The 288,358-nt window shown below is 36.8% G+C and overlaps 2 protein-coding genes across 2 annotated transcripts; both read left to right on the top strand.

The window, feature by feature from the left end:
- Window positions 1–12,414: 12,414 nt before the first annotated feature.
- Window positions 12,415–178,550, top strand: STXBP5 (syntaxin binding protein 5). The gene is made up of 28 exons (XM_082669302.1): window positions 12,415–12,645; window positions 13,847–13,944; window positions 39,184–39,265; window positions 42,397–42,497; window positions 61,423–61,557; window positions 63,357–63,420; window positions 67,342–67,425; window positions 75,002–75,133; window positions 84,982–85,052; window positions 100,721–100,875; window positions 102,074–102,146; window positions 103,476–103,623; window positions 103,827–103,894; window positions 104,159–104,199; window positions 105,027–105,247; window positions 105,737–105,915; window positions 110,931–111,056; window positions 113,426–113,577; window positions 123,091–123,156; window positions 127,606–127,665; window positions 127,768–127,815; window positions 144,140–144,190; window positions 149,527–149,766; window positions 152,675–153,044; window positions 153,352–153,517; window positions 164,383–164,494; window positions 172,436–172,656; window positions 174,424–178,550. The coding sequence occupies exons 1-28, from the start codon at window positions 12,490–12,492 to the stop codon at window positions 174,463–174,465; spliced, it is 3,462 nt and encodes a 1,153-aa protein (XP_082525428.1). The 5' UTR covers window positions 12,415–12,489; the 3' UTR covers window positions 174,466–178,550.
- A 52,732-nt stretch (window positions 178,551–231,282) lies between these two features.
- SAMD5 (sterile alpha motif domain containing 5) lies at window positions 231,283–284,759 on the top strand (the record flags this gene model as incomplete). The annotated part of the gene is made up of 2 exons (XM_082668754.1): window positions 231,283–231,747; window positions 284,697–284,759. The coding sequence occupies 2 exons, from the start codon at window positions 231,283–231,285 to the stop codon at window positions 284,757–284,759; spliced, it is 528 nt and encodes a 175-aa protein (XP_082524880.1).
- Between the last annotated feature and the right edge of the window lie 3,599 nt (window positions 284,760–288,358).

Genomic DNA, 288,358 nt, shown 5'->3' on the forward strand with positions numbered 1-288,358 from the left:
AAGATAGCAGGACAGTAGGCATGAGAAGGCTGAAGAAAGGTCCCCTGGTTTGAGTCTCACAACTGGACAAAGGGAGTTCATATTAGATGGGCACTCCCCCCTGGAAATCTGTTGAGTCCATGGTTACAACTCAGCAGACTGTCATCTGCAGGGAGTAGAGTTGGCCTCCCAGGACCATCTCTTTGCCCTTTGAAGGACTGTGATTTTTTTCCTGTGCTGAAGACCTGGCAAGTCAAACCAAGGCTGAGAAGTTGACACTTCTCTTTCTCCACCAGGGCAGCATTGAGAGAGGGGGACAAAAAAGCAAACACTTTGGAATGACTGAGTTTACAAGCTTATGGTTGAAGAAGCCCTTAGTTTACCTGATGTGACAAGACTAATTTTCTACATCAGGTTCAAAAAAATGGAGGGTGGGCTTCAAGTCAGGAAATAATTTTAGCATTTGAAGATGAAGAAAGTTTCACTTTCTTGTACACTGTGAACTTTGTGCCTGCTGCTATAATAATCATGTTTTAAATAAGCTCTTTTGGGGATCTCTGTCCGTTTCCCAAATTATTCCCAAATAATTATTTGGCTGCCATCAAAGCAGCAATCTGAGTTGTATGGCAGCCAAGAAAATCTCAGATCCTACGAGTGCTAATTGGACATAACAATTCATGCTCAGGGGCATCAGGCAAAATGGACTTTACTCTGCCAGAATTGTTTTGGCTTCCATTTTTTGGTTAGCCTCAATCTCTCATTCAAAGTTTTCTGACCCCTGAAGCTACTTTCCTGGCAAATAGCACCCAATTCTCCACCCAGGTATAAGAAATGCTCGGAATCCACTGGATCTGGAGAGGCCAAGGCTTTCTATGGGAGAACATGAGGGTTTGCAGCTGGGTAGAGTTTTGTGCTTCTCTGAAACTTGATCACTTTAGAATTAATAAGAGCAAGTACGAGAATTAATTACACAAGGAATTAGAAGTCATAAACATTAGACAATAATATTCTGGCATATGATCTTTCTATTTAAAATATACTATAAATATAAATCACAGCTTGTAAATCAAATTACTGAGAAACAAATGGGTCAGTGATATAACTCTAGATTTAACTGATTAAAATTTGCAAACTTTTAGTTCTTAAATTACAAAATGGAGGCCCAAATAATCACCTCTGCCTGATCTCTGTAGTAGATGTTTTGGTAATGAAGGAATGTTTGGGAAAAAAGGAAATTAGTTAGATTGAATCTTCAAACAACTCTTGAAGATTTCAACTTTTTTCCTCTATATACAAAGTTTGAAACAGAGAAAATGACCTAAAGAGAACACTACTTTGGTCATTTAGAACTCTGAATAAGTCAAAGTTCTTTGATTTGAAACATACTTATATTCTTCCTGCAAGAGATTGGTGTGCAATGTACTAACAAACAAAACTTACATTTCTATTACCTTTTTTTTTTTTTTTTTGCTTTTGGCTTGTTGGCATTTACTATTTAATTTGATCTCTATAGCATGTCTTATCTTTTCCCCATTTCACAAAGGGACATTCATAACCTGAGGGGTTAAGTGATATGCTAAAGGGTCATTTGGCTTTTATAGGAGAAACCAGAAGGAACTCCTGCCTTCAGGCCCAGAGCCCATTGATTCATTCTATCTCAGTCAACTGTTCTATGCCCCAGGGGCACAGCAGAGATGAAAACAAAGTCCCTTACAAATAAATGGATAGTGTGTCAGGTAATGGGCTTTGCTCTGCCAGGACTGTTTTGGCTTCTATTTTGGGGTGAGCTCCACTCCCTCATTCCAAATTCTATGACCCCTAAAGCTACTTTTCAGGTGAATAGCACCCCAATTCTCCACTCAGGTGTAAGAAACACTCATTCCATTATATCTGGAGATGCCAAGGCTTTCTGTGGGAGAAGATGAGGGTTTACAGCTAGATAGAGTTTTGTGCTACTCTAAAACTTGATCACTTTAGAATTAGTAAGAGAAAATATTAGAATTAATTCACAAGGAACTAGAAGTCCCTTACAAAAAGGTGGAAAAATAAGACAGGGTAAGGGGTCTGGAGTGCAGATGGGAAGTACCGGGGTGGTGTGTGTGTGTGTGTGTGTGTGTGTGTGTGTGTGTGTGTGTGTGTGTGTGTGTGTGTGTGTGTGTGTGTGTGTGTGTGTGTGTGTGTGTGTGGGAGGGAGGGGGTAAAATGTGGAAATGGATCACACAAATATCTGGGGAAAGAGAAATATTGGCCAGAGGTCAGAGGTTGGCTAAATTCAGCCCACTACCTGTCTATGTAAATAAAGTTTTATTGTAACACAGCCACACTTTGAGGTTAATTGTCTATGGTGGCTTTTGTGCTATATCGGCAGTGTTGAGTCATTGTGACTGAAGCTGTATGTGATCCGTAGAACTGAAAATATTTACTCTCTGGCCCATTAAAGAAAACATTTGCTGACTCCTGGTTTATGCAGAAGGAATAACAAAGGCAAAGCCCTAAGGCACACGTGCGCCTGTTGTGTTCAAGGAATAGCAAGAAAGCAAGTGTGGCTAAGGTGAGTGAACCAGTGGAGCATGAGAGGAGATCAGGATGAAGAGAGTGGGACAGGACCCTGCAGGGCCTTTACAGGCCACTGTATAGAACTTTGACCTTTACTCAGAGTGAGACAGGAAACCACTGGAGGAGGCTGAGTACAGAACAGACATAATCAGACTTACATTTTAAATTGATCACTCTTTTTAGAATAGATGAGAGGGGGTTAGTTTGGTATATACTGTAATAATCCAGATGAAAAATTATTCAGGCCTGGACTAAAACATGAACGTGGAAGTTGTGAGAATTTGTCAAATTCTTAATATATGAATATCTTGAAAAGATAGTGCTGATGAGATTTCCTGGTAAACTTGAAATAGAGATATGTGGGGGGTGTGTGTGTGTGTGTGTGTGTGTGTGTGTGTGTGTGTGTGGCGGGGGAGGCTTGGGAAGTAGGTGGTCCCAGTTTACTTTTATGGGCCTGCACATCTGGGAGGACAGTGACCATGAACAGATGAAAGGAAGATTGTTGGGGGTGTAAGGTACAGCTTGTGGTTGGAAGTGAAGAATTCAGCTTGGACAGTAAAATTGTAGATGCCTTTTGGATAACCAAGTGGAGATGTCAAAGAGGCATACATGAATCACATCCGGAGTTCAGGGGAAAGGTTTGAAACAGGCACACAAATTTGGGAGTCATCAACGTTTAGATAACATTGAAGTCACAAGAACAGAATAAGATCACCTAGAGAGTTAGCTACAGATGTCACAGAGAATGACTTTAATAGCTACCATTTAATTTCAATGTCTGTGACAGGTTTTGAGCTAGGAACTTTATACTTTTTGTCTCTCATCTTACAACCCTCTACTTGGGTTGTATTTTACACATGAGGAAATGAACACTTAAGTGACTAGTCTGACACTACCTAGTTAGTGACAGAATCCAGGTATGCCTGCCTCTCTTCTCTGCCAGGACATAAGGAATAGAAATACAAGAGTGAGCATCAGCTCTGCGTATCTGAATAGTTAAAAGAAGCAGCAGAGCTTCCCAAGTAGGTTACCCATTAACACGACATTATCACCAGATGGGTACCTCTGCTCTAAGTTTCAACTGTAGTGAGACGCTTCTTTAAGGAAACCACTAGGCTGGTGAACTGTGATAATGCTATCATGGAACTTCCTTCTCAATTTCCTGAATTTAACAAACTCTCTCATCATGAATAAGCAGAACATTTCTCATTTAAGAGCAGATTAAGAGGTGGACACTGCAGAGGAATTTATACATCGATGTCATGCACTGCATTGTAGGCAAACTACAGGTTACTAAGGTTAGATGCTGTTACAGGATGCTGGACAAATCCTTGATTAAGTCAGAGGAAACAAACCTCGCGACTGAAAACTGCATATGAATCATTTGAAACAGCACAGAGACAGAGAATATTACTAGCAATAGATGTGACCCAAGATGTTACTAAAATCCTTATAGTGTTGCTTTCATCCTCACAAAGTAAAAGTTTCTTGTTTCACTGATAGTCTCAGACTTGATCTTGTTTCCACTGGCCTCTCAAAAGTGCAGTCATTCAAACTGCTAAAAAAATGTGGAGCAAAGAAAAGCCTGTTATCCTCCTTCCCTGTTTTCCTACAGGCCTGGGCTGAAAGGAGTCATCACTTATTTTATGCCTACAAAAATCAAAAGAGGCTCATCTCTCCACGTTGAAGGGTAAATAGGAACGAACCTGTGTGCATAAGTGAGAACTTCCACTTACCCCAGTAAGGGAGCCACACCTTGGGGTTACACCCTAGTTATACTTATGAGGAAACCAAGGAAGGGAAGTTGCGTTTGGGGCCTGCTGAACAAGATTAAGTCTTGGTGGAAATATTTAGGTCATGCTGGTCTGGACAAAACGTAGTGGGAGTAGTTGGAGGTTTTGGATGAATAATAGAGAAGTGAGTGATTCCAGTGTCCTTCCTCCTCCACCTTCATGTTTCCCAACCCCAGGTGCTGCTTCCATGGTAGCCCATCCTCTGGAGCAAGGTACCATGACGATGAGTACATACCCAAAGGGAGAGCGTTATTAGTATGGAGACTTTGAAATGATATAAGGTAATAATCCTCAGGAGAATCAAAAGATGCATTTGACATTGATGCTTGTCGCTCCTTTTAGGGATTTTGCTTCTTTATCAGTGTATTGCCATCTTATTGAGTGCCACAAGCAAGTTGGGTCGTGTTTGTATTTCCCACAACACCCAGCAAAGTAGCTGTCACCCAGTGGGCACAGCAAATGTTTGCGGAATGGAATACTAATCATCACCCTGCTGGCAGGTACACATAAGCAGCAGGATTCAGATTCCTGATCCTCTGTTTTTGAAACTGTACTAGTACAGCACACTTCTGTTTCACTCTTACTTTATAGACTTTAGACATTTTGTGTCCCCAACATCATGATTATTTTCTCTCTGGATGTATTTATGAGCCAGGAACAAATAGAACTAAACCACTCAAGTGTACCTAGTCACATTTCTTGTCCCTTCCCTGTGAAGAGTATTCTTTGTGCTTCTGGGCTCTTCACTCTTTTTTTTTTTTTTTCCTGATTAACTGAGAATATTAGCTGAGTGTCAGAGAGAGGGGATTGAGGCTGCTACACAAGAGAGTATACAGAGAAGAAAATGTCAAGAGGTTTGAGGAGGGGGAATTCAGAGATAGTGAGTAAGCTATCCAGAAAAGGCTGGGCTTTCTAAGGAGAGAGGGATCTGGGGTATTGGAAAAACTGCCATGAGGTGGGGAAGAGTTGGGGGCGGGGTGGTTATAAATAGGTGAAGAGAATTCTGGGGCAGTCGTCCTAAGTATTTCATCATCCTTCAAAGGTTATCTTAAGAAATCACTCAAGAAAGATCTAAATGGTTCCCCAAGGCTTTGGGAGCTAGGGGTGTGTGTGTGTGTGTGTGTGTGTGTGTGTGTGTGTGTGTGTGTGTGTGTGTGTGTGTGTGTGTGTGTGTGTGTTATTGTGCTGAGAATTAAAAGGCTCAGTTTTATTTGGGGTACAGTTAATATCTTGTATACTGACTGTAGTAGCATTTTGGTTTACTAACATGTTAGTAGGTTATTTAACAGAGATTTTTCATTAAAAATTGCATGCCTGAAGGAACTTAGTTTGTGTCATTGGTCATAGAACCAGGAACAGGACAGTGGCCACTGGAGGTAGAATTGTGACCACAGGTGTATGAAAATAGAATAACAGGGTAATATAAAAAGAGCAGATGACAAGGAGGCCAGAGGTTACCTAAAAGTTGAACTTGTTTGACCCAGAGCTGAGGGAAGCAGATACTACAACTACAGATTTGTAGGCACATGGTTGTTGGACTAAGTGTGTGGCGTTTATTAAAAACACAGTCAAGGAGTCCATTCTGAGTTTAACGCTAGACACCTGGTCCTATTTTGAGGAGCTCCATCTCTTGTATTGAGACTATGCTTACCCATCTTCTATATACATCCTCCCACACTTAGTAAGTATCCCTTGCATATTTTCATTGTTGGTATTATTCTCTTGACTCCTGATGGGTCCTTGGAGAGAGGTTGCTCCCACTCTCCTTATGTTAAGGTTTCTGCTTTGATTCCTTTTGATTTCTCAGGCCTTTAGGATTAACCAGAGAGAAAGGAGAGTTGGCATCTAAGAGTTCTACAGCCAGATGGCTGAGACATGTGACACAGCTGTGTCTAGCCTCAGCGCCAGAGACGGAAGGCCCTGTCCTATCAGCCAACCGCAACTGACACCACCTCACTGGGCTGCCGTGTCAAGTGATTCTCTCTGAGGGAAAGAGGGTTCAGTTCTCTGTTAGCATGCTTGCACTTGACTATTGACCTGTGTGCTGAGTAGCGTTTAATTTTTTTTTTAAAGTGTGGCCTGACAATTCCCTCAGAATCACACTTGGTGTGCTTGACCTCCCCTAAGGAATACTTTTCAGAAGTATTATCATATACAATTTATTCTCTTTTGTGTGTTTATGTTGGGCGGGGCATATTTGGAGACAGGGGACAGCTGGGGTGGAGAAGAAGGGAGCACTGGGGTTGGGGGTGGAACAAAATATTAACTTTAACAGCTTTTCAAAGCTTATTCAGTTTCCACAGTATACTAAATGTATATTATACAGTGTATATTCAATATTATACACAGTATAATTAAATTTGTACTTCATTAATTGCATAAAGTACAAACTTTGTCATTAGCTCTTCAGTCCACAAATCAAATATAAGAAGTCATTTACAACAAGATTTAAATCCTAAAATACGACACTGAAATTAAAAATTCTGGGAGCGTTATTCCTCACCTCAAATATGGTCCCCGTTGTAGGAATATTGTTCCCATTGTAGAAAGAGAATTTGAAATATTTGAGAATTTACTGAGGAAATCCTGATTGCCCAGTTTCTAAGTTTTAAGAATCTGACAGTATTTTTCACTTATATTACTGAATGCCTCATATCTTACACTTAAATGCTCATTTGGTTCGATTTGTTTTGTTTTGCACTTCTGGAATTTTCTCTTCCCTTTAATTTACTGACTTTTGCTAGGCATTTTTGTATTTAGTTTAATGATACTCTTACAAATGATATTAAATAGTGATAGAGGTAATCTATGGAATAATGAAGGCTCATTAATATCTGCCTAATCAATTTTTCTAAAAGGCTGGAGCTTGACAAAGAAGATCACAACATAGTGAATCCTGTTTTTTCCCAGACAAGGCTTGTTTATTTAGCTGATAATATTTGTCGAGTCCACTCAGGTACGAATGGTAACTGGAGATTATCCAGGAGTCATAAATGTGGAAATTACATTGTAACGTCACTCTTCTAAATGCTCAGGCCAAAAATGGGGGCATCATCCTTGCCTCTTCTCTTTCTCTGATACCCACCCTCCTGTCAGCAAATCCTCTTGGCTCTACCATTAAAATATAGTCCAGAGTCTGACCCTTTCTCACCACATACCATTCCACTCTAAGCCACCATTTCCTCACTGGATTACTGCAGTAGCCTCCTAACTGTAGGGAGAATTGTGAGTATAAGGTAAAAATGACAGTGAAAGAAGGCTACAATATCTCTACACTCCTTTACATTTTGGGCAGGTCGGGGCTAAATTTCTGGCAGAATATTTGATTGCAAGAACAAGAAACCTATTCAAACTCATTTACACAAAGAAGGAAAGAAAGTGTTGCCAGATTTCACAAGTAATAAAGACTGGGAACTGGAAAGTCAGGAATGGAGACTTTTCTCTCTACCTCACTAGACTCACTTCTCTGTGTGTAGTTTGTGTGTCTGGTCTGTTCTCCTGGGTTCCATGGACGTCTGCGCACTCTCAGCTTTAATCCCAGCTCTGCATGCTTTTCTAGTTGAAACTGATTAGCATCTTTATGACTCAATGCCAGATTCCCAGAAGAAGATGATCTCCCGGGTTGGCTTATTTCAGGTGTTTGCCTTTGATCCAATCAGTTTAGACCAAGACATATGGTCACCGGATCAAAACACAGTTGCCCAGTTCCAGCATTTCAGCAGGGCCTAGGGGACCCGTTCAGAAAACGGGTCATGAACTAGGCAAACTAACATCTCTACTGCAATTTACGGATAATTTAAATTCAATATTCTGTTAAATGCTGTAGTGAATCAATTATTGTCATGCATACATCCTTTGGGACTCAATAAATGAAAATTAAGTTGATATAAATGAATGCTAGCAGGTGAGGTACAGTTGGTCTACCTTGCAGAAAGCTTTCGCCAATAACATAATTTCTTTTAAAAATATTTATTTTTAGTTTCTACTTTATTCCTCTCAGTCAGCATCCATCTGCCCCTGTGAGACCAATAACAGAGCCTTTGTTAGCCTGGGAGCCTTTAAACAAAATAATGAAGATCGGCAGATCGTTATGGGAATGTTATGGATTCTTAGTCTTTGGCCTTTCATACCAAATCATTTAGTGAGCTGCCTTTTTGTGTGTCAATTTTCTTTTGCATTTTAATTTTCATTGTATTAACTAACTATTGTTTAGAGCTGTCCTGACTCAGCTAAATGTAATATAGCTATTTATAACTTGTCAGTGATATATATTATTATGCCATCATCTCCTGGTCCATTCTTCAAAATGCTCGGGCCAAAAATGGGGGCATCATCCTTGCCTCTTTCCTTTCTCTGATACCCACCCTCCTGTCAGCAAATCCTCTTGGCTCTACCATTAAAATATAGTCCAGAGTCTGACCCTTTCTCACCACATACCATTCCACTCTAAGCCACCATTTCCTTGCTGGATCACTGCAGTAGCCTCCTAACTGTAGGGAGAATTGTGAGTATAAGATAAAAATGACAGTGAAAGAAGGCTCCAATATCAGGTAAGAAAGCAGGTAAGAAAGAATTCCATTTGGGAGAATGTCACTTACCCAAAGGCAGAAATCTATTAAATTGTTTTGAATCAGCACACTGATTCACTCATGAAAACAAAACAAAAATAAATAATATAATTTTGTTGAGAGATTACTATGGGTAAATACTATGGGTATGCTATGTGCTAAATTTTAAAAGGAATAATACAAATTATTGAATTTTTAGTCATTTTATTTTAGACTTTAAATTCCTAATTAATTTTAATTCTAAATTAAAATCCTAATTTAAAAGTCAATTGATCAATTTAAACTGACAAGAAAAATCATGAGTTTGAGGATCCATTATTTTATCTTTGCCATCATAAAGGTAGATATTTGGGAGCATTGTTTTTCTTTTTTTACCTAACAGAATTCTGGATATGTCTCTGAGCTAGGAGAAGATAGACGGCAAGTTCACAAAGCTAACATACAGTAGCAGATACGCTCCATATTCATCTTAAATTCTACGTTTCCTCTATGAACCAAAGTTTTGGGAATGCCACGATGAGTTCATAATCTGATGAGAGGGATGAGGTATGAAAATCAAAACAAAATTCCACAAGTCAAAAAGGCGGGACTGGCTTATATTGCTGATCTGGTGAAGTTCCTTTCACCCCAAGGACACTGATAGTAGTTTTTCCATTCTACTATGTGTAACTAATGTAATGCAAACTTTACATTTTTCCCTAGTTTATCCTCCAAAACCCTAGGAAGTATTAATCTTATTTTTCACATGAGGAATCTGACCCTTAGGAACAGTAAGGAATTTGCCCGAGGTTGCCCACATTACCACGGTCTGGATCGAAATCCATGTCTGGCAGACAACAAAGCCTAGGATTTTTCCACTCTACCACAAGGCCTTTCAGCAAGAAATTGTCCCTTCTCCAAAGGGTTTCATAATCCAATGATGACAAATCATCCAACAGATTTATTTTCAAACTAGATGAAAAGGTGGATCATAATCTTCTGCGGGGAAGTGATCTCTCTGTTTTGCAATTTACCCCTATGGAGGCATTTGTATTTTTAAAAAGCTCCCCAGGTAATTATGATCACCTCCCAGCTGCCTTCCAATGCTCTTCTCCCTCCTCTTCACCTGGTCTCCTCCTCCTCACCTGGACTGAACTATGGTGAATTCACCATCGCGGGGCTTTTTCCGGCCAATTAATTTACCCTCTGCATTCCTCTTGCGTGATGCCATCAACGAGCTCATCACATCTATTCACAATTACTAATTTACATGAGGTTTGCCACCTTTTGACTAGGGAGCTTGTTGAAAGAGTTGCATTTTGCGTCTTCAGTACGTAGCACAATGTCTCACACTCAATAAAATGTGTTTCAGAGGACTAAACTGGTAAACAAAAATCCCAGAGCCACTTGGAAATAGCCTGAGAAAAATCTTCAAATCTGGTTTATCGCTCGTTACACCTAGTGAATTAACTTTGTAATTCAGTAAAAATTAAAACACAAAACAATTTTCTAAGTTCCACGCGTAAGCCATCGCCCTTTGATGCGGAAGCTCCACAGACAACTACGTTTGCCGAAATCCCTGAGGCCCAGTCGTGGTTGGTTTGCTGACGGTTCTTGAAAGCCTGTCACATCAACCAATACTGTGACGAAAATTTCCCTGCGCAGGGCAGTAGGCGGCCAATCACAAAGTAGAGGGCGGGCACTTCTGATTTGGCTTCAGAAAACCTTCAGTAGCTCAGAGCCCTCAGGGCTAGGGAGTTAGTAGCCTAGGAGAGTATCCTTCCTCTCCAGCCCCTCCCCACGAATTAGAGTTAGTCTTTATGCGCTTGCATACTTCTTTACGTCTTCCTTAGTTTCTACATCCTTCCTAATCAAGTACCTCTGCTGCCCATCCACCTTTCCTCGTTGAACTCACTCTCGGGAAAGGGTACCCGCATCATTAATCTCTCCTCCTTTTCAAACTTGAGACAGATATTTGTCTCTAAGCATCCAAGTGGGATTGTGACAGTGAAGCAGTGGAAAGGTTTGAGCGAAAACTTCATTCTTCCCTCCTTTCCCCTTGCAAGAGTGGAGAAGCTACTGGGGATTACTTAGTGGATAATCAGCATTACCGGGCGGATTGAAGGTCTGAGTGTCCGCGCTGTGTTTACTTCCACCCCCGCTCCCGCTCGCATCTCCACCCACGCTTGCGTGCGGACTGAATCCAGGGCTGGCGTGTCACTGGTCGGGGCAAACACCCAGCCCTGGAGCCGTTTCCCTTTGGCATCCTTTTCCCATTCTAGCAGCTACCTGCCATTGGCCATGCTTTCATCCTACCAACAGTAACAGCTACAGGAAAGAATTCATTTTTCCCTTTCTAGGTTCATCTTTCCTGGTACCCTTTCTAAGTCTGTCATCCCCTTGCCACAGACATAACCGTTGTCTAGACGCTGTTTTTCAAAATCAAAATCCAAATCAATCCAAAACAAAGCCCATCAATAAAGCAACAACAATAATATTGCAGCCAGCAGCCGGGAGTGTGTGCCTCATTAAAGGGTGAGAATATAAACCCCCGCTTCAATGACCGATTTTGAAATAAAGGATTCCTGCTGCTTGTTAGTCATCAACATTTTTACTCTCCCAGCTGCAGGAAAAGCAGCTGCATCCTCTGGCAAGGCGATTGAGATGGGAGAAATTTAGCCACGGTCTGGGATTTTCGCAGAGGATAATTTAAGCCCCAGCTCCACTCCGGTGGCTGAGGAGGGGGTGGGTACGAGCGGTGCGCATGCTCAGCAGCCCGGCTCCGCCGAGGCCCAGCTGCCGCCACCGCCGCGGCCGGTGCTGTAACCGAGGCTGTCGCTGCTGCTCCGAGCGGGCGTTGGTGCCGTGTGCCGAGGCGCCCTGTCAGGCGAGAGGGAGCGGCCGGGCGGGAGCGCGGGCGGCGGCGGAGCCTGAGGTGGGCAGCCGGGGCTCTGAAGGAGCGAGGGCGGGCTGAGCCAGCCTCGGAGGAGCGAAGCGGAGAGCTCTGGGACCCACCCCGGGCGCCCTGCGTGCCATGGCCGGCGGGCAGAGGCGCTGAACGGCCGGGAGGCCGAGCGGCGGCGGCGGCGGCGGACGGAGAACCGGCGATTCCCGGGAGGAGGAGAAGCAGGAGCGGGAGGAAGCGCCGAGGGACTGCGGGGCCCGGGTGGGCGGCGGGGCCGCGGGCCATGGACTCGGCGGCGGCGGGGGCGAGCCGGGGCGGCGGCGCGGCGCAGAGTCAGCCCGCCGCCAGGTGAGGCTAGGCGGAGCGGGCTCGGGGCGCCGCTGCCACTGCTGTGCCGCCGGGCCGCGGAGCGAGTCGGCGGCAGCGGCGGCGGCTCAAGTGGCGCCGCAGCAGCCGCGGCGAGCAGCGGCGGCCTCGGAGGAAGAGAGGTCGGCGCCCGGGGTTCTGGCGGCCGCGGTTCTCCCGTCGCAGTATATCCTGCTCGGATTATCTTTTGCTTCTCCCCAGCTGCCTCCTTCCCCTCACACTGACACTCTGTCCCACACCTCCGCGTCCTCGGTCGAAGCTGCCCTCGGCCCGGGCTGGTTTCCCCCCGCCTGGGGACGCCCCTTACCTCTCCTCCCGGGCTGCGGGGGACCCCGCCGAGACCATGAGGAAATTCAACATCAGGAAGGTGCTGGACGGCCTGACCGCCGGCTCGTCTTCGGCCTCGCAGCAGCAGCAGCTGCAGCAGCAGCACCCGCCTGGGAACCGGGAGCCCGAGATCCAGGAAACGCTCCAGTCCGAGCACTTTCAGCTGTGCAAGGTGAACGGAGCGCGCAGACCCGCGAAAATCGGGGTCGTTTTAGGGGCAACTCAGGCTTTACACACGAGTCGAGGGATAGAACGCCAATAATAATCATACCTCGAATAAAGGTCTCGCTCCTCTAGCACACTTTGCTTGGTGGGCTATTTTGGAGATTGACATCATTTTACTCCTTTTCGTTGATTTTCACGTGCGGCAGTCATTTCAAGGTTGCTTCTAACGTATTATACTGACCTTACTCTTATGGCTTTTATATTCAAGCATTTTAATACATAATTTACTGACTTCCAAGTTTCCTTTGGGAACAGTGTCTAATGAATGTTGTTTATCAAAAAGCCAAACGTGTTCAACTAGATATTTGCTCATCACTTTTCCCTTAAAATGTGGTAGGAGACTTAAAATATGAAATCATAGGGTCTTTCTATCATTTTGTTTGGTGAAAAAGTTAGAGCTGTGATTTTTGCCTATTAATGGCACGACAGTTGCCATAGCGGTCTGTAATTCAGAAAGAATGATGCAGCGAATTAATTCACCAGCTGCTCAATGAGAAATACAAACTTGTGTTGGTATTAATACCAGGCATTCATAAGTCAGAGTTTCTTAAAAGTGTGTGCATACTTTTTTGCCCCAGTGTCCTAAAATTATTAAGGATTTAATAGCAAAATGCAAAAATATATGCTGTGTTTATTTTCATTCTGTTACAGTTGCAAAATGATGAGATAGATGTTTGCTAATTGCTTTACTGAATCCTTAATTAGAGTAATTATGACAGCATTTCCTTAGAAGTACTTGTATTTAGCATCCAAATAAAGTAATGATGAAGTTAGCACACTTGAAAAAAAGCATGAATTGCATTTTTAAATGAATATACAGAATTTTTGACCACTGCAAACTTCAGTAATTTGTTCTCAGACATAATAGTATAGAATATTAAATTTTCTTCTAAAGCCTACCACTATGATGGAAAAGCAGAAATTAAGGTGTAACACTGGGATAGTGTTTTTGTTTTTTTGGTTTCAGATTCTATGTGCATAGGTTTTTGTTTGATGTAGACTTCATAGTTTTTTTTTTATAGCAGTGCATGTATATGTGTTTTGCATCAATTATAATTGCTTCTCGGTTCTAATACCTCTATTGACTTTTCTGTTTTAAAACTTTGCTTTCTGCCTTGGTTGCTGTGATGTCACTTGCCCATCCCTAGACTGTTCGCCATGGATTTCCCTATCAACCCTCAGCCTTGGCCTTTGATCCTGTACAGAAGATCCTGGCAGTGGGAACTCAGACTGGTGCTTTAAGGCTGTATCCTTTCATTTAATTTAATTTTATTTTTTAACTTTTACTGTATTCTCCCCAGTCCTTCTGTATTGCTGATTAGTTGCTTTTCCTGTTTAATGCCAAAGAAACGGTATGATCAGGTATTATGTGAAATCATGTGGTTGTATCTCTCCCCATGATTATACTTGCATGCAGGTTGTATGTTGCTGTGATGTTTCTTAGCTCAATTTATAGTAGCTAAACACGTATCCACATAGAGTTCTAAAGTTTTGCTATAATAATTACTGTCTTTGCAAGGAAGTAGAAGTTTCTAAGGGGAAATATATCTGCTTATACTAGTGGTCTATTGAATGGACTATGTAGAGGATGAGGTTTAAAGACAATAGCACAAGGCACATTTTATTTGCTTTTTTAAAAATATTGTGCATGGTAGATGTTGAAATTATGACTATTTATTCTAATGAATTAGAGGTTGAATTTGAATTTGTTTCTGACTTGTCCATCTAGAAAAATTATTAGAAAACAAATACAAGTTTTATATAAATAGTTATGAATTATTGCTATTTCTAAAAGTTTTAGAGCATTTTGTTAGTATAATGCAAATGGAGAAGTGTACTGTCTTGATAGTTTTCCCTTTGATGGTCTACGTTTGTTATGTATATGTAAATACTGTTAGGTTAGCTGTACTCTTAAGTATTAGTATAGAGGATTATTTTTCTTGGTTATGCATGAACTGTAATTGTTTTGTCATAGCATTTTTTTCCAAATACCTACTCATTCTTCAAGATAATTTTTTCAGTCTGAACAATGGAGAATACTTCACAATTCCTCTCAAACTATTTAACTTGAAATAAAATTGTGTTTACTTTTACTATGATATTTACCCATATTAACCTAAATGCCCTTAATTTTAAACTTAAACATAAAATTTTAAAAAGAAAATGCTTTGTTCATCCATCAGTAGGATATCTGCTTCCTACATATTATTGAAGTAACATGTTGGTAATAAATAGACGAAAACACTAGATGATAAGAAACACGGAGGAGCAGGAAACTTTACTCCCCACGTGTTAGATTTATCTGCTCCTGAGAAGGAGGAGGGGAGCCTGCATTTGAGTTAAACATGTGTCTTACCTTTTTTTATAATCTTTTAAAATCTTCATTTCAAAGTAGTGCTATATGTGGTATCAGGGTATTTTATTTGTGATTAGTGTGCTATGTTCAAAATGCTTATAAAAGTTTTCACTGAATTGTGTTACTAAGTGAAGTCTATCATTCATAGTAAATACCAGTAGTGCACTCATACCTGTAAAAATGGTAAAATCTGACCAAGCTAGATCTGAATCTGTGAATTTCTAAGACAGTATATCTAAATAGTTCTTACCCAAATATCTAGATAGTTGACACTAAAATATTTTTTACTTTAATTGTATAGATATTTTTATTCCGGTATCCAGTGATCAATACCTTCTAGTTTAGGGCTCCTATTTTAGTCTTGTGAAGACGGGAAAAAAATTAATTTTGGTAGTGTGGGTGCTAAGTGTTCAGCAAAACCCTGTGTAGTGACAAAGTAGTGTGGTATTGGATCCAGATGGACTGTTTAGAATGAAAAGCCAATTTGTTTTTGTTCACAGCAAAAGAGTATCACCTCTGGACTAAAAGGGGGAAAAAAAAAAGTTGAATTAAATCAACTATTTTTAGATTATTTTGGTTTTCTTTTAAGTGGGTTCAAGTTTTACTATTTTCCCAGTTGAGACCCAGTGTGGTCTCAGTTTTCTTATGGTACACAACTTTTTTCTTTTAACAGCCAGTCTGCTCCTTTTATAACTTAATATAATCATGAGTACCGCAAGCAAGGCTGATTTTATAAAATCAAATGTTTTTCTTAGACAAGACTTTTTACCCCTACTGCATTTGAGGAATTAGCATATTACACAAAGGGAGAAGTTAAAATTAAAATGTTAGGCCTAATGCTAACTGTCAAATGAAAAGGATCAAGTGTACGAAATCATCACTTATATGTCTTTTGCTTTTATACATTTTTTATAGTTAAATACTGTATGAAAAGTGAATCTGTAATTTACAGTGACACTCTAAATTTTTTTTAGAACCTCTCTTATTGTACTTACAGTGAAGTTAAGAAAGCAGTTTACCAAATACATTTTTATTTTACCTTTTTACGAGATTTATATGAACATTCCATAGTGATAAATTGGTTTGCCTACCAGTAATACCACTAGTCATTCCTTCTGTTAGGTTTAAGTAGGAGATAAGCTTATGAGCTTTATTATGGCTTTGATTTGTAGAAAATCTAAAGTAAAATAGAAACCTTTTTTTATTTTAAAGTAAAATAAAAATCTTTATCTAAAATAAGACTAAGATCTTTTTAGTTTTACATAATTTCCACATATGTGGCTTAAAATTTGTTAATTTCTCTGTTCTTTGTTTTGAAAGCTAGACAACTATAGTTATTTCAAAGCTCCATATTGGTTTAATGTGCAGACTTAATAATAAGTCTCTTCTCTTGCCCTAGTTCTTTTATATTTTTCACTGTTGCATTTGGCTTCTTACAATCCTTCTCTTTATTTTCTTCTCATATTAGACTCTTGTAGTCTGTCATACATTTGTTCTAAAAGATGTCTTCAGAGCAGAAATATACTTGTAAATAAAGTCTTCTTTCATCTAACTGTCGAGCAGAGTAGGAGGTTTTCAAAAGTGGGACTGGGTTATTAGAATTTGAATTGCATGTCTAATTTAACGAATAGAATGTCTTCCTAAATGTTGGAGGACTATACTATCTATTTTGAGGTTAGAAAAAAAATGATGAAGAATTTACATCTGATATCTAATGTTTGTAGACAAGAATTGTGAAAATCTGAATCCTTAAACAGTATCTAACAAATGATGAAGCAAGATAAATTTAATGTATTTGCTGCATTAACGTATAGCAAATGGCTGATGTCATTATAAACATGCCTTATGTTCAACCTTTTTGGCTTCTGCAGTGAATATGAGGTTGGAATGAACTTACTGATAGGAAGCAGGGAAGCATAATTTTATATGCCAAGTTGTACAGTAGTGATTTAATTATCTTAATTCTCCTCCTTTTGCCATGTAGAAATAGGTACAGTTTGGTTCTTCTGAGTAATCTAAGCATCAGAACTATTGAGATAAAGTAATCATTTATCCCCATAAGGAATAAGTAAAGGGGAGAAAAAAGGTTCTAAGTGAAGAATGAAGGCATTTCTAGTAATTCTGCTGTTGTCCTTATCTGGACTCCTGGTTTACTAGTATAATTTTGAATTGCTTCATAGTCTGTTGTAACTATGGGCTACCCTGATCTTATTTTAAGGTATTTTCGTCTAAACACAACAAGGTTGTTTTATGTATGAGTATTTCAAGGACTGTGCCAAAAAATGGACTTTCAAATTTACTTAATCTTTGTAAAAAATTGAGTTTTTAAGTATCACAATTATCAAAGGATCTCATTTATTGTCTTCCTGACAATATAGTAGGCAGTCTCTGCTTTGATAAGGCATGGGCTTGTCTTTTAAATTGCAGTGTAATTTTGCTGAATGCAGGCTTACAAAATGATTGCTGTACATTGGAGTTCATTTAACAAGCACTTGTTAAGCGTTAACATTCGATTATGAATTGTGGCCTTATTTCTTGTTCGTGTCTTGCCACTAAAGAATTATGTGTCCTTGAGTTAGTTTTTTCTTACTTTTAAAATGAAGGTGCTATATTAGATGATTTCTTCGAGAAACAACTTTGTGATTCTAAGTAGCTATATATTGTTCTAGGTGAGTATGCAAAAGAAATGAAAATATGATTCTTATGTTCAAGGACTAGAACTAGATAAACATAATTGAAATAAGAGTTATTTAGGGTCTACTCACATAACACAAAGTCAGATTACAGGGAAGTTTATTGCGTTTAATGACACTTCTGCACATTAGTAGATGAGGCTTGAGAATGGCAGGGAAGGAGGAGTTGGAAAATTATTCTAGGCTAACAGTGTGGGCAAAAGTAGAGAAAAGGGATCATGGTAGTTTAGAGGAATACTAGAGACTGCTTGGAATTGTGATCCTAATTGAGTTGGAGGGAGAAATAAGGAACCAGTAGGTGGAAAACCTTGAGTGCTAGCCTGAGTTATCTGGGTGTTATTCAGTAAGGAATCATTGTAGGAATCATTATATAAGGAGATATGCTCTCAGGAAGACCTTGTGATTTTTAGGATGATTAATAATGCAGTGGTGTCATGGATGAAAAGAATAGAACCAAGGGAACCTTAATATGTAACTAAATCCATATGGGTAGTAAAGTGGATTCAAAGCAGGGGTAGTAGAATGGGAACTGGAGAAGGACTTGATGACTTCTTTGTATCAGATCTTAGAGGGAGCAACTAAAGGTGGTGATAAAGTTTTCAAATACAGCACCGAGGCAATTACAAGACAGAAATGGGAAACTTGGTAAAGAGTGTGGCAGAGTGATGTGGAGTTTGGAATTATGTAATCTTTTACTTTTATCCTATTGCCATTTCGAGAAGGTAGCCTAGACTGATTCTAGCTTGAGAATTTGATACGCTTTTACATTTGATTTCCTTTGGGTTGGTCCTCGGTGATTTCCTGGATTTTGTTATTGAATCGAAATAATTTAAAGTCACTGTTAGCTGTTTGGCTTTGTCCATTTATCCTTGGTCAGTGTCTCTCAGTAGTGCTAGTATTCGGGGCTGGATAATTCTGTGGGTTTGCCCAGCACATTGCAGGCTATTTAATATCCCTGGCTCCCACTTACTAAATGCCAGGGTTACCTCTGCTGTTAGTGTGGTAACCCACATGCCCTCACACACTTCCAGGGGCTCCTGGTTGAGAACAACTACACTTTGTCCTAGTTCTTCACCAGTTAAGTAGGAATAATAACCCAACTAGTTCATGAAGTGAGCGTCAGGATTAAATGCAATAATGTGTATGTTTTTAGGACCATGCAAGTACTGTTTTGGTGACTATTCAATATGATATTATTATAAATATGAGAGTTTTTCTATGGTTTTAATGTTCAGTTCTTTCATTCATTTATTTCAGCAAATACTTGCTGAGAAGCAGCTAGCTGCCAGGCTCTGTGTAGGAAGGCCTTAATTTCATTATTTTTGTAGCTGATGTAGTCAGTCTTCAAAGGAAAAGGTCTTAAAGTACTGTTTTTGTCTTCTTTAAAATGATTGTGTTCTTTTCAACCACAAGTTTTAAAGATTGCTATTTAGATGTGATAAGATAATATGTGAAAGTTTGTTTCACATAGTAGGTGATAAATGATTGTGAAAGTTTGTTTCACATAGTAGGTGATAAATGATTGTTTAATGGCTTTGTACTATAAGATAGCTAGCATTGCAATGTTTGACTTGCTGCTTATTAATTTTATTTTATTGTAATTAACAAAACTGGAAAAAAGGATTGGAAACAGATTTTTGTTCAAAGTAGTTAAAAATGAAACAGTTCAGCTAGAATTTAGCCAAATTTTTGTTACTCTTCTACCCCGCCATCCTTTTTGTTCATAGAAGAACTCTAGTCATTTGAAATTCTAGCCGTAGAGGAAAAACAAGGACTTCGAAATACTTCTCAACTCTTAGCTCCTCACTGAAGAGGACTTTGTATAAAAGGAAGAATGAGTACTGTGTCAGCTGTAGGTTATGATTCTAAGTGTGGATTACTGCAGCAAAGAGAATAGGCACATTTACTTTAGAAACTACCAGAAAAGGTGTCTGCCTGGAAGCAGTTATTTTGCAATGAATTTCCTGTGGAGGGAAACAAGGTATGATAGAATCTAAATGGGATTGAAAAGGGATATGTTAATTACTGGGGAATCAAGTCTGTGCTTGGTAAGCCTTTTTACTTTAAGTAAAATGGGTTTTTATTTCTGCTAGGTATTGTCTTTGTTTTCCATTTGTTTTTTTAGTATAATTTGCTTTTAAAAATATAACTTGACTTTGCCATCCTGACAGAAAAAGGTAAAGGAATGTTCGAAGAATTCCCTTATTAAAAGCTTGTGTTCTAGTCTTCAGACTAATTTTGGATAAGCCAACTAAAATCTCTAGGCTTTAGTTTCCTTTTCTGTAAAATGACGAAATTGGGATCTGTGATTTCTAAGAGTCCTTCCGGCTCTAGGATCTTGAATTTTTTTCTGTGGAGGATTTGGGAATGCTCTGGACCATCTCTGTCTAGAGTTGTCTTCTGATTGGTTGTTCTGAGTATCTGTTAAAGCGGGTGAAGTGTTGGACTCAATCCCATTGTGGGTCCCTTTACTTTGTACCCGTTGCCTGCATTCATAATAAGTCAGCAGATGCACAGTTATAAACTTTTATTTACAAAAGGGAGGAGGAAAAAGCATGTGAGATACACTTTTTTCGTTGATGAAACAGCAGCTCACATTGAATACTAGGATGGTGGGTTATTGCTTTTCCTTTGTTTAATCGGTAGGGCCTCATTAATGACATAGGAAACTTGGGCCATTTTCAAATATTATTTACAAAGTTTACTTTCCTTTATTGGGTGTTAATGGTCAGGATGTAAATTAAAATGAGATTGCTTAAAAATAATACTGGGTTCCTAATCATATGATTTTATTAATTTTTATGTAAGAAATTTAATATAGCTAATTTCATTGACTTGCTAGCATGTAATTTGAGTAATTGTATAGTAAGTTGGAAAAGTAATAACTAGCACTGTGCATGTAAGTAAGTGGACTATAGGGGTGATTATCACTAAATAAAAGATAAGCTTTGGGTGTCACTTTTTGACTTTAACTTCATGCATTGGAAGTGACACCTTGTTTACAAGAAGGAAATTAATAATCAGAGTGTCAACACTGTGAGTGATAATGCTTGAATGAGAATATCCGGTCCTGATTTGGTGCTATCATCATCGGAAGGTATATTCAGTATCTTGGGACTGCAGATTAATGAAATGTCTTTGGTTCGAACTAAACAGATGTCTGTTTAAGAATATAGCAGAATGACAAAGAGAAAAGGATGTTTTACTATATACTACCTTTTATATTTGAATGCCTTTTATTAAACATAATATAGTACTATAAAACTTCCTAGGAAGCAAAACAAAGTGACTGTTGACTTGATTTTTGTAAAATAAACGAAGAGTTCATAAACTATAATCATAAAAGACTACCAAAAGGTATTTGATACATCTCCCTTCCCTTAGTCACATGTGACGTAAATCATTCTAAGGAGGAAATATCAATAGTACCTTTGGATTTAATTACTCAAACTTCTTCCTGTGAAGATATTCAGGCTTCTATATAATAGGTCTTGTACTTTAATTTAAACCTATTTCTAATATTTATTTGCAACACCAAAGAAGAAAGACAAGTTAGTTGTCTTCCACATATTGTTATTACAATTTTTAACATTTTTGAAAAATTTAAATAACAGTCATCTACTTGCAGATTTAGCAGTCCCAATTGCTTTAATCTCTCATTCTTTTGTATTTCATTTTAAAGAAATTTTGGATACTAGCTCTCTTTTATGTGTAACTTTTGTTTTTATTTTTGGGCTTGGGTGGAAGGAGGGGAAGGGGAAAGAATCATTGACAGTTTATTCCTTACTACTCAGTGTTCCACAATGGGCCATGTGTTTAGTGATTCCTTAAGTCTAGAACAGCGTTCCCCAACCTTTTTGGCACCAGGGACCGGTTTCATGGAAGACAGATTTTCCACGGATGGGGGAGGGGGGATGGTTCAGGCGATAACGCGAGCAATGGGGAGCAGTGGGGAGCGGCAGGTGAAGCTTCGCTGGCTCGCCTGCCGCTCACCTCCTGCCGTGCGGCCTGGTTCCTAACAGGAACACTAATGTGTTGGGGACCTCTAGTCTAGAATACATTTTTCCCTGTTAAAGTAATCCTTTAAAGCCCAGTGCCTTTCTCTTTGTGATGTATTTTTGGTTTTAATTCCATCCCTTTTTCCACCCATGTAGCAATCTTTTTCTTAATTCAGCGTTTAAAATCTAAATTTCTACATTACCATCCTTTATTCGTAATATCACATAGTCATTAAATGGCTAAAACTAGTCCTTTTGGAAATTATAGCTATAATATTGAGGTATTTTTATTTTAAAATAGACTGTCAGAAATGTTAAAGCATATGAGAAGATGCAGTAGAGTCCAAAGCAGTGCAGATCAGAATCGAGCAGTATCCTCTGCCTTATAAAGAGGCCAGAAATTAGACAGTGGTCAATATACAATTATACAATCAAAACAGAAAGAACATACAGATTCTTAAATGATTAGCTTAATATCTTCTCTACTAAATATCATATAAAAGATGAGTGTGTGTGTGCCTACAAATGAAGTAATGAAGGTCTAAATCTATAATTCAGGAGTCTGCAAACTTTTTCTGTAAAGTGCTAGATAGTAAATATTTTGGCTTTATTGTCTCTGACCCAGCTCCTCAACACTGCCAGTGTAGCGCAAAAGCAGCCATAGACAATATGTGAAGGACGGAGTGTAGATATTTCAATATAACTTTATTTATAAAATCAGGCAGTGGACTAGATTCAGCCCACAAGCTGAAGTTTGCCATCCCTTCTTTAGTTTATTAGGCTTCCTTGCTTTTAAATTGGAGAGGAATACTCAGGAAGGAATTACTACTGACATTTTTATAGTTAAGTTTCATAAATTACACTCACATATCCGTTTAATCTTTTAGTCATAAATAGAAAACTATTTTAAAGAATCAATGATATATGGTACTGCTATATACCAAGTTAAATTATTTTCATAAGTATTTTTTGATCCTATGAAAGATGCATTATTTTTCTGGTGAATTATAATTAGTGTGATAAGATGACTTATCAGGCATTGTTTGGGGACAATTCAGTGATCAGTTCTATTATTGAAGTATTGTTTGAGCCCTTTACTTCCTAATTTTAATTTAAAATATATTGGCATTTGTAGTTTTTTCCTAATATTTTCATTAATATTATATAGAGCTATGTAGAAACATTTAGATACTTTTAAAAATAACAGTGAATGTAAATATTTTATTAAAATATTGTGATTTCTTATATGTCTGCAAATTTTGATTAAAAATAAATCATTTACACTGTGGGAGAAAATAACCTGAAAAAATGTATTAACAACAATAACAAAAAAACCTCATAAAGCTCTTAGAAGCAAATTTAGGTGCATGGTTACCTTCTTTAAGAGTCAGATATGTTGCATGTCCCTTCTTGGAATGAACATACATGGGACAAATTGAAAACATTATATCCGCCATGAAAAATTTTTATAGTTGCTCACTGTTTACATCATTTTTCATTAGCAGTAAATATAAATTTTATTCAGTAAATAAGGCTAATTTCTACTTAGTTTCATTTCTCCAACTGGTGTTAATCCTTTTGGAAGTTGTTATATAAGACAAATGAAATGATGACATACTGAGCATATTTCTTTATATTTACTGGTGCTATGATTTAAAAATGAGCCTTGATCTAGAGTAACATTCCCTTAAACTGGGAGTGAATACAAAGGTTTTTAACTAAAAACAATAGCTAATACTTTTGGTTTTAGTACAGTCTTCGTTTGGAAGTTAGGGTTTGCTAAACACAGGATGTTAATTGGAAAAATAATATAGACTTAGAAATTATATGGTAATTATTGTTAAATAATGTTTTGTTTTATGGTTTTTGGTTGTGTTTCCCTTTCAGTAAGGGCTCTCTGGAACTTCTGAAGCTTTTCCTAGTGAGGTTGTCTGTTGAAGAGAGATTAATCCTACCCTTTCTTGAAAGTACATAATCTTTTCTTGTAATAGCAGCACCTCTGCTTTTTCACAGCAGTGCTCTGCCAAAAGTGACTATAAATCTAGTGGCATCAACTATTGCAGTACTTTCTGCCAAATTGCTTTCCTTTTGTGTATTTTTTCCTTTTTGTCTTTTAAAAGGGAGGAAAAGTATTGAAACAGATTTTCCATCTATGCAGTCTTTGTACTGTATTTTTCATAATGTGTTTTATTTTTCTTTTAAAATTCACATGGCCATACTTAAGAACTTAGCCATTAAGCATCTGAGAATGGATGCTGGGATAAAAGATTGTTATATGATATGTGAGAATGTATGTTCCTTTTTGTTTCTTTAACCCAGGCCATGATTATTTATGACTATATTTCATAGACGACTGAGCAAATGGTTCATTTGAAAGTATATTTATGTATCAAACGCCATTCTGAAGAATTGCCTGTGATAATAAATATAATTCATTTTGACCCCTTTAGAGACAGTCCTAACTCCAAAGCAGTAAATAATAAGGATGAATATTTTTGAACCACTCTATTCAAAAATAATAAAAAATTCTTATTCAGAATAATAGTGGAAGATGTAACTAGAGGCCTGTTTCAACCCAGTTAATGCTATAATTATATTTTAGTGTAGATGCTGCAATTACTTTGTTTTGATGTTTCACTCACATGAAAAGAAAGCAGTTGACTGACAATTTTTCAAATACCATTTGACATTTACTGTAAAATATTACAATTGTGTTGGATTAAGGAAGTTTTAAATGTTGACCTATGCATCTTTCATGGTTAATTTTAGCATTTCGTTAAATTTTTACTGTAGAAATAGTGCACGTCATAATTTTGCTTAAATAGCAGACTAGCAGGATGTTAGAATTGTGAGTGAGCAGTAAAAATTATGTCCACCCTTATAATCATGAGAATGTGGCTAGCTTCATTTCTTAACATATTAATTTTTTGGCAGACTTTACTTTTTAGAGCAGTTTTGGCCTCACAGCAAAATTGAGCAGTAAGTACAGAGATTTCCCATATACCCCTGTTCCCACTCGGCACAGACTCCCCCATTATTAGCATCCCCCACTAGAGTGGTACATTTGTTACAGTTGATGAACCTACATTAACACATCACCACCCAAAGTCCATAGTTTATGTTAGGGTTCATTCTTGGTGTTGTACATACTGTGGGTTTTGACAGATGTATAATGACATGTATCCACCATTGTATTATCGTATAGAACAGTTTCACTGCCCTAAAAATTTTCTGTGCTCTACCTTTTCATCCCTCCCTTTCCCCTACCTCTTGGTAACCAGTGATCCTTTTACTGTCTCCATAATTTTGCCTTTTTCAGAATGTTACATATTTGGAATCATACAGTAAGTAGCTTTTTCAGATTGTCTTCCACTTAGTAATATGCATTTAAGTTTCCTATGTTTTTTCATAGTTGATAGCTCATTTGTTTTTAGTGCTATATAATATTCCACTGTCTGATGTACCACAGTTTGTTTATCCATTCACCTGCTGAAGGACATCTTTAGTTGCTTCCAAGTTTGGGCAATTTTGAAAAAGTGGCTCTGCATATCCATGCACAGGTTTATGTGTGGATATACATTTTCATTTCCTTTGGGTAGATACCAAGGAGTGTGACTACTGTATTGTATGAATATGTTTAGTTTTGTAAGAAACTGTCAAACTATCTTCCAAAGATAGCTGTGCCATTTTGTATTCCCACCAACAATGAACAAGAGCTCTTTTGCTGCACGTCATCGTCGTCATTTCGTGTTGTCAGTTCTGGATTTTGGCTCTTCTAATAGGTTTGTAGTGGTATCTCCTTATTCTAATATGCATTTCCCCAATGACATATGTGGGGCATCTTTTCATATGCTTATTTGCCATCTGTGTATCTTCTTTGGTGAGGTGTCTGTTAAGGTCTTTGGCTCATGTTTAATTGGGTTGTTTGTTCTGTTATTGTTGAATTTTAAGAGTTCTCTGTGTATTTTGGATAATGGTAGTTTATCAGATGTGTCTTTTGCAAATATTTTCTTCAGGTCTGTGGTTTATCTTGTCATTCTGTTGATACTGCATTTCACAGAGCAGAAGATTTTGATCAAGTCCAGTTTACCATTTTTTTCTTTCATGGATGGTGCCTTTGGTGTTGTATCTGAAAAGTCATTGCCATACACAAGGTCATCTAGGTTTTCTCCTACGTTATAGGAATTTTATAGTTTGGAGTTTTACATTTAGGGCTACCATCCATTTTGAGTTAATTTTTGTGAAGGATGTAAGGTCTGTGTCTGGATTGATTTTTGGTGGTACGGGGAGGGGAAGCGTTGTTAGGTCGTAGTCTTTGAGCAAGCCTGTGCTTCTGGACTGTGAACTACACAGGCGCTCCTCAGTTCCCCTCTCCTCCCACTTCCCTCAGAGGAGTTAGGATGGCTAGAGTGGGTTGAAGTTGTATATTTCCCTTCCTTCAGGTCAGTTAGGCTCTGATAAGCCCCCCAGCAGTTTAGGCTCTCCTTAGTTTCTCCAGAGGGCAGACCTTGTTATGAACAGAACGCTCCAGTGTATTTAAAAATGGTTGCTTTTCCCTTTCCCCCTCCTGGAAGTGGGAGGGGATTTTTCTCAGATAGTCACTGTGAGAACCTGGTAGAGCCCATGGAGGTAAAACTCACTAATGTATGGGGATCCCTCCCATGACTGGGTCCTCCTGGAGTTTCTAGCAGACTTGTCTACTTTAGGCCTTCAGCAGTTCATCAAGTACAGTTTAGGTTTTCCTACCCCAGCACTGATTCCTGCAGAGGTGTCTGCTGGTTGGTTTGTTTCAGTAAGTTGTGATTTTCTGTATTGGCCTATCTGCGTCTGCAATTTTAGGGGCAGCCATTTGCCCTGTGACCTCACTTTTCTTATGAATCTAAGAAGAGTTGTTGATTTTTAGTGTGAACAGCTTTTTATTTATTGTTAGGACAGAATGACAACTTCCAAATTTCCTATGTGCTGGATGACAAATAGGAAGTCTGTATTAATTTTTATAGGTGAAAAACACATGATCTTCAAAAAGAGGTTTTTAAATTGATGTTTGTCAAGCAGATGAAACTATAGAGTTGGGGTTACTGTACTATGAAAGTGAAAATAATTGCTGTTTGACAAAGGCTTTGTATTGCAAATACATTCATAGGTCATAAAATACAAAATGAGATGTTCTTCACTATCTTAAACTTTGGTAAAGACTTAAGTTCTTGTTTTGAGCATATTCCTATCAAGTTGATTAGAACTAGTTCAGATGGAAGTAGCAAATTTTTAGAAGTTTGGAAAGTAAGACCTGCGATGAGATATTAAGGGGATTCATAATAATTTTTCAGACTTTCTTTCTTCAAACAGAATAATTTAATTATTCATATATATATATACAATATGTGTATATGTATATCAATATATGAATTTTGTGGAAGATAATGTTTAGTTATACTTTAGCCCACAAGGTTTTGCAGTTGTTCTGAACCATGGCTATATACGTTAGAATGATTTGTGGAGCTGAAAAAAAAAAAAAAACAATGCCCAAACATGTGTTTGGATTTCTTCTCTAGATATTCTGATTCAGTGAGTCTGGCATGGGGTTTGACATCTGTAATTTTTTTTTATCTTAAATGTCCATGGATGCTTATAATGTAGAGCCAGAATTGAGAAGCACTGGTTAAATGTTTGGTAGACAGGGTAGTAGTATTCTTAGTGAGGCAAATGATAGATGAGAATCATGTTCAGTACAGTGTGTGTAGAAAGGATGTCATTTTAAAGCAATCGTAACATCTTGAGATTTGTGGTATAACCAACCATAAGGAAATAAGCTGACACTTTGCTCTATCATTGCCTTTGGAGACAGAGCTGTGAAGCTGTACAAAATATTTATGAAGATGGAAAGGAACTGGAATTCCGGGTTTGAATTATTCCTCTTCCTAGCAGTGTATCGCTGGATATGAGAACCAGCAATAAAAAAAAAAAGACCATGGAGTCTAATTATGAGGTTGAAAAGTCTAGTCTCAAGCTTGCAGGTGATCCTCACACTGATGAGACGAAGGAGGCAGGCGAAGCACTTCACAGAAGAGAACTCTGCAGCACACATAGGTTGTCTTAGTTATCACAGATCAGGATATGTATTTCCATTTTTTCTCTGGCTATGTGCTACTTTCAGAAATTTTATTTTTTTGAATAGGTTGTATTATCTTGACCAGGATAAATGTATGATGTACTGCCCCTTTTATTTGTTGCCCCCCATTTATTCCTCATAACAGTATAGAATAACAAAGAAATGAAAGCTTTCACGTGCTAATTGATTTGTTGTTTATGTTCAGGGTAAATGGTAGAGTTGGTCTGATGCTAAAGTTCACCCTCTTTTTGTTTTAAGGATGCTTTCATCAATATTCTTTGACCACACTATGGTGGTATTTAGATTTTAACTTCGTTATTGAAAAATAATCACATTATGGTTCAAGACTTAGGCCATTAAAAATAAAAATCATCCACTGATCTTTTATTCACAGAAAAGTAAGCCAATTCAGAGTAGACACCTTGAAGGCTTACTAGACTACTTAAAGAGTTATGAATTACCCTGTTTGCTAAAAGTCTAAGAATGTACTAAAAGAAATGGTAATAGAAGTTAGTGGAAATCTTCAGGGTTTCTGATGGATTAAAATTGTGCTCTTGGGTTTAGTATTTTTACTGTGGCAGGAAGGAACAATTTACCCTTAAAAGTCTTTCTTGGTTTGTTAGCAGAATATCTGCTCAAAGAAAATTATTTCACAGAATATTACATAATTAAACATGGGATAATTTATTAGTCACTTACGAGTTCATGAAAAATACAGTTTTCCATATTCTTATTTTTAAACTTTGCAGGATATAAGTGTATCTTCAGAAACTGCACAGGATATCAAAGTTCTCCAGTTCTTTTCCATTTTATAGGTACTCCAATCTTCTCTTTCTAGGTTGGAAAATTGAAGATGTCACTTCTGTAGATGTTGGAATAATGCCAGTACTTTCTTTGCCTTTTTCCTTGGTGACAGGAATTAATGAACAGATTCTCTGAGAAGGTACATAATCTTAAAAATCTTAACAGTTTCCTAAGTATATACCACTCTTGATATTACCACATTCTTCATAAAAGTAGAGGTTGTCAAATATGTGTGTAATCAGTGGTAGTGGCAGCAGTGAAACTTGCCTAGGAGTTGTACTTTCAGAACTTATCACTGGCTGGGGTCCCATTGCCTGATTCTTTTACTATATTTTATTCTACTAGTCACAGGTGATGCCTGTTGAAGGAAACAAGGAAGTACCAACAGAATTCAATATAATTATATAAAAAGGAAGGAGGAAAACAAAAGAACAGCATGGACATAGAATACTGTAAGACAGGCTAAAGCCCAAATGAACTGACGATCGTGAAAGTAATTGGAAAGTGTTTTTTCTTTTCAAGCTAAATTCTTGTCTACAAAAATGAACACCATTTGGGAGTATCTGTGCACCTATCTGCTCTCTTGCTTTTATATTTCCATTACTAGAGTTTAAGACTTTTGAGGATAGGGACTATGATTTATATCCCCAATGCATATTAAAGTTCTCAATTAAGAGAAATGAGTGGGTTAAGCAGACATGGTTAAGGAATATTCTGTTGCTTGCTGTCTTTACCTTTTAAGAGCTACAAGATGGGAAATGTGGAGACAAAGTAGAGTCTTTAGTATAAGAAGCTCTGCTTTGTTTCTTCTTTTATTTGTGTTATTATTGCCATCCAAATGGTAATTTTTTTCCTGATAGGCTATAGGGTCTTAAGCGTTTGTGCGATAAGATTTTACAGTGGTATATTTAGATATGGGTCTTATTTCATTTATCATTCTGGGTACTTCCATCTGAAGACACATTATTATTATTATTTTTTTAGAAACTAAGTAAAATACATTTTTGACCTGTTACTTCTTTGATAACATTTTTTTTCTCTTATTCGATGTTACCTTTCCTAAAAGTCTTTTATAGTGCATTTTTTTCTTATATTTTCCAAGTTTTTTTTATCTTTTGGCTGTACTTTTTTTTAGCAGGTTCTTAAAACAAAGTTATAGCAGACATGTATGTTCAGCTTACTATCTTGAACCAAAGCATCTTTTCCCTACTTTTTTTTTTTTTTTTTTTTTTTTTGCGGTACGCGGGCCTCTCACTGTTGCGGCCTCTCCCATCACGGAGCGTAGGCTCCGGACGCACAGGCTCAGCGGCCATGGCTCACAGGCCCAGCGGCATGTGGGATCTTCCCGGAACGGGGCACGAACCCTTATCCCCTGCATCGGCAGGCGGACTCTGAACCACTTGCGCCACCAGGGAAGCCCAATAAATTGTTTTTTATATTGGAATTACCTGAAAATTTTTTATGTGTATATTTTAAGGATTAATGTGTATTTTACACTATTAGATGGAACATAAATGATCATGATTTATAAAGGAAAAGACATATTTTTCTTGGGATTTTTCTTATGTGTTTCTAAAACCATACTATTTCTTTATATGATTGAGGTCTTCATTTGTTTAAGAGAACACTGCGTATTCATTGTTTCTTATCTGTTGAATACTTCCTGTGTTCAAATCTTGAATGAAATTAAAATGTTTAAAAATTGGGTGCAGGACAGAAAGAAAAAAGCTTAATTGCAAAAATGTTTAGTCTTATTTTGCCCTCTTACTATGCTGCATTTCATTTAGATTGCTAAATAGTTATATTCATTTGTTGCTTATAAAAGATATTTTTAAATCTCAGATAAAAGGGATTTTTAAATTATATTTAAGAATATAATGTTTTAACTTGTTTCATTAGTAACTACAATCATTTTTGCTTTAAATTCAGTCTTATTTTTGGCTATTTGTTTTCATTCATTCAAGCTGATTCTTTTTTAAGATACGTTTTATTGAAATATTTGAATATACCATAAAATTCACCCTTTTACAGTATACAGTTCAGTGGTTTTCATTATATTCAGAGTTATGCAATCATCAGCACTTTTTAATTTCAGAGCGTTTTCATTACCACAGTAAGAAACCTTATACCTATTAGCAATCCATCCCCATCACCCTCTCTACCCAATCCTTCACAGCCACATATCTACTTTCTTTTTCTATAGATTTTATTTAGGACATTTCATATAAATGTAGTCATATAATGTGTAGTCTTTTATGATTGGCTTCTTTTACTTAGCGTGATATTTTCAAGGTTTATCCATATTGTAGTGTGTATTATTTCTTTTTATGGCTGAATATTCCATTGTGTAAGTCTACTACATATTATTTATCCAGTGATCAGTTGATGGACATTTGGATTTTGCTCTTTTTTGGCTATTATGAATAATGCTGCTGTGAACATTTGTGTAGAAGTTTTGTGTATGTATGTTTTCATTTCTCTTATTTTTATCCATAGCAGTGGAATTGCTGAGTCATATGTTAACTCTGAGTATATAATAGAGGAATTACCGCTCTATTTTCCAAAGTGACTGCACCATTTTACATTCCTCCCAGCAATAATTGAGGGTTCTAATTTCTCCACATCCTCACCAAACCTTGCTGTTGTCTTTATTACAGCCATACAAGAGGGTGTGAAGTGATATTTCATTATGGTTTTGATTTGCATTTCCCTAATTACTAATGATGTTGAGCATCTTTTCGTATATACTTTGGCTATTTGCATATCTTTTGAGAAATGTCTATTCATTTTTCTTTCCCCATTTTTAAATTGGGTGGTCTTTTTGTTCAGTTGTTAAAGCTCTTTATATATTCTGGATATTAAATCCTTATAAGATATGATTCACAAATATTTTCTCTCATTCCGTGGATTGTCTTTTCACTTTCTTGATGGTGTCCTTTGAGGCACAAATGCTTTTAATTTTGGTGAAGTCCAATTTATCTTTTTTTTTTCCTTTGTGGCTTGTGCTTTTGGTCTTATATCTAAGAAACCATGACTTTATCTGAGGTCACAATGATTAACTCGTATGTTTTCCTCTAAGAGTCTTATAGTTTTAGCTCTTACATTTAGATCTCTGTTCCATTTTGAGCTAGCATTTGTATATAGTGTGAGATAGGGATCCAAATTCATTCTTTTTCATGTGGATATCCATTTGTCCCAGTACCATTTGTTGAAAAGATTATTCTTTCTCCATTAAAGTGTCTTGACATCCTTGTCAGAGTCAATTGATCATAAATATTTGTTTCTGGACTCTTAGATCATTCCATTGATCTATGTATCTACCCTTATGCTAATACCACACTGTCTTGATTACTATAACATTGTAGTAAGTTTTGAAATTGGGGAATTGTGAGTCTTCCAACTTTTTTCTTTGTCAAGATTATTTTGCTGTTCTGGGTTCCTTGCATTTCCATGTGAATTTTAGGATCAGCTTGTCAGTTTCTGCAAACAGCTGGGATTCTGATATTGTGTTAATTTTGTAGGTCAGTTTGAATATTGCCATCTTCACAATTATTATGTCTTCTGTTTCATGAGTATGGGATGTCTTTCCATTTACTTAGATCTTGTTTCAACAATGTTTTGTAGTTTTCAGTGCACAAGTCTTGCACTTCTTTGGATAAATTTATTCCAAAGTATTTTATTCTTTGTGACATTCTTATAAATGGAATTATTTTCTTAATTCCACTTCAGATTGTTTATTGCCAGTATGTAGAAGTACAGTTGATTTTTGTATATTGATCTTATGTTGTGCAACCTTGCTGACCTCATTTATTCATTCTAATAGTTTTTTATTGAATTTTTTAGTTTATTGTAAATTTTCAGATTTTGAATTTTCCATCTACAAGATCGTGTAGTGATAGTTTTACTTTATTTCTTCCTTTGCAACATGGACACTTTGTATTTCTTTTTCTTGCCTGTTTTCCCTGGCTAGAACGTCCTGTATAATAATGTTGAGTAGAAATGGTAGAAGTGGACATCCTGTCTTTTTCCTGAGCTTAGCACAAAAGCATCCAGTCTTTCAGCATTAGTATAATAATGTTAACTGTGGGTTTTTCATATATGGCCTTTGTCAAGTTGAGGAAGTTCCTTTCTCCTTGAGTGCTTTAACATGGAAGGGCATTGGATTTTGTCAAAGGCTTTTTCTATTGGGATGATCATGTGGTTTTCTTTATTTTACTAATACAGTGTTTTGATTCTGTTTTTTGAAGACAGGGTTGTTTACTCATTTTAGTATCTTATTTAACTTTACTAAGAACTGTTCCTCTCACATGGCTATAGTCTCTAAAATGTTTGTTGGCTCATCATTTTACACATGATGATATTTGTAAGGAGACTATTCTAATTCTAGTTGAAATTTTGAGATACAGAACTCCAGATTTTGAGAAAGAAAACTCCAGCTTTTTGCTTATTCTGCTTGTCCATAGTGCTTCATTATTAAAATAGGTGTTTATTACCATGAACAAACATGAAGAATGAACCTAGAAAAAAATTTTTGATTGGTTTATTGTTTATGCCTAATTGGTTTTATGGTGTTTACTTTCTACTAAAAGTTACATTTGGTCTAGTTTTATTGTTTTAGACAAGTCTGACTTTAGTGATACTGATTTTAAGTATTTCCTCATTGTTAATTCTCCAGTTTTAAAATGACTTAAAATAAGTCAGGAAGTGACATTTACATGTGAAAATTGGCTGTTTGGGCAGTGAGGTTTGATTTGTGTGTGTCTCTGCCTATCTGTGTATGTTCTGGTGTTAGACTGTTTGGGTTCAAACCCCAGCATCCTTACTAACTAGCTGTATGGCTTTGGCTAATTTATTTAACCTTGTTGTACATAGTTTCCTAATTTGTCAAAACTGAGCTTATAATAGAGGGTACTCCTTCTGAGGTAATACATGTATAGTGCTTGACACATTAAGTGTTCAACAAGTCTTAACTACTACGATGATGATGATGTACTTAAAAGCCTCCAAATTCCTCTTTTCTCTCTCCCTTTCCAACCAAATATATATGTATATATAATAACCATTTAGACAGTTGGATGAATGCTTATTTTGATTTTTAATTTGTGGTACAGTATTATAAAATAAAAGATTTTACTGGATCTAGTCTTTGTTTCTGCTTATCTGTCATTACATATGTCTTCCTGATTATTCTTCATTAACTGGTAGGTTTATTATGTTATTTTTTTCCTTAAATATTTCTTTTTCCCCTATTGCTTGGCATTACTAAGTATTAACAGTTTTATTAAAAAATGCAGGACATTTGGTCCTGTCTAAAACACTCATAAGACATTTGGTCCATGCCAAAAGTTTCTTTAAATTTAGTCCTATCCAAAATGCCCATGAGCATATTTGGTCTACGCAAAATGGTTTTGGACAGGACCCAATATCAAGAACCTTTTGGTGTGGACCAAATGTCTTATGGTTGTTTTAGACAGGACTGAATGTCTGCTCACCCTGAGGATCATGTCTGAACTCAAAGATCATGTCTGTATTCAACGACTCTGCTCCCAACCAAACAGCCTTGCCTTCTGCAGCTCCTCTTCAGGAGTTCTAATGGTGCTTATCTGGACAAAAACCATGAGTGTAGCTGTGCAGGAAGTGTCTGGCCTGTGTCATGGGTCAGATAAACTGCTGATTTACTCCAGAAACAAAGAGGACTGGTTGGTTAGGTAGACATCAAAGCTCTTGATAGGTGAGCAGTAGAAAAATTGAGACTAAAGGTATCTAAGATAGGAAGATTGCAACATTTTTAAAAGGATACATTGGAGTTCAGAATTAGAAAGTAAGATAAACTGACACCAAGAAATATTCAGTGTAGCCTTTAATTTGGATTTGCCTTACAGTGGATTAAAAGGGCAGATGTCAGATCAATAAGTGAATATTTCTACATATAAAAAATATCTTTGCAGATTATTTATATGTAATCTTTCCTTTTGGCTTTTCTTCATTTTCATTTCAGATGCTTTGTTTTCTCATGTAGTTTTGAACATAGCCACAATAAATGTGAATTTTCCAAGAAGACCTTTGTTGTAGTGAGTGACCATTTTTTAATAAAACTGTTAATACTTAGTAATGCCAAATATTAGGAGAACCATATATGCAATAATCATTATAGGTAGGAAAGGATATGAATATTTGCATCTATGACATGGTCTTTTGTGATCTAATATATTGAGTTGACATTCTTACATTACGATTTGTTCACTGTAAGATAACTTTAATTCTTGTTAAAGTAGTGAATACATTGTGTTAAATAACGATAATAGCCACCATCTGGTTAGTCTGCAGTTTTAATTCTCACCACCATTCTGCAAGCTAGACTAGATAGCATTTTATAGAGAAATTTGAGTGGTGTAATAATTCTTCACAGATCCCAGCAACTAATTACGGAGCTGGCATTGTCTTGAAAGTAGGAGTCTTAATTCTCGCTGTGCCTCAGATGTTCCTGTGGCACCTAAACAATAACAGTGGACACAACAACAACAACAAAATACCCACTCAAGCTGCTTCTCCAGTAATTTGGGTTTAGTAAATCTGCAGTAGAGCCAGAATTCTGATACCACCAGGATTGAGAACTACTTGCTCTGAAACTTGTGTTCTTTCCACACTAATATCTCTTGATTATATATAAGCAATATCCATTACTTAAAATTTAATTTTAAACTTTGTTATTATGAAGTAATGATTTGTTATAAAATTTTTCCCCATAGGGCTTTTTTAGTGTTAGGACCCTTCAGGGTTGGTTGCAGCACAGTACTACCCTTTCCGAAGGAAAAGGGAAATAAATCAGTAGTAACCTTGGGGGAAAAAAAAAAAACCCCACTTCTCTAAGCCTCAGAATTATCATCTGTGAAATATGGATAACAAACTTTTATTTATTTATTTATTTATTTTTGTCTGTGCCATGCGGCTTGTGAGATCTCAGTTCCACGACCAGGGATTGAATCCAGGCCCCAGCAGAGAAAGCCCAGAATCCTAACCACTAGACCACCAGGGAACTCCTAGGATAACAAACTTTTAAAGTTACTGTGAGGATTTAAGAAACGGTGGCTAAAACTTAGTAGATACTCAGTAAGTGGTTCTTATTTTTAAGAAAATATATTTATCATCTTAGCTAGAAGTAAAATGACTATATTAATACTAATGTCATAAAAAGTATAATTTTGTCTAGAATAGTGTCACACACAGAGTAAGAGTAAAACCTTTCTTGATCTCCATATAACTGACTTCCTGGATTTACAGACACTTTTTTTTTTAATCTATTTAGTTTTTCATATTTTATTTACTTATTTGGTTGCGCCGGGTCTTAGTTGTGGCAGGCGTGCTCCTTAGTTGCGGCATGCATATGGGATCTAATTCCCTGACCAGGGATTGAACCCGGGCTCCCTGCATTGGGAGCTCAGAGTCTGAACCACTGTGTCACCAGGGAGGTCGCTACAGACACTTTTCATTCTCTGTGAATAAATATTGATAGATGCCCACAGCATACTGAAGTTTCAAGACCAGTAGGCTATTTTCCAGGAGGCCCAAATTAGTAAAGGTGTTTGCATATTCTTTACTTACCATGAATCTGTTTTGTGTATTCACAAATCTGTTTGTGCCTTTTATGTTTGATATTATCAAGAAATTCACTTTAATAATATATAATAATGATGAAATGTGAATGCAAATAGTGTTTTTAAAAATACAAAAATCCAAAATAGATACTTTGGAAAGACTTCATGAAGGTTAATCAGTTAAAATTTCCTGTCTGATGCAATATGGATGAGAAAGCAGTAGGTGACTGGAAAAGAAATAATAAGACTCTGTGCGAATGTTGCACTTAGTTTGCATTTCCCGTATCTTTAGAATGCCATTTAAAAAAGTAAACTGCAAATCTTATACCCGGGTAGTTCCAGCTATGTTTTATTTAAGAAAAACAATTCTGAACCCTAAGTAATAGATCCACACTTAAAGAAAATAATCTTTGGTGAATATCACAAGATTAGCAGAATTGTGTATGTTTTATGAAAAAATAGGTAAATAGAATTTTTAATCCTCTACAGTAGCTTTTTTTTTTTTTTTTTTTTGAGGTACGCGGGCCTCTCACTGTTGTGGCCTCTCCCGTTGCGGAGCACAGGCTCCGGACGCGCAGGCCCAGTGGCCATGGCTCACGGGCCCAGCTGCTCCGCGGCATGTGGGATCTTCCCGGACCAGGGCACGAACCGGTGTCTCCCGCTTCGGCAGGCGGACTCTCAACCACTGCGCCACCAGGGAAACCCGGTAGCTTACATTTTTAATTAACTTAGTTAATCCTGATATGGTCAGATAAGAGAAATTTTACTCCGTTTATATAAGGTGGGAATATAGAATATGCTAATTGGTGCCAGAAAGAATTTTAACTGGAAAGATTAGAATTACTTAGAAATTAGTAATTTCTTAGACTTACTTAGAAATTAGAAATACTGGCTAAAAGGTGAAGGTCTTTGCTGTCATCTGACAAAAGAAATGGATGAACAGAAATGTAGACCTATCTTTGACCTATCAGGGTGTGAGGTAGCACTACCAAGTGCCAATAGTAGCAATTTCAAATTTAGCTTCATGTAGTTGCATTTGGGCAATTGATGTAGCAAAAATACTACTACTGATATTAATAATAGTAATAAAAATTTTGAAGTATTTAAAGAGTAGGGTACTATAGGCTAAACATGTTCAATTAGTCTACTAGTTTATAAAATAATAGAAGAGTTAATTGCTAGTAATAAAATAAAAACCATTGAAAATAAATATCACCTAGAAAGACTTCTAGAAATCAAAGGAAAAAATATATATATAGAAAATAGGAATTTAACCTTTTGGTACAATTATTTTTAATTAAGAAGAACCATAGACCTGTTACTTGCTGGGTAAAAATATGAATGAGCACAATAATGAAATTCTTTTACACTTATTATTTTGCTGTCTGCTTTGTACCAGTTGTCATTGAAATACCTGTCTATATATATTGTGGCTACCTATACATTCACATTTATTGCATTTTGTTTGTTATGCATTTTTACTGATATATCTTCTCTGTATATATTGGCTAGGAATTCATTTAAAATCATCTTCTATCGTGTTTTTTGGTTAATAGTATTCACTAAAACAGAGTGGGCAAAATTCACTTTCATAATATTGCATGTATGGTACAGAATGTCATTTGTTAGTAAATTCATTATGCTTTGATACTTGCCACATACCCCAGTTTTCATTAATATCTATGTATTTCTTTTTCGTTATGTAATATGTTTTTCATGATTTTTCTTTATCTTTCTAGAACTTATTGTATCTTCCTCCATATAAATCGTACACAATATATATAAAAAAAAAAGAAGAACCATAGGGCATGTACTAACAGAATATAGAAATAGTCTGTTCACTTGAATGTGACTTTGTATAAAGAGGGCTATAATTTTATTAAATCCCATCAAATTTTATTTTTAGATTTAACTTTTTATTTTCAGTTAATATTAACTAGTGAAAATATTAGTGTAGCAGTGTGTTAAAATGGCTAACTTATCTCAAGTTTATGAAGGTAAAAAGCGTATAACAATACCTGGCATGTAGTAAGTTCTGTAAGTGTTTGGAGTTTTTTGGTTTTGTTTTTTTACTCAGCATAACTTACCAATTAAGAATATAGACTCTGGAGCTAGAATGCTTATTCAAATTCAATTTCTGCTATACTTTCTAGTTGTATGACTTGGGACAAGTTAATTTCTCTGTGCTTCAGTTTTCTTATCTGTTTATATGGGGAAAATTACATATTCTTTATGGTTGTGAGGATGAAATGAATTAATTATATGACAAGTTTACTATAATGCTTAACATATAGAAAATGCTGTACGTTTCCTGTTATATGCAAATTAATGGATATTTACGTATTAATCTGTGTTCAAGCGTATTGTAAAACATTGATACATTCATTGGTGATATAACCTGTCACAATTACAAACATAGTTATGTGGTTCTTCATTATATTTTTAGCTTACACTGTTTAAAAATGACACTACAGGAATGAAAGATGCCAGTAAGAAGATTGTTCCTAAAAAGCAATATTCTAAAATGACATTTGTCTACTTTTCAGATTTGTTTCTTGACTTCAGCAAAATTGGAAGCGCTACAGATCAACTCCCTTTTCTCTTCTTTTTACTTTAAGGGAAAGAAAAAGACTTGGGCCAGAGTAAAATATATCAAATACATGCAGCTTGGTTCTGTATATTGCTATTTTTAATTGTTTTTTTCTAAAGGGACAGTTGTCTTATTTCTGTTAGACCTGAAATCTCTGGAAATTCTGATTATCAACAGGAACTAGCTGATTAGATTGCTGTGTAATCACCTAACTCTAAATCTCAACCTTAGTAAATAGCCTGTATCAGGTCATTGAAATATTTGAGTCTATTATATAACTTATCAATTGCTATAAAAAAGCTCACACATACCATAAACTCCTTAATGAAATTAATGACAGCTTTGGTCGTCCAGGAGTAGAATGTTATTGCCAGCATGACAGTGGAGCTGCAGTAATCCAGCTCCAGTTCCTGATTAATGAGGTTAGTGAATTGCTTTAATCTCACCAGCTTATGTATGAAATAGGGCCCCATCCCATCTTTCAGAATCCTTGCATGCAATTATATTTAAATATTTGAACAAAAATGAATTTCTTGTAGGTCAGAGCTAATAGTAATTCACTTTAAGGCATCATCACAGACAGTTACATAAATAATGTAAGATGTTTCTCAAAACAGTATTGAAAATAGAATGGCATAAGGTAGATCTTTTTGGTACAGTGTGCTGCATTTAAATTTTATTTCAAGAATATTGAAAGTTATGTAACATATAAAAATCTACATTAAAGTTTTTTCAAAGATTGACCTTATTATAAATAACAAATTGTATTTCTCCAGTGGGTTGTTTTGAAATACATCCAGGAAACCAAAGTCCATTAGAAACTGGTTATTGTCCAAAGTTCTTGTTGTGTCACTTATTGGTTGAAGTAATTGATGCCTTTCTTTCTGATAGAGTGTAAAGTTTGGAAGGAGCTAGAGATACATCATTTTATTAGCAGAGTAAACAATGTGTTTGCATGTCTTAAAAAAGTATGAGCAGCTCTGACAGTAGATGTTTACTGCAAGTAGTGACAGGCAGGAGAAGCTAGAAGGAAAAAAGCTAGAAGGAAAAGCTAGAAGCTAGAAAAGCTAGAAGAAAAATTACTCTAGGAAAGATTCTGCTATACTTAGATGTGAGGATAATTTGTGGGCATTCTTTTTGCCCCTAAGTCCTTGGGTTTCATGGAATAAATTTCTAGATGTATATGAGAGAAAAAAAAATACTTGATACTTTCGGCTTTTGATAAATCTTTTGTTCATATCAGAGGATTTAAGAGAGGCAGTATTGATGTAAAGAGTTAAAGAGGGTAATATAAAAATTTTAGTAAAACTGATCCAAATGATATGCAATCGTGTAGGTTTTTCAGGGTCAGAGGAAGTGTTTAAAAACTTCAGTATTCTGTGTAGAGCTGAATAATAGACATCGTAAAATGTTAAAATACACATAAAAATATCACAGTGTAGAAAGTTGTTGAATCCATATGTGAGATTATTTTTCCTTTTTTTAAAAAAAAATTTTATTATGAAATAATTAGACTGGCAATTAGTTTCAGAATAGAGAGGTCCTATGTACCCTTCCCCCATTTCCCCCAATAGTAACTTTTATGTAACAATAGTAAAATATTAAACCAAGAGAAAGACATCAATACAATACTCTTAACTAGACTACAGACCTTATTTACATTTCACCACCAGTTTCTACATGCACTCATTGTGTGTATGTGTGCATAGTTTCATGCAGTTTTATTCCCTGCATACATTTCGTGTAATGACCAGCAGGAACAAGATTACAGATCGGTCCCATCACCGTGAAGTCATGCCCTCAGGCTATCCCTTTATAATTAATTGCACCCCCTCCTGCTCTCAGTCCCTAAGCCCTGGCAACCACTAACCTATTCTCCATCTTTATACATGTGTTGAGATTATTTTTTTTTAAGCAGTATGAGCCAATGTAAATAACACATTGCAAATAGATACTTATATGCCTAAATTTTAGAAATCTTAACTAGTTGATGCTCTCATTATTCATAACACAAGCTGCTTTTCTACAGAATTTATCATAAAGTTCTTTGCTATGACTGTTATTTTACATGCTTAAATGTTACATTTTTAAGTACTTAAAAATGACAGTTTTTAAAAAATGCTTAGCAGAATATGAATATTTACATGGTGATGGCTGTGGGAATCTGACAACTGGGAGTAGCTGTTTGCTTTCAGTTTTGGAAAAGCACATGTAGGTAAGTGAGCCACCGCAGGCAGTCAGCTATGATTGCCATTTTGGCCCCACATCTTCTCTTCTTCCTTGAAATACAAAGATGGGGCAAACACCTTGAGAAAGAAGATGACCTGGTCTGAAACTGCTGGAAGTAAGAATGAAGAGTACAAAGCTTTGATACTCTGAATCCTTTTAGTTTCTCTGCTTCAAAGTGATAGAGATAAGAGGATGCTTTCTAGTGAAAGGAAGGGTATGTGGGCTTCCTATATTTCTGTTTTCCAATAGTCATGTTGTAGCAATAGGAGTTACACAGTAGAGGAGCCCTCATAGAATTTCAAATTGGAAAGCACTTGGAGAGATCATTTAATGTAAATCTTGTCTTCAGAGCTATTTTAGATAAATGATATAAATATAAAAGATATTTTCTCTTAGATAAATGAGAAACTCTCCTATTTTAAAAGAGGGAAATTTTAAGATTTCTCATAATAACCTAAAGGACTGGAATTGCAAATCTTTTTTTGAAATTAAAGTTCTTCGTGTTGCGTCTTTTGTCTTATTCTCTCAGTGCAGATAAGGAGTATCTTCCTCTTTTGAGGAAAAACATTCATATGTCTTAATAAATCAGCCTTAGCCTATAGATTCTTAATCCTATTCATACATCAGAATCACCTCTGGAGATTTTTAAAAATACACCTGCAATGATCCTTGCTCTGAAATTTCTGGTTTGTCAGGTCTGGGGTGAGACTGAGCCCCCTGCATGATTCTCAAATACTGCCAAGGGTTTTCTTCTCCAGACTTAATAGTATTTAATAGTATCAGCTGTTTTAACTTTCTAAATTAGTCAGATTTTTCAGCCCTTTGGACACTGAAATTATACAGTGCTGAATGCTATTTTTGTTTTCCATATCATTCTAGTAGTAGAATTATGATCCAAGCAGAGTACATTCATAAGGATTCATAAGGATTTGTCTTAAGGCAAATAAAATGGGAAGGTTACTTCATATCATGTAGTCAAGGAAGGATGAACTATAGGGACCAAGTAACTTATAGTCTGACTTCTAATTTTACATAGCTAGTTATCAACTATAACTATATCCAACTAGATCCTAGTACACTTTTAGTTAATAAGGTTAAATTATACTTTAAATTGTTGAAGTTGAAACAATTTTTATACATACGTATACACATGATACACTCTTTTACATCTGCTGTTTAGAATTTGGGTGAGGCAAATGTTTCTCAGAACTAAATCTACTGGCAGAGAGTTTTGAAATTTGGGAAGATTTTTTTGGTAGCTCTTTAGTAGCATTAATGTGTGTAAATGTATTCTATATAAAATATATTACACTTTATTTTTAAGGGAGCTCTTGTGAGTGCCTTGGCTGATGACACCTTACATTTATGGAATTTACGTCAAAAGAGACCTGCCATACTACATTCACTTAAATTTTGCAGAGAAAGGTAAGAATTTTCTCAGTTATTTTATATATATATATGTTATTTGCTATTCTTTTTTGAAATTTTCCTTTGAATTTTATTCTTTAATTTCATTTTTCTGTAATGGATTTTATGCACAATCTAAAAACTAATTCAAAAACTTCAAAGCATATACGATAAAAATCAAGTTTCCTTCCTTTCCAGACCCATCTTCCTCTCCAGAGGCACCCACATAAATTTCTTTTGTGTCCTTCTAGAAATACTTACAGTCTGTATACATAAGCAGAAATCTCTCCATATAGCTATTTTATTTGCATAAAAGGGAAGGCATTACATATTCTTTCTGTAACTTGTGTTCACTTAGCAATATATCTGATAGGTCGTTTCATATTGGTATATTTAAATCTTCTTTAGTCATTTTCATAACTGCATGATATTTCATTGTATCGAAGTGCCATATTTTATTCAGTCAGACTTCATCAATTGACTGGACGTTTGATATATCCAGGACTGGATTTGATATAAGTGGACACATATCATTTTCAGCCTGCTGTTCATTATGCTCTGTGATGTTACATATATTTCTTTGTCCACTTATGCAAGTATATCTGTAAGATAGATTTGTAGACGTGGAACGACTTGATCAAAGAAATCTCTCACATGATCTGAGTTTTGTGCTTTGATTGGAAAGGCCATTTTCACTCCAATTTTATTAAACGTTCTCCCATATTTTATAGTGCTCTTATAGCTGCATTTTTATGCTTAAACTTTGATTCATATGGAACTAACTTTGGCATGAACTATGAGTAAGGAATATAGTCCCCCCCTCCCCCATTGCTTATGAGATATATTTTTGATGTGTGTTTGTGTGTTAAGGTTAAGAAGTCTAGCTAGTATCTAAATGCAGTGGAGTTAGTGTCAGGCCTTGCCTGGGGGAAGGCAGGCATTAGACTACCCAATCCATGTCCAAGGATCAGGCCATGTCCCTGTTTTGATAAATATCAATCCATTCAGGTTGTATAAACTGATCAGTCTGTTTGTGAGCCTGGGCTTCTGCCCACAGTGGCTTTCTAAAGTAGGCAAGCTAAAGAGGCTGCTGGGAATATAGCAATCCAGACTTTTCTGGCCAACGTCAGGGCATGTCTACATTGTATGCCAGGCCAGAGCTGGCAGGGGGTCAGTAGCAAAGTTTGCTATTGGGCTACATCTTGTCTGGGAAGATAAATCATCTAAGTGGCTTGGAATCATGGTTCTACTTCTAGGAGAAGTAGAAGGAGGGGTTAATGGAAGGAGGGAGGGATGAGATAGGGGAGGAAAAGCAAGCAAAAAGTCAAGGTTCATTCTTTTCTGCCTGATGGGAGTAAGGCTATCTCAACTTGCTGGGCAGAGTTTCTTTGTCTGTTTGCCAGTGGGATCTCAAGGGGAGCCCTCCATCAGCCTCAAATGCCATAGGGCTGGTGGAAATAGTGGTGGGCATCTTAGTCCCAGTACCTATCTTCTTGCCGTCAGTCTCATACTGGAAATGGAAGTGTAGATCTAGCAGAGTTGTTGTCAACCTGGTGCATTTTTACCCGCCAGAGGGCATTTGACAATGTCTGGAGACATTTTTTTATACAGTTGGGAGTTGGGGGTGGGCGAGCAGTGCTAATGGCATCTAGTAGATAAAAACAGGGCTACTGTCAAATATGTTAGAAATCGCAAGACAGCCCCCCATTCCGTAACAAAGAATTGTCTGGTCCAAAATATCAAGTATCAAAGTTAAGAAAACCTGTGCTCTAGCACATCAGAGTGGTGTCATTTGATTGGTGTAGTGCTGTAGAAGTTCTCTTAAACCACCATCCACTGAAGGGTTTCTTCCAGGATGTAGAATTCTAGTAAAAGAATATTCTCCAGTGGCGTGCCCATATTCCTCATTGAGACACAGGAATGTGGCACTATGTGGTCCAAGTTCACAAACATACACTGCAGGTCATCATGGTAATCTTCAGGAAGGATCATACCTCAAGGAGTTCCAGAGTGGTCAGTCCCATGATTGTCTGGTACATAGTAAGTCTCCTCTAGAGTACCCCTAAGGATGGTCTCCAAGAAATTCTGATAAATGTGGATAAGGAACAGTAAGCTAGTCTCTAAGGTACCTGTAGGCACATATCTTGACAAACAGAAGGCACCTTTGTGTGAAATACAAAAAAGTAGCCCTTCTTGGTGGATGCAGCTTCAGAGTCCACCACTCCCCTCCTTGGTTGGGTGCTGTTATTCAGGCCACAGCCTGTACAATTGTATGAGGTGATCCTAAAAGTTACAAATGAAATGAACTGATGGAGTTCCCAGTTTTGAGTTCTGTAATACACTTTACCCACCTCACCAGCAGAAACTAGTTGATTCTGTTCAAAGTTGAGCTCCTCCTCGGCCTTTATTAGGACCACAAGAAACAAGAAACTGTAGCATGAGTAACTTGGTCCTTGAGTATCTTCTTTGGATGAAATCCTCTAGGATGGCTACAGACTTGTATGGCAGCTTTTGTACTTGCATGCTAAGAAATGGGCCTGATGCCTCATGGATGAACCTTGTTATATTCTCTCAAGACTAAAGTTCAGATTTCCTCAAATGGCAAGAAGGAGAGAGGTGGCATTTGGGCGGAGCCTACTTTTCCTCAGCACCTGGTTACAGGTTGGGAGGGGAAGGCATAGTAGAGGCTTTCCTCCAGCTCTAGCAACCTGCCTATGGTGGCAAGGCTTATTCTGCCCCTCACCCTGAACTCTCTGTCATTCACGACTTTTCCTAATGCCCTGTAATCAGTACTCTGATGGAAGCCTTCTGTTGGAGCAGCTGCCCCAGGCAGGGGAGGGATAGAAGCCTGTCACTTCCTGCCCATCCTTCCATCTCTCTCATTTGTAGAAATCCATTCTTTTCTTTACACAGCTGCCTTGCATGCAGTTTTTATATCTGTATCAGGATAGTCTGGTGTTATGCTGTGGTAACAGAATACTCAAAATCTGAAAGACTTAAAAGAGCAACAGTTTATTTTTACTTATGCTGTATGTTCTTTGTGGATTTGCTGGAACTCTCTTCCTTTTCATTATCAGTTGTATTCCAGAATCCTGGCTGAGGAACAGCCAGTCTTTACAATATTACCAGTCACTGAAGCAGACAGAAAAAGAATATGGTGAAGCATGTGTTGGCTCTTAAGGCTTCTGCCTGGAAGTGATACTATCTCTTCCACTCGCATTTCTTGGCCCAGAGCAAGTCCCATGGCCATCCCTAGTTTTACTCATCTAACCAAGAAGGAAAAGAGCTAGAATCTTTGTGAATACTTGTAATAACTACCACGCAGCTTATTTTTATTGTTGACATTGAAGTACAATAAGCAGTAGCCTAGTTAGTTTTCCCCTCATTCCACAGTGGATTTGGGCTAACTTAATAGTTAAGTTACTCTATTTCATTTTTATGCTATTTGCATTTTTATTTCTGAAACTAAGAAAGGGAGGAGAAATATGAAAATTTTATAAACCAGTTTTATTACATTCTGAACAAGTGTTAAATAATTCAGAGATTTTATTGTAATGTTGTCTTATTTTAATAACTAGTTAAATTCTCTTATTTTAGTAGAAATTCACATAAATAGAAATTGTAATGATTTAAACTGTATTTTTTCATAATGTAGGTTTTTTTCTGGTTTTAAAAAAATTGTGCTATAATATACGTAACATAAAGTTTACTCTCTTAACCATTTTTAAGTGCACAGTTCAGTAGTGTTCACACTGTTATGCAACCATGTGATATGGATATTTTGACAGAATTTCACTTTTATGGTTTTTAAGAAAAAAATATAGAAATTGGAGTCTCAAGTCTTGGTTTAACTACATGAATTTAGACGTTACTTCACTGCTTTGTGTGTTGGTTTTGGTAGAAACTGAATTTGACACGTAAAATTCTATCTGGCAGTTGCCTTATCAGAATATGTTCCATTTAGCTTCTATGTTTTTTTTTCCTTTAAAGGAAGTTTAATTGGAGGAAGTTGTGGGTTTAAAAGCAACTACAACTGTCAGCTAGTCTTTCTTCATCACCTTGAATTAGCATGACCAATATTCTTATCCATGTTAAATTTTTGCATAACAGTTTTTAAATAAGAATAAACTATATATCTGGGCTTTCCTATTTAGGACTTACTATTCCCTAAGTGAAATTTCAGAAGATAGAATCTTTTCTCCATAAATATATTAGACCCCTGAATTGCTGAGTCTGTATATTGAAACCAATACATTTCTTTTAAAGGTATGTTTTCTTTTACTCTAACACTCTGAGTTACAGTTTATTTACTCTGACTTAAGCTTTTTCAGTTGATGATAGATACATCTATTGGTTTAGGGAATAAAATAAGCATGCATGCATTCTAAACTAATGGTTAGGAAAATACAGTAGTATATGGATTAATAATCCATTAATAATCAAAATTTCATCTTAATAATTATCAATGGAGCATCAATGTCCAAAGTCCTCTAAAGGGGAAAAAGAAAACCTGATAAAAGGAGTAATCCATTCAGATAACAACACAGCAGTTGGGAGAGTTGGTGCTTATAAGGTACTTCAGGAACTGACTGCTGCCGAGTCATCAGATTTTCTTAGTAGCATAGATAAAATAATGTAGAAACAAAAACTTAATTTGTCCCATGATATTCTTATTATGATACTACCTAAATACTGTGTTTTGCATATTTGTGAGGCTTACAGTTTGCTTAGTCTGCACAAGAACAGGGCATAGCTGTAAAAGAGAATTTAGCTAGCTATCGGCCCTCAAAAGTCTACACACGTCTTCCAAAGCTTTTGAATTAATTCATTCACGTATTTAACAAGAAAAAAATCATAATCTTGGAACAGATTCTACACCTAGAATTACAGTTTTTGTGGTAATGGCAAAATATTTTTCTTTGCAAGCAGGTTAATGAAAAGTATACAAGCATTAGAAATGAGAACGATTTGGTGAGAGGAAATTCAGGACTGGAACAAAGGAATGGAATGATATCCAGGCTTGTTAGGAAGGCAGGCAGAGGGGTCTACTACTCCAGACTAATTCTAATCCACAAAAGAGTTGCTTGTTGATATGGAAATGATGAGTCACCTTGGGAATTTTAAGTGTAGAGAACCACATACTGAGAGAAAATTTAAAAAGGAAACAAACATTCTCAGGGTTCAGAGAAAAAACTTTTGATTTGATGGCCTTGAGACTGTGAAAGTCAGGAAATGTTGGATAACTTCCTAGAGTAAATTAATAACTAAGAAATCCTGACAAGGGAATTAGAGACAGTCAAAGAGACTGGCCTAGTAGCACAAGGGCTTTATAATGTACTCAGGTATAAAAAGATATGGAAGGAGGAGATACCTGTAACAAATACCTACAGATGTAGGAATCACTTTGGAATTGGGCAGTGAGCAGAGGAAACATGATAGAGAGGCCTAAATTGTTTTGACAGGCTGTTTGCAGGACTCTGGACTTGGAGACTGCTGCCAGAGAGAGCTCAGAAGGAAGAGAGGAACATGATTTTGGAAATTGGAGGAAGTTCCTTGTTATATAGTGGCAGGAAGCTTAAAGGAAGTGTCTCTTGCACAATGTATAAGTGTTAACTTGTATATTTAGCTGAGGAGATTTCCAAGGAAAGGCTTGGAAGTGTGATCTGACTTTTTCTTGCTGCTTTATAGTAAAATGCAAGAGGAGAGAAATAAATTGATGGAAGAATCATTAAATGAACCAGGACTTGATGATTTGGGAAATTCTTACCCTGATCTATATGGCAAAAGGGAGATTGCTTCTGAAAGTGTGGCATAGGGAAAAACAAGAGGGTGTGGCTGAACAACTTTTCACTAAAAATCTTCTATAGACCAAAAGGTCAAAGTATTTAATCACATAAAGGGCTCTTTTAAGATATTGAGAATCTTACAGATCTTCTACAGAAGATCTACAGATCTTCTCAACCAGATAGCCTGTAGGAAGTTTGAGTATCATCCCTCAGGCCTCTCAGCAGCAGCCTAGATAGAGAAGGTGTTATCTCCAAAAGATTTGTGGGTGTGACTTTTGCTAATGCAGAAGACCCAGTGAAATGTGTTCAAGACCCACAAGTTTCTTGAGAAAGTTGTACAGCAGAAACATTGCCAGCTGGGACTTAAAGAAACAGAGTACGTTGTGAGAGGAGGCTGCATCCGGAATCAGGCCCATAAAAGTACTCAGCTGTAAACAATTGCTGTCTTTCATGAAAAAGGATGATTAACAGGGCAGAACTGAGAGCCACAGAGGCTTATTCCCAGGCCTTGAAGCTAATTAAGACAAATCCAACATTTGCCCACCTGGATTTCAAAACTGTTATGGAGTCCTTTTTACCTTCCACTTTTTTTCATTTTGAACAGGAATTTCTACAATTGTTATCCTATGCCTGTCCAACCATTGAATGCTTGGAGTGTTGGGGGCAGATAATCTGTCTCTTCAGTTTCAGAGGTCCAGGGATGGAGTGGAATTTTGCCCAAGATCTATCTATACTGAATGGTAACACGGAGGACCCTCATCTGCAACAAATTTAGACGATGAGATTTGGAATTTTTGAGCTGAGATTTTGAGATTTTGGACTTGAATTAATGTTGTGATTGGTTGAGACTTTGGGAATATTGAGATGGGTGAATGGAGGGATTGAATCTTTGGAGGGTAAAGGGAAGACTATTAGAGGCAGAATTCTAAGATGATCCCCAAGAGTCCTACCCCCCTGGTAAACACACATCTTCTCCTAAGTATTCAATTCCAATCAAGGTACTGCTGTGGAGGGATTTTGCAGATGTAATTGAGATCCCAAATCAGTTGACCTTCATAGAGGGAATATATCTAATTGGCTTTAGACTTGGATTATCTGACTTAAAATGGCAGCAAGTACATGGAATTGCCCTGCCTGGTTTGGCTTATCTCTGGAATTCAGTATGGTTTAAGTGTCTCCCAAAGTATGAATATACAGGTAACTTGGGTAAGATACAGGCACCCTAATGAACATCTAACTAATATTAGGGGAAGTGGACTGAAGAGTGCATGGTAGGTAGATAAACAACCAATGTCCACTGTACTTTTCACTGCCTTCAAAATGAAGTTGAAACTTAAATATTTAACATTCCCTAAAAGATCTTGCAAGATCTGTGACTCTTCTTTTTAGTCACCATAATTTTATTTCACTATATTTCTCCCTCTCTTTATGATTATAGTCCAGCCACCCTGGCTTTTCAGTTTTTTAATGAACTATCCTCTCTCCTGCTTATTTGTATGAGCTGATCTCCCTGCTCAGAAGACACTTAGGATTCTCTTTCCATGGCTGGCTAATGCCTGTTCATCTTTGAAGTCTTGTCATTTCCTTTACAGGTTTTTCTGTAAGTTCCCAAGACTAGGTTTTGTATTACCCCACAGTATGGTGTTCTTTCCCTAAAATAGCACATACCATTCTTACTCTTATTGCCTTGGTTTCTTGATTATCTTCTCGATTAGAAAATAAATGGTAAGTATTTTCCTTATTTTATTCTCAGCAGCAGTCTCAATGCCTGACATCTAGTAAATGCTCAATAAAAAATGTTTGATTGGTACCACATTGCCGTTGCAGAAACAGAGGGGAATCTCTTTTTTCTAGAAGGCATGATCCTCCACAGACTGTGTTAATTACCTGGGAGATAGGTTCTAAGAAGGAGAGTCTTCAAACAGAAAAAACAACAAGAGTATTTGCTCCAACTAACTTTATATATAATCTTTATTCCTCTCACTAATCCAAAACTGGCTAGGTTGTTTGATTACCCTTGGAGTGCTATTTGGTCTTTGGCTCATAGCAGAGCTTTTAAATTTTTTCTTTTTTTGTAAAAAGAGTGAGATGGGAGAATAGAGCTTTGAGCAGTGTATTTCTTTTTCCTAAACCAGCATGCCTGTGAGGTACAGCAGACTTCCATCTGTAATAATTTGGCAGGGATTTTCAAAATGAAAGTGAAAATTTTATTTTTCATTTTCCTGCCTTACCGTATTAGCAAGAATTTCCAGAACAGTGTTCAATGATATTGTTGATAGCAAGTATCTTTTTCTTTGTAATAATTTTAATAATACTGCTTCTAGGGTTTTACTGTTAAGCATAATATAGGATGTAGATTTAAGATAGAATTTTCCCCCCTATGAGTTGGTGGTCAATTATGGAAGTTAAATTTTAATTGAATGCCTTTATAACATCTTTTTAGATTATCATGTGATTTTTCACTTCCCTTTTCCATATTGATTTAATCTATGACATTAATAGATTTCCTAACACTAAGCATTCTTGTATGCCTGTGAAATTTTTTGAATAAAGTTGAAAATTATTTTATATTGTTAAATATGATTGTTAATATATTCTTCAGGGTTTTTACTTCTGTTCGTGAGATTGACAATAACAGGAAAACGTTATATTCCAATTTTGGTAGCAGGGCATCCTTCCCTCATATTAAAGAATTGAGTAACCTTTCTGTCTTCCTGTTCTAGGTCAGAGAAATTAATAGAGGAATTATCTATTTTCTGAATATTTTCAGAGTATACTTAAACCTTTCAGGGCTAGAATTTTTTTTGTACATACTTTAAATATATTCAGTTTCATTTATGGTTATTGATCCTTTTTGTTTTCCTCTTGAATAAATTTCATGATTCAGAGTATGATGAATTTCATTAAGATGAGAGGCTTGTATCCCACTGTATTCTTGTGTACTTAAATTTACTTTTGTATTTTCTATCTTTCCTTTCTCACTTTGTATTAACATATTTCTAATATGATTTATCAGAAGTTGTTCTGTTTCTCTGTCTTCCAAATGAAGTAGTTTGTGGATTTATTCATTTTATTCTTACCTCTTATTGATACCTAATTTGTTGATTTTTATCTATCCTTCTCTTTAGTCTAACTTAAAGTTAAAATTTATTTATTGTAATTTGCTTAAAAATAAAAATACTTTAGAGCAATGGGGTGAATATGATAGAGACAGTGATAAGATAAAGGCAGAAGATGGAGATTTCAGCCCAAGAATTGCAGGGATCTTTTGGGTGGAGAAGATGGGAGAAAACAGAACAATGGGGAGAGAAGTAGTGATCAGAGGCACAAGTGAAGAAAGTTTTGTGGAGCTAAAATATCTTTAGGTTGAAAGGTCTAACTTCTGACATAACCAATAAAATTAGAAATACCTTTTTGAGCTATATTCTAACTTTGTCAGCTATGAAAGAACTCAAAAACTATAACATTTATCTGACACTAAGCCCCCTGCAATACTCATTCGTTCAGACTTTGTTAGGAAGCTGTAAAGTTAGATGTGTCTTAGAAGTGTAAGAGTAACTGCTAAGATAGAAAATATATAATATTAAAACCATTAGAGAAGGAAATGAAGAAAATAAATAAGGGTCAGGAAAAGAGATAAAATGATAGAAAGAAAAAGGATGTTTAAATAAGGTTAAAAACTTAGTTCAACTATATCAGTAATGAAAATCATTGTAAATATACTAAAATCATCTACTGAGATTTTGAGATTGGATTAAAAAACAACAAAATACATCTATTAAACTGTTTATAAAAGATATACATAAAGCATAATTACACAAAGTTTGAAAGTAAATGGAAGGAAAAGGGAAAAAAAGCACAGATCGTGCAACAAAGGTTACAGTGTTCCTAGAAATAACACTAGCAAAAATGTATACGATATGTGTGGAGAAAGTGCTAAAACTTTATTGAAGGAATAAAAGAAGATTTAAACAAATGGAGAGCTTCACAGGAAGGAATACTCAAGTTTTAAAATGTCACTCCTCTCCAAATCTATAAATTCCGTAGTATTTCAATCTAAATTTTAACACCATTGTTCATTGGACTTAATAAGCTGATCTAAAATTCATTTGGAAATAAGCTGATCTAAAATTCATTTGGAAAAAAGAAAGGCTCAGAGCAACCAGGACAGTTTTGAAAAAGAAAGATGATGGGGCTTATTTTATTAAATATCAAAAATTATTATAAAGGTATAGAAATTAAAATGGTACAGTGATTACAAGAGAAAGAGAAATGAATGAAAACACAGTAAATGGACTCCAGAAACACGTATATGAATAGAGCGAGATCACACACACTTGATATATGACAGAGGTGGCATTACAAACAAAAAGAATGCAATAAACAAAAGATGCTGTGACAACTCTTATCTAAATAAGGAAAAGTGGTCCCTACCTCATAAGTGAAGTAAATTGCAAGCCAGTTAAAGACTTAAATGCGAAATGGACACAGAAAAATTAAAACTTGTAAGAAAGTGACACAGGGAATATCTGTAAGACCTGAGCCAGGTGTGCTTAAATAGCATACAAACAAACTCACAAGCTAAAAAGGAAAGGATTAAAAGTTCTGTACAACAAGCACACTTACCATAAAGTTAAAAGACAAACGCCATCCACCAGGTGCTGATGCATAAGAACACAAGATTCAGAATAATTTGTACAGAACTCTTTTTAAAAACAATGACTCCCTCCCCACCCCAAATTTATGTTGTCTTATGTGTATTTAATGAACACGGAGAAAAAATATGGAAGAATATGTTGTTCCAGGCTGTTAATATGACTTATGGAAAGAGTAAATTTTAAAGGAGACAAACATAATAAAAACTAATAAAAAATGACTGAGATAGTAAGTTTGCATAAATGTACAAATAGGGTAATATTTATGTGTGTGTGTATATATATACACAGAGAGAGAGAAACTTCTTTAATAATCAAGCCATAGACTGGAAGATATATAGAGTATACCTATCCAAACAGTAAAGAGCAATCTAATATAGAAATGGAAAAAAAATATAGCTAACAGTTGCTGATGAGTACCAGATTGCTTTTGTTTATCATAGCATTTGTTATATAAAAACACTCTCATCTTCATTCCTCAAGGTAATATCATTGAAAACAGAACTTAAAGAAACCCCCCATACAACAAGGAACAGTTTGTTTGGGTTTTTTTTCAGATGTTATTTATTATTTCTGTAGTTGACATATACTGTTTTCCTATTTGATATTTACTGTTTTACTTACTGATACTCAGTTTTTTTGATAGCCATTGATGATGTTACAGTAAGGTCTCATTTCACAAGGAAGGTTAATACCATGATTTATTTGGCATATTTCCAAAAGTTCTTAAATGTTTTGTAAAAATTGAGATGTAATTGATAAAGCATATAGTAAATCAATACAAATGTAAAATGACCTTCGAAAATCTCTGAAGCTTATTTTTTAAAATATTTATTACATTGTACTGCTGTGTTATAGATATGATGAAGATTTTTCTAAAGTAGCTGTGACAGTTTATCAGAAGAGATATGTGGGACTACAAATAAAAAGGAAATCCTTTGAACAGATTTATAAATTGCTTTCAGCTGACTGCTGTTTTAATATATTTCCATGTTCATTGATGCAAACTTAAATTTTCATCTAATAACAGTGTAAGGTACAATTAATTTAAGAAAAGTATCTAATATTTGCTTTTTTATTTTCTTTTGCATTAGTTCACTTGATAAACATTGATTAGGATTCTGGTTCATGCAAATACTGTCATCAATTCCAGAAAGATACGGAAGTTATAATTGTCTAAGGTAGATGAAATGACGAATTACAATGCAATGGAAAACGTGATATAAATGTAGTGAAATTTCCTTATGAAATTTTGAAGATTAACCGGAAAAAGGACATATCAACATGTTTGGGGAATTTTAGATAAAGCATTACAAAGGAGCCCATATGAACAGATTTATAGAGTTAGTAGTAATTTCCTACACTGACGAAGGGGAAAGGGAATTTCCATTATGTTCAGATGTACTAAGTCATAAAGCAGTCTCACGTGTTTTGGGAACTGTATCTTGTTAGACATTGTTAGGTGTCTAACAATGATAGGATAATTTTGGAAACAAGGACAAGGTCTACTTCTTGAAAAGCGTTTTATGCGATTATAAGAAAGTTATTCTTAACCTTTTTCCAACTTTAAAACATTAAATGAATAATGTTGTCTGAACAAGATACATTATAAGTGGGTATTTTTTTGGTTCCTATAAACTATCATAGATAAGTAGCAGATATGGTATATTTCTTTGCTGTATTAGTCAGGGTTCAACACAGGAACAGAAAGCACTGTAGATATTTTTAGCATAAAGGGATTTAATTCAAGGATATAGCTGTTTATAAAATGTTTGGAAGTGTGCTAGAACTATTGAGTTTTAGAACTTAATATTCCTGCCATACAACTGCGTCTCACCATGTGCATCTAAGGAGTAGATCTGGGAATGCTGTATCTGGTCCCCACTGCTATGTCTTAGTGCCTCTTACCTCTCAGGTTTTCATGAACATTCTTGTCAGCGGAAACAGCAGGAAGATGGTCTCTGCCTCACTTCTGCTTATAAATCTTAAGCACATTCAGTTAGTAGAAACTTAATTTCATCTAGAATTCCAGTTGTAGGAGTGTCTGGTAAATGTAGGTTTTAGCTTTCTAGCATCTGCAGTACAAGAAGGCATGTAGGAGGATATGGGAGAGGCTGCTGAATATCAGTTGACCAAATCCAGCACACTTTACATCTATAACCCCCTCTCTCAGACATGTGTACCACAGTGTGTCACTAAATATTGCTTCAGAAGCATTATGGTAGAAGGTAGGAAGCCATTAGAGTTTCAAGTAAGATAATGGTGTGTGTGACCTCTCTTGGCTTTGAAAGATAACTCTGGATAGGGATGGTGGGAGGGAGATGCAAGCTGGGATGGCATATGGAGATATATGTATACATATAGCTGATTCACTTTTTTTGTACAGCAGAAACTAACACAACATTGTAAAGCAATTATACTCCAATAAAGATGTTTAAAAAAAAAGGAATATCTGATTGTTAATTAACGTAATAAATCCTCACAAATTTTTATAGTTCATTTGTCCATTTAACAAATATTTATTGAGTACTTATTAGGTGCAAGATAGTGTGATTTTGCTGAGACTATAAAAATGATGACATATTTCCTGTCATGTCGGGCTGATCAATGGTGGTATAGGCACGTAGAAGAGCTTATTGGTTCATATTTCTTTCTATGGATTAAACTGTAAAGTTGTAATCATCTGTGTATTATGCCCTTGCTTATGGATGATTAATGTCAACATAGGAGGCTGTGCATGTTCTTTTGCTAAAGAAAATTGGTAATAGTAAATCTTCCTAATATGGAGCTTGTTGACTACATAGTATTTGAAAAACTGCTGCTAAGGATAGTGAATAGGATATACGTATCACTCCCTAAAACTTAGCATGTTATACATTTTTTTAAAGTCCTTCAAGCAAGTATAAAAATTATCGTGTTCCCAGTAACGCTTTGAGTAGGATAAGTATATCTGTGTCTAAGTCCAGTATAGGGATTCAGAATGCAGCTCCATTTAGTGACACACTGAGGGAATGCAACTTTATCATCTGTGTATTTCTGTTATATTGGTTTCAGTCACCCCCTTTTTTTGGCTTAACCTGTCCATTTTAAAGTACCTTATCAGTCTCAATTTAATATGCCATTCTTATAATATATAACCTTATTAGTGTTCACGGAGTTTTAATGTTTTCCATGTGATCTCAACTATATGTATTATAAATTATTTTTGGTATAACCTTTTGCCTTAATAATGTCAGCACATAAGCTTAAATTAACGTGGTCTCCTGGTATCAGTAAAAACTGAAGTCACTGTCATTTATTATGATCTTTATCACATTAAAATAAAAATTAATCTTTATAATAAAAGTGCATGAAAAACAACAGTCATGAATTTGGGGTTTTTTTGTTTTTGTTTTTTAATTTATTTATTTATGTATTTATTTTTGGCTGCGTTGGGTCTTCGTTGCTGCACACGGGCTTTCTCTAGCTGTGGTGAGCGGGGGCTACTCTTCACTGCGGTGCGCAGGCTTCTCATTGCGGTGGCTTCTCTTGTTGCGGGGCACGGGCTCTAGGCACCTGGGCTTCAGTAGTTGTGGCTCACGGGCTTAGTCGCTCCGCGGCATGTGGGGTCTCCTCGGACCAGGGATCGAACCCGTGTCCCCTGCATTGGCAGGCGGATTCTTAACCACTGCGCCACCAGGGAAGTCCATGAATTTGTTTTTAATCTAAGGTAATGTTTTAGCTTCATGATACATGCACTTGCATTCCTAAAAAGTTTTCCTTCGGTCTTCCCCCTTCCCGCCCCGCCCCGCCGGTACGCGGGCCTCTCACTGTTGTGGCCTCTCCCGTTGCGGAGCACAGGCTCCGGACGCGCAGGCTCAGCGGCCATGGCTCACCGGCCCAGCCGCTCCGCGGCACGTGGGATCTTCCCTGACCGGGGCACGAACCCGTGTCCCCTGCATCGGCTGGCAGACTCTCAACCACTGCGCCACCAGGGAAGCCCTGTTTCATGACTACTTTTACTGAAAAATATTAGATTTCTATCATGCATCACTTTCTTAGATTCATTAAATAACAACAAATCTCTCTATATGTATATGTGTACGTATCAGACATGTACATAATATATGTATATAGTTTTTAATTTGTGTATATAGTTTTAAGTCTGCTAATATACGTTATTCCTTTTAAATAATCAATATAATAGTTTCATCAATTTAATTATTACATAAAAGCTTACTTAGTTATATATTCTCAATTTTCAACAGAGGAGGCTAAGATTCTTATTTTGTAAACAAGGAAATAAGGTCATGTTTATATAACAGATTGAAAAGACACTCTTAATTATAATAAGTAAAGTCTAGTTTGTGTTAACCACCAGTTTTATGTTTTGGTAACTGACTGATTAAATTGCCCCAAATTTAGAATCTTGCAGTTCTTGGTAGGGCATGTTGATTGACTTGCTTTTTTTAATAATATGTTTTGGGGGACCACATTTTCTTATTGGCCTTTCCCTAAATCACTGGCATGGTATTATTTTATTTGATTGCAGCATGGAATTTTATTTTTCTCAATATTCCTAATCCAACCTGTTCATTACCCATTAAAATTTGCTAGTTAAGGGCTTCCCTGGTGGCGCAGTGGTTGAGAGTCTGCCTGCCGATGCGGGGGACACGGGTTCGTGCCCCGGTCCGGGAAGATCCCACATGCCGCAGAGCGGCTGGGCCCGTGAGCCATGGCCGATGAGCCTGCGCGTCCAGAGCCTGTTCCCCGCAATGGGAGAGGCCACAACAGTGAGAGGCCTGCGTACCGCCAAAAAAACAAAACAACAACAAAAATTTGCTAGTTAATAAATTATCAAGTTAATTGTGGTAAAAACTATTTGACTTTCCCCCTTCTCGGTTGACTCAAATAATGATGGTAATAATGTAACAGAGTAATTTTTAAATTTGGTTGTGCATTGTACAAATACACTCCTATGATGCGTATTTTTTTTTAAAGTGTACAAGACTCATTCTAGGGACAGTATTAAAGTCTTCGTGTCAGATCAGTAAGTAAACAGTTTAAGTTCCTGCTTAATATGTTAAATATCAAATAGGATAAAGATTAAAACATAAAGTTGCTTAAAATTTCCCAGCAATGTAAGTTGGTTTTATAGTTGACTGGGGAAAAAAATCTTACTATGGCAGCTCATATTGAAAAAGTGAGCCTAGGGAAAAGTTCTAGATATTTTTCTGAACAGTAAAAAATTTATTCTTCATTTCTTTAAATATTTGAGAAACAGCTGCAGTATGGTATTGCTGTGCTAGGAACAGAAAATATTGTATGATATATCCAAAATGTCTGCCCTTAAGGAGATAAGTTCAAACTTTGTAAACACATTATTTAAATAATTTTGTTAGTATTAAAATCAAAGATGGATCATGTAATTGTATTAAGCCAGTAACTACTGTTTTTTGAAGAATAATGGGAAATTGCAAAATAGCAGAACAGATCAGGAAGTTGGATATTTCTGATTTTTTAAAATCAAACTGTCATTATTTTGACTTATTTATTTTGAAATTATTTTTGAATTTTCAGAATATTTGAGCTCTATTCATGTTTTAGTTTAAGGTACATTTCAAATGAAATATTTGGGTTTTGTCTGTTTTAATATTTATTTGGTTGCTCTGGGTTTTAGTTGTGGCAGGCAGGCTCCTTAGTTGCGGCTCGCCAGCTCCTTAGTTGTGGCATTCGAACTCTTAGTTGCGGCACGCGTGTGGGAGCTAGTTCCCTGACCAGGGATCAAACCCCTGTCCCTTACATTGGAAGATGGATTCTTAACCACTGGACCACCAAGGAAGTACCAGAAATAGTTGTTTTTATGATATTTATTGCATTGTTCATTTTGTATCTGGCATGCTATTATTGTACCTTATTTTCTTCATGTCATTAAAATTTGCCCTATAACTTCTAATTGGTAGAGTATCACTTAGTTTTTTATAATAATTAGCTAACATTTATTGAGCACTTACCTGTGTCAGGCCCCATTTTAAGCATCTACCATGCTTTGTCTTATTTGATCCTCAGGTGAACACTAAGGTAGATGTGCTTTACCACTTGGAAACTGAGGCTCTGAGAGACTGAATGGTTTACCGAAGGCCACATGCTAGTGAGTGACAGAGCTGAAATTGAATCCAGGCAGTTTAACTCCAGAGCTTGTGCCTATGTATTAATCAGAGTCACAGTCTTATTTTTCATAATTCCTAAAGCCACAAATCTCTGAAAACAAAACATTTTAAAATAGCTTAATTTAGGTATAATTGACATATAATAAACTGTACATATTTAAAGTAATAAGCCATGTGATAAGTTTTGACACATACACTCATGAAACTGTCACCAAACTGTCAATCAAGATAATGAACCTACCCATCACCCCAAAATGTTTCCTTGTGGTAATCTCTCCCCTCTTCTGTTACTGGCCTCTACCCTCACAATCCAGGCAACCATTGATTTGCTTTCTGTTACAGTAGCTTAGTTTGCATTTTCTACTGCATATAAATTGTATGTGGAATGATAAAATATGTCTTTTTTGTCTGGCTTTTGCTCATCTTAAGGATTTTGAGATTCATTGGTGTTGCATGTATGCATGTTGTATGTTGTATGCATGTCCTTATTTACTGCTGAATAATATTCTAAGTATATAACACAAGTTTTTCATCCATTTACCTGGTGAAGGACATTTGGGTTATTTCCAGTTTGGGTCTGTTGCAAAGCTGCTATGAACATTTGTGTACAGGTCTTGTGTAGACATATGCTTTCCTTCTTTTGGGTAAATACCTAGGAATGGGATGGGTGGATCATATGGTAGGTGTAACTTTTTAAGAAACTTCCAGTGACTATAGGTAATAACACTGTGTTATGTATTTGAACTTTGCTAAGAGAGTAGATCTTAAATGTCCTCGTCACAGGAAGAAGAAAATTCTTACTATACCTGTGGCTATGGATGTTAACTTGACTTACTGTGGTGATCATTACGTAATGCATACATATATTGAATTATGTTGTACGACTGAAACTAAAGTTATAGGACAATTATATCTCAAGTAAAAGAAACTGCCAAAAATTATACCTCAGAAATAATCAGTGTGTTTACAAGGTGCTACCACCATATTAGGTAATATGTAAATACTTATTATGTACCTTGGTAAAATGTGGAAAATTCTGAATTCTGAAACCTATATGGCCCTAAAGTTTTCATAAAGGTACTGTGGACTTACTGCCTTGTGAAGTAATAAGGTACTATAAGATGTTTTTTTGATTCAGTAGTCATTTCTTTGTTAAATTTACATAAACCCTTTGGAAAGATGACATGCTATCATATAAAACACTCAACAAAGAATATAGATGATGAACCTTAAGTAATTATCTGAATGAACATTAACTCTAGGAATTAGTGAGACCATGAGTTGCATGTATTTATTTGAAGTGTTTTCATCTTGAAAATTCTCTGTAATGAAATTATGTTAATGGGAATAGCAAATGTTCTGTATGCTGTATCTTGCCTAATGACTGCTGTCAGTTTGAGGGTTCAGCAGTGATTATCATCATTGTGTATTATTGAAAGGACTATTCCATTAAAATTTTAAATAGTATATTTTGAGAGACACAATAGGTAGTCTGAAAAAAATGAGCATTATATGGTTTCATAACATACTATCTTTATTTGTCTTTCCTAAAAATAAGTTCTACAAAAAGGACAAGGTATTTTCCATTCTTAACCTTGTTATCAACTGAGCTTATATAGAAAATGTTAGATATTGTTGGAATGATTATAAAGTTTAATACATGCATGTAAATTATTATAATGTATCAATGAAGGACTTTTATATCATCAGGACTTAGAAGGAGATAGTTTTGAGTATATTCCAATATCAGTGTCTAAGCCTAAGTACAGAGGATCTTAGCCCTTCCAAAGGCTTACAAGTTAGTGAGGAAGGTAGACTCTCTTACAAGGCAAGCCTGATAGAGATACAAAAGTGTTGAGGTATCAATTTGAGTGAAGGTGGCATTTTAACTAAATCTTGAACAGGAGAAGAACATGAGGAGGAGGAGCATTTTGCATAGAGGGAGTAGTCAGCACAGGTACCAAGATGGATTCGTGTGGTTAATAACTTCTGAGAAATACGGTAGTACCTAGGGATGATGTGTTAGACTCACTTTGTGGCTTTAAAAGTTACATTTGTCATACGTCTGAAGTAACACAGTGAATGACATAGCCAGATTTGAAACACATACTAATGTCAAAACTCATCTTCTTTCTATCAGGTTATGCTGTCTATTTACTGTAAGGACTTATATTTGACATTAAAGTTGAATTAGCATAATTGAATATTAACTACAGTGAGTTGATAAATCTGATGGTTGTATCTTTTTTTGCTTTTCCTAAATTGTATATGTCATTATTAACCCTCTAATACAGTTAATAAAGTTTACCAGATATTTTTCTGATGTCCTTTTTGGATATATTTTCTCTTGCAGGGTTACGTTTTGCCATCTGCCTTTCCAGAGTAAGTGGCTCTATGTGGGCACTGAACGAGGTAATATACATATTGTCAATGTGGAGTCCTTCACACTCTCAGGCTACGTCATTATGTGGAATAAAGCCATTGAACTGTGAGTTTGAGCAAATATTCCATATCTGAAACTATCAGTACCATATATGATAATATTATGTAATAGCTAATTAGTAAATATAGAATTAAATTTTTAATATTAAATACAGATTTATCAGCCTTTTGCAAGTATTGCCCCATTGGCAGTTTGAAAATTTAAATGCTTTACATATATCTGTATAGATACATATACGTATTATATATAAATATGTTCACATATATATAAGCTATAGCACAAGTTTAATAAAACCATTATTCTTTTTAGGTGAAAAACATTCCAGATTTTTTTCTGTTCATTTATCATCTAATTATTTTTCTTTCAAATGCTTGGTCATGCCCCACTAAATTGATTTCATGACCCACTAACAAGTTGCCACCAATGTTTAGAAAACACTGATCTAAACCACTACTTGCTATGTTTTAGTAATTACCAAATATAATGTAAATGTTTATAGTGTAACATTGCAGAATTAATTTGACAGTTAATTTTCCTTAGTTTTGATATGGTAATGATTGCTTTTATTTAACAGTAATGACAACAAAAACTGTGTTGTGCTATAGGGCCCTAAGGATCTTTAGTGCTAACTTTTCACTGTCTTAGAATCTTATCTCTTTCTCTTATTTTTTTCATATATTATTTAGATATAAAAATCAGAATTTAAGGATATTGGCAAGGTTCATTTTCACCATTTCTTCTTGTTTTTAAACAAATAGTTCCATATTGTTGCATTCCACAGAATTTGACATAAGGATAAATTTGTGGCATATCTCCTTAAGTAATGTGTTGTTGCAGCTGTAATGGTGTATTAAGTTTGGTTTTCCTTCCTTTATCAGGAACATTGTTATTTCTCAGTCCCTTGGAATAAGGTTTTCTAGGTCTGTTCTTTGAGTTGATCACAACATATAGCGGGGAGGCCTGGTGCAGGTGTCTGTATGGTTTCACAAGTGGCTCTCAATGAAGTGGACTGGTCTCTCAACTCTTAGAGTTTATGAATGGGTTATTTCTGCTTATTTCTACTCTATAGACATCAGTTCAGCTACATTCTTATCTGTATGACTTCTTTTTTCTCTGAGCAAATATTGGTGGCATTATTTCGTTGATTTTTTAAAAGCCATAATGGAATTTTTCTTATTTTTGGTATGAAGTGTGTAACTAGATGAGATGCCCCAACTGGAGGCTAGAATTGAGTAAAATAAAGATAGCAATATTTTAGATGCTGCTTTATTTTATTTTATTTTTTTATTTTTTTGCTGCTTTATTTTAAAATATTAACTTTGAGAATTCTACCATGAGAATAAATTTTCTGTGCTAAAATACAAAATTGAAGATTCTTTCCTATACAGAAAGTGTACATAATTTTTTTTTTTTTTTTTGCGGTACACGGGCCTCTCACTGTTGTGGCCTCTCCCATTGTGGAGCACAGGCTCCGGACACACAGGCTCAGCGGCCATGGCTCATGGGCCCAGCTGCTCCGCGGCATGTGGGATCTTCCCGAACCAGAGCACGAACCCATGTCCCCTGCATTGGCAGGGGGACTCTCAACCGCTGAGCCACCAGGGAAGCCCAGGTGTACATAATTTAAAATTTTTGTGACATATCAATGTGAGAGTCACTATTCTTCCTGATTCCTATTTTGATCCATATTGAGAACTATATATCTGTTACTGATCACTTGCTGAAATGTTTTCAACCTTTGTAAATATATCTTTATTTTCCATTCATTATTCTTATTGTAATGAGTATGTAATAGTATTGCAATTTTTACTTGCGAAAAAACATCTTAACGTTTTTTCTTTAAGGTCATCTAAATCTCACCCAGGACCTGTCGTCCATATAAGTGATAATCCAATGGATGAAGGAAAGGTAGATTTTTTTAAATATATATATTTATTACTTAAATGCATGAATTTTGTATTTTTTAAATATGCAAACCATTCCAGAACTACACTTACTCTGCAAAGTTGAGATTGATAACAAAGGTTGTATATCATATATACTTAATTGCTTATTTATGCATTATGAAGAACAAGTGAAAATTAAAATATTTACATTTTAAAGAAGAAATCTCTAAAACAAGTAAAATTTAATAAATACAGTTAAAGGTTGTTAACTTGTTTTTGGCTTATTTAGAATAATTCCCCTTATTTTCTGATAATCCTGACAAAAACCATTTTCTTTTGGTCTTGAATTCTTTTTTACACTAGTTAAACAATTTTTATAGCACTTATCACATAACATCTTATGTTGGAGTTGTCTCTGTATCTCTCTCCCCTAAATTTTTCTCCATAAATAGCTCAGATCAATAGAGACTTTTTAAAAATAATACTTAATTTTTTTATACTTGAAACCAGTTTCATGCAGTCATTACCTAGCTATTGTTAATTTAGGTTCATTAGTACTCTGAATAATAATAAAATTTTATTTTCCATGAATCTCTACTTCCTAATTCAAACCAATCTCTCAGTAGTTCTATTTAATGATATTTTTTCTACTTACAAAATTTCATGAAAATTAGTCTACATCAGTACCAGAAAGTTAATCACTATCAGAAATCAGTGAAATGAAAGTTCTGGATTTTGTGAAGTTTATTTGGGTTTTTCCTTTTCTCAGTTAGTGAGAGTGGTAGAGCCTATATGTTGTGTTAACACTGTTCTGTTAATACTGGGAAAACAAAAGGATAGCGGTACTGTTCAGAGCTAGACTATATCATACAATTGTATGGTTTGAGAGAAACTACATGAAGCAAGTTACAGTAACCTATATCTTCACTTTACTTACTTATTTTTGGTATAAGATAATTGTCTAAAAGCCAATCTTTGGGTGGGAGACCTGGTGGAAGAATTGAGAACTTCCCTTTCTTCTACGTTGAATTAGTCAGTAAGTCATTTCAGTCCTTCCATTGCAGTGTCTTTTCTATTCAATCTCCTTATGACCACTGCAGTTCAAGGCATTCCAACCCATTCTTGAGTCATTTCCAGATCAATCTTCCTAGAGTGTCATTTTAATCTTATTGCTTTCCTGTTCAAAAGCTTTCAGTGGTTCTGCAGTATCTAACAAGCAAAACAATGCTTCCTTAAATCATAGCCCTAGGTTTCATTGTCTTTGAGAACATCTTTACCTGAATGCTATGCTGAAGCAAATAGTTATTGTTGCCCAAATGTGAGCTGCTCTTTACTATCTCCATCCCTTATTTATATAAGTCCCTCTGTTTGGAATTCTTTCCCACTGTTCTTTCTCTGCTGAATTCCTACTCACATCTTGAGGCTCAGATTAAATACATATCTTTCATGATACCTTTCCTGATAATCCTAACATAAAATGCTTTCTCTCACTTCCAAATTTATTAGCACCTTAATTGTGCAATTTTCTATTTATAAATACCACATCCTTCAGTTAGTTCTTCTATTTTTTAATATTTAGGAGATTGTAGGGATTAAAGTTTAACTTATTGGCACAGATTTCTAACATTCTTAGGAAGATACAGCTGGCTAGAGAGGTTAAAGTTTACTTTAACCCTCTTATGTTATTAAGATCTGGATGGGTAAAAATTTTTTTTTTAAGTTACATAGCTACTAAGTGGCAGATCTAAGGCTAGAGCTTAAGTTACCTGTGTCCTAAGCAATCCAGTATTGTTTATACTGTATATCAATTCTTAAATTTTATATTTTTCCATCTCTTTCCTTATTCCTGAAGTTCCTCTCTTACTTCCCCCATCAGAAAATGCCATATACATGTCCAAGATATTTAGAAGGACTAGAAAAAGGTAAAGGAAACAAATACCAGTTTTGTTTTTTTTTTCCAGAAAGAGTATGTATTTCAGATTGCCGAAGAAAGAAGAGTTTATGTTAGGAAAATTAAGTGTACTTCCTACCAAGGTGGGAAAATCTATTTTGTTAGTTTCAATGACTCCTTCTTCCAAATGTCCCCATTGTCTGAAATCCACTAAGTTGCAATTTAGTTAAAGTTACTGGGTCTGCCCCCAAATTTGTTCATATCTCCAGATCATATGAACAGTTATTGGCTAGCTACCGATCATTCATGTATTTATTAAACAAATATTTATTGAATAGCTACTATGCATTAGGCAGTATATTAGATACTAGAGACATATAGATGAAAATGCATTTACTTGTGTAAGAGAAGAAGCATCTCCATCTATCCAGAGGAATTGAGTAGGCTTACCCAAGGAAGCAACACTAAATGCTTAAAAGTGAATAAAAAGTGAATAAAAGTGAATTAAAAAGGGAGAAGTTTTCCAGCAGGGGGAATACTGAGATTTGGAAAATGCCAGTGCAGGAGGTGGTAAACAGTAGAGAGTTTGTGAGGCAAGAACATGCATTTCATTCCGGAACTTATTCATTCACAAAAAATGTATTCATTCACAAAAAAAGTACCTACAACATATCAGGCTCTCTGTCTTATGTTAGAGGTATAGTAGTAAACAAGGTAAAACCAGTTCTTGCTTAAATAGACCAGTGTTTCAGTTTGCAAGAGAATTCAGATAAGGAAAAAGACATTATTTTATTGTCTAGTGACCCTTCAGGTTAAAAAATGTACAGGTTGCTGTTGGAGCACATAGGAAGGACATTGGCTTACATTTGGTAGGTCAAGGAAGACTTTCAGGAAGAAGTGATAGCTAAAATGACATGAAGGATTAGTAGGATTAGTCCAGCAAAAAGGATGACATTTGAATGGAGTGGCCCAGTTAGGGTGACAGCATGGGCAAAGGCGTAAAGGTAAGAGAGAGCATGACCTGAAAGATATAATGGAATGTATTGGGTAAGAGGGATGTGGAAAAGGATGAAGCTGGGGAGGTGAGCAGAGGCCAGACCATGATGTATCTTGTAGGTCAGATTATTCAGTTTGGACTTGATCTAAAAATAATGGTAAGGCATTAAAAAGTTTTAAACAAAAAGCTACATTACATGATCAGATTTGCATTTTAGAACTATCACCCTAGCTACAATATGGAATGGGTTAAAAAAAAGGGCCAAGACTGGAGAGTCAGAGAGACCAGAGACTAGAGAAGAGATTTTTGTATCTTGAACCAAGAGAGAGACATTGGAGGTGGAGGAAAGTAAATTAGAGAGATATTAGAGTGTACTTTTTAAATTACTTGATGATTTTACCTGGTAGGGGAGAGACTAGAGTTAATGATGACTCCAAGGTTTTTGCCTGAGCGACTTAATGAATATTAAAAAAAAAAGAATGCTGGGAGAGACACTGCAATAGGGAATACCAGAAAAGGAAGGTAGGGAAGAAAATAATGAATTCACTTTGGACACATTTATTTTGAGGTTCTTGTGGAATAAATATGTGAACATGTGGCCACTGGAATTATAAGTCTGAATCTCATGAGAGAGGTCTAGGCTAGATATAATTTGGAACTAATCAATATATAGATGAGTAAATGAGATTGCCTGATAATGTGTTGAATTAGCAAAGTCTGTAAACTTTAAAGCACGTGAAAATGTTAATTTTTATTGGTGACTTATATTAATTAATGAAAATATACCCTCTGGACTTCAAAATGGTACTGTTTTCATTTTCAATAATCAGTTGTATGATATATGTTGAATCCCTAATGATCAAAGGCATATAAATATGCAATGCAGTATTCCCATATGTCATTCATGAGATTAGTAATTAGCAATGCAGATGTTTAATTATGTTATAATTTCATACCTTAAGCATATGAATGATAATTATCTTTATTATCAGCAAATAAATGTTTCATATGATTCATGTCATTCCTAGGTAATGTGGCATTTTCTTTTATTACAGCTTTTGATTGGCTTTGAATCTGGAACAGTAGTGTTATGGGACCTCAAGTCAAAGAAAGCAGACTACAGATACACCTACGATGAGGTAATAACATTATTTTTGCTAACCAAAAGCTGTTGTCATTTCTCTAGCTCAGAACGGCTTCTCTAAGAACTTAATTAGTGATTCTTTTAGGCAACCTTTTTAATTGCAATAACACATAGTTTTTGCATATATATGAAATAATATATTAAAATAGGTCAAAAGATAGAAAAAAAATCTCTGCAACTCCTATCATTTGGCCATCCGGTTCCCTTACCTCACATCGCAATGTTAGTTTCTCATGTATTCTTCCAGAGATATTTTCTGCATTTACAAACAAATTAATAAAGTATGCTATTTTAAAATTTTATACAAGTGATAGTATGCTGTAAATATTTATAGTTTGCTTGCTTTAGGATCCAAATAAAGACTGTGATTGATCGATTTTGTCTTTTTTTGCCCTCAGACTTCCTATAAATTGGATGGTTTACTGAGGCATGATCGTATTTAGTTTCATTTTTGGCAGGACTATTTCATAGATGATGCTGATGTTCTTCTACCAGGTTGAATATTAGTGTCTGTTTGTGATATTAGCAGCCAGTGATGTTCAAGGCCTCGATCTATTAGTGCGTAGTTGTTGCAAAATAGGGAAGTTCTAATTTTATAATTCCTTCTCTATTATGTGGGACACTTCAGTAAAGAGAAACTTCTTGTCTACTCTTTTGGTTATATAGTAAGACGGTTCAGATAGGAAAGGCAGGATAAATGCTTGATTCTTTCTTTTTATTTCAGTATTTACTTTAAAGGGGTTGTTCTCTAGTAATCTTAATGATGGATAATTTGTTCTTGTTTTCTGTTTCACTATGTACTCAAAGATTTAAACGTATTTCATATGCTTCAGTACACTGAAGTTATTATCCTTATTGATTGTCAAATTGTCCCATCTTTGGTCAGTGAATCTCTTCTAGTTGTTTCCCGAGTCCTCTGGTGATAATACTCTTAGATAGCTTCCTTGCCATCTGTTATAACAAAGTATACCTATTAATCTTGTATATTTCTGTCCCAAATTTAAAATATCTTTTTCCATGAAACTGGCTTCTTTCAGTGTGAAATGGTATCTAGTGACCCTAATTTGGGTACCAGGAGTGCTCACAATTTCCAATTCAGTGAATAGATCTAGGAACTGTGTAAGTGGTTTTGTTTGCTTGTTTTTGAGAAATATGTCATGTGTTCATATCGATGCTTTCAGTTACTCAAGCAGACTACCTTGAGCAACTGTAGCAATACTTGGAATACTTTGTAAATGTCTGCGTATTATCTTTTAAGCTTGACTAAAAGAATTTCCTTTGCTTTCATAGCTGTATACTTTTTGTATTTAAAGCTTTTTAGTTAGTAAGTATTCTGTGGTTCACCAATCAAGATCTTGAAATTATTTTAAAAGAATATTTTTAATAAAGAGTTCTTGTCATTTCCCTGGAAGATTTGTCCTGTAGAGCTGTTTCCTATGTCAAAATGAAAGCACATTTGAAAAACTGACTTTTTTTTGTTTTGCTTTTGTCATTTAAATAGTTATCTTGGCTTTAGCCACTATGGAGTCACAGGGAATTTACCATTTCACCTTAAATACACTGGAAAAATACATGAAAGAACAGTTTTTATAAATTAGCAGGTAGTGTAGAACCGGGAATCCTTAGAGAGGGGAAGCAAGGTGAGCCCTTCAATTGCCTTAGCTTATGACCTGGAGAGATCTTCCAGGTCTCAGCCCATGAAGGGGGAAGGGGGGAACCTAATTTAATAAGCCCAACAGTCTCCCTGAGTTGAGGAGGCAGAGTTGGGAAATTGGGGAAGATATCCATAGCTTATAAGACAAGGTAACAGAGAGTAGAGAACTGCCTAGAGATAGTTTTAAAAGTTCGCAAGGAGCCCTTCACCCTGCGTCTTCAGCTGAATACTGATTACTGCATGGGTGTGAGGCTTGGAAAAGATCCACTGGAAAGGAGTAGGTAGAACAATTCTCATAGCACACAGAGGACTGAGAGTAGTTCACATTCCCAGCAGAATGGAGAAAGCTTGTAGTAGACAGGGCATCAGGAAGGGTGCTCAGAAAGGTACTGCCTCAGTAGTGGGGCCAAACTAGCCCTGCATTACAGCCTGGCTCAGCTAGCCTAACAGAGCTTAAAAGCAAGCCTTAAAAAGTCTAAGCTGTTTCCAAGCAGTATTTTTAACTGAATCCCAGAAAAAAGGCTCAAAAATCTTTAAAAGAGTATAACAACCCATCATAAATTTCACAATGATTAGCGTCCAGATAAAAATCTATGAGGCATGCAAAGAAGCAGGAAATATAATGCAAAAGGAGAATAAAATACAGTCAATAGAAACAGACTCAGAAATGATACTGATGGTATAATTAGTAGACAAGGATACTGAAACAAATATTGAACAGACTCCATATGCTCTAAAAGGTAAATGAAAGCATGAAAATGTTGAGGAAAGACATGCAAGACTTCAAAAACACAAGTGTAATTTCTAGAGATGGAAAATGTCTAAGATGAAAAATTTTCTCTGGATGGGTTTACCAGAAGATTTGATATTGCAGAAGAAAAGCTTGATTAACTTGAAGACACATAGCAATAGAAATTACTCAATATGAAAGATGAGCAAAGAATGAGCAGAACATCAGTGAACTGTGGTACAACTTCAAGAAGACTAATATATGTGTAGTAGGAGTCTCAGAAGGGAGCATGTGGACAGAAAACATATTTGAAGAACTAATGACCCAAAGTTTCCCAAATTTGATGAAGACTTTAAACCCTATAAACTTCTAGAATATACAGATATCTTAGAAGTTCAGTGAACTCCAAGCAGAAGAAACATGAAGAAAACTACACAAAAGCATGTCATATTTCAGTTGCTTAAAAGTAGAACCTGGGCTTCCCTGGTAGCGCAGTGGTTGAGAGTCTGCCTGCCGATGCAGGGGACACGGGTTCGTGCCACGGTCCGGGAGGATCCCACATGCCGTGGAGCGGCTGGGCCCGTGAGCCATGGCCGCTGACACTGCACATCTGGAGCCTGTGCTCCGCAACGGGAGAGGCCACAACAGTGAGAGGCCTGCCTACTGCAAAAAAAAAAAAAAAAAAAAAAAAGTCTGCCTATAAGTGGACCTGCATGATTCAAACCCGTGTTGTTCAGGAATCAACTACACAGTATACATATACTTACACTGTACTTACATAGTATATACATTACTGTAGCATAAAGTTTACTATACTATATATACATTATTGACATTTATGTTTACATATATATATATACATACTTGGGTAGCACATATGTAGTATTACAAGTAATGGTATTAGACTATTAGGAAAAAAGAAATCTTTTATCAAGTTGTATTTGTACTTTAAACATTGCAGAAATAATGGAAAAAGTTGTGCATGTTTGTTGTATTTAAAAGTTCACATTTGGCTATTTCTTTTTGTAGGGTATTTTCTGTTACTTGTTTCTCTCTGTTATCCAAAATATTATGAGCTATTGGTCCCTGTAATTAGCTACTATTTATTTTTGGAATGCTTAATAATTTAATATCTTAAAAATAAAAGGTACTCTTAAACAAAGATGTATATTGTTTTCTTCAGCAAAGTAGAAATATTAGTTCTCTTTATATAATATATATACTTATATATATGTTACACATTTTTTTATATGATAAGATTAGAATGTTTTTATTTATAAGTTCCAGATAACACTGTAAACCTCTCTTGTACTTCTTTTATCACTTTAAAAAAATATATTTAAGTAGCTTTGTGTATAGCTTCTTAACATTACTTATATTTTACAGAAATAATTTCACCTATTAAGGCGACTAAGAAGTTGCTTATTTTAACTTTTTTTAAACAAATAAATATATTTATTTATTCATTTATGGCTGCTTTGGGTCTTCATTGCTGTGTGCGGGCTTTCTCTAGTTGCAATAAGCAGGGGCTATTCTTTGTTGCGGTGCGCGGGCTTCTCATTGCAGTGGCTTCTCTTGTTGCGGAACACAGGCTCTAGGTGTGCAGGCTTCAGTAGTTGTGGCATGCAGGCTCAGTAGTTGTGGCTCACAGGCTCTAGAGTGCAGGCTCAGTAGTTGTGGTGCATGGGCTTAGTTGCTTCACAGCGTGTGGGATCTTCCTGGACCAGGGATTGAACTCATGTCCCCTGCATTGGCAGGTGGATTCTTAACCACTGCACCATGGACTTCTGGGAAGTCCAAGAAATTGCTTATTCTAAGATTGAGTTTATGAAATGTCATGTGTATGTTTTGGAATAAGTTTATTACTATTTTAAGATTTTATTTAGAATTTTGTTAGAGATACTTTGACCCTAAAACATTGTATTAAATATTGGCATTTAAAAATACAACTGAGGGACTTCCCTGGTGGCACGGTGGTTAAGAATCCGCCTGCCAATGCAGGGGACACGGGTTAGAGCCCTAGTCTGGGAAGATCCCACATGCTGCGGAGCAACTAAGCCTGTGTGCCACAACTACTGAGCCTGAGCTCTAGAGCCTGTGAGCCACAATTATTAAGCCCCACATGCCACGGCTATCGAAGCCCGTGTGCCTATAGCCCATGCTCCACAACAAAGAGAAGCCATCGCAATGAGAAGCCCATGCACCTCAACAAAGAGTAGCCCCCTGTTGCCGCAACTAGAGAGAAAGCCCATGTGTAGCAACAAAGACCCAACGCAGCCAAAAATAAAAATAAATAAATAAATTTATAAAATAAATAAATAAATAAAAATACAGTTGATTGTCTTTGTCTATCATCATTTAAATTTTAAAATGTGATCCATAAACATTAAATTATTTTATTTAACTTAAATGTATAAGCATATGAGGAACCCAAATAAATGGACATTGAATGATGATACTAAATGATGACTTTGTATGTAAGTAAAACTCTTAACTTCCAGTTACATGGTTTTTGGGCTGCACTTGGCAGTTCAAGACATTCTAGTAGGATAGCTTTTAGATTCTGTTGACCATTAAGAACAAGAAGTGTATCAACTTGAATAAAAAAGAAGTAATTTAAAGAGAACGTAGGAGAGTGACTTTTTAAATTTTTTTACAGACAAAATTTAAATAATATCAGAACAAAAAATTGAAGGGTAGCAAACTTTGGTCATATAAAAATATTTTTCATGAACATTGGGGTGCATGTATCTTTTCGAATTAATGTTTTTGTTTTTTCTGGATATATACCCAGGAGTGGAGTTGCTGGATCATATGGTAACTCTATGTTAGGTTTTTGAGAAAACTCCATCCTGTTTTTCACAGTGGCTGCACCAATTTACATTCCCAGCGACGGTGTATGAAGGTTCCCTTTTCTCCACATCCTCGCCAACATTTGTTATTTGTGTTCTTTTGATGATAGCCATTCTGACAGGTGTGAGGTGATATCTCATTGTAGTTTTGATTTGCGTTTCCTTGATGATTAACCATGTTGAGCATCTTTTCATGTGCCTGTTGGCCATCTCCATTTCCTCTATGGAAGAATGTCTATTGAGTTCTTCTGCCCATTTTGTAATCAGGTTGTTTGTTTCTTTGATGTTGAGTTGTATGAGCTGTTTAAATATGTGGGATATTAATCCCTTACCAGTCATATCATTTGCAGATATTTTTCTCGCGTTCAGTAGGTTGTCTTTTTATTTTGTCGATGGTTTCCTTTGCTGTAGAAAAACCTTAAGTTGAATTAGGTCCCATTTGTTTATTTTTGCTATTATTTCCTTTACTTTAGGAGACGGATCCAAACAAAATATTGCTGCAGTTTATGTTGAAGAGTATTATGACTATGTTTTCCTCGAGGAGTTTTATAGTATCCAGTCTTTCATTTAGATCTTTAATCCATTTTGAATTTATTTTTGTATATGGTGTTGGAGAATGTTCTAATTTCATTCTTTTATTGGGTTGGCCAAACCATACGTGTAGCTGTCCAGTTTTCCCAGCATCACTTACTGAAGAGACTGTCTTTTCTCCATTGTACATTCTTGCCTCCTTTTTCATAGATTAATCGACCATATGTGCATGGATTTAATTCTAGGCTCTCTATCCAGTTTCATTGAGCTATGTGTCTGTTTTGTGCCAGTACCATACTGTTTTGATGACTGTAGCTTTGTAGTATAGTCTGAAGTCAGGGAATATGATTCCTCCAGCTCTGTTCTTCTTAAGATCATTTTGGCTATTCAAGGTCTTCTGTGTTTCCATATAAATTTTAAAATTATTTGTTCTAGTTCTATGAAAAATGCCATTGGTATTTTGATAAGGATTGCATTGAATCTGTAGATTGCCTTGGTAGTATGATCATTTTAACAATATTGATTCCTCCAATTCAAGAACACAGTATATCATTTTATTTGTGTCATCTTCAATTTCTTTCATCAGCATCTTATAGTTTTTGTAATACAGATGTTTTGCCTCCTTAGGTAGGTTTATTCATGGGTATTTTATTCTTTTTGATATAATGGTAAATGGGATTGCTTCCTTAGAAGATATATGCACCCCAATGTTCATAGCAATTGCCAAGATATGGAAGCAACCAAAGTGCCCATCAAGAGATGAATGGATAAAGAAAATATGGTGTATATATACAATGGAATACTACTCAGCCATAAAAAAGAATGGAATTTTGTCATTTGTAGCAACATGGATAGACTTTGAGGGCATTATGCTAAGTGAAATGAGTCAGACAGAGAAAGACAAATACTGTATGATATCACTTATATGTGGAATCTAAAAGATACAGCAAACTAGTGAATATAACAAATAAGAAGCAGACTCACAGATAATAGAGAACAAACTTCTGGTTACCAGTGGGGAGGTTGGGGAGGGGCAATCTAGGGGTCAGGGAGTGGGAGGCATAAACTGTTGGGTGTAAGATAGGCTGAAGGATGTATTGTATAATGTTGTACAACACAGGGAATATAGCCAATATCTTGTAATAACTGAATGGAAAGTAACCTTTAAAAATTTTATAAAAATTTTAATTTTTTAAAAAAGATAAATAAATAAATTTAAAAGTTTAAAACTTAAAAAATATTTTTCAGATAGTTTTTAAGTGGCTCAGACATATAAAATAAATTTCAGATTTTAAAAGTCACCTTAATAATTACTGTGAGAAATGGGTAACCTGTCTTAAAGCTCAGTCTGAGGTATTTTTAATTGACCTTAATTCCAAATGTATATTTTTGTCTAAAAATTCTAAAATTTTAGTTAATTTCTAAAATTTGTTCTCATCTGTCAATGCAACTAGTTTTTCCAATGGAATATTGATTATAATTGCTTGGTAATTTATGTTTAGTTATTGTTTATTGTAAGAATACATTTTGTTTTCCTGAACTTGTCAATAATACATGTATCACTATCATATTATCCTTACGCTCACTTAAGGAGTAAATAAAGTAAAAATCATTAAAATAGTGTCGGAACCAAATTAAATCTCATAATGACAGGAGGACTGAGTTATGGGAATTTGAGATTAACATTATTGACGTTAGCTTGGGAAATAAGAAAAAGTTTAAAATGAAAAATTAATTATGAATAACTTGGTGTTTAAATAAAATTTTGTTTTTAAAAATGGAATTCTTTACCCCTCTTCTATAGGCTATCCACTCTGTTGCTTGGCATCATGAAGGAAAACAATTTATTTGCAGTCATTCAGATGGCACTTTGACTATATGGAATGTGAGATCCCCTGCTAAGCCTGTACAGACGATAACTCCACATGGTAAGAATGTATCCCTTTTAAATACCACCTAAATTGTGATGCACAGTAAACTGTTTTGAGTTTGCATTTGGATTTGTTTGTTTGTTTTTGATGATAAGGATGGGTTTTCTTTCATTCTGAATTTTAAATATTTATACATACAGAAATAATTTGTAACAACCAGGTAAATAAAATCTCAAATAACTATATTTGCAGTTGAAATTGCAAATATGAGCTTTGAGAAAATGAAGTTACATAATCTTCTAAGTATTCTTTTCTCCAGTAGTCCAAAAAGTAGATAATTTTGTGAGTGATATAGGACTTACTTTAAACTGTTGTCATCTTAAAGTTATCAATTGCAAGTTGCTAATGTATACATAATATGTACTGAAACACTTGGAACTCTAAGATGGTAATTTTATACATTAAAGTATTGTTTTCAGAGTCCCCAAAATGACCCCAAGTTTGATTCACTAGGAAGGCTCATAGGACTCAGCAAAAGGATGGAAAGCAAAATCAGTACAGGGAAAAGGCACACAGGGTGAAGTCTGGAGGAAGCCAGGTTGAAGCTTCCAACAGTCTTCTCCCAGTGGAGTCACACAGGACATGCTTAATTCCTCTAGCAATGAGTTATTACCACATGTGTGAAATGTTATCTACCAGCGAAGCTCACCTGAGCCCAGAAGTCCATAGTTTGTATTGATGTCAGTCCACAGGTACCCTCTGCTTTAGCATGTACCAAATTTTAGATGCTCAGAAGGAAAGCAGAGATTGGTCATAAACCATATTGTTTGTACAGATAATATAGCATAGTGTGCCACCCTTATCAGTCTTGGAATGGTGGAAGCTGTCTTGAAAGCCAAGTTACCAGTTGCCAACCAAGAGAGCTAATCTTACAAGCTGACCTTTCTAGGGATAGCGGTCTCAAGCCTGCTTTGTTAACTTTTTTCTGTACAAGTAATATATACAGAACCTCCATGAAGGTTTTATTAGGGTGCTTATGAACATATTATGAAGACCTTGTTTGAATTTTGGATGAGGCCTAGGAATTTGTATTTCTTTATTAATCTGCATTCTCCCAATTCTACCCTAAGAGGTTCTTAACCAGCAAATTTAGGGAAATAAAAAGGAACTGTTTTTTAAATTGGTAGCATACTAAAAGAGTACTTTTGTAGTTACTGCTAATGTTCCATTGTCTGCTTTAAAATATGAATGCCCACTTTTTTTAAAAAAAATTGGTACATTCTGAATTATTACAATGTAGAAAATAAACAGTCATTAAAAACTTATCTTTCTGTAGCAATATGCATTTTTAGACTTGTTTGTTTTCTAGTAAAAATAATCATTCTTTTAGCCACATATTGTAATATATTTTACCACTGCTTTTTGGTAGCAGTCATCTTCTGGAAAAGCACTTATTTTAAATTTGCTACAGGTCTATTTATGTGTGCCTCCAGAAGATAGCCCTTTTGATAGTAGGTTCCAGTTTTCCCTAATATATTTTTGTTCTTCCTTCTGTTAGTGCCTAAGTCCCTAATCTTTGTGGTACTCCTGAGTATTCCCATACATTTCAGCATCTCCCAACCCCACTGGAACCTAGGAATTCAGAAAACCAAAACAGTAGATGAGTAGTTTCAAGACCTTTAATTTCAAATCCAGAAGGAAATAAAAATAATATTGAAGATGGTAGAAATATGTAATATCGGTTTTAAAGTTTTAAGTTTATCTAAATTTTTATCTGTTTTTGTAAGTCTAGTACAAAGAGGTTTTTTTCTTTCAGACCATTTGAGAGTAAGTTTTCAACATATTGCCCAATCATCCCAAAATATTTCAGTATTTGTTTCTTACAAAGACATTCTCCTATATCACCAAGTTTTGCCATTTATCAAAAGGGTCTATATGCAGGATAGATTTAGTTGTCATGTTTCTTTAGTCTCATTCAAACTGGAACTGTTCTTGAGCCTTTTCTTGACTTTCCTAACTGATAAATTTTGAACATTACAGGTCAGTTATTTTATAGAATGTGCCTCCATTTGGTTTTGTCTGATGTTTTTTCATGTTTAGATTCATGTTGTACATTTTCAGCAGGAATATCCCAAAAGGATTGATGTGTTCTTTTTGCAGCCTCATGTGGAGCTTATGTTTGATTTGTCCTAGTGATGTCTCATACTCTGATCCCTTGATTAAGCTTCTGTCTACTAGGTCTCTCCATTATAACGTTATTTTTTCCTTTTGAAATTAATAAATGTTTTTGATTTTTTCTTGTAATCAATAAGTGTTTTGATTTGGAGGAAATATTTGAGACTCTGTAAACATACCGTTCCTCATCAAATTTTTACCCCCTGGTTTTAGCATCTGTTGTTGTTTCTTGGATGGATCACTTATTGGTTGCCAAATGGTGATTTTCTATTTAATGTTGATACTTTTTTTATACTAAAATCTTAAGACCTTGAGAGCAGACTTTTAGAAGTAGCATAAATAGATTTCTACAGGGCTTGTAATATCTTAGCAAAAAAGGGTAACTAGTTAAAATTACTTTTTTCAAACAAGACAAAGAATATTTGATATAATATGGTTTTTTCAAAATTAGAATCCAAACAAAATGTAAAAGTACATTTTTTTCTGTGGCAGATGTTAGGAAGTTGGATGGCGTTTGTTGGCACAGTATAGCAGCCTAAAAATGTAGATCATCAGAAGTACTGTTTCTTTATAAAATATGAATTATTTTCAGCAACAGTAATGTGATAGATACCTGCCAAAGTTAAATTTATGCTGATAGTTGAGTTCAGTGGCAAAGCTAAGTGCATTTTTATACATTAAAGCACAAAAATGTGTTTTTCATACAGTAGCAAGGTATCACATATTCCATATATACATATACCATATTTGTGGTATGCAGTTTTTGGTATACTAAATATCTGCTTTGATGGATTGAAATTTAGGGCTTTTTTTCATTACTATCTTGTGTTGTGGATTTGATGGATTGAAATTTAGGGCTTTTTTTCATTACTATCTTGTGTTGTGGTCTCTTGTTCTTACTTTCTAACAGTTACGGTAAATCTTGGGTTTTTTCATATCTAAACCATGTAAGGTAGTGGTTAAGTATATCTTATTCTTAAAAAAAATTAATAAGCTTGATAATTGATTAGAACTGATTGTACTTTTATTTATTCATTCAACAAATATTGGTTCTACTATGTGATAGGCACCATTCTACACCTTAGAACAAATAAGCAAAATGTAAGTGAAAGTACCTGGAAACTGACATGCTATATACATATGCAATTATAGTAAATATAAATTTGGATATCTTATTTACTTGGTAGGATAGGACCAAAAGATTTTTAGATTAGTTTTCCCCAAAATGTATTTCACGATACTAATTTTTCCTATGTTAATGAGTTATTTGGTGAAAAATATGTTATGATCAAAGAAGTTTTAGAAATGCTGAATTAAAGTTGAACATTTTCTTCACTACAAGACTTCTTAATCTTTAACGTACACTATGAATTTCTAAGAGGGAAGGTACGTATACACATGTATACATACATATATACGATTGACCCTTGAAAAGCGCAGGGTGTTGAGGTGCTCACTACTGCCTAGTAGAAAATCTGCATATGACCTAAAGTCAACCCTTGGTGTCTGTGGTTCTACATCTGTAGTAGTCTAGTATTTACTACTGAAAAAAATTTGCACATAAGTGGGCCCATGCACCTCAAACCCATGTTGTTCAAGGATCAACTGTATATTTATTATTTATGTTGGTTTATATATTAATTTATTTTATGTAGCTTTTCCCAAACTTATTTGACTTTAGCATCTTTTGTTCACAGAGCATCTTGTGGTTGTCTAGGGTTCCGTGGAATACACTTTGAGAAATGACGGCCTGGTGCTTGAATTATAATTTAATTATAAGACAGTTCCCCAGATTTGGTAGCTATGTTCAGTTTACCCTCCGATGGCATCATTCATTGCCAAAGCTGTTTGTTAGTGGACTCTTATTCTGAGGGGCATAGCAGTTATCTAGATAATGATGATAAAATGGCCAAGAAAGGAGAATAATTTGAATTCATTTAAGGTAATTTTCTGATATAAGGTTGTATAATTTTATGCATATCAAGATGGTTGATAGTCATATTTTTTCAGAAAGTCTCTATTTGGGTATCTGAAATTACTCGACAGATGATTTTTGACCAAAACAAACAAAGAGTGATATCTCCCTTTAATCTAGTTTTTATGAATATCAAAGAACATTTCCCTGGCAGTCAGACAATCTGGAATGTAATTCTAGCTCTGCTGTCTGTGAAATACTTTGTAGAGATAATTACTGTTTTCTGGGACTTCATTTCAGCGTATGTAAAATGAAAGGATTGAGCAAGGTGATTTTTAAGGTGTAAAGTTTTATGATTGTGTGGAAATTAAGCAGGATTTGTACCATCTATTGACTCTGCAAAGTCATTTCATCTTGGTGGGCTGTAAGTTCTGTATGTCTGTATGGTAAGCCTAGTGGGTAAGCCCTACTCTTCCCTCTCTCTCTCTTTTGGCTTGTTTCTCTCCTATGGCAGATAGGCTTTCATTTTTTAGGAGGGAAGAACTTTGGTAGTCCTGGCATGGCTCAGGTACTTACCCTGAAGCAGTCATCATGGTTAAGTGATTTGCTGACCCAGGGCCCCAGAGGATCTCCCATGTAACCCTGGGTATGTGCGTGTGATGTGTTGCAGCGTGAGATTTTTCTGCTATTGTCATGTTCACCAAAGTCAGATTATTCTCAGAGGAAATGGAGATGGTAGATAGTCAAAATCAATAGGTATCCATTATAGGAAATGACATTTTTTAAGATTTAGTTCGTGGAGCTTATTCATCAGTACAATCAATCCATTTATCAAAGAATAACCCAGGATTAGAGAACTTTTATTCTGTTAAACGTTGCTGAAGGAAAGATAAATTCAAACTTCACATAAGTAAAGCTAACTTAATGTAATATTTTAAGGATGTGACATATTAAAAATTTCTATTAATCTACTTTTAAGATTTACCTGAAGCATAATACATTCAATAAATAACAAATCCATACAGCAGTTCTTTAATGTAGTCCATTACAGTTTTCCCTAGTTTTTATATTTGAGTGTTATAAGATAGCAAAGAGCAGAGCAAGGTTATTTTAGTCAGAAGGTGCAAAGACATAATCAAAAGCAGTATTCTTGGAAAACTGTTAATAGTTTAATATGACCAATGTTTAAAATTCCTTTGGGCGAGTAGCAGGAAACTAAGACAGAACTGCATACAGAGGCAAAAATATACCTTGTAGTATGCTAAAGAGTTTGGACTTCATGATGGAGACCTAGGAAATGATTTTATAGTGAGAAACATAAAATTTATATTTGGAAATACTGCTTTGATGGTATTGCATCAGATGAGCTGGGAGCAGAAGAGGGAGGTCAATTAGGAAGCTGTTGTTAACAGTAAATAATGAAGATGTCAATTGTGACTGCTAATGAGAAGAAATGGACATATATAATGAAATTCTGGAATTAGAATCAATAGGACTTTGTTGATTGTGGCTGGGTAATTTTGGGGGATGGGAAGCAGGGCATAATAAGAGACAAGAAGAAATCACATGTGACATGGAGGTTTATGTGATTTATTAAGTCGAGTTTTATATTTAACCAGATCTTTTCAATGATTTATCAAAGTAGTTCACAGGTAGTTGAAAGAGTAAGCACACATTTTTCTACGGAGGTGGCATAGCAGTTAAGAAGTGAAATGACACTGAATGGTGAAATCCAGTGATGCTCTAAATGTCGTTTAGCTATATGTGCTTTATAAAATCTTAGCTAGTGCCTTATTACTTGATTTGATTTAGAAAATGGTTAGTCTAGGATTACAGATGAATAAACCTTTCAGGAATATAAGCAATAATCAGTGGCATAATTTTAAAAACCTGAGTTGAAAAAAGATCAGAGTATGCAAATCAAAAGGACTCACTAATTTCCAAGCAAGATTAATGAAAAATCACTATAAAAACTGTAACATTTTTAATTTATAGAGATAATGAAACTACTCTCTTAGCATCCTTGTATGCATCCTTGCGTCCATGCATTTTGTCCAAACTTTTATAAAAAAAGTTTATTTATAAAGAAGTAAAAATCAGACCGGCTTTAAACTTTAAGTTTAAATGCTGGACACAGTAGAGCAATACCAAGAGACTATTGAGCAAGACAAACCTTAAGAATTTTGTACCTGGTCAGGTTTCATGTATCTGGTCTTCTTCAGAGCAAACATTTAAATTCCTGACTGAAAGGTCGTATATCTCTGAACAGATTGAAATAGAGGTTGAAATTCTTACTTTGTTCCTTGTACAGCATGAGGGACTAGCTTTCAGATTTCAGCCTCCTTTTTTCCATACCTTTCTGATTACCCCAATTCTCTCTCCCACCTCAAGAAACCAGTCTTTTCCCCTGGCAGTCCTTTCCTGTCCCTTGATCTGGTGTTCTACTTAACTCTATCACTAGTCACTTGTTGGTTCTTGTAAGTTAGGATGCCAGAGGTTCAAGAGTCCATTGCATCATCATTTTCTGCATAAAGAGGTGAAGAGATGTTTCCCTAGGATCTTAAGGCAGGATTAGATGTTCTAGTAGCAGTTGAATGGTGTGTATTTATAAAAATTTAATGTACTAAAAGTGCCATTTCATATCAGTGGGGAAAGCTCTGATGGTTCAGTAATAAGGCTGGCAGGTGCATACCTGTATCACAACTCGTCACATTGTACACTTTAAATACTTGCACTGTATTGTCTGGCAATTATAGCTCAATAGAACTACACAAATAGTGCTGAAATTATTAAAGAAAAAATACCTTCCCTATATCAAAATATACTTCAGAAAATAAATGTAGTAAATGAAACTATAAAGCAATTACAAGAAAAAGCAAAAAAAAAAAAAATTGTAATGATATTTGTGTGGGGAAGAACTTCCTAACCATGAAACCAAAGAGGCGGTGACAAAAAAGAATGATAGTTTTTTTTCGTACACATACACATATGATGATACGGGATCGTAGCGTACCAGCCTCTTCTCCCTAAACGTTCCCCGACATTAGCAGCCCAGTCCCCTTTCTTGCCCCACCAGGTAAGCTGTGTCAAAAATCTTACAGGTGTTCTTCCAAAATATATGCATTTCTAAAATCGTATGTATTTACACACACATATACAAACATATGAGATTTTTTGGTCATTGTTTTACAAAAATAGAACTATATTAGTCTATTTTGCATCTCACTTTTCTTAATCCACTGTACTTGAGGAAAATCTCTCCATGTCATCTGGCACAGCCCTAATTCCTTCACTTCAATGGTAGCGTATCAGCCAATTGTTTGTCTCACAGTTTTTCGCACTTTATTCAGCCATGCCAAATTGATGGGCGTTAACTTTATTTTCAGTTTCTGATCACTACAGATTGTGCTGCCTTTACCTTTCTGTATGTATTCGATAGGAATTTGTCCTTTTGTTTCTGTGGAATAAATGCTTATGAGTAGAATTGCTACTCCTTGAAATTTACTAGTTTTACATATTTCTATTTTTCATAAATGTTCTCAAACTGCTTTTCAAAAAGACTGTATCCTTCGCATTTTTACCAGCCATGTATAAGTACCTCTCTTCCATTGTTCCTGCCAGCAGTGGTACTATAGCTCATTTTACTTTCTTTTTTTGTTAACTTCCTGTTGGCCCAGAGTCTTAGAGTTGGCCAGAGATGAATGACTGGGGCCTTTTCCTTTCCTAGGTCTTTCCTGGGCATGCACACTGCCTTGCACATGTATACAGCCTTTTAGATTCCTAGAGTATGTCCAGTTCTTCAGGATTTTTAAAAAGTTCCTGCCCAGGATCTTATTTGCCTCAACTAAAACCACAGCCTTAGGCAGCTGTGATATTGCCAGCAGATTGCTATTATTTCTGTGATGCCCTGGAGGTAGGGCTTTTTGTCTCCCTGAGCTGATGTCTGTTCTGTCAAATGAAATTGCCACAATGCCTTGGGAGTAGAGTTTTTCAGGGAGCTGTAGATTGGGACAAAGTACTGATTGCCGTCTAGGGAATCTGGTTTTAATGGAACTGCAGATAAACTTCAGTCCTCTCTATTGGCTGATGATGCTGTTGCCTTTTCATGGTACTGGGCCACTGAGCTGGGGAACAAGGGGAATAGGAATAGTCCTTGTCAAAGCATCCCAGTCCCCCTTGTCTTACCAAGGTTTGGTCATTTCCATTGAGTAGATAATGTTAACGCTCATTTTGTGGCTTCAGTTAATTTGCAGAGTTTATAGTAGGTGAGCGAGTTCAAGGAGGTCACACTTTGTCATTCTGGAAGTCAGTCTCCTTTTTTAGTTTTGTTAGCTGTTCATAGGAATTGAGTCCACCATGTGAACCTTAAGGTCATTTTGTCCAAATTTAAGAAAAGCTGTTGGAATTCTAATTACATTAAATTTGTAAGTTAATTTTGGAAGAATTGCCATTTTAGGATTTTAAGTTTTCTTAAATAGAAACATGATTAAGACTGATAGACTTATTTAATCAATCATAAGTGACACTAGGGATAGTATTTGCAACATATGGATACAATGTTAATGACCTTCGAATATTAAGTTTATTTTTAAATATAAAGAAGATAACATACAAGCACGGGTAAAAGATATGTTATTTTTAAAAGAAGAAATACAGATGATCATAAAGCCTAAGAATTTTCCGTTAGGGATTAAATCAATACAAATTAAAATGAGATACCCTTTCCACTTACCAAATCAGAAAAAAAAAGAGCACTGTTCAGGAAGCGTGTGGCAAAATACCCTCCTACACTTTCTTCTTCCTTTCTGGAATACAGTTCTACCTAAGTATCTCTTTTCTAGAAATTAATCCTAAAGAAAAATTATTAATTTATTCACTGATTAAATAGTTACTGAGTGTCCACTCTGTGCCAAACAATGTTTGTCACCATGGATGTATCAACAGAAAACACACACTTAAAAACCTTTGCTTTCATGGAATTTACGTTCTTGTTGGTGAGGCAAACAACAAACAAAAGAAAATACAAACTTTATTAGAATGAGCTAGTTACTGTGGGGGATAAAGCTGGGAAAGAGGATAAGAAGTGTTGGGATAGCGGTGTGTGTTTGGGATCTTCACAAATAGTATAATAATGGTGAGACTGATTAATCCCTAAGAAATGGGAATAATATGTTTTATTTTCTTTAATTTTTCTGAGTTGTTAATACAATGAACATGTAAAAATAGATAATAGAAATCAACCTTTTTAAAAATAATCAAAATTCTTTGACAGTATGAGTTTCTGACACATTTTATAGAGGTTGGTTTATTTTAGCAATCTTCTGGACATTGCAATGGATGGCTTTTACTTTAAGAGTGTAAATGTAAATGAGTAAGAGAGTAAATGTAAATGTAAATTTATGCTAATGAATTTATTAGCATAGGGATTTAATTTTGCAGCCTGTCACTTTGGGTGAAAATATGACTTAGATTTATTTTTCTCAAATAAGCTGTTTTAAAACTTGAATTCATTGAGCAAATTGAGACCCTATTTTGCTTATCTTCAACTAAGAACATTGGAAAGACTGAATTTCTCTTACTAGAATTTTATCACATAAATGTTGTTGACAAGTTATTTTATTTACTTTTTAGCACTGAATTTCAAACAGTAAATTGATCATTTAAAATATCTTATTTTGTATTAAATACTTCTTTCAAGACCACTTTAAAATGTTTCATGGTGGATTTCATTATATTTCATTTTATAAACTGTCAATGTATAAGAATTTAGAGTAACTTAGAATTTTAGAATTTAATGCAGGAAAATATATTTTAGGAAAACAGTTAAAGGATGGGAAGAAGCCAGAACCATGCAAGCCTATCCTCAAGGTGGAATTCAAAACGACTAGACCTGGGTAAGATTTTACTTCACTGACAGTATTCATTGTATATAATTACTGAAGTAGCACTGACGGCTCTCTTATCATTTATTTTTGAAAGCCTACTTTAGAATGGTCTAACCCAGTCATAAATTTTATGCTTTCTTTATTTAGCAAGATAACTAAAATGGATAATTTTAAGATAAAATATTTCATTGTGTTCTCTCTGTCTTTAGTAATTTCACAATATATCTTGGAAAGTTTGAATTATTTTTCTTGTCCAACTTTATATGTTCTATTAGCTTAGTCTTCAGTAGCAGTAGTGTTTATTCACTAGTGAAAATTGTGGAATAAGCAATGAAGAAAAAAGATTTAAAATTTAACCTGTTTATACAATATATGTTCATTATGAAAGTTATAAGTATTCTTCAAAAATTAAATCTTATTTTAAGAATATTTGGCAATTCTAATAATAAATACAGCTTAATATCAAAAGAAGATCATCAGTAGTATTTGAAGAGACTGATTTACACTGTGAATTAGGTATAAGATTTATATGGTTTTTACGATTTACATATCTTACATATGTTTTTTGTATATACCAAATGTTATATTTAAAAATGTAATAAAGGAAAAATTTTTTTAAGGTTTCTTTGAAAATTCCACATCTCTTTAACCTCTAAAGGAGCCCTTTTATTTATGTTCTAGTTTCCTAGGAAAGGTGTATGGTTTTATTTACTAGAGCTATGTTGTAAGAGAGTGAATTTATGTAGTGTATATAGTGCAGTGGTTCTCAGATTATGGTCCCTGGGCCAGCAGCCTTAGATGAGAACTTGTTAGAAATGCAGGTTCTCAGAACTCACCCCAGACCCACTGAATCAGAAACTCTGTCTGTGGGTGAAGCCCAGCAATCTGTTTTTACTAGACCTGCAGGAGATTCTGATGCACACTAAAGTTTAGAACCACTGGCACATTTTTTTATATACCAGCTTATAACCACTGGTTATTATAACTGGCTTACTTCCCTTTTCAATCTGTTCTTTTCTCAATCTAATTCAACTCAGCCTTTTTCTCATTCGAAGAAAAGATAGTAGGCTGAAGAATCTTAAGATTGCTGTTATTTTTCCTTGATCCCCTTTAGCCTTCCTCTGGGACCCAGAAGATATATTGTGTTCAGACAAAAGATTGACTGAACTCCAAGAGGAATAGCATCTGTTTAATTGACCGTGGCATCCCTCACTGTGTGACCTTTGGCACAGAGTTATTTGACTTCTTTGTGCTTTAGTTTCCTCATTAATGACATAGATGTGATAATAGGTTAAAAGGTTGTTGTAATGAATTAAGTGAGATAATCATGTATTCAAAACATTTCACACAGTGCCTGGTACATAATGAACTTCCTATAAACGGTTGCCCTTATTTTTATTGGGAAACCTCCAACCACCAAGTGCCTTTTATTTGCTGTAGGTGTTCTATGGCAAATGTATGTGAATAGGAAAGCATAGCAGCGAAACGGCATGGGGTGGGGAACCAGAAGAAAAAACCCTATGTTTATAATACAACATAAAATGAACTGTCTAAACATTTAAACTGACAGTGCTAACTGTCTTCTGAATTATCTAATCATTTTAACAACTGTTGGTTGGCAACAAAGGCAGAAGTACAGGGAAGATTTTTTTTTTTCCTCTCTGTGTTCTACCTATTCCCGTTTTCACTCCTATATAGTGGTAATATTTATAAGTTCCTGGTTTCTTCAGGATGGCAGTGATGTTTTTCCTTTCCTAGGATCAGAAATGAAAGAAGTCTGGCTCTTTTGTATGCATTTGTAGGCACTGTTAAATAGATCCATAGGCTAACCCTCTGGTAACAGTCTTCTCCAGCTTCCTAATTTCTTTTTTCACCTGGGATAAGATTTTCAGTGAATTAAATGAGCTCTCTTTTTCCTCACTACATGACTCGTTTCCTTGAGATATCGCCCCAGAATTCTAGCACATAGCCAACATTGGGAGCTACTGGAACACCCCTCCCATCGAGAGCAGAATCACCCTCCAGTAAGCAAGCTAGGCAGCTCTCAACCTTTCCTGTTCCTAGCAAGTGTCTGGGGCAGGTGCCGGCAGAATGTGTTCTATCAGTTCATGTTGGCAAATTACCAGATTTTATTAGAAGGGCCATCCTTCCCTGCTCAGAATCTTCCACATTTTCTTCTCTTTACCTAGAAATAATTCAAGGCCGAAGGATTCCCTCTCACCCATTATAGTTCAGCATAGATGTCACTACTTTTAAGGATGTCTTGGCCATGTGGACTAGATTGTGTCCCCTAGTAATATACTCTCAAAGCATGCTGTATTTTTCCTTTCTAAAACTTATACTTGTCATTAATAATGAAATTATTTGTTTAATGCATGCCTTTCCCATTAAATATTCAGACTGATGAAAGCGTGAGACATAGCTCTCTCACTTCTAATTGTCCTAGCAGAGTGTTATTGAACATAAGGAAGAAGAAGATAGGCTGGTGTATAGAAAAGCACAGCCATGAAGACTTAGCTGTTTTCTGTTAATGATAAACTAGCTGTTACTGTTAATGTTAAAGGTAAACTGACAAAAAATGGAATCAAGATGTTGTGTAACTTTTATTTTCTAATAAAGTATATATTACACCAGGGGAGACAAGATTTTTCCCTTACATAGGGAACAGTGACAATTTAGTTAATATTACATTTTAATAGCACTTTTATTAAAGATATGCAGGTATTCTTTATATGGCCAGTTCTTAATAAAGAGTCAAAAGTTAAATGTTAAGTCAATTCTGTTGAAGCTGTTTTTCGTAAAATCTAACGTGACTCAGGTGTGAAGTCCTGCAGCCGTTGATGCTGGAGCAAAGTGATGAGAGCCTGAGCTCTTGAGCTGCACCACCTGGGTCTGAATCGGCCTCAGCTGTCCACTCAGGTGCTACCTTCGGCAAATCAACTAAGCTTTCTGTGCTTGCTCCTTCTCTGTAAGGTGGGAATGAGACTAGTATCTACCTCAGAGTTGTTACGAAGATTCAACGATTTATATAAAGCACCAGGTTGAAGGGAAGCCTCTCTGTTAGGGAACCTAAAAGTGAATATGATCACGGCTAAATATGGCAGTTTAGTTACATTTGGAGAAGCACAGCTAAGAGGTTAATTTACTCCCTTTCTTTATAACACATGCTATGACAAGCCTTTTGTGTACAGGACCAGAGAGTAGATATTTTAGGCTTTACAAGCCATGTGGGTCTCTTGCAGTTATTCGGCTCTGCTCCTATAGCCCCAAAGCAGCTGTAGACAGCTCTTAAATGAATGAATGCAGCTGTGTTACAATAAAACTTTATTTACGGACTTGGAAATTTGAATTTCATATAATTTTCAGGTATCATTATTTTGGGTGATTTTTTTAACTATTTAAAAACGTAAAATCCATTCTTACTTTGCAAGCCATACAAGAACAGGCAGTGGACCATAGTTTGATGACCCTTGATAGGCACACACATACATATGCATGATGTAGTTAAGTTAATCTTTAAGGAAAAGTTGGGCTTTTGTGTTTGTTTTCCACTGACATTACCCCACTCCCACCCCTGGTGCCAGAATTTGTTTTCAAGTAGTTGAGTAGATGTGGTGATTTCTTTAATTTTATATGTGGGCTAAAAGCTGTAGGTAGATTACCTATGTAATATTGAAAAACAGATTACAGTAAAAACTCAGGGTACATTCATGATATTCATGAAAATATCTAAAGATCTATTTCAATAATCCTCACAAACTTGCTACCCTTGAGTTTCCCCCACTGCTACCAGTGTTGTGTTTCTGATGAGAGAATCCTAACTCTCAGAAGCCCCCAAACTCCCCTGTGCACAGTTATTTCTCCAGAACACGGGCTCACTTTCTCTGATTTTTATCTTTCTCAACTGTAGATTGTTCTTAAATAACTATATCTGTTAACACTTGTGCTGCCAAAGTGCTTTACGCATATTTATTTAATCTTAGCAACAACCGCATGAGGCAGGTATTATCTCACAGATGAGGAAACTGAAGAAGAAAGGTTGAGTAACTTGCCCAAAGTCATACAGCTCATAAGCCGAAGAGCCCAGATTTAATCAAGTCTGTACTCTTACCTGTACTCTACTACTGCCTGCTCTCTGTTCACATTAACCACCAATCCCCAAGATTACACTCATACCTGCAGATCTCCCAGCAATAATTGCTCTGCTAAACTATTGCTGAAACTGCAGATGAAGAAACTCACCTTCAATTCATTTACAGATATGTCACTCAATGAGAACAATGTTTTGGGATCACAGGTTTGGTAATAGTCTTTACATCAATAAGTATGTTTGTATATTCTCATTCATGGAGCCTCTGCTTTTCTCTGAACTCTTGCCACCAAAGTATTGTTCAGCAGATGTTCCATCTGCTAATCCATCTCTCTCATCCATCTCAATTCTTGCTAAGCCATAGCAGCAAGAAGAGAAACCACATTCAGAATCACAAGTTGTTTCCTTTTGTCTTAGCAATTCTTATATTCTTAGTTGAGATAAAAATAGCATCTTATATCTTGAACTCAAGACCCTTACTTAGATGGCTTGGCTTTCAAGCACCAAGAAGAAAAGAATTAGTAGATAAAGTGAACATGCATTATTTGCCAGGTACTCTGCTCTGCAATTGGAATGCATTATCTTTCATAATTCTCATAACAGCACTATGACTTGGGTACTTTTATTGTCTCCTTTTAGGATTATAGATAATGAGTCATGGAGAGCTTAAGTAACTTGCCTCATGAAGTAACAGAGCTGGAATTTGAGCCCAGGTTAACTCCAGAGCTGGAGCTCTTAATCAGTGTACTAGGCAGTATCACAAATAGCCGGGGTTAGGATGGGATTCACAAGTCACTCAGTTCACCAAGAACTGTATTCTCTTTTATATTTGCTAGTTTATCAGGCCATCTTTTTAAAGTTAATATTAAATCATACTCAATACAAGTACTCACACTAATGTGAGATGAGAGATCTGGATAACTTAATGCAAGTAACCCTAGCTACTCAGGACTAGAGAGTTGCACAGATTGCTTCCAGGCTGCATATTTAATTCTAATTTGGTGATTCCCACGTTTGATTTTATGGTATCCCTTTGTGGTCATGGCACTTGGTCTTATACTCACTGTTTAGGAAAAATCCACAAGCAGATTTACATTTAATTGTACCTAATGAGAAAAGACCTCTTTGAGTCCATGGACTCTTAAAATTTCACATGCATCATCAGATAACCTTCCCTGTTTTCACGTTACTTTTACCATGTTGGTCAGCACGTTTCAACCTCAAATCGGCTAATTCTCATTGTATCACTATCTTCAGAGACATTCTTATGACCCACCACAGATTTATCTGTATTATATTCATTCTCTCAAAAGGCGAACATTTTCTCCCAGTCTTACTCTTCAAACCTTGTACCTAACTGGGATAAATTATTGTTCACTTTCTTGATTTTAAGATGACATTTGACGTACAGTGCCTTAACGAACACTATTATTGTATAATCCTGTGTAGCTAGAAAAGTGAGACTACTAGATTGATAGCTGTCTTCTGACATCAGAATACTTCATTTAGTAGCTATATAAGTATATGCTCAAGATTGGGTTTTCTGTCCGTGGCTTCTATCAATTTAAAGTACTAAGATTCCTCTATTTTTAAGCTTCTCTTATATTAGGTGTTTTTTTTTTAATTTTTGTTTTTATTTTTTTATAAGCAGGTTCTTATTAGTTATCAATTTTATACATATTAGTGTATATATATATTGATAATTCATTACTGCTAAAATATAATTGATATCACATATTTAATTAAGTCTACTGATAAACAAATCCATTTTTGTTTCATTAGCAAGTTTTACTTGTTAACTTTGTTTGAAAGTAAACATGTATCAAGCCATTGAAATATATTTAACCAGTAGTGGTTACTAGAATGGAGGTGATGTTTCCTGAGTGTAAGACAAAGAAGCACATATAGAATGGTTCCCTGACAGCTCAGAACCCTTTAGCACCAAGGCTCCCAGCACTGGTATTTTATCCTGAAAGACACTAAAATAAAGATGTAGAAAGGAAGACTAGTAGACTCTGAACAGGGGGAGAAAAAAGGAAACCCAGGATATCACGTTCTTGAAGTGTTTGTAGGAGAGAGTAAGTAAGCATTGTATACTTCTGTAGAAAGATGGATTTGAATGATAACAGAAGAAAAATTAGGAGATATATATTGTAGGAAGGATTAATTTGTAAGGGTACTTTACTAGCATCATTTCAAACATGAGCCAGGATATAGGGACATTAAATTTAAGAAAGAAAAAGAAATGGGTGGATTCACAATAGAAAATACTCATTTAGAACATGTATTTAGTGAATTCACCAGTGTATATAAGTAGCAGTTATATGTCATCAAGAAGAGTAAGATGCAGATTTTAATTTTTACCTTAAATTAGGGAAGACCTCCATATGAGTAATGGCAGAAAAGAAAGAGCCTTTGGAATAGGAGACACTGAAAATGAAACAATTTTTTAATTATTTTTTACATTATTATTTTTTTAACATCTTTATTGGAGTATAATTGCTTTACAGTGGTGTGTTAGTTTCTGCTTTATAACAAAGTGAATCAGCTATACATATACCTATATCCCCATATCTCTTCCCTCTTGCATCTCCCTCCCTCCCACCCTCCCTATCCCACCCCTCTAGGTGGACACAAAGCACCGAGCTGGTCTCCCTGTGCGATGCAGCTGCTTCCCACTAGCCATCTATTTTAAATTTGGTAGTGTATATATGTTCATGCCACTCTCACTTTGTCCTAGCTTCCCCTTCCCCTTCCCCGTGTCCTCAAGTCCATTCTCTATGTCTGCGTCTTTATTCCTGTCCTGCCCCTAGGTTCTTCAGAACCATTTTTCTTTTTTTCTTAGATTCCATATATATGTGTTAGCATACGGTATTTGTTTTTCTCTTTCTGACTTACTTCACTCTGTATGACAGACTCTCGGTCCATCCACCTCACCACAAATAATTCAATTTCATTTCTTTTTATGGCCAAGTAGTATTCCATTGTATATATGTGCCACATCTTCTTTATCCATTCATCTGTCGATGGACACTTAGGTTGCTTCCATGTCCTGGCTATTGTAAATAGAGCTACAGTGAACCTTGTGGTACATGACTGAAAATGAAATAATTTTAGAAGAAAGTTTTAGAGTGGATTTCTCATGTTGAACCCAAAGTGTACACATAGAGAAGATAACTTTCTTAAATATTGAAAGCATTGTCATATGATTATATGATCCATTCTTCTGGAAAAGTTTTTTGGCCACAGAACCAATGATTTTAGGATTAAGATTAGGTTTTAGGTCCTGAAATGGAACATTGAAGTAGATGACAAGAATAAAAAGTGTGGTAGAGGGGAGTGTGCTGGCTAAAGGATGCAGTGAAGCCAGGGAAATTAAATGATGGAAAACAAGAATTCTTGGCCCGTGCTGCAGTGACCAGCACGTATTAAGCGCTCAGTAAAATGCTTGTCAAATGGATGAATCATAATAATATCGTGACTTGATTTGTATAGTTTTTCTTGAGTGGCCTAGGAAGCAGAAAAAATTTCAACGTAAGCTACATTTTAACAGTACTTTAATACAAAGTGTAATGACCAATACGGAAATGACATTAAAAATTGGCAAACTATTTTCATGGTATTTCATATGAAAAATGCACCTTTTAAAAAGTTTGATTAGTCGTAAATACTGTTGTAATTCCACTATTCTAAAATAATGTTTTTCATTTGTTCATTTTCCCTAAGTCTTTTTTCATATACATATACATTTTCACTTAATTATATTCTTAGAGCATATTCAGTTTGGTATTTTTTTTTCTACTTAGTATGTCTAAAGTATTATAGTTTTTATCAATTTTTAAAATTATTTTCAAGGGCTGCATAGTTCACTCAGTCATACCTCCCTTTTCTGAACATTTAGCTTTAATATTATAATCAGGTTTATAATATAATTAATACAGTAGTGAGTGTATTTCTCTTGACATTACAGAGAATTCAACAGAAGATTTTTACTGTTTTACAATTACAGTAAATTTCCAGTGGTGAAATTTTGAAGATAAAATATTTTTATAAATCTTGACAAATTGCCACATTGCTTTTTGAAAGTATACTTTAAAGAACTGAGTATAAAATCTAATAGTTTCATCCATCTCATCAGTGTGGGATGACTTCTTTTGTTTTATTAATTCACTACCTTAAAAATCAGCATTTATGCTTTAGATTTATCTTAAATTCTCTAACCATAATTTGAACTCCTAAATGACTGCTGTTAATGGAAAGGCAGCCTGCTGTCATAATTGGGGTTGAAGTTAAATTTGTTTGTATCTGCAGGCAAAGCAGCAGTGATTCATAGAAACTTTCTAATTTAATTTTTTGTAAGCAATTGTCCAGCTAAGCTTTTATGTTTTGACGGGGACCAGAAATTATTTATATGCTTTTCTATAGTTTTGAATATGTATTATTTATTAAAATGTACAGCTTTATTTCAAACCTAATTGTTTTCAAAATTGTTGCTTATTTGTTATGGCTATTCAGATATCCCCTTCTTATACTGCCTCTAGTTGATTCATTCTACTTTACCTACTACTGAAGCTCATTCTGAGCTTTCCTTCAGTTTCTTCTTTTAGAGCCATGCCTCCTCCATCTCTAACTTGGTTCTCTGGTGCATCCTTAAAGCTTTATGGATTGTTCAAGCTAATGTCAGGGTATATTTTCCATCATTATACATCCTAATCTACATTTTGTCCCATCCCTAAAATGCTTACACTTGAGATCTATACATAGACTAAATATCTTAGTGATAGTTCACTGATTATTCTAGTACTTTTACTTAGATGTTTATTATATATATTGATATCAGCTTATATAAATTAGATTATATTTTTCTAGAGGACGAGAATCAAATCCATGTAAGGCTTTTTCTGCAATAAATGACTTTTAAATGTTCTTTTATAAACAAGCTTTGAAATCATACTTGTAACACTGTGAACCCTCATATATGGTCCATTTAATCAAAAATTAATTCCATATGGCAAAGATTACATTAAAAAGTTTAGATTTCTTTTTGAGAAAAAAGAAAGTCTAATTGTTACATAGTTAAATTCTCCTATGTGTATTGATTCTAGAAAGAACCAGAGTAATACACTAATATGAATTGCTGCTATATCCTTATAAATCTTACGCATCCTAACCAATCCGTATATAAAAACTGTAACAGATTGAAATACCAAAGCATAAGTTTTGTGGAATTTGTATGGTTAGGATAAGTCTTCTAAGCTCTGTATCTTTATCTCATTAATTTACCATGTTGATGCTTACTGATTGTTTTGCTTTCTAGTTTAACTTCACACTACACTTGATGCTCTGTCCTGCAAAGCACAGGTAGAGAAAAGTTATGTTGCCATAGACATGGCAACTTCATCATACTAGCTTTTGTTATGATCATCAGCCGTTTGGTCTACAAGAGAGTACTGTAATTCTTCTAAAGTTATTAAGGTTCATGAAATATTCAGTTCATAGGAGCACTTAAGCAAATTTCTGCATCCAAGTTAGGGAAGGTGTTCTGAGATCTTTTTTCCCTTTCATAATTAATCATTATGGTCCATTTAATCACAAATTAATTCCATATGGTAAAGACTGCCTTAAAAAGTTTAGATTCATGAATTCTTCTTCTGCCCTTATCTCCAAATCTGTGGCTTGTAAGCCAGTCATTTAAGTGAGGATTTCACATGTTAGAGGACCGATGCTAAATAACTCTTAAAAATTCTTAAATAATTAAGGAAGACATTAAAATTTGTCTAGTATGAAGAGAAATCATAGGACTTTGATAAATATCACTATACTGAATGGTCAAAAGTTGATAACTTGGAAAAGAATGCTACTTTATTTCTTTGCGTTGTACAAATAGAATCCCCTTTAACAAACTCAAGCCCACTATTAATACCTTTATTAATTATAATACCTTTATTAATTATAATACCCTTTTATATAATCTCTTAATAATTACAATAACCAATTAATTGTTATAACCTTTATTAAAATGAAAACCTGTCATAGCATATTTTCTTTTGTGTGGGCTTAATTTTTAGGTGTATACAAACAGTCCACAAACTAATCTAAAGACCCTTTACACTTTTAATTATGGAAAATCCCAAAGAACTTTTATTTATGTGGGTTTTATCTATTGATAATTACCATATTAGAAATAAAGATTAGAATTTTTAAAATATATATTACTTCACATGAAAATAATAAAAAAACCCTTTGCATGTTAACATAAAAATATATTTTAAATAACTTTAAAATTCCAAAAAGAATGAGTGGAATTGTTTTATTTTGGAAAATACTGATTCAGTGAATCATTCATATCTTCTAGTGTTGATGCATTTTATTACGTAATATATATTTTTAATTGTTAATATTACCACTGATCTCATCAGGAAAGTCTTTAAGTATTGGGAAGCTGTGAAGCTCAGCATGACAGATAAAAGTTTTCCAGACTCTTGATATTTTTACCTGAAAGCCTAGATTTTATCATTGTAACCAAATAATCTCAATTATTTTTCTTAAAATAACAGACTCATTTGATTCATTTTTGAGAAAACAACTGTTACCCAAACCTAACTAATGATAGTTCGTCAGTCATCCTTTAAGCAAAAATAATAGCAATTCAGTTCATAACTCAAACAGTAGTACAAGTGCTTTCTAGAAATAACTGTCCAGTATACGGAAACAGTGCTTTATGTATACCTCCCATTTTCTCAGCACAGTATTAAAAAGACATTTCTTTACATGCTACTAATAGAACCCCTTTTAATAAACTTAAGCCCAAGGGTCAAGATGAAAAATTTAAAATTAGTCATTTTACTGCTTCATCAAGGACATTCTAAAGTGAGAGAAAAACACCTCTTTAACGTGTGGCAATAAAAAATACAAATAACTAGTGCTGTTTGGTGCCACTGCTTTGATTCATGCTGAGATGCCAGGAGTTTTATTCACCTACTGTTACTTTTGTGCCATCAGTGCAAATATCAACATAGTAAAAAGGTGAGCGATGTCTTAATATCACAGTGAAAAAGGTTTTGTTTTACCCTTAGTGATTTTTTGGAAAAGGTCCTGGGAACCCCTAGCAGTCACAGACCACACTCTGAGCATCACTGTTGTGTGTTATATGGGTATTTAGAGGAGTTATCCGAAAGGAAATATTTTGAGGTTGCATATTTTTGATACCTTAAAGGATATGTATTAAGTCCAATTACTCTTAACAATTTAACATAACAAAAATAATAAAACATTTAACATAAAATTATATTAAAATCTTATATTTTATGCAAATACTGTAATATACAAATCCACTTTACCAAAGCTGTATTATCATTGCTAAATTGGTCAGTAAATGAACAGGAACTTGTTTAAATATGTTATGTTTCTTTATTTTTACCCCAAGCTCATATCTTTTTATCTGAATTAGCAAAAGGGTCTTAGGGTTAGTCACTAGTGAAACGTGGTCTGGAGGTGGCTCCCCTAGTTCCAGAGGGTCCTCTTAAAATTGGCAAAGGTACAGATCTGAACAAGAAAGATACTGGAGTATCATCATCATCATACTAGTAAAATACTCACTTCATTATCATAGTGATTGATTCTTATGGTACCCAGGTGTTTCTCTGTTCACTCAAATAGTACTGTGATGAAAACTTCTCATAACTAAGCAGTAAACTTGTTCTTGGGATCAGTCTGTCTACCCAGCCAGGCCCAGCCAAAGAGTTCTGTGTTTACTGACTGAAGTCCATAGAGTGTGAGGGGTGTGGGGCCTTGTAGTGAGACCCTTAATGACACTAAGTCAAGGCTAAGTCAAGTAGTACCGATGACTAGGAGGCTCAACTTCCCGTGCTCCACTACTCAAGGTGTGATGCATGAATGGTTCCAGTCTGCTAACTGGTCTGAGTGCAGAGGTAAGATACCATACTGTGTCCTGAAGGAGCTCACAATACAAATGGAAAGTAGATAAACACTGACAATTCCGTGTGGAAATGTTGAGAAGAGGGTGCTCAGGAACACAGGAAGGGTACCCAACTCAGGGCAGGAGGATGAGTCAAGAAAGGTTTTTTGTAGAAGATGATGAATGATTGGACTGAGTTTTAAAGGAGGAACCAAAAAAATGAGGGGGAAGTACATCTCAGGCAATGAAGAACTAAATGCGATTGTGATTATATAAGCTGCAGGTTATTAGGGTGAGAACTAAAGAAATTGTGAAGATGAAATAGAGGAGACAGGTTCTTGAGATCCTAACGGTGTAACAGGATATGTTTGCAAGATTTGGGGGTCATGTTATCCATTACCACGTATTGCTTTACTCACTGTGTTGCAACCATGCTGACCTCTTAGTTCCTCAGATATTCCAAGCTCATTCTTGACTTGAGGGCTTTGCAGTGGTTATTCCTGCAGCCTGGAATGTATATCCTTCTCCCCCAACCCCAAGATCTTTGAATGGCTGGCTCCTCTTCATTCTGGTTCCAGTTCATCTGTCATTACTTTAGGGGCCTTTCCTGACTGCTCTATTTTACAGTAACCCCTCTAGCCCCTCCCTTACATTCAGCACATCACTCAACTTTGTTTTATTTTCTTCACAGTACTTGTCACAATGTGTTTACTGTCTGTCTAGACTAGGCATGAGAGCACCATTTTATTCTCAGGCGTACAGGTGCTCAAAAACTATTTGAGTGAATAAATGGGTAGCATTATGGAACTGAGTTGAGCAAGTTCGTTATACAAGTGGCTTTTTGGGTAGAAAAGATAAAGAATGTTTCACGTGGAAACACAGCTTCAGCCAAAGCTGTTATCAAGGCCAGCCAGTGAGGTTGATCAGAATCAGGAAGCATATATGCTTTCCTAAAGTGTCTAGTCTCTTAAAAGCTACAATCAAAATTATAAAAAGTTCAAACTAACACCTTCCTAACCTAGATGCCTTCAAAAGTTAAAGTCTTGTATAACACCCAACAACATCGTTAAAGAAATTCTTCTTAAATTCCTCTTAAAGTAATGGAATAAAACTTAATTCACATATTACCTAGAAATAATCTAGATCCCTAGAACTTTTAATATAATTCCAAATGCCAACAAAACCTTTGAATTTTTACAGTTTTCACCATCTAGGATTAAAATATTTAATTTTATTTTATCATTGTATTTAAGACAGGTTTTTTTTCTTGTAAACTATTTCATTAATATTTACGCCTCAAGATTTGGGGCATTACAATGAAAAAAATACATAGCCTGTGGGATTTGTAAGTCAGGTGATTCCTGCCTGGCAAACTGCACATAAAATAAGATTTTTTAAAAACAGTACATAAAATAAAAAAAATATATATATATATATGCATTTATTGCTGAATTATGGAAACCTTTATTATTATGAAAAAGAATATTACTGTGGTATTCCTTTCAAACTATTTATCCATTTATTTTTATCCATTTTTTTTCACTATATTTTTTTCTCCTAAATTTAGAAAAGAAGTACAGGCCATTTACAAGGCCACTGAACAAACACATAGTTGCCTTTTGAGGACAAACCTACCTAAATGCCATGGTGTTATTTAATACGTTAACAGTTTGTCCAATAAGCTGATCACTTACCTGGCAATACCTACTTGGTATCTCCATGGAAGTTTTATTCTGTAGTGTAACTCAGCATCTTCCTGTTCATGGTTCTTACATTAATAATACTTGTGTTTTTTTTTTTTAAGTTGGCTATATGTAAAAACAAACTTGTCAGACTATTCTTGAAATACTACATATAAAATACCTGGCCCAGGCCTCTCACTCTATAAGAGTGTAAGTTGTTAGACTCTTCACCCTTCTTCTTAGTATTTTATATTCAGTTGTATGTTATATTTCAAAATACAGATGAGAAGAGATATATTCTGTTTATTCATTATATGTGATGAAAAGTAGAAGAAAATTAAATATACTTTCCTGACCACAGTCAATAATCACAGTAAGCCAAGAGATTAGAGCAATGAATATATGGGTATACAGTTCTATTCAGGACAAAGTTTTAAGCTCTGGTTACTGTCACTTAGCTGAAAAACTAAGATTACCCAAAACAGTTTAGCGCTGAAAAATCTAAACCTTAGTAAGCTAGACAGTGGTTAACGTAACATACAGTTCTGTTCATTCATTCATTTACCAACGAGGCACTGTTTTGGATACAGCAGTGAACAAGGTGGACAAAAACCCTTGCCCTCATGGAGGTTACATTTTCATGAGGAAAACAATAAGCAAAATAAATTAGCTCAATGGGTGATAATGATTATTTGATGATAATGACGATAATACTAGGTAATTCTTACTAAGGGTGGTCTGTGTGCCAGGCACTGGCCCCAGTGTTTTGCAAATATTAATTCAATAATTGTCTGAAAATAGATATCACTCTATCTCCATGTTATAGATGCAGAAGCTAGGCATAGAGATTAAGCACCTTATCCAAGGTCATACAGAAAGTAAAGCCAGAGCTGAGATTTAAACAGACAGTTTAGTTCCAGAACTAGCACTTTTAACCGTTACATATTATTACATACTGCTTGTACTAAGTGTGAGAGGAGGGAGATAGCTACACTGGACTTAAGAGTAAGCATTATGAAACTACCTAAAAAAACTGTAAATGAAGAGATTTAAGAAACTCATGCATGGAACATTTTAAGTCATCTATATAATGCACCATAAACAACTTCCCCACCAACCAATGGGAAGGTACATGTGGCAGATCAAGAGCTAATTTCCTTAGAATGCAAAGAACTCTTACAAACCAATTAGAAAAGAGTTACTAATCCAATAAAACATGGACAAAAAACATGAACAGGCAGGTGAAAGATAAAGAAATACACATAGACCAAAACATAGGAAAGGATATTTAGGGTTTTTTCTTTTTTGCATATTTAAATATATTTAAAAGTAGATCTAGATAAATCATTAAATTTAATAATGACTAATAGGGAGACAAGAGTTATAGGGCTAATTAGAAGTGGCAAAAAGGCAGCTGATAGATGTGCATGGAAGTTGTAGTTTCAGAGCATACCAGCCAAGGTTCTAGGAGACAATTAAGCCCTACAGAAAATGGTTTGAGTAACCATTTTTCTCAAGGGTGATTTGTAGCTAGTACATTGTTGATGCATCAATGAGAAGTTAATTCATTACATACAATGGATGCCTTAGGGTATTAGCATTCTCTCTTAGAATTTCTCTTGAGAAGGTCTGGTTATTAGGATTGGAAATAATGACAGTACCTTTAAGAGACTTATCAGGAGAAACCCAGAGAGAATATTTTGAAAATTGTATGAAAAGGGTAAAGGGAAAAAAATTAGGGACCAAAGGGGAGATATGAGAGTCAAATGTGGTCAGTGTTCATTCTTACTGTAGGTTAATTTTCAGGAACTCACCTGGGTCTTACCTAACGCAATTTAAAAAGCTACATGTGAGTATTCCATTAAATGATGCGTAAAAATGTTAAAATTTAAGATTTTATTATTTCACTAAAAAACAATTTATGATACAGCAAGAAAATAGACTCCACTATGCTATTTGTAATCCTGACTATGTATTTTATTTCTAGGGAACCTTTTATTATTTTATCAGGAGGTTTGTCATACGATACTGTAGGAAGAAGACCTTGCTTAACAGTTATGCATGGGAAAAGTACTGCAGTGCTAGAAATGGACTATTCAATTGTTGATTTCCTGACGCTGTGTGAAACCCCATACCCAAATGGTAAGCTTTGTGTCTTTAAAGTTCATTCGCTATAGATATGTTATTCAGAACAAAGACCTATTTGTCATCTAAGTAGTTTCCTTATCCTGTTGTGCCAGTTCTTCCATGGGAGAGATGCTGCCTTCATAACTTTGTAAATTTTATTTGAGAAGTAAATTTTGTTTTTAAACTGTATCTGTTTAATATTACATATTAGTAGTAAGTGCCTTTGAAGAATAAACAAAACTGTCCACATTAAGAAACATTTAAAAATCCTCTAAATTACTAATGTATTAGTTACAGTTCTCAAAAAATAACAGAACCAATAGGAGATTTTAGAGAGAAAAAGAGAGCAAGAATATGAATTTATTTTAAAGGAATTGTGAAAACTTACTGCAGACTGAAAATTCAGGAAAGAGTTTGATTTGCAGTCTTGAGTCTGAATTCTGAAGGCTGGAAACTCAAGCACGTTTCTGAGTTGCCATCTTGAGGCAAATTGCATTTTTCCGAACACCTCCTGTCTTTGCTCTTCAGGCCTTCAACTGATTGGATGAGACCCACCCACATTATCTAGGATAATCTGCTTTACTCAGAATCTACTAATTTAAATGTTAGTCACATCTAAAAAATACCTTCACAGCAACATCTAGACTGGTGTTTGACCAGACAGCTGGGCACCACAGTAAAGACAAGTTAACACATGAAATTAACCATTACAACTGGCATGTTATTATTTCAAGAGGAATTTATCTGGATCTTTTTTTACTTTATTTGAAGCTAATTGAGATATAAATATGTAATGCATTTTATAATTAACATGCACATAGAAAATACCCAAGAAAGAGATTATAATATTATAGTAGTACTCTAGTGGGTTCCTGTGAGATCCAGTATGAGTTGTTCTTATGGGTATTAAGATTTAAATTTGGGGTTTGTTGTTCATGTCCTGCCTTGGACTTTGCAATACCATGGAAGGTACTGTGAGCTTCTTGTCTAATTCATCTTTACAGAATAAATAATTTTTTATGGGGTGTTATATAGATTTATCTCATTTAAAACATATTGGCCTTGCATTGTATGAAGTATAATATCAGAATGTTAAATACTTGAGAGAATGGAACAAAATAAAATAAAAACTAAGCAAGAAATGTTTGTTATCTCATTTGCTGTCCTCTTGCATATTTAAAACTATTGTTAATGCATTGTTTTCCTATTCCAGATTTTCAAGAACCATATGCTGTGGTTGTTCTACTAGAAAAGGATTTAGTACTTATAGACCTTGCACAAAATGGGTAAGAAATAAAATTTGGTGAGCAATTACTTTAGTGTGTGGTGAAAAAAAGAGTCTTTTTAGCATAGGATTGGCTGTTTCATTTCTTTGAAAATGCTACATTTATATCCATAACCTGGACCTCTGTTTAGAACTGCAGATAAACATTTCTCATTACCTGCCAAATTCCTCTGTTATGTTACTCATAGAAATTTCTTGTTTAAGTCAAGATTTGTTGAATTTCTGAAATTTCATATGATTCAACTTAATACTTGGATACTCTGGGGGCACACAAAATCAGGTATGTCCAAAATTCATCCCCATCACAGCTTTCCTCCAGAATAACTCTTGTAGTCTCTCCACCCATATTCACTTTCTGTTGCCGTGTGTCATGAACATTGTCAGGTAATTTTACATGCAACCCCAATCTTGTTACTCTTTTCTTTAAACCACTATAGTTCTCTATTGGTTTTTTGTGTAAAAACAGTTTCTCAGCCTGCTACTCTACGCTGAAGGAATTAAGGGTACATTTCCAACCTGGTGCCTGTTCGCTAGAAAAACTGAATGGTGTATTAAACAAACACCACACTTCCATGTCTTTTCTTATGTAACTCCCAACAGCTGAAGCATTCCACTTGCTTCACTGCCATCAAAAATCCACATAACTTTCAAAGGCAGCCTCTTCAAGCTTTTCTTATTCTCTCTTAACCACATATATCATATCTGATCTATAAATTCTCACCATAGCGCCTTTGCAACTTTTTGTGGTATTTCCCATATTCTTCTTGTTCGTAGATGATAGTATGTTTACTTATAAATTTTTTGAATGGAAGAACATTGTATTACTTATTTGTATTTCTTGAGAGATAATCATTAAATATGGTTTTAAACGAGTTTACCCATTCAATATTTCAGTGTTTCTCAACTGGGGGCAATTTTGCCCCCCAAGAGATATTTGGCAATGTCTGTGTAGACATCTTCTGTTGTGGGGAGGGGTGCTACTGGCATCTAGTGGTAGAGGACAGGGATCCTGCAAAACATCCACAATGCACGGGACAGTCCCCATAATAAATTATCTGATCCAAAATGGGAATAGTACTGAGATAGGGAAACCCTAAAGTGTAAGTGAACAGTATTATTTACCTTACTTTAAGGCATTCCTAAATTCACATCAACTTAGTGTATGCTACCTGTAATAATGAATTTTTTTTTCTTCTTGAAAATAACAAGACCATGTGGAACAAAGGATAACTTATTAAATAAGTTTAAATATTTTTTTAAGTTTTCATTGTTGTATTAATCATAGATAATAATTCATTAAGTTAATATTTTTCTTTTCCTGTTGTTAAAGGTATCCTATATTTGAAAATCCCTACCCTTTGAGTATACATGAATCCCCTGTTACATGTTGCGAATATTTTGCTGATTGTCCTGTGGACCTTATTCCTGCACTTTATTCTGTTGGAGCTAGACAGAAACGTCAAGGTTACAGCAAAAAGGTACTGAACATGAGTTTTAATAATTACTGTTACATTTCAGTATTTTATATTTATCACCTTGGAGTGGTTGATAATGATACCTTTTCTGGAGAAATTAAAATCCTTTTTGAATATGAAATATGTTGTGTGCTCTTGTCATAGATGTATTATGAAGATATATAGTATCCTTGGAAATTGCTTTATACAATAATCTTTTCTTATAGGAATGGCCCATTAATGGAGGCAATTGGGGCTTGGGTGCTCAAAGCTACTCAGAAATAATTATTACAGGGTAAGTAAAAGTCCATTTTCACCTAATGAATCAATAATAACTAAATATGATTAAGACTACATGAAAATTAATTGGGCAGGTAGTGCTTGCAGTAACATAATAAGAAATAAGTTATTGTATAGAACCTGCCAGTTTACCCTAAATTTTACCTTTTTCCTCATTTTGGTGACTGTCTTTTTAAGTAACAATATATTTAACTTCAAAGAGAGAAATAATGTAATTTTTTTTTCTTCAACACATTCTTAACTCATTTGCTTTTCACAGGCACGCTGACGGGTCAGTTAAGTTCTGGGATGCTTCTGCGAGTAAGTATTCTGAATCGTGTTTGTTACATGCTCTACAATCATTGCTTTTATATAGCCTGTTTTGTAATGATTGCATAACCAACATTTAATTTGAAATTTAGAGACTATAAATTTAATACCTGACTTATCAAGTATATGAGTTTAGAATTTATAATAAAGACATTTTAAGGATGTTAATTAGTAAGTCAAGAATAATTTTCAGCAGAAATCCCCAAGTCCTTTCTTCAAACCTTCTCTTCCTAACTCAGAGATAGGAAAAGTGGGCATATGTTTCAAATCAACAGAAATCTGCTGAATAATTTTAATGCCTGATTCTAAACTTATCTTTGCAAAATATATATGGTCGCTACATTAGCAAAAAAGGAAAGAATGCTTTGAATGAATAATGTTTGCAATTAGAATGCAGTTAACTGAGGGTATATTATGTTTTACCATGTAGAAGTGTTAGATAATATTGGTACCTTTCAGAGAGAAAATATGTAGAAAATAAATCTGCAAAGCAAAATATGTGCCTTATTGTTTTTATTATATTTATGCAATTGTTTTTTACAAAATCTTTTTGTTACTCTTTTTTTTTCAGATAATTTAAATTCATCATAATGGTGTTTTTTTTTTTCTTTTTAATGAATACAATGAGTACATCTTTTTTGGTCAGTGAGTACAGTGAATGCATTATGTAAAAGAATAGTAGAGAAATGTGGACCTAGGAATAAAACTGTGGTTCAAAAAATATAGTTTATCTTCCTTACGTGATATGACTGATTAAATATTACCTGATATTTGTTCCTTTTATATTAAGATACCATATTTTATCTTTTTTTTTTTAGTAAATCTACAAGTATTATATAAATTAAAGACATCTAAAGTGTTTGAAAAGTCAAGAAATAAAGATGACAAGCCAAACACAGACATTGTAGATGAAGATCCATATGCCATTCAGATCATCTCCTGGTGTCCAGAAAGTCGAATGTTGTGCATAGCTGGAGTTTCAGCTCATGTCATTATTTATAGATTCAGCAAACAAGAAGTGATTACAGAAGTCATTCCGGTAGTAGTCTCTTAATTAGTTTCAATGTCAGATGTCTGACATCTTAAAGTTTTAGAATTATTTAGGAGGTTCTTTGCAGTCACTTTTAAAACACCTCAGTATTTACATTGCCATCTGTCTTCTGTGACAGAAAGTCATATTTCTTTGTATATCTTCTTACTGAACATTTAAATCTTTAAATATATTCTGTTTCATTTAAGGGAAGATAATATAAGTATGAGCATACTCTAATTTAGTATTAACAGGAGTGCCGTAAATTCTAAAATCATAATGCATGTGTGCATGTACTTGCACACATACACATGATCATTTTTAAAAAGCTGAGTCAGGAACCTTTTTTCCTTTGCTAAATCCTTACCTTTAGAAATCTCACTAAATTTTTCCTTTAAAAGTGTTCTTTCCACTGTAGTGTACGTGTGTGTATGTATAAACTGTAATAAAATGAACAGTAATTATTAGGAGAGGGTAAACTTTTTACTTTTACAACAGATGCTTGAAGTTCGATTGTTATATGAGATAAGTGATGTGGAATCTCCAGAGGGTGAACAGGCACCACCTTTGCCAACACCAGTTGGGAGTGCCAATCCTCAGCCCGTTCCTCCTCAGTCTCATCCTTCTACCAGTAGCAGTTCATCTGATGGGCTTCGTGATAACGTCCCTTGTTTGAAGTAAGTTATCTAAAAATACAGGTGTTTTGGAAGTTATCTTTTAATTTAGATAAATTTTAAACATTCGTAAAGTGAAGTAACATCTTCCTGTGATGGAGTACAATGACATAACCACATCTCTTTTTGTGTTTCGCCGTGGTTAATTCAACTCTTTTTTTCTGTGGCACCAAGAGAAATATGATTGCATTCCATGATTTTATCCTTAAAGTACTAAGATTTGATCTCTAAACATACTGGTAGATGACCATGGATCTTTCCTCTATATAGAGCTTCGTCTTCTAAATCCGTCATTGTTTTTTAGTCTGGATTTATATGTGGATCAAATGTATATTTAGGCTGCTTTCTTCCACTCTGAAAATTCTGTTTTTTCAGTCTTTAGAGATTCAGTTGTTGGGTAATCATTTTCTTGTCTTTTTCTGAATCTTCTCTAGCATCACAGTATCGTTATTTACATGCCTTTATTGTGGAAATCCAGATTTGAATACATTTTGCTTTTTTACAGGAATAAATTGGACAAGGTTTAGTTTTCCTTTTTTTCTGTCCAATTTATATTATTGAGTGGTTAAATTTTGTTAAGCATATGTGCCTTAAATATGGCACAGAAAGAAAAGAGGAAAGAGTTAAAATCATTGAAGGAGTTCATGAAGACATTAAAAGTATTACATTTACAGAGAAGTCAGTTAGGGCAGTGACTGAAAACTGACCGTGGAAAACGTCAGAGATTCAGTGCAAGAATGGGAGACAGAAACCAGGCTGTAGTAGGTTCAAGCTGGGGCCGGCGGCGAGAAAGACAGTTTGCATTTGTTAACAGAACCGGGATTTATGCTGTTTTGGTTTTAGATCTGCTAGAATCTTTTATTGGTGAATAGTTCAGCAGTTCCTGTGGAGAATATCCGTGTAATCAAAACTGCATTCACCCCAGAGATGAGGCAGATTGGTTTATGTGACAATCACTTGTGATATAAATCTATAGAAAAGTAGAGTTTGTTTTTTTTTAAATCTGCTTTATATGTTTACATGAATTTGAGGTTGTGTGTTCTGTGCCAGTGGTTCTCAAACGGGGATGACTTTGCTCCTCAGAGTGTGCTTGGCAATGTCTGCAGATATTATTTGTCACAACGGGAAGAAAGGGTGCTACTGGCATCTAGTGTGTAGAGGCCAGAGATGATGCGAAACATCCTACGGTGCGCAAGACAGTGCCCCATGACAAAGAATGACCTGGTTCAGAATGTCAGTAACGCCAAGGATGAGAGACTGATCTGACCTAACGAATATAAGCATTGAGGTTAAGCACCTATCAGTACATTCTCAGAAAGGTCTCAAGTTTCTCCTCCCTCTCTCCCCCCTCCCCCTCCCCCTCCCCCTTCCTTTCTCTCTCAGGTATATATACACACACCTCCTTTCTGCTACAGTCTGGCATATGTTTAGATAGAATGAGACTTGGTAATAAAAGAATTCTACATCTTTCCCTTTTGTTACTTATTCTGTACTACTTTACTTTAAACTTAAATTTGTAAAATTTTTGTTAATGTCATTTCTTCTGATTTTAATGTGTATTTTTCCTGCTTTTTGTCAATTTAATTTTTATAAGCATATAAAGTACAGTTTGTCGTTGAGGTTTATTTTGGTAACGTATTTCTGGTAACAAGTTTGAGATTTTTGTCTAAAATCCACACATTCACTAGTGACTTTTTAAAATCATAGGCAATTTGAGTTATATTTCTTTTTTTTAACCATTTTAATAGTTTTCAGGTTAATGCAGTTATTTATTAACTTCATATTGTTTTAGTCCACAATCTCAAAAGCCAATTTTTAAAAGTCATAAATATAGCTAAATTGATGTGAAAATAACTAATACTTAGGTTTTTTTGTTTGTTTTTATACAAAATGTTTTTGTACATAATTGGGTTGGGGAGTTGTTTTTTTTTTTTCCTATTGAAGTCTAGTTGATTTACAATGTTGTGTTAATTTCTGCTGTATGGCAAAATGATTCAGTTATACATACATATATATATATATTCTTTTTTTAATATGTTTTTCCATTATGGTTTATCACAGGATATTGAATATAGTTCCCTGTACTATACAGTAGGACCCTGTTGTTTATCCACTCTATATAGAAGAGCTTACATCTGCTAACCCCAGCCTCCCACTCCATCCCTCCCTGTACAGTAATTGTTTTTCTGAAGAAACATTTTAAAAGCAGCTATTCAATTTACTTCTTTTACCAATAAACTTTTGGTTTTATTTAAGTATTTTAGTTGTGCTTTTGCAGGGTGTTAGTCCAAACCTACAAATTATTTTGAAACTACAAAGCCTCCAGACATTATTTTGACATTTAAAATACATTTGTACAAATTACAGAGCTTTTTATGAAAGTTCAACCTTTATCTTTAAAAAGTAAACAAATTAATTTGTATATATTAAAAATATTAAATGGTAACTTGCATATAACCATTGTAGACATTAAACGTAACGCCCACCCAACCCCCATTTTGTATTTTTAAAATCTAACATATTTCATCATTTCTTGATTCGGTTTCTAATTTTATACCAATTGGGGATTTTTCAGCAAGTTTGACTTATTTTTGCTTTAGAACTTTTTTGTTCCTTCAAACTAAGTAAAATAAGAATTCCATGACTTCTGTGTGTCTTCATCACTTACATCTTAAATGTGCCCGTATATGCACTTCTAAAATTATCCCTGAATGCCTGTTTCTGCTCTTGAGAATCTAATCTAATGTGCACATTAAGTATGCCAGAGGGAGGGTAGACACTTCCTTGAACCTTATCTAATTCATACAGGGAGAAAATAGCACACTCAGACTCTACAGGCTGTGCTTATATCAACAGAGGCTGTCTCTGGTGGAGGTGAAATGCTACTCAGTCTTTATTTTTGTCTTTCAAGAGGGATGGCTGTAGCCAAGCGTGGGTGTTTCCCTGAGGGAAATCAAAACTTCTGCATCAGCCAGTGTACTGTTCTGAGTGTATTAACTGGAAGACTTTGCACAGGCAGATGTGACCGCAACTCAGTTTGTTTTAGGGATACCCTCGGTGATTCACGTTTACTCTGAAATTTGGACAACATCCTGTTTTCTTACCTAGAGTGAGTCTAGCAAGTAGGACAGCAAAAAGTCTGGTGTCATGGTGTTCTTCACTAGAAGCACCAAGTAAATGATCCAAAGGGTTCTCTGAGTTTAGTGTCAGGAGATTGAACATCGAATAGACTTCCTGCTGTCCTTCCTTTATACACTCACTCCGGAGCAGAAGCCCCAAGAATTGTTGGAGTAACCAGGCTTTATATGTGTTTTGCAAGAACAATTACTGGAGAGAGGCTTTGCAATCAAAAACGTTCTCACTTTAAAGTAAAAGTAGATTTTTTTTAATAGTAAAAGTAGTCACAAATAAATTGCTCACATTTTAAAAAAATTTTATCTTCCAAAATCACTTGAAGTTTGCAAATATGACAAGGTATTATATCTAAGTAACTTTATTTCTTAGAAAGTCTCACATTTATAAACCACCCCCCCTTCACTCCCTCTAACATGCTTATAACAAATTTAACCAGTATAAGTTTTGTATGAACTCACTCAGTACAAGTGAGTATAACTGTTTGCTGAATAGTTCACTTGAAGATCCTACCTCAAAGTTAACCACATCTTACTCTAAAACTGCCTCTTCATCTTGACATCTTTTATCTTTCTTTTTTTCTTTTTTGGAACTTAAAATCACTGTCTTCTTTTTCTCCCCTCCTCTATCTCTAATCAGCCTCCAGCTCATTCATTCATTCAGTAAATATTGAGTACTGCCTCTGCTGGAATATTAAAAGTAACTGCAAGGTGTCTACCTTAATGGAATTTACGAGCCCTTTTGAGAACTTACTTCATGTGTTTGAAATCTACCTTATTATTTCGCATCACAAGGATCACAGGAACTTCTGCATGGGTCTCATTGTACTTCGTCTTGCATGCCTCTACGGTTAATCTTTCCAAAATATTTCTTATAAATCTTCACTGGCTTTTAATACTTTAATAATGAAAATATATTACTTTTGTATAATCTGACCATTGGCAAAACTCTTTCATAGGCACTCACAGTGCTGTCATACTGTGATTAGGTAATATTATTCCCACTTCTAGACAGGAAGATGACTAGTAAGTGGCAGAACCACGACTCAAACTCAAGCCTTTTTGAGAGCCCTGAGTTCTTTCTACCAACATCAAACCTTTGCAGCTGGACCTCAAAGACCCTGGAAAGTCTGGCCCTGGCCTGTCTCGCTATAGTGACTTTTTTTTACTGTTACTACACACACCTTCCACTGTGACCAAACTTAGACACTTGTTAATTTTTGACTATGGGTTTTCCTACTTCTTTATCTTGTTGGCATATTTTTTGCAAAAGCAATTTTTTTAACACTATGCAGCAGTTATTACGGGAAGAGTCTACAATCAAAACTACTACGAACTCAAAGTCAAAAAAGATTTTTTTTTAATAGTAAAAGTGGTTATACAAACAAAAATAAATTGCGCACATTTTTTATACTTTTTCCTTAACTCCTTATGTTTTGGGCCAGTTTTCATTTAGTTATACCATAGCTTTTTCAAGTTTTAAGCCTACTTTTCTAACTTGGATTTTTTTCTCTAACTTGATTTTTTTCCTCTTAATACCTAAGTCGTTGCTTCTCTTCATTCTTCTCCCCATCCTTCCCTATTCTTCTTTCATCCCTCTCTACCCACTCCTCCCCTTCTCCCCCTTCCCTTCTCCCCTCCCTCCCCAGTTTATATGTGGAACTTACATATAATTTCTTATTTTTGTGATTTATCTAGGTGTTTCATCTCCAACTAGACTAAATGATTATAGAGGACAGGATTCTGATTGTGACATTTTTTTATATTTTACAATTTTATATATAAAGTTATTTTTTATATAGTTATGTATGCGTGACTTTATAATTACATAGGCTAATAAGATAATTGAAGATGGGTTAACAGGTAACATGCTTTCCTTTCTTACAGAGTTAAGAATTCTCCACTTAAGCAGTCTCCAGGTTATCAGACAGAATTAGTTATTCAGTTGGTATGGGTGAGTGGAGAACCACCGCAACAAATAACCAGTCTGGCAGTTAATTCTTCCTATGGATTGTGAGTATAATTTCCGTGTTTCTCCGTCTCTTCATCGTATTCCATGCATTTTTATATTTTTAAAAACGGAATGATCTTTATTATAGTATCACTTAAAAAGATGTTGTATAACTTTAATTTCAGACCAAACTCAGTGTTTATTTGGAACCTAGTTCTGTTTTGAATAATTTACTCTGGATATGCTTATACTGCTTCCTGATTTAAAGTTCAATATCTTATGGACCAGTGAATCTATCCTCTCCTGGAAGTACTCTGAGAAATAATTTCCTTGTTAATGTTTGGTATAATGAAGGTCTAACAACATCAACCCAGAAGACTATGTTCTAAATTGATTCTATAAATGTTGAAGCATAGCTGTATAATTTGTTCTTTCTCCTTCCATAGTTAACTTGTGTAAATTGTAAAGGCATAGTAATAGTTAAGTAAAGTATTCATCTATACTACAGGTGTATTTTTATTTATCAATTCATGCCTTCAAGTATATAGTGTTAGTAGTACATACTTTCCATTATAATAGGATAGATTGATTTATTTTTTAATAAATAAATTTATTTATTTATTTATTTTTGGCTGTGTTGGGTCTTTTTTTTTTTTTAACATCTTTATTGGAGTATAACTGCTTTACAATGGTGTGTAATTTCTGCTGTATAACAAAGTGAATCAGCTAAACATATACATATATCCCCATTTCTCTTCCCTCTCACATCCCCCTCCCACCCTCCCTATCCCACCCCTCTAGGTGGTCACAAAGCACCGAGCTGATCTCCCTGTGCTATGCGGCTGCTTCCCACTAGCTATCTCTTTTACATTTGGTAGTGTATATATATCTATGTCACCCTCTCACTTCGTCCCAGCTTACCCTTCCCCCTCCCCGTGTCCTCAAGTCCATTCTCTACGTCTGCGTCTTTATTCCTGTCCTGCCCCTAGGTTCTTCAGAACCATTCTTTTTCTTTTTTTTTTTAGATTCCATATATACGTGTTAGCATACAGTATTTGTTTTTCTCTTGTTGACTTACTTCACTCTGTATGACAGTCTCTAGGTCCATCCACCTCACACCAAATAACTCAATTTCGTTTCTTTTTATGGCAGAGTAATATTCCATTGTATATATGTGACACATCTTCTTTATCCATTCATCTGTCAATGGACACTTAGGTTGCTCCCATGTCCTGGCTGTTGTAAATAGTAAAAATCAACATTGTGCTATAAGAGAAACCACATGCTAACTGTTCAGTCTAGAGCTATTTATTATGTGTAGGTCACTGTCTCCTTCCCTTGATTCTAGCCCTAGGGACTCATTCATCTTTCTTCTTCCTCCTTATAGCTACTACCACCTACTCTATCTCTTGCAGTTGTGCACCCAGCTAAGACTGGCTGTAGTCTGAGATAGTATTCTCTAATGTCTTTTATTTGGGCCCTACCATGTAAGAACACAAACGTTCCCCTTTTTAATATTTTACTGCCCACAGCCATAAGAGAAACAGGGAATAAGAAAAGGAACCAATAGGATGTTTCAAAGGAAATTGCAAATCAGTTGATCACAGTCCCCATTGGGCTCACAGATGTATTTTGTTTAGCCTTTTTTGTGTATTTTTTAAATTTGAACTAGTTGCCAAGACTATTTAATGTGAAAATCCATATTTAGAGCTTTAATTGAAAACTTTGATTATCTGGCCCATGTCTCCATTTCTGTTCGGCAGTAGTCAGGAGGAACTGGGTTGAAGCTTCCCCTCTTTAGGTGGGCTGTCCACTCTCCAGTTCACTACGGTCCTTAGTTGGCCCGTTTACTTACTTATATAGCCCCTCTATATATTTTAGCTTTCGATTCCTGGCTTAAGGGATCTTAAAAGAATAAAATTCCTTTATTCATAGTTGCTTTGTTCATAGTTGGTTTGTACTTCCCGACTCATAATTGAGAAGGTATTTGGAATAGTCCAAAGGGAGGCCCCCAAGATTTATGCTTTCTACTTGTTATTCTTGACTATAGGGATTACCAAAACTTTTCCAAAGGTATAATCCCCTACTTCCCTAGTGCAAGGGAATGTCTTCCCCTGAGGCATTCAAAATACCCCTAAGTCCGAAAACTAGACGTCATATTGCCTAGTGTGGAGATTTATGTCCCTGGTTGAGTTCCAACTCCTATGCCAAATTTATTCTATATTAATTTGTAATCATTAATATCTACAGAAAATCTGCACAGTTCCATCAGAAGGCGTATGTAACCTGTATTTGCATGGCTGTAATAGTGTTTTGTTTCAAAAGGAATTTTCTTAAAGACCCATCATGATTTTTTAGCCCTGTAGACTGCAATATGTTTTCTTGTAGCTGTTTATCTGTGCTAAAATATTTGCTCTTTCCCTATTCCTAGGGTAGTTTTTGGCAATTGTAGTGGCATTGCAATGGTCGACTACCTCCAGAAAGCAGTACTCCTCAACCTGGGCACTATTGAATTATGCGGCTCCAGTGATCCTTATCGGAGAGAACCCCGATCTCCTCGTAAATCTCGACAGCCTTCAGGAGGTAAGAAGAAAAAAGTCCTGAGCTTTAGGATTTCCATAAATGCTGAGTTACTTCTGTGAATATAAGTATTTCCATTGGGTAGATAGCTTGTCTGATTTCATCTGTTTGTATAAAATGTATCAGCCTGCCTTTTTGTTTTGTGTTGTTATTAGCTTATGCTTTTGTTTTTAATATTCTAGGATTTTATTTAACATTGGGAAAGAACCACAGTTTCAGACTTCTTTAGCTAAATTATAATGACAGGAAAATTCATCCCATTATTACAGAACAAAAGTTAATTTCACAGTTCTGTCCCTTTTATTGCGAGACGAACAGTTTATTGTTTTGACTATTTAATTCAAAGGAATCATTTCCCATGTGAAAAAAAAATGTAGATGCAAAAGTGAATTTGAACTCTATGAAATACAGCGTTCTCTGATAGCTTTGATTCAGTGCAAGCCCAGATCCATTAAGAATTCTCTCCGTAGCATTCTTTTGTGTTTGCTAGGTAATTAGTCTTATTTTAAATGTTTTAATACTAATTCCTCATGGAACACATGTATAGTTAGCTGTTTATAATAGTACTCCTCACCTTTTTTTTTTCCAAACCTCATGGCACACACAGAAAATGGCATTGGATCTCTGGCATATAGGGATATATTAATGAGACCTCTAGCAGTAACTGGCCTCTGGGCTCCAGACTCCCCAGGACCTGCCCAGCTGGACCAGGGATTGAGGGGAACTGCATCTGGGGCAGACTTAACCTAACCCATTTGCAGAATGCCATGGGGAAGCTCTGATCTATACTTCCTAACTCAATCTCTCTGAATTAAAATTCTTTCTGAGATTCATTTCTCAGTTGCTTTCAGGACATTATTAGCTGATACTAAATACTTCTCATAATTCATGAGAGAAGAAAAGAAAAAGGTGATGGGATGTAGACCTTACTATCATTTTGGTGATAGTTGAATATTTTTTTCTGTTTTTGTTTGTGTGATCATTTTGTCATGTGTTATCTTCAGCAGAAATCGTTGTCCCAACCATACCATTCTAGTATCTTTGTCTCCTTTTTTTTTCCTTCTGCTTTTCATTGCTTCACTAAGGTATGCTGATTGTGACTTCTTGCATGTGCGGCGTTTCTAGCTTATATTCTGAATCTGTGAAAAAACTCCGTTCTTCTTTTTTAAGTAAGTTATTTATTCCATGTTGGTAAAGTCATGACAGTGTATTTTGTCTGTAAAATTATTTTTTCTCAGTTATTTTTAGAAGAGCCTATTAAAGCATCCTATATCTAAAATAATATACTATTTAAATTCATCTCATAATATGTATATGAAAACAGCTGTTGAAATGTTTGTGTCACAATCCAGTTTCTTTATAAAGCGAAGGAACTAACATTTAGTGTCAGAAAGTTAAACATTGTCTTGATAGAGGAGTAGTAAAAGTTTTATTACTCCTGAAATTAATTAATTTCTTTTCTTGTTGGTACCTCATCATAGTTTACATAAAATTACTGGAAATTAAATACCTAAATTCATCCAAGGATAGAGATCAGTTCTACCGTGTGATTTTAAATTTTTTTTCTTGAATTCCATTGCATGCTACTTTATTCTGTAGTAAAGCTTACAATATTATTCATTTTATTATTTGCTTCATCTTGTATTGAAGAGTTACATGTTTAGGCACAAGAGAACTACTTGAGTTTTCATCATCGGTTTAAGATATTTACTTATGGTTGTTATGCTCACTTGAACAATATTTAGGATTATGTTTTAAATAAAAATTAAAAGAACGTTATTTTAAAACACACTTTAACATTTTAAGAATATTTGTGCCTTCTAAAATATTTATATTTCAAAATCAAATGTAGAATAATTGGTACTAAAATTCTTTAATTGCATTGATACGAAAATGATATTTTTGCTAAAGTGTATATTTTATAATACGTTCTTGAAGTGTAGCCCAAGTACCATGAAATTGTCCTTCTATCTTTTGTAATAAATCAGTATGGATGGAGAGATTTGTTTTTTTTCTACTAATAGGTGCTAATATATTTTCATAAAGAATAAGATGGCACTCAAATTATTTTATAAGATAAAATGTTACTGTTTAAGTTTATATATTTTATAGCTGTATAAAATATCTACAGTATTTTCATAATAAAAATTATGAAACTGTCACAGGGACAGGTAGTGATAAAGTATTTCAACTACGTATATATATATATATATATATATATATATGCTGATAGTCTTAATTCTGTTAAGAGTGAAACGTGATAATATACGTCTTGGTTTGTTGGCCACTTTTTCACTCAGTGAAGGACACAAAAAGGAAATTTCTATTCTGAATATAATATCTAATGATGTGAAAGTAATAGACACATGAGAAAAAGTGCTTACTTAGGCTTGGAAATAGATAAATATAGAATTTAATAAAGAAGGAAATTAGATGCACAAAGCTGTATCTAGACTTTAGGAAAGATATTTTCAAAAGTTATAGAGAGGAGGCTCTAAAAATGAAGTTTTGGGCTCTACAATTGCAGTTACTGTCAAGTCGTCAATATTTTCGATAAGACAGTAAAAGAGAAATAGCCCAGTAGTACTAGTTGAAATTTCTGTCTTTGTGTTTCTTATAAGAAATGAAAGAGACTATATAAGAAATAAGGGATACAGTCAAGGATGGATAAAAATGTTGCATAGACCAGTAAGTACTGTGTTGAATTAAGGCTGAATTCCCCAAAATGAGAAATACAGCAAAATGTTTGGTTACAGTGAAAATATAGTTAAGGAAGGATTAGGATACCACTTTAAGGATGATTTGCAATGATAGTTGAAAAATAGAGTATAGAACTAAATCACTTTGTTTCTCAACTCTCCATTAAGAATGATTTTTCTCTCTGGAAATTATTAAAAATAATAAAGAGAAATTAAAGTTTAAGCCACATTTTGCAAATAAGGCAAACCAAGCAAGAATGAAAAGATCTCAAGAGAATTTGTAAAGAAAATTTGTAAATGGTACCCGCAATTGATGAAGGTCAAATATTTTACAAATCAGTAAATTTGATTTACAAGTCAGTCAGAGTTCTAGAATGATTTGCTAAGTAGTTGATGCCTTACATGCATATTGAAAATAGAGATAATAATAGAAGTCAGCAGGAATTCACTAAAAGTAAGTTGTTCCAAAATCAGCATTACTTTTTAATCTGGTAGCTACATTGATAGTTCATGGCAGCCTGTTGACATAATATTTCCTGAAGTTAATTGGGTGTTTGATAAAGAATTCCATGATACTTTTGTGAACCAGACAGGTAGAAGTGACCTAAATACCTAGTTCAATTTGATGGTTGCAAGATTAAATCAGGAGTCAGCAAACTACAGTCTGCGGGCCAAATCTGGCCCATGGCCCACTGCCTGTTTTTGAAGTACAGTTTTATTAGAGCAGCACCATGCTAATTCGCTTAGGTGTTATCTATGGCTGCTTTTGTGCTTCAACGTTAGAGCTGAGTAGTTGTGACAAATTGGCCCCAAAACCCAATCTGGACCTTCACAGAAAACATTTGCCAACTCCTGGATTAAAGCATGGTACCTAGTGGGTCGGTTTGTGGCCTGATACTAATTTGATGTAGTGTGCCTCAGTTAGTGGATACGTAATACTGAATAACATATGATTATGCTTTGTTGAACATTTTAAGTAGTTAATTAAACTTCCTGTTTAAACAATTGAAAGAGAAGGTGTGCTTATTTTTGCTGTTTAAAGGATAACTAATACATTTGATGGCAGAATAAAAACCCCAAAGGTAATTATAGGTAGAAATCATAAGCTTAAACCAGGGAAATGAAGTTTATCAGCAATAAATGTTAAGTCCTGTGTTTAGATTATAAAGATACTTACATGTATACAGAACAAAAAACTGGCTCAGGCAGTTCATGTGAACATGCTTGGAGGTTTCGTTGTTAGTTTAGGCAGATTTGTGTTAAATCTCAGCCCTCTTTTTATGTGTGTTATATTAGAGAAGATGCTACTCTGAGGCTCAGAGTCCTCAAAATGGGGGTGATCACCTCATAAAGTTAGTGTAGTTATTAAGTGAAAGGGCATATGTAATGTGCCTCATCTTGTGACTGGAATATTGTTGGCGTTCAAGTGGTTGTTCTGTTACCACAACTTAAGGTATGCCAATAATATGACATAACTGCTGAATGTACTAGTGTGAGAGATACAGAAGATTTTAAGTTATCCATTTATATTGTATTTCTTCCTCTTTTTAAAGCAGGCTATAGAGAAAACAATTTGGGGCCCAAATGTACTCAAGAACTTCTGGCCAGTAAAATATCTATTACAATGACAATGAAATTGACTGTCTCTAGACATAATTAAGTGTTTGTCACTGAATAAGATACCTGAAACACTCAGTGCCTCAGTTTCCTCTTCTGTAAAATGAGGATAATGCTGTCTACCTCATTCGCTTCAGTGAGAGTTAAATGTGTCAAGAACTTTGTAATTGTCGTTTATTACCAGCTAGCTAATTGGGTTGGGATACATTTGGGCAAAACCTAGATAACTGTATTGCTAGGAATATTGCTTGAAGGGATTCTGGCAGCAACAGAGAAAATGGATTAGATTATATGCTATGAAATCCTTTCATATATATTCATTCAGTTATTCAACAAATATTTATTGAGCACCTACTATGTGCTATGCACTGTTACAGGTAATAAAACAGACAAAAATCTCTGTCCTCATAGAACTCACATTATACTGGAAAAGACAGAAGTTTTAAAAGATAGCTAATGTACAGTAAGTTGCATAATAGTGCCAAAGGGAAAAATAATTAAATGAAGGGCATTTGAAATATCAGTGACAAGGGTGTTACATTCTAAATAAAATATCTTGAGCAAAGATTTAAAGGAGACAGCTGTTTTCCGTGACGATGTCTGTAGAGAGAACATTTCAAGCAGAGAAGAGCAAGTACAGTGGCTCAGAAGCAGTGTAACTGGTGAGTTCAAGGTTACAGTGAACGGTAAGTGTGGCTGAAGTAGGGAGAGTAAGGGAGATGGGGAAGTACGTGGAAGGAGAGGAAATAAAGTCAGAGAGGATACACCATAGCCACATAATATATACCACAGTCATATACCATAGGATCATATACATCAACCAGTCACGTGGAGCTGGACTTCGGCTTTTACCCTAAGTCAGACAGAAGGCACGGAAGGGGTTTTTAGCTCACTCAGTAATTTAATATCTAAATTAAATTATCACTATCACACTCTTTAATTTAGCTTCTTAAATGTTTCTTCCTAGGCTATTTTAAGAATGGGAATTATATCTCATACTACATTTTTATAGAGTTTAATAGCAGTTGACAAAATACCAAAGGCTTTAAATTTCAAAATTTACTTAGTACCAGGCTCATTGTAATACTGGACTATATAATCACTACTATTTATTTATTTACTTAATTGAGGTATGATTGACATGTAATGTTATATTAGTCTCAGGTATACAATATGATGATTTGATATTTGTATACAGTGCAGAATGATTGCCATGGTAAGTCTAGTTAACAACCGTCACCTTACGTAGTTTAAAAAAATTTTTTTCTTGTGATAAGAACTTTTAAGATCTACTCTCTTAGCAACTTTGAAATATGCAATACAGTGTTATTAACTGTGGTCATCATGGTATTCATTACATCTGCATAGCTTATTTATTTTATAACTGGATGTTTCTACCTTTTGACCCCCTTCACCCATTTCTCCTCCCATCCCCTGCCACCTCTGGCAACCATCCATCTTTTTAGATTCCACATATAAGTGAAATTATATGGTATTTGTCTTTCTCTGCCTGACTTACTTCATTGAGCATAATGCCCTCAAGGTCCATCCACATTGTCACAAATGACAAAATTTCATTCATTTTTATGACTGAATAATATTCCATTGTATATGTATAACTCATTTTTTCGTCCGTGCATCCACCAGTGGACACTTAGATTGTTTCTATATATCACTACTGTTTAAACACCTGCTATCTTAGTGTTTTATCAAGAAAAAGTTTATTTATATATACAGATATTTTGTCAGAGATTAATAAATGCATACCTGTAATTACATATGTCATCTTAGAACTGTAAAGACTAGTTTTATTATTTTTTTTCCAAAATCTTTAGTGTGATGAAAGTTGAAAAAAAAAGAAAAAAACTACTTGTTGTCATTCCAAAGCTTCCTATCCAATGAAGACAAATAATATATAGTTCAAAATAGAAAACACTCCTCATAAACCCAATTCAGTACTCAGTGTTCTCTAAATGTTACTGTAAGAGCTTTCTTAGGGACTGTAGAGGTTGTGACGTCATGAATTTTACCAGAGGAATAGAAAAGCAGATACTGGTCATATGTGCACATATGTCGATATCAGACCCGACAACTTCTGAGGCCTTAGTCATGCAGCCTCTTGTCTGTTGCCCAGCTATCCCAAGCTCCTGGTGTGTGTTTATTTGTAATTTTTAAATACTTTGGAAGAATTCTTTTCATTTCTATCTCCAAGCAAATTAATTTCCATATTGTTTACTTGGCATTTTGCCATGTCTTATAGTTTTTGTCTATAGCGTAAAATACCTTGCTAGGATTTCTCCTAAGAATTGAGGCCATCCTACAAGATAGATTAGTTTTATATGATTCATATATATCTGGGAAAAGAAAGTATTTCTTTAGAGCTCTTTTAAAAATGTGATAGTATAGTTTTTAAGAGTTATAGCCCTAGAAGAAAAGTAATGTGCAGTACAGGCATACATCTGAGATATTGCAGGTTCAGTTCCAGACCACCACATTAAAGCAAATGTGGCAATAGAGCGAGTCACATGTATTTTTTGGTTTTCCAGTGCATATAAAAGTTATGTTTACACTATACTGTAGTCTGTTAAGTGTGCAGTAGCATTATGTCTAAAAAAACACAATGTACAGACCTTGATTTTAAAATACTTCATTGCTAAAAAATCTAACAAACCATTATCTGAGCTTTTAGCAGGTCATAACCTTTCTGCTGGTGGAGGGTCTTGCCTCAGTGTCAAAGGCTGCTGATTGGTCAGGGCAGTGGCTGCCGAAGGCTGGGATGGGTATGGTAACTTCTTAAAATAAGACAACAGTGACGTGTGCTGCATCGATTGGCTCTTCCTGTCACGATTTTACTCACAATCTGTAGCAATTCGGTCCCATCTTCGGACTCCCTTTCTAATTCTAGTTCTCGTGCTGTTTCCACCACATCTGCAGTTACCTCCACTAAAGTCTTGAACTTCTCAAAGTCAAACATGAGGGCTGGAATCAGCTTCTTCCAAATTCCTGTTAATGTTGGTATTTCAACCTCTTCCCATGAAATCACAAATGTTCTTAATGGTATCTAGAATGGTGAATCCTTTCCATATGGTTTTCAATTGACTTTGCTCAGATCCATCAGAGGAATCGCTATCTATGGCAGCTATAGCCTTACAACATGACAGAAATATATGTAAAATGTGTATATATATATATAGTATATATTTTTTAAATATATAATATTATTTAAGAAATATAATAAAATGTGAAAGTTGAAATTACTCCTTGATCCATGAGCTGCAGAACAGATGTTGTGTTGGCAGCCATGAAAGCAACATTAATCTCATAGTACATTTCCATCAGAGCTTTTGGGTAACCAGGTACATTGTCAATAAGCAGTAATATTTTGAAAGGAATCTTTTTTTCTGAACAGTAGCTCTCAACAGTGGGCTTAAAAGATTTCATAAGCCATGTTATAAACAGAAGTATTGTCATTCAGGCTTTGTTGTTCCATGTATAGAGCATAGGCAGAGTAGATTTAACATAATTCTTAAGGTTCCTAGGATTCTTCAGAATGGTAAATGAGCATTGGCTTCAATTTCAAGTCACCAGCTGCATAACCCCTAACAAGAGAGTCATCCTGTCCTTTGAAGCTTTGAAGCCAGGCATTAACTTCTCCTCTCTAGCTATGCACGTCCTAGATGGCATCTTCCAACAGAAGGCTATTTCAGTTACATTGAAAATCTATTGTCTGGTATAGCCACCCTCATTAATTATCTTACTGGATCTTCTGGATAACTTGCTGCAGCTTCTACATCAGCCCTTGCTGCTTCACTCTGCCCTTTTATGTTATGGAGAGGGCTTCTTTCCTTAAACGTCATGAACCAACCTCTGCCAGCTTCAAACTTTTCTGCAGCTTCCCCACCTCTCTCAGTCTTCATAGAAATGAAGAGAGTTAGGGCCTTCCTCTGGATTAGGTTTTGGATTAAGGGAATGTGGTGGCTGATTTGATCTTCTATCCAAACCACTGAAACTTTCTCCATATCAACATTAAGGCTGTTTCACTTTATCATGCATGTGTTCACTGGCGTAGCACGTCTAACTTCCTTCAAGAACTTTTCCTTTGCAGTCACAACTTGGCTAACTATTTGGCTCAAGAGGCCTAGCTTTGAGCCTGTCTGGGCTTTTGACATGCCTTCCTCACCAAGCTTAATTATTTCTCATTTTGGATTTAAAGAGAAAGGGGAGCGACTGACTGACTCTACCTTTTACTTGAAGACTTAGAGGTCACTGTAGGGTTATCAACTGATCTACTTTCAATATTATATCTTAGGGAATAGGGAGGCCTTAGGAGAGGGAGAGGAATGGGGGAAGGGCGGGTCAGTGGAGCAGTCAGAACACACACATTTATCAACTGAGTTTGCTATCTTACATGAGTGTGGTTCATGGTGCCCCAAAACAATTAAAATAGTAACATCAAAGATCACCGATCACAGATCACCGTAACAAATGTAATATTTCAGACTTTTTTATTATTATTATCAGAATTACTGAGATGTGACATAGAGACGCGAAGTGAGTAAATGCTGTTGAAAACAATGGTGCTGTAGGCTTTCTCAGTGCAGGGTTGCCACAGCCTTCAATTTGTAAAAAAATGCAATACAAGCAAAGTGAAAAGTGCAGTAAAACAAGGTATGCTTGTATTTTAAATATTGCAAACTTGGAAGCACACAATATTTTCTTAATTATTATTCAGTGATATTTAACGGAGGTACTTGAGATATACTTAGGGGAAACCACTTTGGGGTTTGAGTTGAGAGTCCTTATGATGTAAAAGTCACCAAATTTATTACCAAGTATTTATTCTCCTTCAAGTGAAATCCAATAAGAAGTATGTACGTCATATGCCCTCAAATTGCCGACTTTAAACAAAATCCTGTGTTATATCTAACGTCCCTGAAAAATAGCAAATTATCTCTTTTGGAAATTGTTTCTTATTTGTTTAACTGATGACTGCTGTGTTAGTTTGAGGTGTTTTAATATCAGAATACTCCTATATTCTGATCTCAAAACTAATGAGCATAGTATCAATGCCAGCGTAGTCTGCTAACCTGCTGGGTTTTTTTTTTTTAATGGGCTGTCATTAAATACATACTGTAAATAGGAGGTAAAACTGCACTTACATAAACTTGTGGTGTGATTTGGTTTTGTTTTTGTTTTTTAGCAGGTCTGTGCGATATTAGTGAAGGGACTGTAGCTCCAGAAGATCGCTGCAAATCTCCAACTTCTGGTAATTTGCTTTTTATTTTATTAATAATTCTACAAAAAATACAGCTTGTCAAATTTGTACAGATAAGCGTTTAAAACACACCTACAGGGAACTTCTGTGTCACATATTTATTCTTAAAATCATAACTATTCTTTGCATTCTCATTAAGTGAAAAGAAATGCATTAGATAAAAATCTACAGCTACTACCTGTTAAGAGTCGTGTAACTGTTTACTTAGCTTCTAATATTTACACTTTTTTGGGAAAATGTATTTTACTTCTTACCATTGGATCGAAGGTTTCGTCATCTACAGTTTTTGTCTTTGCTGTCAGCATGCCTGGAGTCATCTGGTAGAATAGTGCTCTAATCCATGAATAATGTTCACCTAAATGTTATGAAAGATTTTTAACACTTATCTAATGGTGACCGTGGACAGTTAGAATAATTGTAGACTAGTTACATTTGATTTTGATCAAAGTAATATGAGATATAATTTTATAGCTGTATTAAAGCATTTGTCCTTTCTTATCCGTATAGTAGTCTTATGTAACCTATGTATGTATTAATATTTCAGAGTAACATTACTTTTTGAGTCCCCGTACAATTAAGAGGATCCTGAATTCACTATTTTTTTTAGTGGATTGAAACTTTGCTAAAATTTAATAAGGTTAACTTCATAATTTTAACTGACAGATTAAATCATTCTGGCTGGGAATTTTCATCAGCTTTCTACTGGAAAGATTGTTCTTAACAGAAAGTAACACTGTTCTTAGACAGATTTTGATCCTTGCGTAGGTAGTTCTAAATCAGAAATAATTTTAAGAATGGGGAAAATTGAGAGGTGCATTTTACTTTACTCCCTCATATTTCAGTTTACCATTCTGTTAGATCTAGGACCAATAGAACTTTTGTGAGGTTTTCTTTTTAAAATTGCATTTTCCTGATATTGCTCAAGTTAATCATTTCTTTTCTTAAAATATATGCACCTTCTGGTTTTCTTAATATTCAAATTTCATATTTAAGTACACTCATTACACCAATAAAACATGGAATACAGGAATCACTCATATCATTAGCACCTAATATTAAGCCTGAACGTTGGTAGAATAACATTGAACAAGTAATATGGAGCAATACGTACTTCCCATCTCACAGGACTAGAGTTATTTCTGAATATGATTTAGAATTATAATATCTCTTAATTATTACTGTTCTTCCTCCAACCATATACAGTACTGTTCTGATGTTCTCACCTTCCCTAAAGGCCATATGAATGCACTTGTCAATATGTTAAGACTATAGGCCACATTTGATAACTTGGACATGTGATATATTGTCTTTCAATATATTAAATGACTATCAAATGTGTTTTAACAAGATTCAGCCCAAATAAATTAATACTCCTTTTCGCTCTAAGTCAGACTTTCAATAGGTGTATATTTCTAGCAATTTGGGATAACCCAACGAGAGGTAATTGTAGATAAATATGTAAGTACACTTCAGTATAATTATTCAATAGATAAATATAAAAGATGCATACTGGTAAAAACCCTCCAGATTCTCTCTTGTACCAGAGAAACTCAGACATCATTCAACATTTTCAAATATACTGTGCTCTTTGGTTCACATGAAAAGAAAATATAGTTTTAACGTGCAGAAATATGTATGACACCAGGCATCCTTTTAGGTGAATTTTAAATACAAAGGAAAAATTGTGACCTCAGAAATCATTGATAAATCACAAATTCTCATCTTTAGATATAACCTCTTAGTTTATTTAGTTTAGTCTTTGATAATGCTCTGAAAGAGCGAAGAGTTATCTGAAGAGTTATATTCATTCATGCATATCAGAAAAGACTGCTTTTACAAAACACAGACCACACTTTGGTAGACAACAGTTGTACCTAAAACATGTTTCATATACCGGGAGATGGATGTCAGTCATACATAAGTACTAAGAACTACCATAGAAACTAAAATAAAGCTCTGGAAATAGTTGCTAGAAAACAATGTTTGTGTTTATGAGAGAAGAAATGTATAAAAAGTGAGTTGGGAGTTCAACTGAATTCCTAATACATACTAAGAAGAGGACCTCTATTATAAAAATGAAAAGTAACCATATGCCCTTTATCAAAACCAATATGTTCATTTGAAATAATACGTATAATTGAAGAGAAACTTTTCTGAAAAGCTTTTAAAGCCCGTAATCAAGATTTGTGATCTGAACAGTTTAGCCAACTGATATCAAAGCTCTATTCAAAAATCATCCTGAGAAAGTCCAAGTTATGAATATAGTTTTCCCTTTCCATTTATCTTTAAATAAACCAACAATCTCTCTGAAATAGAAAATTAATTCTGCCATCCTGAATTAACATAGAAAATTATTTCTGCCATCTTCATTTGATCTTTATTTCCAAGAACTCAGATTGCTTCACTGAGCACTTCTCTAATGTTGGGATATATTTTAGTGCTGCTTCCAAAATTTATGTGTGTGTGTATGTATGTATGTATGTGTGTATATGGATATATACATTTCAAATTGAAGAAAACCCAAGGCCACATACCATGAGATGGTGCCCTCAGGAGTTTCTGTGTACCCTAGAAAAAAACAAAAGCTGTGTGTATTTTCGTGTGTTTATTTAATCTAAATTTTAAAATATATTCAAGTAGGAAATGCTAAAAACATTTTTGGAACTTCTTCATGAGCTGTCACAGAAGTTATTACAACTGGTAGTAGGCATTTTCAGTTCAGGGAAAAATATATCTGCTTTTATTCAAATTTACAGCTTATGTTGCCTATTTTTATGTTAGAAATACTGGGCATTTTTATAATTTTATATTCGTGTTCAGATATGCTATCTTGCTATTAGTCTGATATGAAATATATCAAATAAAACAAGTGTTAATAAATATTTGTACATCCATGTGGTTATGTAGTATCAGAGATGAATAATATTTTAAAGTATATGTAACATCTTCTCATAACCATTATCTTCTTTAAATCTGAATTATATTATGGGAAAAAGGAGTGTACCCTATTTCTATTCCTGAAAATGTTGCTGAGCTCAGTGTTACTTATGTCATATTTTTTGATATAGGATTTATGAGGATCTATAAATGCTATTTAGCAAAAATAACATAGTTTTAAAAGAACAATTTTTATAAGACTGTTTTAGAAGTAATCGGATCCTGCCAATGTTGACAGGCTTTACTTGGTCTGAGAAGAGACTTCAAGGATGTTTTCCACCTGGCCACAGAAAGAAAGTACGATTTTGTGGGGGAAGGTCAAATTTTGACCTTATTTGTGAAGGCTCAGTAGTTTCACCGTGATAAAAAAAGGAATCAGCATAGAAAAACCATTTTATTTACTTCCAGTTATGTTCTAGATAGTCACTTCTAGCAGAAAAGCTATATTCGTTCAGCAAATGTTTACTTAGAGATTCCTACATGAAGGGCACTCCACTGAGTCCAAAAAGAGATGCAAATATCAATCACATAGAGTCCCAGCTTCTCAGTTCAGTTCAGTGGGAAAGGTCAGGTGTATGTAAACTTAAAATATAAGGCGTTAAGTGATTAACATAAGAGAAGTAATAGGTGAACTTTTATAGGAATTCAAAGAAGGGGAGGTGATTTATAGCTGGAGAGATGGTGAAAATTTTAATGGGTAAGATATCATTTGAAATGTGTTACAAAGATAGGTAGTTTGACTCTAATAATAAAGTCAACTAGAATACTACTTAGGATTCCCTTTATAATAAAAAGTTTGTGTTAGAAATTAAAGAAATACAATGAAAATTAGGAACATCTTTTTAAGGAAAAAGGACTAAAATCTTAATTATAAAAATATTAGATAAACGTATTGAAAGTCACAGTTGAAATAAAATATTTCTTACCTCATTAAATTTAAGTAAATATTTGAACATATCTAAAATTATAAGTATCATCCTCAGTATTTTAAAGACCTCTATGGTACTAGTAGAATTTATATATGATTTTAAAGTTTGTATCTAGAAAGCTAACTCTAAAATAAACTTTACCAGTATAGTACTTATACAGGACTCTAAGTGCTACTAGATAAACCTTATTCGGTTAACTAATATCAAGAATTTTTATGTTTTTTTTCAGAAACAGATAACTTCTTATATTTTTCTTTATCTGTTCTCTAACTTATAATATATACCAAGATTTTGCCAAATGGTTGTAACGTTTGGAAAAATTATTATACATTAGGGTTAATATTTATACATACTAGAGATTGGTCGACGAAAGATAATGCACTACTGATTGCTGTTCTTACTGTAATATTATAAGAATTATTATTAACTATATACATGATATTTTCTTCTGGCCAGTAGTATGGGAACTTGTTTTAAGGGTTACCAGATTACTTTGTTTGTACTTTTCCCTGTGACAACTCAGCGTTTGTGACTGACTATGTGCCTGTTCCTTCCATTGTCTTCATTTGTGTAGGTTCTTCATCACCACACAATTCAGATGATCAACAAAAAGTGAATAATTTTATAGAAAAGGGTATAGTATCTTTATTTTACAGTATTTTCTTTTAATTACATTTAATTCATGTAGTTTACTTTGAATAGATTTTGACATTTTGTATCAAAATATTATTTTCAGTGAAGATCAAAAGCAGAAAGTTTTCCAAGATGGTAGCCAGTGATATAGGTAGGAAATAGACATTTCTATTTTGTTTCTAATCCTTGCTATTTGCAATGCTAACTCAATACCAGAAAATTATCTAATGCATTGCATTTTGTATATATTAATTTGTTATTCCTATGCTAAACAATCATCTCCTGGGCTGTGTTTCTTCTAAACTCATTGGGGCAATAATTATTAAAAATCAGTTAAACTGGGGTTGCAGTTCTTCCTCTGACTTAACAGTAAGAATTGTTCTATTAATTTTTATTTTTGCTTTATTTTAAAATAAAGCAGGGTTCAATTTATGCCATATGTAGTACAGTTTTACACTCCAAAGTTTTGAAATTTTTTTCTTTATAGTTTTACTTGTATTTTTTCCTACCTGTCTTCTATCCTCACATTATCCAGACTCCAGATTTCAAGGAAGTGGTTCTTTAAAATATTGACTTGTAGTCCGTAATCTGTACTACCCTTGGGTTAAATGGGAATTTTCTACCACTCCTTCCCCCCAAGTAAAAATGAGTGCTACTTTGAAATTAATTACTCAGTCCAAGATTTTCAGAGTTTCAAACCGGGGGATAAAATATATAATTAAACTTTAGGGACATAATCAAACTAGGGTTTTTTAGTCATAAAAATTTGAATTTTGTCTGAGGATTTTTTTTTGTGTGTGTGTGTGGTACGCGGGCCTCTCACTGCTGTGGCCTCTCCCGTTGCGGAGCACAGGCTCCGGACGCACAGGCTCAGCGGCCATGGCTCACGGGCGTAGCCGCTCTGCGGCATGTGGGATCCTCCTGGACCGGAGCACGAACCCGTGTCCCCTGTATCGGCAGGCGGACTCCCAACCACTGCGCCACCAGGGAAGCCCTGTCTGAAGATTTTTACAAGCCTGAGAAACACCATTTTACTAAAAGAGAATACGTTTAATCTTTGATGTAAATCCAAAAATTTATTACACTGTTAACATATTACTTATTTCCCCCGAAACTCCCACAATTCATTGAATTGTCTTAAATTAGATGAATTTCTAGGCAGCTGGAATAGATTTACATTTTTTCAACTGATAAAGTTTAATATGTGGTAAATTTCTAAAATTCTTAGAAGTAGCATCCATATTGTTTGCATGTTGTAAATTGAACCCTGTTTAGTCATATTAACATTGGCAGACTTTTAGCACCTCTGGTCATTTTCTGAATAACGCGGTTTATTCTTGGGCAAAGGACTCTTCATTTATGGAGTATCAACTATTTATCTGTTTGTATTTGTGGTACTTTAGTGAATCATTTGGTAACATTTAAATCACTTTCATTATCTACGAGCACTACTGCATACTTCTTTTTCAACCAATTTCCTTTTTAGTATATACTATCTTAATAGTACTTTAGAGGTTCTTTTACTGTCATGTAATGTAAAAAGTTAGAAGGGACTTTTCTACGTATAATTTATCAAAGAACTTGTAGAATTTAATTACCTAGGAATTTTACCTTGCATGAAAGTTACTTTGTACATAATTAAATTTTTCAAATAATTTATCTATTTGATTTTCGATCCTGGGGTTATGTTTGCTTTGTTAAATGTTTTGACTCACTTTCCTTTTTTTTCTGGGTAATGAATAGAATATGAAACATGGAATATCTGAGTGTGATTATTTGAAAGACTTTAATAAATTTCTTAGGACTGAGAACATTATTGGAAGGATAGTTCTTTGGTAACATAAAAAAGAAAGCAAGAATGTTACCAGCAAGTTTTTTTGTCATGCCACTTTCTGTAGTTATATTTTTGGGGAAACATTAACTTTATTCAACTTTTCAAACTTATGTTAGCTATACAGTTATAAATAATTATTTTTCATCTCCAGAAACCACTTTTATATCTCCTATTTTATATATAATTTTAAATGTTTTCAGTTGGAATCTTTCAGTATTTTTTTTGAAGTATAATTGACTTAACAATATTATAATAGGTTCAGGTGTACAACATAGTGATTCAGTATTTTTATACATTACCTACCATAAAAAGTTAGAGTATTTGTGACTGTATTCCCTGTGCTATACATTACATCCCTGTGACTGACTTACTTTATTATAACTGGTAGTTTTTTAATTCCAACATATATCCCAAGGTATATAGAAGGCAAGCTTACTTCTCAATTTTTTCTTCATTCAGATGGAGACTATGCCATTTTAGATTGTAAAGCTTTTTCAGTTTAAAAAAAAACCAGTTTATCTCCCTACATTAGTGTCTAGTTTCGTAATAAGACTTAGCATAAAATATGCTACTGAAAAACACATAAAATGTCAATGAAACATTGGGAAAAAATTCATAAAATCTCCTAAAGACCTCTCTCTTTTTCTATCAATACTTAAAGCTTAATAGTATCAAATGTGCTAGGACTCCTTGAGCGTTCTGACCTCACTACGTTCCCTATCATCCAATCCCATACTTGCTCTAAAGGATCCTGAACCTCATAAAATTATCACCTTGTTCTTCCTCAATCTACAGACATTTATTGCTTTAGCTTAGGAGTTATGCTGTGACCTAATAAGGGAAGGCATAAGAATTAAGCCTCGAACCTCCAAGATCATCACTGGTGAAAGAACGACCTTATGTGGAAGGCTGACAGAATGTATTGGCTCTGAAGTTTTGTCCCTAAGTTTCACTTACACTTTGAAAGTAACTGCTGCTTGTGTCATATCAGAGAGGATGGGGCCAGGGGGTGTACAGGATGTCATTCTCACTTTAACAATCTGACCCGACCGTGGAAAATCAACTGTTTTTTGCTGCCTGACAGTACAGCTGAAATAGCTGAGACAGTAACAATTTTTTAAAAATATACTTAACAATTACAATTTTCCTAGCACACTGTAGCAACCATTTATAAATATTTTTTTCTTATTTAATCCACTCAGTAACCTCAGTTAGCTACTTACTGTTATTTCCCTGTTTCACAGATGAGGACACTAAGAGTTAAAGAGTATGTAGAGTATCTATTGGTTACACAGCTAGCAAATGTCAGAGCCGTGATTTATACTGAGCTTGTCCAACTCCACTGTTTGTCCTCTTCAACAATATCCTGTATTACCTCTTAAGAAGATTTACTGAAGGCTGTAAGGATTCAAAAACAAATCTGTTGTGTGATTTGAAACTAGATAATCTGGCTCTGACCCTGTTCTATCTACATGGTAACCTGGAAAAAAGGTGGCTCATGTTAAATTCTGTCCAGGCACTAGGTCATGGGGGCCATCATGGTACCCATCACGCAAATATAATATGCAGTGCCTGGAAGTCTACCTTCCTCAAAGAGCAGACTCAAGTGAAAGTAAATAGAGTGGACAGTAGGGTTCCCGAACCCATCTACCCAAAGCCTGGCTTCATTGTTTGTTTCCTGACCAACAGCTAACTCAGGTAAACGATACTGACAATGACTTCATTGTTCGTGCATAAGAATAGCAGCCTAAAAAGACATAACTTTAGTCTTGTGAATTTAACAGTAAAAATATAGCATAGTATAATGCAACTGCAGCATCCCTATGCATGTAATACACATATAGTGATTTGTTTTGCCTGTTCATACCTTATGAATAATTTTTGTTAGTAAAATCTTAATGGCCAACATTTCCAAAATCAATAACTTTCCTGTAGTTAGTTAGCAATTTCTGTAAATCATTTAGAAAATAAGATTGCTTATCAATTTTTTATTTGTTCATTATTTATATTTTATAAAATTTCAGAAATATGTAAAGCTTTTTATTCTAAGTTTATATAAAAATAGTCCTAAAATATGTATCTTTGTTAAAGTATTAAACAAATTTTTCATGATATGAATAAAATATGGTCCAGATGTTAGCATTGTTTGGTAGATCTTGAAATTACACGATTAAACTTCTCTAAAGATCATTCTATTTCATTATGAGTCTATTTCAGTCTGAAAGTAGATTTCTAGCTGGATTCTATAGTCTACAACCCTGCCCATGCCCCATTTTATTACTAATTTTCATATAGAAGGAATGATTACATGAAACTGTGAGGGGGAAATAATACTGGAGATGAAAGAATAAAGATTCAAAAGTATGGTGACTTAATTAGTGCTGTGCCAAAACAAACAGTATAATAGCTCTATTTTTTCTTAATTGGGGTGTAGTTGCTTTACAGTGCTGTGCTAGCTTCTGCTGCACAGTGAAGTGAATCAGCCATACGTATATAAGTATCCCCTCTTTTCTGGATTTCCTTCCCATTTAGGTCATCAGAGAGCATTAAGTAGAGTTCCCTGTGCTATACAGCAGTTCTCATTAGTTATCTGTTTTATACATAGTAGTGTATATATGTCAATCCCAATCTCCCAATTCATCCCATCCCAGTAGCTCTATTTAATGGACACCTCCTAAGTTCTAGATATTATACTAGATATTTGTCATATGATATTTATTAATATAGGAAAGATAATACCTCCAGGGCCCTTTTTATGTCTCAAATTTTTGAATTAGCAGTTACTTGGGGAACAATTAATTTTCTTTCTTAGCAAAAACTGAAGTAATTTTTGAAGTCTACTTAAATGAAGATAATGTCCAAGTGCTGTTTTCATGAGTTCTCCTATACATGAGTCCCAATGATCCCTTTTTCATATTAAAGTGTTCTAACAGACTTAAATCTGTTCTGAACCATTATATTCTAAATCACTAACTTATTAAATCCTACAGTTTTAAAGCAGCTCAAGCCCCTTTATTTTTCAAGAAAAAAAATTGAGCCTATCCAAAGAAATATCCCATGATCATGACTTAGTCAAGATCAGAATCCTGGTCTGTTCACTATACACTGTAGCATGTCACTGCTCTCATAGTGTATGGTCTCTTCTTGTGCTGTCTTCCCAATTCTTTTATATTTACAATTCGAAAAATAAGTTCTCAGAGGTTTATTTGGAGTTCGCCATATGAATTTGAAAAGGTTTGTATGAAATTAAATAGAATTTTAAGTTTTAAAATTATTCTAATTCATTATAAAACAAATTAGTACTGATATTTCTAGTTTATATTCCCCAATATTCAACCCAAAATGTGGCTGCTACATCTATAGAAGTTCATCTTTACATTTAATCCACAATGTGGCTACTGAAAGAACAGAAGCTCATCTTGAAAGAGAAGATGAGTCAAGTGTGCAGTAATACCGTTTTTACAGGTAACTTTAATATTTTCCACTTTGAAAAAAGCGTATTACTTTTTTTTTTATATCTTAATTGGAGTATAATTGCTTTACCATGGTGTGTTAGTTTCTGCTTTATAACAAACTGAATAAGTTCTACATATATATATGTTCCCATATCTCTTCCGTCTCCCTCCCTCCCACCCTCCCTATCCCACCCCTCTAGGTGGTCACAAAGCACCTAACTGATCTCCCTGTGCTATGTGGCTGCTTCCCACTAGCTATCTACTTTACGTTTGGTAGTGTATATATGTCCATGCCTCTCTCTCGCTTTGTCACAGCTTACCCTTCCCCCTCCCCATATCCTCAAGTCCATTCTGTAGTAGGTCTGTGTCTTTATTCCTGTCTTACCCCTAGGTTCTTCATGACATTTATTTTTTCTTAAATTCCATATATATGCGTTAGCATACGGTAATTGTCTTTCTCTTTCTGACTTACTTCACTCTGTATGACAGACTCTAGATCTATCCACCTCATTACAAATAGCTCAATTTGATTTCTTTTTATGGCTGAGTAATATTCCATTGTATATATGTGCACATCTTCTTTATCCATTCATCCGATGATGGACACTTAGGTTGTTTCCATCTCTGCAATAAACATTTGGGTACATGAGTCTTTTTGAATTATGGTTTTCTCAGGGTATATATGCCCAGTAGTGAGATTGCTGTGTCATATGGTAGTTCTATTTGTAGTTTTTTAAGGAACCTCCATACTGTTCTCCACAGTGGCTGTATCAATTTACATTCCCACCAACAGTGCAAGAGGGTTCCCTTTTCTCCACACCCTCTCCAGCATTTATTGTTTGTAGATTTTTTGATGATGGCCATTCTGACTGGTGTGAGATGATATCTCATTGTAGTTTTGATTTGCATTTCTCTAATGATTAGTGATGTTGAGCATTCTTTCATATGTTTGTTGGCAGTCTGTATATCTTCTTTGGAGAAATGTCTGTTTAGGTCTTCTGCCCATTTTTGGATTGGGTTGTTTGTTTTTTTGTTATTGAGCTGCATGAGCTGCTTATAAATTTTGGAGATTAATCCTTTGTCAGTTGCTTCATTTGAAAATATTTTCTCCCATTCTGAGGGTTGTCTTTTCATCTTGTTTATGGTTTCCTTTGCTGTGCAAAAGCTTTGAAGTTTCATTAGGTCCCATTTGTTTGTTTTTGTTTTTATTTCCATTTCTCTAGGAGGTGGGTCAAAAAAGATCTTGCTGTGATTTATGTCATAGAGTGCTCTGCCTAGGTTTTCCTCTAAGAGTTTGATAGTGTCTGGCCTTACATTTAGGTCTTTAATCCATTTTGAGTTTATTTTTGTGTATGGTGTTAGGGAGTGATCTAATCTCATACTTTTACAAGTACCTGTCCAGTTTTCCCAGCACCACTTTTTTTTTTTTTAACATCTTTATTGGGGTATAATTGCTTTATAATGGTGTGTTAGTTTCTGCTTTATAACAAAGTGAATCAGTTATACATATACATATGTTCCCATATCTCTTCCTTCTTGCGACTCCCTCCCTCCCACCCTCCCTATCACACCCCTCCAGGCAGTCACAAAGCACCGAGCTGATCTCCCTGCCCAGCACCACTTATTGAAGAGGCTGTCCTTTCTCCACTGTACATTCCTGCCTCCTTTATCAAAGATAAGGTGACCATATGTGCGTGGGTTTATCTCTGGACTTTCTATCCTGTTCCATTTATCTATATTTCTGTTTTTGTGCCAGTACCATACTGTGTTGATTACTGTAGCTTTGTAGTATAGTCTGAAGTCAGGGAGCCTGATTCCTCCAGCTCCGTTTTTCGTTCTCAAGATTGCTTTGGCTGTTCGGGGTCTTTTGTGTTTCCATACATGTGTGAAATTTTTTGTTCTAGTTCTGTGAAAAATACCAGTGGTAGTTTCATAGGGATTGCATTGAATCTGTGGATTGCTTTGGGTAGTACAGTCATTTTCACAATGTTGATTCTTCCAATCCAAGAACATGGTATATCTCTCCATCTATTTGTATCATCTTTAATTTCTTTCATCAGTGTCTTATAATTTTCTGCATACAGGTCTTTTGTCTCCTTAGGTAGGTTTATTCCTAGATATTTTATTCATTTTGTTGCAGTGGTAAATGGGAGTGTTTTCTTGATTTCACTTTCAGATTTTTCATCATTAGTGTATAGGAATGCCAGAGATTTCTGTGCATTAATTTTGTATCCTGCTACTTTACCAAATGCACTGATTAGTAGTTTTCTAGTAGCATCTTTAGGATTCTCTATGTATAGTATCACGTCATCTGCAAACAGTGACAGCTTTACTTCTTCTTTTCCGATTTGGATTCCTTTTATTTCCTTTTGTTCTCTGATTGCTGTGGCTAAAACTTCCAAAACTATGTTGAATAAGAGTGGTGAGAGTGGGCAACCTTGTCTTGTTCCTGATCTTAGTGGAAATGCTTTCAGTTTTTCACCATTGAGGACGATGTTAGCTGTGGGTTTGTCATATATGGCCTTTATTATGTTTAGGAAAGTTCCCTCTGTGCCTACTTTCTGCAGGATTTTTATCATAAATGGGTGTTAAATATTGTCAAAAGCTTTCTCTGCATCTATTGAGATGATCATATGGTTTTTCTCCTTCAATTTGTTAATATGGTTTATCACATTGATTGATTTGCATATATTAAAGAATCCTTGCATTACTGGAATAAACCCCACTTGATCATGGTGTATGAGCCTTTTAATGTGCTGTTGGATTCTGTTTGCTAGTATTTTGTTGAGGATTTTTGCATCTATGTTCATCAGTGATATTGGCCTGTAGTTTTCTTTCTTTGTGACATCCTTGTCTGGTTTTGGTATCAAGGTGATGGTGGCCTCGTAGAATGAGTTTGGGAGTGTTCCTCCCTCTGCTATATTTTGGAAGAGTTTGAGAAGGATAGGTGTTAGCTCTTCTGTAAATTTTTGATAGAATTTGCCTGTGAAGCCATCTGGTCCTGGGCCTTTGTTTGTTGGAAGATTTTTAATTGCAGTTTCAATTTCAGTGCTTGTGATTGGTCTGTTCATATTTTCTATTTCTTCCTGATTCAGTCTTGGCAGGTTGTGCATTTCTAAGAATTTGTCCATTTCTTCTAAGTTGTCCATTTTATTGGCATAGAGTTGCTTGTAGTAATCTCTCATGATCTTTTGTATTTCTGCAGTGTCAGTTGTTACTTCCCCTTTTTCATTTCTAATTCTATTGATTTGAGTCTTCTCCCTTTTTTTCTTGATGAGTCTGGCTAATGGTTTATCAATTTTGTTTATCTTCTCAAAGAACCACCTTTTAGTTTTATTGATTTTTGCTATCGTTTCCTTCATTTCTTTTTCATTTATTTCTGATCTGATCTTTATGATTTCTTTCCTTCTTCTAACTTTGGGGGGTTTTTTTGTTCTTCTTTCTCTAATTGCTTTAAGTGCAAGGTTAGGTTGTTTATTCGAGATGTTTCCTGTTTCTTAAGATAGGATTGTATTGCTATAAACTTCCCTCTGAGAACTGCTTTAGCTGCATCCCATAGGTTTTGGGTCATCATGTCTCCATTGTCATTTGTTTCTAGGTATTTTTTGATTTTCTCTTTGATTTCTTCAGTGATCACTTCGTTATTAAGTAGTGTATTGTTTAGCCTCCATGTGTTTGTATTTTTTACAGGTCTTTTCCTGTAATTGATATCTAGTCTCATAGCGTTGTGGTCGGAAAAGATACTTGATACAATTTCAATTTTCTTAAATTTACGAAGCCTTGATTTGTGACCCAAGATATGGTCTATTCTGGAGAATGTTCCATGAGCACTTGAGAAAAATGTGTATTCTGTTGTTTTTGGGTGGAATGTCTTATGAATATCAATTAAGTCCATCTTGTTTAATGTATCATTTAAAGCTTGTGTTTCCTATTTTCATTTTGGATGATCTGTCCATTGGTGAAAGTGGGGTGTTAAGGTCCCCTACTATGATATGTTACTGTTGATTTCCCCTTTTATGGCTGTTAGTATTTGCCTTATATATTGAGGTGCTCCTATGTTGGGTGCATAAATATTTACAATTGTTATATCTTCTTCTTGGATCGATCCCTTGATCATTATGTAGTGTCCATCTGTGTCTCTTCTAATAGTCTTTATTTTAAAGTCTATTTTGTCTGATATGAGAATTGCTACTCCAGCTTTCTTTTGGTTTCCATTTGCATGAAATATCGTTTTCCATCCCCTTACTTTCAGTCTGTATGTGTCTCTAGGTCTGAAGTGGGTCTCTTGTAGACAGCGAATATATGGGTCTTGTTTTTGTATCCATTCAGCCAGTCTGTGTCTTTTGGTGGGAGCATTTAGTCCATTTACATTGAAGGTAATTATCGATATGTATGTGCCTATTACCATTTTCTTAATTGTTTTGGGTTCGTTATTGTAGGTCTTTTCCTTCTCTTGTGTTTCTTGCCTAGAGAAGATCCTTTAGTAGTTGTTGTAAAATTGGTTTGGCGGTGCTGAACTCTCTCAGCTTTTGCTTGTCTGTAAAGGTTTTAATTTCTCCATCAAATCTTAATGAGATCCTTGCTGGGTAGAGTAATCTTGGTTGCAGGTTTTTCTCCTTCATCACTTTAAATATGTCCTGCCAGTCCCTTCTGGCTTGCAGAGTTTCTGCTGAAAGATCAGTGGTTAACCTTATGGGGATTCCCTTGTGTGTTAGTTGTTGTTTTTCCCTTGCTGCTTTTAATATGTTTTCTTTGTATTTAATTTTTGACAGTTTGATTAATATGTGTCTTGGTGTATTTCTCCTTGGATTTATCCTGTATGGGACTCTCTGTGCATCCTGGACTTGATTAACTATTTCCTTTCCCATATTAGGGAAGTTTTCAACTATAATCTCTTCAAATATTTTCTCAGTCCCTTTCTTTTTCTCTTCTTCTTCTGGAACCCCTATAATTCGAATGTTGGTGTGTTTAATGTTGTCCCAGAGGTCTCTGAGACTGTCCTCAGTTCTTTTCATTCTTTTGAAAAAAGCGTATTACTTACTCTTAATTGTCAAGAATGAAATTTCAGACAGGTATTTTAAAACCATTATACAAGTAGGGATTCCTCTAAATGAATTCTTTTTTCTTTTTCAGGATGACTAAAATCCGAAGAGTATGGCATATTGTGTACTCAAACTCTAATTCTATTTCTTAGTGTATTTTCTGTCAAATTTCATAATAAAATCTGCTCAGCAAAGTCTGTTCGTTTTATTACCAGTACTTACTGTGTATGCGTCTCTCTATAGAATCATCTTTTTCTTACATTAGAAGGATATGCAGTGATCTTTCTAGAAATAACTTGCTGTTTGCTTCCTAACATAAAGAAAATTAGTCCAAATTAAAGTTACGTTACTGAAATAGTTTTTCCTCAACTATTGTTTGAACAGATCTATTGATGTGGCAATTTATTTTCTGTCATTACTTATTGTATTTATTTGCTAGAGTTGCCATCTGAAAATACTGCAAACTGGGTCGCTTAAATAATAGAAATTTACTTTCTCTAGAATAGTTCTAGAGGCTAGAAGTCCAAGATCAAGGCATTGACAGGTTTTTTTTTCTTTCTGAGGCCTCTCTCCTTGGTTTACAGATGGTTGCCTTCTTTCTGTGTCCTCACATAGTCTGTTCTTCTAGGCACGTGCACCCCTAGTGTGTCTGTGTATCCAGATTTCTTCTTCTTACATGTACCAATCAGATTGGATGAGCACCCACACTTAGTGACTTCATTTCAACTTAATCGCCTCTTTAAAGGTCCTATCTCCAAATAGGTCGTATTCTGAGTTAGTAAGGGTTAAGGCTTCCACGTATGAATTCGGGGGGAATAATTCAGCACGCAGCACTTATTATGTTACGTTTATGTACTACCTTCTATAGGAAATGCTTTGAGATGTTTTTGATTATGGTGATATCCTAGACGTTAAGTTTTATGAGTTTGTGGAAAGTATGTAGAGACAGGAAAAATAATGAAGACAAAAGCTCTAGGAGTTCAAGAATTAAGAGAACTTGTAATAGCCAGATCTTTACCAGACAGGTATTAGTATCTTTTTAAAGTTTCTCCTTCATCTTAGGTAATGGATAAGTGTTTGTATTTCCAAAAGTTGTCCTTTTGATTAATAAGCCTATATTTAATTTGTCCCCTTTTTCTCTCTTTTTCACTTCATGAAGAAATTCAGCTTCTTTCTAAAAATTCTAACAGTTTTTGTTTATTTTCATTCATTGCCATGTTTATTGAACATACACATTAAGTGCTAGACACATGCATAGATACAGTAATTTGCAAAATAAATTCTGTTCCCAAATTCATAGAATTTATATTCTAGGATGGGAGGTAGAAACTGACATTATTAGTTCAAATGACTATTAAAATAGTGTGTGATAGGAGAGTTTCTACTTCTTGGTCCCACTTTCCCCCCTTTGGATTGCTTGCTCTATCCTACAAGCTGATTTTTAGTCTTTTTTTTTTAATTATTCTGATTGCTTTTATTTAATATGCATACATTTCGACATTATCCATGAAAAGAGTTGCATTGTATCTCTGCGGGTGAGAAAAGTGATATTGTCACTTTATTCTAACTATTGAACTGCTCTCGATGTAAACAAAGATCCGTTTGCTTTTTTGGCATCTTCTTCATACTGTCATAATAAGAAGTCATTTCGCCTTTTATTGTTGGTACATTAATATAAAAGTCATAGTTCTGTTTTCTTTTAAAAAACCTTCCTTAGAAGAATAAGATGTGGAACACAGTGGGTAGAAAAGCTAAAGGAAAATTTCAAAGCATCTGTTTAATTTCAGAGAAGTGGTAAGAATCTCTATAATTGAGAAACTTTTCTTTGCGAAGAACTAAAAAGCATCAACCGTGAGGGAACTGTCATGTATGGTATAATGGCCCATGCAGTCCCCTTGCCTTAAGATTTACTTCTCTTGAACATCATGCGTCTTTCCTTGGTGTTGAAACTACCATTGCAGACATGATTGTTGTGATTAAGTGTAACTTCATTATCCTTTACAATCAAACGCAGCTCTTTACTGCTTATTCAGCGAGCCAGCTTGATATTCTCATTCTGGTTTATAAGAAGAGAGAGCAAACACTCAGGTTAACAGCCTGCTAAGATCCATCTTTGACTCCAGTTTTCTTCAGACTGAAGAAACTTCTTTACTGTCATTCCCATTGTTTCTGCTGTGGACAAAGGCATAGAGAAAGAGAGCTATTTTATAGTTTCTAGTGACAGAGGATTTCAAAGCAAGGAAGATACTGGGTACCAGGGCAAGAGTTGCAGAATACACAGATAAAGAAGAGAAAAACAGGCAATTTGCCTTCCAAGAACTCATTCAGATCATGTTTTCAGTTTGAAAACCTCAGTGGAAGCTGAGTAACTTCAAAGCATGAGCAGAAGTTTCTTTTTCAGTGTGATGAAATCAGGTGACAAGGTAATTGTGTTGCAAGTGCTTCTGAGACTCCTGAGAAGTAAAAATATGAGCTTCAGAAAATACTGGATAAAGTCTGCAACTGCTTCCTCACAAAATTACAACCAGAGTACAGTTTATAAGCCAGGAGGACTAACTAGAGGTTCTCCAGAAGTGGATCTGCCTCTCCTGGACCTGCCACCAAGGAGGTTGATTAAACAGACCTGAAAACAAGGATATGCCTCTGAAGTAGTCACAAAAACTGAAAGAAACATTTAGCCTAAATTTCAACTTTAGACCTTGGGTTTGGAACTTAGCCTCTCACAGAAGACAACAGTAAAACTAGTCAAAATACATGAGGCTCTTATTGCCAGGCATTGAGCAGTCCAGGACTGTCATCCTCAAGAGAAAGAAAAAACATGAGGTGAAACACAGTTCTCTGCCAGAGAATACTTTTCCTGTTGCAGTGCAGAGTGATTAGAACCCAAGTGGAGTTGCAGTCTCATTAAGCTAAGGAGGAGGAAGTTGGAGTTCTGGGCTTCTAAAGTGACTGGAATTTGTGAGGGAGGGCACTAGAGAAGAAGGAACTGCTTCAAGGGGGATTCCTAGAATCCCTGTGGAGATTCAATTCAGGTCCTTGCCTTAGGACTGGGCCACATATGAGCTGGTCAAGACTTCAGTAGGCCTACTTAACAACCACCTGCTGTGAGACTGAGAGCTGGCCAGTGATATCAGATGTCATGCGATGCTGGGAGTAGAAGTAGTGAGACCTTGCTGAGCACCTCATTCATTCTGTTTATATCCCAGCAAGGCCACTCTTGAAGAGTAAGGATCAGTTCTTAGCATAAGAGCCATACCCTAGAACAAAGTTCTAACTGAAATAGACCCACCCTAACAAAGAATAAAACCAAGCTTGTTATCCACCAGTAATTTAACTGCATGGCAGAACAAAACTCAACACCAGTTAAGGTTGATGGTATAATCCAGGCTCCCTTCAACATATTATCTACTATTCAGTCAAAACGTATGTCCACATTCAATCAAAAGTTCCTAGACAAGTGAAATAAAAATTCAAAATCATGAGAAAATATGACCCATAATTAAGAATTTAAAAAATCAGTAGAAACAGACTATAAGATGACCTAGATGTTGAAATTAGCAGCCAAGAGTTTTAAAGCAACTGCTATAATATTATATGTTCAGGTACTGAAATGGGAACATGGTCATAGTGAGTGAACAGATGGAGAATATCAGCAGAGAAAGTTAAAACTTTATAACAAAGTGAAATACTAGTACTGAAGAGTTCAGTATCTGAAACTATATGATCAGTTCATCAGATGGGTTTAGTATCACTAGATGGAGACTACAGAAGAAAGGGCTATGGAACCTGAAGGCATAAATATAAATTACACAGGAAATGCCAAGGAATTAAATCTTTTCACCCCTCCACCGCTTCCCCATAAAAATATCTTATGAATTACTCAGGTTTATTTCACTTCTTATGTTTAGATATAGAACTTAGTTTTTGAAATGAACTTAAAAAGAGGTTGAGCTTATAGTTGTGCATGCCATTCTATATTTATATCCTAAAAGTTTTTTTCCATTTTCTTGTTTTAGTTAATTGGAATATTACCATAGAATTGGAATAAAGAAATATTGGGTTGTTTACAAAAGTATATTAATAGCTCATCTGTGTAACATTTTACAGTTTATGAAAAAGTCATTTTATTTGTTTATTATTCATAAATAATAACGTTTATTAAATCCACACTGTGTGTAAGGTATTATGCCTAATGTTTTGCTTATGTCATCTTATATAATCTTCACAACTATGAAATTGTCATTAATATCTATTCCCATTTTACAGATGAGGAAATTTAAGGTTTAGAGAGGCAAAGTGATTGGCCTAAGGTCACACACCTAGTAGTTGGTTGAATTAGATATAAACTCATATTTGGTCTGATTCCAAATCCAGTCCTAACCACCGTACTTTACACTTCCACATTTTACAAACTAGATGTTGAAGCTTCTTCAAGAAATGTTCGCTGTGGACTTACTGTATCTACGTACTGGGTTTGATGAATTAGTCTTGTTCCCTATCCTGAAGTTGCTTTTAGTCTAGGGACGTTGATGCTGTCTGTGGTCCACATAGCAGCAGCATCAGCATCTCCTGGGAGCCTGTTAGAAGTGCAAGAATCTGATTTCACAAGATACCCAGGTGACTGGTGTGCACATTCAAGATTTATAAGCAGTTGATTAAGTTTCAGAATAACTTAATCAAATCAGAGTAGCGGGGTCTAGAGAGGCATCCACATCATCTGATTCTGAAAGAGTATCTTTAGACTGTACCTGACTGATTTTTCTCCTTCAGATATTGTATAGATATTATTTATCAGTCTACGTACATTGTACCTTTGATATTTGGTGAAAACCTCTGAATTCTTTCAAAAGTTTAATATTGCATTTTAAAAAACATTTGAGAGGGGTATAGTATCTTCTAGGTTTAAGAGAATTGGATATTAAATACAAGAGCAGCCATTTATATGAGATCAACCAACCATAGATTTGGCTATTTTAGTTTTCTATTACTTTTTGTCTTTTAACTGAGATTGATTAAGTCTGTGTGAAAATGGGATAAGACTGATTCATATATTTGACCCATTGTTGTTATTTTTTTAAAGGATGCTAATTAGATTAATGAAGCTTAGAAATAAATACTTGATTTCCCCCTATCCCTTCCCAGTTTGCCTAATGCCTCTTTCCTAACACTGGATTTGTCATTTTTTTAGATGTGGAAGTTATGTACTATGACTGGATTTCTCTTTGCTTACATGGCGCCCTTATGGACTAGCAGGGTCTGTTCTTTAAATATCTCCTAACAGTCCAAAATTTAACCCAATATACACATTCATGTATTAACAAACAAATGCTTTTTCAAAATTTCACATAGGAAGCACTATTCTGTTACGCATGCACTGCCACTAACATAATAGATATAGTTAAACACCTCCTAACTTTAAATCACTTCCTAGATTTAGGCAATAACTGATTTTCAGGATGGAAAGTGAATTTCAGTAGTTTTTTACCTAGGCTTTTGTATTATTCTAATCCAAAATAGAAGTATCTGTAGTTTATATTTTTGTAAATACTCTAATTTTAGACTGAGCATGACTTTGTTTTTTGTTTTTTACTAAAATGTAAATTGAGTTGACATATATGAAGAAATGGATGAGCCAAATATTTTTGTGAAGTAATCAAATACTTCAATTTGATTGTAGATATAGGATGTCCTATATTCAAGAGATTAAGTTAAAAAAGAATGAGCCTAATAGCTGTGAAGACGAGGAGCTGGAAAGATTTTATTGTATCACATACCCAAATTCAGTCTTATGCCTGTATTGTCCTTATCTGCAACACCTTCTTTCTGAGAAATGATTTTGCTTCCTTAGAAAAGCCTAACCCTTTCCTGTGAGCCTAAGAAATAATTAACAGTTAGAATTTAAAAGGCTTTCTTGAAGTGAGAGCTTCAAGCACTCAAAGGTGTTACAATCAAGTAAGTACAAACTTTTTAAAAAGTTGAAAATAAGATTTACTTTCCACCCATAACATTATTAATCATATCTTAATTATCTTAGCATCTAGACTTAGTAAGAAAAATATTCACCCCTATCTTGAAGACCAGTTGGTATGAATAAGCATGAATCAGATATTCTTCAGAACTTTAAAAATGCATTTTATTTTTCAGCAAAAATGTCAAGGAAGTTAAGCTTGCCTACTGACCTAAAGCCTGACTTAGGTAAGTAAAATAAATAAATGAAAATACATAGTAGTTAAACTCTCTTTAATGGGAAGACAAGGAAATCAGGAGATTTAAAATGACCATAGACTAGATTTTCATTGAAAATCAAGTTTAAAATGACTGTTTAAGGATTAATAGCCTTCAGGATGCTCTCTGTAGATTGTAAAGGATAATTATAATATAACTTTAAGCAAATCAAAATAATATATTTCCTCAGCCCTCTCATACTTTTATCTAAACAAAATTTAGTGTAAGATTAAAATATGTGTGATTTTGGATTAATTTCTATTAACCGTCTGAAAACTTATTTTGAACTTTATTATTTATAAACTTATTTTATGAGAATTTAATATTTTCAAAATAAATGACTAGTTTTCTGTATTACAGTGAATCTCATACCAAGAATCATTATTACTTTTTGACAATAATAAGGTGGAAAATATATCTTTTTCTGTAGCACTCTCTATGCAGCCTATCCATTAGGAAAGCAGAGTGAATATATTCACACATTCCTTCTGCTTTATATCCAGCTCCAAAACAGCTCCCTGATATCCCAGGATAGGGACAAATGACATTTCGATAAAGACAAAAATAAGATTCCATGTAGTAAATATAAAGCAGGATTTCCATTTTAATTTTAGAATTTCTATTGCCTTTAAGTGGATAAGAAGTATGACTGCATACGGATGATTTCACGCATGTTTGTCTTAGAAACAACTAGATTTTCTCCTTTTTATTTGCTCACCCACCTCATCTTCTCACTGTTAATTCTCTAGATTCCTTGACTATCTTCTTATGCATAATACAGACTTAGGTATTGGTCCATTTCACCTTACTGATTTTAGCATTTCCAAATCATAGTCTTATCTCAGTTATACTGATAGCATGTTATTATGAGTGAGTAGGCATAATATCTTCCACTGTCATCAGTGAAAGGTTCCATTCCTGAACATAGGGAGAACAGTTTAGTAGAACCCTGTAATACCCCTGCTGTTAAGGGAACCAGAAATAAATTCTAGAATGTTGGTTAACGTATGTTTTGAGAAGAGCATAGTTCCCTTCACTATAAAAATGAAAGATGCCATTTGAACCCACATGTATCTGAGGCTACCGTTAAGCATTTTTTTCCCCAACAAGAGGATCCAGAGTTTTCATCAGACTCTCAAAGATGCCCATGATTTTAGTAACACTGAATACTACTACTTAAAATGGTTTTGTGTCTTTTATTACCTAAAAATCTGTTGAGAAAACACATGTAGAAGTACTTTTTAAATTAGTAAAAATAGGATGTCAATTACTTTTTAAAAGAATATTCACACTTATGAATTATTTAAGTAATTTAATCAAAGTGTGTGCTCTGTGCTTTTATAGATCATCTTTATTCAGTTTATCTTTTACTTGTGTGCCCCTGTATCTCAATGCCCTAAGCTAATTATAACTTTGATTAATATATATGTTGAAACAATACCCATGTTGCCTCAATAATTTTCCCTTAAGTCGTTGTGCTACTGAACTATTTTTTGATAGAGATTCTTAGCTGGTAAATCTTTTACATTGTCCAGAGAGTCAACGGGGAAAAACAACTATTATCCATAGGCTCAAACTGCCAAATGTTGCTAAAGTAGCTGAGCTGTTGGACTTTTCCTGCAGCTGTGGAAGCTTCTGTGAATAGAATTCACTTTTGTTTATAGGGGAATTATGCAACATTGTACTTTCAGCATAGCTTCACCCTAGATTCCATGGCCCACAACTCAGGAATCATGGGCGATATTGTTAGACTGCTGATGTCACTTTTCAAGTGTCAAGAACAGGAGGCAAAATATCAAACTGTTATGTATCTTTATGTGAGTAAGTATTTTGTCCTAATTTTTACCCTGACCAAATTTACCTCTTGGCACTATGTTTTGATTGGGGGATATAAAATTTTGTTGCATAAGGCTCTATGTGACAGGAGAGTGTGATATACACAGGTGGAATGTTCTAGGCATCCAGAGAATAACAGGAAAGCAATGATTTTATGACATGGTTGTATCACTAGAGCTGGATGGAGGCATTAATGACAATTTTTTTCTGAGTTTAGATCGGCCAGAAAGACCACATGTTCCAGTTTTGTTTTTTTTTAATCTAAACACTGAACGTTAATGCTCAATAATAATTAAAACACTCCACTCGTATGATATTGGTGATATGACTAATCCCATGTTTATCTGGAGTTGCCTAACAGATGTTTTAGACTTGAACATGGGCACAAATCCAAACTCTTCCATTAACTAGCTTTCTCAGTCATTTAACCTCTCTGAGCCTCTACTTCATTATTTGTTAAATTATGGTGATAATACTTTTCAGGGTTATTATATAGATTCAATAAAATGATAAATGTAAAGTTTATGATAGTATGAAGCACATGGTAGGCCCTACTTAGTGGTAGCTATTTCATTTCTGCTCTTATTAGTAGAATGAAAATGAAAATTTCTATTCCATTTGTTAAGCTTGCCCAATTTCTTATATTTAAGCCACAAAGACCCACAATATCTAACTTGAGAGCAGTCAGTGGTAGTTACAATTCGTGAACTGCTGAAGATTCTAACTTGTTTTCAAACAGTTCTACACAGATAAAATAAGCAACCTAATTCTCTAAGTTCAGAGTTGATTCTGATTCAGTTCATTTTCCCATATGGATCTAGCCATAGGAGTTTCTCTGGCAATCTAATTTTTATAGAGAAGTCATATAATAAAAACACAGTTGTAGTTTATGAATTTTATATAGTTAAATTAGTCTATTAAATTAAAATAATGTTTACTTGGCCTGTGAATTAACATTTGAAGTATAGATTGTTGTGAATCACCTATTGTAATTTTAATAGATAACAGTAAAGGTTTTCATACAGCTTAATTTATATTGAAATTTATAATATTAAATTTTCTTGTATCACTGATTTTCATTTTTATCACTAGGTCACAACTGATAATATAGGTGAATATGTTCATCTTGTTATGTGTATGTCTTATCAAAGTAACAAATATTTTTATCATTGGAAAATAAATTTTAAATTTCTGTTTTTTTACTAAAATAACTTTGGGAACATAAAGAGTTAACATTTGGAATCAATATCATATTACAAGCTCATCCAGTAATGAGCTGTTGCTTATAGAAAGTTGTTTTATTTACATTAAGTAGTTCTTTTCTACTGTGTCATAATCTGTAACAGGAAACACAATCTCAGGCAAAAGAAAAGCATTTTTAGAAACTATAGTTAGAAATAACCCATGCTGTTGTCATAACTAGTGGCTTTATTGTTTTCAGAGGCTAACTGTAATCAAAATTATGTTGTATATAATTATTGTTTGGGAGAATTTTTTTTAACCTATGAATCTAAATTTGATTACAAGAAGCTTTTGGGGGGTATAAGTAGGATTCAATTATGCCTTTTTTATTCAGTAAAATACAACTTAGAAGACTTGAACGTGTTTTTCATTTTTCACAACATTATGAAGTCATTTCTTTCACAATAGCATTGGAAACATGTGATTTGAGGAATGATTTATTAGATGTGAATAGCAGAAACTACTAGAAATTTTAATATATCCCAGTGGTGTAGCAGAAACACATTGCTTCAGATACTTCGAACTGTAGGTCTGTCTTCAGCAAGTATATGTTGAATACCTTCATATGCAAGGCACTATGCCAAATTCTGCAGGGCATCAAAAGGAGAGAGCCCTTGTTCTCAAGAAATTTACAGTCACATTAGAACAAGGCCTAAGACAAGTCAGTAACTACAGAACAAATGTACTATTCATGCCAGGGGGGAGATAAAAAGCTATCAAGATTCAAAAGAGAAAAACTGTGTATGGTTTTAGGAATCAGGATAAACTTCATGAGGATGACAGTACTTGAGATGGAGAATAAACACCATCTAGATAGGTAGAGAAAAGGCAAGGGCACGAATCAGAAAGAAAATCACAAGCAAAAAAGCAGGTAAGCTCCAGGTATGTTTGGAGAACATTGAATGGCTCGGTTTATTTCCCACAGTGAACTGAAGCAGGGCAGCACTCTGGCAGATAGGGCCGGGAGGGTAGGTTGAGATATTTTGTGGAGTCTTAAAAACCTAGTAAGAGTATAAGAGGAACTGTTGCGGATTTTTAAGATAGAGGTGATAGAATTAAAACTGTACCTTGTAAATTTTAGTTGAGTTTTGATAGAACAGTGACAGAGTGAAGGTGGGGAGATCTCTTGGGAATTGTAGTCTAGATGAATGGTGATAAAGGCCTGAACATAGGATGATGGAAGTTGATTAGTAGTGGAAAGAAGGAAACAGAAACATTAGAATAGCGTAGGACTTGGCATCCCATCAGAGACATGTAAGTAAAGTGAAAGGGAAGAACCGAAATTGGGGCTTATTTCAAGTATTGTTTTCCTAGGAGAACAGAGGTGTCATTAATATAAATAGTGCCATTAGAAGAATTTAGAGCCTTGGAGAAATGATGTATTTTGATTTTGCCTAGTGAGACATAATAGGAAAAAATTTTTTATAAGCGTTTGGAAATGCATTCCAAGAGAAAAGAGGCCAGGGCTTGAAACAGACTTGAGATTGGCCACAGAGAAGGTAGCTGAAGACAAGAGAGGGTTTATTAGTATAATTTACAAGTATCCCTGTCATTACAGACAGAGCCGGGGTAAAGGGAATATACCTGGCATCAAGTTAAGTATGAGCCAGATACCAGTTGTACAGTTTAATGAAAAACGCCTTAGATGAACGTTAGTTACAGTTAAAATCGCATTTAAAAAAAAATAAAGCTAAATTTTTATGGATTAAGGCTTTCATATGGACAGATTTGAAGGAAAAAAGTCCATCATACAATAAATTTGAAGGTAACATCAGAGTACTTATAAAAGCATTTTTTTTAATGTAGAAAATTGAAAATACCCACTTTCCTGATTCTATCTACTCATGAATTATATTACCAAAGGAAGAAACAGCACCATGAGAAAGGGTAGTAAGGGCTAAGATTGGAAAAGCAGCCAGGATACTAACAGAGAGCTGCACCAGAACCACAGAGATCATTACATCCAAAAACTCACTGAGCTCACTGAGATGACCTCAGCTCAGTTCTGAGAAGTGTGGATTTGTCCCTCTGTGTTTCAAACACAAGCAAAGGAAAAAATTGTTAGCATAAAAGTAAATTGTTTTTCTTTTCAATTAAAAGAAACTTAAAATTAAATATGCTGTAGATTTTATCTTTTTGCAGATTAACTATTTGGCAAAACTTATACCAAGCAAAAAACATGATATTTTATAACTTGAGCAATCTCATAACGTTTTAAATCGTTTCAGATATAAAAGATAATTCCTTCAGCCGATCACGGAGTTCAAGTGTAACCAGCATTGATAAAGAGTCCCGAGAAGCAATCTCTGCTCTTCATTTCTGTGAAACTTTTACTCGAAAGGCAGATTCAGCCCCCTCCCCATGCTTGTGGGTTGGTACTACATTGGGAACAGTGCTTGTCATTGCACTGAACCTTCCCCCAGGAGGAGAGCAAAGACTTCTTCAGCCAGTAATTGTGTCTCCAAGTGGTATGTATGCTCTGGTGCTATACTTCTTTTGAAGGTTTGCTTTAGTATAATTTAATAGAAGCCTTTGCTTTTCATTTTTGAATCAATCTAAGTCTAAATGGGGATAGTTATAGTCTTATGTTTTTAATTGAAGGAATACATGGAATAAGATTCCAGAATATCATTTACTTATACAGCCATTCAGGTTTTATATTTTTTAAACCTAGAATCATGTCTAAAATGATTACTACAAAAGAAAATGAGAAAAACAAACAAACAAAAAAAAACACTTGTTCTACTGCATTCTAGGATACCTCAGAATAGTATGTTCTATAAGCAAAAGGATGGTACATATTTAGAGAAAAAACAGAAAAGTGTATTTTTAAACATTATACACTTGGCTATTTTTAATCTCTATGTGTGAAGTCTTAAAATACATTAATTTTCTTCTTTGAAGAATTAGAAAAGGTGATTTAATAAAAAAATATTAAGAAGAAAAAATCTACAGTCTTCCTATATTGAAAATGAGATTGAATTTTATCACATGTATGTGGAATCTGATAGGTCTTGAAATAATTGAGAATTCTGGTTTCCGTTACTAATCTATGCTGATCTAGATAGAAAAAAACAAAAACGTGGTTTTGCTTACTAGTGTATTTCTTGTTTATGTAGTACATTTTAACAATACTTAGAATTTAGAATTAAAATGTAATTATGATTTCTAGTTCTACCATTTCTGAACTACCTTTACATTAAAGGAACAGTTTGATTTATTCATTCAGCTCAGTAATTTACTATATACTACATACCTAGTTGTTAGAAAAAGTTACATAATGATGAATTTCTTAACCAATCTCATTTCTTATTAGTAAACAAGTATATGTATTGGAAAAAAAAACTAGAAAGATGAAAATCAAAATGTTGATAGTAATTATCACTGAATAGTGGGATTGGGGGTAATTTTTATTCTTTTTACTGATATGTAGTTTCTAAATTTTCTACAACAGACAGTTTGTGATAAGAAAATGTTTCCAATAAATAAAAAAGAGAGAGGGATTAAATATAAATAATCTACTATTAACTATATTAAAAAATACTTAAGATTTTTCCAACTGGCAATAAAGTCAAATTAGCTGTAAATCTACTTTGATATGAAATAATTTTCATGTGTAAGAAAGAACCTTTGGGTTTCTTTTCAACGTTGGAATCTTTGAGGTTTGTTTTTAATAGGATGCCTATTTTAAAATATAACAATGACATTTATATTATATTATCTCTATTGGAACTATGAGGAGAAGAGAGGTGTTTTCCAAGCAGGTGGGTTTCCATGCCTAAGAGCCTGAAATGGTCTATTTTGTCCCCAACTGTTTTTTGTTGTGGGTTTTTTTTTTTTTTTGCCTTCAAGAGGAGAACTCAACAATTACCACTACCCTGCTGGAAAACATACTATAATCCTGCCAACTATAGGACAAGCATATATTTAAATATTGGTACATTTTTAGAAAATCTACTTACTGGAATTACTATATCTCATATATGTTCATATGGACTATAAACCATTCCCAAATTAGCAAACCGTTTAAAATAATTAAATTGTCTACTTTCCAAACCTGGACAATAGACTAACGCCAGATGTAGCAAATGAATTGCAGGATGCCCAGTTAAATTTGGACTTTAGATAGCATATTTTTTAATATAAATATGTCCCATCTTTCTCTTTGGAAAAATAATGCAGAATTTGGGACACACTTATACTAAAAAAAGTATTGATTGTATATCTGAAATTCAGATTTAACTGGGCATCCTTTATTTTATCTGGCTACCCTGCAATAGACAAAATATATAAATGTGAAGAGGAAAGGAAAATTTTGTCTTCTAAGAAAAATTTTGACAGAACACTGGGATCTCTTCCTCTTAGAAACAAAAGAATACAATATATGGATAATTTTTTGCAAACTATAAAATATAAGTATAAAGTAATAAAATATGAAAAAAATCCTCTAAAATAAAAACTGAAATGCTAAATCGGTTCTATACCCTCCCTTCTATTGCTTTCCAAATCCTTAATAGTATCATTTAGCTTACTTACAAATGAGCATATATCATATTTACCTATTCAAGGATATGGACGAAAGGGAGTCCCATTAATTAAAGTAAATCAAGAAATATAACTACTAATTTAAGACTGTAAGTTGACCAAAGCAATGTCTGGAGTGTATTTGACCTTTACTGGTAAATAGTTCTTTTGAAGTAATGTTTAGAAATATGTGGAAACTTTTTTTTCTCATTGACCCTGTAGATCAGTTCTGTCCATTAAAAATGCAGTGTGAGCCACATATAGTATTCTAAATTTTCTAGTAGCTGTTTTTAAAAAAGTAAAAAAATTAAAAAAGTGAAATTAATTTTAGTAACATATTTCATTTAGCCCAGTCTATCCAAAATACTATCATTTTAGCATGTAATCAGTATTTTTATATTATTGTGGTATTTTCTTATAATTTTTTCTTTGTACTAAGCCTTCAAATCCAGCATGTATTTCACTCTTACAACATGCCACAATTTGGACCAGCCACACTTCAAGTGGCTAGTGGCTGCCATATTGGACCGTGCAGCTCTAGATGCCATCTGCTTACTCTCATACTCAATGGTAGTACACTTGCCAGGTATGAGGCCTAGTTCCACACATCCTAGCGTTTATCTGTTTGGTAGCAATTATAGTAGCACTTATTTATTTGGTAGCACTTACTGATATCTTTTTCCAGATTCAAATATCATGCTTGAAGTTTGAATCCTATCAGTGAGCCAGTGTACAATTTCGGTTCAGTATACATTCTACATATTTTTGAGTGTCTAGTATGTGTCAGAGTTGGAATGAACATATTTACTGTGGGATTAAAATATTTTTTATTTACTAAAATTACAATTTTAGGTACTATATTGAGGTTAAAAGGGGCAGTCCTGAGAATGGCATTCCTGGATTCCACAGGCTGCTTAATGCCACCCGCATATGAATCCTGGAAAGAACACAATGTTCCTGAAGAGAAGGATGAAAAGGAGAAATTGAAAAAACGAAGACCTGTCTCTGTATCTCCCTCCTCTTCTCAGGAAATTAGTGAAAACCAGTATGCAGTGATATGTTCTGAAAAGCAAGCAAAAGTAATCTCACTGCCAACTCAGAACTGTGCTTATAAGCAAAACATTACAGAGACCTCATTTATTCTTCGTGGAGATATTGTATCATTGAGTAACAGTATCTGCCTTGCCTGCTTCTGTGCCAATGGACACATTATGACTTTTAGGTAAGAGTTAGATTTTTTCTTTTTTTAAACACAGATATAACATTTCCTCCCTCAACACATAATGTTGCAGAATTATATTCAGTTTGAAAGAAAGGCTTTTATTTGTTTACAGTCTTATACACTGAGAATTTATTTTCATTCAGTTCATAGTGAACAAGTATGTGAGGAAAACAAATCAGTTTTATCTCCCACTCAGGTGCACTAAATCATAAGGTTTATAAGTTCCCTGCTATTTTTACCTCCTCTAGTATTTGTTCAAGACTAAAACCTACCTGTTTATTAACAAGTTTTTAATTTTTTTCTCAAGTTTGCCAAGTTTAAGACCTCTATTGGATGTGTATTACTTGCCCCTTACCAATATGCGGATAGCCAGAACGTTCTGCTTCACCAACAATGGACAAGCATTATATCTTGTTTCACCTACAGAAATCCAGAGACTCACTTACAGTCAAGAGACCTGTGAAAATCTTCAGGTAAATAACAATAATATTACTATAATTTCTTCAGAGGTGAAATATTTTCTAAGGTCCCTTATATTGTCCATCCCTTATACTCACAGCAGTGAACAAATAGGCCTACATGAGAAAACTCAAAGCCTTTCTTGAGAGTTTGAGAGCACATGTTTTGAGATTGGTGATAAAGTGTCTTCATCAAACTCTTGTTATAAGAGAGACTCCATCTCCTTGATCCATATTTTTTCTCTCCAGTGATGTCAAAGAAATACAAAATACTACATACATTTTATACCCACTCTCCACATAGAATAAGTATCTATTATACAGAAACAAAAAAATCCTTTTTAAAGACCTACATTAATGTGAAGATAATTGTATCTCTTTTAGAGTAAATGTGTCATTCCTTCTCATACTGTGTAGTCATGAGGATGTATATGCATTATAAGAAAAAATAAGATTTGATAGGTTTCCTCTGAATATTTTTGTTCATCTATTTGTGAGAGATTACAAATTCTTTAAATACAAAACTATATCTTTTTTAAATATCGAGTGCTTTATTTGCTTGCATATATATTAGAAATTATCGGTTTAGCGTCAACTTTTAAAATAAAAGTGCTCTTAAAATGTTGTAGCTAAAATGTTAATCGATATTTGATATTTAGAGGAAACCGTTATTTAAGGGAACTTCATAATGAAAGCTTTTGCAATTTATCAGCCGTATTTTCCTGGTTTATAAAATTGAATTTGTGGCTTATTTTTAGAACATGAGCTTTAGAGTCAAGAAGACTGAATTTAAGTCCTAGCCATGCTAGTTACACAATTATGTGACGTTAGACAGGTTTCTGTGTCTGAGCTTCATTATCTTTAAAATGAGGATAGAAGTAACATCTAATGTCATAGGGCCTGATGTAAATTAAAGGAGATAATACACGTAAAGTGCTTATTATTAGCACAGTGCTTAGTACTGAATATATGTTCAGTGTCAGATGTTTGTGTTATTTCAGTAAGGTAGACTATACTAGAAACATACTCTTAAATGATATCATTATAAATCTTGAGAGTGAAACAAAATTACATATCTGATATATTAAATTCCCATTTACATTTGGGTGGATGTGTTTTTTTAAAGATTCCTAAATTTCTGAATTAAAATTATGCTTTTTATGGGAAAGGTAAAATTTTCCTTAGTGTTTTCTTTCATTAGTAAAATGTTACTCTATTAAGAAATAATATGGACAATTGAATATATTCTTAATTCATTTCAGTCTGAAATGTGGTCTTAATTCAACTACTCAAAATTCTAAACTTCATCACTTTTCTGGAATCAATTTATTCTATCCTTGGATCAGTGTTTTATTATTTTAGTAAAAATCAATAGCAGCTACAGCAACTTTACCTATTTATGTTTAAATGAACTGGTCACTTAATAGTACACTCAATTTATGTTGATAACTATCTGCTATATGCCTTCATGATATGGTAAGTGAGAAATGAACTCTGTTCAAGGACCTTGTGATAGAATGTTTTCTTTGGGCAATATTGGCATTTTATTTACCTCTGTATTTTCAGTGCCTAAAAATAATGCCTTGTTAAAAACCTGTTGACTAACGAACTCTGTGGTTTCCAGAGAACCCTATTACATTGTGCATTTATTTAACTTTAACCAAAAAAAAATTAGGAAGATATTTATAAACATTAATGGAATTTTTAGCCAAGATGGAATAATAGGAACCAGATTAACCCTCCTGCCTGAAACAACAAAGCATACACAAACATGAAATAATAGTTTTCAAGATCCTAGACATCAGGCAGTGAAATGAAAGTAATCCCTGAGAGACAGGAAGCAAAAGAGGTGCCCCAGCATTCATGCCTTGATAGAGTTTCCAGAACGTTGCAGAGAGAGAACACTAGAGATCTACAAAGGGTGCAAGAGTACTCCGTAGAGTTCTGTTCAGCATATACGTATGGATAAACTCTCTGTCCAGAGAAAGAACCATCTGAAAGGAATAGAGGATTAGAGGGAAACACGCCTTTTCCCAACAGCCCGATGGGAAAAACTTATAATTCATTTATGAGTGTTTTAGTTTCCTAAGGCTGCTGTAACAAATCACCACAAACTTGGTGTCCAAAAACAACATAAATTTATTCTCTTACACTTCTGAAAATTAGAGGTCTGAAATAAGTTTCACTAAGCCAAAATCTAGAGAAGAATCTGTTCTTTGCCTCTTCCCTCTTCTTGTAGCTGCCAGCATCCCTTGGCTAGGGGCCACATTACCACTCTCTGCCTCCGAGGTCACATTGCCACCTCCTCTTGTGTGTGTCCAATCTCCCTCTGCCTCTCTTTTTAAAAAAGACACTTGTAATTGGATTTAGGACTCATCCAGATGATTCAAGATAATTTGCTCGTGGCAAAATACTTCATTACATCTACACAGACCCTTTTTTCCTTACAAGGTAACATTTATAGTTTCCAGGGATTAGGACCTGATGCCTTTAGATGACCATTTTTCAGCAGACTTCAATGGGAAATTGGGTAAAGTACTCAGGAAGGTCTTGGCTCATTAGGGAGGAATACTTAGCCTTAAACTGAGCACTGTTCCAGAGTTGCCTAACAAATCATGAAAGCAAGACCCAAAAGGGTCAGAATGTTTCCTAGTATCCCAGAATGAAGCTCAAGATGACTCACAGTAAATTAAAAATATTCAACACCCAACAAAATAAAAATCATAATGTCTGGCATCCTGTCAAATGACCAAGCATGCAAAAAGATAGGGCAGCATGACCCATAATGAGAAGACTAATCAATCAATAGAAACCAAGTCATAACTGACACAGACACTAAAATTAGCGCAGAAAGACATTAAAGCAATTATAACTGTATTTCATGTGTTTAAAAAGTTAAGTAGGAATATAGAAGATATAGAGGCCAAAGTTGAACTTCTAGAGATGAAAATCCACAGTGTTAGAGTTGAAAAATATACTGGATGGAATTAACAACAGATTAGACATTACAGAAGAAAAGATTAGGTAACTTGAAAGCACAGCAATAGAAAAAAACAATTGAGCATTTATACTTGGAAAATTTATAGCACTGAAACACCTATATTATAAAACAGTATATTAGAAAAGTTCTCATCAAACCAGTGACTTCAGCTTCTACCTTAAGAAACAGAAAAAGAAGAGCAAGTTAAACCCAAAGTAAACAGAAGAAAGAAAATAGTAAATATCCAAGTGGAAATCAATGAAATAGAAAACAGGGAAGCAATAGAAAAACATCAATGAAACCAAAAGCTTGAGCTATAAAACCAGTAAAATTGGTCTCAAGCCAGACTGATTATGAAGAGAGAAGTGACTTACCAATATCAAGAATGAGAGAAGTGACTACTGTAGATTCTACAAATGTTAAAATGGATAATAAGGAAATATTATGAACAACTTTAGGCCAATAAATTTAAAAACCTGGATGAAATGGGCAAATTCCTTGTGAGACACATATTACCAAAGCTCACTCAAGAAAAAATAAATAACCCAAAGAGTACTATAGGGAAATTGAAGTTAGAAACCTTGGACAAAGAAAATTCTGGGCCCATGTGTCTTCACTGGTGAATTCTATCAACATTTCAGGAAGAAATAGTACCAGTTCTATACAAAACTCTTCCAAAAATTAAAGTGGGGAAATGCTTCCCAACTTGTTAATGGTAGGTTCATAGAATATGGTACCAAAACCAGACAAAGATTTTAAAGTAAAGAAAATTGCTTATAGACCAATATACTTCACAAATATAGATGTTAAAATTCTAAAGGAAATTTTAGCAAATTGAATCCAGCGGTATATCAGAAGGATAATTCTGGTCATGATAATTCATCATGACCAAGTAGGATTTATCCCGGGAACATGGAGTTGACTTCACATTTGTAAATCGGTCCATGGAATTCACCATATTATTAAACTAAAAAAATAGGAAGCAGTTGACAAAATCTAACATCCATTCCTGATTTTAAAATAGTCAAACAAGGAATAAGTGGGAACTTAAAGGGCATCTAGGGAAAATCTACACCTAACGTAATACTCACTGTTGAGATACTGAATTCTTTTTTCCTTAAAATCGGAAGCTAGAAAGGGATGTTAGCTCTCAACACTTCTATTCAGTGTTGTATTTAAGGTTCTAGCCAGTGCATTCAGGCAAGAAAAAGAAAGAAAAGTCATCTCGATCGGAAGGGAAAAAATAAGCCTGTTGTTATTCACAGGTGACACGATCATCTATGTAGGAAATCCAATGAAATCTACTTCTAAACACTGCTAGAATTTGACAAGGATGCAGGGTATGAGATCAATATGGGGAAGAAATTTATTTCTTTACTAGCAATGGACATTTGGAAATGAAAATTTTTAAAACACCACTTATAATAGGAACGAAAAATATGAAATACTTTGGGATAAATCTGACAAAAAATATGAACGACTTCTACATTGAAATTCACAAAATATTGAAACTGTTAATAACCTGAATAAATTGAAATATGTTCTTGGGTCACAAAACTCAATATTAGGATATTGATTCTCCCAAAATTGACCTATAGATTCAAGGCAATCCAAAACAAAATCCAAGTGGGATTTTTTTTTTTTTTTGTAGGAATTGACAAGTTTACTTGAAAATTCATGGAAATGTATGGGAGTAGGCAGAATAGCAGAAAAACTCAAAAAAGAATAAAGTTGAAGGGCTAACACTACCTGATTTTAAGAACTATTATAAAGCTACAGTGATCAAAAGAGCATGATATTGGCATCAAATTAGATAAATAAATCAATGGAACAGAGTAGAGAGTCTAGAAGTAAACCCACACATACCTGGACAACTGATTATTTTTGTTTCTTGAAGTATAGTTGATGTATAATATTATGTAAGTTATAAGTGTACAGTATAGTGATTCACAATTTTTAAAGGTTATATTCCACTTATAGTTATTATAAAATATTAGCTATATTCTGTGTGTTGTACAGTATATCCTTTTAGCTTATTTTATACGTTATAGTTTGTACCTCTTAGTCCCCTATCCCTATGTTGCCCCTGTCCCCTTCCATCTCCCCACTGGTAACCACTGGTTTGCTCTCTATATCTGTGAGTCTGCTTTTTTGTTATATTCACTAGTATGTTGTATTTTTTAGATTCCACATATAAATGATATCATACAGTATTTGTCTTTGCCTGACTTATTTCACTTAGCATAATGCCTTCCAGGTCCATCCATGTTGCTGCAAATGGCAAAATTCCATTCTTTTTTATGGCTGAGTAGTATTCCTGTGTGTGTGTGTGTGTGTGTGTGTGTGTGTGTGTGTGTGTGTGTGTTGCATCTTCTTTATCCATTCATCTGTTGATGGACACTGAGGTTGCTTCCATATCTTGGCTGTTGTAAATAATGCTGCTGTGCATGTATCTTTTCAAATTAGTGTTTTTTATTTTTATAAAAAACATATGTAATATGTAACCAGGAGTGGAATTACTGGGTCATATGATAGGTCTATTTTTAGTTTTTTGAGAAACCTCCATACTGCTTTCCACCATGGCTGTACCAATTTACATTCCCACCAGCATTCCTAGTGTACAGGAGCTCCTTTTTCTCCACATGGGCAACTGATTTTGACAAAGACAATGCAATGGAGAAAGAATTGCCTTTTCAACAAATTATGCCAGAAAATTGGATGTTAAAATGCAAAAAAAAAAAAAATGAGATTTGATCCATGCCTCTCACTACATACAAAAATTGATGGATCAAAATGGATCATAGACCTACATGTAAATCCTAATACTGTAACACTTCTAGAGGGAACCTAAGAGAAGATCTTTGTTAACTTGAGTTGGGCAAAGATTTCTTAGCTATGACACCATAAAAGAACAAATTGATAATTTCAACATCAACAAAATTTAAAACTTCTGCTCTTCAAAAGACACTTAAGAAATAAAAAGATAATCCATAGACTGGAAGAAAATCTTGGCAATGTGTCTGATAAAGGATCTGTATCTAGAATATGTAAAGGACTCTTAAAGCTCAATAGAAAGAAGACAGACAACTCAGTAAAAACATGGGCAAAATATTTGGACAAATGCTTCACCATGAAGAGATGCTTGACATCATTAGTCATTAGAGAACTGCAAAGTAAAACCACAATGAGATATTATTAAACACTTACTAGAAAGGCTAAAATTAAAAAGAATACCATGCTAAGTTTTGACAAGGATGTAGAGAATCTAGAACTCTAATACACTTCTAATAGGAATGAAAAAACAAAAACAATACAACCACTTTGGAAAACAGCTTAGCAGTTTTGTAAAAAGTCAAACATCAATGAACGAAAGACATAGTCATTCTACTCCTAGTTTTTTAACCCAAGAGAGAAGTAAATTTATATTCATAGCTGTTTTATTTGTACTAGTCAGAAACTGGAAGTTACCCAAGTGTCCATCAACAGATGAATGCATGATCAAATTATAGTATATCCATACAGTAGAATACAACTCAGCAATAAAAAAGAGTGAAATGTTGGTAACATTCAGTATCATGGATGAATCTCAGAACAGTTATGCTGAGTGAAATAAGCCAAGCAAAGAAGTGTACACATTGTATGATTCTATTTACATAAAACTAAAGAAAATACAAATTAATCTGTGGTGAGAGAAAGCAGATTGGCAGTTACTTAGAGATAGGAGGTCGAGAAGGGGGTTGAGAGAAGGTCTTACAGAGAGGCACAAGGAAATGCAAGTGATGGATATTCACTTTCTTGATGGTGGTCGTGATTTTACGGGCATATGTGTATGTCAAAACTTGGCAATTTTTACACTTTAAGTATATGCAGTTTATTATGTCAATTACCTCAATAAAACTATTTTTAAAAATTAATGGATTTCAGGACTTTTTATTAGCATTAAAGTGCAGTTAGTCAAAAGTATATGTTTATGGATCGAAATACTTAAATTTCTTTCTACAGCATTATTCTAACCATATCTTGAGTGAAAACACAAGGAAAATTTACAAGTTGTCTTTCAAATTGATGACTTGATTTATCTGTGAAACTTAAATAAAACTTACCATAATCATAAAGAGGTGGAACATACCGATTAATTCAGTTTAAACAATTAAGTTAATAACTGTTCTAAGCACCTCAAGATTGTAACTTATAAACAAAACTCCATGTGTTCACTGTAAAAAATCGATGACAGTTGAACTGTTTAGGTTCTCTTGAATATATTATGCAGCAATACTGAAATTTATTACTGTGCTTATCTTGGAAGATATTTATGTAGTCTCAATATTCTTATAACAGAGTTTTCTTAATCAAAGTTATTAAAATCAGTGATTATTTGATGTAATAAAAAGAGTTTAGTTATTATAAATAATACTGCTGTGAATATTGGTGTTTTCATTTTCTTCAGATATATACTGAAGAAAGTGGAATTTTGGATCATACGGTAGTTCTGTTTTTAGTTTTTTGAAGAACTTCCATACTGTTTTCCATAGTGGCTGCACCAATTCACATTCCCACCAAGAGTGCACTATGGTTTCCTCTCCTCCACACCCTTACCATCATTCGTTATTTATAGGCTTTTTGATGATAGCCATTCTGACAGCAACCAAGATATGGAAGCAACCTAAGTGTCCCATCAGCAGGTGAATGGATAAAGAAGATGTGATAGATAGATAGATAGATAGATACATGCATACATACATACACACATACATACACACACACACATACAATGGAGTACTACTTAAACATAAAAAAGAATGAAATTTTTCCAGTTGCAACAACACATATGGACCTGGAGGGTATTGTGCTAAGTGAAACAAGTCAGACAGAGAAAAATATACTGTACATTATCACTTATGTGTGGAATCTAAAAAATAAAACAAATGAATGAATATAACAAAACAGAAACAGACTCACAGATAGAGAAAACAAACTAGTGGTTACCGGTGGGGAGAGGGAAGAAGGGAGGGACAATATAGGGGTAAGGGATTAAGAGGTACAAACAACTATGTATAAAATAAATAAGCTCTAAGGATATATTGTACAGTACAGAGAATATAGCCAATATTTTGTAATAACTTTAAATGGAGTATAATCTATACAAATATTTAACCACTCTGTTGTACATCTGAAACTAATATTATAAATCAACTGTACTTCAATTTAAGAAAAAAGAGTAGTGACAAACAAAGCACTTACATTGACTCATTCGTGAAATTAGTCCTATATTTTACCACTTAAGCTTATAAACACAAATGACAAATGAAATCCAACTGTCTAACATCAAACAAGTATACTTGTTTCTATATATTCATATTTTAGAGTAGTTTAAAAGTTCCAGACATCGTTTCAGACATACAGTTTCCCATTACTAGATGTAGAGAAATATCACAGATAGTACAAATCTATTTCGATTTCACCAACATGTATTAGTCATTAAAGTTAAGTGTTCTAAAGCATAAATTTATCATAATTAAAATCCTTATTTAGATACAAGTGAAAAAATACCTATAGATACTATTTTATATTCTTGAAATATGTACGTTTTTAACATCAATACTTCTCCCCAAATCCTAATACTAACTACAGACAGTGCAGACTCATTAAGAAATACCTAATTTTTTTTTTTATGTCTTTATTGGAGTATAATTGCTTTACAATGGTGTGTTAGTTTCTGCTTTATAACAAAGTGAATCAGTTATACATATACATATGTCCCCATATCTCTTCCCTCTTGCATCTCCCTCCCTCCCACCCTCCCTATCACACCCCTCCAGGCGGTCACAAAGCACTTCCTTCAAAGATATCTATTCACAATGTTAATCTAATGATAAATGACTTGCATATTTTCTAATTTGTTTCATCCCTATGTGAAAGGAGATTTTTCTATTTAGTGTATACATCATTGAGTGTCTGATCTTGGAATTGTATGTTATCTTCAGTTTATTAAAGATAATCTTCATTATCTTTAATCCTGGTAACATTCCCGAGAGGTAAGTATTTTTATCACTTCTTTATAAAGTTGAGGAAGCCAGTTCCCTGGGAGACTGATTTGCCTAAGTTTCCTCTGCAAGTAAAAGTCAGAGGTGAGAGTCAAACCCAGGTCCACGTGGTTCCAAAGTTTATACTCATTCCAGTACACTGTAGTGATTCTTGATTTATAACTGTAATCTTTGGATTTTTAAATTTCTTAACTTTACATTTGTAAGATTGCAAGCTCATTAAACACCAAATAAATTAAGAGCTGTAAACCATAATTCTAAAGTGAGGTAAATTTCAAAAATTTTTATGCTGTGACTCTCTCTCTATATATATATATATGTCATATTACTCTTGATTTAGCATAAAAGACACTCAAATGGTAGCTATTTGCCATTTGTTTTATCAATTTAATAGATACAGTTTAAATTAGAATCTGTGAAGTACAGTATAAAAAAGATTGGAAATATGCCTAAAATCATCTTCTTTATATAGGCTAATATAAATTTGAATTAAATAATAGGTATTAGTATATTCTATGGTGGGTTTTAGCAAGTTTGATTTATTGACTTCAGGAAGTTTTTCGTTCTACTTTTACTCCACTTTATAGAAATCCAGAGGAAGAGAATGAAAATGTAAAGCCTTCAATCCACTTCAACATTATAAATGAAACTCTGTGTTGTATAGTGTTAATATATATTTCCTTTCATTTATAATCTGGTTGGAGAGACAGCATTAATATGGATAATACTGGGAATTCCCTCATAGTTCAACGGTTAAGACTCCGTTCTCTCACTGCTGTGGGCCCGGGTTCAATCCCTGGTTGGGGAACTAAGATCCCACAAGCTGCACGGTGCAGCCAAAAATATATATATGTGTACAGATATACCTAAATGTAAAATCTTTGGACATCCTTTATTAACTTTCTTAGCCCAGCCCTAAGGAAGAAACTCTAAAAAATACATACTTTAGCTCCAACTGTAATAATGTAATATCAGAATACAACAGAACTATCTGGAACCAGTGGTGTACTTGTCCTTTGTATCATAGCTACTTCTCTTTAATGGGCAGAAATGCAATCCCAAAGCCTCACTATACTTTTATTTTGCTTTTAAAGCTTCCCAAAACTGCCTTGCAAATAATATTGCTACCATCCTTTTTTTTTTTATAGAAACTCCTCTTCCCTCTTTATGTCTCATCTACAAAGTCAGTAAGATGTCAGCAATTTTTCTTGTCTCCTGACTTACTTTTACCATTTCTGTGCTCTGAAAAATATTGACAAAAATTTCAGAAAACTGACAATATAAAAAGAAGCCTTTCCATCTCCCTGCCAGATTTCTGAAATTCCAGGTTTATGTTGGCATAATTCTCTTCCCAGCATTTGTTCATGAAAAAAGAAGTATGTATGTCTTTCTAAACTACTAATTTTCTGACTCAGCTATTTTGGATAATTCCAAGACTGTGTATCATCATTACACTGGACTTTTCAACTTGCTAATAGATTTTCTTCTTTCTAATTTAAGAAGACCTAGTTATTAATCCAGTTACCAATTCCTGATAAGAGTTATATGAACACTTTGTCATTAAGATTGGAATCTCCTTACAATTTAAGCAGGAATATCATCTTTGCTTAAAATGTGAAAAAAGTAATCTAGCCAAAGTAGCAAGCAGCAAGTTATTCTTAGTCAAGTTAGTCTTAATAACTTACTGTTTGACCAAGTCAGAATGTTCTAGATCTGATCATTTGAAGTGTACTCATTGTTTGTGAACCTCAACAGGTAATGTAAGTTTGAGTTAAAGAGTTTACAGTGATGGTTTTGTGAATTATAGTTTAGTGTCCCTGAAGCTTTAACAATTACAATTTGTTTTGATTTTAAAGGAAATGTTGGGTGAACTCTTCACTCCTGTAGAAACACCTGAAGCACCAAACAGGGGATTCTTTAAAGGCTTGTTTGGAGGTGGTGCACAATCTCTTGATAGAGAAGAACTATGTAAGTTGATTTATTTAATTTGGATAATATGTCTATAAAACAGAAACATCCAAGCCATATAAATTTTTCTTACATGTATAAATTATGTTCACCTTTTTCCTCTCTGTCACAACAATTGATAGACCCAAGTTTTTGCAAAATACATAAAATTATATTCTGCCATATTCTAACTCAAGTCAGGGGAATAGTTTACTCTGGAAACCAAAATCGGAATGGCTTCAGGTGACTAAAAAGGAATATTCACAGCTTTAAATGAATAATTTTTAAAATTTTTTTGACTTTCATTAAATATGATCTACATTATTTTAATTCTGTAATTGACTTTAGTTGATGACCTTAACTTTGAAAACGTTTTTACTTAAACATTTATTTTATCTTACAAAACTTCCAGAACTAGTCTCATTGCACTTAGAAGGTTATTTAAAATATAAAATCTGGTTCATCTACTACCTTCCATAGAATTGGCACAAATCAGAAATTGGTCCTTGAATGAACTAATGAATCAATGAATGTCTGACCTTTCTTTCCAATAGGAGCTCTTAGCTATCCTTGAATTTTTATTTTCTTTTATTCTTTATTTTTTGCTAGAATATTTTAGAATTTCCCTTTTCTGTTTGGTTGACTAGAAAGACTGTAAGATTAAATACCAGCAAGTAAGTGTGTAGTGCAAGTTCATTTTAAAAACTTACCCAAATGATTGTTCAGTCATCTGGGTAATGAGGATTGGTCAGTTTTAATTCATTTAAAAAATGAAGACTGTTCTTCAAGTCACGGGGGGACGGATATTTTAGAATAACATTCTTACTGAGGTTAATAGACAAAGTTATACAAAATTCAAACATATATACATTTTTTACTTCTCGAAAACATCGAAGAGCTAACAGTATAGTGGAGACAGTATCCGTGGGGAAAGGTGGTGAGCGTGGCAACCTGAGGCCACTTTTACCCTGGAGTACTTTGCTAATCTAAAGCAGCAAGCTGAGATTCTAAACTGTGATAGGACTAGCAAGGTAGGCTCCCAGAATTGGCCAAGATGGGAACCCTGATAAATAACTCTTTCTCTTTGCAAAGACCCTAAAGGGCCACAGCTTAAGAGTAAAGGTGAACTGGAAGTAAATCAGCACATACAGACACACAGACTTTCAGCTCAGCCTGAGATGATCTGAGTGGCCCAGAAAACTTTCAACTTCAATTAAGATTTTTTCAAACTGCTAAAGTCCCCAGCAACTGGCAGATTCCAATGAAAATGTTCTCTAAAGAAAGATAACATATTCAGAGTCCTCATATCATTTTTAGAAATAGTTTTTCAAATATGTAGTCAGGTAATCTGGAATACTAGGAATCAACACCATGATCAATAAAACAGAAAAAGCCAAAGCAGAATCACAGGTACTTCAAATATTGGAGTCATCAGACACAGACTATAAAATAATTATTCATATTATGTTCAAGAGGATAAGTATCAATACCGTGCCTGAACATTTTATCAGGTAACTGAAAACTATAAAATCAATACAACAAATGTGTAAAAGACTAAAATGAAATTCTAGAAATGAAAGATTCAGAAACCAAGATTAAAAGCTTAGTGGATGAATTTAACCACAAATTAGACACAACTGAAGAAAGAATTACATAACTTAAATGGAGGTCAAAATAAAACGTCCAGAATGTAGCACAGAGAAACAAAAAGATGTAAGATACATAGGAGAAGATAAAGGAAATAGAAGTTGCAGTGAGAGGGGCTAACATATGTTAGACCTTCTCAAGAAGGAGATAGGAAAGAATGTGAAGAAGAATCAATATGTAAAGAGATACGGCTGGGAATTTTTCAGAATTGATAGAATACAGCACTTCACGCATAAGAAGCCAATTAATTCCAAGAAAGATATTTTTTAAAAATCCACAACTAGATAGGTCACATGAAAATAATGTGCATCAAAAACAAAGAAAAACTTTCAAGTGGCTAGAGAAAAATGATAGGTACCTTTTAACAAGTTATGGACTGAGTTCTCAACAGCCAAGGTAATAGGATGATCTTCTATCGTCCTATTATCAGAAGATAGTACTTAATCTAGAACTATATACTGAAAAGAAAATATTCTTCAAGAACGAGAGAGTTTTAGACAAGTGAACAAATAAGCCTCACTATCACACTAAAGGGAATGCTAAAGGATGTACTTCAAATAGAGGGAAAATAATCCTGATGGAATGTCAGAAATATAGGAGACAATGCTTTGGAAAGAAAGTAATAAATACATGCATAATTATAATTACTGAAATCTTTATAAACTGTAAAGCAAAGTCTTGTGGTATGTGTATACACATATAAATAAACAATGTGATCCAAAATATTGCATAAAATCAAGGAAATTAGAAAGGATAAATGGATTTGAGGTGATCTGAGATCCCTGCATTTTTTGAGAGACTTGTAAAAAGATCTATTAGCATTAATAAGTTAAGGATTCTTGTTGTCATTTCTAGGGTGACCTCTGTAACCTAGAAAAGTAGTACATAACTTGATGAATAGCAGGAAGATCACAGTCCTTCCAAAAGGAGGGAAGAAAGAACACAGAACAGGTGAGATAACTAGAAAGCACATGAAGGATGGTAGATTTACTTAAATATAAATAACCGTAGTAAATGTAGGTAGAATAAATATTCTAGTTAAAAGATAGAGACTATCAGACTAAATTTTAAAAGAAGGATAAGTATATTGCTCACAGAAGACACATTTAAAATATAAGAGATAAATACTACCAAATCTAAAATAGATAGCTAGTGGGAAGCAGCTGCATAGCACAGGGAGATCAGCTCCTTGCTTTGTGACCACCTAGAGGGGTGGGATAGGGAGGGTGGGACGGAGACGCAAGAGGGAGGAGATATGAGGATATATGTATATGTATAGCTGATACACTTTGTTATAAAGCAGAAACTAACACACCGTTGTAAAGCAATTATACTCCCAATAAAGATGTTAAAAAAATTTTTTTAATAAAAAATAAAATATAAGAGCACAGAAAGATTGAAATTTTAAAAGGTAGAAAAGCACAAACGCAAATGAATCATCTGCCTGGTACGACTATGTTAATATCAGAAAGAGGAAACATTAAGGCATTATTAAGTATACCTAATATTTTGACTTCAATATATATGAAAAACAAATATCGACATAACTGCTAGAAGAGACAATTTCTCAATCATAGTGGGGACTTCTAAAGTATATCCATTGATTGAAATATAACAGCAGATAAAAAATAGGTTGCAAGGGTACAGAAGATATTAACAACACAATGAAGGAACTTAAACCTAAAGAACATTGCAGAATATACATTTTCAAACACACACAGAATGTTCATAAAATGTATTCTATTGTTATTTGTAGGGAAATTATAGATGAATACTGAAGTATTTTGGAGTAAAATATCAATTTCTATAATAAATTTTTAAGTATTCCATTCAAAAATTATATATATACAGACACAGTCAAATGGCAAAAAAAAAAAATGTTATCTATTACCAAAATTAGGTCATGGATATACGGATGTTTATTATACAATTCTTTTTACTTTCCTATATGTTTGAAACTTACATTATAAAAAGTTAGGGTGTTTTTTTAAGTTTACATTATGTTAGATGATTTTTTTAAAAAATCAACAGATTCCAATGGATTAGAATTAAGAATGTGTGATCTAATCACAATGCAGATGATATGTCAAGACCAAGTTTGCATTGTTCCAGGAATTCAAAGCTGATTTATTATTTTTTAAAAAGTTAATTGGTAGTTCACCACATTAACAGATTAAAGAGAAAAATCATACCACCACCACAATAAATGCAAAAGAGATGTGTTAAAATTCAGTATCCATTCATGATAAAAATTCCTAGAAAGTAATTTGATAAATTATAGCTACAAATGCTACAACATTTAACTATCAAAACTCTATAGCAAATATCACACTTAGTACAGGAACATTAAAAAATATTTTAAATTTTTCCTTTGACATAAGGTATGAGATATAATTCTGTTACCACATATATTCAACAATGTATTAAAGTCCCTAGAGACTTTAAAAGGGAACTAAAAAGAAATAAAAGGTACAATAATAGGATAGGGAGAACAAAATAATCACTTGTGAATGTTTGATATGATGACATATTTAGAAAGCCTAAAATATCTGTAGCTAAATCATTAGAAATAATAGTTTAGTAAACTGACTAGATATAATCAGCATATAAAAATAAAATTCATTCATATCATATTAACAGTAAAAAATGAAATTTTAAAAATTGCTCTTTGTATTAGTTTTCCATTGCTGCTATAACAAATTACCACAAACTTAGTGACTTGAAACAACAGAAATTCTATTATCTTACAGTTTTATAAGTTAGAAATCAACATGGGTCTCACTAGTGTGTTACCAGGACTGTGTTCCTTGTTGGAGGCTTTAGGAGAGAATGGTTTCCTTGCCTTTTTCAGCTTCTAGAGGCCATCCACATTCCATACCTGGTGATGCCTTCCTTAATCTTCAAAGCTAGCAACTTTTTTGCATCTCTCTGTTTTTCTGAAGCCACATTTCTCTGCCCACAGCTGGGGAAAGCTCTTTGCTTTTAAGAACACATGTGATTATACATTGGGTTTACCTGTATAATTAGTCTACCTTTAGGTCTTTAACTTAATCACATCTGCAGAGTCCCTTTTCCCACGAAGGTAACATATTCACAGGTTCCAGGAATTAGAGTGTCGTCATCTTTGGGGGTTTGGGGGGGCATTATTCTACCTACCACAAGAGTATCAAAAAAAATCAAATACCTAGAAATAAGTCTTAACAGAAGATGTTCAGGGACCTCCATGGGGAAGGTAGAAAATTATCGAACTTCGTTGAGAGAAGTTAATGACCCAAATAAATGAAGAGGTATACCATGTTTGTGTGGTAGAAGATGCAATAAGAACATCCCTTCTCTCAAAACTGATATATGCATGTACACAAATAAACATTTAATGAAGTCCTTATCAACACCCCCCCAAATTTTGTAACTGATTCTAAATTTTATATAGGAATTCAAAGGGTCTCACTACTTCTATTAACATTATACTAGAGGCTTTAACCAGGACAATTAGGCAAGAAAAGTAAATACAGGCATGCAGGTTTGGAATGGAAGAAGTAAAATTACCTCTCTTCACAGATGACATAACCCTGCATATAGCAGATCTTAAGGAAACCACACACACACAAAAAAAAACATTCTAGGGAGTTCCCTGGTGGTCCAGTGGTTAGGGCTTGGCACTTTCACTCCTGTAGCCCCAAATTCAATACCTGGTCAGGAAACTAAGATCCCACAAACTGCACTGCGTGGCCAAAAAATTTTTTAAATTAAAAAAATTTTTAAAACACATTCTAGCCAATAAACAAGTTCAGCAAGATTTTATACAAGATCCATATAAAGAATCGATTGCATTTCTGTACACTAGCAATGAACAAACCAAAAATTAAATTAAGCAAACAATTTCATTTATAATAGCATCAAAAAGAAAAAATACTAAAACATATACTAAACATATGGAAAACATATACTAAAACATATACTAAAAACTTCGAACATCATTTAAAGAAATTAAGACATAAATAAATGGATTAATATCTTACATTCATGGATTGGAATATTTAATATTGCTAAGATGGCAGTACTCCTCAGGTTGATCTATACATTCAGTGCTGTCCTTGTCAAAGTCCAAGCTGGTTTTTTGAAGAAAGAAACAAGCTGTTCCTAAGATTCATATGGAAATGGAAAGGATCCAAAATAGCCACACACACACAATTTTTTCTGAAAAGAAGAAAGAAGATACAGAACTCACACATTTTGATTTCCAAAGCTGCTACAAAGCTGTAATCATCAAGAGGGTGTGGTACTGGCATTAGGGTAGATACATAGACATGGAATAGAATTGAGAGTCCAGAAGTAAGCCCATACATGTATGGTCAATTGATTTTCTACAAGGATACCAAGAAACTTCAATGGTGAAAGAGTGGTCTTTTTGACAGATGGTGTTGGGACAATGGATATCCACATGCAAAAGAATGGATTGGACCCCGACCTCACACCATACACAAAAATTAACTCAGAGTGGATCAAAGACCTCAGTGTAAGAGCTAAAACTATAAAACTCTTAGAAGAAAACCTAAGTATAAATCTTTGTGACCTTAGATTAGGCAATGGTTTCTCAGATATGACACCTAAATCATAAGCAACCAAAGAAAAAAATAGGTAAATTGGATTTCATCAGAATTAAAAGTCAAAAAAGATAGTCTGATATCTCATAAGAGTCTAATATCGAGTATTAAAAAATTCTTACAACTCAACAATAAAAAAACAAATAGCCCAATTTTTAAATGGGCAAAAGGTTTGAATAGACTCTTCTCCAAAGAAAAGATACAAATGGCCAATAAACACATAAAAAGATGCTCAATATAATTTGTCATTAGAGAAATGCAAATCAAAACCACAATGAAATACCACTTCACATTGACTAGGATGGTTGTAATCAAAAAGATGTACAGTAACAAATCTTCTCAAGGATATGGAGAAATCAAAACCCTCACAAGTTGCTGGTGGAAATGTAAAATAATGTAACCTCTTTGGAAGACTCTGGCAGTTCCTCAAGAAGTTAAACATAAAATTATATGACCCAGCAGTTCCACTACTAAGTATATACCCAAGAGAATTGAAAACACATGTTCACACAAAAACTTGTACAAGTGTTCACAGCAGCATTATTCATAGTAGCCAAAAAGTGAAAACAACTCAAATGTCCATCAACTGATGAACAGATAAACAAAATGTCATATATCCGTATCCATACAATGGAATATTATTCGGTTATTAAAAAGGATGAAGTACTGATACATGCTACAATATGGTTGAATCTTGACAGTAAGTGAAAAAAGCCAGACACAAGCCCACGCAGTGTGTGAATCATTTGTATGAAATGTTCAGAACAGGAAAATTTATGGAGACAGAGAGTGGATTATTGATTGCCAAGGACTGAGAAGTGGAAGAAATGGAAAGTGACAGCTAATAATCATGGGTTTGTTTGGGTGTTTTGTTTTGTGCTTGAGTAAAATGCTCGAGAATTAGTGATGGTAGTTGTACAACCTTCTGAATAAACTAAAATTTACTGAATGGTTCAAGGCCAAATTTTATGATATGAGTTACATTTCTAAAAGAAATGTATGCTGAAGAAAGAGGGAATCTGACATCAGTCTTTAACGTATTTTAAGACTTTTGCAGTTATCTAGGTGTTAGGTGTTGAGGGTCTAGGTTATAAAGGGAAAGGAAGCAATGAATTCCTGAGATCTTTTGAAAGAAGAAGTTGATCTATTTGGTAAGTGACAAGATAAATGGATAGAAAGAAAGGGATGTGGTTATCTACAACTTTTGGAGACTGAAAAGAAATACTGAATAAATTCTACATTTTCCTTCTAAGCCTAAGCATAGTATTTCAAGTAAGAGAAAGTGTGGTATAAATAAACTAAAATAAATATGTATATTTAAATCTATGTCTTTGAATTTAAATATTTTTAAGTTAATTTATCTTTAATTTTTTGGACACTTAAGAGTGATTTTTTTACTGTTATTAAAGTGGTATCAGTATACCCATTATTCATTTCAACAAATAATTACCAGTCACTTTTTTGCTCAAGTTCTATTATATGAACTAGTATAGAATAGAATATTTATTAATGTACGTTGTGTTTTTGTATGTTTGAAAAGTATCTACAAATTATTAAAACAATCATAACTAAAAAGTAATAATTATATAGTAAAATAAATACTTCAATTATATTGTCAATCAAGTTTGTTTTAATGCTATCAGGTAGTAGGATTTTATTAGTAAAAAATTTTCATTTTCTGGGTTACTCTTTCATTTATCAAATCGTTCAGTTGGAGAATCATCCTCGGGAAAGGCTTCAAGAAGTCTTGCTCAGCATATCCCTGGCCCTGGTGGCATCGAAGGCGTGAAAGGAGCAGCATCTGGAGTTGTTGGTGAATTAGCACGAGCCAGGTTGGCACTAGATGAAAGAGGGCAGAAACTTAGTGACCTGGAAGAAAGAACTGCAGCTATGTTATCCAGTGCAGATTCATTTTCTAAACATGCTCACGAGGTATGTCAAATATTTAAGCCAAAAAGCCTAGGTAAAGCAAGTATGAAAACTACTGTATTTTTATAGCTGTTGTATTTCTTCACATGAATTTTCATGTATCCTCAGTATGGTTGCAAATTCCTAATTTTTGCCGCCAGCGGGAACCATTACAAGAATATGTCTCAGTAGCCTTTGGTCTCTTACTGTAGTTTATAAATTTTGAAGGTACCTGCTCACCTTCAGCCTTTTTGTAAACAAAGCCAGTGGCTTTGCAAACAGTTTCTTAGGGGTTACAGTAACAACAACAAAGCTAATTTTCCTAAATGCCCAGATTCTACTACAAACTTCTCCTAGAGAAGGAAATAATTTGCCTCTTGATCTTTAGGTAGAGTTAAGTAACTGAAATTGGCCAATGTTTTTATTCAATGAAACAATACTGAATCTGTCTGTAGACCAGCTCACACAGAGGAGTAATGTGCATTTTTGCAACGAATTCATCTTGATGAACTAGGAAGTTGTGGTGGAGCTTAAAAACAGATGCTCTAAAGTAGGGGATCTCTAACTGGCCTTCTTACAAATACACTTTGTTAGCCAGAATAGTACCCTTGGAAAACTGAATTTAAAAGCCGTCAGGTGGAATACACGTTCTTCATTTCGACACAGAGTTCTGCCACTCCTTGATGCTTTATACTGGGCTACTTCACACATTTAGTTCCTAGCCTAGCCCTCAAAGGCATTTTGAGTGTATTATCTGAAGAAGCCATATTAAGGTTATTTTTATATTTGAGTACCCACTCTGTCAGTAATAGCTCTTCTTTAAACTTTTCAGTCAAAAGTCATCTCCTCCTTGCTCAATAATGTTGACAACTAGAATGTATGAGAGGTAACTTGACTTGGGAGAGAATTGTCCAGGCTTTCAGAGAGATTCAGAGATCTTTCGTGAGTCCAAGTACTAGGCCAACACACCTCAGATACAGGCTAGTGCCTTAAATCTAGGTCAGGCCTTTTGTTGGCATAACCGTGCCCCTGACTGTGATCTCTAAGGCATATAACAGTTCAGTTAACCTCAGATATATCTACAGTCAAAATATTTAGCAAAGAGCTCAATCCCTAGCTGTTCGCTCTTCCCTTCTACCAGACGTTCCTGAGCCATATGTGAGAGTCTAAGGAAGACAGTACGTTGAGGTGGTTAAGATCATGGGTTCTTGAATTAGACTCCATGGGTTCAAATCCCAGTTTCACCATTGTGTTACTGCAGTTAACCCCTATAAGCCTCAGTTTCTTCATTGGTAAAATAGGGAGACTTTAATAATGCCTAACAGATAGAGTTGTTGTGAGGACCAAGTGAAATCATGTAGAGAAAGTATGTTATACAGTGCCTGGCCCAGAGTTAAGTGCTCAGTAAACTGTAGATGGCAGCAGTAGTAATTTCAGCCTTTCATTCTCCAGGTTCTTTAAGTATTATTTTTAATTCACTTTAGAGAACTGAAAGTTACCTTATTGTTTAAGTTATTAGCTTAGGTCACCAAAGAATGCACTGAGCCAAAATTTACTTATGTCTTGTCTTTAGGAAATGTGAGGACCTTCCAGGCTTGTTCTTCATAGTTACATTCCTTTTTCCTTGAAACGGAACAGTTCCTGCTTCCTGCTTTCCATATAAATACTAAATATAAAAATGAGAGGATGTTTCAGAATGATATCATGTTTTAGAAAAGTATAGCAACCAGTTGTAAGTGTTGTTATTCTGGCATTTTTAAAATGTGTTTTTTTGTGTTTTCTCCACTTTAGATGATGTTGAAATACAAAGATAAGAAGTGGTACCAGTTCTGACAACCAGAAATCCAACTAAGTCCAACTTTAGCCAGAAGGAAAAAGAATTTTCCTATTTTATTTTATTGATTTCACTTTAGGGAAGTTAACATTAAAGAGATGTTCATCACTGGACACTGCTCTTTCCTAGCACAATCATGCACTGTTTGACCTCAGTCATGCAGCTTTAACTGAGGAGTGTTCACACACACTCAACGTGGAGTATATGCTGTGGACCAGCTACGAGTTGACAGTTTGGGAACTAGGATGGTCACATGTTACAAATGAAGAAACAGGGATGTTGAGGGGACATAGCAGGGACTTTTCCTGGGTCAGTCCTGTATAAAACTTTCACATGCCGAAAGATTCTGTGCTGTCATTATCTGCCATCGTTGTTTGACCTCTTTGAGGGAGAGGCAATAAGTCAGAAGTCCTGAAGCTGAAACAGTTATATTTGTGTCACTGACTGACTTATAAATGGCTGTCTTGGACTTTCCCTCCCTTCAACTGACTGGTCATCAGTATCATTAGTGAAAAAGAAACAAACTGTTTATTACCATATCTTTAGACAGATAAGCTGAATGGTGGGCTTTAAATAATAAAAACATACACATAGTTGACTTGTGTATGGGCTACTCTTGGATTCTTGTTATTGTATACTTGTGTTTAGTCCATATTTTGTCAAAAGCAAAACAAGGCGATACATCACTTTTCATTGAAAAGAAAAGTGTAGAGCATGACTGAACTGCTCATCATTCTGGGAGTTTCCATGTAATGGCTATGCAGTGTGGAAAGTGAGAAAAACCTCCATTGTGGTGAGGAGAATACTTCAATGTCCCTTGTCCTTGTTCTCATTAATTCAGCTAAACGTGGATTTGACCAAAATAGTTACTGGTTAAATTTGTAGAAATGTTGAAATTGGCTAAGTTTTTAATTTTGCTTGAATTTTTATAAAATGTTTAACCTAATGTACCTTTGCATTACTTAATTAAAATTGCTTAAAAAAATGTTTCATTATTTCAGTAAAATGTTCAGCTCCCTTTTTAATATGCCCTTTACTTGCTAACAGTTCCAGTACACTCAGGTGATGAGCCAATTAAATCTTAGTGCACATGCTGTCGCATGGAAAAAATCACAAGCATCCTTTGTCAATAATTATCTATGTAAGAGTCTAGTCTGATGACGTACAAAGTATTTTCTGTAGAAATATACTATAAAACTGTTCATGTCCTTTCAAGGTTTTAAAAAGCCAAAAGGAAAGGAAAATATGTGCATTTTGGTAACTAAATTATTCCTGTATTGGAGTATAAAGCAGATGAGACCATCAGTGGACAATAAATGATTGGTCCCTAGAATAGCACACAGACAGAAAAGAGATGACGGGGTAGATCTGAAGTAGGTAAGCTCATTCTGCAGGCTCATCTGAGATTATTACTGATTGTTCTTAAAGCAACAAAGGACGAATAATATAGAAGATTATACGTAGTATTAATGAAATTTAAATATTTTCTTCTATAAAAAATAGTTTAAAACAGTTTTCTTTTGTCATTAAGAGATAATCAGAGCACAAATTGATAGCAAACATGATGGTTGTTTTTCTATTCCATATGATCATTAAAGATATATTGTAGAACACCTTAATTTCACAGTCTGTTATGCATTTTTCCTCTTTCCTCTTTTCATTAATAAAGCTCTTATGTTTACATTTTATAACATGCACTATGGGATATGAAAGTTTACATTAAAATTTACTTTAAATATCATTAGGGAGGGATTAAATATATGTGATGGAGATAACTGATCAAGCCAAAAGAAATATTTTAAAAATAGTCATTCTCAAAAGTTTTTGACTTTGTATAAAGTACCTATGAGTAACATTTCTGTTAGTTAATGTCAGCTATATGATGAACATGTAGCAGTTTACAAATTGTTTAATTTGTATCATATATTATCTAATAAACCCATTGTTCCATGATATGTCACAGGAAGTATTAAGCCGTTTTTTAAAGGTACAGTTTTGTGAATGTCACCAATAAAATCAGTAGTTAACGGATTTGAAGTTGAGAAGCACTAAGTAAAGTAATATACTGGTTGATTCCCCATTCATGTGTAAGGGCATATTAGCTCCAATTATTTAATTTGCTGTGTTATTTCGTGTTAATTGTATATCAACTTAATTTTTATATCAACTGTCATTTTTCCTGTTGTATATAAAATGAACCAATCTTGTAATTATTTTCAAATAGAGAAGTTAGATACATTTACCTGAGATGGGTTTTATAAGAAAATCTTAAATCAATATTTCAAGTTATTTTATTTCATTTTTAAATTAATCTACAAATTATGCACAGCAAACTAGAAACTCACTTAGGATTAGAAAGCTTGAAGTATTTTTGAAAATAGGAAATAAGCTTCTCAGAGTTATACTTGATTCAGTCTGTAGATAAGAGACAGTCTGCAGTAATAAACTAACCCAGGGAATTTATTGTAATTTGAGAGGTAACATCTCTTATTTTTTTTCTAACGCAAAAAGTTGCAGTCACCAGCAAGCCAAGATTTCAGGAAAACAAACCAAAAATTTAAAAAAAATAGTCAAAATAGAAAATATTAGAAAAGTGAAAGATTATTGTGTGCTTCCTCCATATCTTCAAACATTATTCTTTGTTGCCTGTGTCCTTGACTCTCAAATCATTGAAGTATTCACTGATTAGCAGTTTGCCAGTAGGAAGTGGTTTCCCTATATGTACCACATATCTGGTTCATTTTACTCTTCAAACTAAAATCCATATGTATTTGCTTAGAACGTTATTTGAAACCTTATATTCTGACCACTTTTGTATATTACAACATTTGAAGTTTTCAATTATCTTAATTCCCTTGGTTTGCATTTCAATTGTACAAGGTGTTTCCAAAAATGGTTATGGATATAACTGAGCTATTACTAACTTCTTAATTTGATTTTTTTATGGATGGGAAAAAGTGCTGCTAATTGTCTATGTTATTATGTGTACTGTATTACAATTTAAGTACAGTACTTTAAAGAAAGAAGCATTTTCTTTTGCTTAGAACTTTTTAATTGTAGGTTTCTCTGAAGTTATTTCATGTAGATATGTGTTTTAAACAAGTCTGAAAGTGTTACATACTTTTAGGTTACAGGGGGTGGTGAGAAAACAGCAGAGGAAAGAAAAAACATGTGAAAGATACCATGGACTTCAAAGTTTTACCCTGAGTTCTGTATTCCATATATGTTTTGCTTAAGGCATTTTTTCATGTGACATTAGAAAAGCTATATCCAAAGGTAAATTTTTTGTGGCAAAGATTTATTTTACATTTTAACTTTTGGGATTTTTGTTTATTTGTTTTTCCAAAATAAAGAGCACTGAACTTCAAACTTGAATTTTTTCTGCAATTTTTTATGTAATGAAAACTTTTTATTATCATTTAATTCACATTTCTCCGTTCAAATCAAGTGATACGTATGTATAAAACATACCAAAATTGTGAATATGCTGCTAGCTGCACCTTAAATGATCATAGTTTTAAAACCTTCAATAAGGTTTTATATAGTTTTGAAGGAAAAAAAAATAGTAAAATCATTTGCTGTTTGTTTCAGCGTTCTAGGTCTTAAATTATTGCAACACTTTCAGATTTGTTTTAAGATCATACAGTAACGTGTTATATTTATACATACTGCTAGAGAATATACTTTTAGTTTTAAAATGGAATTTTTATAAATGTACTCTTTAATTTTAAAAATGGTGAACTTGTTAAGTTTAAGTCAGAGTACTTAAAAAGTATGTATATTATCCATACAAAAAGTTATGTTTTACGCTTATAATAAGAAATATTGGTATCTCATATCGAGATACAATTAATTTTAAAGAATCATACATCATTCAAAAGTCTTCACACATGACAGGAAAGATATCATTACTGTGGTTTAAAAGAAACCCTCTATTGAGCATTTTCAAATATTAATTTTATTTTGGGGAAAATGCCCACAACAATAATTACAAGATCTTTCTCAATAGCTGCAGCTTGCTGTTGGATGCCTACCTTAATTATTGTTTTAAAATATATATATATTTAAAATAGTTTTCCAGATATTTTCTTCTACCTTTTTTAAAAATAAATTTCCAAAAATGAAAACAGAGTTTACGTATTTTTGTCAATGACGGTTTTTATTTTGTAGTTTATAGAATTTGTTCCTTATCAGTTTGATACTTGATCAAATATTCCTAGACTTTTTAATCTGTATTTACTTTGAAAAAGAGCACTTCTCTATCTTAAGTGTCCTCCTTTTTTTCTTTTCCCTTTTAGGGTGTGTGTTCTCTTGAACTGAAATTTATGCCCCAAAATTATTTTTTTTTCATTTGAAAATGAATGTGAAGATACTGTTTACAGCTTTTGTTAATTATACTTTTCATCACTCTGATCAATTTCTTGTAAAGTGCTATGGGGATGATTTTTCCTGTGACTCTTAATGATCTTACTGTTACCACAGAAGTTTTAAAGCTTCTGTGGACAGAAAATAGTTGTAACAACCCCGACAAAAATCAAAGGGGAAACTTTCACTTACCTTTCTCAGCTGAATTAAATGGTTTTAATAACTTCCCAATTATCAGGGTTATAACATTGCTTTCTTCAGTTGCTCACACAGTCTTAAATTATTAGGCACAATTCCTTTACAAATTGAGTACAGTAGTCCAGGGCTACGTGTAATTAAATTGCTCTTTTCATCGCACTCTTTGCATCAGAAAAATCGTGACTGTGTTCTGCCAATATTTTGCAATGAGGCTTATAGTTTAAAATTTTATACTGTATGAGTTGTAAATAAATCAGTATTAATTTATTGTAGGTTGTTTGGCTCAGGCATTTAAAATGGATATAGGCTAATGACAATGGAATCCTATTTATTTGGGAGTTTGGGTTTTTTTTTATACTTTTGCAATGTGTTTTGTGTTGTTTAAATTTTCTTCAACTGAGGACAACGTAAGGAGGTGGAAACAGATTTAACATATCAATAGAGAGCAACGCAAAGAGGGTAAATCATGTTTTAAATTAAAAAAAATTTTTGTGTAAATAAATGGTACTGTGATACTTTAGGTGTGACCTCTGCTTAACGTGGTAGTTAGAACCAGAAAAACATTTTGCTTTCGAGTTATACTATTGGTTCATTGTAAATGCAACACCAAAACCAATATTAAAAAGAGCAAGATCAAGTTTTTCTAACATTGTCCACTTCAGGGGCAAAGCATGGTTGGTATAGAGCTCATGCTTGTGCACACCTCAAACTGTACATGCAGGTAGTTTTCAGTTGCTGCACTTTTTTTTTTTTTTTAATCTTGCTCAGTCCAGTAACTATCTCAAAGGTGATTGCTGGAATATGCATTTTAAATATGATTTAAAAACCCATCTCTGTGTACTGTTTCATTTAAAACAAAAAAGCACTATTGCAAACACTAAAAACGTGTTAAACTTTGTAGTTATTTTGCATTCCTGTACTTTACAACTGTCATCACAGCAAAAGGTTTAAATTAGGTAATGAAATATTTTTGTAAATAAATACCGTTAAGCTGGTATTTTAAAATAATGTATTATAAACTAATGTTTCTGGAAAATGTTCATATATATGTATATGAATGTCTCTTTATGCTGAAGGGCTCTGATTGGGCAAAATAAAATATTCTAATCTCTCCTGAAACTAAATAAGCCCTTTTTTCTGGGAAATTTGTTTTAATGTTTTTCTCTGAATTGTGGAATTAATCCAGTAGTTCAACCTCAGCAAATAATAGATAAAATAGATTTCTACATGTGCAAAGGGAAAGTCAAGCTAATCAGGTAATTCAAGTAAAACAAACTGTACTTTTGTTAACGATCTGGACTTTTTGGTGAAAGTTACCTGCCCCTACATTGAGTGGGAAGTACAGTAAAGGGTGAGGGTCCAGACAGTAGGCACCAGCTGTAGATGAAGACATCTTGGCCTTGGGTGTGTATGGAAATCCACAGCATCTTGTTAAAATGCTGATTTGGATTCCAGGTGTCTCAGGCGGGGCCTGATTTTGCGTCTCCGATAGGCTCCCAAGTAATTACAGATGCCACTAGCCTATGGAACATACTTGGAGTAGCAAGGTTGTAGATAATTTCCATAAATGGCCTTTTGCTAGTTGATATTATCAGTATCGGTGTCCAACTACTTGTGCCAAAAATGAACACCACATTAATGGATGTAGAATAATGTAGCTCAAAGAGGACCACACGTCCTTATTTATCATTGTTTCCATTGCATTTCAGAATAAAGACTATGGTAATTCTCATTAAATTGAAGCTTTATTTGATTTTGAAATCTGTATCATCTTAACTGCCCACAAGGTGGCAGTCATGTGTCACCTTATTGTCAGCCTTTAACAAGAGGCGGTTACAGTATGGTGTAACAAGGGAAAACTGCATGCAGACTTTGCAAAGGTTAATTTTTATGTTGATACTTTTCATCCAGAAAATCATTAAAGTCTTAGATACGGAACTGACAAAATATCTAAGTTATTTGTTGTAAAGTGATGTAGATCTTTTGGTAGTGATCTGCTATATTATCAAAAATAGTATTTTTCCAGAAAATATAGGCATAAAGTGATAAAGTTTTAAAAAATAGAGAGGCTGTCTTCATGTATCTCTGTTCATGGCTTTTTAAAGAACCTTAATTTAGGGTGTGTCCTGTTTAAATGGTACAGTGCTGTCCACTGTTTTAGACAGAAATATATTTGTCATTGTAACTCTTCATAGGTGTTTATAAGACGATTCTGATCTTCTTCCATTACTTTAAAAGGTAATGTGATTGCTCTGTCATAAAACTTTTTTTAGTTTTTGTACAAATGTGATCTTTTAAAGAAGAAAAGATTTCTCAAAGTCATTTTACTTTTTCAAATTTTAATTTACATCAATACTCTAGTATGTATTCACTCAAAACTTATGGAAATATTCTGACCTTTAGTTTTGGTCACATTATCCAATTGTACACTATTTTAAAAAACAAAACCCCATAGTTTCTCATAACTGCTTCTAGAAACAACATAACATTAAGCTACACATTTAATTAATAAAAACAGTTTCAGGTAATACAGAATATGTTGTTACTAGCAAAGTCTAGAAGTCTGAGAGCTTCATTTAAATATCAAACTCAAGTCCTTAATTTACTTATCTGTTGCAGATTTCTGTCATCCATGGAAGAACTAAGGTACAGCTCTCAACAGGTACCCTGACGCAAGGTTAACCGACAGTGTTACTATTTCACAGTGTGTGTGTGTGTGTGTGTGTGTGTGTGTGTATGTGTGTGTCTGCTCCCAAGCAGAAGACCCCTTTGTGCAGCTCTCCCTAATTGAGTTTTATCTCCGAATGTTTCTCTCACCCTCCCTCTCTCTCTGTTTCTCTTTCTGTCTTTCTTCCCTCTCCCTATCCCCAATGCCTCTCACTCCAAATCTCTTTACTCTTTAGTAATGTTTATTTTAACCCAGCACAGTTCTTTGCCAATTTTGGGCAGAAATACTATAATTTCTTAATGTTTCTCAGGGTCTCCCCCTAAATATTGGGTGAATTTGTAAATAATTTTTAAAAGCAATAATGTCATCCCAACTCATTGTGACCTCCAGACCTGCAAAATCTCAGCAGATAAAGTAAAAACAGTTTAGCACACAGAAGACCTGTGCTGAGGCAGAGATTTTTAAAACGTAAACGCTGGAGGGGTGTGAGGTGACAGAACGTGCAGGCAGCGCTCAGTGCTGGCCCACCGGCTTCCCTAGGGTGGTTAACCAGATGATGACTTTGCTTTCGAGATCAAAGATTCCAAGAAACCATTAGCATCACATGGGTGTAGAAGCCAGAAAACTACATTTCAGAAAATGTAACCTCCCTGTCCCTTTAACAGTAATGTGACTACAGGTACCGTTAGTCTAAGCAGTGGTTCTCAAACTTCAGAATCAGAATCTCCTGGAAACCTTGGTAAAACGCAGATTGCTGGGCCACACCCCCAGAGTTTCATATTCAGTAAGTCTGGAGTAATAAGAATTCGTATTTTCAACAAGTTCCCGGGTGATGCTGATCCTACTGATCTACAGACCACACTTGGAGAACCCTGATCTAGAGCAGTGCCCTAGAGCCAGTTTCCCATTTATATCACAGATATTTTGGATGTTTCCTTTACTATCCTTTAATGAAATTCATAGACAATATATTTTCCTATATATGTAATTTTTAAAAATTGACCTAATAACCTAATACACTAAACATATGAAATGTGATTTATAATTTTAAAACTTTTTTAGTATGTAAATCTTAAGGTTATACACTAGAAGAACTATAAAAAAAAAAAAGGCCCCACGAATTTCCAAAACACTCCTCAGTAGGGTGGTCCCTTTTTCTGGCCTCCCTCCCCTTCTAGAACTCACTCCCACCCTCTACCATGGGAATCACTGGCCTAGAGAATTCCTGAGGGTCTGTCAAAAATATGTTCATAAAAGCTCTGCCATGGTGTAGATAAGAAAGTAGAGAAGTCTAGGCTACCTAAATGCTAGCTTGGATTTTTAGTGTATTTGCACTAATTCCTCTTATAAGTTCACTTTCTCTTTTACATTTAATCCATGCTTTTGAACTAGTTGGAGTGGATGAGTGAGCCTGGACTTACCTTTGTAAATTTGTGCCCGAAGCTCACAAATCTTAATCCTGACAAAACTCCTCATGATAAGACAGAGCAGTGAATCCATTTATAAGATTTCATTACATAACTTTTCTAATGGTTAGTCTGTTGGAAACTTTATTTACTCCTCCTGATATCACCAAAACTCAATGAGTGATTATCGGTTAAATGTTAGGCAAGTGGATTTGCCTCTCATTTCATTCCGAGTTTAGCAAAAGTGGGCATTATATGTAGCTCCTTTCAAATGCCTAGCATGTTGGCCTGCGTATGAAGGCCAGTTTTCCATCCCTAAGTTTGGTACTAGTTATGCCAGTGAACTTTCCAAGTTACTCAGCCTCTATTTGCCTGTTTCCTCATGTATAAAACTAGGCTCTAAATATTGGCCTTACCTACCTCACAGAGTACTTGTTGGGATATAATAAAATAACCTCTGAAAATGGTTAGAAAACAAAATTACTACACAAACACAAGGCTTTATGACCTTAAAAATAGTAGTCCCTTAGAAGCTCTGTGAATCAGAAATATATGTGAACAGGAAAGAACAAGTAGCAAATCTAGTACCAGGATCAGCAAATCAGGTAATATTAAAACTGCTATAATCAGGATAAAAACAAATTGATACATGGTCTTTAATAAAGTAATTAATGGAGAATCAATGAATTAAAACGTTTGAATTTAATAAGCACCTTTAGTTCAACTGAATTTCATCTTTGTGGTGTGGGACCCCAGGGAGCCAATCCAGGATGCATTTATCACCAACTATCATCAAGATATAAGATCTGATTTAAATTAATATGTAGTTGCCTTTCACAATAGAACAACCAGAATCCCAGTGCCTGGCAATTTTTTTGTAATAATTATGTTCAAATTTATAAATGTAATTTTTTTTCTCCCTGGTGTAGAGAATAAATACATTGAGGGGGTTTAGTCATAGCAGAGTTAACATATTTTCACAGAGCATTTATAAAATACCTCTATAAATAAAAATAAAAATTGTCTGAAATTAGGATGTTGCTTTCCTGTCCTTTTACAGAGCAGATTACCTTTCAAAGACTTAGTTTCCATTTAGCTGGTAAGAGAGAGACTGGATCAGGCCAAGGTCCAAGTCCTTGTTTGCTGTTTACTAACAATGTGACCACACCTTACTTAACCTCTTTTAAACACTTACTTCCCTCAGATATTAAATAAGAATTAAAGCAGTACCAATTTATAAGATTGTCATAATATAATGTAACAGCAGAGGGACCTCGCTGTTAGGGCACCCTCTGCTCTGCAGCCTTAGAGACGTAGTGTACAGATGAGCATGGGCTCTGGAGGGAGAAACTGAAGGTGTCCAAAAGAAAGATGCTACGTAAATCTGAAGAAAAAATTAAAGAAAATGTCTACATTGTTGTAAAACATGCGCTATACTAATGCTCAGTGCATTTCCAAAAGAGCTGAGTTTAAACTGAGTCCTCATTCTGGATATTTCATACATATTGTGCAGCTTACATTCATTAAAATAAGTGAGTATGTATTTACTCACGTTTTCGTTCAACAAATACTTGAGCATATAATATATACCAAGCAACACATTCAACCATCGACGTATGAAGATGGTTAATTAGACAGAGCTCCTGATCTCAAAGACAAAGACTTGGAAGTAGCTGGTAAAATGCTCCAGCAAATATCATGAACACTCTCTGAATGAGGAGAAAGTTTGAAAAAATTCAACAAAAAATATGAGATATAAAGAACCAAAACTGACAAAGAACTAAAAAGCATAATACAAAAAAACCCTCATTGAATGGAATGAACTGAAGAATTGTAATAACAAAGGAAAAAATCAGGGAAGTTGAACATAGTTCAAGAGAAATAATCCCCTGAGAACAATAGAGAGAAAAGAGATTGAAAGGAAAGATCAGAGCCTTGGTGACCAGAGATCACAGTCAGCGTAATCAGTGCTTTGATAACAGCAAGACCGAACTCTGAGGAGAGGTACCGACTTGGTCTTAGAAGGGAAGGTAGTGCTTCCCCAAAGGGAGAGGGGAATGAAGAGAATCCAAAGGATGAACAGAACTGGGCTAAGCAAAAACTGAAGTGTCATAACGTCATTCCAAACATTTAGGGTCAATTTGGGAAATGCAAGCAGTTCTGAGTGACCAGGATATATGGAAGGAGGGAAATGCCAAAAGTTGAGCCTGTGGAGGACAGATGGTGAATTTGGACTTAGCCTGAGAGGAATGTGAAGACACTGGGGAGTTTTAAGCTGGAAAGTAAAGAGAGTAGGTAAGTGGGTTAGAAAGATGGCCACAGCCCCAGGCACGGGCACAGTCATTCACTGGATTCAATACGGGAGGAAGTAAACTCCATGCTGGCTTCAGTATGAAAGTTCAGCCTGTTTAGGAACAAAAATGCTCTGTGGCTTTCACTGAGTGGGTAGAAAAGTAGAAAGAGAGTGCCTCCCCCTCTAACAACTAGAAGAAGCCAGGTAAGCTACTGGCCAAAATCATAACTTGTCTTCAACCCATCAGAGACCTAAATCACAAGGTCGCCACATGACAACAGAGCAAGTCTCCATCATCACCAGGATTCCCTTCCCCCCGGCCCCGGCCCACCTTGGCAGTCCCTTCCCCTGTATCCCCAAAACTCACAATCCTTAGCAGACGTCCCTGCTCTCCAAAGGGTACATGTCCTCCACATTGTTGCCCTCACTGTGCCCTCATGACTCTTCTCACTGTCACCCTCCAAGTAGAAGCTACACTTCCCCCCTCATATTCCAAGTCCCTAAGGGCCTAGAAGTGGGGCAGCGATCGGGCTTGCTCTCCTTACTTCCTTGAAAATAAGAAACAATTAGACGAGAACTCCCTCCTTGTCCTACCACAAAATGTACCAGCCTTCTTGCAACTCACTCATACCGAGTCCCTTCTGTCCCAATAGGAGCATTCAGGCTCTAATGGGACCGCCCTCCCCACTTGTACACTGGATTCTATCTCTTCCACCTGCTCAAGGATTTGCCTCCAATTTTCCCCTCTCTTCTGCATCAATTTCTCTCTCTCTTCTGAATCATGATCATCAGCACATAAACATACTCCAGTATCTCCCATATTTAAAGCAGACACTCCCTTGACCCCCAAGTCACGCCTCTCCAGTTACATCACCATTTCACAGCAAAGTGATCAAAGTTATCTGAAATCACAGCTTTCAAAGTTCATTTCCTTTTAACTCTCCCCAGTCAAGCTTCTCTCACTTTCATTCTCCTAAACCTGCTCTTGTCAGGTTCAGCTGTGACTTCCATGTCATCAAACCTCACGGGGATTCTGCTCTAAGCAGCATTTGATGTACTTTCTTCTCTTGGATTCTAAAGCACTGGCCTCTCCTCGTTGTCTTTCTTCTACAGGGAATGCTTTCCTGCCTTTTCCTTTGTAAGTTTCTTCTTCTCTACTAAATGGTAGGATGCCTTCTCCGTTCCGTTTGGTCTCCTGGCTTTGAATATCATGACTCTGAAATTTATATCTTCAGCCAAGATCTTTCCATGAACATTACAAAATTAACATATTCAGAACAGAACTTTTATGTTTTGGAACTAGACAGAAGTGGTTGCACAGCCTTGTGGATGTACTAAATGTCACTAAATTGTTGACTTTAAAATAGTTACTTTTATGTTATGTAAATTTGACCTCAAAAAAAAAAAAAAACTAAAAACCCAGAACTTTTGATTTTCTTCTGCACCAAAATTTAGTCCTCCCCTAGTATTCCCCATCTCAATAAACAGCACAGTTACCTTCCTCAATTTCCCACTTTCCCTTACATCCAAATCACGAGCAAGTGCCGTCACACCTACCTCCAAAGTTTCTCTCCAGCCTGTCTATGTCTGTCCATCTCCACTGTGGCCACCTTCGCCCAAGCCTCTACCATCCATCCCTACAACTCTGATTGGCCTCCCTGCCTCTCTACAGTTTGTGCTCCACACAGCAATCAACGTGATATTTTTTAAATGTAAATCAAACTATATTACTCCCTGTTTCAAGCATCTAATGGATTCCCATAATACTTAAAATAAAAGCCAAACTCCTTACTAAGGCTGATAAGACTCTCCATGGTCTGACCCCCTGCTACTACTTCTCTGCTCTGAACTCTAACCACTTTGTTCTTCACTTACTATGCTTGAGTCACTTTGGTCTTCTTTCTTTTCCTTGAAAATGCCAAGTTTATTTCTACTTCATTTGTTAATCTGTTCATCTTTGCTTCATTTGTTAACTTGTTTGTCTTTTTTCCTCCTCTTAGACGGTAAATAAGTGTCTTAGTCCGTTCATGCTGTTATAACAAAATATCACAGACAGGGTGGCTCATCAACAACAGAAATTTATTTCTCACCATTCCGGAGGCTGGGAAGTCCAAGATCAAGCTGCCAGCATGGTCACATTCTCATAAAGACCCTCTTCTGGGTTGCAGATTGCCTACTTCTCACTGTGTCCTCACATGACAGATGCAGCTAGAGAGCATTGTGGGGTCTCTTTCATAAAAACACTAATCCCATCATGGGGCTCCACCCTCACGACTAATCACCTCCCAAAGGCCCCACCTCCAAACATCATCACCTTGAGCATTAGGATTTCGGCATATGAATTTGGGGGAACACAGACATTCAAACAATAGCAGTAAACTCTAGAAGCAGGGAACTTATTGGTCTTGTTTAGTCCCATATTGCGAGTAACTAAAAAGTCCCACATAGTAGGTGCTAAATAAATGTGTTAAATAAATGAAAAAAGGTTTTCTCCTCTAGCTTTGTTCTTCACAATATCTTTACAGTCTCACAGCACTATAAGATAACAAAGCTCTACGCCCTATTTCAGACTAAAAACATAATTTCCAAAGCGATTTGAATTAAATACAAAATAATAAACAGAGAAACAGAAATAAGTATATTGAAAGAAAATTTTAAACATGTGTACAATTGTGGGGTGATTGATATTTTCCAAAGCAACAAAGGAAATCAAGGCCATTAAAGAATAGACAGACGTATTTATCTCTACACACACACAAAATTATTATACAGCAAAAGACGAAACAAAGTCAAATTTTTTAAAATGTATAGAAAGAATAATTTTCAATACATATGACAAGATTAAAAGTGATGTTTCTATTATACCAGAGGCTCCTATTAATTAAGAAAATGATGAACAACCCCAAACAAGCAGATATATGAATAGGCATCTCATAGAAGAGGTGAATCAGGTGGCCAATAACCATGTAAGAAATGCTCATCTTCACCTATACTCATGAAAATATAAAAGAAGCAATGAGTTGCCAGTTTTTACCTGTCAAATTGACACAACTTTTTTTGTTTTTGTTTTTGTTTTTGCGGTACGCGGGCCTCTCACTGTTGTGGCCTCTCCCGTTGCGGAGCACAGGCTCCAGACGCACAGGCTCAGTGGCCATGGCTCACGGGCCCAGCCGCTCCACGGCATGTGGGATCTTCCCGGACCGGGGCACGAACCTGTGTCCCCTGCATTGGCAGGCGGACTCTCAACCACTGCGCCACCAGGGAAGCCCTGACACAACTTTTAAAGAACAGCTAGATCCAGGCCAGGAAAGATTCAGGAGCAAGTAGTCAGTTCATTGCCTGTGAGATTTGTGGCTGATTTGTACCTTCTCTCCTTGTGTCTGGGCTGGCCTTCAGTGACTTGCTTGACAAATAGAATACAGAAGAAGTGACTGAAAGGAATTGCAAATGCTGGGTTATAAAAAGACCTGCAGCTTCCACTTGAACCCTGAGGCTGCCATGTTAGCAAGACCTCTATTTTGGAGATGACATGAAGAGGCCCTGAGAATACGTGGAGAGAGAGAGATGTCTGGCCAGCCCCCAGCTGTGTAGCCCCAGCTATGCAAGTCATCCCAGCTGTGGGTCCAGACACATGAGGAGCAAAAACCAAATCAACCCCTCTGGATGACACTCAATTTGCAGACTCATGAGTAAAGTAATTGATTGGAGGTGTTCTTAGCCACTAGGATTTGAAGTGGTTTGTGATACAGCAATGGACAACCAAAACAGGAATGAATTGCTACTACCATTCAGTAAAGTAACCTGGTAACACAACTAAAATAAAAATATAATCCCCTTCAAACCAGAAATACCACTCCTTGTTCATATATTGTGTGTACTTGCTAGATTCCAAGCATCTTATGAAAGATGCAGTGGAAAGAGAAAAGGAGTGAGAATCAGAAACAAAATGGTTTTTTTCTCAATCACCGTAGCCGGGCACTTATGGCCATCCCAGATCGCCACTCGTGGACTTAATTTTTTCAGCTGTCCAATAAGCTGATGACAAGGTCTGATGACCTTTTCTAGTGTTTCATTTCTAACATTTAAAGAAAAAAAATCCAATAGTCAAATTTATAAATTTAGAAAATTTTTATAAATTTGTATTTCTTTGGGGGACGAGAAGAATTCTTAAATTCTTTACCCAGCCTCCTAAAGCTAAATATTATCTTAACTGAATGTACTTCAGGTACATTTAGGCACCAAAACCATTTCTTTAGTACTCAATGATAATGAAAAGGATTTCACAAGGTCCAGATAACGAATGAAGACAAATGTTTCTATAATCCTCTTTCCATAAAAGTACACAAACTTGGGCTTCCCTGGTGGCGCAGTAGTTGAGAGTCCGCCTGCCGATGCAGGGGACACGGGTTCGTGCCCCGGTCCGGGAAGATCCCACATGCCGCGGAGCGGCTGGGCCCGTGAGCCATGGACGCTGAGCCTGCGCGTCAAGAGCCTGTGCTCCGCAACGGGAGAGGCCACAACAGTGAGAGGCCCGCGTACAGGAAAAAAAAAAAAAAAAGTACACAATCTTCATTTATCTTCAGGGATGACATCTGTTCCTTTAAAAATATTTCCTTTATTAGTTGCACTTCAGTGTCTGTGCCTCTTCCCGATTCTTACATCTATTATAGACTGTCGAGCCCTCAAATCTCTCAGCTGAGACTCAGATCTGCTGACTCCCTGCAGGCCTCCTGCTGACCGATGGGCTTCTTTCTCATGGAGCTGCCAAAAGAGCAAAATGCACAAATTGTACTTTGCCCCTATTATGACTCTGGTCCAATAGAATTCTTGTCAACTACCGTATTTCACTTCTGCTTCTGCTCACTGAAATGCATGATTTATTTTATAATTAATAGGGTGTTTCTAAATGAATATAAAGTATAATTGATTCAAGCTAACTTTTGAGTTTTTTTGTCTTGTTTTTAACTCATGCAACATCTTTCTTGACACAGGTTTCTAGGTATCATTCATCTGCCAAAAAGAGCCAATGACTCAGACTAGATACCTCTGAGATGGTTAGTTTTATGTGTTAACTTGACTGGGCCGTAGGATGCCCAGATATTTGGTCAAACATTATGCTGGATGTATCAGTGAGGGGGATTCTACATGAGATTAACACTTCAGTTGGCAGACTCAATAAAGCAGATTGCCTGTCCCTAAGTGTGTGGGATCTTCCAGCCCACTGACAGCCAGAATAAAGCCAAAAGACTGAGGCTAAGCGGGAATTTCAGACCCTGACTCTTTGAGCCGGGCGTGTTTGCAGCTGAGGGTGAGTGCAGCTTAGGCTCACACTGGGACTAAAACCACACATTTAGTATTGAATAGGGACTACTTTTAAGGAAAGGAAAATTCCTTGGAGTCCAGGATTATCCCTTAGAGTGTAAACTTTTTGCTTACATTTGGCCCCAATGCCTAGAATTGTGCTAAAATACACAGTCATCTCCTAACACATCCCTAAGCCATCCCCCTCCCCCCTTAACCTCCCCAGCACCTTCCTTGACTGTCCCTCCTGCTCGCCAGGCACTTCGCACTTTTCCCTTTCCAAGGCCACAGCTCAAATGCTTTTCCTGTATGAACCCGTCTTCCCGGCCCATCCACCCACAGTAAATTCCCTCCACTTCTGGGTAGTAAGTTTTTCTTTTTTACATCAGCAATTGCCAGAGGGGAGTTTAGGGGCCGCTTCTGGCACCTGGAGCCCACCCACCCCAAATACCCCCTACCCAACCCCGCTCCCACCCCTTCCCGCGAAGGCGCTTCTGCGGGAGCAGGCGGCGCCTGCGCAGTGGCCGCTCTGCCCCTGCCTCGGCGCCCCGCGGAGGCCGCTCCCGGCCGGTCACGGCCTGCGGGGGCATCCCTGCCCACTCCCAGCCCGCCCCCGGGCTGATCCTCTAGCCGGGGAGTCTCTCATCTCTCACTTTACCATTGCCTTGGGAAACCTCTCGGGCTCCCCGTGACACGTCGCCAGTCCCCGAAGGCAGAGAGCCTTCTCTCTGGATCAGACAGATGTTTTGCCATCCACGTGCCCTTCAGAGCCTTCTTTGGTCCCAGGACTACTGAGACTTTAATTTCTCTTCCATCGGGATTTCCAAAACCCCAAACCAAGGGTCAGACCGAAGTTTGGCCCCTCGGTCTCTGTCTCTCGCCAGTGACTTCAAAAGCACTTCTATAACTTTAATTTTTACTTCGTAATTAAAGGAATTTAAAATAACACGGGTCAATCCAGTGTGTGTGTATACATACGGCGTACACATAGACGGAAATGTAAATGTATGCCAGTAGCCAAGAGTTTAGTGTGTTGATTATTCCTATTAACAGTAGACAGAATATGGTCCTTTTTTTTTTTTTTTTTGAGTTGAATTGGATTTGCTTAACTTCTGAACTTACTTCCCATCATCCTTCTTGACACAACTATTACCCATTTTGTTCCTGGGCTAGACATTGTATCCAGCCGTTAGACTGAAGTTGTGTATTCCTCTGTTTTCTTTTCTGCTTTATTATCAAGCTTTGGTGTCTTCAGATTTTAGATCTCTCTTTGTTTTGTAATTATCTCCAAATCAGTTTCATTATTTGCAGAATGTCTCAAAACCTAACAAGCCCTCTGTGTTCAGCACTCTGAACTTGTTCCCTAAAACTTACCAAAGAAGGTGTACAACAGAAACATCCAGGAAGTTCTTTGTTTTTCTTTACCCTCATTCCACTTGACTGTGTCAGAGATAGGATGAAGAAGGACAGCAGATCTCATTCATAAAAACGAGGTGAAAATTCAGAGACTGCGAATTCTGGCTCTGGCTTTGACGTTCACATATTTACAACTACAGGGAAATTATTTAAGCTTTTTCCTAGTGTATGACACACTTGTCAAATCATGTAGGATTTATGATAAATGTCACGTGTGATATATGATAGATGTTGAAAACTAAACATGGGCTTATCTGTTGGGCAGGATAGAACAATTAGCAAATTCATTTATTACAACAGTAGTTTCCAAATACTAAAGATGAACAGAATCACATTTTTGACCTCTAAAAAATGCAGATATTTGAGGTCCATCCCAAACTGGCTGCATCTGTTTTTTAAGGAGATCTCCTGATGTAGAGGCAGGCAGGAAGACTCCCTACAGTTGCAGGACAGGCTTGAGAACTGTTCCTGCAGTGAACACTTACCATCCATCTTTCAGAGAAATTAGTTCAAGCTTTTGTCATCCTGCCTAATTTATCAGTAACTAATGAAAGATGACCATGTTTGAATAATTGCAGACATGCCAAATTCGGAACCCATGCTGCTCACAGCAAGATCCAGGCTGTCAGTATGCTCATGTACACTTCTCTGGAACTAGACATGGAAATTTTACTTTAACCAATTAATGATTAGTCTTTATTTAAAATGAAACTATAAATAAGTGGAAAGAGGAGGACGGGGTCAGTGCTTTCCATTGTATAAGTTTCTATTGTATATTTCAAAGCCTCAAAATAATTGGATGAAGTGAAATCTAGGCAAATTATTACACCACGTAAAAGGAGAACCTTTAAAGAAGAATCTCAGATGTGGAAGTGTGCCTTTGGATACTAGGACACAAAGAAGACTGTTCAGCAAATTCACCACTTCTTAAATAACTTTGTGCCAGAAAAAAAAAAAAAAAAAACCACCCCCCCCCCGGCAAGCAAACATTTTCCCCCCAGAGAAGTATTCTTAAATTTTTTTCTCCAAAAAAGTAGCCTCGGGGGCTTCCCTGGTGGCGCAGTGGTTGAGAGGCGCATCCCTGCCTGCCGATGCAGGGGACATGGGTTCGTGCCCCGGTCCGGGAAGATACCACAGGCCGCGGAGCAGCTGAGCCCGTGAGCCATGGCCGCTGAGCCTGCGCGTCCGGAGCCTGTGCTCCGCAACTGGAGAGACCACAGCAGTGAGAGGCCTGCGTACCGCAAAAAACAAACAAAACAAAACAAAGCAAAAATTAGCCCTCCCCCCAATCCTGCTTTTTTGTATACTCTTTTTTTCTGCCATTTCAAAATAATACTGAGTTAGTGGCTTAAAGGGCATCAGGATTTTAATCTTTTCTGATACAACAGAATCTTGGACTGTAAAGCATATTTATAATAGGCAATGTTAGCTCGGTCAAATTTCTCAATCCTTCTAATCCCCCTTACCAAATCAACAGTTTATCTTGCAGAAACTGTGTGCCTCTAATAATTATGTCAGTTAAAACTGGGACTTCAATCTATCTCTTGGTTTATGGACAAAACAGTTTCTTACAGTCAAAGGAATCTTAATGCAGTGTTTCTTTGGGTTCTGTTTTACAGGTTATCTCCTAAACATCCCTAGAAGTCACCCCTTCATCTCCTTTCCCAAAGTACCTTCTTTGCTTCAGAGACCCCACCTGGTATATGACAACAGCTTTCTAATATCTCACTTTTTTCTCTAGGCCATCCTGTATATAATAGTTAAAGTGATCTACTATCTTCTATGCAAATCTAGCTGGGCTAATCCCTCCTTAAAAACAAACTCCCCAATCTCCACAGCAAAGATTTTCAATAGGTTTTATGTCCCAACACACCTAAGGAAAATCATGTTTCCTCGCTATTACACTGGCACATTTTCACAATGATAATAACCAGAATGCTGTGCCCCAAGTCCCCACCTACACCAAGACAGAGCAAGTAGGATTTGAAAAGCTCCACCTCACCTCAAGAACTCTGAACAGGATCCCTGTAATTCCATCTAGTACTAATTATCCTCTACTCTTCCTTGTAGCCCCTGAACAAGTATAAATGCACTTTTGGCATTGACAAGAAATTCCCTGGTAAAGGGCAGGTCCTTCCGCATCTCTGTGCCTCAGTTCTTGAAGGGCATTCTGTTCCATGGAACACCCCGTGGGGCTCCGTAGTCAACAGCGTTGAGCACAGTCTGCGTGCCATCCCTGGACCAGTGCTCAATCCACAGCTCTCCTTTCCTGTCTCCCATGGGACTGATTTAGCCCCAGAGTTCTAACAGATTTCAGACTCCATGGACAGAGACGGGGCTTGCTGCTCTCTGGGGCTTTGTAGGAACAGTGACTTGGCTTTGAAGCTGGGAACCTCGCCCATAGCGCTTCTTCAAGGTCGACAGAATAATTCAGGACGGGGTCAGAAGATTTATTTTGCGATCCAGAAAGGGTGCTGGTGGAGCTAGCTGAGGGGGAACCTGGAAGAAGAACTTAGAGACTTTATTTGGAAATTCTTCCATTTGCACCAACTTGCCATTAAGATAATGGATTTAAAAATAACATAAAATACTAAAATGAAAAATGATAGACAAATACAGCAAAGAATAAAGAAGATAACATGGTGTATACATAACATAAACTAGTTTACATATGTCTATATGTAAGAGATAATATCAACCAATATCCTTAAGCTGATTTAAGTAGCTTAAAGTTACCAATAACTGCTCTGAGGAATAGAGGCTACCAAGTTGGGAGGACATTTTCAGGGGAGAGTTTGTTTAGTCTGGAAAGTGTGTCCTTCTTGTTTTTTTGTTTTTCTGTTGTTGGTTTCTTATTTAGGGTCCCTACTAAGTATCTCATTTTTCTTGGCAGAGTGACAATGAATACTATCTAAAATTGAAATATGTAGTTTAGAAAGGGAATAACTGTATTTTATTGATATTTTCATAATCTTGTTTCTTACCTTTTTAGAAAGAAATATTTTTTTTTACTGTTAAGTTTTTTCCTTTCAGTTTTGTTGAGATGTAATTGACATACAGCACTGTATAAGTTTAAGGTATACAGCATAATGATTTGACTCACATGCATCATAAAGTGATTATCACAGTAAGTTTAGTGAACATTCATCCTCTCATACAGATACAGAATTAAAGAAATAGAAAAATTTTTCCTTATGTTGAGAACTCTTAGGATTTATGCTCTTAACAACTCTCATATGTAACAAACAACAGTGTCAATTATATTTATCATGTTATACTTCGCATCCCTAGTGCTCATCTATCTTATAACTGGAGTTTGAATCTATCGACTTCCTTCATCCAATTCCCCCTCCCCTCACACACACACCGCACCCCCCACCCGCCTCTGGTAATCACAAATCTGATCTCTTTTTCTATGATTTTGATGGTTTGTTTGTTTTTGAAGTATAATTGACCTACAACACTGTGTTAGTTCCTGTTACACAACATAGTGATTTGATATTTCTATACATTTCAAAATGATCACCACAATAACTCCATGTCATTTCCCTACTGATAACTATTAGGAAAACAGCAAGTCAAAGTACATATGGAGAGACCACTGCTGAGTCTGTTTGTTTGTTTGTTTGTTTTTTGAGAGACTGATCCAGAAGACTCGTCTTCCAGAACCATGCAGCTCATGATAATATACAAACCTGGTTCTGTAAACAGAGTGAAGAGCAGAGCCAGGGCCACACCGCAGTCATCAGTTTTACTGGCTTCTGAGAAGATACAAGATTCAGCGGAAGATTTTCCCAGTTTAGAAGCCGTGGGAATCATGCCTTCTTCCTCGGACTTCGGAATAGCCTCTTTCCAAGCTCATCTCTGTAGAGGCTACCTAAAGACGTCCACAAGAGAAATGGCAGCTGCGGCAGGTTCTACGGGAGCGTGCAGCCAGGAAATAAGGTCAGTTTTAGGAGGAGTCTCTTAATAGAATTAGCATTAAACCAGTAAACTATTCATTTCATTTAAGGTTGTGGGTTCAAAGGTGAGAAAACAAGAAAAGACCACTAGCAATCAGAGAACATTTGTCCCATCCACCTGTGGAATCTGTGGACTTGGAGAAAGCCAGATGGATGATGAGAAATCTGCACACACACCTCCCCTTTTCAACAAGTGACTCGTGTATCCCTTCCAGGTGCTGCTACATATCCATGTCCACACCTGGACTGATGTCATAAAGCATCTGAGACAATAGTCTCCAAAATGGGGCATCTACTCCCCGGGAAATGTGCATGACGGAAGAAGGAGGGACAAGAAGAGAATATTAGGTAAGTCATTTGTATTTGCTTTTATCATTTCCATTTTTGTGATATTTGTAAATTTAAAAATAAAACTATCCTTTCACATACTGTTGGGTGCTCAAAAGCTCTTTACTTGATAAAGATGAGTGGTAACAAAGATTAGAGCTATGGACTCTAAGGACATTCAAGTTAATAATATGCATTCGCAGTTTCAAAAACCTGACCACATTCAACTCATTTATGGAATTGGACTCCCCCACTCCGGGGGTCCCTGGGCTGTCTGTGCCCTCCACACGAACCCCTAGGAGCCCCTTCTCCCACTGAGATGCACCCAGTGCACAGCAGACGAGGCCCAAGGATCAGAAACTGCTCTGAAGCTCTGACACAGATTCCTGGTTTCAGGATCATTAAGAGATCATTAGAAAGGAGGGATTGCGGGTTTAAATTAGAATGACACTGACAGACTTATAATTAATAGAAATGAAAATTGGTAATTAAAATTATATCTTATTTCTCCCTGGTGTGATCTCTATTTGCTACTTGGTTTAGTAAAAATAAAACCTTTTGATAGAATTTGTCAACCCCAAACAAATGTTAAGAAAGTAGAAAAACATTTTAAAAGCTTCACTTTCTAAGGATGACAAACTACCTCACTCAGAGCTCATGTTTAAATTAGATTGTGTCTTGATTTAAAAAAATATGTTTTTTAACTTTTTTGTTGTCAATTGTTATGGGCTGAATTGTGTCCACTCAAAATCCATATGTTGACGTCCTAATACCTCAGAATGTGACCTTTTTTGGAGATGGCTCTTTAAAGAGGTAACTGAGGTTAAATACTGTCATTGGGGTGAACCCTAATCCAGTCTGAGTGGCGTCCTTACAAGAAGAGGAGCTTAGGGCATAGATAAGTACAGAGAGAAGATCATGGGAAAACACAGAGGAAGATGACCACCTACAAGCCAAGGAGAGAGGTCTGGCATAGATCCTTCCTTCATGGCCCTCAGAGGAAACCAACCCTGTTGACACCTTGATCTCAGATTTCTAGCCTTCAAAAATGTGAGAAAATAAATTTCTGTTGTGTAAGCCACCTAGTCAATTTAGGAATACCCAGTAAATTTTAGGGACATTAATTTCACCTCTTACTGAATTAACTTTCAGAACTATCAGAATTCAATGGTCCATAGACTAATTCTGTCTGTAAAATTTCGTCTCTACTATCAGCAATTAACATACAACTTAAGATAGACTATTGAACATGTTAATAAATATGGAACATGTTGTTTGTTGAAAATTTTTATTCATCAAATTATCATCTGTGGTTCCAATAGTGTACATCTTATCATAAATTTCATCTTCCTCTTAAAAATGATTCAGAATAATCTCTTTTTGCTCCAGTGAAAAACATTCAAATATGAAAGGAAACTGCACACTATATATGCTGTATACTCCAAAGTAAAGCATTCTTCAAGAGGTCTGAGGGCTTTCACATATACATTCAGCACTTTAGATGTAAATTCACTGATGAAATGAACTTTAAATAGTTCCTCATGACTACAAATTTAACTTTTGAAATATGAAGTTATTAATTGCCCTCCACCACCTCTTGGAATCATAGAAGCTTTCCAAAAGTAGGTACAGATCGCAATGAATTGTTGATGATGTCCACCATGAATGCACTGAGGAGGATATCTTCATAAGGGGGAAACACACAGTACATGTGTTTGAACCACACTCGTTGTCTCCTGTTATGTGCTGCATACTGATGGCTGAGCTTACATAGATGTTTCACTGTGACTCATGCTGTCACAACCAACAGAAAAACCAGCACAAGAGCACTTGTTACAGACGTCAGGAATGACAAGTCCATTGTGCATAAGTCATATTCTAAAACCATCAAGGGTCAACTTGATGCCTTGATGAAGACTGAAATTAATTGGGTCACATAATCAGACATCCAGGCCTGGTATATACCACAGAGGTTGAATTAACCCAGTGGTTCCAGCTCCAAGATGCCATGATTTCCTTGGCTTTCTTCAGCCCCATGTATTGACTTCATTCCAGAGGTGGGAGCCAGATGACAGCAGCATCTCCCGGGCTCACATCTATTCACAAGCACACCCAGGGGCTTCAATAGGCTCTCTTCAGAAGAGTGAGGAAGAACTTTCCTAGCCCTAGAAAGCACTTCATCACATCTCATTGGGTCGTGCCCACCCCTGACCTAAACACAGTGATGGGGAACGGACCATTCTTAGACTAATTAGTTCCATCCCAAAGGAGGGAGTCAGCCTTCCCTGAGGAAACTGAATGTATGAGATGTAGTGAAAAGTCCAAGACAATTGAGGCCCTGTTAAGAAGGAAGAAATAGGGAATTCCCTGTGGTCCTGTGGTTAAGACTCGGAGCTTTCACTGCTGGGGCCTGGGTTCAATCCCTGGTCAGGGAATTAAGATCCCGCAAGCAGTGTAGTGCAGCCAAAAAAAAGAAAAAAAAAGAAATAGAGGAATGTTGTAGGATTGGCAAATACTCTACACCACATGAGATTCCTTCTTTATAGAGGCAGCCCAGATTGGTAGTTAAGAGCTCCACCTTTGGAGCTATACTGACTGGGTTATATCTCAACTCCTCTACTTACTAGCTCTATGACCTTTGGCAAGTCACTTAAACTGTGTATAGCTCAGTTTCTCATTTGTAAAATGAAAAGTAACAATAATGATGCTTCTTATAGGATTATTGGAGGACTACATTAGTTAATATGCATGAAGTACTTAGAATAGAACTCAGCACATAATAAGCAATTGGTTTCCAAGATACAAAGTTCAAAATAAAGTTCAAATGTAATGACGTTCTTTTAAAAAACCAAACCCGTGAAAACACTTATGTCATCCAGGGATCACCAAAAGAGTTACTATTCAACTAATATTCTTGAAGAAATACTTAACTCCAAGTAAACTCATTTTCCCATCCAGTCATCTTATGAGTTGTGATTAGAAAAGGACAATCACGTGAACGGAGCTGTAAAGACACCATTATAAAAATGATACAATTACCAGGAACCCTATAATGACAGTCTCCCAAACAGAAGTATTGGGACAAAGACCATAGTGTTACTCAGTTATGTCTTCTTGGGGACTGCCCCTGATTGCCTCTAGCTGCAATTCCTGCCAGACTAGGTAGTAAGAAGGGTAGGAGTTGTCAGAAAGATACCAACTGTCTCCACTGCATCTAACAACAGCGTCCTTAAATTGGACAGTGGCAATTTTTTTAAAAGGAAGGGAACACTTTGTTTCTAATATAAGACCCTACATAAAATGCCCAACGCATGAAACAAATATGAATGAGTTTTTTTCTGGTAAAATGAGGAGTGAGGGATTGCAGAGTACTTCTAACCATGTAACCCTGCACAGGGCCAGAGAAGTGGATCTAAAACATTTAGATAAACACAAACAAACCCCACAGCATCTTAATCCAGATGAACAAATTATTATTATTATTATTTTGCACAGGCTCTGGACGGGCAGACTCAGCGGCCATGGCTCACGGGCCTAGCCGCTTCGCGGCATATGGGATCTTCCCGGACCGGGGCACGAACCCGTGTCCCCCGCATCGGCAGGCGGACTCTCAACCACTGCGCCACCAGGGAAGCCCCGAACAAGTTATTTTCATTAAGGTTTAGAGTTGTGTCTTGTGTGTGGTATGCTGGTATCATTTTGCTACGTTAGCCTACTGCTTTCCTGCTGTGTGCTTGAAATGTGAATGCTACTAAAAGTTGGGTGAGGGTTCTTATGAAGGCCTAAACTGTTTTCAAGTTGCTTTGGGGGGTGGTGAAGTCTGATGTCACAGGAGCTAGAGACTTCCTTGAAAGAGTCATAAAGGGTCAGGGACCAGGAGTGAAAGGACCACAGTTGGGATAGGGAAAATTCAGTGATTGCATTTACCACACCAGGCAGAGTAAACTCACAATTCCAATCTAACTTATCATTAAAGTGACCCATAATTTATTGCAAAATTGAGCACGCTTCTGAGACTGATAGGAGTTCAATTGCTAATTGCTCCAGGAAACAGGTGCAACTTGTGGATACCCTATCCATCACCACGCCCTGCCCCAAGCACACCCTCATATGTACCCACATCTCTTCATGACTCTCTTGATCTTTTCACTCGATCTGAACACCTTTGCATCCTCTTATGTCAATACTGAAATTGGACTCTGTACCACTAGAATGCTTTCTTTTCTGTAGTTAATAGTATGGTCAATTATCGAGAGTTGTCTGAATGAATCATGGACCAAAAGCCTTTCTCTCAATAATAAAAAAGCTGGTCAAGCAATATATTCAATGATAGCTGTAAAAAGCTTCGTAAAATGAAGACATTCTGAGGTCAAGTAGAATTTGTGTTCTCCAGAATAAGCACGTGGAAATCTCTGCAATCAGGTTCAGGCCTTCAGAGAAGGGAGACTAAGATGTTGGACCATATATTAAACTCATTAAATTATACCCAAGCCTCTTTGGTTCACTTATTTAGTTATATAATAAGTGTAATTTGGGGTGGGGGGATGCCTTTGATATTGCTTTCATGAGAAATTTTCAATTCTTTTCCCCAAACAACAACAAAAGTCCATTTCTTGAGAATTTTTATTTTATTTACTCTATTGTTCACTGCCTAAAATCTCAGGTTTACATGGTGGAGCAAAACCCCCATAGTTTCCAGAACTTTGGGTTTCAAGTTGTAGTGTTCTTTTTTGCCATACTTATGAGGAAATATAATCTAATTATTTTAGCTGGGGTAAGTTGCGAATTACATCATAAAATTAAGGATTCCCTAACTTTGATAAGACTTAAATTTTACAATGGATTTTTGCATGTGTTATTTCAATTTTTACAACAAGCCCATAACACAGGTCACTTTTATGTCATTTTAGGGCTGAGAAAAATGAAGCTCTAATGGACTGAGCGGCTTGCCCCAGATTACGTGGTCTGCAAATGTCAGAGCTAGACTTGCACCCAATGGATTTGTATCCACTTCACTCTCACAACACCACCATGGCCTCCTAACACTCAAGATAAATGACAACACCTGAATTCTGAAGGAGCGGATGCACTTAGACTCAATAAATGGAAGTCCCCCCTAATGTCTGGATTAGGCTCAAACTACAAACTATTATCCTCTCCCTAATTCTTCTGTCTCTTCTTTCCTTTGAATTATATCATTTTCTCTGGCATTTTCTTGACTACTTACTCCACAGCAGTATAAAGGAGTCCCATCTGGATGTCATCAGTTTGGGAAATTTCAGCCTACAATGCATATCTTCTAGCTTGGGGAAGCCCTCATAGACAATTAAACAAGTTCAAAAAAAAAATCTATTTAGAGAGAAAACTCCTTTCACTATATAACCCTTTCCTCTGCAACACTTTTTCTAAAGGAACTTAGCACATTCAAAGTTCCTTGCATAAAAGTTCCTTTTGATTGTCTATTTTTCTCCAAAACAAAGGACACAGTGCAATGATACAGTGGCTCTTAAGCAATACATGAATTCAGTCAGTCTGTGGTATTATTAATCTTGATAGTTTAGTGTATTTCAAACAGATCATCTGCATCAGAATAACCTGGAAATTTGCTTAAAGTGCAATTCTTGGGCTCAATTCAAGATTAACAAATCAAAATATCTGGCAGAGGAGCTGTGGAATCTGCATTTTAAACATAGACCCAGGGAGTGGCCTGGTGGTATAGTGGTTAGGATTCTGGGCTTTCCCTGCCATGGCCTAGGTTCAGTCTCTGGTTGGGGAAGTGAGATCCCGCAAGCCGTGCTGCATGGCCAAAAAACCCCCAAAAAAACAACAAAAAATAGACCTGAGTGATTCTCTGGTCAAAGTCTGAGAACAGCTAAGGAGCCAAGGCCATGCAGGTACAAGGTGCAGCCACCACAGACTTCTCCTAGAGCTTGGAAATCATGGCACCGAGACTCAGACCTTCTGAGGAAGGTGACTGGGATGTTGGACCATGCATTAAACTCATTACAGCTGGTGAGCCTCAATGGGATTCTAGTTCAAATCCAATAGGCAGATGAGGAAACTGAAGTCCACAGAGGATAAGTAATTAAGGAAAAGTTTTTTCCAATATTATTCACAGTGCCAAACAAAACAACGATTCAAGTGTCTGTTGTTTGTTTTTTTTTTTCTTCGTTTTGCGGTACGCGGACCTCTCACTGTTGTAGCCTCTCCCGTTGCGGAGCACAGGCTCCAGACGCACAGGCTCAGCGGCCATGGCTCACGGGCCCAGCCGCTCCGCGGCATGTGGGATCTTCCCGGACCGGGGCACGAACCCGTGTCCCCTGCATCGGCAGGCGGATTCTCAAGCACTGCACCACCAAGGAAGCCCATGTGGCTGCTGTTTTTAAATGTCTGTGGGTCCTCGGCACTCCTCCCAGGCAGTCTTCCGCCACATCTCATATTATATATACTTGTATCTTACAAGTGTTGAGTTTAGATGCAGATGATTAGTTGACATAATTTTGTATTCTATAGATATTTAGTCAAACATTTGTTAAAATTTATTAATTTGATTCAGCAGTTTTCCTTCAAGATATGAAATCTCTCCTTTTAAAATCACAAACATTTCATGGTACCATGAAAAGGTTATAGGCCCCAGGTACTGTGCTTATGGTGTCCAATGGATTAAAGAGCCCTGGCATCCTGTATGACCTTGCAGACCAGCCGTTTACTACAGTGTAACTGACTGGCAGGCTGCGTCTTACAGACCAGTTCTCAAATTTTCAGTTTCAGAAATGGCTTAATCAGTTCACGTAAAAGTGATCAGGCCAATGATACTGACAAGAGATGGAGTGGTAAACCAGAAACACGATGGGATAATTGACAATGAAAAACACAATAATCAATCATTTCCAATGTTCATGTCATCATTGTGGCATATAATCATCTCTGGAGGGAAAATGACTTAAGTAACTTAAGTATGGGAGTCAGACTATGAGTCATTCGTATACATCTGAGACTGAAGCAGGTTTGTCTCTTTGGTTACCTTCCTCTACTAAGGAGTATCTGGCTGTATTGGTCATCTAGGATAACACTTGCCAACATTTTACTTGGTAATTCTGGGCTGTATAATGAGTGTACGGTTAGTTGTATACAAACCTAAAAACCTCTTTTCCAAAGTGGGTGCACAACTTTGCATTTCTCTCAGTATTGTATGACAGTTCCAGTGATTCCAAATCCTTGTCTGCCCTTGCTATTGTCAGTCTTTTAAAAAATTATAGCCATTCTAGTAGGTGTATGACAGAATCTCATTTTTATTTTAATTTGCATGTCACTAATGAGATTATCTTTTCGTGTGCTTATCTGCCATTTGTATCTCTCCTATTGTGAACTCAAATCTTTTGGTCATATTTGCCCAGTATTTTGTGGTATTCAACAAGCACATTCTGTAGTTTTGCTATATCTATTCCTAAATTTTTCTTTTTTGATTTTTGGAGCTATTGTAAATGGTACTTTAAAAAAAGTTTTCAGTACATTTCTACTATGTAGAAAGATGATTCAGTTATGTGTGTTGACCTGGTATCTTATCCTGTGACTTCCCATATGAGTACTAGAAATGTTTTTGTACATTCCTTGAGATTTTTATTGTGGACAATCATGCCTTGTGCAAATAGGGACAGTTTTATTTCTTATTTTTCAATCGGTATGCTACCTTCCTATATCTGTCTGTCTGTCTGTCTATCTATCTATATCTAATCTGTCTTGCCTTATTGTACTGGCTAAGACTTCCAGTACTATGGTCAATAGGAATGGTAAGAGTGGCCATCCCTGCCTTGCTTTTGATTACTTTATTTTTTCAGTTTATAATTTCACCTTGGTCCTTCTTTATATCTTCTATTTCCTTGCTGAGGTTATTTTGCCATTTGTTTCCAGAATGTTCACAATAGCTGGTTGGGATATTTGTTTAGTAGCTGCTTTCAAGTCTTCCTCAGATCCTTCCAACATCTGTGTCACATGAGCATTGACATCTGTTGATTTTCCTTCCCTGTGAAAGTTGAAATTGTCTTGCTTCTTCACATATTGAACAATTTTAGGTTGTGTCCTGGATATTTTTAATATTATGTTCCAAGATTCTATGTCTCATTTAAATCCTGTGGAGAATGTTGACATTTTTGTGTCAGTAGGCAGTTGACCTGGTTACTTTCAGGCCTCAGGGTCCAACCTGCTTTCTGTGGATGGGTTCTAATGTCAGCTCTATTGTCAAAGTCTTTACAGTTCTATTCACATTATCCCATTTGTATGCCGCCTGATTGTTATTTGGAGACATGAGCATGATTGAATGAAGTGAAGAAAAAGAAACGGGTGTTTCTGTACTCTTTCTGCTCCTTGAGGCAGAAGTAGAAGTTTTCTTCTGAAGACGTGCTATCTGGTCCTCAGTTCCTAATTCTGGGTTTCATGCTGCATTGCCTTCAGGCTGGAAGATACCAGAGGAAAAACGGTGAATTAACTGCTTTTTTGGTGGTACCTAGAATTCTGGTCTTCTTCTCCAATTTGCCTAGTACTATTTACTTTTCAGAGTCCTCAAATAGATTTTCCATGCATTTCCCCAGTTTTTGTAGTTGCATTTAGCAGAGGAGAGAGAGTGGCAGGTACTTATTCCATTTTGCCTGGAACTGGAATCCTCTTTGCCTTTCTACATCCATTGACTTTTTTAACAGCTTTATTGATATATAAGTTGCATACCATAAAATTCACCAATTTAAAGTGTACAATTCAACGATTTTTTGTATATTTGCAGAGTTGTGTAACCACCACCACAATCAATTTTAGAATAGTTTCATCATCCCCCAAAGAAATCCCATATCCATTAGTAGTAATTTATCCCATGTCCTCAATCTTTCCAGGCCTAGTCCCAGGCAATCTACATTCTGCTTCTATAAATTTTCCTATTCTGAATATTTCATATAAATGTAATCATTCAATATAGTCTTTTGTTATTGGCTTCTTTCATTATCATAATATTTTCAAGAGTCATCCATGTTGTAGCATATATTGGTACATCATTTTTTTATTGCTGGGTAATTTTCTATTGTAGGGATATAAGCTCTTTTATTTATGCTCTCATCACTTCATGGATATTTAGGTTGTTTCTACTTATTCGTTATTGCAAATAATGCTGCTATGAGCATTCCTGTACAGCTTTTCAGGTAAACATATATTTTAATTTCTTTTGGGTATATACCTATGAGTGGAACTGCTGGATCATATGGTACTGCTATGTTAATATTTTGAAAAACTCCCAAACTCATTTCCAAAGCAAGTGCATTATTTTACAATCTCATTAGCATTGTGTAAGTGTGCCAGTTTCTCCACGTCCTCACCAACACTTGTTAGCATCTACCTTTTAAAAAAATTGTAGCCATGGTTTTGGGTATAAAGTTGTATATTGTAAAGTTGTATATCAATAACAAAGTTGTTGTTTTTATTCTCATTTCCCTGATGGCCAGTGGTTTCTTTTGTTGAGGATATTTTCATGTCATCATACACCTTAAGAAATTTCTGTTCAAATCTTTTGCTCATGGTCACTTGTCTTTTTATTATTGTGAGCATTCTTTATATATTCTAGATACAAATCCTTTATCAGATAAGTGATTAGCAATTTTTTCCCCATTCTATAGGTTGTATTTTCATTTTTGTGGTGTCCTTTGAAGCACAAAAAAATTTTAGTTTTGATGAACTTACCTATTTTTTCTTCAGTTGCTTGTACTTTTAATGTCATATCTAAGAAAACATTACCTAACCCAAGGTCATGAAGCACTTACATCTATGTTTCATTCTAAGACTATAAAGTTTTAGCTTGGGCTTCCCTGGTGGCACAGTGGTTGAGAATCTGCCTGCTAATGCAGGGGACACGGGTTCGAGCCCTGGTCTGGGAGGATCCCACATGCCGCGGAGCAACTAGTCCCGTGAGCCACAGCTACTGAGCCTGCGCATCTGGAGCCTGTCCTCCACAACAAGGGAGGCCATGATAGTGAGAGGCCCGCGTACTGTGATGAAGAGTGGCCTCCGCTTGCCACAACTAGAGAAAGCCCTCGCACAGAAACGAAGACCCAACACAGCAAAAATAAATAAATTAATTAATAAACTCCTACCCCCAACATCTTAAAAAAAAAAAAGTTTTAGCTCTTACATTGAGGTCTTTGAACCATTTTGAGTTAATTTTTGTATATGTTATAAAGTAGGAGTCCAATTTTATTGATTTGCATATGATATCCAGTTGTTGCAGCACTATTTGTTGAAAAGATTATTTCCCCCCATTGAATGGTATTGGCATCCTTGCCAAAGATCAGTTGACTGTAAATGTGAGGGTTTATTTCTGTACTCTCAATTCTGTTCCATTGATCTATTCTATCCTTCTGTGTCCATCCTTATGCTAGTACCACCCTGTCTTTATTACTGTAACTTTGTAATAAGTTTTGAAATCAGGAAATGAGAGTTCTCCAATGTTGTTCTTTTTCAATACTTTTTGGTCTATTTTAGGTCCCTTGAATTTACACACAAATTTTAGGATCATCTTGTTAATTTTTGCAAAAAAAGCCAGCCATAATTTTGTTTGCATTGAATCCATAGATCGATTTAGGGAATATTACCACTTTAACAGCATTAAATCTTCTGAACAAAGAACTTGGGATGTCTTTCCACTTATTTAGGTCTTCTTTAATTTCTTTAAGCAATGTTTTATAGTTTTTCAGAGTTTTATAGTTTTTCATTTCTTTTGTTAAATTTATTCCTAAGTATTTTTTTATGCTATTGTAAACGGGACTTTTCTTCTTACTTTCATTTTTGCATGGTTCCATTGAATTTTAACTTCAAGCACTATATTTTTAATTCTTGAAAGTCCTGTTTCTATATATTGTTTTCATATTGATCTAATCATTCATGCTTTAATATCTTTTTTTAACATAATAAAAGATCAGATCTGGAACCATCAGATACAGAACTTATTCTGTATCTGATTATTTCAATATCTGAAGTCACTTCAAGTATGTTTTTCTCACTTGTTTTCTTCTATGTCTCTCTTGTGGAGATTTCTTTCCTCCTTTGATTAGTTCCTTGGAACGTTAATTGCAGCAATGATGTAAGGCTTGGTTTGAAAGTGTTCAGAGAGCGTGTGGTTTGCTTCTGCTACATCCTTGGGGACACTGCCCACCCTTGATCACTTGGAAATAAATTTTACCACACAGGAAGTATGTGTCCTTACACCACACCTACCTGAATATTAGGAATCTTCTGGGGAAACCTGTGTTTCCTCTGACACTCAGAGTCAAATCTGAGATAAGTTTGCTAGCTCTCTCCCTTCAAATGGTGACGGTCTTCTATTTTATCCTATTACTGAGGTTAACATCCTTTATAAGTTCTAGCTTTATGTGACCAAAAAGTATTGGAAAAGACTTGTCCAAATCCCCACTCTGCTCAAAGCTCCAGATTTTGTATGTGGCTCTGTAAATCCCAAGTTCTTGGCCCCCAGGGATTGGCAAATACCATGGACAAACACCCGATTCCGGCACTTACATGCCACTCTAAATTCACACTTTCTTATCATTTTTGCCCTTCTTAATATTTGTACTTTTCTGCCAGCTCAACCATGCATTATAAAATACTTAAAACTATACAGCAATTTTCCTTTCTTCTGAACATTTAGACTGCAATATTGCCTGCAATGGAATTTAATTAATGTCTTTTAAATTCCACTCCAGTGAAGGTAGGGAATTTGATTCTGGTTCCAGCCGCATGACCTTTGGTTAGTCTTTCATTCTCTCTGCCCCTCCATCTATGAAAAATGAAGAGGTTGGGCTAAATTATCTTTACGGGACGCTTTCAGCTGTAAATGTCCATGACTCTTAGATGCAAGAATTCCTAATTGTACAGGAACTTCAATAGTTATTAATCACATTCAAGGAGTTATTTTACATCAGCAGGGATGAGATTGTTCTACTCAAAAGTATAGTTTTTCTCTGACCTGAGTGGCTCATTCCTTTTCTCTCCGACAGTGGGAGTTCTTATATTGGGGCCTGCACACCTGATTGATTACTATTGTAATTCCACTTTAACATATTAGAAGAGTAAAACAAAATACACCAAAGTAACAAATTGGTTTTTCTCTTCCCTTGGAAGAGAAAAACCAATTTTTTTCTTTTCTTTTTAATAGTACCCATAAGAGGTAAAATAACAATGTTTTATCCTTGAAAGTAAGACATTCCATAACTACTGTTCATGCCGTTAAAATTTTTTTAAGATATGGTTTGGATTTCTTTAAAAGTGTTGGCCCTAGAAATTCCCCTAAAATTTCAGAGAACATTCAGAGATAACTATATATTTAGCAGCTTCATCACTTTCAAAGCCCTTCAGAAAAAAAAACCCATAAATCGGCAGCAGGCATGGAAAAGGAAAAATCTTCTTGAAGCAAACTGTTTACTACTAAAAACCCATGAATCATAGAGAACAAGATAAACCAAAAGTGAGTTTTCCTTCTGACATTTGAAGTTGCAGGAGCACCTCTGTGGCCTTGAGGAGATGAAATGCACTGAGACAGTATAAAATACATTACTCAGTTGCTACATAATGTGATTTAAATAGTTTTTCCTTCCATTATCCTCGGCTCGTGGGCACTTAAGTTGAGGCAGATTTATGAGTATTTCATAATTAACAAGTATTCTTCTCCGGCAAAGAAAGCAGCCTAATTTGGGGGGAGGGGGGAGTCTTTCTGCTGTCCCCACTGAGCTTCTCCATCAACACCTTTGCTTCCCTCCAGTCTGTGACTCCATTAACTTTAAAAGCAAATTAGAATCTAGTCTCTTTAACTGTACTCACTTCATTCAAATCAAAAGGCATTTAATTAGTTTGCTTCTAGGATATATTAGTGCAATAGCCGCATCTAGTATAAACAGTATAACAGGATGGTCTAAGACGACGTGGGTTCAGAAACAGACTTTGAACCTGAATTATGGTCAATGCCTAAAGGACATTCCAGACAAAGTCTATGAGTCTAAGCTCCATTCGTAAGACTGTCACCCATTTATAAGGCTTAAAAGACCCATTTGGCCATGTTTGGCATGGTAATGGGTCAGTCCCGTGACAAAAATAAAAGTTTGAAAGTTCTCTTCTCCAAGGTGGTTCTGGCAGAGCCTGTTTATTTTCAGCTAATATGAGGAGCTCCTGAAGGAAGTGATTTATCTACTTTTCCTACCCTGCTTCCAATTTGCCCACGCCTGGTACTCCAGGCCCCAAGGTCCCCTTGTTGTGCTGGCAGGGACACACCTGCAAAGTGTGAGAATGAGATGGAGAGAGCTTCTGACTGTCGTGATGTTGCTGTGCTCTGTTCCCACACCTCGTGGTCACTTGGGAGGAAGCCCATGGGCATTTCTTAAATTCCATTTCTCTTTGCCCAGCTTTAGAAAGCATGATATACATCCTGCTGTGTGTTTCACGGGACGGGTTTAGTGATACAGAAACCAAGAAAAGAAAGTATTTCCAGAGAAGGGAGTGGATAACTACACTGAATGCTGCTGAGAGAACAGAGAAGAGCCCTTTGGATGTGACAACATGGATGAAGTCATTGGTGACCTTTCAAGAGGGTAGAGGGGAAAAACATTTGACTGGTATGAGCTAAGGAGAGATGGAAAGTGGAGCCTACGTGTAGAGATAACTCTGGTAATTCTTCTGTAAAGAATAACAGGAACTAGTGATGTACCCAGAGAGGATCGCGGGGGTCAAGGAAGTGCTCCTAAGAAGGGAAATATCAGAGACATTTGTGTGCAGATGAGGACAATCCAGTGGATATTAACAATGTATTTCCTTTGCTAGGAACTTAACCTAAGAATGTAATCAGAAATATGAACAAAGAGGAATGTACAAAAATGTTCATTTTAGGTCTATTTAAATTAGTGAAAAAAATTGTATAAGTACATATAAAAGTGGGAAAGAAATGTGACAAAATGTCAACAGCAGTTATCCATGGTTGATGAAATTATGAATAAGTACTATTTTCTCCTTCATTGCCTATTTTCTAAATTTTCAACGTGAGAACATATTTCTCTTAAAATAAGTTTAAGAAAAACATTTTCTTCTTAAACACGTGAATGTGTCAAAAGCCCCATTAGATATGTGCAGATACTATTCCTCATGATAACGTCTCCTAAACACAGTCTGATTAAGGAAAAGGAAATTCTTATGTGTGGAAGAAAGCACAGAATACCTAGAAAAGACATATGTTTATAAGAATTTCAAATGTTTTTATATTCTCCATTTTAAGACGAGAATATTTATTTCCAAACCTAACATATAATTTTAAAGATGGAAAAATAAAACTTGCAGGTAATATTTATTTTTACAAAAAGGGAACTGCTTACCTTCTACTAGACCTGCAAGCATTCCATATGAATACACAATTCAATCAAATGGATTTATATGCATTTACAAAAATTGCATTAAGTGTATAAATTGTGGTCAAATAAAATGTCTCTTGGTAAGTTAAGTGTGTAAACCAAATGTTTAAGAAATACTTCTGTTGGGGCTTCCCTGGTGGCGCAGTGGTTGAGAGTCCGCCTGCCGATGCAGGGGACACGGGTTCGTGCCCCGGTCCGGGAAGCTCCCACATGCCACGGAGCGGCTGGGCCCGTGAGCCATGGCCGCTGAGCCTGCGTGTCCGGAACCTGTGCTCCGTAACGGGAGAGGCTACGACAGTGAGAGGCCCGCGTACCGCAAAAAAACAAAAAAAAACTTCTGTTAATATCTTAAGTGTAATAATTCTACCATGTGCAGGTTGTCCAGCTTAAAACTCATAATTAGAATCTAGTTAAGCAGATGACGAAACAGATGCCTAGAATACCAATGTGTAATTTATCCTGGTATATAATTAATTTATGATACACTCTGCTTTGAAAATTTTGAAATAAGCCCATATATATTTCAAAAAGTCATTTCTATTGTAAGTGGTTTCACAAACAACACAATTTTATATTTAATTTAATTTTCATTATTATCTTCTGGAGCAACTGGTTTTTTCCCTGAAATATTAAAGAAGAAAGACGTTATATTAGGTATATAATTTACAACAACAGCAGGATCTGCTACTTCATTTTTTATAAGGTATTATTTATTTTCTTGTATTTTAAAAAATTCACAAGACATTGAATTCATTAGTGAAATATTTTTCCTGTCTTCAAAGCATTGACTTTATTTTTGAAATTCTGGTTATGTCCAAATTTATAACATGTATCCTTTATTTTTATGAGCATCAATTTCAAGTATGATAGCTAAAAACCAAACAAATATCTTTATAATGTAAAACAAAATCTGAAACATTTCAAAAGACTGCTATAAAGAAATAACACAACAGACTGTGACCTTATTAATACTGCTTGACTACCAAGCACCCGGAAGGTCTCACTGAACTTTAAGCTCCTTCTTATATCTTTAATAATAATCACAATCATTTTTTGAATGTTAGGAGGTTCACTGTGGCTCCACAGAAATGCTGATGGTACATGGAAAGGCCATTTATCTCCATCGTTACTACATTTCTTTCTTTCTGTGATGTCTCTAGTTTTTACTTTATTTTGACATTTCTTTTGATTTTGACACTGTCCATTGGTTTGCTCTGTGCATCTCAACCTCTTTCTTCAGTTATGGAAGACCTACCCTTGGCAAGGTTTTATGCCATTGTTTTTTACACAGATGCCTTTGGAAAGTTTTAAAAATCAGATTATTTCAGGTGCTTTGATAATTTTTGATCAAGGATCGATTATATGTTAATGAAATGCAGTGAAAAGAACATATCATTTTGAACTGTGAGACATGGGGTTGATAATCCTTTGTCTGTCGCTTAATAGTTATGTGACTAGAAATAACCCACAGCCCTTCTGAGCTCTGGTTTCCACATCTTAAAGCGATAAAAATAGTTATTTCAAGGCTTATAGTGAATGAGGTACACAAAAGATAAAGTGTTTTGTACAGTGAAATACTAACGCTATTGTTATTTTAAGACTGTAATCGTTCTGACTTTGTCTTTCTTTACTCCTAGTTGTCTCCAAGACTTTCCACATCTATAATTGGATCTGCTATCTTCTCTTTGTTAAAATTAAAGTTTATGCTAAAACCTAAATGCAACCATGCTCTGGAGCCCACAAATTAGCACATTATTCTTTCCCAGTTTATCTATAGGGCACAGGCACGGTTCTAGGCAGAGGAGCGTGCAACGCGGCATGCTTAACTTTAAACAATGGAATGACAGAGATAAATTAGAAAACTGTTAGGAAGAGCTAGTAAGAATGAGACCAATTTTCATTTTATTTCAAAGTTCTTTGAGGCTGCTCTAATATTCTGCTACAAATCTGTAAACACAACAGACAATGAATGTTTCCAGATAAAATAATCCAAAGGAACAGGCCAAGAGAGCCAGATAACTTAGAGGATTTAGAAGTCCTAACAGCCAAGTGTCTTTGAATTCTACTATTGTACACGTTTCCAAATGATTGGAGTAATATACATTACTCCATTATGGGCATATAATGAAAGTATTCTCTTTACCGAGAAATTGCAGAAATTATGCAAGCTCTTTAACATAAGCTTGCTAGGTCTAGAAGTGCCTTATGGATTTTGAGCACACAAAACAGCCACTACCCTACCCCTAATCTCTGCTGTCATTGAACCTACAGTAAATATTATGTTAGATAATAATAAGTTCCAGGGAGAAAAATAAAATCAGGGTGGAGAGTAAACTGTGCGTGAGAGGGAGAATTTTTGTTTATTTATTTGCTTGTTTGTTTGGTACTTTAATTAGGGTGGCCAGAAAAAGTACACTTGAGAAAAGATGAAGGAGGTGGTGAGGGAGCAGACCGGGCAGATCAAGCGGGGAACGTCTTCCAGATGGAGGGAGCAGCAAGTGTTAAGGTTCTGAGGCCAAGTGTGTTTGCCTGGCACATTTGAGCAGCGGCAAGATGAGGGTCCTGGAGTGGAGTAAGTAAGTGGGAAGGTTGCTGGAGCCGTACATGTATCCTGTAGGGCTTTACAGAACATCGTAAGGTCACTGGTTTCTCTTCTGAGAGAAAAGATGAACAAACATGGAGGGTACCAAGCAGAGGAGTGACATGGCCTGACTTAATCTGAACAGGATCACTCTGGCTGCTGTGTGGGAATAGACGGGAGGAGAGCAGGGGCCAAAGCAAGGGGAACAGTTAGAAGGCTATTGCAAGAAGTGATGAAAAGCCTGGACCAGGCTAGCGATTCTGAGATTACCTGAAAGTGTCATCCAAGATGGTGGACAGAGAGGACAGTAGACATTCAATTTGGAAATGCCTATATTTATAATATAGGAAGAAGAAGAGGAATTCGCAGAGAAAACCAGACATACTCTCAGCGTTCCATGAGGTCTGAGTCTCTGCTAGATTTCTAAAGCAGGAAGAAGGACCAAGAAGTTATTATATGCTCGTGAGGCAGCAAGGCAAGAATATCTGCTCTCATCACTTATGTTCAGTATTGTACTAGATGCCCTACCCAGAGTAATAACCCTAGAAAAAGAAACAAAAGACATACCATTTAGAAAAGAAAAAACTTTTTTTATTCTCGGATAACATGACCATTTATGTAAAAAATCCAAGGGAAGCTACCACACACACACACACACACACACACACACACACACACACACACACAGATTACTAGAACTAATATGTGAGTTTAGCAAGGTTACAGGATACAAGATCAATATAAAAATAGTCATATTTCTTTATAATATTAATGAATGATTAGAAACTGAAATTTTAAAAAACATCTATAATAACAATGCAAATATGAAATATTTAGATAAAATTTTACAAAAATTTGCAAAAGACCTGTACATTGAGAACTACAAAGACAGTGATAATGAAGAGTTTTTAAAAATAGAAATAAATGGAGAGATACACCCTGCTCATAAATTTAGACTCAATATTTGTAAAATGTCAAATTTTCCCAAGTTAATCTATACATTCAAGGAAATACAGCTGGCTTTAGGAGGAGGAGGAATAGAAACTGATAAACTCATTCTAGCATTTCAACGGAACTACAAGGACCTAGAATAACCATAACAACTTTGAAAAAGAAGAACGAAATTGGGGGATTTATACTACCTGAATTCAAGACTTGCTGTAAAGCAGCAGTAAAGGCAGTTTGGTACTGGCATAGATATAGACATATAAGTCAATGGAATAGAATAGATAGTTCAGAAATAGATTCACACGTAATTGACCAATTGGTTTACTTTTTTGGGTTTTTTTTTTGCGGTACGCGGGCCTCTCACTGTTGTGCCTCTCCCGTTGTGGAGCACAGGCTCCGGACGCGCAGGCTCAGTGGCCATGGCTCACGGGCCCAGCCGCTCCGCGGCATGTGGGATCTTCCCGGACTGAGGCACGAACCCGTGTCCCCTGCATCGGCAGGCGGACTCTCAACCACTGTGCCACCAGGGAAGCCCTCTTTTTCTTTTTAATATAAACATATCTTTATTTGCCCTCAATATTATTTTTATTGAGTTATAACTGACATACAACATTATATCAGTTTCAGATGTACAACATGATGATTCAATATTTGTACGTATTATGAAATGATCACTACAATACATCTAGTTAACATCCACAGCATAATAGTTTGTTGAGAACATTTAAGACGTGCCCTCTTAGCAACTTGTAAATATGCAATAGAGTATTATCAACTATGGTTGTCATGCTATACATTACATCCCCTAGATTTATTTACTTATTTTATAACTGGAAGTTTGTACCTTTTGACCCCCTCTGCCCACTCCCCTGCCTCTCATCTCTGACAACCACTAATCTGATCTCTGTATGAATGAGCTTGTTGGTTTTCGTATTTGTTCTTAGTTTTCACATATAAGTAAGATCGTATGGTATTTGTCTTTCTCTCTCTGACTTACTTTGCATAATGCCCTCTAGGTGCCCAACTGATTTTCAACAAAGATGCCATGGAGAAAGGATAATCTTTTCAATAAATGGTATTGGCAAAGCTGATTATTAATATGTAAAAATGATGAACTTTGACCTTTACCTCAGACCACATACAAAAATTAACTTGAAATGGATCATAGATCCAAGTGTAAAAGTGACAACGACAAAACTTCTAGAAGAAAATGGAGGAGAAAACCTTAATGACCTTACATTTTGCAAAAATTTCTTAAAGAAAACACAGAAAGTATGAACCCTGAAAGAACAAGTTGATAAACTGGACATAATTTAAGGATTTTGTCCTTCAAAAGACAATGTGAAGAAAATGAAAAGGCAAGCCACATACTGAGAGAAATTATTTGCAAAGCATATATCTGATAAAAAAAAATCTATGCAAATTTCATAAAGAACCCTTGCTACTCAATATTAAAACAACTTTGATAACATAAAACAGGCAAAAAGTTGACACTTCACCAAAGATAAAATTACCAGATATAAGTACAAGAAAAGATGGTCAATGTCATTAGTTATTAGAGAAATGCAAATTAAAGCCGCAGTGAGATATCACTGCATATAAAATTGAATCGCTAAAATGAAAGGAACTGACTGACAAACGTTGTAGAACATGAGTAGCAAATCAGGCTCTCCTCCATCACCAGTGGGATATAAAGGCATATGGTCACTTTAGAAGGCAGTTCCTTATGGTCACTATATGACCCAGCAATCCCCTTCCAGGTATTTATCCAAAAAGAAATGAAAGCATAGCATCAATCCACACAGAGATTTGTGCTCAAATGTTCACCGCAGCAATATTCATGAAAACCAGGAACTGGAAAGAACCCAAAACGTCCATCAATCGTTAAATGGACAAATGGAGGTACATTCTTAATGATAAATTACTACTCAATAATAAAAAGGCACTAATTACAGGTTCACACCACATGGCTGAATCTCAACACATTTTGCTAAGTGAAAGAAGTCACACACAGAAGACCGCATAGCTTGAATTCCATTCATAAGAAATTTTACTAAAGGCAGAATCCATGATACAAAACACATCAGTGGTTGCCTGGAGCTGGGATAGGAGTAGGGATTGACTGCAAAGGGGAAAGAGGAACTTCTGGGGGTGAGAGAAATGTTCTGTATCTTTTTTTTTTTTTTTTTTTTTTTTTGCGGTACGCGGGCCTCTCACTGTTGTGGCCTCTCCTATTGCAGAGCACAGGCTCCAGACACGCAGGCTCAGTGGCCATGGCTCACGGGCCCAGCCGCTCCGCGGCATGTGGGATCTTCCCGGACCAGGGCACGAACCCGCGTCCCTTGAATCGGCAGGCGGACTCTCTACTACGGCGCCACCAGGGAAGCCCCGCTCTGTGTATTTTTTTAAAAAGGCACAACCCTGCGTCTTTCTACCACACACTAACATTGACACCATTTGCTTCAAAGAAATCTGCCCTTACCTAGAAATTCCATAAGGAACTAGGAGATACATAGACATAAGTCCCTGTAAAGATACATAATTTATCATTTTGTTCTTACTTATCATCTAGTATTTTCTTCATGGAATTTCCATTTTAATGGACACCCTAAGTATTTTGTCAAAAAAATTTAAACACTTTTTTTCCATTAATCTCACAGAACTTCTTGGAGAACATAGTTCTAAAGATCTTCTATTTCGATGTCTTCAGAAAAAGTCTACTTTTGCTTTTATATTTTATAAATCTTTCATGGTGACTTTTGTAAATTATTCCCACCTTCCTTCTACCAATCCAAAGCATAATCTTTCAGAATTTTCTGGAAAAAAATATTTGCCTTAAGTCATTTTCCATTATTTCTAGGTATAGAATTAAATTAATGCAATAAAATTTAAAGAAGAAACTCTTCCATTCATGTAGCTTTTATACGCATTTCTTTTATTTCCTTTGTACCTGAAATTTATGTCTTTTTATGCTCACAGTGACTTGTAAATCGTCTTTTCCCATCTACACCACTGAACTCAGGTCCTGGAAAAAGGGTTTTGAGTCCTGATTTCCTTTCCTGCAGCATTTTCAGGGCCGTAGGTTATGCTAAGGTAATTTCAATTAGAATGTAAATTGGGTAATCTGGAATTCTATCAAGTATAGTCATTCTTTCCTCTTCTCTCTAATATCAAGTTTAGTATTTCTTTCACTAGCACAATAACTGATGCTCATCATTACAACCCCAAGGTACCACGCTGTCCTCTGAATCAAGAAGGTTTCCAGTATAGTTTTATTAGGTGTACTCATCCTTTAAAAATGTATAATCTTATGTAATAAAGTTTTTGTTAGTCAGATTATTTGATTAACTAACTCAATTCTTTCTTTGCTTTATGCAGGATAACAGAAAAGACTGTCAAACTTCTAAGTTTGTTTGTTGGATTGTTTCAGGTTTCCATTTCCTATGTGTAAATCCTCTCTTGCATTGTATTCTGGGTTTTTTTCCTAAGTCAAGGTTTGGTTAAAGTGAATCCTCTGCCAGCTCTGCACATGCACTGGAGCAGCTCCATGCTGCTGAAGGATAGCATACAATCCTGCTGACTGACCTCATTCAGTTTATGACCATAAGCTGCAAATACGACCCCAGGGTTACCGGCATCCCTGCTATATGTCTCTAGTCGATTCAGTCTCCCACTCCCTAGGATGGCTGTTTCTACACCACCTCATACCTGCATGGCTTCCTCCTCTTTCTCATCAGATGACCTTGCCTTCGGTCACCAGTCAGAACAGAACTTCCACATCCTCCCATCCCCACATCTACTCATCTACCTGTGTCTGTCCCCACAGACTTGCTCTCCCACCTGTTAGAAACGAAACAAACCAGCTGGGCTCCTACCCGAGGCCAGAGCCTCCACGCATGCCCCCATTCCATCTCCTCCCAGCCTCCCAGGGGCTCTGTTCCTGCATCACCTGTTCCCCTCTCTTCCTGTATCCTTCCCTTCTGCAGCCCCACATACAGAAATTTCTCTTGTTACTAAAAAAAGACCCTTCCTTTACCGCATACCATTCTCTAGCCCTCACCCCATTTTTCTGATCCCTTATGGCTACACTCCCTGTACTGTCACCTCCACTTTCTCCCCTCAGTCTCTCTTGAGCCCACCCCTGGGCTGAGACTGTTCTGGGCAAGGCCAGAAACTGACCTCCCTGCTCTCGATCCAAAGTCAGTCTGGATCCTTCGGCAGCAATGGACGCAGTTGCTCGTTGCCTTCTTGGAGTGGCTTTATTCACAGGTCCCGTCCCCACCTCACGGCCTGATCCTTCTGCTTCTCTCCTGTGCTTCTTCAGAGTGCCTTCCAGATGCTCCACATCGCGGTGCCCTAAATTTTCATCGCTTGCCTGCTTTAATCTAATCTCACTTCATCCTGTGACTTTAAATACCAACTACATGCTGAAATGGCCAAGTTTATACTTCTGCCCTACTGTTCTCCCCTAGCTGCAGACGCCCCTTGACGACTCCACTTAGATAACTTTTAGGCGTCTGAAACTTGATATGTCTGAATGGGGACTCTTGCTTCTTTTCTATCCCCACTCCCCAAATCACTCCTGTCTCTCCATTATAATAGAATATGGCGACCCCGTCCCTCAGTTGCTCATGCCAAACATTTAGGAGTCAACCTTGGTTTCTCTCTTTTTCACAGTCCACACCCAGCAAGCTCTACTAGTGTAATGGCATTCTTTGGGGATACGGCAGGGTTGAGTTCCAGACCACCACAATAAAGCGAATATCAAAATAAAGGGAGTCACACGAATTTTGGGGTTTCCCAGTGCATATAACAGTTTTGTTTACACTACACTGTAGTCTGTTAAGTGTGCAATAGCATTATGCTTTAAAAATAATGTACGTATCTTAATTAAAAGATAACGCTGTTGGAGAAATGGTACTGATAGACTTACTCAGAGCAGGGTTGCCACAGACCTTCAATTTGTAAAAAACGCTGTATCTGTGAAACTCAATAAACAAGACGAAGCACAATAAAGCGAGGTATGCCTGTATCAGACATTCTGAATGCTTCTCACCACGTTTGCCACTATAGGTGCCAAGTCCAAGGCCTTGCTAGACCTACTAAGGTAGCTTTCTAAGTGGTCTCACTGCTTGTACGCTTGGTCCCTGTGGTCTCTCCTCCATGAAGCAGCCAGAATAGTCCTGTTAACTTACGAATTAGCTCACGTTCCCCTGCCAGGAATCTGAAGAGATGGTTTTCTATCACACTTGGAACAAGCTCCGACGCCCTCAGGGTGATTCGGCCCTGCCCCCCTCTCTGATTCCAATTGTTCCAACTCTCCCTCACTCTTACTTTTCTCCACAACACAGGCCTTCTTACTTCTCCCCAAATGCACCACGCTTGGTGCTGCCTCAGTACCTTTGCATTTGCTGTTCCCTCTACCCAGAACATTCCTTCCCCCAGGTATTTCATGACATTTATTCTTCCTTCTAGACTTTATTTTTCTTAATATTTTTTATCTTCATCTGAAATGATACAGTTATTTATTTAAGCCCTAGGAGGAAAGAAACTGTCTCTCTTGGGCACTGCTGTATCTCCACTCTTAGAACAGTACTTGAAACATGACAGGCACTCAATAAATATTAAATGACAAAGAACTCATCAGTGACATACGCTATTTTCCAATTTTTTGGTTCTGTTTCCACCCTACTAACGCAATAGCCATTGATCATATTCTTTATATAGATATTTTTTTCACAGTTCTAGTTCTAACCATCTGCAACTCCGGCCTCTACATAATCTCTCTGATCTCTGTCATTGGCAATCGCACCTCCTGTTCTAATTACGGTAGGCCACCTTGTGCCCATCTACAGGGTTGCAAGCCATCCCACAGAACAGTGTGGAGTTCGCATCGCCTATATATTTGTTTAACTTGTTATTACGAAAATTTGAAAACAGGTACAATAGTAAAGAAAATAATATAATGAACCCTATTTAATATAACCCAGCTTCAATAATTAACTCAAGGTTAGGTTTGTTTCGTGTATTACAACCTCTTACTTCTCCAAATTACTCTGGAGCAAATCCCAGGCATTATATATTTCACCTGCAAAAATTGCATCTCTATGGAATTGCTACATTAAAAAAAAAAAAGAAAGAAAACACACATAACTACAATATTGGTATCGCCCCCCCCAAATGATCAATTTCTTAATATCGACAAATATTTAGTCAGTATTTACATTTTTCTCATTTTCTTATAACAGTATTTAACAATGTCTGTTCAAATCACGTTCCAGGAAAAGTCCATATTTTAAAATTGTTTGATCTGCCTTTTGTTTCTCTTGTCAAAGTCTCTGTCTCCCAATTCCTCTCCGCACCCACACCCTGACTTTGCCATTTTTGTTCAAGAAAAATGGTGCTTTTTTTGTACTCTCCTTTAGTCTGGATTTTGCTGATTGCATCTCCCACATGTTCATCTGTTGTATTCCCTATAAGTTGGTAGTTGCTCATAGAACTTTGTTCAGAGTCAGGTTCAATATAACTTCTGGCAAGACTTCTTCATAGGTAGTGTCTACTTCCAATGGAAGTAATAATAATGTCTGGATGTCTCTCTTTTAGTGATGCTGTCAGCCACTGACATACTACTAAGATCAGCAGTTATCAAGCTTTTTGCCTTATGAGTACATTACACTCAAAAATCATTGAGGATCCCGCAGAGCTTTTGCTTTTGTGGATTTTATCTACTGGTATTTACTATATTAAAAATTAAACCTGAGAAAACTTTAAAATAGTTATTTGTTTAAAATAACAATAATAAAACATTATATGTTAACATAAATAGCATATTTTATGGGAGAAACTATATTTTCCAAAATAAAAAATTCACAAGAAGAAGAGCATTGTTTTACATTTTTACAAATCTCTTTACCGTCTGGTTTGATGGAATAGAAGAGCACTGGATTTTTCTTTCTGCTTCTGTATTCAATCTGTCGCAATATGTTGCTTTAATTGAAGTGCATAAAAAATCCATCTTCACAAAGATGTGTTGTTAGACGTGGAAGAATTATTTTAATACCCTTTTCAGATAACTGTAGATATTCTCCTTGGACACTATACAGAACCTTGATGAATGGTAGTTTTCTAAAGGTTAGTTGTAGTGTGAAATCTAAAACAATGTCAGTGGACTTTTCCTATTCAATTAAGAATAGACTTATCTCCTCTTTGAATGGATCTCTCACCAGGTATGATTTTGTGACAATATTTGGAAAATATACTGATATAGGTAGAACTTCCAAATGTGGACATATTTCATTATTCAATATCAAAAAACCACATTTATTAATAACCATTGGTTATTTTTTAAAAATCTGTAGGTGTTGGGAAGCTGTCAAGCTCATGGTGGCAAACTCAAGTTTTCCCAAATTCAGATTTTTATCGGAAAATTTGAATTTTACCACTGGCAACAGATACTGTCAGTTGTTTACTTGACGTGTCAGTGTCACTTCATTCATTTTCAGGAAAATACCTGCCAAATACCCAAATCTGAATAACCATAATTTTTCTGTCAATCATTCCTTGAAGTGAAAATTATGTTCCGTGGAAAAAGCAGTTAGTTCAGGGGCAACTCAATCATACAGTGATTTTTAAGGAGATGACCACCAGAGGTCAGTAGTCAGCATAAGGGCTTTATGTGTATTTCTACCTTCTTTTAACATGGAAAAAAATTTTTTTTTTTGTAATCGGTCAAGATTTAATACAATTAATTACTTTTACTGCTTCATTAGGAAATTCTGAGGTGAAATTGCCTTGTTTCTGTCTTGCAGTGTGTGTTGGTAGAAATACAATGGCTGCTAGTAAGGTGGTTTGTGCCACCGCCTTGACAGGTATTGAGGCCCCAGCAGTTTTGCCCACCATTACTTTTGTACCATTATTATAAAAGTTAACACAGGGGAGAAGGCCAATAATGTCTTCATAGTGCCATGAATATAATATTGAACTTGTGGTCTCCCTAAAAGCTTCTTAGGGATTCCTATTTTGAAGTCTACTGGTAGATATATTACTTTAATAGGAGTTGCATTAGTGACATTTTAATTTTCATAGCTGGGATGCTTCTATGAAGAAATTTCTCCTCATCAATGATTTTGTTTCCTGAGTTACAAATCATATAGGAAAAGCAGGAAAAGTGCTTGATTCATTCTCTTTAGGTACCCGTCTTTAAAATAATGAAGTGGTTCTCTAATATCCTCTAAAGGTTACCAAGTAGGGTCTTATTAAAATATCATAGGAACTTATGAGTTTAAACATATTTGATCAGTTTTCATTCATTACACTTATGATCCTAATTGATAATGCTCAAATTATTCCATCTTTGTCTGGTGGGAACTTGTTCAGGTTGGTGCCTGAGCCCTTTGGCATGTCTAGCAGTCTTTGATAGATACCTTGTCTCTATGACAACATTTCCCAGACTAATCTTGTTCATTTCCTTCCCCAAACCTGGAACCGGGCATTTTTTTAAGGAAGTAGTTCCCTTTAGTGGGAAATAGTATTTGAGATCAGAATTTGGGTTCTAGAGGTCTCATTACTATTGGGTCAATCATTTTTTCTAAACCTTTTTGTAGACAAAGCTAAGAAAAGGTGTTTTTTTAAGATAAAATATATTATGAGTTCATATTATTTCAAATTAAAATTTAGGACTACGGAGTTTTATTTTTAACTCATTGATCTTACAACTCTAGTTCCTTTTCAATCGTGCTTTCAAAAATCTTGGATCTCAACACCACCAACAATTATTACTTGATTTATACCACATTATACATGTAACAATGTCTTCGTAACAATCCAAATACTATTAACAACAGTCTCATTAGTAAACAAATAGTTTACTATTTGTTGTTGTTGTTCTTTTTTCCTTAGGGTGATCCCATCGGGTTTGTATGGTCAAATTGCCCTTTTAAGTCCCTTAGATAGCTCCTCTCTGTGAGGTTATGCCACTACATGGCAAATAGGTTTCTTTGTTTTGTTTTATTTCTAATTTGGGGAGGTTGATTTTAAAATTTAATTTAATTTTATGATTATTTAAAACATTTTCATTGTTCCACAGCCAAATCTACAAAATATGTTTTAAAAAAAAGTCTAGGCCCTAGCCCCATCTCTTCCACCCTATGCCATCTATCTCTTTTTGAATAATCATTTCTCAAATTGTAGGACATATATTCACACCTCCTCCTCCTTAAATTAAGTATAGAATACTAAATGTAAGTATTGAATACTTTCCTCCATCTTGCTTTGTTTTTTCAAATAGTGGTATAGCCTGGAGCTCACTCCATGCTCATGTACAGAGGGAGTCCTCATTCCTTTTAACAGTTGCCAAGTACTTCACTGTGTCGTTTAACCATAGCTTATTCCATCAGTCCCTTATTGATGGACATTTGGGCTGGTGCTAATATTTAGCTATTACAAAAAGAACTGTGATTAACAGTCTTCTGCATACTTAAACAAGTTTTAAAAAAATTTTTGCTGGTATATCTTTGGGATAGATTCACAGAAGTGGGAATGCGAAATTGAAGGATAAATGAACATGAAACTTGCTGGCTATCACCAAATCCCCCTCCATAGGTGTTATGCTGATTATTTGTTCATTTCTTCTCATCTCTCTACCCACCATTTCATCCTCCACTTTGAGATGCAGGTGCTGGGACTCAGCACTCCACCTTTCTGCTTTACCGGCTGGCTCCCTGCTAAGTTCTGGCAAAAGTGTGCTAGACGTAGGCTGCAAAGCAGGAAAAAGAATGAGGGACTTGCTACTTTCTGCTTTGTTCCCTCTTCCTGTCAGAGTCACCCCTGCAATGGCGTTTCATCCAGTAGGGACAGGTCAGGGTTTCCAGTTTTCTACACTCTTAGAACCCTCCCTAAGATTTCAGCCCCAGCTAGTAAGCAGCCTTCCTTAGAAACCTCAGCTCTGCAGGGGGACCTCCTTGGAACTCCTGAGGTACCTCTACCAGCCAGATGGTGTTCCTTCCTCAGAAGTCTGACCCCAGCTCCATGGGGTCCTTCCTCCTAACCAATCAGGCAGCACACATTTCTCAGAATTCTGGGTCCCCGCTCAGCAGGGCTCCTTCTTGAAGTTTTTATATTCTAATAATTCCAACCTCTTTCCTTTGTTCCCTCAATTTTTAAGGATAAATAGCTACTTCCTAAAGTTACTACATCTGGTATACTGCAGGGTTTACTTTTTGTCTTTTAGATTCAATACTTGGTTAAATTCTCTTTCAAATAAATAGATACTGTTTTATTTTTCTGAGTCTGAGCAACGCAGAGGTTGTACCATTTTGCCTTTTTATACTCAATTTTGAGAATGTTTGTTTCTCTGCGGTCTTGCCAACTGAGTTTGTTGCTAAACTTTTGTTTTTTGCTAATCTGATAGGTAAGTGGTGGTCTCTCAGTATATTTTGAAAGTGAATTTCTTTTATCTTGAGGAAGGTAGAGAATGGTTTCAGATGAATATCCATTTGCATTTTTACTGGGAACTCTGGCAAATTTTCATTTAGGTCTATTGTCTTTTTTCCTCTTCTATTTTGAGATGCTTTTTTTGGTATTAGCTTTTCCAATCCTTGATTGTCACATAAGTTCTAAATGTTTTCCCAGAGGGTGTCATTTGCCTTTTTTACTTTGCTAATGGCAGTTTCAATTTTAATTTTATTTGTTTGCCATGCAAAGGCTTTTTATATTTATGTAATCAAAGGCATCAATCTTTTTTCCCATTGCTTCTAGAAGTGGATTCAAAATTAAGAAAGTCTTACCTACTCCCAAGTTACCCATATTTTCTTTTAGTATGTATATCGTTTCACCTTTATCTTGATCCATCTGGAATTTATCCTGATATACAGTATAAGGAATGTATCATTTATATTTTTTCTGGGCAGGACCCTGAAGACCCCGCTCTCCTTGCTCATGAAACCAGCAAGTCCTTGGAAGTCAGGACACACTGGCGGAGAGCATGCTGCCAAGACCATGGCCATGGTCCAAGCTGTGAGGGTCTGGGATCACTCGGACAAGACAGATGAACAACACCAAGAGTCTGAAATTTGGCTTTGGTGAAACTGGTAGGCTGAAAAGTTTTAAAGATGTATTCAAAACATCTACTATTCCCGGGTTTGTCCAACACACTTCTAGGAACAGGGCTTTGCTGGTTTAAGCATCTGGTGCTGCACTCAGATAGGATGTTAACACACCCATAAATGAGGTCTGAGTTTGCCTATGTATATCCAAAGTGACCTCAAAGGTCACAGACAGTCCACCTGCCTCTCTCTAAAGCTGGAAAAGGAACAAGGCCTAAGGTTTCCATAGGAGCCCCAATTACTGCAGGTTTCCTATAAGTTAAGGGTTCAAGAGTTTTAGAGTGTATATTCCAATAGCAAATTTGAACCAAATGAGGAGGAAGAAAGATTTGAAAACAAACACATAAAATTACTTTATCTCAAAAGAGACCACCTACAACCTCTCACTCATGGGAGCCAAACAGATCTCAGGAAGTAGCCTCACCAAACCATTTGTCCTAACACCTGAATGGAAATGAACTGTTAGATGGGAAGAGCTAGTATGTGTTCAGTTTTGACACCTGGTCATAAATGGAATGATTTCATTTTTGTGATTAGGTAGATAACTTGCACTTGTCTGAAATAGTTTTTATCAATATCATTTCACTTGTATGAGATTATGCAACCTAACTTTCAGGTGGTAAGTTAACTTTGCTGATTTAGATTAAAAAAAAAAAGGTACTCCTAAGAGCTGCCTATCATTTAACAAAATACTTCACCTACCAACTTTACTTTAGGAAACACTGAACTAATCAATCCTTTCCTCCTCTTCTTGAGTGAATTTTAAAATACAGCATGTTTCGGGCTTACCAGAGATAAGAGCATAGATTTATTATTTTTTTAATGGATCTCATTTTATTTTCTATCACTATTAGTCTCTTGCTTGGCTTTTTCTGTTAGTGATCTCCAGGTCTCTGACTTTTTTGAACATTTTGGTTTTTTTACCCTTTGTTCCTTCCATAAAGAAAGAAAGGCCTGTTATAATAGAAATGAATAATCTAATGGAATCCTGCTGCTACTCCCTACTGCTTCGTGTCTCTCCTTCTTTCATATACGTGTTGTCACACACAAGTATAATGTATACAGCTCAGACATATTAACAGGTGCCCCCGCCCAGCCTGCCCCCAATTAAGTTGCCAACCCAACGTCTGACTCCCAGCCACCAGAGAACACATTGCCTATTACATCACTCAAGTCCATTATTCTCCTTTCTCCCTATGGCATCCACTCCTCCTAGATGCTTTTTAGCTCATAGTTTAAACAGAGGCAAGACATATTCTGCATTTTAAGATTAATATTATATATCCTTGACTTCTACAAGCCTAGACACAATGGGGACTGATGTTTAATAGATGTTAAGGGAAATTAATTTTTACACACCCTACATGCAAACAATTTATTCCAAAAAAAATGGTATGAAACCTTAAGTGGCACCTAGAAAATTTCAAAACAAATTGTTTTTCACTCTATATCCTTAGATCAGGTTACAGAGTCTGAGCAAAGTAGAAAAGCTGTCTTTTGAGATTTAGAATTTAAAACTTGAATATAATATCATTAATTTATTACACTGAGTATCAACAGGCATTTTGCCGTAGTTATTACCGTTACAGAACAGTTCTCAAAGAATGCCTACAAAGAAACGTTGTCTACAACCTATTTTCCCATTAATTTTCATCAGGCAAGGAGTCCTCTCTGCAAAAAAAATCTGGCTCCAAACATATTAAATAATAATCAGCATCATAAATGTTTTGAACATTTTTATAAAAAGAAAAAGATTCTAATAAAGCAATACCACTTGAAAATACTTGTAAAATTATAGGTACTCGACAATGTGTGTTGAGTAAATTAATTTGGTGTTCCAAGGCTGTGCCTAGAAGCATAATAGCCACTTGTTTTTTTTAAATACATTTCTGTCTGGATGTAAAATAGTTTAATTACACATTTTGGCTAGTGTAAAGATTCATGGAATTTGAATAATTAATTAAAGATAGAAGAAAATATCACCTTTGTAATCTTCTTAATTCATGAACTCACATACAAAAAACTATGGGTTTATTCTCTACATATTTAGAATGCTGAAATCTCTCCAGTTCCAATTAATGAAGGAAACCTCATCTCTTTTTGCTTCAGTGCCTGGCACTGAAATGCCTACTTAATAAACGTTTGATGAGTAAATGAATGTTTTTGACAGTAGCCAGGCGCTTACAGCAAAAAATGAGGTAACGCAGTGCATTGTGAAGAACATAGGAGGAAACAGATCTGGGTTCCTGTCCTAGATCTGTCACAAACTAGCGGTGTGACCTTAGGTAAGTAATTTGACCTTCCTGAGCTTCAACTTCCTTCATGTAAATATGGATGTTTGAGATGACCTTGAATGGCCTTCTAGCTCCCAAACACTACAGTTCTAAATCTTAAAACTGCCTGTTGTACTTTGGACTTTAGCCTTGTGTCTCTCCCTCCTGTTTAGCCTATAAAACTTTTGTATTTGCGATTATATGTAGTTGCCTCTGGAACTAAATCTATTAAGAGGTTCAGTATGCTAAGGCAAAGCAGAAGAAAGATAGTAGCCTTGAGGGCTCACAAATAAAAGACTTGAGCAAGTGTAGGAAATAAGAGAAGTAGAAGGGAAAAAATGTCTCAGTAGTTCAGACTAGTGAAGTCTCCACATAGCAGGTTTTCTCTACAGGTAACAGTAAGTTTTATTTATGACTGATTAACAGCGATTGATTTATAAAAGCCTTCCCTTTCAAAGGGAGCACCAGGATGCTTTATTTCCTAATTGGATAGTGGCTTTGCACATAAATAAAGGGAGAATCCCAGCCACCGGTTGGGAAGACACTTTGACATGGCAGGTTTCTTCTTGTCTCTGCCCTGATTTACTGTATGACCTTGGACAAGTAGTTTATCTTCCCCCAAACAAGTTTCCGTAATTATAAAACGGAAATACAAATACTTGCTGCCGTCACTGAGGATTAATGAGCAAGGTGAGTGTCTTCAAGCTCCCAGAGGGGAAAAAGCTGTATATAACTAAGCAAAGAACCCCTCGGTAACACTGTTGGACTTTTCACACAACGGGGGAAAGAAAAAAGCCACAGCACTAAAAAACCCTGCAGCTTTCAGTTTCACAGTCTAAACACAAAAAGCGCTCCCCTCTTACAACCAGACCAATTTTTCCTTCACGTTACCCAGCACACTCTGGAGACGAGGAAGTTTCCTGGCTGGAAGACAGGCGCTGAATTTATTCCTCCAGGGTTCTGGCCCTTGCTCTATCGTGAACAGTGACATCTTTGGGGTGGGGTGGGTGGGCAAATTGGTGTTTCGGTGCCTCCATTTTTTCTTCTGTAAGATGCTGGATAATAATACGGCTTTCCATATATAAGGAGATATGTGTAAGTACCTGGCGTATGGTAAATTACAAATAAATAACCTGCTGTAACTTCTGTTCTTAGCAGCATAGTTCAAACTGCTGGAGTATTTTCCTCCTAAAAGTCAAAGGTCTTTATGAAACAGTGTCGGGGTACAAAGGTAAACCTGCTGTAAACATTTGTATTTTAAAAGGGGGTCGGGGAACTATTATAAAGCCTTGAAGCTCACTTCTTTGGCTGAGTAAGTTTGGGGGTAGGGGTGCTTGAACAACTCGTTAAAATTCGGCCGCGCGATCGCTAGGGGACACTGTGAGCCTGCTTTGGCGAGAGAGAGACGGCGAGCTGCGCCGGGCGGAAGGGGCTTGGTGCTTTCAGCATCCAAGCGCGCGGGAGAAACGCAACCTAGCATTGCCGGCGACCCTAGGGCGAGCTCCGTCAGGCGTGACCCGGGCGACCCAGCGGGGGTGGGGGACGGGCTACATGCAGCTCCACAGCTCTTCGCGCTCGACTCCCCACGCCCACCAGGCTCCTTCCTGGCAGATCCTTCCTGGCAACTGTTCTTAATGTGGTATCCTCGAGTCCGGAGGCTTGGGAACCCGGCCCACCCTCTCCCCCTGCCCCCAGCTATAGGCAATATTTTGGGTGCACCTAGGTGGGTTGTTTTGCCCGCCCAAAGGGCCAAAACTGTCATTTGATTCTTTAAGGGCTCTACGTCCCCAAAGGGGTTCAGCTCTTTTGATTTAGGAAAGAGGACCCCCTCCCTGCCCTGAAGGCTAAATGAGCAGGTCTGGAAACGACACTGAAATCATCGTCGAGTCGGGGCTAGCGGCTGGCACGCCCCACGGCGACTCCAGGAAAAGTGTCCAGTTCAGGTCCTGAAATGGCTCAGGTGCGAAGTTGAAACGCCCTTTCGCGAAGAGTGGAGGCAGTGAACCTGCCCCACTGAGTACCTAGACCAAAATTCCCTTAGCCCCAAGAAGAGGTCAACACACTTAAGGAAACTCGGGCGAGGCACTCGGCGGTTCCACCTGCTCCTCGGGTCCCCGCCCCAGGCGCCTGTTCAGGCACTGGGCACGAAAGGGCAAATCGGTAGATGGTGTTCTTCCCTAGAGAGAAAGTGTGGCGGGCGGAGGTTGGTGCGTCTCCTCTAACGCGAGCTGGGTGCTGGTGTATCGATGTCCACGCGATCCCGGGGCGGGAGGCGTAAGCTCTGCTCCCCAGGCTCCTGGACTGAACACCTCGAAGTGTCATCCCTGGGGGGTAGAGCACCCGAAGAGGCAGGGCAGAGTGCTGGGGTGTGTGTGGGGGGGACCGGAAAGAAAGCACAGTGGAGACGAGGGTGAGAGAACCCGGCAGAAAGTCGCCGGGGTGGGGGGGGCGGGGCGGCAGGGAAAGCGCCAGCGGAGGGGAAATTTCGTACAACCCGTCCCAAACTTTCGCAGACCCGGGGGCCTAGGAAGGGAGAGCCAGGCAGAAGTACCAGCCTCTCCCGCCGCCCAGAGTGCCCAGCTGCAGCGAGGAGGGGCCGCACGCAGCGCCGGCTGAAACGGGCGGTCCCCGCGTCGCGCCCACCCGCCGAGCCAAAGCGCCGCGGCCGGGCGCCGAGCGGCCGTTCCTGGGAGAAGCCAGAACGCCGGACTCCGGCCTTGCGCGCGGGCTCCGAGCAAGGGGGATCCAACGCGGATCGGGAAAGGAGAAGGGAAACTTGACCTTCCAGCCTCTCCCAGCCTCTCCCAGCCTGGGGAAGTGCCCGTGGGCGACCGGCGAGCGCGCAGGCTGCAGCCAGAGAGGTTCGGGAAGAAGTGAGCGCAGAGGTTTCCACGAGCTAGAGAAAGCGGATTAAAAACAAATGTGAAAAGCAACCCAAGGCATCCGCGGGAGCCCGGCAGTTTAGGAGACACCCCCTCTCCGCTAGGAGGACGACAGTGACTCGCACTAGCGAAGACGAGGCGCTCCTGGGCGGCCGCGGATCTGCGCCGAGGAGCTGCCTCCGCAGCGTGGGGCGCGCATTCAGACGCCAACGGCGGCGGCCAGAAACTGAGATGCGGCGCGCAGCCCTAGGACGGTCCGGCCTGCGGAAAGTCCTGGGCGGCGCGAGGCGCCGCTGACCCCGCGCGGGTCCGAGGGGTGTGCCCGGGCCCCGCCCGCCTCCGCCCCCTCGCGCGCCCGCCGCGCGCCCCTCCCCTAGGCGCCGGCGGCGGCGGCGGAGAATCTAAGGGCGGCGCGGAGCGGCTCCCCCAGCCGCCAGTGCCTGCGAGCTCCAGGCTGCTTGGGGAATTCACTTTGCCGCTTTTCCGCTTCTCCCTCTTCAGGCTTCTGATGGCTTTCTATCTCCGGCCCTATCCTTTTCTTTAAAAGGAAAACTTCACTGAGATTTTTTTCTTTCCCTTTGGAGGAGAGGATTAAAAGTTCTCAGAACTGGTGCCGGCCGTGCCGCTCGGGCGCTGGGACGCCGTTTGCCGGCGGGGGTTCCAGTCCCACCATGTGCACCAACATAGTTTACGAGTGGCTGAAAGCGCTGCAGCTCCCGCAGTACGCGGAGTCCTTCGTGGATAACGGCTACGATGACCTGGAGGTGTGCAAGCAGATCGGGGACCCGGACCTGGACGCCATCGGGGTGCTGGCGCCCGCGCACCGGCGTCGCATCCTGGAGGCCGTGCGCCGGCTGCGGGAGCAGGACGCCGCCGCCGCCGGCCTCTACTTCACGCTGGAGCCGCAGCCGCCGCCCGCGCCACCCGGGCCGCCTTCGGTCGCCGTCCCCACTCGCCGCCGGGGGGAGCCTTGCGGCGGCCAGGCCCAGGGCCCCCGCGGGGACCCCCGCAGCCTGACGACCGCCCCTCGCGGCAGGGAGCTGGTGAGCTACCCGAAGCTGAAGCTGAAGATCATGATCAGGGATAAGCTCGTCCGCGACGGCATCCACCTGAGCAAGCCCCCGTACTCCCGCAAGGTAAGGAGGCGGCGTGGGCGCGCGGCGGGAGGGACGCGGCCCGGCCGCTCCTGCCCAGGCTTGGCAGCCCGCTTTTCCCAGGAAACGACGGGAGACGAGGAGGCTCTGGGTATTTGGGATTCTCTTCTGGGTTCTTTCTGTGTTCGCTTTTTATCCCTTGCTTCCCGGTGCCACCAACGGTTGATACGACAGGATCCCTCACCCAGGTGTTACTTCTAAACTAGGACCAAGTGTCCCCGTAGGCTTGGTCAGGAACTGGGTGCGCGGTGCTTCTCCAGGAGCACAGGACAGTCATGATACCCTCCGTGGGAGTGTTTGGGTCTGAAGGTACCAGAAGACTGGTTAAAACCCACATTGTTCTCGACCTTTCTTTTTCTCACCTTTTCGAGAAGCTCCCAAGGGAAATTGGCCGACCCTTTCCTTCAAAGAGTGAGAAATGATGCCCTGTTGCTCTCAATTCCATAAAGTCGAATCCCAGCTGCAAATTTGAAAAGTGAACGATTGACATGAACAGTCTAGGGGAAAAGTTAACAAAACACAAGTCAGTCCGCTTGGGATAAGTTCCTTCAGCTTAAGTATAGGGAGGTAATGGGTGCTAAGGACATTGGTGGTAATGGGGTCACTGAGGGCGAGCTGCTGAGTTCTGTGCTGGGTCACCGGTTTGGTTGATTATTAATCCAGATGAGATGAAGCAGGTACAGCTGTGACTTCTAGAAAGCCTGAGTGGATTCTCATGTAGGAAAGGAGAGCACAGCACAAGGAAGTGAGATTTTCTGTCACCAGTGAGGACTTCCCTGGGGAGAAGCTGGGAAAGTATGGCAGCTGATCTGTGAGGAAGGCTGAACTGTGGATTTGGGCCTTTAATAATTAACTACGGAAAGTCTTAATTTCTTACAAGAACTCGGCCACCAGCTGAGTCCGTTCAGTTCAGGCTTCTGCAGCCATCCAGGTAGAGGGTCCTGACTTGAAAGGGAGAAGTAAACAGTATATGGAATCCTCAAGCTTGCCTGGAGTTGCCCAGGAAAAGGAGCACCTCAGCGGGAAAGTCAAGACATAGAGAGAAGCCCAGCGGAGAATGGTGGCAAGGATGCTGTAGCTGGAGGGGAGTAGACACAGCACCGCAGCAGAGACATGCGGGTAATCCAAAGGTTGTGTGCTTGTCTAGGGCACTTGTGTTGCTTTATAGTCCTAAGTTACGGTCATAACGTCTGGATTTAAGGAAGTTCAAGAGAAAACTTTGTAAAAAGTAGATAAAAATATCTAGGGTAGATGAGAATAGAAGGTTTAATATTATCCATAAGTTATCTTGTAAGACAGGCAACTGAGATAACCTGCTTAAGAGTATAAATTTGTTTTGTATGAGCTATATAAAGAGGGCAAGTCCGGAGGACAGTTTGCCTTAAGTTAAACACATGTTCCAGTTACCCACTCTGACTGTGTTTCTGCTATGTGCCCCAAACAGGGCGATGAAGAGGAGAACACAGTTTTCCCAGGCAGGTAGAGGTGGAGATACGTGTAGTGTGTATACAGTGACTCTGACATCAGTGTAAAATAAAGGCTCGTTCCTGGAGATGGCAGGTCAAAGGAGTTCAAGGCCAGTCAGACTTTTGAGATTACATCCTGGGAAGTGAGGTGGGCTTAGGCTGAGAGAGTGTGAGCTCCTGGGCACCTGGTGAGGGCAGAGGTCAAGTCCTGGCCAGAAAGGGATGCTGGGTACAAGTTCATATCACTAGGGCTTGCTGCTTCTTCAGAAGAGCTGGGTACGGGGCTGGGTGGGTAGAGGAGAGTGTGGGCTGCAGGTGGGGATGATGTAACACATTTTGATTCTGATGCTTAAAAAGGCCTCGATATCAAAGTCAGAAGCTGAAAAGGATAAGTGGAAGAGGGTTCTAAGGACATGAATGTCTGGGCATTGGCTTTGGACAGCGCATTCCTGCCTAGATCAGTGTGTGAGATGGTAGTGCATTTGAGTAAGTGCAATTTATCGAAGAAAATTTCGACTTACATTGTAGTACTATTTACTTTTGTAAATAATACTTTCTGTCAACTTCTATATAAATCCCATAACAATAATGTTTGATAGTAAAAATATACCCTCATTCACTTTCTACACATATGTAATTTCTCAAAGTGATGAAGAATGAAATGGGGCCAGAAGTGTTTGTGTACCTCCTTCATCGATGCTCCAAGTGGGGACCAAAAAAATGGAGCTGACGAATTTAAGTGTAAAAAAAATTCTGTCACTTCATGTATTTGTTACAAGAAAAACACACACTGAAACAGAAACTAAAATACAATTAATGTACCCCAAACTGAGCATGCACATGTACAGTGCCAGATCATGTTGCTCTTTCTGAATTTGTTGCCTACGTATGCATTGCTTCTTAAATTTTGGATTTTAAATGATCTAAGAAGTTGTTTTCTGCAACAGTGTTAGGACTCTTTTTTTAAAATTAATTAATTAATTAATTAATTTTTGGCTGCATTTGGTCTTTGTTGCTGCACACGGGCTTTCTCTAGCTGCAGTGAGCAGGGGCTACTCTTCGTTGTGGTGCGCGGGCTTCTTATTGCAGTGGCTTCTCTTGTTGCGGAGCCCGGGCTCTAGGCACGCGGGCTTCAGTAGTTGTGCCTCACGGGCTCTAGAGCACAGGCTCAGTAGTTGTGGCGCACAAGTAGTTGTGGGCTTAGTTGCTCTGCGGCATGTGGGATCTTCCCGGACCACGGCTTGAACCCGTGTCCCCTGCATTGGCAGGCGGATTCTTAACCACTGCGCCACCAGGGAAGCCCAGGACTCTTCATTAAAGTGTGATCCACTGTTTAATTTCTCCAGATTCCTTGGCTCTGTCAGGATCAGAACACAGTGTTCATTCTGTGCATTTGGAATTCTGCTTGTTAACGAGGCCTCACGTCTCCTTTATAGTCTTTGCATGGCTGATCCTTGTAATTTTTTTGTACTTTGGTGAGAATATTAGATGGTTTGAAAGCGGATTTTATGTAGGGTGATCAAGGCAGGAATAGTGAATCTTTACAGAGGAAAGTTGAGGAATTTTCCCAGGAATTACTTGAAAGGACTGCAGGATTGTGGTATTTGCCCCAATAACAGTTAATGTTACCGGGAACTGTGCTGCAGTGCTGTGTTCATTGTCTTATAACAGTTGCCACTTTCCTCTTTTAGGTGAGTTAAAATGTAAGAAAAGTAAGTTTCTCTCTGTACCAAGGCAATCCAGCTTTGGAAAACCAGGAGCTTGGAAAGAGCGCTGCTTGAAATCTAAAAACATTGGATGAATCCCTCTTCTGCTCTGTCCTTAGCTTCTCCGACTGCTGTGATTTCTACCTTAATGAAGTGGGGATATGTTTTCACAAAGTAAGGATTAGGAAAAGCTTTGTGTTCATGTTCTCGATACTTTATCAAGCTTCTCTATGCTGAGGCTCTGCCAGGCTCCAGGTTACTGTGATTGGCAGGATGCAGAAGTCCTGCCTTCAAGGAACTTGGGATCTAGCGGGGAAGACATAAAATGGGATGAACAGCAATGATAAAGTATAGTGATTGCTTCCAACCTAGTTTGCGGGGAGGGGGATCATGGCAGACTTTCTAGAACTGGCCTTTGGTCTGAGAACTGAAGGATGGAGGGTTTAGCCTGAAGGAGAGGAGGGTCCTAAGGGAACAAGTGTTCTAGGTATAGAGAACAGTGTGTGCAAAGGGCCAGAAAGGGAAGAAGTGCAGCAGGGCACCGGGAATTTAAAGGAATTCAGTCTGGCTGGAGCACGGAATGCTTGGAAGAAGTGGCAAGAGATGGCGAGAGAGGCAGGGGCTGGTCCTGGATGGCCTTGGAGTAATATGTAGGTGCTGGAGTGTATCTCGAGAGGGGAGCTATTGATGGATCCTGACCAGAGATAGAGGAAATGATTAGGACGAGGTTGCAGTGTCAGGAGAGATTTGCCGGCAGCCTGAACTGCGTGGCGACAGGCTGGGAGGCGCCGTGGAGGTAACTGAGGGGTAGAATTGCTGGGACTGGATGATTGTTTGGACGACAGGGATGAGGGGAGAGAGGTTGGGATGACGTGTAGATTTCTAATTTAGGATTGCGATGCCCTTTCCTGAGCAAGGGGCCCAGGAAAAGAGCAAGTTTGGAAACAGAGATGTTGCCTTCAGGTTTAAATATACTGATGCCGGAGGCATATTTGAACATATTTGTCTAGTTGGCAGTTGGAAATACAGTTGTGGAGCAGAGGAGAGATGCTGGGACAAAAGATACAGATTTGGGAGTAGTCTGCACATTGAAGCCACAAATACGAGTCATCTGTAGAGGGAGAAGGGACCAGGACAGAACCTTGGGGAACACCAGGATTTGGGGGATGGGCAGAGGACGAAGAACCTTCGAGGGAGGCAGAAAGGGTGAGTCAGTGGAAGCAGTGACACTTCAAGGAGGAGGGACTGGTCAGGAGGTCAGAGACCGGTCAAGCAGGACGAGAACTAAATGTATCCATGCCATGGGAAGTAGCAGCCATGCCAGTGGGGACCTCTGAAATAGCAGGTTCAAGTGATGGACCAATGAGAGGACGTGGAAACAGGGAGCATAGACAACTTTTGTTTTTAAGATTTAATTTTTTTTAAAGAGCAGTTTTAGGTTCTCAGAAAAATTGAGAGGATGGTCCAGAGAGTTCCTATATACCCCTGTCCCACACATGCATAGTGTTCCTCGCTCCCACCAGAAGTGGGACATTTGTTACAATTGATGAACCTACCTTGATACATTATAATCACCTAAAGTTCATAGCTTACATCAGGCGGTCACTCTTGGTGGTGTGCATTCTTGACTTTGAACAAATGTATAATGAATGACATGTAGCCATCATTATGGTATCGTGCAGAGTATATTCATTGCCCTAAAAGTCCTTTGTGCTCTGCCCATTCATTCTTCTTTTCCCCCAACTCCTGGCAAGCAATGATTTTTTGCTCTCTCCACGGTATTGCCTTTTCTAGAACGTCACATATTTGGAAAGGCTACATAGTATATAACTTTTTCAGATTGGTTTCTTTCACTTGGTGATAGGCATTTATGATTCCTTTGTGTCTTTTCATGGCTTGATAGCTTATTTGTTTTTAGCCCTGAGTAATAGTCCATTGTCTGGATGTACTATACGCAACTTTTTAATGAAGTCAGACTGAGAAAATAGACTAAAGCTATAGCTGGAGGAAGAAGGGAGAATTTGAGTCAAGGGAAGAGTTTTGTGAATTTGTATTTTTTTTTAAGGATGAGAGAAGTTACAGCATGTCTAAATGTTGGTGGGAGGGAGCCAGAGAGAGGGAGCGGGTGAAGATGTGGGAGAAGGGAGACCACCCAAGAGATCAAGGAGGTGGGAGGGAATTGTGTCCAGAGCACTGGAAAAAAAAGGGGAACACACTTCCAGTGTGTGGGGGGATGCCTTCTCCATGACAGAGGGGCGGAGAGGAAGGGTGGATGAGGAGACTGGGAACTTTGTGGGGATGGCGTTGAAGAGCCCTCATTTCTCTGTCTGCTCACATGATACCAGTGAGGGGGGAGATGGAGAGATCAGAGGTTTACGGAGCGTATTGCGTTAATATACAAATACTAGGTATTATGCATCTGGTGTTTATAGCTATGCCTAAATGTAAACGTTATACAATAATGCTTGTAGGATATATATAGCTCTACGTGAATAGAAAGTACTCTCACCATTCCTATGTTTGCGCTGCAGGTTACAAGCTATGTGATGTTGTATTGCGTCCTGTAAGTTTGGCAGTGCTTGTGCCTGGGGGTTGTGGTAGATGTGGGTTGTATGGGACTGTAAAAGTATCCTGTTTTCTAGCAGACTTGGAAAAGCGGAAGGCAGGCTCTAGGGTAGATGGTGGACGGGGAAGGTGTACAGACTTCTTCACTGAAAAATATCGCCTTGCCACACACTACCAAGTAGAGCTGAGTTAATATAATGTTATTTTAAAAATGCTGTAGGAGTGTTAAGCTTCATTCACGCCTCAGTGTGAATTTAATTACCGTAAGTAATAAGACTCTCATGGTAACAGGGTTATTCATGGATTTTGGGGAGAGATGGCTTGGGATGGAGGTGTTTGGAGAGACAGGTGGCATGAGGGCTTCTGTTTTTTGGGGCCAGGGTGAAGGATATAGAAAGAATATTTAGAAAGGAAAGAGAGGTTGGCAGAGAACATGCTTACGTCCTTTGGAGTTGTGCCGTGGGTCCTGGCAGAAGCTGAAATGACAGTAAATATTCCTTCTCCCAAGAATGTCTCTGCCTTCATGGTGCTAATATCATTGTTTATTTTCAATCTGTTGTTTGACTGATTCATGTAGTACCATGGGAGACATGACAACTTCTACAAACTTATTTTAGAAAATGACTCTTATAACCAAGTTTGTGGATATTAGCAGGCATTGAGCAAACAACATTTGCCAGATGGGTGGCCTGGCTCCTGCCACCGCGTACCTGTCCTTGCTTAGACATTTCAGCCGCCATCATAGTGGTCATGTCTTGGCTGTGTACAGGAAAGCCTGTTGGCCCAGGTCTTACTCCTGATAATAGGGGGATTTGGTAATTAATCAGCAGTAAATTTTTAGTACCAGTGATACGCAGTCATTTCTGCAGGCCTGAGGATACAGTAATGAAAATTATTTGTAAAAACTTCAAAAATTAGATTTTCAAAATTCGGTTGGAATGTTCAAAACTGTCACCTGGTAGTGAGAGATTGACCTATATACTATTGATACTGTGTATAAAATAGATAACTAATGAGAACCTACTGTATAGCACAGGGACCTCTACTCAGTGCTCTGTGGTGATCTAAACGGGAAGGAAATCCAAAAAAGAGGGGAGATATATATATATATGTATATATATATATATATATGTATGTATGTATAACTGACCCACTTCGCTGTACAGTAGAAACTAACACAACATTGTAAAGCAAATATACTGCAATGAAAATTTTTTTAAAAAGGAAGATTAAGGGCTTCCCTGGTGGCGCAGTGGTTGAGAGTCTGCCTGCCGATGCAGGGGACACGGGTTCGTGCCCTGGTCCAGGAAGATCCCACATGCCGCGGAGCGGCTGGGCCCGTGAGCCATGGCCGCTGAGCCTGCGCGTCTGGAGCCTGTGCTCCACGACAGGAGAGGCCCGCGTACCGCAAAAAAAAAAAAAGGGAAGCTAAAAAAGGAGCAAAAAAAAGAGAGAGGTTAAGCAACCTGCCCAAGGTCATGCAACTTGCCCAAGGTCACACTCTTAACTGCTGCCTCTGTGGGTGGGAAGAAAAATACAGCTATTCCTTCTTGGTACGTATTATTATTTTCATATTTTTATTAAAATTAAAAAGGTCAAAAAAAAAGAAAGCTCTTTTCTCTGCACTGGCATCTCCAGTCTTAAAGAGGTCTCAGTTGTGCTCATTCTTCCTTCCTCACTCTTCAATGAGGAAAAGATGCTCAGGGCAGGGTTAGCAGTACTAAGGGTGGGGCCTCATGAACCTTGTCTGCTCTTAGGTAGTTGTCTAATGCATGCCATGAAAAATAAGAAAGAAATTTTGATAAAAAGCACATTTTTTTCAGATTATGTAAGTAATTAGATTCTAGTTCACCAGAAATATGTTCTGAAATGAATTTTCTTGAAGTAAGGTAAGTCAGATGACACGGACTCAACCAACGCTGGTGCTTGAAATTAACAAGGGATATCCTAAGGTATTTGGAAGAACATTGCCCATGGTGAGGGAAAGTACACCCAGGACCATGATTGGTATAACTTTTCAAGGTTATAGTCTGTGTAGAGCTAGAAACAGCATCGAGTCCTTAGCTATAGCTAAGGCTTATTATACCATTGCTAACACTTGAGTTAAAAAGTTTTTAACAGTTATTTGCTAAGTTTTATGAAAAATGCTATTTCAGATCAACCGCTGATTTGGACTTGAGGATGCCTGGGAGAAGTAGGAAGGGAATCCTTGTTTTCAGTCAATATAAAAAGTATTAAGGGCAAATAATTGTGGATCATGCCAAAAGGCATTAAGCATACAATCTGTCTTACATAGGGACTAAGTGACATCTAATAGTTTAAAGAGATTTCATTACTGCTTCTAATTGAAATAAATGGTCTAATGAGCTCTTAAAACCTTACTGTTATGTTTCCATAAAGTTATAAATACAAACAAAATAAGACCTACTTCATTTGGAACATGTCCGAAAGATGAGGAAAACAATCAGCATTGTATTCTTTACCAAAATCCGAATTTTAAGATATTTTCCCTAGAGCATACCATAATTTTATAATAAGACTAGAAGTGTACCTGTTGTATTTGACACCCATATTTTTTTAACACCCTACCTCTATTTGACAAAGCTATTTTAAGTAAAAGTCATGGATTATTTATTACAGCAATTATTTTCTTGATTTCTTCTGTAGTTTTAAACAGTTAACAGTTAAAATAAGGAATATATTTCAGTTTTAAAGAATTCAAATTTAATAAAAACATTTCATCTATAAAATAGAATTTGCACTTAACCAAACTAACATATTGCACATTGCAGTTTGTACTCTGTTTCACTGTTTTGACTTTTCAACACATATAAAAACTCTAAGTGGTCATAAGAATAATGGAATTGAACTAACTCAAGTTTCACGTTTTTCTGTTTTGTTTTTACAAATCACAATGCTATCATTGTTTATTTTCAATCTACAGTTTAACTTATTCATGTAGTACCATGGGAGAGACATGACAACTTTTACAAACTTACTTTATTTATTTATTTTTAAGGTTTTTTTTTTTAATTAATTAATTTACTTTTGGCTGTGTTAGGTCTTCGTTGCTGCACCCGGGCTTTCTTTAGTTGCAGCGAGCGGTGGCTACTGTTTGTTGTGGTGTACCGGCTTCTCCTTGCGGTGGCTTCTCTTGTTGTGGAGCACGGGCTCTAGGCGCACGGGCTTCAGTAGTTGTGGCACATGGGCTCAGTAGTTATGGCTCGCGGGCTCTAGAGCACAGGCTCAGTAGTTGTGGTGCACAGGCTTAGTTGCTCCACGGCATGTGGAATCTTCCTGGACCAGGGATTGAACCCGTGTCCCCTGCATTGGCAGGCGGATTCTTAACCACTGCACCACCAGGGAAGTCCTACAAACTTATTTTGGAAAGGACTCTTAAAACAAAGTTCGTGGGTTGGTGCCAACCATATAACCAGGAGTTCTGTGAATTAACTCCCAGGTAGGACACAATGCCTATAAAAGGACAGGTAATAAAAGATGCTAATTTGGGCTTCCCTGGTGGCGCAGTGGTTGAGAGTCCGCCTGCCGATGGAGGGGACACGGGTTCGTGCCCCGGTCCGGGAGGATCCCACATGTCGCGGAGCGGCTGGGCCCGTGAACCATGGCCGCTGAGCCTGCGCATCCGGAGCCTGTGCTCCGCAGCAGGAGAGGCCACAATAGTGAGAGGCTCGCTAATTTGAAGATGCTAATTTGAAGCAAATGTAAATGCCATTGAAACTCGACAGTAACTGTGACAGCTAGAAGTTAGGCCAACAAAAGGTTTTTTTCAGGGAGAAGTGTTTTATCACTGACATTGTTTAGAGTTTCTATAGGTCTTGTTCATAATTTAAAATTTCATTTTGTTTTAAGGGCCCCTTCTTTGCCTGCCCTTTCTCTCTGCCCTGTCCTTGGAAGACATGAGGAAATGTGATCTTTTTAGTTTAAGAAACGTTATTTCTTCTGTAAAATAATGCCAGGATTTATCTCAAAAGGTTGTAGTGTGAATTAAATGGGATAATATTTATGAGGTTGTTTTGTAAATTCTAAAAGAACTTCACAAATTTGAAGGGCTCTTACTGATAGTGAATAAATCATTGTTTCTAATACAATTTTGAAAATATTTCTGATTGAAAAGTGAATAGACTGAATTGAGAAAATTTGGAGAACACTGAAGCAGACTGAGAAGAAATTTAAAATGGTCTGTTTTACAGTTTCTAACACTACAGTGTATTTCTTTAAAAATCACCTATGAATTAGAATTTCTGTCTTATACACATGCATAAATCTGGTATTGGATAAGAGTAAGGATAAGGCTAGTCCTATGTTGGCAGATATCATTTGAAAAGTGATTTTAATGCTAAGACATATTCCATCTTAGTTTAGCACCATAATTAATTTAACCATGTTCTTATTGGGTTGAAACCTCACCCATGTTATTATTGATTATTTACATTTCTTCATAATTTGAAAATGTCATGTTTGAGAAATAATATTTCATCATTCTTTGAATGACATTTCTTAGATTATTGATTTACATAATTTCATGTTTGTGGCTTTTATAATTATGTATTGCTTATTCACTGTACTTGCCTGTTTTTTCTGTTGGTCTTAGACCACTTCCAGTTGCTTGGCAAGAGCTCTTTATATATTAAGGAAAATAATCATTGTTGCATAGAGGTTGCAGAGATTTTTCAGAGTGTGGTTTACCTTAGATTTTAATGATTTATTTTTGGATGTCCAAAATTTTAAAACTCCTATGTATTCCACCTTATCAATAATTTTAGTTGTTTCTTCCGGACTGGAGGAATATAGAGGGTACAGACTTGGATAGAATTGAAGTTACATTCTTTTCTACCATTTACTTGGACAAATTATTTAATCTTTCTAAAACTCAGTTGTCTCATCTATAAATGGGTATAATATTACCTACTTCTTAAGGGTGTTGAATCAGAGAGACAGTATATGAAAAGTGCCTCAAAGAATAACTGACAGTAATTCCTCAAAACATCTGGCTAATCTTTGTTGTATAAAACAAAATCTTGTGATTATAAAGTTATTCTCAATATGAAGACCTATCTTAAATTATTAGTTCATGTCCTTATGATTCTGTTGAGGCTAAATGTTCTTTCCATATTTCAGAAAGCTGTTTAAATAACAATAACGTACATAATTTGTTTGTTATAATAATTGAAAATATTTTACTCAATTTACCATTTGCCTTTTAGGTTTTCCTTTCTCTTTTTTTAAATTAATTTTTAATTGGAGAATGGTTGCTTTATACTGTTGTGTTAGCCTCCACTGCACAACAAAATGAATCAGCCATACACATACAGATATCCCCTCCCTTTTGGACTTCCCTCACATTTAGGTTACCACAGTGCATTAGGTAGAGCTCCCTGTGCTATACAGTATGTTCCCATCAGCTCTCTATTTTATACATAGTACCAATAATGTATATGTGTCTATCCTAGTCTCCCAATTCCTCCCACCGCATCCCTTTCCCCCTTGGTATCCATATATTTGTTCTCTAGGTCCGTGTCTCTATTTCTGCTTGCAAATAAGATCATCTGTACCATTTTTCTAGATTCCACATATATGCTTTATTATATGATATTTGCTTTTCTCTTTCTGATTTACTTCACTGTGTATGACACTCTCTAGGTCCACCCACGTCTCTACAAATGACCCAATTTCATTCCTTTTTATGGCTGAGTAATACTCCACTGTATATATGTACCACATCTTTATGCATTCATCTGTCGATGGACACTTAGGTTGCTTCCATGTCCTGGCTATTGTAAATAGTGCTGCAATGAACATCGTGGTACATGACTCTTTCTGAATTATGGTTTTCTCTGGGTATATGCCCAGTAGTGGGATTGCTGGGTCATATGGTAGTTCTATTTTTAGTTTTTTAAGGAACCTCCATTCTGTTCTCCATAGTGGCTGTATCAATTTACATTCCTCCCACAGTACAAGAGGGTTCCCTTTTCTCCACACGCTCTCCAGCATTTATTGTTTGTAGATTTTTTGAGGATGGCCATTCTGACTGGTATGAGGTGACGACTCATTGTAGTTTTGATTTGAATTTCTGTAATAATTAGTGATGTCGAGCATCTTTTCATGTGTTTGTTGGCCGTCTGTATGTCTTCTTTGGAGAAGATTGTTTGTTTTTTATGTATTGCACTGTATGAGCTGTTTGTATATTTTGGAGATTAATCCTTTGTCAGTTGCTTTGTCTGCAGATATTTTCTCCCATTCTGAGGGTTGTCTTTTCATTTTGTTTATGGTTTCCTTTGCTGTGCAAAAGCTTTTAAGTTTCATTAGGTCCCATTTGTTTATTTTTATTTTTATTTCCATTTCTCTAGGAGGTAGGTCAAAAAGGATCTTGCTGTGATTAATGTCAAAGAGTGTTCTGCCTATGTTTTCCTCTAAGAGTTTTATAGTGTCTGGCCTTAACATTTAGGTCTTTAATCCATTTTGAGTTTATTTTTGTGTCTGGTGTTAGGGAGTGCTCTAATTTCATTCTTTTACATGTAGCTGCCCAGTTTTCCCAGCACCACTTATTGAAGAGACTGTCTTTTCTCCCTTGTATATTTTTGCCTCCTTTGTCATTGCTTAGGTGACCACAGGTGCGTGGTATCTCTGGGCTTTCTATCCTGTACCATTGACCTATATTTCTGGTTTTGTGCCAGTACTATACTGTCTTGATTACTGTCGCTTTGTAGTATAGTATGAAGTCAGGGAGCCTGGTTCCTCCAGCTCCGTTTTTCTTTCTCAAGATTGCTTTGGGGACTTCCCTGGTGGCACAGTGGTTAAGAATCCACCTGTCAATGCAGGGGACACAGGTTCGATCCCTGGTCCGAGAAGGTCCCACATGCCGTGGAGCAACTAAGCACGTGCACCACAACTACTGAGCTTGTGCTCTAGAGCCTGCGAGCTACAACTACTGAGCCCGCGTGCCACAACTACTGAAGCCCGCATACCTAGAGCCTGTGCTGGGCAACAAGAGAAGGCACCACGATGAGAAGCCCACGCATTGCGACGAAGAGTAGCCCCCACTTGCCACAACTGGAGAAAGCCGGTGCTCAGTAATGAAGACCCAACGCAGCCATAAACAAATAATTTAATTAAAAAATTTAAACAATCTAAACTTACACCTAAAGCAACTAGAGAAAGAAGAACAAACAAAACCCAAAGTTAGTAAAAGGAAAGAAATAATAAAGATCAGAGCAGAAATAAATGAAATAGAAACAAAGAAAACAATAGCAAAGATCAATAAAACTAAAAGCTCGTTCTTTGAGAAGATAAACAAAATTGATAAACCTTTAGCCAGACTCATCAAGAAAAAAAGGGAGAGGACTCAAATCAATCAAAAAAAAAAAAAAAAGATTGCTTTGGCTATTCGGGGTCTTTTGTGTTTCCATACAAATTGTAAAATTTTTTGTTCTAGTTCTGTGAAAAATGCCATTGGTAATTTGATAGGGATTGTATTGAACCTTTTTTTTTAATGGAGAAGTATAATCAATCTATTTTTGTGATTACTTTTATTCTTATAATAAATCCCTTCTTTAGTCCAGGATCAGTTAATATTTACCTACATCTCTAATTAATTTATTTGGTTTTAGGTTTACATTTAACTCTAATTCATCTGAAATTTATTTTGGGACATGATATAAGATGGAGTTCTGGGCTTCCCTGGTGGCGCAGTGGTTGAGAGTCTGCCTGCCGATGCAGGGGACACGGGTTCGTGCCCCGGTCTGGGAAGATCCCACATGCCGTGGAGCGGCTGGGCCCGTGAGCCATGGCCGCTGAGCCTGCGTGCCTGGAGCCTGTGCTCCACAACGGGAGAGGCCACAACAGTGAGAGCCCCGCGTACCGCAAAAAAAAAAAAAAAAAAAAAAAAGATGGAGTTCTAATGTTATATGTAATCATACACAGGTGATAATTTTATCACCTACTTTACAGGAATTACAGCTTTTATTTCTGTGTTCTGGTCCTACTGCATTGGCTAGAATTTATGTAGCATTGTTAAATAATAGTGATAATTAGATATTCTTGTCTTATTCCAAATTTTAATGGACATGCTACAAGTATTTTGTTATTATTCTGCCATCGGCTCTCAGCTTAAGATACTCTTCATGAGGGAGACGCAAGAGGGAAGAGATATGGGAACATATGTATATGTATAACTGATTCACTTTGTTATAAAGCAGAAACTAACACACCATTGTAAAGCAATTATACCCCAATAAAGATGTTAAAAAAAACAACCCCCCCCCAAAAAAGATACTCTTCATGATGTTGAAAAGCATCTTTGTTTTCCTAATTTTGTAGGCATTTTTATTGGGAATGGATATTTGATTCTATTAAATATCTTTGTAGCAACTTAAAAATAATTGAAAGTCTTTTTCTTCCTGGGCCTAATGTTGTGATGTATTGCATGAACAAATTTCCTAATATGAAACCATCCTTAAGTGTTCTCTTTTGAAGCCACCTGAGTGTGAGAGAAGGAATTTTGTGATCTTACTCCCAGATTATTGTGACATTCTTTTACATTACATAGCTTTTCTTTCAGGAACGATGTTTGACATTTACCTTCAGTTTGGTAACTACTGTGGCAGTTGTTGTCATGATATTATTACAGTTGACTTCCTGCCAATAGCTTTTTGGAAGTTGCCGTCTCTGTCTAGACAAGCAAGAGAGGCAGCGACAGCAGTGAGATGTGGGGACCAGCCCCGCACCCTTCAAAAGACAACAGCCACATAGTTGTGAGTAACGATTGAATTTTCTGGTTTTGCAGACATTTTGTTTTTGAACCAGAGGGCAGAGACTCTGAGGGGGGTGAGGGGTTAACTTGAATCTTTATTGATTTTACTGTTTTCACAGCCAAAATGGGCTTTTTTTCCCCCCTAAGTATAGTTCAGGAAATTGCTCCCAGATTCCAGAATTATATTCTTTTCCTTCATCCTCCCACTCTCCCACTCCCCCCACCCCCTTGTACTCCCTCATCAACTAGTCTGCTCCCTTCCTGCCCTCACCCTACCCAAGGCCTGTTGGTGGACAATACAGATGGGGGCTGCTTGCCAGATGCCATGTTAAACTGAAAACCCTTGCAAAAGAAATTGAAGTGGCGTTCATTTTAATTTGAATGTTTGGCTTTGCGTAGAAACAGTAGCCCAATTGTAACAAAGATGAAGTTGGAAAACTCTGTAAGAAATATTGTTATAACAAATCCTTGATTTACATTTAAACATGTGTTGACAGGTCAAAAAGAATGACTTTTTTAAAAGGTCGTTGAAGCAAGGATTAAAGATGGGGTACAGAATGGTATGTTTCTGGAAGAAATACCTACCTCAGGTGCTGAATTCAGCTCAGTGTGTAGAAATGGATGCACCCCACGCTTCCCAAGCTGGCCGTCAATCACGCAATAAATATATAGGCACTTTAAAGTAACCATATATCAATGCAGAATGGAACACTGCTGGATTAGGAGGTGCTCCTTTGGGAAACTCTTGATTGACAAAAGTAGTACTGCATTAAGTAGCAGCAATATTTTCATGGCCAGAAAGTAATAAAGCAGTAGATAATCTTTATGAAGAGGAAAATATTTTACATAAAAAACCGTTGAGCAATTCTTAGAACTTGCTAACTACAGGATCCAGTTAAGGTGAAAAATAGCTCTACCTAAATGTGAAAGAAAAAAACGATAATTCAGTGAATTGTTAATTGCATCCAAGTTCAGTGCTCTAGTCCCTGTCATTGATAAGGCATCTAAAGAAAAGAGGGGATTTGTTGCTATCTGGGATTGCACGAACCCCCTGTATCTCTGGTTGGCACAGTAGGAGAAAAATTCAGGATATGCATATTGCATCCATTATAGATTAGAGTGGAGCCAGAGGGTATGCAAAATAGTTTACTCTTTTGAGACCTACTTCATCACGGAGAGGTGGTGGAGAGTTGGAGTTAGGTTGGTGACATTAACTTTGAGTTTTATTGTTGTGTCATTTTATTTTATTTTATTTTATTTTATTTATTTATTTTGCGGTACATGGGCTTCTCACTGTTGTGGCCTCTCCCGTTGCGGAGCACAGGCTCCATACACGCAGGCTCAGCGGCCATGGCTCACGGGCCCAGCCACTCCGCGGTATGTGGGATCTTCCCGGACCGGGGCATGAACCCGCGTCCCCTGCATCGGCAGGCGGACTCTCAACCACTGCGCCACCAGGAAAGCCCTTTATTTATTTTTAAATAAATTTATTTATTTCATCTATGTTTATTTTTGGCTGCACTGGGTCTTCATTGCAGTACATGGGCCTCTCATTGCGGTGGCTGGCTTTTCTTGTTGCGGAGCGTGGGCTCTAGGAGCATGGGCTTCAGTTGCTGTGGCTCTCAGGCTCTAGAGCGCAGGCTCAGTAGTTGCAGCACACGGGCTTAGTTGCTCCGCGGCATGTGGGATCTTCCCAGACCAGGGCTCGAACCCGTGCCCCCTGCATTGGCAGGTGGACTCTTAACCACTGCGCCACCAGGGAAGACCCTTGCTGTATCATTTTAAATCAGAGTTTTCACCGCCACTTCTTGGCACAGCAGTTTGGGCCATATGTTTATCTCTGTTAATATGGTTCCTTGTATTGATATACTTACCTTGAAAATGGGGGTGAATTGAATCTTCTGATGGTTTATTAAAACATTGTGACGGTGACATGCTTGACCTGCTGAGGCATATTAGTCCTGCTCCCTGATAGGAAGCATGATGTTCTTTGTTATCTCCAAGATTGCTGTTTGGGGACGCACATGCTAAATTATATCAAGAGTGATTTGTAGGGCAACGGGGAGAGGGATGGTGTTCTTTTGAAAGCAGGCAAATTGAAAAAGCAAGAGCTTCCTAGAGTAGGGAACTCACCCTGTAGTCTGAACACCTTTCACTGTGCTTTGATTTCATTCACTGTGAAATTTAGACTTATTCTTTATTCAACCTTATATGAATTATTTATGGCTACGTCTGATTTTCCTCTCCACATCAGGGGAGGACTTCTCTTCTTCCTCGAACCACCTCCCTTGTGCAGGATAATAATAGTGATAACAGTCTATATTATTTGCTAAGAGTGCTTTATCACATTATTTCATTCAATTCTCATCACAGGTCTCTGAGGAAGATGCTATTTTTGCTATCCTTGTTTTATAGGTGGGAAAAATGAGGCATAGTTGTGGGGTAGGGAGTGGATATGTCCTAGAGATTTTTACTTTATTTTTAAAATTTAATCACATACTAATAAGTGTAAATTTCATAGACTTACGGTAGAATGAATCCATATTTCGTGTTTGATTTAAGATAAGGAGAATTCCTTCATTCTTTCCACATGCATTACAAATACTGATTGGCAAAAGGAGACTGGAAAGAAAGTCATATATAAATTAAATCACACCAGTTTGGTGACAAAAGTCCCTGTTAATCTTGAGCATTCACTAATGAAGTGAGTAGCCATCATTAACTGTGTATGATTGTTACTGTGGTACATACACTGCAAAGCAAATATTGGTTTTCTTTGGTTCTGCTTTTCAGGAGTTTTTACTGAATTAATGTCTTTGCTAATAAATACATAACTTGTGATTTTAGTTTAAGATAAGTTCTTAAGATCGGGGCTTTTCTTCTTTTAGACAGTGGAGAATAGTATTGGAAGCAGGCATTTAATCAAATGATTCTTTTCTTTCTTGGAACACTTCTTGAAGTTAATTTGAGTTGCTTTCTTAGCCTCCAGCACAGTTTTGAATATCCATAATGGCATATTTGGTGTTTGAGGTGGGATTTGGAAACAGTTGAAAGTCATTTTGGTAAACAAGTTAGTTAGTGGGGTAGTCCTATTTTAGTCCCAAATACCAAACAATCAAATAAAAAGTAAGACAAAACAGAAATGTGACTATCATGAGACAAGTCTGATTTTCTTAGAACATTTTTAAGGAGAAACGATTTATTAATATCTTGATCATGTACATAGCTCTACTGTTTTAATAAGCATTGTCTCCCAACAAAAATTATTTTTAAAATATTTCTTATTTTAAAATTTTTTTTAAAATTTAATTTTATTGGGTTATAGTTGATTTACAATGTTGTGTTAGTTTCAGGTGTACAGCAAAGTGTTTCAGTTATACATATATGTATATATTCATTCTTTTTTAGATATTTTTCTCATATCGGTTATCACAGAATATTGAGTAGAGGTCCCTGTGCTATACAGTAGCTCTTTGTTGTTTTTTCTTTTTTTGTTTTGCTGTACGCGGGCCTCTCACTGTTGTGGCCTCTCCCGTTGCGGAGCACAGGCTCCGGACGCGCAGGCTCAGCGGCCATGGCTCACGGGCCCAGCCGCTCCGCGGCACGTGGGATCTTCCTGGACCGGGGCACGAACCCGTGTCCCCTGCATCGGCAGGCGGACTCTCAACCACTGCGCCACCAGGGAAGCCCTACAGTAGCTCTTTGTTAGTTATTTATCTTATATATAGTAGTGTGTGTATGTTCATCTCAAGCTCCTGATTTATCCCTGCCCCCACGTTTCCCCTTTGGTAACTCTAAGTTTGTTTTTGATATCTGTAAGTCTGCTTCTGTTTTGTAAATAAGTTCATTTGTATCTTTTTTTTTTAAAATTAGATTCCACATATGAGTGATATCATATACTATTTGTCTTTCTCTGTTTGACTTCATTTAGTATGATAATCTCTAGGTCCATCCATGGTTGCTACAAATGGCATTATTTCATTCCTTTTTATGGCTAATATTCCACTGTATATATGTGCCACATCTTTATTCATTCCTCTGTTGACGGACATTTAAGTTGCTTCCATGTCTTGGCTATTGTAAATAGTCCAAAAGGATACGTGCACCCCAATGTTCATTGCAGCACTATTTACAAAAATTACTTTTAAAGGTACCTTTTTGGGTCATATGTAAGTCTTGATTTGTTTGCTTAAAAAATCTATTTAGTCGTTTGTAATAAGTATCCCCTTTGCTTAGGTTCATGTGTTTTAATGGTCTTATTTTGCAATTGAAATTAAGAATAGATATTTGAAATTGAGTAGCAATTATAAACTTGGAGAAGCAGGTTGTCTTCTAGGCCTTAATTATAAAAGAGGGAATTAGCCTCTTCTGAAGAATTAGCTGACATATTATTCAATTCCAGTAAGACTCAGCCCATGTTACATCTGTGAACACTGTGTCTTAATGGGAATATTCCTAGGATACCTTCATATCATTTGAGTCTGAAAAAAGACTCACATACTGAATATGAGGCTTAATTTTGTTGGAAAGAAGGAAAGGAAAGTTTCAAAATAATGAGAAAGCCTTTGTTATACTGTAAAGTCCTATAGGATCATTAACTTGTTTTAAATAATATTTAACTCTAGAGTTCTGCTTTCATTTATGGTGTAGAAAGCCACAGGAATACACTGGTCCCACATTAACCATGAGAAAAAGGTGGATAATGTACAGTATTGTGCCTATTTTTGGTCCCATCAGAGACCTGAGTTCTAAAGGTAGTCAGATGATCTAAATTCCAAGGAGAGAAGGGACACATCATTGTTTTGTCTTTAGCAGGGCCCGAGAAGGAGGGTTAGCAGCCATCAAAGCAGATGTGAAGACAACAAGTAAAATTTTTGTGAATTTTTAAAAGCTAGTATGGGCTAACATGACAATTTTAAATTGTCAGGGACGCCAGATACAAAGAGGATCTGCTTCTATCAGTACTTACCACTTTTTACCATAGGCCTTCAACTCAATACTCATGAGAAAGAATGAGTGGGGCAGGAAACCAGAGGAAGCTTGTCAGTGGTGCAGGCATGTAGGTGATGACGAACTCTACCCCTCGGAGACAGGCACAAAATCCACCAGTGTCCCAGAACTTCTGTCATAGGACACAAAAGCTGTCATAGGCAGGGATGGGCAAGAAACCTGCCCAAACCTGGATCCAGGCAAAGTTTGGCACATTGTTGGAATAGTGGTAGAAAATATACTGTCTCAGCCCTGCACTGATGCTGGATAAAGCCCATCAGCTGGGGAGGAGCAGGCTTGGATTCACGATCCACTGATCCACCAGTGGTGCAAGGTAGAGACTGGCTGTCATTCATAGGGAGCAGAGGAAGGGATGCTGAGAAAGCCTCACTTCTGAAGCTCAGGTGCACAAGGTCTGTCACAGACAGAGGCTGCAGCAGGAGAATAAAGCAAACTCCTTTGACCCCACCATGTATTGGTGTGGAACAGGAACTCTAAGAAAAACCCTCTGTTACCCCAGATCTCACATTAAACATAAGGTGGCTGGAATCACTGCTAGAAGAATTCATAGTTTTTGCTGCACCAAAAGTTACTATAGCATCAACAGAACACACACCCACCTCAGTACTCTTAGATTAACTCAGGCACTCACAGTAATAGCCTGACAACAGAAGAGATATGCCCATTCCAGAAGTAAATTCATTTACGCCAGTCTCAGCTGCTTTTCTGTATACAGTGTTTTGTGTTTAATCAAAATCTGTAAGATATGCAGAATAAAAAGGGAAAAGAAAATTAACCTACCAAGAGAAAAAGCAGTCAATAGAACCAGACCCAGGAATGACCAGGACGTTGCAACTATCAGATAGAAACTTAAAAAATGGCTATTAATTATAAAAAATGTACCATAGTAATGTAAGATGTTAAAAACGGGGAAGCGGGTATGGGGTTATATGGGGACTCTTTGTACTATCTTCTCCATTTTTCTGTAAATCTGAACCTTCTAAAAATAAAGTTTATTAAAAACTATATTGTGGGGCTTCCTTGGTGGTGCAGTGGTTGAGCGTCCACCTGCCGATGCTGGGGACATGGGTTCGTGCCCCGGTCCGGGAGGATCCCGCATGCCGCGGAGCGGCTGGGCCCGTGAGCCATGGCCGCTGAGCCTGCGCATCTGGAGCTTGTGCTCCGCAACGGGAGACGCCACAACAGTGAGAGGCCCAAGTACAGCAAAAAAAAAAAAAAAAAAACAACAAACTATATCGTTAAGGAATACATTTAAAATATATTATTAAGGAAATAAAAGTTCAAGCCAGAGACTGAGAGAAAGAATTTGCAAAGTGCCTGTCTGCTTAAAGAAAGAACTCTAACAACTCAGTAGTAAGAAAATCATTTCAACAGGAAAATGGACAAACATTTTGACCTTCACCAAACAAGATTTATGGATTGCAATTATGCACATGAAAAGATGCTCAACATCATTAGTCATTAGAGAAATGCAGATTAAAACCACAGTGAGATGCCATTAGAATGTCTAGAATTAAAAAGTCTGTCAAAACCAAGCGTCGTTTAGAATATAAAGCAAGTAGAACTCGCATACGTTTCTGTTGAGAATGCAGGATGGTCCAGCCTCTTTGGAAAACAGTTCGGCAGTCTCTTATGAAGGTGCGTGTAAGCTTACCATACAGCCAAGCAGCTCCACTCATAGCTCTCTACCCAAGAGACGTTAAACGTATGTCCATACAAAGACCTATGCATGAATATACATGGAAGCTTTACTTAAAATAGCCCCAAACTGGAAACAACCCAAATCTTCATATACTTGTGAATGGATAAACAGATTGTCATATATCCATACTGTGAGATACTACCAAGCAAGAAAAAGGAACAAATTACTGATACTTGGCAATAACATAGATGAACCTCAGAAGACTTATGCAAGATGATAGAAGCCAGAACAGAAGACTACATAGTGTACGATTCCATTTGTGTGATATTCTAGAAAAGACAAAACTATAGTGACAGAAAAAAGATCAGTGATTGCCGTGGGCTGGGCATGACTGCAAAAGGGCATGTGGAAAATTTTTGAGATGATGAAAATGTTATATATTTTATTGTGGTTGTGATTTCATGACTGTATACATCTGTCAAAACTCATTGAGCCGGGCTTTCCTGGTGGCGCAGTGGTTGAGAGTCCGCCTGCCGATTCAGGGGACACGGGTTCGTGCCCCGGTCCCGGAAGATCTCACATGCTGCAGAGCGGCTGGGCCTGTGAGCCATGGCCGCTAAGCCTGTGCATCCGGAGCCTGTGCTCCGCAACGGGAGAGGCCACGGCAGTGAGAGGCCTGTGTACCTCAAAAAAAACAAAAACAAAAACAAAAAAAAACCTCATTGAGCCAAATAGACAAAAAGGGTAAATTATTGTATGCAAATTATATTTCAACAAACTTGTCCAAAGACACTATTAAACCATAGACGAACATACAGTAAGTTCTCAGAAAATAATTTAAAATGTAATTTTAAGAACTTTTGGTACTTTCTGTCTACAATAATGCTGTGCTATGTGAGGGGTCTTGAACAAGTTACTTTACTTCTTGGGTCCTTATTTTCCTTATCTATAAAATGGGATAGCAGTCCTACATACCTTATATGAATTTTTTGTGAGCATTTAAATAATACTCATAAAGGACTTAGAAAAATTCCCAGAACATAGTAAATACTCAAATAATGTTATTTCTGTGCTGCTTTAGCTTCTGTGTATAATAGGGGACTGAAAACTTAGATGTCCGTGTGTTGTGATAACCTGAAGTAAGGAGTTAGAGAAACATTACTATCGTTAACTGAAAGAAATGCACAACCTAAAAGTTGAGGGTTATGTTTTATTTGATGGACTTACTGAGGACTTAAACCCCGGATATAGCCTCTCAGATAGCTCTGAGGGACTGTTCTAAAGAGGTAAGAGCGGAGCCAGGATAGATAGGAGTTTTTGCCAAAAAAAAAACCACCCCAAAACCCATGTAGTCAGAACATCAAAAGATTACTGTTAACTAAAGAAAAAAGAGACATCTCAAGTTAATGAGTTTAATGCTTTTCTATGTATGGGAAGATGCAAGAGTCTGAGCTTACTGAAATTATTCCTTTGATGTGCACCTTAACTACGTAGGGCCAGTATCCTGTTTTTCTCCACCCTGAGTTCCCCTCAGGTGCACCATCAGGGGTGGCTGCAGTGGCTGACGACTTGACGGCTGCAACATCCTTTGTTTACTGAAGTGGCAGGTGACATTCTTTGTCCACACAATTTTACTTCAAAATTGATGTTTGCTTGTGCTATTGCATAGACTCATTTCTGCATTCATTTGAAATTTTTTAACTGGACACTCTCTCTCTGTTAGACATTGTTTGTCTTGAAGAATAAGACTCAGTCTGTGTCCTCAAGAACATACTGTGAAAACAGACCACTCAGTAGGGGATTACAATGCTTTGACTGGGATAAGTACTATGAGTAGGCATGGGAGCCTGTTATGGGACTCTATGGAGTGGGTATCTGATCTGGAAAGCGGGAAGATTTTATGGAGGAGGTGATGATGTGGCTGACCCCTGATGCAAGCTGGTCATCAGTTGGCCTGTTTGGGAGTGGAAATACATTTTTAAAGGTCCATGGAACACTGATATAGAAGGAAAAGAAACTTAAAAAACAGAACTGGATCTGTATAAATAGTATCTGACCTTTTAGTAAAATCAGTTGATATCCAAAGTTCAGGTAGCTGGAGGTTACAAGGGATCAGATTCTAACTTTTCCCATTTGTGACATGGCATTGTTGTTAGTCACAATGGAAATGTCACATTAAACCACAACCATCAGATTCCTGAAGAGAGCAGTCAAGGTTTTTAAACTGAGGCGTGAACCATGGTGGTAGGTTCCTGCATGGGCAAAATCATCTGAAGCCTGTGTCTCAAAACCTGATGGCGAGAGAAACATCTGTCAGCCTGTGTTAGAGAAGCACTGTTGATTGTTAATGTCCCTGAATATGCTTTAGAAGGATCAGTCTGTTTATATGCTTTACCTACAGGTAGAAAAACACAACTAAGAAAGCCAGTATGCCATCTGAAAAGCTAGACGGTTTATGATACGATAAGCATCAATTTCTAAACTGATCTTAGGTTCCAGCAGGCAGGTACAGGTCCCACCTTTGGGCCATTATCCTTGGATATACCACAGAGACCATACCTGGCTGGCTTTTGTCATTTTGTTAGCGTCACCTACACACCACACTCTAGATGGCCTGCTAGAGATAAATTCCTGGGGCAGAGTCCAGGCATCATGAAGTGGGCTGTGGCAGTTCAGCTCATAAAAAGTAAAAATATTTGCAGAGGGAATGGGCAACAGTGTTTTGCAGAGAAAACATTGTAAACCTAGAAATTTGGGGGCCTAGATTTGGTGAGTTTCATATTTTTGTTTAGTTCTGTACCTTAGCATATTATTGATTATTGTTCATTAATATTTAAAAATTCATTGACGTTCAGCAGATATTTTTTGAACACCAAGAATGTGCAAAGTACTGTTAGGTGTTATGTGGGGAATTCAAAGGTAACTAAGGTATAAATTATGCTCTAATGGAATTTATAATCTAGAGGACAACCTATATGGATATATCTGTTTCTGTATTGATATCTATGTACACACACAAATACATCCACAAATCCATACATAGTAAATATGTGTATATGTAAGTATACATAATATTTCAGTATGATATGAATGCCAAAATGAAATATAAACAGAATTTTGGGGGGTACCAAAGAGAAAGCTGTCCATTTTGATTGGAGGTTGGGAGGATCTTTGGAAAGTAAATGGTAGCTTTCACTAGGCAGAGCTACAGTGGGGACTAGGGACTGGAAGCTGAGGGAAATAGACCATCCATTTTATAACTTGTCCATTTTATAAACTTTTGAATATTCAGCACCTTGCTACACAACATTTGTTCAATGAATGCATGCATGAAACATCATCACCCAAATTTCAGAGTAGAGAGGGGAATAATGTAAATTGGTGAGTGGTCCGCCATGGGTGGTGCTCAGCTACGGGCCAGTGTTTATACGGTATAGGGTGTAGCTTATTGAGCGCTGGGCTGGGTTTTTTTGTTTATTTGTTTGTTTGTTTTGTGGTACGCGGGCCTCTCACTGTTGTGCCCTCTCCCGTTGCAGAGCACAGGCTCCAGACGCGCAGGCCCAGAGGCCATGGCTCACGGGCCCAGCCACTCCGCGGCATGTGGGATCTTCCCGGACCGGGGCACGAACCCACGTCCCCTGCATTGGCAGGTGGACTCTCAACCACTGCGCCACCAGGGAAGCCCTGGCTGGGTTTTTGAGGGACTTTGCTATAGTGCTAAGGAGTTCAGAATTTATTCCGCTACCTGGGACCTGTCAGATATGTTTGACCTGGAGAGTTACCTAAACTTATTTATTTTACAGAGCTCCTTCATGCTTTCACCATTCTTTGTTTTCTTTCCTGTTATCTCCTCAGGAGTTCTGAATCTCTTTATCCACAAGCACCCAGATTATTGGGCTCCACCCTACCCCCATCTTTGGGGCTTTGTTTTAAAAAACTATCTCCTACATTGCTCTAATGGTAATCAATTAATTTTCCTATTTTATTGGTGAAAAGCATGTAATTCAGGAACAAGGTATTCCTGCAGAGGTTGAACATGGATTTAATTGCTGACTGTATTAGTTACCTGGGACCGCCATAACCAAATGCCACAGGCTGGGTAGTTTAAGCAACAGAAATTTATTTTCTCACAGTTCTGGAGGCTGGAAGTCCAAGATCAAGGTGTGGACAGGGCTGGTTTCATTCTGAGGACTCTCTCCTTGGCTTGCAGATGGCCATCTTCTCACTGGGTCCTCACATGGTCTCCTCTCTGTTTGTTGTCTGTGTCCTAATCTTCTAATCTCCTCTTCTTATAAGGACACCAGTCAGTCATATTGGATGAGGGCCCACCCATATGACCTTATTATACCGTAATTACCTCTTAAAGGCCCTATCTCCAATACAGTCACATTCTGGAATACCGGGGGTTAGGACTACAACACGTGAATTTTGGACGGGACACAGTTCAACCCGTAACACTGACCTGAGAAGTTACATCCGTGCTCTACCACCTGACAGGATATCATACTGTTGGGGTTCAAGGCAATTTGTGTCACATGTGGTTGGGATCTAAGCTTGAATCTAAGTAAGTGGCTAGTTGCTCAGAAGCTGATGGAACTCGGTTGTTGCCTAGTGAAAGCGATCCCTTCCGAAGTGCTCAGTCTCTACCAAATCCATTGACAGTCCATATTATAATAGTTTTAAGTAAGTTTGGACAGGATGAACATAAATCCAGAGCACAGTTGTACGACATTTACTAGAGTATCACCAACTGAGCAAGTGCTAAACAGTATAGTTGATGAGATGAGTCAAGTCAGGTGTACTGGACTCTATCATTTTTGATCTGTGTGACCTCAGGCAGATGGCTGAATCTTTCTCTGCCACTCTTTCCTTATCTATAAATCAAAGATAATGCTTCCTACCTCATAGGATTGTTCTGAAAGGTTAAAGGAGAAAATGTAGGTCAAGCATTTAGCACAGTGCTTGGTACATAGCACTCAGAAAGTTAACTAATCTAATATGTATTCAATGTTAGCTGCTATTAAAGATGAAAATGGTGGATCTATTCATAGGCATGTTAGCAATAGAACTATAGCAAAATATTAGTCTTTGTAGCCATATTTATATAAATAGCAGAAATAATTTTTAATGTTTTATATATTTTAAAAATATAAATATTCTGATACCTTTATTAAATAAACATACTTCTTATTCTTGTGTACACTATAGTATTATTGAAAAATAACTTTCCTTGGCCTTAATCCAACAATTTGAGGAATACCAATTTAGATGTAACTTAGGTCGATTTATCTTCTACAATTGAACATTGGATTCTGTTAATAGTATAAACTTTAATTGTCTTTGGGGTATAGATACAAATAAGTTATTTCTTTGTGTTGTTAAGATACACAAAACAATTGGACACCATTATCATTTCATTACAGATAATGTCATAGGAAGCCTTCCAGGTGGTTTGCATAAAGGAAGGGTGGCGCTCGTAGAAAATGCTGAATAAACTCATCAGTAATGATTTTCTTGGACCTTTTGTACTTTCTGCCTACTTCTTCCCACCTTGAGTAAAGCAGTTTATTATTAATGCTTTTCATACCACTTATTTTGCTAGTCCTATACTTGTTTTAGAAAATTTTGAAATATCCAATAAAAATGAGTCAGGCACTTATAAATACTTTGTAATATATGGCTGTTTTGAATATTATCATAAAATAATTCTTTCAGAGGTTGCCCAGTTTATACAATACAAATGATAACTGAGATACTTAAGATTTGTATTGCGTGTTTAAAAGAATAAAGTTAGTGGGAAAGGTTTGTTAGTTTTAGAGATGGGTTGAAAGGACATTTAAAAATATTGTCAACAGTTGGGATGCTTCAGCAACTTTTCTTTTGGTGACCTTTCTTTTTTCTTTAAAGTGGGTTTTAGTCTTTACTACATATGGTGACGGTACTTTTCTAATATTTAGGTTCTGCTTTAAAAAAAAAAAAAAAACTACAAGCAGAACTATCCAGCAAACATATTAAGAGGTTCTGCCACGGGAACGGAAATATTTGTGTTTGGGATTTCTCTTTAGTAATAATTAGCCTTCGCTTTTATACTATAAACAGATGCGACCTGGACAGGAAATACTTCAGTATTAGTGGAGGAATGTTTTCTGGCGATACGGTTAGTTACTACCATGTTGTAGCCACGTGTGTGCACACACGTGCACATTTTTCTTGTTGGCATTTACCTTGGAGTAGGGCCTGTGGGCAGTGTGCAGGAGGCAGGTGCAGACGGCTTTTTATGAGTGATAGGGCATGTCAGTTCTCATTTCCTTCTGCAGAGAAGTGTAAAGTGAAGCAGCCCATGGTGCCCTCTGGGGCCAGCCCACTGCTTCCTTTAGCTGGCATCCTGGAGACATGCCATCCAGCCCCTGCTGCCGCCTTCTCAACCACAGCTGGCTTGTAGTTTTTGTTTTTGCTTTGTTTTGTTTTTTAAATCTTTGTGGTGATTGTTGAAGATTGTGAAATTAATTTAATAAGCAGAACAGACTTTACAGAGGATTGGCTGTAAACGCTAAGAATCAGCAACTAAAAGGCAGAGAGCTGGGGTGCAGAGTGGCTTGGGGTGGAGTTAAGGAACTAGTGAGATGCATGGCCAGGCCACTATTTCCCAAACACTGGGAGAAAAGTCCTGGGTTCTGAGCCCTGGGCATTTTGCATCATCAGCCTTCTTTGCAATTTCTGTCATCGGGTGTCTTCATCTGTTATTCTTAGAACTACCAAATTGTGTTACAGAGATCCAGGTTAATCCAAGTTACCCTCTGAACTTGACCTACTTTCACTTAGAATTAGCCTTATTTGAAATTGTAAACTACTGTCATGACTATGGCACATTAAACAGTGTTCTGTTTATAAAACATATGCCTTTTTTCCTACTGTAGATCCCTTCTGGCTCGAGAAATCTCTATAACAAAACCAGAATATGTATTTCAATTACCCCAGGACATTTAGACTTTCAAGGATTTAAAAATAATAGGTTTTTTTTTCCTTTTCAATTTTGGAGATCAAAGAGGTTCCTTAGGCTCTAAAACTCTCAATTAATTTTTGTTCTAATGTTTTAGAAAAAACACTTTAATCTTGTTTACGTGAATAAAGTCCAGTCCACGTGAAATCTACACTCAAGTCATAATAGTCAGTTATGATTATGTAAATTGTAGAAGTGAATTTGGCTCAGCATTTAAACTGTTCTGCCTGAAATTACAGTATTTAATTGTAATCTTAGATGATTAGCAGGATAATTGCTGTTTTCAGTCTTTTTTGTTCCGTAAGATGTGAAGGCAGGCCCGTGACTTATTTCCTTCTTCAGCCCCAAGGCCGGACCCCATGCCTAGTGCTTGGCAGGCACCCACTCCATGGAATGTGCACCAGGAGGACACTTGCCGCCATTTTCGTCTTGCTCCTTAATTTAAACAAACATAGCAGCCAACGTTCATGTCAGAACTCTACTCTTCTGATACGGGTTGGCTTCCAATACAAGAGTTCAGCCCAAATCAACAGAAGCATTCTATGAGAATCAGTTGGGTGTTATGGAGTCACAATAAGGGGTTTCACAGAGTTTATCTTTTTGTAAATTACGGGCTACACATCATTTATATCAGTAACATGTATAATATATTTATGAATGTGTATGTATGTATACATTTCTTCCCCCTGGGGAGCCGGTTATTAAATATTAACAGCACAACACTGAGGAGGCCTTATTACTGGAGTTACTTCTAAGATTTTGGATAGTCAAGGTTCACTTAAGTTCTTCTGAGCTGAGATTTTACACACCTGCCATGCAGCCTAGTCCCAGGAATGGTCAGGCCTTGGGCAGGGTAAGAGTCCCGCAGCTCTGCCAGAGGCGGGGCAGGCAAGTTCAGAGCTCAGACTCCGACGTAGGGACCCAGGCCCACACATCCATGGAACCCAGGGGTGGAGCCAGGTCTTTTGGAGATGAGGTTTATCAAATTGAGAGGACCCTTTTTAAGAAACAGAATACACAATTAGGTAAAAGGCCTGGGAAAAGCCCAGGTAAGGAGCCTCGAGGCTTCTCCTTCATGGTATACCTGCCTTTGATCAAGCAAAGGGAACATTTTAGAGAACAGGCGAAGCTTTCAGGCTGAGATCAGGAAGATAGACAACAGGATTGCAAGACAGGAGGAAGCTCAGTGGTGGCAGAAGACAGTGAGAGACTTACTGCAAATCCAGCAGGGTGAGTATCCTGTGTTAGAGGATCAGAATCAATAGGGTGTGTGCATGTGGTGTGTGTGTGTGTGTGTGTGTGTAGGTGTAGAGAGAGAGAAGGAGGGCGTGAGGATGCCTTATTTTAAGAAATTGGCTCATGTGATTGTGGGCGCTGGTGTGTCTAAATCTGCAGGGCAGGCTGGAGACTCAGGGAAGAATTGATGTTACGGTCTTGAGTCCAAAGTCAGTCTGAAGGCAGAATTTCTTCATTCTTGGGGGACTTCAGGCTTTTCTCTTAAGGCTTTCACCTGATTGGATGAGACCCCCCGACATTGTACAAGAAAAGCTGCTTTACTCTATTATCTACTGTTAAACACATCTAAGAAATACCTTCACAGCAACATCTAGACTGTTTCGGGGCACCATTGCCAAGCCACACTGACAGAAAATTAACCATCACAAGCCCCAGTGCAAGTTCTCAACCTGGACCACAACAAGGGGTGGGGGAGGGCAGGTCACCTCCTGCCACAGTGTGGAGATGGCCTGCTACACCTAGAATGCAGCAGAATGACTACAAGTGGAATATGGGGGTCCAATCCCTGCTCTGCCATTGGCTACTTTAGTTTGGGGTCCTGAGGGAGGTGAGCCCTTTAGCCTTTCCAGCCTGCATTTTCTTCCATATTAAATGAAAGCATTTGTAGAGGCATGCCACGTCAGAGGTGAAAGGACTGGGGTTTTCAGGGTTTTTTTCTTATAGTACTTTAAGAAAATTTTTAATTTATTTATTTTTGGCTGCGTTGGGTCTTTGTTGCTGCGCGTGGGCTTTCTCTAGTTGCGGCGAGCAGGGGCTGCTCTTCGTTGCAGTGTGCGGGCTTCTCACTGCAGTGGTTTCTCTTGCTGCAGAGCATGGGCTCTAGGCATGCAGGCTCTGTTGTTGTAGCTCGTGGGCTTCAGTAGTTGTGAAGCATGACCTTAGTTGCTCCATGGCATGTGGGATCTTGCCGGACCAGGGCTTGAACCCGTGTCCTCTGCATTGGCAGGTGGATTCTTAACCACTGCGCCACCGGGGAAGCCCTATGATGCCTTTTTTGAAGCAAAAATCTCATAAGGAATTCCCAAACAGAGTTAAAAGGAGCTTGTCTGAATGAACGGTTAGGGCAAGGACTAAGAGTCAGATAACAAACACACAGCAGGCTGGGTAATTCAGTGGTTTGAGAATCACTGATCCATGTCATTCTAACCCTACTTTCCCATCCCTGTTTTCTAAACCACTGAATCCACATCCCAAGCTTGTGGAATGACAAAATCAAGATTTGAAGTCACATTCCTTCTGGCTGCAAAATTATTTTCTCTGTTTGAAAGCTGTGTCATTTGGCCTGACTTGCATTGATTTGCTTCAACACGTGTATACATTCTGACATCTAGAAACATTTTTATGGTTTCAAATGAGAACATCCTCTGTTCACTCCTCTGGAGAAAGTTCTAGTGAGAGCAAGGTCAGAATTATAGAACTTAGTTGAAATGAGAACTTATCTAGAAGTGAGAAAATGTTAATTAAAAAAATTTTTTGGCCATGTGTTTTGCCATTTGTGTGTTTGATTTGCTTGGAGCCAAATCGTATATAATGACCAGAATATACAATATTTAGGTCTAAATAACCTGAGAAAGAACATCGAGTCCTAAAATTATGGAACTCTTGAGTGTTGAGAATTATGGACAATTTTTAAAAATACTTCAGCATTAAGGTATAATTTCTGTTGATGAACTTATAGTTGATAAGAAAAGACAGAAATTTGTAAAATGTTAAATGCATAGCTTAAGGCAGCAAAGATGGGAAAGCAGGATGGCTGCTAAATGAACTAAGAGTTTAGAATAAGGAGAATGAATTCTTCAGGATGGGGTGATCTGGGGATTTATAACATAAAGGATGGAGTTTGAGTCAAGTTTAGATATGAGTCGGGAGGAGGAGAGGAGGCATTCCAGGAGAACGTAATAAAATATAAACTAAAAATAGAGCTACCATACGACCTAGCAATCCCACTACTGGGCATATACCCTGAGAAAACCATAATTCAAAAAGAGTCATGTACCACAATATTCACTGCAGCTCTATTTACAATAGCCAGGACATGGAAGCAACCTAAGTGTCCATCATCGGATGAATGGATAAAGAAGATGTGGCACATATATACAATGGAATATTATTCAGCCATAAAAAGAAACGAAATTGAGTTATTTGTAGTGAGGTGGATGGACCTAGAGTCTGTCATACAGAGTGAAGTAAGCCAGAAAGAGAGAGACAAATACCGTATGCTAACACATATATATGGAATCTAAGAAAAAAATGTTATGAAGAACCTAGGGGTAAGATGGGAATAAAGACACATACCTACTAGAGAATGGACTTGAGGACACGGGGAGGGGGAAGGGTAAACTGTGACAAAGCGAGAGAGGCGCATGGACATATATACACTACCAAACGTAAAATAGATAGCTAGTGGGAAGCAGCCACATAGCACAGGGAGATCAGCTCGGTGCTTTGTGACCACCTAGAGGGGTGGGATAGGGAGGGTGGGAGGGAGGGAGACGCAAGAGGGAAGAGATATGGGAACGTATGTATATGTATGACTGAGTCGCTTTGTTATAAAGCAGAAACTAAAAAAAAAAACTGGATTAATAAAGGGTAATAAGTATGAAAAAATATATATAAGTAAACACATATAAGCAGTGGGCAAGGACTGTTCAAGGGAGAGCAAGATCCTCTCTTTTGAAAGGTAGTAGAAAAGTATATTCAAAAATAAGATACTCAAAGGAGATTAAGGCCCTTCAGATGCCAGTACACTGTGAATAGAAAATTATAGCGCATATAATTTATAAAAAGGCTTTCTGTGGTGGTACAACCTCATTGAAAGAAAATTGTTGGTCTTTCAGGGCTGTAACGTCTATTGTGGACATTAGGCAAATTAGTAGGAGTTAGTATATAGGAAATTTACTTTTAATAGAATGATTGCACTGCATACTCATCCATGTGACGTAAATAGTAAATACTGTATCTACATAGATACATACATTCATGTGAACTCCAGCATTTACGGAATATATTTAAGAGGGAGTTATTAGATCATTAGCTATTAAACTTACACTTAAAGTTATATTCATATTATCACCATCCCTCTCAGTGGCTTGGTGGCCGATCCTGTGTTCCTTACTCATATGCACACAAATAGCAGTGTTGTTGTTATTACCTTTTTGTAAATGTCCTGACACCCCCTGGTCATTTGTAGTAAGGGGATTGATGCTGATGTTGCCGGGTCTCTTGTAGCCCCCATCACATCCCATTGGGCGAGGGGGGCTATGGAAGTGATTTGGGAAGGGACGCACCATTTGATATCCTTTCGTGGATGGTAGATTCTATTTGATTTTTCTATTCTGTTTTTCTTTTTGCATATTATGATTTGCTTTAGAAATGTAAAATCCTGAGTGCTTAAGAAACCATCCACATAGTTTTGCTCAGAAATCAACTCCCCCAGTTTGGCAGTGTAAAATGCTCTTACTTATTGCTCTAGACAAAGCAAACGCTTTCAAAGTTATTTCTGAATAGCTGAAATTCTTTGGCAACAAAATAATTCTGAATACTAGCAGAAAATTTATGGATTTCAATTCGCGTTTGTAGCGTATCATAATTCCAGTTTTATATTCCATGCAGTTCAGTGTTCTGGATTTTTAATGGGGCCAGTGCAGTAATAATAAAAGTGATTCAAAATGCACCCAGTAATTACAGAGATTTGCTGTTGCCTTTGCATTAAAAATGATGATGATTTATGCTAGGTGAAATTGCGGTCTGTGGCTCTATTTAGGGTATTCTTGCTATTAAGCTGCTTATTAGTTATGGTCAGTGATTTAAAGCTTAAGAGCTGTATTAGAGGGCTGTAAAATTATTTACTCCTTAATAGATAACAGTAAATTTGAAACAGACTTTGGGTTAATTATAATCGTGTACATTAAAGGAATACGTGTTAGCCCTTTGTCTCTTCTTAGGTCTTTTGAAATTCATTTCAAGTAAATGGCAAAATGGGTGATTGGGTTAGAAGGCCTGGTATATTCACTTCTGCCTTCTGGTTTATAAGTGGTTAACACCTTTTCTGAATGTTCCGGAAAAATAATTTGACTTCTCCTTGTGAGTCCTTCTGCCTGCTAAACAAATGCTAGTTTTCACTTGAAACTTCTCTTTGTTCCAGGTTGACATTGATTGCTTACATTAGGCTGAAAAGATCAGAGCGCTGGGCCCATCTTCTGAGGGGGGTGTGGGGGTAGTGGGGGATGGAGATGTGGTTAAGGTTAAGTGTACTTTTTTTTGTTGTTGTTACACTAGTTTTATTTTAAAAGTCTTGTTATTGCATAAATAAGTCTCCACGAGGTTAAGTATACTTTAAACTGGCATTGCAGGAAGGAGTTTGTCATTATTCCTATTATTAATAATTACATGTATATGTGTACATTTGCATGTATATGTGTGCTCCTCATTGTAGTTTTACGTTAAGACAGAAATTATCCAGTGTAAATATCAGATGTGTCGGAATGTGAGTGTCTTTTAACAGTAATTAAATTTGATATTCAAATTCCTGTGTTAATGTCCTTGTGTAATGCTTGGGTGTTACACTAAATCAAGAAAAAGCCTAAGATAAAGAGATTCTGTCTAAACCTGTCAATAAATTAAATCCAAGGAGAAAATATATTTGTATTATTTAGGATAAGTGAATATTATTAAGCTGTGCTGTAATAAGAATATTACCCTCCCCCCCCAAATCTGAAAACCTTAACAGATACTTATTTCTGGCTCCAACAAAGTCCAGTGTACCTTGGTGGAGGCTCTCTTCCGTGCAGTGACTCAGAGATCCAGGCTCCCTCAACATGTGGCCTCTTCAGGGACAAGAGAACTTCAGATTGGTGCACGATATTTTTGAAGAGGTGACCTGGAAATGACTTCTGTTATTTCTACTTACATCCCATTTGCCAGAACTCCATCGTATTCCCAACATATTTGTAGAGGAGCCTGAAATGGTAGCCTTCCTTTGTGCCAAGGAAAAGGAAAGGGCATCAGGTGAACACACAGTGTTTCCTCTGCTGCAATATGTAAATACATCTGAACTCTGCATATAATCATGTGAATTTATAATTGGAAAAATGCCAGAAAGGCATGGCATCATTTAAGCAATTTCATCATCTCCCCTCTCTCCCCCACCCCATGTACTAAGAATTGACAAGAAAGACAGTTGGTTGTACCCAGTTTCCTGTCACTTTGTGCCATGGCACATTTTAGTTTATCCCAGCTGTTCTGCCTCTTTCCTTCCTTTAGAGCACTGTAGTTGGTGGCCCAGCACATGTTACACTGCAACCGGGCATGGTAAATGATACAGTGTTTGCCATTAGTCTGTCCCACATTGGGTCCTACTTTTCCATCACTGACCCTCCTCCCCCTTTTCTCCCAGACAATTCCCCTCGTTTCATTAGAATTAATGGTGCATATTCTGAAGGTGGGGAAGAGTCGTTATTTAGCTGTTTAACAATAGAACACTCAGTTGATAAATCTGGTTACATGTTGTGTTAGTTTTCTCTTGCTGCATGACAAATTCCTACCAACCTAATGGCTAAAAATAATACCCATTGGTTACCTCACAGTTCTGTAAGTCAACAGTCTGGGCAAGTTGGCTGGGTTCTCTGCTCAGGGTCTTATAAGGCCAAAGTCAAGGTATCAGCCAGCTTGGGCTCTTATCTGGAGGATTTGGGGGAGAATCTGCTCCTAAGGTGGTAGGTTGTTGGGAGAATACAATTCCTTGCAGGAAATTCCCTGGCCGTCCAGTGGTCAGGACTCCACTCACAGCTGTAGATTCGAGGTTCCCAAATCTTTGCTGGCTGTTAGCGGTGGGCATCTGGATACTGACTGCATTCCTTTCTCCTATTTTTTTTTTTTTTTTTCTTTTTTGCGGTATGCGGGCCTCTCACTGTTGTGGCCTCTCCCGTTGTGGAGCACAGGCTCCGGACGCACAGGCTCAGCGGCCATGGCTCACGGGCCCAGCTGCTCCGCGGCATGTGGGATCTTCCCGGACCGGGCCAGAACCTGTGTCCCCTGCATCAGCAGGCGGACTCTCAACCACTGCGCCACCAGGGAAGCCCTCCTTCTCCTGTTTTAAACCAGCAGTGGTGAGCCAAGTCCTTCTCATGCTCCCGATTTCTCTGTCTTCCTGTCTTCTAGCCAGAGAAGCACTATGCTTTTAAATGACTAGGATTAGATTAAGCCAACCTGAAGAATCTGCCTTTTGTCATACAGTGTAACCTAATCATGGGAGTGACATCGTGTATTCATGGGTTTCACCCTTACTCAAAGGGCAGGGACTTGGACAAAGGCAAGAGTCACTGGGGCCATTCTTAGAATTCTGCCTCTGGTATGTGTTTCTGCCCGGGACAGGTCAGAAAGGAATTTTTTGTTTAGCAGAACCTGTATTTTTGCCCAAATCCAGACTTGAAAGGTACAAAATCTTTCTACCACCAGAATTAAATTCAGGTAGGAGAAGAGGGGGTAACTGAGGGTGGTGAGGAGGGAGGATGAATTTTCTTTCAAAGGCTTCATGATGTATAGAAAATACTTAAAAAGCAACTTAATTTGGGTAATGGGGATATAAAATAGCTTACTTCATTTTTAAATTGTCTGTAATCATAAAAGTGCATTTAATAAATAAAACAAGAAAAATATAGTAATGGGCAATTAAAAGAGAGATTTAGTGGGGAATGGGAAGTGGAGGTAAAATCCATTCAAAGATCTCACTAGAGTAACAATAGCCTTAAAGGATAATGTTGCTGATCGTTACTAACAACTGGGTTGTGATTTTACATAAATAGCGTCATAATTTTCTCACATGATGCCTGCTCAGAGACCACCACTTAACAGATTGACATCCCACCTCTCACCATCAAACCACTGTTTTACTGTCCTTAAAGACCTACCCTAATTTGAAGTTATCTTGGTTATTTACATGTCTAATTGTTTATTCTCTGCACCCCTCACCCCCTCCCCAAAGCGTACACTCCATGAAGGGGGGACATTGCTGCCTTGCCCTTCGCTGTCAGCCCAGTGCCTAGAACTGTGCTGTGCACAGCATGGGCGCTCAGTAAAAACGGATTGAATGAATAAACGGATGGAATAGTTTGCCACGCTTTCATCATTGGCCTCTAAGGCAGATCAAATTAGGTAAAGGCTTGGAGGTTACAGTTTTCTCTCCCAAATAGGGACTCCCTTTATTTAAATGAGGCTCGTCTAACCTCTTCCCTCTTCCCTCTTGGTTGTTTCATCTGACAAAATTCTGATGGTTCTTAAGTTTGTACAAAGAACGTGATATCTCTGGTCGGCAGGCTGGTAAATCAAATGCTCTAACTGTAACATGCTTCCTTTAATTTATTAACAAATTAAATTGAATTTTGTCTTGTCAGTGTAGTGCCTACCTCGCTATTTTAAATTGTTTCATTGTTACATTAGGTTGTTAACTTTATAAAAGAAACAGATATTTTCTGTAAAATGTATGTACTTTTCAGGTAATTTGAACAGAAAATGATGACTAATGTTTTCTATCAACTCTGTCCTGGCATGGGGAATACAGAGAATTGAAGCCTAGTCCCAGGTCTCTCATTAACTTCCTCAGGAGTCACTTCATTTGGGATTTGAACATCTATAAAATGAAGGAATTCACAAAACAGGAAGTAGATGGTTTCTTATCCTTCCCCATGAGGTATCCCCCACGCTTTTTTTTTCTCATTGGAAAAAGATTTGCTTTCTTTGATTGAGACTGAATATTCCTAAATTTTTTTTTTTTTTTTTTTTGCGGTACGCGGGCCTCTCACTGTTGTGGCCTCTCCCGTTGCGGAGCACAGGCTCTGGACGCGCAGGCTCAGCGGCCATGGCTCACGGGCCCAGCCGCTCCGCGGCATGTGGGATCTTCCCGGACTGGGGCACGAACCCGTGTCCCCTGCATCGGCAGGCGGACTCTCAACCACTGCGCCACCAAGGAAGCCCAATATTCCTAAATATTGGTTGCCATGTGCCCAAAGAAAATTGGTGCTATGAAATAATTTTCACAGGATTCCTTAAAGTTAATTGTTCCTCCTACCCTTGGCTTTTCTCCCATGAAAATGAAAGTATAGAGTAATAGGCTGTATTACTGTATTCCAAATCACTCTTCCTACATTACCCCTCCCTGCAGGAGGATTATATATTCCAGCCCTTTGAACTAAGAATAGGCAGATGGCATGTTTTGGTCAATGAAAGGTGAGTAGAAGTGATGTGGACCTCTTCCAGGCAGAAGCTTTATAAAACTGTGCATAGTTCACAAATTTAATATTTTCCCTCAAGTCACAATGACTGGCTATGTTTTTTGTTTGTTTGTTTGTTTTGCGGTACATGGAGTGTACACTTTGGGGAGGGGGGAGGGGGTGCAGAGAATAAACAATTAGACATGTAAATAACCAAGATAACTTCAAATTAGGGTAGGTCTTTAAAGACAGTAAAACAGTGGTTTGATGGTGAGAGGTGGGATGTCAATCTGTTAAGTGGTAGTCTCTGAGTACTGTTGTGGCCTCTCTCGTTGTGGAGCACAGGCTCCAGACGTGCAGGCTCAGTGGCCATGGCTCACGGGCCCAGCTGCTCTGCGGCATGTGGGATCTTCCTGGACCAGGGCACGAACCCGTGTCCCCTGCATCGGCAGGCCGACTCTCAACCACTGCGCCACCAGGGAAGCCCTGGCTATTTTTTTTGATGGAGACTGATTTGTCAGCTTTGGTCCTGGAGTGAAGAAAATGGCCCAGAGCCATAGCAGACCCACCTTGGATTTGTAGCAAGAGTAAAAAATAAACCTTTGTTGTTGTAAGCCATTGAAATTGTGGGGTCATTTGTTACTGCGGCATAACTGGCCCATCCTGACTCATACACATGCCTGATGCTTGTGTGCACCAGTTCAAATCATCTCAGCCTTGTTTCTTATTCCACCCACTGCTGAGTGAACACTTCTGCACAGGCTTAAACAGGTAGCACATAAGTGTAGCCTAACGGCTCATTGGCTCAAGCCCGCGCTTCTTGCTTTATAGCCAGGAGCTGCTTTGATTTTTTCCTTCACTCCTATGGGAGCTGGCTAGGCTCTCACCGTGTGTAAATACAAAGTGCAGAAAAATTGCCACCCACCGGGAAAACCTTGGCAAGTGGGTAATAGAAGATGAGGTCTAAATGTTCCTCCTTTCTCCTTTCACATACCTGGTTCTGAGATGCATTTCCTAAGGCTCCCCTGAAGGTCTTACAGAATTGAACAGCACGTCACTGAGTGGCCAACTCCAGATGCATCCTTGTGTTGGCTTTCCCTTCTTTATTTCACTCTCCCTGGCCCCTACTTCTGCTCTCTGGGATCACATTCCCAAATAAACGACCTGCACCTAAGCTTTTGTCTCAGGCTCTGTTTGGCGGGGGAACCAGTCAGACCTTCATTTAATTGGACCAAATAACATTATCCACCACCAGAGTGAATTATTTAAGTAATTCAGCGGTGTAAAGGATTATACTATGCATTTATAGAAACTTGGAAAGCATAAACACTTTGTTACTCAACCTGAAAATTATTGTTAGATTTGCTGATCCAAAAATAAGACTTTCCCCTTCCCCCCTACAGAGGTTAATTTCCTGTTATTAGTTCTCAGTCCATTCTGATGCCTTGACACAGACCTTAGTTGGGAGGAATCCATGGGTTTTTTTTTGTTTTTTTTTTTGAGGTTCAGTGATTTATTGAATGGCATATTGTTAGGCAGATGTTTATTTGTTTCATTTTTATTTACTTATTTTAAAAGCCAATACTCAGTTGACTATTTTGTTTTCTAACTGGTGTCATAGAGATCCTTGCCTTAACCATAGAACGGATTAAATAAAGTGTGTAGGCAGATGTTTAAATGTTAATGTGGAGTTGAGGTTTTGGTGGAACTGTTGTTCTGTGGTAGCTTCGAGTTGCCAGTCCACTGACAGTGCCCAGTGGGATGTGTGTCTGCATCATGGGAATTACTGCCTTGTTTAGGAGCTGAATTGGCCGAGTTCCCATAGCATCTTGGCTCTGTTTCGCCTTTGCCTCCGCATCAGACTATTCCCTAGAAATCTTAAAATCACAGCATGATAGAACTGTAGGGTATCTTAAGATCATCTAATCACACTCGTTATTTCCTAGGTCAGAAAACAAGCCCATAAAGGTTAAGAAGAATGACCCACTTTGGGGGCGGGGGAGGAGAGAAATTGAGGGGGATGCACTTCTGGTTGTTAAAAAGATACCGTTCTTTTTTTGACATAATTAAATTCTTGATTGTGATGCTCTTAAATGAACCATGAAATTATAAGTGCTTCCAATGCAAGTGTGATTTTTAACTAAGGCTTTTCTTCCCCCCAATCTGAATGTTAAGGTGGCAGATGCATAACTAATCTTAGCTGAATCTATATTAAGAAATCAGCAAGGTGTCTTTATTTAGCTTGCATGACCTGTGAATATAAGGTAGAGTCAAATAACATGATTTTGCACGTTATGTCCTAAAATAAAAACAACTCTGCCTTTAAAGTGATAGCAAAATGCAATTACGTGAGAGGTGGTTTTCCATTTGCTCTCAAAGGGAATGAGAAGCACAGAAGAGAATAACTGAAGAACTTGTTCCTAAACGTAATTTCAGCAGACGTTTATACCTATTTCAAATACTATTTTGTCTGAGGGACAAAAAGTCAGCTCTTGGGATTGCGTTCCATGTCATACAGAGCAAAGTCCTATCAACAGTAGGGAGCTTCTAAAATCTCTTGTTATCCTAGTTTTGAATTGTCTGAAAAATGCCCAGTCCACTGAGCTTCTCTGTTTTTGCCTGGAGATGTTTCCATGGATCTGTATTAGTTCCAGGAAATTTGGGTCCTTTCTATTATCTCTGGAACCAGGCATGTTTCCTGTAGAAACGACATGGTATTATCTGTTTCTCTGTTTAACATCTTTGCCGCAGAGGGTCAGATTCCTGAAGGGGTAAACAGTGAAAAATTGTGAGGCTCAACTGTGGAAGATTGTGTGGAGAGGAAAGCAAGCTATTCTGATTTAAGTCATAAAAAATGTTGGCCTTTAGCTTCTTGGAATACTGCTGTATTCAGATGTGCTGAAATACTTCTTGCCTGCCACATGCTAACCGATGCAAGCCTGGGGTGCCCACTCCGCGTTAGATTAAAGTCGGGATCCTGGGGTTTGACTTTCACTTGGTTAATCAACTTTTATTTTAATATATTTGAATTTCTTCAAGAACACGATCTTAGCTTCTGATGATTCCATTCCTCTGTGAAAGTGACTTCTAATCTGAGAAACCCAGACCCTTGAGGAATTAATACAGGAGTCTTGGGACCAAGTTCCCCGGTGGCCTACTGGTTAGGATTCTGGGCTTTCACAGCCGTGGAATCCCTGGTTCGATCCCTGGTTGGGGAACTGAGATCCCACAAGCTGCACGGTGTAGCCAAAATAAAAACAGTTGGAACCTACTTGGGTACTAAGTATCCTCAGTGGATCTGTACATAAGTAATATGTTTCATATTCATTTATTTGAAGGTATTCTTACATTCTTGATCACTTTTAAAGCAACGATTTTTCTCAAAGAGTGGTAGGAAAGTAAGAAGAATTTAATAGTGAAGTTACTCTCTTTTGTGCGCGTGTGTGTGTGTGTGTGTGTGTGGATGCGTGCACTCACACACACGCCCTGTGGCGGGGGGGTGTGACTTACGTTTTAAAACGATTAAAGGGGTCTTTATGCTTGAACAAGCTGAGAACGACTGCTATGGCAGTTATGTTCTATAGGGCATGCTTCACAAAGCTAAATGAAATTTTTCAAACTTAATGGCTAGACAGTGCTTAAAGCATACACACTATTCATGATTTATTCTAATAACATTTGTGGATGACTAACTTAATAATGTTGCCGCACATCCATTATGTTTTTGTTCTGAAAATGTGCCTGAGTATCTATGCCTCCTTAGGGGTGGGTTTATATCACTCGGTGATTGAATGAAGAAATAGAATTCCATGCCTTTTATGGGGTACGTGTTAGAAGAAACATCCACTTATATAGGCTGACACTGTGCCAGATACTGTTCTAAACGGTCTTGCAAATGTTAACTCGTTTAATCCTCATAACAGCTCTCTGAAATGGTACCACTGTTGTTCTCATTTCAGATGGGAAACTGAAGCACAGAGCAGTTAGGTTAAGTAATGTGCCCAAGGCCACCCATCCAGAAAGTAGTAAACCTGGGGTTTCCTTCCAGAGTCTGAGCATGGGTCTCTAGCCCTGCACTGCTTCCCACCAGGGGCTTTCACTTCTGTCCTGGCAGGAAGGGATGCACTGACTGCTGAGGATACCTGGAGGACAGGCTGGTTTGGTTTGAGGAGGTAGACCCAGGTGTCCTCCATTCCCCACCCCCAACCCTCAATGTCTCTCTGTCTCTCTGTCTCTGTCTCTCTGTCTCTGTCTCTCTCTCTCTCTCTCACACACACACACACACACACACACACACACACACACATATACACACACACAAAGAGTCACTCTGGGCTCACTCTGGACACAGTGACATTAGGCTACCTTGAACTGTAACCATGTGAAGGGCTGCGATTTGGGTTTTGCTCCCAAACCTTCTAGAAGTGTCACTTCATAACAGCAAGTGTGTGTGTGGTGAAGACCTTCAGTGTATGATGAAACTCAGTCCTATTTACATATTTTGCTGCTTCAGGTAACCCATTTACACGTCCTCAGAGTTTATTTGGACAAGGCCAGCATCTTGAGGATTATTCAGATGACTTCATAAGTACTGTTTCTTTCTTTCTTTTCTTTTCTTTTCTTTTATTTTGTTTTTAGCTGCATTGGGTCTTCATTGCTGTGTGCAGGCTTTCTCTAGTTGTGGCGAGCGGGGGCTACTTTTCCTTGCTGTATGCGGGCTTCTCATTGAGGTGGCTTCTCTTGTTGCAGAGCACGGGCTCTAGGCGCGTGGGCTTCAGTAGTTGTGGCACATGGGCTCAGTAGTTGTGGCTCGTGGGCTCTAGAGCGCAGGCTCAGTAGTTGTGGCACACTGGCTTAGCTTCTCAGTGGCATGTGGGATCTTCCTGGGCCAGGGATCGAACCCGTGTCCCCTGCATTGGCAGGTGGATTCTTAACCACTGCACCACCAGGGAAGCCCAGTACTGTTTCTTTAAAGCAATTAGCTGATGGTCCTTAAGACCCAGAATGATGGCATCAGAGCTTGTGGCTTTCTCGAGACATTTAAAAATGTCCCTCTTTTCCCCTGCCAAAACCAGAGAAGAGGTAGAGTAATGGAAAACAGCACAGATCCCCTGGGTAGTGCTTCACTCTGGCTGCCACTATACATGCAAATGGGCTTTCCAAGGAATTGCTAAAAAGGCTTATGACAGTTTTCTTGCTTCCCTGCCCATTCCAATTTGGCAGGTGAGGTTAAGGCCCAGTGGAGGCCACGCTTCAGTGTTCAGGGGTCTGGGACTGGATGCCAAGAGACCACAGGTTATTTTTGATCAGAATTGCCTAAATCACATGAAAAGCTCTTGCTTTTGTCAAATCTGGCAAGCACTGTCCCTCCGAGAAGCGTTTCCCCCCCAGCCAGCCCAGCTACCTTTGCAAACCCTCTCCCGACAGGAGGAAAGTCAACTCACCTTCATGGCAGGAAGGCTACAGCCTTTCTGGTTTCATGGGGCTGAGGCAGGTGGGGAGCCAGGAGGGTAAATACAGAGCGATTGTTAAGAAGGAGTTATTTCAAAGGGAAGAATTATATTCCAGACTGATGAGTTGGTCTGAGATCTCCTGGTGCTGATTTTGTGGCCTGTACCATCTAGAAGTGGTTTAGACAGTGGTTCTCAAAGTGTGGTCCACAGATCCTTGGGGGTCCCAGGGGTCTTTGAGGTAATAATTATTTCATAACAATACTGTAGCATTATTTGCCTTTTTCGCGTTGTGGACGTTTGCATTGGTAGCACAAAAGCCACAGTGGGTAAAAATGCTGGCACATTAGTGCCAATCAAGGCAGTGGCATCAAACTGCATTAGTGCTTATGGCATTCATCACCTGTGCACATGCCAAAAAATAGCTGTTTTCCTTAAAATATCCTTGATGAAGCCGTAGAAATTAGTAAGTTGATTAAATTCTCAACCTTTGAGTACATTTTTATTTTGATATTCTGTGTGACAAAATGAGAACTACTCACAAAGACTTCTGTTGCAAATGGAAGTGCATGTGAACCTTGTCTCCTCACTAACCACTTCTGCTGTTAAGTTACTAGCTCAACTAGCTGCTTTAGTCATGGAACAGCATTTTGCCTTAGAAGAACAACTGAGGAACAAATTGTGGTTACTTATTGGGTATTTGGCAGCTAAATTTCTTTCTTTTTTAATATGTATTTTATTTTATTTTTGCCCACGCTGCGTGGGATGTGGGATCTTAGTTCCCCAACCAGAGATTGAACCTGCACCCACTGCATTGGAAGCCCAGAGTCTTAACCACTGGACTGCCAGGGAAGTCCCAGCAGCTAAATTTCTTGAAAGCGAGTAAAGTGAACCTAATATTTCAAGAAAAGTAATGGATAATATTTGTTAATGGTAAAATTTGAATATTCAAGTAAAAATTACATTAAAAAAAAAACCTGTGTCTGCCACAGCGAGCTTGACAGTTTCCCAAGACTTGAAGGCTTTTTTGATGAGCTGGGTGGTGATAGTAACAAATGTTACTTTTTTGATATTGAATGACGATATGTGTTAACATTTAGAAGATCTGCGTAGCTCAGGAACCTAATATTTTCCAAATGATTAATGCATGATGTTGCCAAATCACGTATAACAAGAGATCTGTTAATAGTAGAAGACAGACCAAAGATTTTCATGTAGTTGATGGAGTACAAAAAGTTCATTGATATGGTTTCAGATTTCACATGGTAACTGACTTAAGAATCTATATGTTGTCAAATTTTGGCATGGTAGCAAAAGAATATCTACAATTATCTATCTTAAAAAGCTATTAAAATATTTTCCTTTTTCTAATAGCACAGAATTTCTTCATGTATTTCAACTAAGACAACATATTGTCACAGTTCAAGTGTGGAAGATATGAGAACTCAGTAGCCTATAAAACTAGCCATTAAAGAGATATGCAAAAATGCAAAACAATGTCATGTTTATTATTAATTTTGGGGGAAATAGATTTATTTTTAATAAAAATGTTATGTTAACATGATACATGTACTATTTTAATTTTTAAATGAATTAAATAAATATTTTAAACATTTCTCAGTTGCAGTTTCAAATAGGTAAATGTCGATAATTATAACCCATATAAACAAAAGCTCTTTGGAATCTTCAGTGTTTTTTAAAAATGCAGTTTGCTCCTGGAAACAAATGTTTGAGAACTGCTAATATAGAAACGGCCATGTTATGTAGCTGGAGGTTTCTGAGCTGTCAAAAGAGTCAAGAAAGGTTTCCAGGTTGGGAATAGTAACTGTTTCATCATATATCTTTAAGTATATCAATGAAAATTATTTAAATATTTTCCTCTGTAAAATGAGAGCTTCATTAGAGTTCAGATATGCTTACATTGCACATTAATCTCACATTCTTCAATAACTCATATCAAAACAGAAAAATACTGGTGTTTACATTCAATTTTAACTTATTGGAAATAAAAATGTCATGTATATAGCGTGTTATTTGTAGAGAAATGCTTACAAATAGTCACTGTAACCTTCCCTCTGGTCTTGCAACTTAAAGCAAATCATAAATATTCAAGTAAATAAACTCGTGGACATCAAGCAAAATGAAAACAATCATCCCAACTGCTGATTATTTTCTTTCTTTTTTCAAACATCATAAGCCAATCTTTTTATTTATTTATTTTTTGGCTGAGTTTGGTCTTTGTTGCTGCGTGTGGGCTTTCTCTAGTTGCGGCAAGGGGGGCTACTCTTCGTTGCGGAGCATGGGTTCTAGGCACGCGGGCTTCAGTAGTTGTGGCTCACAGGCTCTAGAGCGCAGGGAGGCTCAGTAGTTGTGGCGCACGGGCTTAGTAGCTCCGCGGCATGTGGGATCCTCCCGTACCAGGGCTCGAACCCATGTCCCCTGCATTGGCAGGCAGATTCCCAACCACTGTGCCGCCAGGGAAGCCCTGATTATTTTCTATTTTTGATGCTGTAGGAAATAGTTAAATCTCAGTCTGCATCTTAATATACATGGAGGATGCATAAACACAGCATATAGTTTTTAATGTATTTTTTACAAATCATATAACAGTTTGCATCATTTATTTAATAGGACAAAATTAAAATGTTCTTATATATTATGAATGACATTAAATATAATATCTAAGTAAGCATTATGTGCAACATTTCGTATCCTGAATAAAAATAAAATACCTTTTGCCTAAAATCACATTTGCGTGTATTGCTAAAAATGATGGAGTGATTAAAAATACTCCCAAGAGCATTTGAGAAATTAAGTATTTCTGTGAAAGGATTCCATATTAGTTTATGAGAGCTGCTGTACAAAGTACCACAAACTGAGTGGCTTCAAACAACAGACGTTTACTCTCTCACAGTTCTGGAGTCTGGAAATATGAAATCACAGTTTGGGGAGGGGGCCATGCTCCCTCTAAGGGCCCGAAGGGAGAATTCTCCCTTGCCCCTCCCAGTTTCTGGTGGTTCCTGGCATTACTGGGCTTGTAGCTGCATTACTCCGCTCTTGGCCTCTGTCTTCACATGGCCTTCTTCTCGGTGTGTGTCTGTGTCTTCTCCTCTTCTTAAAAGAACACCAGTGGCTGCATCTAGGGCCCACCCTAAATCCAGGATGATTTCATCTCTAGAGTTTAAACCATCTGCAAAGGCTGTATTTGCAAATTCACATTCTGAGGTTTCAGGTGGATGTGAATTTTGGAGGATGCTATTTAACTACTATACATTCACAGTCAAAAATGATGGGGGGAATTCCCTGGCAGTCCAGTGGTTAGGACTCTGCGTTTCCACTGAAGGACGCACAAAGTTCCGTCCCTGGTCAAGGAAGTCCCGCATGCTGCACGGACCAAAATAAAAAATAAATAAAAACAAAAATGATGGGGAGTGCAGACATAGTTTTACAAGGTTGGGCTTTGCTGTGGGACAGGACTGCTCTGCCACTGATCAGCTCTTTGACCCTCTCAGGGTATCTACACTTTAAAGCCTCAGATTCCCCATGCGTAAAACTGAGTCCATGATAGCCATCACGCTGGCTTGTGGTAAGAAGTAAAGGAGATCATGTTTAAATATACTGTGTCCTTAGCACAGTGCCTGGCACAGAAGAAGGTCGCTCAGTTACTGTTCGTAGCCGTTTACTGTTGGCGGGGTAGGCAGGTAGTAATAATTGTAATAGGTACTATAAACCTACAGTTGATGGTAATTACATTAATGATAATTGTAATCAGAGTTAGCAGGTTAGTGTTAATGGTGGTTTCAAGCACCATTAGTACATAATAAAGGATGATTTTACTGTGAGTATGTAGATGAGAGAGAAGGAGACGGAGGGACAGAGAGGTGAGAAACCCTTAAATGGGTAGCCAGGGAGCCTGGTTAGAGACAGATGATGCTATAGACTGAATGTCTATGTCTCAAAAGTCATATGTTGAAACCTAATCCCCAATGTGATGGTATTTGGGGGTGGGGCCTTTGGGAGGTGATTAGATTATGAGAGTAAAGCCCTCAGGAAGGGATTGATGCCCTAATAAAAGAGACCTAAGAGCTCTCTTGCCCCTTCTTCCTTGTGAGAACCCAGTGAGAAGGTGGTGTCTGTGAACCAGGAAGACAGGCTCACCAGACACTGACCCTGTGGGCACCTTGACCTTGGACTTCCCAGCCTGCAGAAGTGTGAGAAATAATTCTGTTGTTTATAATCCAGCCCGTCTGTGGTATTCTGTTATAGCAGCCCAAACAGACCAAGCTAGTCATCAACGGCACTGTTTCATTCAAAGGCATATCAAATATGCCTTAAAGAGCTTTACTGGAAGACAGAACACTCATATACAACATACTGTAGCACTTATCATTATTTCTATTCTGGACTTGTATTGAGCATTTCCAGGCCCGTGTCTTGATCCCTATTTTGGGTAGTATTTGGAGACTTTGAAGCATAATACAGAAAAACTCTAAAAGCTCATTTCACTGTAATTCTATGCAGTCCAGCCCAGCTGAGTCTGCCCTCCTGCAGCTGTCAAACTGATTTCATGTCCCAGTTCAGGCCTCCCTTACCGCCTCCGGGCGCCTTAAAACTGTACCCTTGCTCCTCTCTCACCTCCCCTTCTGCAGATGACCTTGGCTAGGTCGTTCCTGAGAACTGCAAGTCCGTTGCACACGAGCTACCTCCCTCGCTCTCTCCTTCATCTCAAAGTGTGTTGACGTCCTTGCCCATCTGTTCTTCTTTCCCTCTGTTTCTGATGAGGAATTGCCTCTCTCCCCTCTAAGACTAATCCCTCCTCTGGGTATCTACCCTTGGCCCTAATTATGGTCCATAATTATGCCTTTATTTTCTTGCATTTGGTCTCTCTCCATGGAATCCTTCCACTCCATCTGTAAACATGCTCAGAATCCCTCTTTGTTCTTAAAAGCACTGTCCCTTCCAGCTACTATTTTGCCTCCGTAACAGTACTATTAAACTTCTTGAAAGTGTGGTGACCTAGCCCCAGTTTCATGTTGTGACCAGCTGTTAATTATTATAAAATTGTTGAAAGAAGAATTCAGAATTCCCAACAGTTAAACCCCTGATCATTTCTTCCTGGTAGAGATAAGACATGACCCAACTCTGGGCAGCGAGGAGGTCCCGGGCCTCTGAAGCCTGGTCTCCTGGAGTTTGCTGCCACTTGCCGACCACAGCCCTGTGGGCTGCCCTCCGTGTGGGGGGAATTTAGCATATTCAGAATATGTCAACGATGACTATAACAAAGTGGTTTTAAGAAATCGGAAATTTACATAGCTATTCAGTTGGAAAAATTATAAAATCGGTGAATGCCCTGAGGAGAGCATAAATAAAGACGCTTTTGTCTTTTAACCTCTGAATTTGTTCCTGAGAGTTTTCTGAATAATAAGGGGTAGGAGAATTTCCATCCTCTCCAGTATACTTTCCATTTGCTTAACACCTGCAGATTCAGTCCTGAGTGAAGCTTAGAACTCTTGTGGGTCCAGAGAAGGTGGCGAGAAGCTGTTCAGCTTATTATAACCTGTTTAATTTGTTCCAGGAATTAGATAGTAAATCAGTACTTACCAAGTACACACCATAGATGGAGGCAGGATAGTTGTACAGAATGGTTTATAATGCGTCTGGGTATTTGTGTTTAAAGTCAGAAAAAGAAAATATACGTGGATCATACTGGAGCAGGCCAAACATTTTTCTATAGAATCCCTGGAAACCTACCCTGTAAAACCCCTGTAGAAAAAAGGACATATATGCCAGCTCATTGTGTAACGTAACATTGCATCCTCCAGCCTACTGGGGGCTGGGAGGCAGCCTCAGCCTTCCCAGCAGCTGAGAGGTGCCCCCCCCCACCAGAGGCCTTTCGAGGAACTGAAAGATGACTGTGAAGATGCAGATGGGTTTAGTGAACATATTGCAATTTTATTCTCTGTTGTGTAGGCAAAGGAAACTATACTCCTATCTGACTTGCTAGACTAACATTTCTCAATAGCAACTTTGTTTACTGAGAAATTGTATGTAAAAATTATACTGTGGACAGTTGAATCAATCAGCAGTAGAAGTGTGTGACATGCTATGTATAATATTCCTGAGGCAGACAGAAAGAAGTGTAAAATGTGGTTTCTGCCTTTGGAGAAATTTACAGCTAAAATGGGGCTGTATTTACACCCGCCGACCTCCCCGGTCTCTTATCAAATTACCAACCTTCCTTGGTTCCGTAACAATAAGTAGTGTGACATGGTTGAATGTTGAGAAAGTTACGTGTTAAAAAATCTTGTCTTATCACCAACCACCCAAAGATTCAGATTTGTGTGCCTTGTGCCATCCAGGAGGAGAGAAGGCAGCATTTGCGCCACTGTTCTTTATTAATTCTTTCCTATGAGAGAGTCATCCCCCTCCCGCCCCCCCCCACAAGGGAATTGCATGGCCTGTTATGTTACAGTCACCAGTTTTATTTTTTTTATCTCAGCCACCACGTGTGGAGAATTTATTGGTTCTACATCTGCAATGAAGCTACATCCTTTAACCTAATATCACAATAGAGAAATAACCTCTAAATGGTTTAGCCTGCATATAACTCTGATTGCCTTTTAATTAGGGGGAAAATCACAAGCTGAAAAGAGCAACAGACTGGAAGCCAGTTAAAAATCAGAATAATCAACTGAGAAACAAGAAAATGTAATCTCGTAACATTTAATGTTTAACCACAGGATAATAGTTTCTTTATTCCTTAAATAACTTTTTCTGCACCCCTGCCCACCCCCTCTGTTTCTCAGATTGGAACTCTAACATAGATTAGAATTGCCAAGTATCTGTGAAATGAAAGACTGTCCCTGTACCCCTCCCATCCCCCATAAGAGCTTAGAGCAAATAAAACTGAGAAAGTCACAGTTCAGCCCAAGAATTAGGTTTGTATGGCCCTGATGTAGGACTATCTGAGAGTGGGCTCAAAGGCAGATTGGGGAAGAATTAGGCCAAACCAGAGTATAAACCTTTTAGTAATGTTTCCGTAGACATAGATAATAATTTGGCATATTACAAACCTCTGGCATTCAATTTTTACAAACTTTAAAAACAGGAAAACTTCAGGAGCATTAGTAGAACCAAAAATATAACTTGCTATTTATTGGTCCAGAGGTTGACTTTTATGAATTTTGAGAAAGGACCAGGTTTGAGGCAATTCCTTTCATGATTTGTTAAGTCAGCCTAGTCATATCCAAAGAAGGCTGTAAACACATATAAACAGATTGTTATTTTTCTTGGTGGAGTGAAGAAAGGTCTTTTTTCTTTGTAGGAGTATGCCGGATTATTTAGGGGGGAAAATGAAAGGAAAAAATGTGAGGTGGTAGGAGCAGCTCTGTGAAATGAGGCTGGACTGGCATCGCTTGTTTGCCCATAAGACGTATTTCTAGCAGTTATCTCCTTAAAGCTGGTCAGAGTTGTGAACATCTGTTCATTTCTATTCAGCTTGAGGACTGCGGTCTGTAAGGAAAAGGATCTGGGATGTCACAATGCATGCCAGGCGCCAGAGCTCCAAGGAGGCTTCCTAGCATGGAAATTACTCACGTTTCCTATGATCACGAAGCACCATGTGCTCAGCTAATTACTGTTCTCTGCGACTGCTGTCACATCTTGAAACTCTCCATGACCCAACTGTGGAAATCCTGTTTGCCTCCCACCCCCTCTCCCAAAGAATGAAAAGTAGCAAATTGCACGGCTGGGCTTGTTTAATGAATGCGATTTATTTTTGTTGAACCAAAGACACAAGAGGTTTCCGAGGCTGTTAGGTTGATGCTAGATTTGTGAATGACTTCGTGGTCCACATCTTTAGATAAGTTTAAGGTGGAGGGTGTCTGCCCGTTTACTAGATGATAGTCTGTACAAAGGCGTTTTCTTTATTTCCACAGGTTCCTGGAATAAAATGACCTTTAACAGTAGACAAGGTCATCCTGCTGACTTCAGGCAGAGCCTATCAGGTGTGGTGCAGACATCTAAGAATCTAAGAATCATTTTAATAAGAATGTCCTCAAGATGCTGCCTCCTTCCTTTGTGACCCCTTCAGAATTCAGCTGTAGTCTTCCTGAGGTCTTAGTAACCCTAATGCTGTAACCTGAGGCTCTTTCTGGTTTTTCAGATAGAAATAGCAAGTTAGCTTGCACTCTATAGCAAATACAATTTTTGTTGCAATGCTTTTTCATTCATTCATTCATTAGAGCATTAAAAATGAAACAGTTTTGCCTTCGTGATGTTAAGGTAACTTTGATCACTCCCCCCTCAAAAAAAAAAACGTAGTTTGTCAAGACAGATTGAACATTACTTTTACATAGTTTATAACAGGAGTTTCGTTTTCATGGAGGCATTGATTGGCTTGGGTATGGGTTTATCTGAGTGACTATGTGAATATATTAGTGAGTAGTAAGATATTATTACTTGGTCTTACAGGGGCGAAAAAGGCCTGAAAGCAGCTTGATTTTCTGGAGAAAGAAACTTCCTGAGCATGGCTAGTAATACTTCCTATCCATTTAGATGCAACTGCCGGATGATATTACGCAAAGCAATGAATGGTGACATATTAGTTAACATATTGCCATCGGCAGGTTTGAGCAAGGGTGAAGATGGCATATGCTAAAACAAATTATTATGCCCTAGAGAAATATGCAGAATTGTTTCTTAAAAGTCTTAATAATGCCTGCAATATGATTTTTTTTGCAAGAGATAAAACTGGAGGTACCACTGGAGAGATATAGACTAGAAAAACAAAACAAAACAAAAACAAAAGAGAGCAAAATTGATTCAACCATTTCCAGAAGCTTTTCCAGTTAAAAAACAACAACAAGAAAATCGTTGAATCCAAGCAGCACAGCCTGCCTGTCATATCAAAAATCATAGGAGAGACCCAGGCATCCTCATTCTTCCTTTGCACTCTTTTTTTTTCCTTCTTCTCCTTTGTCCATTCTCGATCTGTCAAGGGATTCTAGGCCCAGGGCATAACTATGACAGATGGGCAGGAAACTGTAATCTGTTGCTGTCTTTCAATTTTGGAGGAATCATGGTGACCACGAAGGGGTTAAAACTGTCAACACGGATCAGAGCTTGGAGATAATTAGTGTAATATCAATCCCAGAACACTGGTGCCGATGACCACACAATAGCAGATGAATTCAACTAGGTTACTGTTTGTAAGAAATGCTTCTTCATCTCTTTCCAGTTCATGCACAACTATGCTTTTTAAATGCCTATGTGTTAAAGTTATGTGCATACAAATCATGATTAAAGATGATTGTGAATCTTTTTTTATTTTGGAAGGTACATTTTGAATTAGCACTTGTACAGACAAGCTGGATGGATATGTACCCTCTGAGCATGAGCTAGGTAGCCTTTGAAATGTTTAGCAGTACGTTGACTGTTACCTATGACTAAGGCTGCCAGAGTGTAGAATTCAGTGATGTGATTTCAGGAAGGCAAACTATTACAAGATATACTTTTATTTATTTATTGCGTTTTAACTTTCCTTTTCTTATAAGAAACATGAAAGGAAAGAGAAGTAGACCTTTTTTTTTTTTAAACAAAACATAGGCTTGAGAAGAATAAAATACATTTTTCTCTTATTAGCTTCAAAGAGAAAATTGATAGATAAAAAGCAGAGACTGAAAGCTGGTTTTCAGAAGTCCATGTGGTAACCAGAAAGGGACAAGTATGACTTAAAAATTGGAGCACGAATCCATGATGGACTAGGGGAAGAATGGGTAAAGGAGAACTTAAATAACCCCGATATGTTCAAATCCACAGGTCCCAATGGCTGGCATCCTAGAGTTCTTAATGAATTGGCCGAAGTCATCACAGAACCGCTAGATATCATTTTTGAGAACTCGTGGAGGACTGATGAGGTGCCTGAAGACTGGAAAAGGGCATATTTAGAGCCTTCTTTCAAAAAGGGAAATGGATGATGACCCTGGAAATACTCATCAGCCTAACTTTTTGCTTGGAAAAATTCTGGAATAATCAACTTAGTACACTGGGTAACGAACTTATAATAGCTAGACAAAAGGCAGTGAAATATCACACATAAAGAAGTACTGAGTTCATTTTTTAAAGACACACCATTGTGAGATACAGTCTTCTACATATTTTGGGATTCTGCCCTCGGTACTATGAATTCTTGCTGCAAATAAGTGAGGTTGGCTAAGGCATTTGGGTACTGACTAATTTTAAGTGGTAATACAAGACAAAAAGATTTCTGGCAATAGCTAGAAATTACATCATTTCCAAATTAGCCTTTAAGTTGAGAATAGTCTTTTTTTTTTTTTTTTTTTTTTTTTGCGGTACGCGGGCCTCTCACTGCTGTGGCCTCTCCCGTTGCGGAGCACAGGCTCCGGACGCGCAGGCCCAGTGGCCATGGCTCACGGGCCCAGCCGCTGCGCAGCACGTGGGATCCTCCCGGACCGGGGCACGAACCCGCATCCCCTGCATCGGCAGGTGGACCCCCAACCACTGCGCCACCAGGGAAGCCCAAGAATAGTCATTTTAATTTTGTATTTTAACATATTTTTTCGCTTTATATAGGACTGTTTTCATAGGTGAAGTATTTTATATAATTCTCTATAGAATAGTTTGGTGAAGGAATTCTTATTTTAAGGTGCTTTATATAGTTATTTCATATGTAGGTACAATGATAAAGGTGACAAATTCAGGAACATCTGCAAAGGAAGAAACTTTTTTCTAACTTCTCTTTTTAAGTTTCATCTGGCTGAATTTGAGTGTTAGGACATGTAAGAGTGTCTTACTCTGATGTACATGGAACAAGGGCCAGCTGTGTGACTGGATGGCCAGTTTTCCTCAGCCCTGGACACTGCCATGGCCCAGATTCCCTCCCCAGATTCTGATTTCAGGCCTTTGGTGGGGGGGGGGCAGAGAGGTGGGCCGTGGCAGTGGACATTAAGAGCCCTGTATAACCACAGCCAAAAAGGAGAGTAGAAGGAGGTGGGAGGAAGAAATTAAGATGAATCTGGAGTTCTTCTAATTCCTATTGTTTTTGCCTTTGGATGTTGGCAGTTTTCTTTTCTGCTTAGAAAATGCAATCATGTTGACCAGACCCCAAACTTAGTTAAAAGGAGATCATCAGAAGAGATCTAGACATGCAGCAAGCTCCGCGGTCAGACAGATTCTGAGAGCAGCTGGGCAGTGCTGTATTCCAGAATCTTCCCTGCACTACTTAGAAGTACAAAAGAGATTGAAGCTTACATCACATTGTAATGCTCAAGAGTAGGAACCCTCGGAGAAAAAGAGGTAGATGTACATTCATTTCTTCCTGGTGCGTATGGGAATGGGTAGGCAGTTAAGGTCTCCAAGGGCTATTTTAATCACAATACTGCTTTAAAAATCTAAGGTTGACATAGTTTAGCTACTTCTAGAGATGAATTTAGATACCGGGTAAAGTCAGTCTCATTCTTAAGTACAAATGCAAGGAAATTAAGCTCTAAAAGCATGTATACGTTGTCTTTTAAACTACATGTTTAAAAAAATACTGCTTGCAGTTTTGTAAGAATTATACGCCGATCAACCTTTCATCATTTTTTTTTTCCCAAGTGAGTCTTTATAATTTCCAAGTTAGGTTTTTTTTTTGGTTTTTGTTTTTTTTAAGGAGTGGGGGGTCTCTGTAGATTATAGATATAATTTATTGTGATAATAAATGGCTTCCTGTTCGAGACCTCATTTCCAGGTGCAGGATCTGTGGCAGATTTATTTCACAGATGTACATTTACATGCATTTGTTGAATTGTTGCTAGAGAGGACCCGGTTTCTGAAAAATCTAGTATTTTCACTGTGGGCATTATGATGCAATCTACTGCAACCAAAAAGGGGGCTCTTTGGTCATTGCAAGTTTTATTTTCTATTTATATAATGTCTAGCTTCAATTATTTTGCCAAATTTAAATCTTCTCTTTGTGTTTGCTATTGGAATTTGAAAATAACCATCCTCTATCACAATCTAGAACGGTGAAATAGCCCATGGATTTTAAAGACTTCTTACCTAAAGCTAGAGGAAGAAAGCTTTAAAATCAGCAGAGAAATATTAAAGGAAGCCCATTAATTCTTTTGCATTAAATGAAGATGAGTTAAGAGTTAGAATATAAGACATAAGAGAAAAGAAGTAATCTTACCATGAATTATATCTGGAGATAATTAAGCTTAAGAAGAGTAATTTTTTCATAGTGTTTTTTTCTTTTATCTAATATTCATGATATCGTTAATTTTTTAAGGTAAAGGAAATAGCGGAGGGACAAATAAATATATTATGAAAACTAGAGGATTATCTTGATTTGTATTTCCTAGAACATCAAGAGAGGTTAATTACAGACTTTTACTTCATAATATTGAGGAAATGGGAGGATTATAGCAACACTTTCTTCATTTCATCTTAAAACAAAATTTTTAAGGTGAGGAAAGAAAGATTTTACGCACATATTCTTGGCATAGGGAATGCATGATTCTAAGGGCTCTTTCCTCACAAAGGAATTTACAGCAACATAGAATAGCTGTACTCAAGCAGTTTTTCAATCCAGAGAAATTTACAGCATCTTGGTGTTGTGAAATTAATAACAGAAACAATAAGCATTGAGTTTTTATTTTGGAGTTCCTCAGATCTGAGTTCAAACTCTAGAATCACGTTGATAGCTTTTTCCTGTCATGAATCTGTTAAGAACATAAGCTAAGAATGTAGCATGAGAAATGATCTTGAACAATTATTAAACTCATCAAAGCTTTTTATCCTTGTCCATAAAATGGGAAGAATACATACCCTCCCTTAGTTCTTAAGAGGCTTAAGAATTCTGCAACATACACCCACACAGTTCTTGGCTCGGTGTTGACACGTAGTAGGTGCGCAGTGCCTCGCTCCCTTCCCTTCTTTTTTTCTCTTATATGAAAGAGATTACCTTAAAACTGACTAGAACACTCAAGAATAAATTGACTCAAGCACAAATTGTCCTTATTGATGCCTTAAACCCACTGAATAAGGCCCTTTGCTTTCTTTTAGGAAGGATAAAGGAGAGCTACAGTGCCTGCCCATAGTAGGAGTCGAGTAAATGTTTATTGATCGAATGAAAAGAATGTGATTTTTAAAAACAATGAGCAAATAGCTAAGGCCAACATTTTTCAAGTCTGGGGAAATTGTCACATAGACACATATAAAGGTATTCTTTAAGTTGCCCCTTTTTAAAACAGCTTTAGATTTATAAATTTAGTGTGCAAATTAGGGACGGGCAGATATGCATTCCCTCTGATTTTATGACTGTGATTTACAAATTAAGAGTGCAAATGGGCATTCCCCCATAGCCTTTTCTGGGATAAATCCAGCCAAGACATGAAGCAGATGATGGTGGATGGCAAACTCTTTTCTATGCAAAGAGAAACCAGATGTGCAAGTGACTGGGATGCACCTGCCAGCAAACT

Source organism: Grampus griseus, assembly GCF_964374135.1.
Source record: "Grampus griseus genome assembly, chromosome: 13".
NCBI lineage: Eukaryota > Metazoa > Chordata > Mammalia > Artiodactyla > Delphinidae > Grampus > Grampus griseus.

Bases quoted from the DNA above. Each gene is read 5' to 3' on its own strand.
- STXBP5 (XM_082669302.1), top strand. From the start codon at position 12,490: ATGAGGAAATTCAACATCAGGAAGGTGCTGGACGGCCTGACCGCCGGC. The intron at 127,816-144,139 runs GTAGGAAATAGA...TTTATTTTTCAG, and splicing joins GATGGTAGCCAGTGATATAG to CAAAAATGTCAAGGAAGTTA. The intron at 144,191-149,526 runs GTAAGTAAAATA...AAATCGTTTCAG, and splicing joins TGACCTAAAGCCTGACTTAG to ATATAAAAGATAATTCCTTC.